Source organism: Lepus europaeus, chromosome 18, assembly GCF_033115175.1.
Source record: "Lepus europaeus isolate LE1 chromosome 18, mLepTim1.pri, whole genome shotgun sequence".
NCBI classification, from domain to species: domain Eukaryota; kingdom Metazoa; phylum Chordata; class Mammalia; order Lagomorpha; family Leporidae; genus Lepus; species Lepus europaeus.
This window is the reverse complement of record NC_084844.1, coordinates 1933672-2203957: the sequence shown is the minus strand read 5'-3', so window position 1 is coordinate 2203957 and position 270286 is coordinate 1933672. Positions and strand designations below refer to the sequence as shown.

The window sequence follows — 270286 nt, the reverse complement described above, 5'->3', positions numbered from 1 at the left end:
GACACCCTGAGTGTCACCTGTCCACACCCGAGACACCCTGAGTGTCACCTGCCCACAGCTGGAGCCCCTGCGTGTCACCTGTTGTCACCTGGACTCCGTGGCTTCCCTGGGCACAGGGCCTCCAGACCCTCAGGCTGGAGGACAGAGAGGTGGGGTGGGGGGTGTTTCACACTCTTCAGGTGGGGGCGGGGCTCCCGGGAGCAGGTGCTGCTCGAGCCGGCAGTGAACTCGCCACGTCCACCGTGGGAGGGGCCGGCAGCCTGGCCTTGCAGGCTCATTCCTTGCGGGCACAGGGAAAGGTGGCCACGGCCGCAGGTGGAGGGGAGACGCCCGGCCCCGGGATGCTGTTTTCTTTTTCATTTTTCCTTCGTCTCACTGGACGACCGTGTCAGATTTCCCAGGAAGATGAAGAGCAATCCCCGTGGGCGGCCGTGGGCACGCTTCGTCTGCGTGCGTGACTGCTCCGGAGCTGGAGCCGAGACGGCCGCTCCTCCCCGGCACACAGGACGCACGGCCCCGGCTGTCTGCCTTCCCCCAAAGCTGCTGCACACCGCCCGGGGCTGAGGGCTGCCTGGTGCCTCTAATGAGCAAAGCTGAATGAGGAGCAGCCGTGCAGCTCCAGCGCGGCCCCCACGCGTGGCTTCCGCTCCCTGCAGCCGTGACCCTGAACTTGCAGCGAGGCCGCCCTGAACTCTGGCCGCGGCTCCCAGGCTTTCACAGCGACACTGCGGGGCGAAGCCGAGAAGGCGGCTCCAGACCACAGGGTCCCAGCATGGGAACTGGGCAGCGGAGCCGCCCGTCCCGAGGCCCACCCGGCACGGGGACGGGCAGTGCAGGAAACCCAGGCTGCCGAGGACTGAGGGCCGGGCAGGGGACCGCGAGGGCGCTGCGGTTCCAGGCCCGGCTGCTCCTCTTCCAATCCAGCTCCCGGCTGATGTGCTTGGGCCCCTGCACCCGCGTGGGAGACCTGGATGGAGCTCCTGGCCTCGGTCTGGCTATTGTAGCCATTTGGGGAGGGACCCAGAAGATGGGCGATCACTCTGCCTTTCGAAGAAACAAAGTAATCTTTTCAATGTTTGTTATATTTGATGCATGAACAAGAATACCTGTAAGCCCTGTTTCCAACTGAGGTCACATCCTCTGGTTCTGGGTGGACCTGAGTCTTGGGTGGGGCGCCCTCTCCACCCCTCCTCTGCAGACCAGGCTCCCAGCACTAACAACACATTTAATGCATTTGCTTGTGTGGGAGCCAGGACAGCCAGGCAGGTGGCTCAGGGAGTGTCCAGTCTGGTCCCAGCAGGCAATGGCTGCTCTCTCCCAGGGGCTAGTCCCTGGGGACACAGGTCTGGCCGTCTGGTATACCCCCAGTGGGTGCCTTTCCACTACCCACCAGGAGCGCCCTCCCGGCCCTGAGACTTGGAGAGGGCTCAGGGAAGAGGGGGAGAAGCCTGGGAGGGGGGCGTGAGTAGGCCGGCTCCCTGGCTGCAGCAGCCATTTCTCCTCTGTCCCCACCTGCTTTTCAAAACATGCATTTCCCCTCGCAAACTGTGCTAAACGCTATTTAGTAGCTAATTAACTTCCCGTGCAAAGACCTCTCTAATTGCACGCTGGCCTCTCGGCAAGGTCCTGGGGGAGGCCGAGCTGTCCTGGGGCATTTGTTCTGCCAGCTCCCACCTCGAAGACAAGCTGCCAATCAACGTCGCAGAGGTCAAGGGGGACCGAATTAGGAGCCCTCCGCCGCTGCCAGGCTTGCCGGGAGAAGCTGAGCTGAATGGAGAAAGCATCTTGGGGCGCAGAGGGGCCCCGCCCCGCTCTCCGGAACGACCGACTTCCGCCCTGGAAGATTCCGACCGGGATCTGTTTATAGTGTGACGGCGCTGGTGTCTGCCATCCATCACACGCAGAGATAATCAGAAAATAAAAGCCTTCGATTAGCCCCCGCATAAATCACCACAATGCCAATCACGGCCGGGCGCAGGGCGCGGTGGGGCGCGGCGACGGTGTGTGCCTGGTCCCCGTCCACGACGCGGGGCCCCGAGCCGTCCTCGCTGGTCTCAGGCTTTGCCTGCACAGGACGCGTGCCTGGGGTCCACACCACAACCCACGTGCGTGGCAGAAGCGCTGACCCAGACACTGTGCCCGAGCCGGCACAAACGTAGCTTCAGAACAGAGCCTGGGCCCGGTCACCACTGCGGGCCCCGGGCAGCCTCGACCCAAGACTTCCCTTCAGAACGGACAGAAGGGGAGCCGTAAACGCCACGTGGTGCTGGGGCTGGAGAGGCCGGGCTGCAGCTCCTGACCTCGAAGGACAAAGGGCAGGGGTGCGGCCGGCTCGGCGAGCTGGGCCTGACCAGTGGTTCTGAGACAACTTCCTCCATGGCTGGGAAAGGCCCAGCATCCCCTGCTCCTGGACGGAGGCTGATCCTGCCTCGGACAGAGACACCGGGCACGGCCAACACCGCATCCAACCCAGGCCTGACCGGGCCAGCCCTGCCTCGCACTCCAAGTCCCAGGTGGAGCTGCTCCCAGGCCACTGAGGGAAGGCAGACCGCGGGGCAAAGGGGGCCCAGCTCCACTCGGCCCTGCCCCCGCCCAGCCACGGCCACCTGCCCTGGTCCAGCTCCAGGCTTCTCATTCAAGCAAGACTTCCTGTGACCTCACAGGGGGTCACGGCTCCCACCGGGCCTCAGCAGGGCCTCGGGGAGGGGGAGGGCACAAGCATCTCTCTAGAGGCGGTTATTGTTTATTAAAGCTCTTTGTTTATCCAAAAGACAGAGGAGGGCCGGCGCCGCGGCTCACTAGGCTAATCCTCCGCCTGCGGCGCCGGCACACCGGGTTCTAGTCCCGGTCAGGGCGCTGGATTCTGTCCCGGTCGCCCCTCTTCCAGGCCAGCTCTCTGCTGTGGCCCGGGAGTGCAGTGGAGGATGGCCCAAGTGCTTGGGCCCTGCACCCCATGGGAGACCAGGAGAAGCACCTGGCTCCTGCCTGCCGATCCGCGCGGTGCGCCGGCCGTAGTGCACCGGCCGCGGCAGCCATTTGGGGGTGAACCAATGGACAAGGAAGACCTTTCTCTCTGTCTCTCTCTCTCACTATCCACTCTGCCTGTCCAAAAAATAAATAAATAAAATAAAAACAAAAGGCAGAGGGGAGGGGGAGAGAGAGGGAGAGAGAGGGAGAGAGATCTATCCGCTCCCCAAGTGCCTACAACAGCCAGGTCCAGACCAAGCTGAAGTCAGCAGCCGGAAATTCCATCCGGTGTCCCCCGTGGGTGCAGGGGCCCAAGCTCTTGGGCCATCCTCCGCTGCTTTCCCAAGCACATTAGCAGGGAGTTGGATCGGAAGTGGAGCAGCCGGGGCTAGAACCGGTGCTCATACAGGATGTCAGCACTGCAGGTGGAGGATTAACCTACTGTGCCACAGCCCCGGACCAAAGATGGTTATTTTTTAAACAGAATGAATGAGCGCGGGGATTGGCCCGGGACCAGGAGCCACTTCCTGGGTGTGCCGAGCAGGCGGCCTTGGCTGGGCGTGGCTGGCTCCAGCCCCTCGACTGTGGCCTTGATCTGCGGGCAGAGCTCTGGGCTGCTGAGAGCTGGGTCTGGGGGCAGGAGAGTCGAGTCAGAGCAGGGAGATTTGTGTCCATGTGTGTGCCCGCTGGGGAGGGGCCTGAACCCACAAACACGCGTGTGCCCGGCCGGGGAGGGGCCTGAACCCACAAACACGTGTGTGCCCGGCCGGGGAGGGGCCTGAACCCACAAACACGTGTGTGCCCGGCCGGGGAGGGGCCTGAACCCACAAACACGTGTGTGCCCGGCCGGGGAGGGGCCTGAACCCACAAACACGCGTGTGCCCAGCCGGGGAGGGGCGCTCGTGGCCGTCCAGATCCTGAGGCTGATGAGGTCAGAGCGGGGAGATCTGAGACCTGGAAAAACCGGGCCTTGCAGCCGTTCTGAGCAAGGGGAAACACAGCGAGTTAAACGGCGGAGGAGGAGAGCCGCGCGTGCCGACGGCGCGAGCCGTGCGTGCTGACGGCGTCTTCAGACTCAGAACGCCCCCAACGTCTGCCAGTGGCTGGGAGCCCCTGCAGGCGGGGGGGGGGGGGCACTCCCCAGGCAGGGGGGGCACTCCCCAGGCGGGGGGGGGGGCACTCCCAGGAGCAGTCATCCTCTCCAAATGCTTCTCCTGCCACCTCCCTGGGGGGCGCTGCCTGGCCTCCAGCCCTGAGCCCATGGCGCGAACAGGCGTCTGCCGAGTCTGTAGCCCACTCCCCCAGGCCACCAAACCAAACACACACGGCACAAACCCTGTGCCCGGAAAGGTCACCTGGCCGGCTCCAGGCAGCAGGGGGTCAACTCCGACCCCCAGGGAAACAGCTGAGGCCCCAGATCAGCGCCGTGCCCCCACCCGACGTACGGGAGAGCCGTGGCCCCAGAACAGCCAGAGCGAGGACCTCAGAGCCGGAACCCCTCGGGTCCCTGTCTCGTGGTCCTCGTTCGGACGCCCTTGTCTGCAGGTTTAGTACAACGGCCGGCCTGATGCCCCCTGGCCACGCCTCTCATGGCCTGCACAGAGGAGGTTCCCCACCCTGGTCCTCATCTGAGTGACAGGCCCCCTCAAAACATGGGGCCCCCCTAAAAACACAGGGCCCCCCGAGGGAATACAGCACCCAGTCACTGCCAGGATGAGAAGGCGTGGCCTTGCTGCCCGGGCAGGGAAGAGCTGATACACCGGTCGTCTCTGGGTCCCCCAAGAGCCGGGCCAGTCGAGGGCCTTGGTGGCGTGCAGCCTGATTCTCAGCTCAGCCCCCAAGGCTGCCTGCTGGCTTCTAGGACCCCTCACAGGAAGCAGCACGGCACACACCGTCACCCCCCCGCCCCCCCCGCCCATGTGGTCGCTGGATGGCCACATTCACATAGCACGGATGCCACGGAAACAGCCACCAAGCAGCAGGCCGCCCACGGTCAGCACGGGCACAGCTGTTTCTGAATATTTCCCACATGAGGTTGGTGAACTCCAGGAATAAGAAGCAGGTTGGGCTGCCGTCTGCAGAGCCAGCATCCCATACGGGCACTGGTGCAAGCCCCGGCTGTTCCACTTCTGATCCCGCTCCCTGCTAATGTGCCTTGGAAAGCAGTGGAGGATGGCCCGAGTGCCTGGACCCCTGCACCTGTGCGGGAGACCGGATGAAGCTCCTGGCTCCTGGCTTCAGCCTGGCCCAGTCCCAACCATTGCAGTCCCTCGGAGAGTGAACCAGTGGATGCAAGACTTCTCTTTCTGTGTCTCTCCTCTCTCTGTAACTCTGCCATTCAAATAAACAAACAAACCTTGAAAAAATTCTATTAAAAAAAAAAAAAGAACCAGGGCAGAGGGCCAACTACACGCAGGCGGGCACGTCTCTCTGGGCACCGTGCCCAGGACGGCACCCCCACAGCCACAGAGCCCAGCTCAGCCAGCTCTGGGCAGTGACTGGAGCTGAGGGTCCTCGCTGGGGACCACTACACCGCCCACACGCCAGCTGCCGGGGCAGGCTCACAGGGGCCAGCCGCCGGGGGAGTGTGGGGTGGTCTCTGGCCCTGAGCACCCACCAAACCCAAGGGCCACACCACGGGTTACCTGTGCCAGGACCCCAGTCTCTGGGGACACCCGGCACGACCAAGCATGAGACGCCGACCACGGCGGCCAGGCGAGGCCCAGCGCCCTCCAAGCCAGCAGGCACCCTGCGCCCCACCAGCAGCCTCCCCACGCAGCCCCAGCCAGGCTGAGCTAGGAGGCCACTCACAGAAAGCAGGTCACGGTCACTGCCCAGGGATCTGGAGACCAAGACGCCGGAGCCTCCATCACAGATCAGGGGTCCAGCAGAGGCCCCACAGGGCTGGCGCTTGGCGTCGCGGGTAAAGCTGCTGCCTGCAACACCGGCATCCCGTAAGGGCACCGGTTCGAATCCTGACTGCTCTGCTTCCAACCCAGCTCCCTGCTAATGACTTGGGAAAGCAGCTGAAGACGGCCCTCGCGCTTGGGCTCCTGCACCCACGTGGGAGACCTGCTTCAGCCCGGCCCAGCCCTGGCCATTGTGGCCATCCGGGAAATGACGCAGAGGATGGACGCTCTCTCTCTCTCTCTCTCTCTCTCTTCTCTCTTAAAGAAATAAAGACACTTCTCGGAGCCTTGGGGTGGAGGGGGGGAAGGCACCGTGGCCTCAGTGCCACAGGCCAGGCCAGCCCCCCGGCCAGCCCCCACTCCCCAAGTGCTGGCCCAGGGGTCTCCACCCTCCGGGGGTGGCTGAGGCCTCGCGGTCACGCCCGGGGAGCCCCAGGCCCACACGGGGCCATGTCCAGCAGTAGCCTTCCTTCCGGCGCCCACACCCAGAAACGCGCCTCCTGGTTCCGCCTCCCTGGAGGGCAGCGGGGAGAGTGCGTTTTCTAGGTTCTGGAAAACACCATGGAGGGTGACCTCCTGAACTAACCCTGACAAAGACCCCAGGCTCCACCCCAGGCTCCCTGCTGCCCCGCACCAGCCCACGGCCGTCGGAGCTACCAGATTTTATGTCCAGCAACCCAGACGGAGGCTGGGCCGAAGGTGGCCACCCCTCTCACATGCTGACCGTCTCTGGCAGACTCTGGGTGGGCCCAGGGTCGGCGCTCCGGCCACAACCCACGGCCAGCAGCCCCAAAGGCTTGAAGTTCAAGACCAGTTCCCGGGGCAGGGACAACCGCCCAGACCAGTGCCCCGGCCCCAAAATGCGTCCTGGCGAGGCTGGGAAGGTGCGGCCCCGGCTGCTTCCCACGGCCCTGCGACCCTGGGGACTCGGGCTTCTCTCGCCTCCTCTCTCTGCACTGTGGTGTGGCGGCGTCACAGCTCACATTAGACCCAGGCTGCTGTGCAACCACCGTCCGCTCCGGAACCTTCTCCTCCAGGCAGAAGCTCCGGCCCCGCTCACTTCCTGTCTCTGTGCGGGCGGCTCCTGCAGGGACCCCCGTCAGGGCAGGTGGAGACACAGTTATCTTAAGGAATGGCTACTGTCAGCAGCCAAACTTTTTAACCCTTGCTAAAATTATTTTAATATTTACTTTTAGCAGGGGTCTTATACCTGTCTCTGTGCGGGCGGCTCCTGCAGGGACCCCCGTCAGGGTGGGGTCTCAGGGTCTGTGCTCCCCTGCTTGGCTCACTTCGTCTAGCTCAGAGCCCCCAGGGTCCCCCCTGTCGCCGCCTGTCTGCGGATTTCCTCCCCGGGTGAGAGGCTGGGCGAGTGCCCGCCGCCTGGCCGGGCCACACGTGTCTGTCCCCACGTCTGTCAGTGGACACGGCTCGGCATGGTGAATGACGCCACTACACGCACAGGTGTGCTGCCCCCAAGTCCCCATTTCCGATTCTCTCCATGCCATCTCTTTATCCCTAACTTCCAAATGGACACGGACCGTTCATAGAATAATGTTTGCTTTTAAAGATTTATTTTATTTGAAAGGCAGAGCTAGAGAGAGAGAGAGATTCCACCTGCTGGTTCACTCCCCAGATGGCCACAGTGGCCAGAGCTGGACCAGGCCAAGCCAGGAGTCTGGAACTCCATCCAGGTCTCCCACGTGGATGCCGGGGGCCCAAGCACTTGGGTCATCTTCTACTGCTTTCCCGGGCCATAGCAGGTATCGGAAGTGGAGCAGCCGGGACTCAAACCAGCGCCCATATGGGATGCCTTGTCCCAGGCCACAGCGCCGGCCCCCACAGTGAATTCCAGACAAAGGCGCCCTGGAGGCTCGGCTGGCCTGGCTTAGGGTCCATTTGTCCAGGCGGAGCAGCAAAGGCCAGGGGCAGGTGTCCGCTGCACCCCGCTGACCACCGTGCCCGCGGCCTGGCTGAGCTCCGGGGAGGCGGGGCTGGGCCAGGTCCCGAGCCCAGGCGAGGATGGCCCACAGCGAGGGCTCTGCCTGCGCCGGGCCCCAGAGAGCCGCGCAGAATCGGCGGGGGAGGCGCGGGGCGCGCCGGCGGGAGAAGCCCGCCACCTGCTGGGCCGCCGGCCGCCCGCCCGCTCGCTCGGCCGGAGCCGCCCCTCCCCGGGAGCGCGCGTGCAAGCCCCGCGTCCGCGCCCCCCGCAGCCGGGCCCGCCCCGCCCGCGAGCTCCCCTCCCAGAAAGCGCGCCTTCCCGAGCACCGCGCGGGGTCCCCGGCGGCTCGCCGAGCTGCCCCTTCCCGCTCCGTGTCCGGCCGGCGTGGCGCGGGAGCTGGACGCCCCGGACCCCGCGCGGCGCGGCGTGGGTGCCCCGGCGGGGCGGGAGCCGCACCCACGCCGCGCCGCGGTCACTCGACACCCGGGCCAGCAGCCTGCCAGGCTGCGCTCCCAAAATAAGCTTCCCAGTGTGTAAATATTTACAGAAGGCCGGTCCTGGTGCCCTCCCCGGGACAGGCCACGGTGGCCGCCCGCCCCTCCCTCTCCTCCCTGCTCCCGGGATCACGGGGCGGCCATGGGCGCCTGCCTTCCAGAACATTCTGGCACTGCTCACGCTGCAGCCCCACCCCCACCCCGGGGTTGTCCCCTCTCTCCGTAGGGTCTGCACCCCGTCCTGGAGACCAGGGGACAAGTTTGCACAGTGGTGTGTGCCCCCTCCCCAGCACCCATTCTTCAGCCCCTGGGACCCCAGCCCAGGGTGAACCGTGCAGGTAGGGTCCAGGCCACACAGTGGGAGTCCAGGGGACCTGGCCGAGCAGGGGCTCCGATGCCTTCCTGGGGTTGCTTCTATGGGAGCTCCTGGCACGCACCCAGACCAGGAGAGGAGACACAGAGGCCATGAAGGGGGTGGGGCCCCTGCACACCACCAGGGTCACTGCCTGCACTTGGATGGGTGCCGCCACACACCCGGCCGCTGTCGGGAAAGGAGACCCCAGAGCAGACGTGTGGAGGGCCCTTGGTGGAGGTGGCCCCCCTGCTCACCCTGCAGGAAGGGCGGGAAGGGACACAGACCCGGCTTCGGGGCAGGAGCCAGGCACCCCGGTCCCCCAACTTCCACGGAGATTTCATCAGTGTTGGGCTGCTGCAATGCAGCCCCGCGGGTCCCCTGAGGCACAGCCCCAGCTCCCAGCCCGGGAGGCGCTGCCACGTCGCTGCCCCCGGGGCGCCGGTGACCTCAGCTCACATCTCTCGGATGTGAGCTCACGTGGGAGCCCGGGGCCCCTGCCAAGGCTGCTGATGCAAGGCTCCCCACTCCCCAGGGCGGCTCCCTCCATTCAGCTCAGGCCCCGGATAGTGCCCGCCGTCCCCCTGGCAACGGCCGGGTTGCATCAGGGACCCCAGGGGGCTGTCGCGGTTTTGCCTTCCTGGCCTCTTCTGCCAAGGGAGCCCCAGTCCCCGGGGGGGGGGGGGGGGCTTGTCCCGAGGCTGAGCCTCCTCCTGCAGCCAGCAAGGAGGTGGATTCAGAACCCGCTCCCTTGGGTGCCAGCGACTTCCGGAACCCGGCTCAGAGCTGGGGGGGTCAGGGCTGCAGACCCCTTTGGGGGGGCAGTGGAGTCCTCACCCACTGCCTCCTAGCAGCCTCCCCACCACGAAGAACCAAGGACAGGGAGAGCCAGCGACCAGGCCTGGCCAGGGAACCTTTTAAAAACCTGGATGCGCCTCCCCCCCCTGCCCCCCCGTAGAAATGCCGGCCAGTGCAGCCGGCCAGAGCCCCACACACGTGGCCAGACCAGGCGAACTGCACTCCAGCGACAAAGCTCACATGGCTCCCAGCTCCGTGGACAGGCAGAACGTAAGACCTCTGTCATTGGTGAGCGACGGTGGGGTCACGTTTCGGATGCACCGGGCAATCTTTTAAGTTAATTCTACCTGCTGCTCCATGCTCCGGAAGCTGTAGCTCTTGGGCAACATTAGCTCCTGCTGATTTTGGATGAAAGTGCACGGCAGCTCCAGGAAGGGGGGGCAGCCGGTTCGAGGCCCGGCTGCTCCACTTCCCATCCAGCTCCCTGCTAACACACCGGAGAAAGCAGTGGAGGATGGGCCAGGTGCCTGGACCCCTGCACCTGTGTGGGAGACCTGGCGGAAGCGCCTGCCTCCTGGCTTCGGCCTGGCCCAGACCTGGCTGTTGCAGCCATTTGGGGAATGAACCAGCAGGTAGAAGATCTCTCTCTCTCTCTCTCTCTCTCTCTCCCTCTTGAATAAATAAATAAATCTTTAGGGAAAAAAATAAGCTGAACCTCAGCCCAAACTTCACACCTTGTGCCAAAATTCACCCCAAACAGTTCATGCCCCAATCGTCAGCCATAAAACTTTGCAGCGTTTAGGAAGACCCCGGGAGGGCGTCTCTGGGACCTCAGACTAGACCGGGAATTCTTGACTCAACACCAGAAGCATCACCCACAAAAGGAACAAAATTCGCGACAGTTCAGCTGTCACATTTTGTGAAACGACAGCCGCACGCCTGGGGAGACACTCGCAAACCCCAGGTTGGACAAAGACAGGGTCTCTGGGGTATTCTGGAACACATCTGGGTCCCTGGAATCTTCTAGAACACTCAACTGCAAACACCAGTGCTGATTAGATTTCTGCATAAAGAGACTGGGCTGGGGCTGGCGCTGTGGCGTAGTAGGTAAAGCCTACAGTGCCAGCACCCCATATGAGCGCTGGTTCGAGTCCCAGCTGCTCCACCACTTCCAATCCAGCTCCCTGCTATGGCCTGGGAAAGCAGTAGAAGATGGCCCAAGTCCTTGGGCCCTGCACCCACATGGGAGACCTGGAAGAAGCTCCTGGCTCCTGGCTTCAGCCTGGCCCAGTCCCAACCATTGCAGCCATTTGGGGAGTGAACCAGTGGATGGAAGACCTCTCTCTCTCTCTCTCTCTCTCTCTTTCTCTCTCTCTCTCTCTCTCGCTGCCTTGCCTCTCTGTAACTCTGCCTTTCAAATAAATAAATCTTAAAAAACAATAAGAATTGTGTGTGTGTGTGAGTGTGTGAGAGAGGGAGAGGGAGAGGGAGAGAGAGAGAGGACTAACAGATGCAGGAAGACACCCGTCATGGTGGCCACCAGCAAAATGCAAATAAAAACCACAATGAGGCGTCTGTCCCTGCACAGAGATTGCGCAGCACACGCCGCCGGTGCGGGTGTGGGGAAAGTGGGACACACGGGAGTCGCCAGCAGGAACATGAAACGGGGCAGCCCCTCCTGGAAACAGCTGGGCAATTTCTGTTCACACCAAACACGCAACCAAGCACCCTGGGATCAGGCCGCCAGGACGGAGGCTTTGCCCCAGGGAAGTGAGAACTTGGGTGTAGGCAAAAACCAGGACACGACAGCTCATCGCCTCATCCAAGCCGGAGCCGCCGAGGAGAGCCCTCGACAAGCAGGCGTCTGTCTCCCCGCCTCGCGGCACCGGGGACCCGCAAGCCGGCGTCAATGGCCATACCGTGCACGACTCCATGTGTGTGCAATTCTTCCCCAGGGCCACTGCTGCTGACCCACAGAGGCAGAGAAACAAACTGGGCACAGGGGGAGAATCCCATGGGCGGCCGGTCACCCCCCATGTGCGAGCAACGGTCCCCTGCCGGGCCAACGCCAGGAGCTGGGAACTCCGCCCAGGTCTGCTAACGGGTGGCAGAGACCCAGCCACTGAGCCATTGCCGCTGCCTCCCAGGGAGCCCGGGAGCAGAGCTGGGACCGAAACCCCGGCACTCAGACCTGAGATGCGGGCGTCTTAACGTTAGGCCAAAGGCCTGGCCCTGGAGTTCTTCCAGGCAGAAGTCAGGGGTCGAGGGTCGGGACGGGATTGACTAGTGGGGGTCGCACGAGGGAGTGGCGGGGTGTACAGGAAGTGGCCGGAGAGCTCCTGGCACCTGCTGAGGCCCTGGGCTGTGCCCACCTCGGACAGCAGCTGAGACGGAGCCACAGGTCTGGGCGAGCTGCTGCCACGGGACGGGGTGCTCTTCTTGTGGTTTCTGGGACTGCGTGGGTGGCACATGGTGCAGCTGGGGGCTGAGTCCGGTGCTGACCGCAACCAAAAGGAGGCGGGTACTTCACGACGGGTGAAAATACATGAGGTTCAAATTCCAACGTCAAAGCTGCTTTTTTTTTTTTTTTTTTTTTTTAGTATTCCAAAAGTTATTGAGGGGGCCGGCACCGTGCCGTATCAGGCAAAGCCGCCACCTGCAGTGCCGGTATCCCATACGGGCACTGGGTTAAGCCCCAGCTGCTCCACTTCCAATCCAGCTCCCTGCTAACGCGCCTGGGAAAAGCAGTAGAAAACCCAAGTGCTTGGGCCCTGCACCCACGTGGGAGACCCAGCTGAAGCTTTGGGGGGGACAGGAAGGGGCCGCCTGTGGACCCCTGCAGGGACCACGGCCCTGTAGACGTCATGATGGAGAATCGGCCTCTGGCTGTGAGCCGCCCAGCTTGCCTGGGGCCCTCTGAGCCCACAGCTTCCGTCACCATGGGAATGGCTGGGTGCACCCACTGCCCCCAAGCCCTCTGAGCAGCACCATCTCCAGGACAAGGCTGGGGCACAGAGGGAGGAGCACCCTGGCGAGGCGCACCCTCGACCCCGGGCAGGGGAGCCAACCGGAGCTGCACGTCCCGGGGCCGGGCACTGAATTCCCTGGCGGCCTCTCTGAACTCCAGGAGCAGCGGTGGCCGGGAGGGGTCTCCCCCCTCAGAGCAGGGTGCACCGGGCAGGCTTCCGGGGCTGGCAGCAGGGCTCCTGGGGGATAGCCGGTGACGGCCACCTGGCCACGGCCAGGCCGGGGGAGGTGGAGGCACTGCCAAGTGTGAGGGAAGCCGCCAGGCGACCAGAGCAGCTTGCAGGGCGTCGGCGACACAGCGCTGGGAAGGAAGAAACCTCAGCTCCGGGTTCCAGCACAGACCAACCCAAACAGCAGATCTCAGAGGCTGCCGGCTGCCAGGCCGCGCCGGGGGCCCTGAGCACGGCTTGGGGCGCCTGGGCTGGCCCCGGACGGAGCTCAGGAACAGTCCTGGACTCGGGGCGAGTGGGGTGGGGGCACACAGCCCCTCGCGGCTCCCGGCCAGTCCATCTCCGGCCACTTCCAAGGTCTCTGCTCCCCACACCTGCCTGCCCAGCCCCACCCCTCCCCGGTCCACGCTCCTGCTAGGTGGCCTCTTAGGACCCCTCACGGACCCACCCCGGCTCCGCCACCCCCTCCACCAGGAGCTCTGGCCCCTGGGCCGCCCACGTGCCTGACTCCCCTGGCCGGCCCCTCCCTCTTGGTGCCCCCACCCCTCATCGTCACAGGTCCTTCAAGTCCCCTCCCCAGCCACCTGCTGAGCAGGGACAGAGGGACACGCAGGGGCCATGAGCACCCCCTTGGTCTGTTCACACCACTGGACGGCCTCACCGTGGTCTGGGAGAAGCCCCCATCCCCACCCCCAGCCGCCTGTGGATGGCCCGGAGGGGCTGGCCAGGAAAAGCACCCACGGGTGCAGGACTCTGGCCCCTGTGCCCCTCAAGGCTGCAGCCTGGCCACGATGCTTCCAGGAAATGCAGGAATCCCGATGATTCTAGATTCTTCTAGATCCTTCTCAGAGGCCAGATTCCTCCAAGAGCCCCGGTCTCTTCTCTGTCCCCTGGACGTCTGGGCAAGGGCAGGGCAGTGGGGTTGAGCGATGCGCCATTGATAATTCAGCCACTGCCGCTGATGGGCCGTCGATCTGCATCTTTTCCTCCCACAGCCAAAAGCACAGATGACCCCGTCCATTTCGGCCTCACATCCCCGGGGTGGGCGGGACCTGAAGGAGGGCGGAGGCCAGGCCAGGCCTGGGGGCTCCACTGTCAGCTGGCACGGTGGCCACTGTGGTTCTGCCTGTGGCTTCACAGTGACCAAGACCCTCCTGCCCCAGTTGGAGTGGCCACCCGGGGGGGGGGGAGGGCAGCTCTGAGCACGGCCCCAGAGGAGGAGGCCTCCTCACCGCTGGCCGGCTGAAGTCCCCAGTGGGCAGGGCGCAGCAGGAGGCAGGCGGCCTCTGGTCAGACGCCGAGGGCCCCTGTGCTGTGCCAGCCTCACCTGGCCCTGGGAGCAGAGGGCACAGCAGCCCGGACACCGCGGCAAGAGCCACAGCCGGGGCGCAGCCGTCTGCCCACCATGCTGCCCCAGCGCCCTCTTCCACCGGAGCCAGCACCCTGGGCACGCACGCCCTGGTGAGACGAGGCTCCAGCCGGAGCGGACCAGGCCAGCTGTGGGGACTGACGGGGAGACCTTGGCCTTGGCCTCGCGGGAGGGCCTCGGCAGCCAGCTGGCCCCGGGCTCGGGACCTCTCTCAAGCGAGTATGCAGGTGGCCGGTGAGCGAGCAAGGCTCTGCTTCTGCCAATGGGTTCTCACCGCGAGGCGAGCAGAACCTCAGGATACGTGGTTGGAAGTTGGAGGACACTAAGGAACGTGCTGGGCTGTGGGGCTCACCTTCTCCTCCACCAGCGGCGCCGGCCCACCTCCCATCACTGGCTCCACCGGCGGCACCAGCCCACCCCCCATCACTGGCTCCACCAGCGGCGCCGGCCCACCTCCCATCACTGGCTCCACCGGCGGCGCTGGCCCACCTCCCATCACTGGCTCCACCGGCGGCACCAGCCCTCCCCCCATCACTGGCTCCACCAGCGGCACCGGCCCACCCCCCCATCACTGGCTCCACCGGCGGCACCGGCCCACCCCCATCACTGGCTCCATCGGCGGCACCGGCCCACCCCCCATCACTGGCTCCACCGGCGGCACCGGCCCACCCCCCATCACTGGCTCCACCGGCGGCACCGGCCCACCTCCCATCACTGGCTCCACCGGCGGCACCGGCCCACCCCTTATCACTGGCTCCACCGGCGGCACCGGCCCACCCCCATCACTGGCTGCCCACACAGGAACCTACGCTGGCTTTGCCTCCGGGTTTGCAGTTTGGCAGCACAAGGCTGTGTGGGCCCAGGGGCCTGGCGTCCAGGATGTGGCTGGCCAGGAAGCAGACAGGCGGTGCAACCTTCTTGTCCACAGCCTCTCCTGGTGACGCCGGCACGACTCGATCGAGGAGCGCAGCCCCAAAACCGAGGCGATGCAGTCACTCATCACTCCAGCCTCTGCCTGGAAGCCCCTGGCCCTCAGCCCAGGACCCTGCAAACCACGCCTTTGGCAGGGGGAGGGGCACCCAGTCAAAAATCCAAACCATTGAGATTCACAGGGGACTTTGAACGTTTGTAAAAAAATGTTGATATTGGTAGGAAAAAATTAGCTCACATGTTGTTTATCATGCACCCCCATATTTTGCACCCCTGTTTTGCAGGCCCCATGAGATCATCACAGACTTGGTTATTCAGATGCACCTGTTACACGGCCAGTAGCTGGGAGATGCACGTGGCCCCGGGCAGGTGGGTCTAGGATCAGTAGCGGGGAGATGCACGTGGCCCCAGGCAGGTGGGTCTAGGATCAGTAGCGGGGAGATGCACGTGGCCCCGGGCAGGTGGGTCTAGGATCAGTAGCGGGGAGATGCACGTGGCCCCGGGCAGGTGGGTCTAGGATCAGTAGCGGGGAGATGCACGTGGCCCCGGGCAGGTGGGTCTAGGATCAGTAGCGGGGAGATGCACGTGGCCCTGGGAAGCCTGGGTCTAGGATCAGTAGCGGGGAGATGCACGTGGCCCCGGGCAGGTGGGTCTAGGATCAGTAGCGGGGAGATGCACGTGGCCCCGGGCAGGTGGGTCTAGGATCAGTAGCGGGGAGATGCACGTGGCCCTGGGAAGCCTGGGTCTAGGATCAGTAGCGGGGAGATGCACGTGGCCCCGGGCAGGTGGGTCTAGGATCAGTAGCGGGGAGATGCACGTGGCCCCGGGCAGGTGGGTCTAGGATCAGTAGCAGGGAGATGCACGTGGCCCCGGGCAGGTGGGTCTAGGATCAGTAGCGGGGAGATGCACGTGGCCCCGGGCAGGTGGGTCTAGGATCAGTAGCGGGGAGATGCACGTGGCCCCGGGCAGGTGGGTCTAGGATCAGTAGCGGGGAGATGCACGTGGCCCTGGGAAGCCTGGGTCTAGGATCAGTAGCGGGGAGATGCACGTGGCCCCGGGCAGGTGGGTCTAGGATCAGTAGCGGGGAGATGCACGTGGCCCCGGGCAGGTGGGTCTAGGATCAGTAGCGGGGAGATGCACGTGGCCCCGGGCAGGTGGGTCTAGGATCAGTAGCGGGGAGATGCACGTGGCCCTGGGCAGCCTGGGTCTAGGATCAGTAGCGGGGAGATGCACGTGGCCCCAGGCAGGTGGGTCTAGGATCAGTAGCGGGGAGATGCACGTGGCCCCGGGCAGGTGGGTCTAGGATCAGTAGCGGGGAGATGCACGTGGCCCCGGGCAGGTGGGTCTAGGATCAGTAGCGGGGAGATGCACGTGGCCCCGGGCAGGTGGGTCTAGGATCAGTAGCGGGGAGATGCACGTGGCCCCGGGCAGGTGGGTCTAGGATCAGTAGCGGGAGATGCACGTGGCCCTGGGCAGGTGGGTCTAGGATCTAGCTGTGTGTCTCACGGTATACAATGTCGTAACTGTTTATGTTACTAAGACAAAGGGAGCGCCTGTCCACTGGTTCACGCCCCAAATGCCCCAACAGCTGGGGCGGGGCCGAAGCTGGGAACGCCACCTGGGTCCCCCACGGGGTGGCAGGGACCCCCCCCCCGGGGCGTGCATTAGCAGGAGGCAGGGGGCAGGCACAGGACGAAGCAGCTGCCTGTGGAGGGGAGCCAGGGGTCCCCGCAGCTGGGACCTGAGACCCTGAGTCTACAGCTCCGTGTCCCTCCGGCAGAGGCCAGGGCTCTGGACCTCTGAGGGGTCACAGGTCACTTCCCTTTGGGAAGTCTGGAAAGTGTGCACCCGGAGCCCACCCACACGCAGTGGGGGTAAGATTCCAGGGGCTCGCGGGTGGCAGAAGCCCCTGATCGGGCCGGGGGAGCCCCAGGCGCTGCCTCCCTCTCCGTTGTGGTTTATTGCTTTTGCCCCCTAGGCCGCTGTCTGTTTCTCTCTTCTCTCCGCTCAGGATGACGTCCAATGGCTGAGAGCAGGAGCCGAGTTCCAGCTCTGGGACCAGGCCACCCACACACGGGGGCCCTGACACCCCAGGACCAAGCCTGCTGGGAAAAGTCCAGGATCAGGGTGGGGGGTGCAGCGGGGGGTGGGGAAGGAGGTTTGGGTCCACGCATTGAGTGAGCAGTGACAGCTCCTTCCCGGAGCAGACCCTCAGTGCTGCCTTGGGCAGGGAGGTCCCGGCTGTGGCTGCTGGGGGGTGGGGGGAACGGCAGGGGGCCCCACCTTCTCGGAACTAGGTCTCGCCCTTGCATATACTGCACAGGAGCGACAAAGGGACAGGGCTACACTTTTCAGCATTCAGGTGACAAAATCTTTGGGGGACAGTCATTTCTGGGGGATGGGGGCTGCTCTTCCAGCCCACCCAGCCCCAGCCAGCCACCCAGCCTGCACATGTAGTTCTCCAGTTCTGCCACTAGAGGGGACCCGTGAGCCAGCCTCCCTGCCCTCCCCACGGGGGACAGGATTCTCACCTAGGCTAAGCATCTGTGCTCTCAGGGGCCTGGTGGGCCTCGCCCCTGACACCCTCCCTGGCCCAGTGCACGAGGACCTCCCTCCACACTTCTCACCCTGGGGAGCTCCTAATAGGCCGATGCCCGGGGCCCACCCACCATCTCCTGTTAACGGTTCTGGGCACCTGCTCTCTGGCTTCGTAGCCCAGGGCTTCCAGTTCCCAGTTGTGCCAAAGGTGAGGAAGGAGCAGGCAGCACTGACATTGCTTCTGGGGTCTGGGTGCAGCGGGATGGGTGGGACCTAGACCCCAGCCTGGGCACTAAGCGCAAAGGAAATGCCAGGGCCCACCTGGCCTCTCTGCAAACCCAGGTCTGCCTTCTCCCGAGAGCACCAGGGCAGCCTGTGGTGCACAACGGGGCTGCAGCTGGAGCCAGGGTGCCTCGTGCCACGCCTCTCACCGCCGTCTGCGAGACCAGCTCCACAGAGATGCCCACGCTGCCCCTCGGCTGACGGCGGCCACCAGGAGGGCAGTAGTATTACCCGCCTTTGCTCGTGAGCAGGAACGGGGGCAGGTGACACCACCCAGGGCCAGGGAAGGAGGCTCCCAGGCCAGGCTGGAGACCCCAGAGCTCCGGACCAGGGGTGGGGCCAGGATTTGAAGATCTGTGCATTCCACAGCTTGTCTCCGCTGCCGCTGCCCAGACGGGCGTGCACCTGCACCTCACAGGGGGCAGAGGGCCCGGGGAGAGGACACAGAGGCAGCACCCACACAAGCTGGCCGCGTAGGAGAGGAGGTGGCGGGGCAGCTCTGCCCGTCCCTGGGACACAGTGGCCCAGCAGAGAGTCGGCTCTGGAAGCACTGGGTGCGCCCGGGCACCGGGTGGTCTTTGAGCCCCCAGTGACTCCCACACCCACCGGGGCAGGGAAAGGGAGCCAAGTGTGCACTGTCACGGACACTGCCACGGGAGACCGGGGACCGCCCTGTGGTTCAGCCGTTAGGCCGGCATCCCATGGGGCTCTGGTTCAAGTCCAGGCTGCTCCACTTCTGATCCAGCTCCCTGCTAGTACACCTGGGAAAGCAGTAGAAGATGGCCCAAGTGCTTGGGGCCCTGCACCCACGTGGGAGACCTGGAAGAAGCTCCTGTCTCCTGGCTTCGGATCAGCTCAGCTCCAGCCATTGCAGCCATTTGGGGAGTGAACCTGTGGATGGAAGACCTCTCTCTCTCTCTCTCTCTCTCTCTCTCTCTCTCTCCTCTGTGTAACTCTGCCTTTCAGATAAATAAATAAACCTTTAAAAATTAATAATATATGAGGCTCCAAGAAGGAGAAGTTCCCCAGGCTCCCGCCGTTCTGTGGTGCCAGGAAAGCAGCAGCACCCAACTCGAGTTCCCAAAGCTGAGCCCCGGTGAGCCCTGCCCGCTGGGCAGAGGGCAGGACCGGAGGGGCCCTGGCTCTAACCCTGCCTTGGAAGTCCTGGCCCTGACCACAGACCACGCCGGCCCACCCCGGAGCAGAGTGGAATGGTGCGGGCCCCGCCCCCTCTCCCAGCACCACGGGGAGCTCCGACGGCACCCGGCCAGCGGCACACGGGCAGGGCCAGCATTTTAGCCCCAGCCTGGTTCCCGGTCTCAAACCCACACAGCTCAGCGAACCCCATGGGGACCTGGGGCCCCCGGTGCAGGCGACCGCCCCGCTCATCTGCACTCCCCAGCACCGGGGCCAGTGCCAGCAGCTCACCCTTGGCTTCCAGGGCCACAGCTCACGGAGGGGCAGACAGCAGGGCAGCGGCTGTCCCCAGGCCCCTTCTCCTGCAGCCTCCTCCTGCCATCCACAGCCCTCGGCCCTGGCCCGGCTCCCACGGGGCCCGGAGGCCGTCTGAGCTGCAGCCCTGCTCGATGTAGACCGCGGTGCTCATGGGTACTGGCAGGGGAGCAGCAGGCCACTTCCTCCCTCTGAGATTCCCTCTCCCCCTGGACCCAAAGGATCCTGGTGAGCCTGTCCCCGGGGCTGGTTGAAAGCCCAGAGATGCGCAAACTAAGCAGACCTCAGGGGTTGGCCCCCAGCTCAGGCCTGGCACCCCCACGGGGCTCAGGGGTCAGCCCTGTGCTGACCGACTGGACCCCGCCACCTGCCACCATCGCCCTGAGCACCAGTAGGTGGGGGCCGTGATGGGGCACCGGCGCCCCCACCAGGGCCCCCAGAGCTGTCAGCCCTGCCGGCAGCCAGGCCTCTGGTCGCCTGCGGTGTGTACAGAGGCCTGCGACTTTCGCTCTGGGGCTGCCTGCCCCCCTCCAGGCACAGAAAGGCTCACGCCCCGGGGGTTCCAGCAGCAGGGTCTGGGGCCTGGAGGGCGGCAGGCAGGGCAAGGCCAGCCCCAGGTCAGCCCTGCAGGTCTCAGGTGCCCCAGCCCCTCCAGTCTGTGGGCAATGAGCTGGAGGGATGGAGACGCCTGGGGGCTTGGCCGCTCAGACCAGGCAGGGGCTGTGCAGTCCCAGGCGAGGCCACTGGAGGGAGGGCAGGGACAACACGGAGACCCGGGGTGCTCGCTCCCCAGCCTCCTAGGCCGAGGGAAGCCACCGGGGAACAGGTGCTGCCAGCCCTGCGCGGACAGGCGCAGCCGCTCCCAAGCCAGTGCCTCCACCAGGCCCAGGGTCCTACCTGTTGCCACTCTCCAGGAACACGGAGCTGCTGCTCTCGGCCAGGGCCGCGCTGATGGGCGAGAGGCAGAAGGGCGAGGAGAAGGCGTCGGAGTCCGAGTCGAAGGAGCTGTCCCTGCTCACGCCGTCGGCCGACAGCTCCAGGGAGCCCTCCTCCTCCCCCGGCTCAGTACCTGCCGAGGAGGTGCCGGCATCGCCGAGGGCCGGCTGCCGGGCCGGGAGGGCTCCGTCCACCCCGGGGCCCGGGGCCCCGCTCGGCTCTTCCTCGGCAGAGGAGCCGACGTGTACGGCGTCGGCCGGCCCCTGGCCCTCCGCTAGGATGTCCTCGTCTTTGAGCACCGGGGTGGGGGAGGCCTGGTGGGGGGCCCCCGAGCCCGGGGCGCGCCGGCCCAGGGGATGCGGCGCCTTGCGCACTGGGGAGCTGTCGGGCGTGATGTACCGCAGGGCCTCCTCGTCCTGCCTCTGGATGCGGGAGTTGGGGACCCAGGCCAGGATGAGGGTGGCGCCCAGCATCTCGTCCTTCTCCAGGTACAAGCACAGGTAACCTGCGGGGAGCCAGCGGGACAGGTGGGTCAGGGAGGCTGTCGGAGGGCCCTTGGCTGTGCACCGTGCAAACCCCCTAGTCTTCAGACAAGAGCCGCCCCCCCACCCCCCGGGGGACACGGCTGAGCTTGGTGTGGACCTGAGCTCCAGGCGCGTTCCACACCCCTCCCGCCACGGCAGATCGGGAGCGCTGGTCCCCTGGTGGTGGCCTGCCCGGCATTTTCCTGAGCTGGGGCGCTATGGCTCCGCCCCTCCCCGCCCATTGTCCACCCCCGGTGCTTGCCCAGGGGTGCAGGGACCCCAGCCTCACAGGCCCAGGTGGGGGATGAAGGCCACAGCAGAGTGAACCTGCAGGGCGGGGCCCTGTGTTTCTTGCTGGACAAAGGGGCCGCCGCTGATGGGGACGGAGGAGAGCGGGGGTGAGGGCAGCGTCTCTCACTGGGCCGTCCCAGGCCTCCCGGACAGCAACTGCCCCCTAAGTACCCATGAGGGCTCAGGCCCCACCGGACTCTCCTCGCGCCCCTCCCGTTTCTCAGAGCAGTGTCACTCGGCCCCCAGGCTTACCTGGGTGGTGCTCCCCCAGCCCCGGCAGCCCCTCAGGTGGGTGCACACAGACATTGTTCTTGGAGTAGATGATCTCGCCGTCCAGGACGGCAGGGGAGCCGCCGGCGCCCGGCGCCAGGGTCAGGAGGTCGGAGGCCCGGCGCAGGAGGCGGCCCAGAGACATGGCCGGGCAGGTGTTTCCATCCTCTCGGGCTGCAGCCCGGGCGGGGCGTGTCCAGACCTGCCTGCGGGGAAAGAGCGGCCACTGAGCCACAGCCACGCCCAGGGCTGCGTCCTCCCGTGGCCATGGCTCGGCCCCTGCGTGGGGGCAGTCCTGCCTGTGGGAGACCTGCACTGGGTTCTGGGCTCCTGGCTTTGTCAATCTCTCTCTCTCTCTGCCTTTCAAAGAACATAAATCAGTAAGTTAAATAATAAATTACTGGGTCAGCTCTGTGGCATAGCAGGTAAAGCTGCTGTCTGCAGTGCCGGCATCCAACCCAGCTCTGCTGTGGTCTGGGAAGGCAGTGGAAGATGGACCAAGTGCTTGGGCCCCTACACCCACGTGGGAGACCTGGATGGAGTTCCAGGCTCCGGGCTTCAGCCTGGCCCAGCCCCAGCCATTGTGGCCATTTGGGGAGTGAACCAGCGGATGGAAAACTTCTCTCTCTCCCCCTCTCTCTTTCTCTCTGTAACCCTGCCCCTCAAATAAAATAAATACATCTTTAGAAAACGTGCACAGATTGCTCCAGGCCGAGTCCACGGGATCTAAGCAGCGCGGTGACTCAGGCCCCTGTGTTTCATTCTTGAAGGCGCCGCGTGCGTGTTAGGTTCTCATCACAACAGAGGCCACTCAGGCGCACGCGCTCGCTGGCTGGGCTCAGCCGCTGCACAGCGCATGCAGACGCCCCGACGCCGTGTTGCACACAATCGCACCCACAGCTCCACCTGTCAGTTGTTTCAAAATGCCGCATGCTAAAAATGGCTCCGTTTTCACAGCGGAGGGCTCAGGCCATGCGACACCGCTCCCCGGACTGTCTGCGTTTTCTATATTTCTCCAAAGCCCGCAGCGAGGGACAGCGCTCCCTACCAAGCGCCTTCAGCTCCACACCGGCAGTCCCAGCTGCGCGGGCCACGCCCAGGCAGGAAGCAGGGTCGGCCTCAGCGGGGACCTCGGTGGCCCCATCTTCAGCTGCACCTGTCCCTGCTCTGGCCCACGCACGGTCCCCAGGCCCCCATCCCCGCGGGCCTGTGCCCACAGCACAGAGCGGGGCTCCCTCCTGCATGGTGCCGTGAACCGCCCATCCCCCTGTGCCAGCGTCACCTCCGATCACCTGCCTGGGGCTGGGGCTGGGGCTCCGCTCACATCTCGCCTCCTCAGCTGAGCCCCCTCCTCCGACCTCGCCTCCCACATCGGGGCCCCCCCAGAGCCCCAGTCCACGTGGATCTCCCCAGCTGGCCGCTCTGAGGCCTCCTCCCGAGCCCACAGAACCCAGGCTACACTGATGCCGGGGTGCGCGGCGCACGCCTGCTGGGCAGCGGCCAGGGGCTGTGGCTGTGGGACGGTCGGCACGCCTGCTGGGCAGTGGCCGGGGGCGTGGCTGTGGGACGGTCGGCCCTATTTACCCGACTCCCAACTGCACAGACTCTGCACAAATTACCCAGAAACCCTGCTGCTGCTGTCTTCTCCCAGCCACTGAAAAACACAGACTCCACCCCGAGCCCCACGGGATGTGTGGAGCAGCTGGGGCCTTGGAGGGCGGACCCTGGCTCATCCAGGCCACCGTCAGGACCCCTGACTCCCGAGTGGTCCCCTCCACCTTCCCAATCACCTCCCCCAACCTCCCAGGACCGCCTCTGGCCAGTCCTGGTGGAGGGGCAGGGTCACTCGTGCTGCAGGACCAGGCACCGAGTCACACGGTCACTTCCGGGCTTCGAACAGGATCTGGCTCCCTAAGTCCCAAAGCCGCAGCCGGACGGTGCTGCCCGACAGCTGGAGGCTTGATCCAGTTAGGGGGTCTGGGAGGGGTCTCGGGGGAAGTCCCGAGGTCACTTGGGGAGTACCCTGGGAGAGGGCTGACCGTACATGCCAAGGGGGGCGTGGTTGACCTCTGCTTCCCGCCTCCACGGCCCTCTGCCCCTGCCCCAGACGCCCGCCAGTGAGGACCTGCAGATCCTGGACCAGGCCCTCCCGGCTCCCTTGGGAGCTTTTCTCCAGGGTATCCCAGAGAGACTCAACCAAGTTATCCCACGGCGCCCACACACCGAAAACCCCACCCTTGCCCGCTGTCACCTGGGACGCCACACCCTGAGCCCGCCATGCTTCTGCGCTCAGGGAGGTTTCTGGAATTCAAGCATTCCAAGGTCAAAGGTCAGTCAAACAGCAGTGGGAGGAGCCCCTTCTCAGCCCGGCCACGCTGTGAGCCACAGACAACCTGACGTTTCCTGGCAGCCACATCAAAGTGGCAGAGAGCGGGGCCGGCGCTGCGGCACAGCGGGTGAAGCCTCTGCCTATGGTGCCGGCATCCCACATGGGCGCCGGTTCAAGTCCCGGCTGCTCCACTTCCCGTCCAGCTCCCTGGGAATCAGCAGAGGACGGCCCGGCCCTTGGGCCTCTGCACTCGTGAGAGACCCCGAAGCAGCTCCCGGCTTTGGCCTGGCCCAGCCCTGGCCTTTGGGCCAGTCGGGGAGTGACCCAGAGGATGGAAGACCCCCCCGTCTCTCCTCCTTTCTCTGTAACTCCGTCTCTCCTCCTTTCTCTGTAACTCTGTCTTTCAAATAAAACTTAAAAAAAAAAAAAAAAATAAGGCAGCAAAAAGAAGCAAGTGAAATCGACTTTAATTGTGTTTTCTTGATCCAGTCTACCCAAAACACGATCGCGTCAACGCGTAACCATGACGGAAAGATGGCAACAGAGAAATTTTACTCCTCTGACGTCTGGTGCCTGTCGTATCTGACCTGCCACGCCCCAGGTGCTCTGTGGCGGCCGTGGCCGTGGCCTGGCCTCGCGCTGTCACTCACTGTCAGCCCCAGGCTTCACTGCTCCCCAAAATCAAAGCCTCCTGGGGGCGGGCGTCTGGAAGATTCCAGAATACAGGTGTTCTCCAGCCTCTCCCACGACCCCCTGGGCTCGGCGTGCACATCCCTGGTGTGGCTCCAGCACCCAGCGCCAGAGCACGGAAAGGCCCAAAACACGGGACTTTCGCGCTCCTCCCCCACCCCGCCACCTGCATGCATAAGGACACACACCCCCCCGGAATGTTCTGGAAAAACCAGGCTGCTTTTGGGTACACAGGGCCATGTCTGTTAAACATTACCCCGGACTGTTTGCTTTCTGGAAATGAATTCTTGTTTTAAACGTGGCCTCCCTCACCCCAGAGGAGCTGGTCCCAGGCGCTGGACGTGGAGTCGGGTCGGACAGGGAGGCACGAGCACCGTAAACTACAGGTCCGGAAACTGTGTCTCCTGCCACCCACTGCGCCCTGCGAGAACAGGAGGCTAAGACCCGCCCCCTGGAGTGACATCACACCCGTTCTCACTGCGATCCCACACGCGTGCTCGCAGCCGAGGCCCTAACCCCGCGGCCTCTCCACACGTGACCGTGGTTGGAGACAGCGAAGTGTCCGGAAAGGGCACACCATGGAAACAGCACACGCGTGTCAACTTTTTTTGAACCAAACCAGCTTGTGCGTGTGAGATTTATCTTCACCTTGTTTGAAAGGCAGGGAGACAGAGGGGGGCCATCTCTCACCCCTGCTTCACCCCGCAAATGTCAGCAGCAGCAGGGCTGCGCCGGGCCGGAGCCAGGAGCCAGGAGCTCCACCCCGGTCTCCCCCGTGGGTGCAGGGGCCCAAGCACCTGGGCCGTCGCCGGCTGCCTCCCGGGTGCAAGAGCCGAGAGCTGGCTCGGAGGTGGAGCAGCCGGGACACCGCGCCACCAGGAGGGCGCGCCCAGCCCCCAGCACTGCACCAAATGCGCACGCCCACACGCCTCTCTCGCTCCGGTTTTTCCTCAGACTTTCCCAAGTTGAAACCGGCCACGGCCAGGGCGCCAGGACAGGGCCTGGGAGAGACCCTGCCCTCCTCCAGCCCCGCAGGCACCAACCCTGCCCACACCTGGTCCTGGACTGGGGCCGCCCGGTCCGTGCCCCAGGGCCTCACACCTGCCGCCTCTGGGCCTCACGTGGGTCCTCTCAGCGGTTCCCTGCCTGTGTCCCCGGCCCCACGGGCAGCACCGTTATGCGCACAGCTGCCTCATCTTCCCAGCTGAGCACCTGCTGACCCAGAGGAGGCGGGGACAGATGAGCCCCGAGGAGCACCTCGGGACCCGGCCTCGCCATGGACAGCACGGACACAGCAAAGCCCAGGAGGCCACCAGTGCCAAGGACACAGCACCTCCCGGCCAGGGGCTCTGGGCGTCAGCCAGAGCTACATGCGCCGCGTGCACACACCTCACACATGCAACACGCATGTGCACATACCATATGCACACAGCACGCGTGCATGCAACATACAAACACAGGCATCCACACACCACACACATGACACGTGCTCAGACACCATACACCAGACACGTGCATACGCTACCTCACATGTGTAGACAACACAGAGCACAAACAACACACATGTACACATGTCACACGTATGCACGCACAACACAGGCATCCACATGCGTCTATACCTAACACATGTGCAGGAGCACACATCTCATACACCACAAAGCACGCATGCGCACAGGAACACGCCACACACATGCACAGGAACACGCGATACGCGTGCACAGGAACACGCCACACAGCACAGCCTCTGTTCTCCAACAGCACGAATAACACGTCAGCTGCTGCCGGGTCCCGCCTCTGGCTGCCACCCATGGGTGGCGACGGCATGAAGGGAGGGGTGGCCGGCTCGTCTGTGCCAGGGCCCGTGACCAAGTCAGCTGCAGAGGCCTCAGCGCTGAGTGTCCCAGACAGGGCGAGGGCCAGGCAGGGCCCCGGGAGCTGGGGCAGCCACGGCACAGCAACCTCAGCCCGGGCCGCGCCCGCCTGCCGCAGCCCCCAGCCCCCAGCAGCACGGCTGTCTCTGGCCTCTCCCAGGCCAAGGGGAGGTCATCCCCCACCCCGTCCATGGCGCCGACCCACAGGTAAGGAGACAGGTGCCGAAACAGCGCCCAGCTCCCTGGGACTCCAGTCTCAGCTGACCCCCATGGTGCTCGGGTGGCCGTGCCCCGCCTCGGCCAACACCAGCTCCGAGCCCCGCACGGGCACACGCACACACACGCACACACACGCATGGGCACACGCACACACACGCCCTGCCTGCAGCACCCCCTCCTTCCTGCAGCAAGGGGCCGCCTGTAGAGTCAGGCTCCCGCAGGGGTCCTGGAGCCAATCCCCCAGGGTAAGGGGCCGACTGGACCCTGCAGGTCAGTCTAGCAGTGGACACAGGTCACGAGAGACCAGGAGGGAGCCGGAGCCTGAACCAGGGACCTGGGGGATGAGGGTGTGTCAGCTCAGATCACCACCTGTAACAGACGAACAGTCTGGGGGGGCACCGACCTGGGGGGACTGTGTGCGTCTGGGGGGATGCTAACCTGGGGGGACCGTGGGGGGAACTGACCTAGGGGTACTATGGGGGGACGCTGACCTGGGGGCTGTGTGTCTGGGGAGATGCTGACAGGGGGGGCTGTGTGTCTTGGGGGGACACTGACTGGGGGGGTCTTCGTGTGTGGTGGGGACGCTGACCTGGGGGGACGGGGTGGCCGCTGTGTAACTCGGAAGAACAGCTTGGCCTCCCCCTCAGGATACGTGCAGACCCTCCTAAAATGAGAGACCCCTCAGCCTGCACCCCCTACAGGGGGGCTCCCGGAAGACGGCGGCTCCTCAGCCATCAGCAGCCCACGGGGCCAGGCAGTTGGCGACAAAGATGAATTCTGCGTCCCGGGGGACAGGGGGCTGCGGGGGCTGGGGCAGGGGGAGCTGCCCACTGGGGCCAGACTCGGAGAGGAAGGCGGCGGGAGCAGCTCGGACGGGCTGGGCTGGCAGCAGACAGAGCCGGCGGCTCCGTGCACAGCTCTGCCGAGCGGCTGCTGACCACGCGTGTCCCCCACCCCCCGCCACCGACAGCTGGCCTAGAGGCACCGGGCTTGGGTGACCAGGCGGGGAGGGGCAGGCCCCCCCAGCAATCACCGAGCGGTAAGGTTGAGACCCTCACGGCCGAGTCCTGCTGCCCAGGGACTGATGGGTTGTGCACTCCTGGAGCCAGAGACAGCCACAGCCACGCAAACACCAGAAATGAGCAAAACGAGGAAGGAACCGGCAGGCCCCCGCTTAGGAAGTGTTGTCCCTCCCCCTGCGCCAGCTTCCCGGGCCCCGGGGGCCCACGCCCGCAGCAGGTCTCTGGGCTGTGACCAAGGCGCCACGGGGCCAGGTTCCCACGGGGAGGCCCCAGGCAGGAGGCGCTCTGGCCCGCGGCAGTGTCCGGAGGCGCCCGCATCCCTCGGCTCTCAGCCCCGTCCGCCTCTTCAAGGCCAGCAGTGCCCCCCTCTGCCCCCACCCCTCGGTCTCCTCTCTGGCCTGCAAGGGTCCAGGCAGGTGACCCAGGAAAACCCCACATCTCAGGTCAGCTGATGAGCACCCTTAACTCCACCTGCGGCCTCCGTCCTCCTCGGCCACCTGGCCTAACACACCCACACGTGCCCTGTGTGGACACCTGGACCTCCTGTGCTGACCACACCAAGCCCGGGTGTGGAAAAGCCAATTCCTAACTCCCGGGAGCACTGGGCCCTACTCGCCCCCTGACCACCAAACCCCACAGAGCGACTTCTCTTCTGTAGCGGGAGGGGGACCTGGGCCCCGCATCTCCGAACGAGAGCAGCGAAGGTGGACAGTGGGCAGCTGCAGGCCACAAACCAGGGCTTGCCCAGCCCAAAGCCTCGTCTGTGTCCTGCAGGAAGGCTCAGTCAGGGCTCAGACAGGAAGAGGTACGGGCAAAGGTGCCAGTGCCTTCTAGAACCTTCTGAACCTTTGTAGGAAGACCTAAAGAATTAGAGCAGCCTGGAGCCACCAGGGGAGGCCTGGCCTGGCCTCGTACCCACTCAGTCTTCTGCTTGTGCACGTGCCCCTCCCGCGTGCACCTGTCTCTCCCTGTGCACCCACCTCTCCCACATGCACCTGCCTCTCCCATGTGCACCTGCCTCTCCCTGTGCACCTGCCTCTCCCATGTGCACCTGCCTCTCCTGTGTGCACCTGCCCCTCCCATGTGCATCTGCCCCTCCCATGTGCACCTGCCCCTCCCACATGCACCTGCCCCTCCCACATGCACCTGCCCCTCCCGTGTGCACCTGCCCCTCCCCTGTGCACCTGCCTCTCCCGTGTGCACCTGACCCTCCCCTGTGTACCTGCTCCTCCCGTGTGCACCTGCCTCTCCCTGTGTACCTGCCCCTCCCGTGTGCACCTGCCCCTCCCCTGTGTACCTGCCCCTCCCCTGTGCACCTGCCCCCGCTGCCCCACGTCAGTTGCCAGGAGGCAGTGGTCAGCACAACAGGTCAGCAGATCAACTCACCTGCGGGAACGCAGCCCATGGCCACGATGCAGCCCACAGCAGACTGTCGAGCCGCCCCTCTGCCTTGTCACAGTCACACCACACAGAGGCAGAGCACCCTGGGCCTGGGCCCCTGCCACGCAGCCGGGAGAAACCGGTTCACCCGCCTTGCCCTCAAAGGCCAAGGTCAAAGAGAACAGGGGTGGCAGGGCCTTATTAAACACGCGCCGGCACCTGCACAGAGGAGCGGTTTCCTCCCACGCATACCTGCTGCACGGCACCTCAGTGAGCCGCCGGCCCCACTTCCCATCATCCTTCCCAGAACCCCCACGTGCACCTCCACCTTTGAGGAGCCCCCGGCACCGTCAATCCCACACGCACCCAGATCAGGACGCCGGCCCCACGCTGCAGGGTTTGGAAAAGGAAGCCCAGCGCTGTCCCACCACTCACAGTGCCAGGTGGGGTGGGGGCGCGGCTCAGGCGGCTCCTCCTCTCACTTGCACTTAACTTCTGGCTGCAGGACTCACACACAGAAGAGACACGCCCTTGCCACGCATGTGTCACGTTCCAGGTTCATGTGGACAGGGCTGTGGCCCAAAGACAAGCAGGGGCGCGGGCACTGGCCCGCGGCACGGTGGCTCCTGCAGTGGCCAGCCCGGAGGGACCAGGGACACACACGGCTCCCTCTCTGCAGTCCACAGGGCTCGGGGTGAGGACGCCGGGCCGTCCCCGTGGACGACGGACTGCGGCTCTTTCTGTTCCTTTGTTTCTATCACGCACAGGGCAGGAGCCGCATCAGGCATAAATCAAACGGAGTCTCTTTAGATGACCCAGATTCTCTCAGCCTTTGAGGGCGGTTAAATACGTTCCAAAGGTGCAGTGAGACGTCCACGCCAGACGAGTCTCACCAGCAGCTTTAATGCGGACTTAGACACCCAAGCCGGGGGCCCAAAGGATGCGTAGGATTTAAACATCCAACAATGTCAGTAAGGTTTTAAAAACAAAAACACCACCACCGTGGCGGCGCTTGGCACCACGGCTAACACCGGCTTGGCCATGCAGCCCACGTCAGAGGGCCTGGGACTCTGTCCTGGCTCTGTTTCCGCTTGCAGCCTCCCGCTGATGGCCGGAAGGCAGCGGTGATGGCTCAAGGAGCTGCGTCCCTGACACCCACGGGCGAGACCCGGGTGGAGTGCCCGGCCTGGCCCGGCCCCAGCTGGGAGTGGACCAGGGGTGAGAAGTCGGACTCTGACACAGGCTCCGCCCCATTTTAGGGAGGAGAGGGGCAGGTCAGGTAAGTGGCTGGGTTACAAATGTAACACAAACAGCGGTTGATACAATGATCACCCATAAAACCCACCTGCCCCCCACAAATCCCTCACATCCCTGCGAAACAAGTAGCTAATCCCACAGGAGGACTGCAGCCAATTAAGATTTTCCTAAGAGATGTGAGTTGTTCGGAGCCCGGCAGGCCCTGGGCCCCAGCACAGCCTGTGAGGACGCCACCTCCCGCCAGGGCTGCGTGGGCATGGGATTCCCACGTCTGCACACGATGGACTTTCTGTCTGATGGGCCGTGCAGCCAGAACCACAAAACCCACGTGGGCCCACCAACCCCGCCCCGGGGCTCTGAGGACCCTGCCAGGCCTGTGAACAGCACGCACGACCCCATTTCCCAGATGGGGGAACCAAGGCGCCGGGGAATCCAGGAGGTCCGGGCGCCGGGGTCGGGATGTGAACCCAGCTCTAGCCTGTCTTTGGCGACCCCGGCAGCTCACTTCCCACAACCGGGGAGCAGACCCCACGGCTGGCTTCTCACAGTCACAGGCCACCGCAGTGCACGCAAACAGCAGCGGGGCCGGGAGACAGAGGGAGGCGCGGAGCAGGTCCTGCTTCCGGGCATTCTCACGCCTCCCCTGGCAGAGCGGGTCTGTGAGTGGCAGGGCCAGGTCCAAGGACGGGGGCGGGGTGTGCACACCCGGCTTTGGGGGCTACAGCACCCTGTGCCCGAGAGCCCGCTGGGTCACCCCTGGTTGTGCAAACTTGGGGAAGCTACGTCTCCAAGTGTACGTGTTGCCATAGAAAACATGGACCACGCAGTGCTGAGCTCACAAGCTTGCTCTGCGGGCTAAGCAAAGGCACACCTGATGACCCGACCACGGCCGCCACCAGGGGCCCGAGTGGGTCTGCCGGGAGGAATCCTCAGGGGCTGGAGCCGTGGTGCAGCAGGTGAACCCGCCACCTGCCACGCCAGCATCCCATATCGGAGCGCCAGTTCGAGTCCCGGCTGCTCTGCTTCCCATCCAGCTCCCTGCTAATGCACCTGGGAAAGCAGTGGAAGACGGTCCAAGTGCTTGGGCCCCTGCACCCACGTGGGAGACCTGGATAGAGTTCCAGGCTCCTGGCTTCAGGCTGGCCCGCCCAGCCCCAGGCATTCCAACCATTTGGGGAGTGAACCAGCGGATGAAAGAGCTCTTTCTCCCCTCGATTTCTCTCTCTCCTGTCTCCCTGCCTTTCAATTAAACCTTTAACAACCGAACTTTCTTACCCACAGTATGAGATCTCCCCAACCATAAACACTTCACCTAAAGACGCCCAAACCTGGGTACAGAAGCAGCAGCTGTGCTGGGCCCACGAGGACGCCCGGCCCAGCAGAGCTCGGGGCGCCCTGGGTCTGACAACCCAGGGTCAGGGGGCCCGAGGAAGGCTCTCCAGTCACACGGCCGGGCTGCACCTGCCCTCTGCCACTTCCCTTCCCAGGCAGGAGAGGAGGCAGAGCGTCAGGCGCTGGTGCCAGGGGGGGCCATAAGCTGACCTGGGCGGGGAGGGTTGTCCCCGAGGACAGAGGGGCTCACCCTTACCACGGCCTCTTCCACTCCTGTTTTATTCTGAACCCAACCCCAGCCAGAGAGGCCGCGGGAATGAGGGTTTCAAGCCTCCCCGCCTTGAGCCAGGGTTCCTGGTGTTATTTTTAGCGATCTTACATGAACTGTGTGTGCCCCCCCCCCTTAGCCTTTCTTTTCATTCTTTCCAGGCGGAGCCAGGCAGAAAGGCAATGAGCACCGCACGCCCAGCGCGTGCGTGGGGAGGGCGCACGGGGCGGGGGTGGGGCGCGTGGCCCGCACCGCACGAGGTCCCCTTCGCGGGCTCCGGCCGCCCGCCAGACAAAGGCCGCAAGTCCCGGGGCCACGGCGCCAGCCACGCGGGAGCCGAGCCTGCGCGCCCCAGGCCCACCTCCGCCCGGACCCGCGCCCGCCGCAGAGGGAATTCCCCCGGTTCCCAGCGCCATCTGGGGCCTCCCGCAGCGCCCCGCTCGCGCCGCAGCAACTGCAGCCGGTCCGGCCCCTCCCGGGCCCGCGGCCACAGGCCCGGCGCCCCGCGAACCGCCAGCCTCGCAGAGAGGGCGCCCCCGGCCCCCAGGAGCCAGTGGCCCCCGCCCCACAGCCCCCACCGACCACGGTACGCACCCGGGTCCCGCCGCGGGGGCCGGATTCGCGCTGGGCCCGGAAGCCGCCGCTGCCGCCGCCGCCGCCGCTGCCAGTGAGGCGGGGCGGGGCGGAGACGCGCGGCGAGGCCCGGCCCCCGGACCGCCCCCAACCCGGCCCGCCCCCGAACCCCGGGCCGCGCCTCCCGACCGCCAGACCGCACCCCCAGCCCCCGGGCGGCCCCCCGAGCCCCCAGTCAGCAGCCTCTGGCCCCCCGGCCAGTCCCCCGAGTCCCCGGGAGGTACCCCCAGCCCGGACCGGCCCCTGGACTCCCAGACCACGCCCCCCGGACCGCCCCCAAGCCGGACCGCCCCCGAACCCCGGGCCGCGCCTCCTGACAACGGGACCGCACCCCCAGTCTCCCAGACCGCGCCCCCTGGACCGTCATGGACCCAGACCGCACCCCCAGTCCAGTCCCCGGCGGCACCCCTAGTCCCTGGGAGGCACCCCCAACCCCAGACCTCCCCTCCCAGCCCCCAGACCGCGATCCCCGGACCGCCCCCAACCTGGAACGCCCCCGAACCCCCCGGTCGCTCCTCCCCACTGCCGAACCGCACCCCCAATCCTCGGACGGCGCCCCTGGACCCCCGGACCCCCGCTCCCGACTGGGTCCCGCACAAAGCAAAACTCCGCCTCCCGCCGCGCGCTCGCCCCCTCCGGCCGTCCCCGTGGACGGTCTCGGCTTTGGGGCTGGGGGAGCCAACTGGAGGGCCCTGGGCGTCCCCCTCCACGGGGGACTCCTGGCGGAACCCATGAGGAAGCGGGAGCCGAGCGGGGGCCCCTACCCTGGCACCCCCACACCGACCGCCACCCTCGAGCCCGGTCCTGCCCCCGGGGCGCGCGACAGGGGCGCGTCCTGGCGGCCGGACCAGGAAGTACAAATCCGCGCCGGACCCCTTCTGCCCGTGTAGACGCGAGTCTCCGCGGGCGCGCGGACGGTGCCATGCGCGTCCCCGAGCGCGCGTGTTGACGGCGTCGCCTAGCAACGGGCGATGGCGGAGCCGGGCGATTCAACTGGCGGGTCAGCCGGGTGGAGCGGAGCGGGGCCGGGGCTGGGGGCGCGGGGCGGAGGGGGCAGAGGGGTGAGGAGTGCGGATAGAGCAGAGAAGAGGGCGGTGGGGCGCGGAGGGGCAGCAGGAGGCCAAGGGCGGAAGGCAGAGGGTGAGAGGTGAGGGCCGGGGGCGAGGGCCGCGGGTCTTGAATGGCCAGACCACACCCCTCAGGCTGTCCTGCGGGGTGGCCCCGGTCACCCCCTCCCACAGCCCCTTCTCTCCTGCTTCTCCCAAACCCTCGGCGCCCACCGCACCCCTGCCCCCTCACTTCCGGTCCCTTTGTCTCTCTCCTGTCCACTCTGAGAGCCGCTGGGTAGCCATGGTGCCCCGGTCCCTGCTGCAGACCCCGTGCAGGTCCCACTGCTCCCAGGGATGCTGCCCTCTGTGCACTGGGCCCACTGCCCTCGCAGACCCGCCCCCTCCTGGGATCCCCCCCCCCGCAGGTCCCCTCAGGGATGGGGGGACCACTACCTGGGCCGCTGGGAGCACGCTGGGCACCCTGAGAGGGGGTCAGTGAGCCCAGCCAGCAGCCACCGCCCCCAAGGCTTGACGCGGCTGGAAACGGGGCACGTGTTTGCTATCACTCAGGTCTCAGCCGGAAGGAGGGTCCCCAGCCAAGGAGGTGGAGAGCCAGGACGGCGCCCCGGTACAGCTCCCGGCGGGGAGGGTCGGTCTGGGCTGGCCTGTTCTGGACCCAGGATGTCCTTGTGTGGCCCTGAGTGCCCGAGAAGCAGGCAGGGGTGCCGGTGGGTGAGGGTGGGCGGCATTCTTCCCGGTGCTGGCCTGGACCCTCCCACAGTGCCTGATGGCAGCTTCCTGTTTGCCCTCTGCCACGCGACCCCAGAGCCAGGAACGGACAGACGCGGGCGCCGAGGGTGCCGCTGAGCCTCCTGAAGGGGCCGACACAGCCCACAGGGAAGGCGAGGAGGATGGCGGCGGCCAGCAGGATGGCGGCGGCACGCCCCAAGGAGAAGCTCCCAAGGCCCCGGAAGCCAGCTTGGAGGAGGAGTGGGGTTCCGAAGAGGACTTGTCGTCCGACGTGGAGTCACAGTCCCCCGAAGGGCAGGTCAGTTCCATGGACACCGCCTACTCAGACGTCAGCGCCCAGGAGCTGCCCGCCGAGGTGGGCCCCGGAGAGCCGGATCAGAGGACGAGCAGGGACACCGCCCCCCTCGAGACCCCCACGGAGCCGCAGGGACCCCATGCGCCAGCTGCCAAGCCTGCCCAGCAGGCCGTGAGCCCAGGCGCCTTGGCACCCACCGTCAGCCAGCTGGTGAGTAGCCCTGGGTTCTGATCTGTGCCAGGCTCCTACTGCCCGTGGGGGGGCTTTGTCTTAGTCTGGGGATCTGCGTCTGTAGACCAGCTCTCCCAGTGTCCCCACGCCCCAGCCACACCAGGGCAGCCCCCGGCCCGGCCAACGTGGTGGCCCCTGGTCAAGTAAGGTCTCTGGAGGCTGGAAGCGGAGCAACCAGGACTTGAACCGGTGCCCATATGGGAATCCAGCGTTGCAGGCTGGGGCTTTACCCCGCTGCACCACAGCGCCGGCCCCAGTGAGTTTTCTTTCTATCCCTTTTAAAATGTTGTGTTTGAGTCCACAAACAACCCCAGCACTGGAGCGAGGAGGCCATGGAGGTGCCCCCCCTTCTCCCTCTCCCCATCCGTGTTGGCTTCCTGTCTGCTGGGGGGAGAAAGCCCCACTGGGGTTGGCTCAGAGACGAGTCCTGGGCCTGGCTCCTTCGCTGCGGCACGCGACGGAGCTGCCCGCTGTTGGCCGTCCCCTCCCCGCCGTCCATGGCAGCCGGCCCCCAGAACCCAGCCACTGCCTTGCTGCGTGCCAGGGCGTGCCCAAGCCGCCTCCACGGGGCCCAGGTGTCCGGGGCGGCTCTGAGCAGAGACAGGTTCACTTCCGAGCAGCCCGGGCCCTTGAGGCCTTGACTGGACCGGCCGATCGGTCGGAAGTCCCTGTGCTCAGATGCACCTGGCATTCCCTCAGGTCCCCCTGTGGGGACCCATGGCGGAGGGCCACGGGGCCGGGGGAGCTGTGCCCTCTGCATCCAGCAGGCGACACAGGCCCTCGGGCACCCCAGCCTGACCGTGCCCTGTGCTCACCGGAGTGGCCAGCTGCAGCCCTAGGCACGGAATACGGATTTTATGAGATGCTCTGTACGTGTGTGTTGAGGGGAGGGGTGTGTTGGGGGAGGGGGTTATTTCTTCAAAGCAGGAAAGTGAATGGTCATCCGTAGTGAGGGGAAGTCAGACCACCATGAATGGTCATCCGTAGTGAGGGGAAGTCAGACCACCACTCATTCATTCATTCATTTATTTTTTAAAGATTTATCTTATTTTTGAAAATCATCATTACAGGGAGAGGAGATAGAGAGGTCCTCCATCTGCTGGTTCACTCCCTAGATGGCCACAACAGCCAGCACTGGGCCAGGCCAAAGCCAGGAGCCCGGAGCTTCCTCCAGGTCTCCACGCGGGTGCAGGGGCCCAAGGACTTGGGCCATCTCCTGCTGCTTCCCAGGCCACAGCAGGGAGCTGGACAGGAAGTGGAGCAGCCGGGACTGGAACCGGTGCCCACATGGGATGCCAGTGTCACAGATGACAGCTTCACCCGCTGAGCCGCGACACCGGCCCCCACAGCCGTTAATTCAGAACTTCTTTACTTGACAACGTGCAAGTCTTTTGCACACCTCTTGTCAGATTTATCCCTAAGAATTCCACGCTTTTTATGTTCTTTTTTTTTTTAAGATGTATTTATTTTACTTGAAAGTCACAGTTACACAGAGAGAGGAGAGGCAGAGAGAAAGAGAGAGAGAGAGAGAGGTCTTCCATCCACTGGTTCACTCCCCAGACAGCAGCAATGGCCGGAGCCACACCAATCCGAAGCCAGGAGCCAGGTCTCCCACGCAGGTGCAGGGGCCCAAGCACTTGGGCCATCCTCCACTGCTTTCCCAGGCCATAGTAGAGAGCCAGATTAGAAGTGGAGCAACTGGGTCTCAAACTGGCGCCCCTATGGGGTGCCAGTACCGCAGATGGCAGCTTTACCCACTACGCCATGGCGCTGGCCCTGGTTTTTTATGTCCTTATGCACGATGCCCAATGGTTTGTGGCCGGAAGGTAAATATACTGCCGGTTTGTGTGTATTATCCTGATATTCTGCAATGTTGCCAAACCCTAAACTCCTAGGTCATTTGTCACGCAGCTGGCCCAGCCCTCAGAGGACACAGGGGGTCACTGGGTCCCCTCCCGGCCGGGGAACCGTCCTGGCTTTTCTTTGCCTGCCCGCCTGGCTAGAGCCTCCGTCCCTCCTTGCACTGTGGTGCCCACTATATGGGGAACCGGGTGGACGCCCCCCTCCTAGCAGGCTGAGAATGCGCACCTGGTGCGTGGAGGTGGTGAGGAGAAGGTGGTGCCCTGTGCTCGCCCCCAGCACCCACCCCCTCCCCAGTTCTCCTTGGGCGCTCTGGGACAGTGCTTGGTCTGGGTCAGTGCTTGGTCATGGGCAGTGCTTGGTCAGGGGCAGTGCTTGGTCTGGGCAGTGCTTGGTCTGGGCAGTGCTTGGTCTGGGCAGTGCTTGGTCAGGGTCAGTGCTTGGTCAGGGTCAGTGCTTGGTCATGGGCAGTGCTTGGTCAGGGACAGTGCTTGGTCAGGGGCAGTGCTTGGTCTGGGCAGTGCTTGGTCTGGGGCAGTGCTTGGTCTGGGTCAGTGCTAGGTCTGGGGCAGTGCTTGGTCTGGGCAGTGCTTGGTCTGGGCAGTGCTTGGTCATGGGCAGTGCTTGGTCAGGGTCAGTACTTGGTCTGGGTCAGTGCTTGGTCAGGGTCAGTGCTAGGTCTGGGGCAGTGCTTGGTCTGGGCAGTGCTTGGTCTGGGCAGTGCTTGGTCAGGGTCAGTGCTTGGTCAGGGACAGTGCTTGGTCAGGGTCAGTGCTTTGTCTGGGCAGTGCTTGGTCAGGGTCAGTACTTGGTCTGGGCAGTGCTTGGTCAGGGTCAGTGCTTGGTCTGGGGCAGTGCTTGGTCAGGGTCAGTGCTTGGTCAGGGTCAGTTCTTGGTCAGGGGCAGTGCTTGGTCAGGGTCAGTTCTTGGTCAGGGGCAGTGCTTGGTCAGGGTCAGTGCTCGGTCTGGGGCAGTGCTCGGTCTGGGGCAGTGCTTGGTCAGGGTCAGTGCTTGGTCTGGGCAGTGCTTGGTCAGGGTCAGTGCTTGGTCAGGGTCAGTGCTAGGTCTGGGGCAGTGCTTGGTCAGGTACAGTGCTTGGTCAGGGTCAGTGCTTGGTCAGGGCAGTGCTTGGTCAGGGACAGTGCTTGGTCTGGGCAGTGGTTGGTCAGGGTCAGTGCTTGGTCAGGGTCAGTGCTTGGTCTGGGCAGTGCTTGGTCAGGGTCAGTACTTGGTCTGGGCAGTGCTTGGTCTGGGTCAGTGCTTGGTCAGGGACAGTGCTTGGTCTGGGCAGTGCTTGGTCTGGGCAGTGCTTGGTCTGGGGCAGTGCTTGGTCTGGGCAGTGCTTGGTCAGGGTCAGTGCTTGGTCTGGGCAGTGCTTGGTCAGGGTCAGTGCTTGGTCTGGGCAGTGCTGGGTAAGGGTCAGTTCTTGGTCAGGGTCAGTGCTTGGTCTGGGCAGTGCTGGGTCAGGGTCAGTTCTTGGTCAGGGTCAGTGCTTGGTCAGGGTCAGTGCTTGGTCAGGAGCAGTGCTTGGTCTGGGCAGTGCTTGGTCTGGGGCAGTGCTTGGTCAGGGACAGTGCTTGGTCTGGGCAGTGCTTGGTCTGGGCAGTGCTTGGTCTGGGGCAGTGCTTGGTCTGGGCAGTGCTTGGTCAGGGTCAGTGCTTGGTCTGGGCAGTGCTTGGTCAGGGTCAGTGCTTGGTCTGGGCAGTGCTGGGTAAGGGTCAGTTCTTGGTCAGGGTCAGTGCTTGGTCTGGGCAGTGCTGGGTCAGGGTCAGTTCTTGGTCAGGGTCAGTGCTTGGTCAGGGTCAGTGCTTGGTCAGGAGCAGTGCTTGGTCTGGGCAGTGCTTGGTCTGGGGCAGTGCTTGGTCAGGGTCAGTTCTTGGTCAGGGTCAGTGCTTGGTCTGGGGCAGTGCTTGGTCAGGGGCAGTGCTTGGTCAGGGTCAGTGCTTGGTCAGGGGCAGTGCTTGGTCAGGGTCAGTGCTAGGTCTGGGGCAGTGCTTGGTCAGGGTCAGTACTTGGTCTGGGCAGTGGTTGGTCAGGGTCAGTGCTTGGTCAGGGTCAGTGCTTGGTCAGGAGCAGTGCTTGGTCAGGAGCAGTGCTGGGTCAGGGTCAGTGCTTGGTCAGGGTCAGTGCTTGGTCTGGGTCAGTGCTTGGTCTGGGTCAGTGCTTGGTCAGGGACAGTGCTTGGTCTGGGCAGTGCTTGGTCTGGGCAGTGCTTGGTCTGGGCAGTGCTTGGTCAGGGTCAGTGCTTGGTCAGGGACAGTGCTTGGTCTGGGTCAGTGCTGGGTCTGGGTCAGTGCTTGGTCTGGGGCAGTGCTTGGTCTGGGGCAGTGCTTGGTCTGGGTCAGTGCTTGGTCTGGACAGTGTTTGGTCTGGGCAGTGCTTGGTCTGGGCAGTGCTTGGTCAGGGTCAGTGCTTGGTCTGGGCAGTGCTTGGTCTGGGCAGTGCTTGGTCTGGGGCAGTGCTTGGTCTGGACAGTGCTTGGTCTGGGCAGTGCTTGGTCTGGGCAGTGCTTGGTCTGGGCAGTGCTTGGTCAGGGACAGTGCTTGGTCTGGGCAGTGCTTGGTCTGGGCAGTGCTTGGTCAGGGTCAGTGCTTGGTCTGGGCAGTGCTTGGTCAGGGTCAGTGCTTGGTCTGGGGCAGTGCTTGGTCTGGGGCAGTGCTTGGTCAGGGTCAGTGCTTGGTCTGGGCAGTGCTTGGTCTGGGCAGTGCTTGGTCAGGGTCAGTGCTTGGTCTGGGCAGTGCTTGGTCAGGGACAGTGCTTGGTCTGGGCAGTGCTCGGTCTGGGCAGTGCTCGGTCAGGGTCAGTGCTCGGTCTGGGGCAGTGCTTGGTCTGGGCAGTGCTTGGTCTGGGCAGTGCTTGGTCAGGGACAGTGCTTGGTCAGGGACAGTGCTTGGTCTGGGCAGTGCTTGGTCTGGGGCAGTGCTTGGTCTGGGCAGTGCTTGGTCTGGGGCAGTGCTTGGTCTGGGACAGTGCTTGGTCAGGGACCGTGCTTGGTCTGGGTCAGTGCTTGGTGTGGGGCAGTGCTTGGTCTGGGGCAGTGCTTGGTCAGGGACAGTGCTTGGTCTGGACAGTGCTTGGTCTGGGCAGTGCTTGGTCTGGGACAGTGCTTGGTCTGGGCAGTGCTTGGTCTGGGCAGTGCTTGGTCAGGGTCAGTGCTTGGTCTGGGTCAGTGCTTGGTCTGGACAGTGCTTGGTCTGGACAGTGCTTGGTCTGGGCAGTGCTTGGTCTGGGTCAGTGCTTGGTCTGGGTCAGTGCTTGGTGTGGGTCAGTGCTTGGTCTGGACAGTGCTAGGTCTGGGCAGTGCTTGGTCTGGGTCAGTGCTTGGTCTGGGTCAGTGCTTGGTGTGGGGCAGTGCTTGGCCAGGGTCAGTGCTCGGTCTGAGGCAGTGCTCGGTCTGGGCAGTGCTTGGTCTGGGTCAGTGCTCGGTCTGAGGCAGTGCTCGGTCTGGGTCAGTGCTTGGTCTGGGGCAGTGCTTGGTCTGGGGCAGTGCTTGGTCTGGGCAGTGCTTGGTCTGGGGCAGTGCTTGGTCAGGGTCAGTGCTCGGTCTGGGTCAGTGCTTGGTCTGGGGCAGTGCTTGGTCTGGGGCAGTGCTTGGTCTGGGGCAGTGCTTGGTCTGGGCAGTGCTTGGTCTGGGGCAGTGCTTGGTCAGGGTCAGTGCTTGGTCAGGGTCAGTGCTTGGTCTGGGACAGTGCTTGGTCTGGGCAGTGCTTGGTCTGGGCAGTGCTTGGTCTGGGCAGTGCTTGGCCAGGGTCAGTGCTCGGTCTGAGGCAGTGCTCGGTCTGGGCAGTGCTTGGTCTGGGACAGTGCTTGGTCTGGGCAGTGCTTGGTCTGGGTCAGTGCTCTGTCTGATGCAGTGCTCGGTCTGGGTCAGTGCTTGGTCTGGGACAGTGCTTGGTCTGGGCAGTGCTTGGTCAGGGTCAGTGCTTGGTTTCTCGGATGGTAGCACAGCCCTTCGTTGTGAGATAAGCACCCAGGGCCCTGGAGCTGAGCGAACGCCCCCTCCCTCCCTTGCGAACGTACCATGTCGCCGTGTACCCAGGGCTCCAGGGCTGCCTGCTGGGCCTCAGCCACCAGGGTCACTGCATCTTCTGAGGCTCCAGTGGCCCCTGGAGAGCACCGCTGGCCCCTTGGCGCTGGCTCCCCCCACCATGCTTCTCTGAGCACGTCCTCGCCTCCTGGAGCAGGCTGCCCAACCCTAGAGGCAGACATAGCTTTGGGCGCTGTTCTGGTTCGTGGAAAATAGAATTGAAGAGCTGAGGGTCCTCAGTGCCACGGGGGTGTCGCCGCCCCCAGGCCTCTCGGTGGAATGAGACGGAACATACGGACGCGTCACGGCTACACTCCCAGCCACCCTTTATGCACACAGCGTTCGCAGCCACAGCACACACACTTACGCAGTCACACTCGCTCAACCAGCCCCTCCTCCCTCCCCCAGCCCCACCCGTGGGCCCGCGGTTTGCATTGTCCTGGAAGGGGGGGAGGCCACACACCTCCTGCGGCAGACGTGGTCCCACCCTGGCGGCGGCTTAGACCATGAAGGCCCCGCCTGCTCCCCCAGCCTGGTGCACTGAGGGGGGAGACAAGGTGGAGGAAGGCCCCGCCCACTCCCCAAGGGTGGTGACAAGGTGGAGGAAGACCCCGCCCACTCCCCCAGGGCGGTGACAAGGTGGAGGAAGACCCCGCCCACTCCCTCAGGGCGGTGACAAGGTGGAGGAAGGCTCCGCCCACTCCCCCAGGGTGGTGACAAGGTGCAGGAAGGCCCCGCCCACTCCCCAAGGGCGGTGACAAGGTGGAGGAAGGCACATGGTCCCTGGTGCCCCTCATTAAGCTCCATGAGTGCAGGACCAAACTATGCCCGGAGAATCAGTGACACAAAATGTGGGGTCTGCACCTCTGGCCTGGCTTCTAGAAACTTCCCCTGGAAGCAGTTCTCTAATCACAGGAAAGCAGGGCACCCAGAGAGACCCCAGGAGCTGGGCAGTGAGTGGGGCCCTCGCCGGCTGCACACTGGACCTCGCAGGGCGGCCTCTGGCTCTGAGCCCTGACTGTCCTCGTGCCCCCAGCACCTGGGCACCCACAGCCGGGGCCAGCCTGCCCGATGCTGCCCCCTCGGGTGGGTGGCAGGACCAGTGTTCAATGTGAGGGCGTCTGGGCAGTGTCCTCCGTGGGCACCAGTGGTCACCAGCCGCCCGCAGAGGTGACCAGAAGCGTCTGTTCCAAACAAGCGGAAGCCAAGGCTGTAACGTGGGGCAGGTACTTTCCACAGAGACCACAGAGAAGGGTCTGAAGGAAGGGAAGAAGCCGTCCCCTGGGGACCCTGCCCAGAGCCGGGGCTCACAGAGGCCACTTCCCAGCCCTAGCGGGGGGCAGGACCCGCGTCGGCCACAAGCCCAGGGCCTCGGCGTTGGGGGCAGAGACCGCGCCTGGGGCCTGGGGGGAACCGGTAGAGGCCTCCTACTCTGGCCGGCTGCACAAGTCAGGAGCTCTCCCCACGCGAACAGTGTCCGAGTCCCTAACGGCTCCGCTGGCTTCTCAGGGACAGCCCCCCGTGGCACCAGCCACGCTCCGCTCAGCTCCGGCTATTTCCGCCACAGGCCCAGGTGCCGCAAGGCTACCGGTGGAGGGACCTCAGGCTGAGCCAAGGGAGCAGCGTCCTGTCCTCGGAGCTGGGCGAGCTCCCCCCAGGCACGGAAGAGCCCCTCTCGCAGGAGTCAGGTACCACCAGGCCCGCCCACCCGGACGACACACGTGCCAACAGCAGGGCGGGCAGGGCACGACGGAGCTGACTCTGTGTCTCCCCGTTGAACGCTCACACGAGCCCAGCAAAGGGGGGACCCCCTCCATCTTACAGACGGGGACCCCACAGTCGCTGAGCAGGGCCTTGACTGGGACCCAAAGCTGACAGAGTCCCAGCTGCCCCACCCCCACGGCCACGCCTCTCTGCCTCCCGGCCTCCCAAAGGGGTTTGGGGACCGCCCCCACCGAGTGCGCACCTGCCCGCTGGTTTCGAAGGTGCGGGCACTCCTGTCTGTTTCCTTGGTGCCTGTGTCCCAGGGCTGTGGACCCAGGAGAGTAGTCTCCATGTCACAAACGTCCCCAGGCCCAGCTCACAACACCTAAGTCACAGAAAACAGAGCAGAGGTCTCTCCAACCCAGACGGACAAAAAGGCAGACACCAGGGCCTTGTGGACAAGGTCCTTTCCTTTTCAATCTGATCAACTCTCTTCCATTTCTTAAAAAAAGTCAAGGGACCAGTGTGCGGTGCAGCAGGGTGAGCCACTGCTTGTGACACCGGCATCCAGCAGCGGAGCGCTGGTTCCAGCCCCGGCTGCTCTGCTTCTGATCCAGCTCCCTGCCAATGCGCCTGGGAAGGCGGCAGGTGGTGGCTCAAATGCTTGAGCCCCTGCCACCCACGTGGGAGACCCGGATATAGTTCCTGGATCCTGGCTTCAGTCTGACTCAACTCTGGCCATTGCAGCCATTTAGGGAGTGAACTAGCATGTGGAAAATCTCTCTTCCTCTCTCTCTCTCTCTCTCTTTCTCTCTCTCTCTCTTCCTCTCTCTCTCTCTCTTCCTCTCTCTCTCTTTCTCTCTCTCTTTCTCTTTCTCTCTCTCTTTCTCTCTTTCTCTCTCTCTCTTCCTCTCTCTCTCTCTTCCTCTCTCTCTCTTCCTCTCTCTCTCTCTCTCTTCCTCTCTCTCTCTCTTCCTCTCTCTCTCTTTCTCTCTCTCTTCCTCTCTCTCTCTCTCTCTCTCTCTCTCTCTCTCTCTCTCTCTCCTGTCATTCTCTTTCAAATAAATGAATCTTTTTCAAAAGATACATTAAAAGAAAAATCAAAGCCGGGGCACCAGTAGGCGGCCCCCTTGGCGTCCACTCTAACAGGCAGCTGCACAATGAGTTTCTTTCCTGTCCACCTGGAGAAGCTGACCCCTCTGTAGACCCTGCCGACAGCACCCAGAGCCCCCTGCCCGTCACTCTGAACCGTGAGCCACGCGGGTGATTTCTGCGCTGCGTGAGGGTGGAGTCAGCTCCGCCGGCTGACGCCCACTCTCTCCACCGACCCCCGCGGTGCCTGCCCATCCGGCCCCAGTGCTGTCTCCGGAGGGACCCCTGGCAAGCTTCCTGGACAGGATCCAACGGCTGCCCACCGAGGAAGAGACCCCGGGGGACAGAACGGAGTCCCCGGGCAGTGCCGAGGCTGCAGGCGACGGAACTCAGCTGCTGGTTCTGGACCCAAACCACGTGCGTAGTCCCGGGTCTCGCGTTGCCTGGGCCTCTTCGCCCCTGCATGTGCAGTGCCCTGCCCCCTCCTGTTCTCTCCCCACCCCCGCTCTGCACAGTCACCTGCTGCTGGCTGAGGCCGGGTCGCTCTCGTGGCGGGGGCTGTCCCGGGCACCGCGGGCTGTGTGGCACCACCAGTGTCGCCTCCTGGGACACTGCTCCAGGGCTACGGGCAGTCACCCCCACGGAGCCACTGGCTTGGGTGCAGCCAGCCTCCAGCTGCCCTCCCACCCCGGTGCAAACAGCAAAGGCCGTCTTGATGCGATTCGAAGCCCGAGAGCGGCGGGGCTCCAGCACTGTGAGGAGGAGGCTGGGCTGCGTGGGGAAGCTGTCCGGGCACTCGGCTGATGCTGGCGGCCAGGGACACTGCCCGGCCCCGGCCCCAGCTCACACCAGTCTGCACTCCGTTCTGCAGAGCCGGGGACGAGGCTTGAACTGCGGCTTCCAGAGCAGGGACCTCGGGCCGAGGCGGGGAGCGCCCAGCCTGGGGGCCCCGGGTGGGTGTGGACGGTAACGGTCGCCTCTGGGTTTCCACTTTAGCCCCTGATGATCAGGTTCCAGACGGCCCTGAAGAACTACCTCAGCCGACAGATCGAAAAGCTGAGGCTCGAACTCAAAGAGCTGGTGCGTATCCGTGAGCCCGCGCGCCCCCGCCCCGCGCCCGCTCCACGTCCGTGACCCCCGGTGCGCCCTCCGCTCCTGCAGGAGGTGGCCAGCAAGCAGAGCCGAGCGCAGCGGCAGGAGCTGGGCCTGAACCTCTACGGGGTCCAGCAGCACCTGGCGCGCCTGCAGATGCAGCTGGAGCGGAGCCACGACCGCTACTCGGCGGCCGCGTGCGCCCGGCGGCAGAAGGAGGAGGAGCTGCAGAGCGCGCGCGCGCTCCACGCCAAGACCAGCGCGGCCGCCGGCCGGGAGCGCAGACGGCGTAAGGGGTCCTGGGGGCGCCGGGGGCGCGCGCGCGGGCGAGTTGGGGGCGCAGGCAGGACCCGTGCGTGCACAGAGGCGCCGGGGTTTTGTGCGGCAGCTCCCAGCCGGAGGCGGCGTGGGGGTGCAGGCGGCGGGAGCGGCCCGGTGCTGTCCCCGCGCTCCCAGCCACCCTGGGAGGAAGCATTTTGGGGCCCTGAGGAGTGCAGGAATTCTGGGACTTTCAGAGTTGAGGGAGCAGACAGAACTCCCAAATTTATAGAAAGCACCAAACAGAGACAGCCTCTCGGGGACCGGGAGCCACCTTCTCTTCTGCACCTGTGACAGAGCGTGGACCAAGTGGGGGAGGGACACCGGCCCCCACCGCCCCTACGTGGTCCTGCCCAGCCCAGGGGCCCCACAGCAGACCCCTGGCCCTGGGCCTTGGGCCACAGCCCAGGCCTCCATGCAGGCTATGACCCTAACCGTGGGGGCTGCTGCCCCTGCACCAGCCTCTGGTGGACACATGGGGCCTGGCCCCTGGAGGACGCCCACAGTCCCCCGCCTCAGCTGGGAGGGGGCGGAAGCCCAGCAGACACTAAACCCTCACGATGTCGGCCACAGACCCCAGGTGAGGCGGAGCCGGGCAGAGACCCGGACCCAGGCCTGGCTCGGAGCAGACCCAGGCAGGCGGGAGCCGGGTGTTAGCGGCAGGGATTGATCATTGTGATCGTCACCCTCGTGAGAAGAGGGGCCCTGGGCCTGGGGGAGCCCAGCACCTGGCGTCCCAGGTCTCAGTGCACAGCCCCTCGCGAAGATGGGGACGGGGGACACTGTGTGAGCTCAGACACAAAGACGCGGCAGCCAGGGGCCGGAAGAAGAAATCGACGCCGGGCGGCACTGGAAGGAAGCACTGAGAGCTGGGACCCTGGGCCGCCTTTGCAGGAGTGCCCAGGCCTGCCCCAGCCCTGCCCAGGCCCCCGATGTGCGGGTTCCGGGGTGAGCCCGACGTCCTTTCTTCCCCTCTGTTTCCCCCAAGCCTCGCACAGGGGGCTGAGCAGCACAGATCCGGCTGTGAGCGGCCGGGCAGCGGGGTCCACCCAGGCCCTGTGCACGGCCCTCGGTGGCTCGCTGGACGCACGCGGTGAATGCCCCTGGTGCAGCCAGAGTGGCTCGGAGGCAGCCGGCGGGCGCACTTTTGTCCGGAAGGCTGGGAGCAGAGCTTCCGCTGCAGACGCGGGAGTCGGGAAGAGGAGACTGGGGGAGGTGGAAAGGCAGAAGCCGGTGCAGCAGAAGGCGGAAATCAGGGCTTTGCCGATGGAAACGCCTGTCTGTCCGAGCCGGCTGGCGGCCTCTGGCGTCATCCAGAGCGCGGCCAGGCCGGGCTTCGTCATTTCATTCCGGGGGAGCCGCGCGGTTCCCATGCCACCGCTGAAGACAGTCAAGACACCGCTGTGGAAGCATCTGACGTCCCCTGGGGGTACCCGTGCTGGGCGGGGCCCCGGTGGGCTTCCGGAGACCCTCCCCAGGCCGTGATGTGGCCGTGAAAGCCGGCGGCAGGTGTGGAAATGGGAGGAGAAGGCCCGCACAGCGGGTGTGGCGCCAGACGGGGCGAGCAGGATTCAATCGGAACTCGGGGACGGCTGCCACTAGGAAGTTCCCCGGTCTGATCCTCGTGCCGGCAGTCCAGGAGGGGGGGAGGCTTTCCGGTGAATGCCACTGGGGCGCTTGTCGTGCTCCCCAAGGCGCGGAGGAGGGGGAGGACGTGTGGTGTCGGCCGTGGTCACGAGCGCCTGTGACTCGGAGGAAGGCACCTGCGCCCAGCCTGCGCCCACGCTCCCTGGAGGTCCTGGCAGGGGAGAGACACGAGGCCCTGGTGGTGAGTGCCACCCAGGGGTGTCTGCCCGGAGGCTCCCAGGGCCTGATGGGAAGAGAGCGCCGAGTCCTGGGAAATCCATCCAGGAGCTGGACGCCGGGTGCGAGCTTTTCCTCCATGCGCGTGACGTCTGTGTGCGAACGCCGGCTGTAGAGGATGTCGCCCAGAGCAGCCGCCAGGCCTCGGGAGGGAGCAGGGGCTGAGCCCACCGAGGGCAGCAGAGACCCCGTGACTCAGCGTGGGTGGGCGGGGCCGCCACGTGGACCCCGAGAAAGTCAGTGCGGCTGCAGCTGAAGTCCCGCGGGGGCTGCTGGGCGAACTCGAATTCCTTTCAGGAATTCTTGATTTGCTCATTTTGGAAAAAAGCAGTAACTCAGGACTCAAGAGTCCCTGGCCCTGCCCCCGGGGCCTCCCTGATGGCCGTGCCTGCACACTCTTTGAAAGACAGTTCTCAAACATCTGGGCAAACCACACAGCTGACAGGCGTGTGTGCACGTGTGTGCACGTGTGTATGTGTGTGCTGCTTGTGTGTAAACATGTGTGCGTGTGTGCACATATGTGTGGGTGCATCTGCGTGTGTTTGTGTGTCTGTGTGTGCACGTGTGTATACGTGCTTGCATGTGTGCACATATGTGTGTTTACGCCTGCATGTGTATGTGTGTATGCGTGTGTGTGCACCCCACCTGTGTGCACGTGTGTGTGCATCTGCGTGTGTGTGTGTGTGCTCTCCCTCTTTGGGGGCTGTGTCTCCTGCTGTGGGCTTTGCTGCCTTCTCTGGACCACGTGGGCCGGACACGGTTCCAGGTCCAGACCCGGGAAGCCCGTCACTCCCGACATTGCTGCGGGAAGACTGCACAGGCGTCTCAGGACGTTTTGAAGAAGGCTGATGAGGGACACGTCCGGTGTCCGGTGTCCGGTGTCCGGGATCCGGGATCAAACACAGCAGGAACCTGGAAGGATAAGCGGACCGAGAGGAAGACAAGCAGATCCCGCAGGGAACATTCATCAGAATTTAGGAAACAAACACGCGCGTCGCTCCTGTTGTTATCTGAGAGAGAGAGAGAGAGAGAGACCTCCCATGTGCTGGTTCACTCTGCAAATGCCCACAGTGGCCAGCGCTGGGCCAGACCGAAGCCAGGAGCCCAGAATTCCATCTGGGTCTCCCTCATGGGCGACAGGAGCCGAAGCACTGAGCCATCATCCATTGCTGTCCCCGGACGCGTTGGCAGGAAGTTGGCCTGGAAATGGAGAAGCCGGGACCCAAAGCGACATTGAGGCTGCACCCCGAGACGCCCCAGGTTGCGTGTTGTAACCACAAACCTCCCGCCCGTCTCCTTGCTCACCCCAAGCGTTTCGCCCCGGTCGCAGGGCAGGAACCTTCTCCGCTCTTAGGAGGTCTTTCTGCGGTTGACGTGATGTCCGCCCAGAACACTCGACTCAGAGCCAGCATTCGCCTGGCGACCTCTTGACCTGTCACTGGAAAGGGACGCTGCGGGCAGTGAGCACACGCCGCTCCCCTGCCGCTCCCCTGCCGCTCCCCTGCGGCTGCGCTGCCTGCACGAATCAGCGGTCTCGGCCTGTCAGTCAACCTCATGCCCGTCTTGTCAAAGCAATCAGTCCCTGGAGGACCCGTCCCTCCTGAGAGCTCTGAGCGGGGTGGGGGTGGGGGGCGTGGCTGTCTCAGCAGCCCTGGGGCTCCTGGGGAGCCGAGCTGTCCGTCACACTCTGGTTTCCTCCTGAGAAACTTCGGATCCTTCCAAGATGGCTCAGGTCTGAGCGGTAAGGAGTGGAAGCTGAGCACAGGGCCTGGGGCGGACACTGCAGCCGCCCTTGTGCTGCGGGCGGGCTCCGTGGCCCCGGGCCCAACGGGCAGGCGTGAGAGATGCTGGAGCAGCCCCCGCCCTCCTCCCCGCAGTGGCGGCCCTGCAGACGGAGATGGAGAACCTGGCGCTGCACCTGTTCTACCTGCAAAGCATCGACCAGGACGTGCGGGACGACATCTGCGTGATGAAGCAGGTGGTGAAGAAGGCCGAGACGGAGCGGGCGCGGGCAGAGATGGAGAAGAAGAAGCAGGTGCCCTGCAGCCCCCACCCCCCGCACGGCCTCCCCGCACCCTCCCCGGGCGGCCCTGGGCGCGGCGGCCTCGGCCTCACGGCGCCCGCGTCTGCCCTGCCCGCTCCCAGGACCTGTACGTGGACCAGCTCACCACGCGGGCCAACCAGCTGGAGGAGAATGTGGCCCTGTTTGAGACTCAGTACGTGGCCCAAGCCGAGGACACCCGGGTCTTGAGGAACGCGGTGAGCAAGGTGAGTGCCGGGCCCCCTGGGTGCGCCTCCACGGCCACTCCCGTGCCTGGGACCAACCTCGTCCCCGCTGCCCGTCAGCCAGCTCCCAGAGGTCCAAAGCCAGGCCCCGAGCGTCTGCCCACTCCCTGACACACCGGGGACGGTCGCTGTTCATTTCTGAGGTAGTCGTGGGGCGGCTGCAGGGGCCCTGGGGAGCTCTGCCCTCCCAGCACCCCCCTGCACTGCCACGGCCAGCCTGCCCGAGGGGGCCCCCGTGGGCTTCCCCCAGGGAGCAGAGGTCACTCAACTGGGCTCAGCTCTGTGGCGGTGACACAGAAACCAAAGTGACCGTGACTTTTTTCTTTAAATCTGAGTCACCACGTAAAGGGGCAGTGGCCTCTCCATGACTGAGAGAGGCCGAACCCGCAGGTGGTGGAGATGGGGGGCGGGGCCCCCAGGGCTCCCCTCCCAGCAGCTGAATGCCCGTAGCCTGGGGGGGGGGGAGGGGAGAGCAAGGTTTTGGTTAACAGAGGATTCTGGAGTTTACCTGGGAAATAGTTTGGGAGTTGGCCACGAATTGCTTTGGGAGGATCCGTGGCGGGCCACGACCGAGGAGCACTCAGAGGGCTGGCACACTCCACGCGGGAGGCCTGGCAGGGCAGGTGGGGACGGGACCTGGCACGGACTCCCCTTCCCTGAGGTGAGAATGGGTCCCTGGGGCCCGGGGTAGGCAGGCGAACCTCAGAGGCCCACAGAGGCCCAGCAACACCTAGCGTGAACGCTTGGCCGGCCACGGCGCGGGCGTGAGCACAGGGCTGTGTCCGCCTGGAAACAGAGACTCCGGGTGAGATCAGACCTTGGGACAGGCGGGGACCTGAGGGGCCGGAGCAGGAGGGGGACCACAGCACCAACAAGGCTCTGAGGAGCTGGGTGCCGCCAGCCCCATGAACCGCCCGGACGCCAGGGGGCGGGGCAGGGGGGGTGGACGCGAGATGCTGGTCAGTCAGGGGCGGGAGGCACCTGCGCGCTCTGGACACCTGGTCAGGCCTCTGTCCGTCCCTGCCCCCATCCCCAGCACCCAGAAGCATGGCCGTCCTGAGTCAGGCACGTGGCAGACCTCACTCAAATGAGCAGAGAAGTGGAGCCAGCTGATGGGAGCCGGGCTCGGGGCAGTGAGCGGCGGCCACGCCCTGGCCCCCCACGGCCCCACAGCTGCTGGTGGGCTTTCTTCCGGCATGGCCAAGCGCCCAGGACGTGGCTAACGTTGCTGTCCATTACACACGCCAGCAGCACAGTGACAGTGGGTGCAGGCGCCCAAACACTTGGGCCGTCTTCCGCTGCTTTCCCTGGGTGCATTAGCAGGGGGCTGGATGAGAAGTGGAGCAGCCGGGACTCGAACCAGAGCCCATATGGGATGCCGGCGCTGCAGACGGCAGCTTTACCCACTGCGCCACGGCACCGGCTCCTTTTCTTCCTTTTAAAAGAAAAACAAAGAGAGTGCACTAAACCCACAGCTTCTTTGTACCTCGACCTGCTCGTGGGTCAGCGGAGCAGTGAGGAGGCTCTCGGCTTCCCAGGCTCCCAGGCTCCCGGGCTCCCAGGGCTCGCGCTGCCTCCCGGGCTCCCGGCCTCCCGGGCTCCCAGGGCTCGCGCTGCCTCCCGGGCTCCCGGGCTCTCTGGGCTCCCAGGGCTCGCGCTGCCTCCCGGGCTCCCAGGGCTCGCGCTGCCTCCCGGGCTCCCGGGCTCCCAGGGCTCGCACTGCCTCCCGGGCTCCTGGGCTCCTGGGCTCTCTGGGCTCGCGCTGCCTCCCGGGCTCCCGGGCTCCCGGGCTCTCTGGGCTCGCACTGCCTCCTGGGCTCCTGGCCTCCCGGGCTCCCAGGGCTCGTGCTGCCTCCCAGGCTCCTGGGCTCCCAGGGCTCGCGCTGCCTCCCGGGCTCCTGGGCTCCTGGGCTCTCTGGGCTCGCGCTGCCTCCTGGGCTCCCAGGGCTCGCGCTGCCTCCTGGGCTCCGGGGCTCTCTGGGCTCGCGCTGCCTCCCGCGGGCCTCAGCGCCCTGTGACAGGGGAGGACAGGTGGTTCTGAGTGTGGGGCCCTGGGGCGGGCGCGCCCTCCCACCTTCCACGGGAACTGCTCTGTGACCAGGGTCACCTCGGGGACACTGCTGGTGCCACTTGGGCCGATGCTGGACCACAGGTGTCAGCCCCCAGACGCCCGACAGCCCAGGAGGTGCCCATCTTGCTGCTGGGGCACTTGGGCGAGGTGACCTGTCCCGGGGAATGTCCCAGACAGGCCACCAAGATCTCAGCAGGGCTCCTGTGCCGCCTGGGACCTCTGTGCCCTGAGCACACGGGGACTCTCCTCCCCCTCGGGAGGAACCCCTGAGCCGCCCTCCACAGGCCCTAGGCCTCTCCCCAGCTGGGCACCTGCCCCCCGCGATGTCCCAGGAGAGCCTCAGCTCCAGCTGCCAGGCCCTCAGCACCCCCTGCCCCCAGCTCCCAGTCCAGGCGGGCCCTATGCTCCCACAGAGCCCCCTGCTCGTTCACAACTCACACCTGCTTCCCGTGGAGCTGTTGGGCCCCCACTCAGCCCATCCTGTGCGGCCTGGACCCTTGGTGGCCGGCCTGGCACCGTGTGAGCAGCCGCCCTCACGGGGAGAGAGCAGCCATCCTGTGCGGCCTGGGCCCTTGGTGGCTGGCCCAGCGCCGTGTGAGCGGCCGCCCTCACGGGGAGAGAGCTGCCATCCTGTGCGGCCTGGACCCTTGGTGGCCGGCCCGGCACTGTGTGAGCCGGCTGTCCGCCCTCACGGGGAGAGAGCAGCCATCCTGTGCAGCCTGGGCTCTTGGTGGCCGGCCCGGCGCCGTGTGAGCCGGCTGTCCGCCCTCACGGGGAGAGAGCAGCCATCCTGTGCTGCCTGGGCTCTTGGTGGCCGGCCTGGCGCCGTGTGAGCCGGCTGTCTGCCGCAGGCGTGCACAGAGATCGCGACCATCAGCATGGAGAAGCAGCGCGTCCTACGGCAGTGGGCCAGCAGCCTGGTGAGCATGAAGCACCGTGACGAGGAGCACCGGGCCATCCTGGAGGCACTCAGGTGCGGGCACCTGCGGGGACGCGCGGGAGGGCCCGGGCAGGACACCCCCAGCCTCCCCAGCTCCAGGGACTCCGCAGCCGGCCCCCCAGGCTCCACCCCGAGGCTCCCTCGTGCTCGCCAGGACCTCAGGTTCTCACATCCACCTTCCCACGTCCTGCGGAGGGAGGGAGAGGCCGTTTACCCTTGGGGGACGATGGGACCTGTGTTGGCACCCTTGTCGTTTACCCTTGGGGGACGATGGGGCCTGTGTTAGCACCGTTGTCCCCTGAGAGTGGAAGCCCGGCCCTGCCCCCCATCCTGCCTGGGGCTGGTCCCAGTGCCATCATCCACTTGCAGGGGGCTCCCCTGGGTCCCCCTGTCACTTCTGCAGGGGACGCGGGGACTCGGAGACGAGCGCTGCCTCGGTTCCCAAAGCTACGCAGGGTGATGGGGTCCCCGCTCCCCATGAGCCCTCACTTCACGTGCGACCTGTCTGCCACCCGCGTCCCCGGCGCCCAGCTCAGAGCCCAGTGTGCAGCAGGTGTTCGAGAAAGACCTGCGGCGGGCGGGGGGGGGGGGGGGCTGTTCCTGGAGCTTGGTGGTCGCAGGACTGGGGGGGTCGGTCCTTCTCAGTCCTCTGTGATTTAAAAAAATGCACAGGAGGGTGCACTTACAGGCGCGTGGGAAGATTAGAGGAGACGTTTGTTTTGGTGCAAAAATCAAATGTGAAAGCGCAGTCTTGTTCCTACTGTGCACGCCCCACGAAGGTTCTGGAGCCGCCGCCTGTGCACGGCGTCACAGCGTGTTTGGAGCCAAACGCGCTTCTCCTTCCATTTCCACAAACATTTCAGCGTGTCCTCTCGCGTGTTTTTTTTTTTTAAGGTTTATTTATGTATTTATTTGAAAGGCAAAGGCAGAGAGAGAGAGAGAGAGAGAGAGAGAGAATCCTCCATCTGCTGGTTCACTCCCCATATAGCCACAATGGCCAGAGCTGTGGTGATCTGAAACCAGGAGCCTGGAGCTTTTTCTGGGTCTCCCACATGGGTGCACAAGGACTTGGGCCCCTGCACCCACATGGAAGACCTAGAAGAAGCTCCTGGCTCCTGGCTCCTGGCTTTGGATCGGCACATTCTGGCCGTTGTGGCCATATGGGGAGCGAACCAGCAGGTGGAAGATTCTCTCTTTCTCTCTCTCTCTTCCACCCCTCTATCTGTAACTCTACCTTTCAAATAAATCTTACAAAAAAAGTGGAGCAGCTGGGACTGGAACCGGTGCCCATGTGGGATGCCAGCACTGCAGATGGTGGCTTTACCCGCTACGCCACGGCGCTGCCCCCACGTGGCTGTCCAAAACGGGACATTTCTGTGTGAGTAGGACTGGACTGAGAGCTTCGTCTCTTCCCCTTCCCCACGTTGAGTGGACGGCACTGGGCCACGGGCAGCCCAGCCGCCCGGTCCCCGAACCTGTGACCCCAGGCCTGTCCTCTTGGTCCGCATGTGGAGGACCCAAGGCCAGTGTGGGCCAGAATCCGGCCTGTCCCCACACGGCCTGTTTGCTGGCCAAGTCCACTGTGCCTTCGAACCCCAGAAACCAGCTGGCTTCGGTTACACGCTCGTTTTTTTACGTGGGTCAGCCACGTGTCAACCTTGTCGACCCTGAGCAAGGTCAAGGCTGAGGAACATATACATACACAAACGGGCACACACATACATGTACACATATATGTATGCATGTACAAGTGTATAAGTGTGCGTATATGCCTTCCCATCTGTACATATACACATGCACAGACCCCTAACCACACGTGTGCACGATATACACATGCATGCATGTGCACGTGTATCTGCATGTGTGGATACACACGTGTGCATATATTCACACAGAGACACATATCTACACATGCACACGTGCACGTGCATAAACACGTCTACACATATGCACAGTACACACCCTGGCATGAGACCTGCCCACAGAGACGTGGGAGGGATGGCACCGGGTCTCTTGGAGAAGGCACCCGATGGCCGTGGGAAAACATGGAGACGCGGCCTCCCAGGGGAAGGTGCGCTCCCAGGGCACAGGGCGGCTCGGAGCCAGAGGGGAAGCAGCAATGCCAGTCCCGCCCCGCGCGCGTGTGTGTGAAGGCTGTGCAGGCGTGGCGGCCGAGTGACAGGGGCGGGCAGCAGGAGGGGCCCCGTCCCTGCCACGCCCACACTGCAGACCTGGGGCCAGCAGGGGCTGTGCAGGACCACTGCCCTGACGGGGCCAGGCGGGTGAGACCCAGCACAGGGCCCGGCCCCTACAGGGAGGGGCTGTGGGTCTACTCCAGGACAGAAGGCGGGCGCGGGCTCCGGGGGCGGCCGGCTCCCCCCCCCCCGAGTCTCCGCAGGTGCGGGCTCCCCCCCCCCCAGAGTCCTGCGTGCAGCACCCCCCCTGGTGTGCCCCGGGTGTCACTGGCTGTGCTCCGGCCGTTCCGCAGGGAGTGCCAGCACCACGCCAAGTCCGTGGACGGCGAGATCGAGGCCTACAAGAAGTCCATCGTGAAGGAGGAGGAGCGCAATGAGAAGCTGGCGCGCATCCTGAACAGGGTGGAGACGGAGGCCGGCCTCATGCAGAAGCTGACCGCCCAGTGCCTGAGCAGGCAGGAGGCGCTGCAGAACGAGTTCAACACCTACAGGCTCACCCTGCAGGACGCCGAGGACGCCCTGGGCAAGAGCCAGCAGGTGCGCCGCGGGCTGGGGCTGTGGTCCTGGCCGTGGCCGGCCCACAGCGCCGCCCGTGCTGACACGGCCTCCCTCCCGGCTCCTCCCGCCAGGAGCACTCGGCGGTCACAGAGGCGCTGCAGGCCGTGCGCCAGGGCATCCGGCAGGAGCTGGAGCTGCGGCGGCAGATGGACGCCGCCATCGTGGAGAAGCTGCAGGATCACATGACCTCCAACAAGATGACCAAGTACTTCCACCAGCTGCTGCGGCGGCTGCAGAAGGAGAAGACCAACATGGTGGGCCTCCCCCGCGAGGGGCGGCGTCTCACACATGGACACGTGCACATGGACACACACCCAGAGACACAGACACATATATACACACGGACACACACCCAGAGACACGGACACATGCACACACACAGACACGTGGACCCGACACACACCCAGAGACATGGACACACATGGACACGTGGACACGGACACGTGGACACACACCCAGAGACACGGACACATGCACACACACGGACACATGGACACGGACACACACCCAGAGACACGGACACACACGGACACGTGGACACACACCCAGAGACACGGACACACATGGACACGTGGACACAGACAAGTGGACACACACCCAGAGACACAGACACATGTATACACACCCAGAGACACGGACACATGTATACACACGGACACACACCCAGACACGTGGACCCGACACACACCCAGAGACATGGACACACATGGACACGTGGACACAGACACGTGGACACACACCCAGAGACACAGACACATGCACACACACGGACACATGGACACGGACACACACCCAGAGACACGGACACACATGGACACGTGGACACGGACACGTGGACACACACCCAGAGACACAGACACATGCACACACACGGACACATGGACACAGACACACCCCAGAGACACAGACACACACGGACACACACCCAGAGACACGGACACATGCACACACACCCAGAGACACGGACACATGCACACACACACGGACACACAGAAACACACACAGACACACAGGCACACAAAGACACACACGGACACACATGACATATACAGAGACACACATGCACACACATGACACAGAGAAACACATAGACACACACAGAAACAGAAAGAGAGACACAGAAACACAAGGACACACACAGACACGTGGACACGTGCACACATGGACACACAGGACACATGCACACACACAGACACACACATACACAGAGACACGCGACACATGTACACACACCCAGAGACACACAGACACATGGGCACACACGCGTGCACAGGCACACACACAGGCACCCACACACACAGCCAAATCCGCGTGTGCCGTGGGTCTTCCAGCATCCGCGGGGTCCTTGTGCTTCCTGGCTGGGGGAGCAGCACCATGAGACAGGACCACGCCCCCGCCCGCCCCCGAGAGCTCCTGCAAGGCTCTCACAGAGCCCAGGACCCGTCACACACAGAACTCCACAGACGCCCACGTGTGTGCGTGTGTCAGGTGGTGGAGCGTGGGTTCTGGCCCTGTCCAGAGCAGCCATCACACCTGGGCGTGACACGGGGCAAACGTCTGCTCACGTGCACATACTCAGCACCACGCGGGTTCTCTCCCCATCGGCTGAGTTCGTGGGTGCAGAACCCGGGGTCGGGAGGACTCTCTCTCCTTCTAGAACTTTTTCTACACACACAGACACACACACGGGCAAACTCACAGAATCACACATGTTCACAGACACGCACACGTACACATTCAGCTGGGCCTGCAAGTGTCTCGGGTTAGGAGTGAATCCTGCTTCTCGGGGCTCCTGGGCCCAGCTTTCCCTGCCTGGCACACGACACCCCTGGGTGCTGTCTGTGGGTGCACAGCAGGTGCAGCTGGCGGGGCTCACCTGGCTTCCCAAGGAGGGGGCGTGGTCACCGCCCACCTGGCTGGCAGACGCCCTTGGAGGCAGCTCACTGCTGGCCTGACTGTGCCAAGGACACAGGGACATGGCACTGGAACCAGCAGGCCCGGCTGGGTGGTCTCGGGCGTCCTGGGAGGCCTGGGGGGTTCCTGCCGGTCCTCTGCTGGGAAGGGGGCAAGAGCGCCCGGCAGCCAAAGCAGGTGTCTGGGTGCTCTGGAGAAGCTGCGGGGGCAGGTAGGAGGCAGCAGCACAGCGGGGCTGCCCCCAGGTGCCCAGGCCTCCAGGTGCCCAGGTCCTGAGTCTCCAGCCCTGCCCCTGGCTGGGCAGCACACAGGTCACACCTGTACTACCACCAGTGTCCAGCAGGAGGCAGTGAAGAGTCATAGGCCAACAAACGCAGCCATTAGAATTTCCCCAGTGAGCTGGGGGCCAGGGTGCGTCTGGGAAGGGGGCAGACGGTGGACAGATGGCATCACTGGTCTGGAGACGGGACCCAGAGGGAGGGTGCACTGGGGTCAACCGTGGGGCCGAGGCAGTGAGTGGAGGGAGGTGCAGGTGTCCTGGGGGGAGGCCAGGCGTCCCCCACAGGACAGCAGACACCCAGGAGGGGGGCTGGGGGAGGCAGTGTGCCCTGGATGGCCTGGCTGGTGCCAGGGGAGGGGGCTGGAGTCTGAAGGGGGACGGAGGGTCCAGCGGTCTCCTGTGAACCCAGGTGTCAGGGGATCTAAGCAAAGCGGGCGGGCAGCAGAGGCCAGGCCAGCGGCGGCTCAGGGCACCGAAAGTCTGCCGCAGATGGGCAGGGTCTGAGTGGTACAGCTGACCTGGGGGGTCACTCACGGGGCCAGCAGGGGTCACAGGAGGACAGAGGTGTCAGGGGGCAGCCGGGCCACAAGCTGTGTGCTGCACGGCGGCCAGCAATGGTGCAGGACACAGGCCATGCTCGGGGGCTGGGGAGGAGGGGGCCTACACGACTCTGCAGAGAGGGGCTGCAGATGGCCACGGCGCTGTCCTTGGGCTGGAACGTCTTGTCCAGGGCTCTCATCTGCCTGGGCAGGCACCATCTCCCTGTTGTGTGCGCCCCCGGGGCAGGCAGGAGCCGGCCACTGCCCTGCCGCACCCCAGCTCACCGCGGGTCCTCTGGCGGGCGCAGGTGACGCACCTGTCCAAGATCGACGGCGAAATCGCCCAGACCACGCTGAACATCACCAACACCAGCTGCAGGCTGGACGCGCACCGGAAGGCGCTGGCCGAGCTGGACAAGGAGGTGAAGACAGTCAACGACCTCATCACCAACAGCGAGAGCGAGATCTGCAGGCGCACGATCCTGATCGAGAGGAAGCAAGGGCTCATCAACCTCCTGAACAAGCAGCTCGAGCAGACGGTGTCGGAGCTGGGGGTGAGGCGGGGGGCGGGGCGGGGCGGGGCGGAGCTGTGTGGGCGGGGCGGAGCTGTGTGGGCGGGGGCGGAGCTGGGGGTGAGGCGGGGGGCGGGGCGGGGCGGGGCGGAGCTGTGTGGGCGGGGCGGAGCTGTGTGGGCGGGGCGGAGCCGGGGCGGGGCGGAGCTGTGTGGGCGGGGCGGAGCTGGGGGTGAGGCGGGGGGCGGGGCGGGGCGGGGCGGGGCGGAGCTGTGTGGGCGGGGCGGAGCCGGGGCGGGGCGGAGCTGTGTGGGCGGGGCGGGGCGGAGCCGGGGCGGGGCAGAGCTGTGTGGGCGGGGCGGGGCGGAGGCGGGGCGGGGCGGAGCTGTGTGGGCGGGGGCGGAGCTGGGGGTGAGGCGGGGGCCGGGGCGGGGCGGGGCGGGGCTGTGTGGGCGGGGCGGAGCCGGGGCGGGGCAGAGCTGTGTGGGCGGGGCGGAGCTGTGTGGGCGGGGGCGGAGCTGGGGGTGAGGCGGGGGGGCGGAGCCGGGGCGGGGTGGAGCTGTGTGGGCGGGGGCGGAGCTGTGTGGATGGGGGTGGAGCTGTGTGAATGGGGGCGGAGCTGTGTGAATGGGGACGGAGCTGTGTGCATGGGGCGGAGCTTGTGGGTGGGGGCGGAGCTGTGTGCATGGGGGCGGAGCTGTGTGGGCATGGCGGCAGAGCTGAGTGGATGGGGGCAGAGCTGGGTGGATGGGGTGGAGCTGGGTGGGCGGGCCAGGACTGGGTGGATAGGGAGGAAGTGGGTGGATGGGGGCGGAGCTGTGTGCATAGGGGCGGAGCTGTGTGCATGGGGGCGGAGTGGTGTGGGCATGGCAGAGCTGAGTGGATGAGGGCAGAGCTGGGTGGATGGGGGCAGAGCTGTCTGTGTTCATGGGGGCAGAGCTGTGGGGGGGGCCAGGACTGGGTGGATGGGGAGGAACTGGGTGAATGGGGGCGGAGCTGTGTGGGCATGGCAGAGCTGAGTGGATGGGGGCAGAGCTGGGTGGATGGGGGCAGAGCTGGGTGGATGGGGGCAGAGCTGTGTGGGCGGGCCAGGACTGGGTGGATAGGGAGGAAGTGGGTGGATGGGGGCGGAGCTATGTGGATGGGGCGGAGCTGGGTGGGCAGGGAGGACCTGGGTGAACGGGGGTGGAGCTGTGTGGGCAGGGGGGGACCTAAGTGGGGGGGTGAAGCTGTGTGGGCAGGGGTGCAGCTGTGTGGGCAGGGGAGAACCTGGGTGGGCAGGGGAGGTCCTGGGTAGGCGGAGGTTGAGCTGGGTGGGCAGGATAGGACCTGGGTGGGCAGAGGCAGAGCTGGGTACATGGGGCGGAGCTTGTGGGCAGGGGCAGAGCTGGGTGGACAGTGGCGTAGCTGTTTGGATGGGGTGGAGCTGGGTGGGTGGGGCAGAGCTTTGTTGGGGGCGGAGCTATGTGGGTGGAGGCAGAGCTGTGTGGATGGGGCGGAGCTTGTGGGCAGGGGAGGAGCTGGGTGGGCAGGGGTGGAGCAGCGTGGGCAGGGGAGGACCTGGGTGAGCGGGGGTGGAGCTGGGTGGGCAGGGGCAAAGCTATGTGGGTGGCGGAGGACCTGGGAGGGCAGGAGAGGACCTGGGTGGATGGGGCAGAGCTGGGTGGGCAGGGGCAGAGCAGTGTGGGTGGGGGAGGACCTAGGTGAGCAGAAGTGGAGCTGTGTGGGTGGGGGTGAAGCTGGATGGGCCTGGGCGGAGCTGGGTGGGCAGGGTTGGAGCTGGGTGGGCTGGGGTGGAGCTGTCTGGATGGGGTGGAGCTTGTGTGCAAGAGCAGAGATGTGTGGGCAGGGGCAGACCTTGGTGGGCAGGGGAGGACCTGGGTGAGCAGAGGTGGAGCAGGGGTGGGCACAGTAGGACCTGGTGGGCTGGGGAGGACCTGGTGGGTGGATGGGGGCGGAGCTGGGTGGGCAGGAGCAGAGCAGTGTGGGCAGGTGAGGACCTGGGTGAGTGGGGGTGGAGCTGTGTGGGCGGGGGTGGAGCTGGGTGGGCTGGGGCGGAGCTGTGTGGATGGGGTGGACCTTGGTGGGCAGGGGCAGAGCTGTGTGGGCAGGGGAGGACCTAGGTGTGTTGGGGCAGAGCTGGGTGGGCGGGGGAGGACCTGGGTGGGCAGGGGTGGAGCTGGGTGAGCAGGGGTGGAGCTGGGTGGGCAGGGGCGGAGATGTGTGGGCTGGGACAGACCTTGGTGGGCAGGGGAGGACCTGGTTGGGCAGGGGAGGACCTGGGTGGGCGGGGGAGGTCCTGGGTGGGCAGGGGTGGAGCAGTGTGGGCAGGGGAGGAATTAGGTGGGCCAGGACGGAGCTGGGTGGGTGGGGGAGGACCTGGGTGGGCGGAGGCGGAGCTGGGTGGATGGGGTGCAGCTGTGTGGGTGGGGGCGGAGCTGGGGGGGGAGGACCTGGTGGATGGGGCCAAGCTAGGTGGATGGGGCAGAGTTGGGTGGGCAGGGGAGGAGCTGGGTGGGCAGGGGAGGACCTGGGTGGTTGGGGCAGAGCTGGGTAGATGGGGTGGAGCTGTGTGGGCAGGAGCGGAGCTGTGTGAGCAGGGGTGGAGCTGGGTGGGCAGGGGAGGACCTGGGTGAGCGGGGGCAGACCTGTGTTGATGGGGCAAAGCTGTGTGGGCAGGGGCGGAGCTGTGTGGGCAGGGGCGGATCTGAGTGGGCGGGGGCGGACCTGAGTGGGAAGAAGCAGATCTAGGTGGGCAGGGGCGCAGCTGGGTGGGCGGGGGAGGACCTGAGTGGGCAGGGAGGACCTGGAGGGGCGGGGGTGGACCTGGGGGGCGGGGCAGAGCTGGGTGGGCGAGGGGAGGACCTGAGTGGGTGGGGAGGACCTGAGTGGGCGGGGGCGGACCTAGGTGGAAGGGGTGGAGCTGTGTGGGCAGGGGCAGAGCTGGGTGGGTGGGGGAGGTCCTGGGTGGGCAGGGGTGGAGCAGTGTGGGCAGGGAAGGAATTAGGTGGGCCAGGAGGGAGCTGGGTGGGCGGGGAGGACCTGGGTGTGCTGGGGCGGAGCTGGGTGCGGGAAGGACCTGGGGGGGCTTAGGGACACCGCTGGGTGGTCCTTGTCCCTGCCAGGAGCAGAGGCCCCGTACGACTTCTCAGGCTGAGCAGTCATCCCTTCCCTGCCCCTGTGACAAGCAAGGGGACCGTGGGCAGTGCCCCGAGCAGGGCATCGCCATACTGCTCTGCGAGGGATTGCGAGACCCCACGGCCTCTGTTGCCACGGCCCCGCTGTGCTCAGGCGGCAGGTGATGGTGGACCTGGCTGTGTCCACGGAGACCTTCTCCACGGCTTCTGGAATTAGGGTTCCGTGGCAATTTCACCGGGCGTAGAGCATTCTTGTCCTGGTGCAGCCACGGCAAGTGCGGGCAGGGGGCTGGATGTGACTCGTGGGCCTAAGTGGAGCAGGCTGGAGGTGGGGACGCGGTGTCCCCCACCTTCCCCAGGCTCCTGTAAGCTGAGGAGCCCGTGACCCCTCTCCTGCCGTCCGAGCTGCAAAGCCAGATGGCCGTCGGGCAGCCAAGGCCCTCCCTCCACGAGGCAGCAGACCAGGGAGCCTCGGCCAGGGACCCCGGGCTCTGAGTGCCCAGCCCGGCCGGGGCTTAGGTGTGCGTTGCTGGCGATTCCTTCGAGGGGGAAGAGGTGGGGCCGCTGGAGCTGGAGATCAAGGGGCTGACGAAGCTGCTGGAGGAGCGCGGCGCGCAGGTGGTGCAGGCGCAGGGGACCTGGCTGCGGCTGCAGCAGGAGATGGTGCGGGCGGCGCAGCAGCGCGAGGAGCAGCTGGGCTCGCTGGACGCGCTCCAGAAGGAGATGCACATCCTGGAGCAGAAGAAGCTGCGCGTGGAGAGTGAGTCCCGCCGGGCGGGGGGCGGGGGCGGGGGTAGGTGCACGAAGGGCCCACGTGGAGCAGGTGCAGAGCCAGAGCCGGCTGACCGGCATTGCAGTGAGGTGGGCGGGGCCGCCGGGCAGAGACCCTGCCCAGGGCACAGGCGGGCGATGTCATCCAAGCGCTTAAGAGCACCTGTGCCCTTTCCCTAGCTCCACACCCACACCACCCACGTCACTTCCTGCTGTCTCTGAGCGAAGCCGGGAGACCCTCCCCACGTCCTGCCCACACCTGCCGCCTGTTCCCCACCGGGTCCTTTCAGGGCCCCTGAAGAACTGGCCGTGGGAACTTAGTCCCGGCCGCCCCGCCCACGTCCGCGTGTCTGTCCCCGCCCAGGCAAGATCGAGCAGGAGAAGAGAGAGCAGAAGGAGGTCGAGCGCCACATGAGAGACCTGGACAACGACCTCAAGAAGCTCAACGTGCTGACCGGCAGGAGCCGCAGCAGCGCGGAGCAGCTGCAGCACAGCAACCTGGTGGCCGAGAACGAGTTCGTGCGCGAGCTGAAGGTCAGGCGCCGCCCTGCCGCGCCCCGCCACGGCCACACGTGGCACTCGTCCCCGTGCCCACCCGCCCCCACCCACCCACAGCCCGCCCCACCACGGCCACACGTGCCTACCTGCCCCCACCCACCCACAGCCCACCCCACCATGGCCATGGCCGCACGTGGCACTCGTCCCCGTGCCCGCCCGCCCCCACCCACCCACAGCCCGCCCCACCACGGCCACACGTGCCTACCTGCCCCCACCCACCCACAGCCCGCCCCACCATGGCCACGGCCGCACGTGGCACTCGTCCCCATGCCTGCCCGCCCCCACCCACCCACAGCCCACCCCACCACAGACACAGCCACACGTGGCACTCATCCCTGTGCCTGCCCGCCCCCACCCACCCACAGCCCAGCCCACCACGGCCACAGCCACACGTGGCACTCGTCCCTGTGCCTGCCCGCACCCACCCACCCACAGCCCACCCCACCACGGCCACAGCCGCACGTGGCACTCGTCCCCGTGCCCGCCCGCCCCCCCCACCCACAGCCCAGCCCACCATGGCCACAGCCACACGTGGCACTCGTCCCCATGCCTGCCTGCCCCCACCCACCCACAGCCCAGCCCACCATGGCCACAGCCACATGTGGCACTTGTCCCCGTGCCTGCCCACCCCACCAACAGGCCTCCGAGCGCGAGACCATCCAGTTGCAGGAGAAGCTGAGCCAGCTGGCCGAGGAGAAGGCGGCCGTCCTGAGAGACCTGGTGGAGGCAGAGTGGGTCCTGGGCTGGGGGTGCATGTGTGGGGGTGGGGACTACCTGGGAGTGCCCGCCCCCCGCCCCTGCCACGCCCAGGGGCTTGCCGTGGTGTCATGCCTGCACTGAGCACGTGTGCAGAAGAGGCAGTGCGGGGGCCGCCTGTGCACTTGTCTCCTCCTCTTGTGTTCCTGCCAGGAGTGGGGCTGTGCTGAGCCCCTCGGAAGCAGCGGGTACTTTGGTGTCCGTGGCCCTGGCCGTGTGCCCGTGCTCGGGCGTCCCTGTCCCTGAGACGAGGGTGCTCGGTGTGCACGGCACGCACGCTCCGTGACGGCGAGGGGGCCGCTGAGGGACTCCGTGCCCAAAGCCGTCCGGGACCCTTGCTGGTGGGGGGTGGGTCTCAGTGGCCCGTATCTGGGTGGCCCGTATCTGGGTGGCCCGTGTCTCTGTGGCCCGTGTCTTAGTGGCCTGTGTCTGGGGGCCCATGTCTGGGGGCCCATGTCTGGGTGGCCCGTGTCTGGGTGGCCCGTGTCTCTGTGTCCCGTGTCTGGGTGGCCCATGTCTGGGTGGCCCGTGTCTCTGTGTCCCGTGTCTGGGTGGCCCGTGTCTGGGTGGCCCGTGTCTCGGTGGCCTGTGTCTGGGTGGCCCGTGTCTTGGTGGCCCGTGTCTCGGTGGCCCGTGTCTCTGTGGCCCGTGTCTGGGTGGCCTGTGTCTCGGTGGCCCGTGTCTCGGTGGCCCGTGTCTGGGTGACCCATGTCTCGGTGGCCCGTGTCTGGGTGGCCCGTGTCTGGGTGGCCCGTGTCTTGGTGGCCTGTGCCTGGGTGGCCTGTGTCTGGGTGGCCCGTGTCTCGGTGGCCCGTGTCTCGGTGGCATTCTAATAGCCTTTAGGCTGTGGGTCTGTTCCAGCTCATTCTTTCTCAACTCAACCCCCGGGGATGACACTCAGCATGCCGGCTCCCACAGTTCCACTCACACCTACCCCCAGCCCCTCCCCGCCGGGCCGCAGGCCAGAGGCTCGTCTGGGTCGAGGGCTGAGAGATTTTCCCGATGGGAGTCGGGGTCAACGCGCTCGGCTCTGTGAGCCACGGCCTGGCCGACCTGCAGAGGTCTTTTTTTATCTTTATTTATTGATTATTGATTTGAAAGGTAGAGTTAGAGGAGAGGGAGAGAGAGCGCTTCCCTCCACTGGCTCACGCCCCAGATGGCTGCAGCAGCGGGGCCGGGCCAGGCTGAAGCCAGGAGCCGGGAGCGTCCTCTGGGTCTCCCACACGGGTCAGACGCCCCAGCAGCCAGGGCTCACACGGGTGCGCACGTGGGGTGGGGACGTTGCTGGCGGTGGCCTCTCCTGCCCTGACGCTGCCTCTCCTGGCCCGGAAGACACCAGATCATGCTCTGGGAGAAGAAAATCCAGCTGGCCAGGGAGATGCGCGCCTCGGTGGACTCGGAGACCGGCCAGATGGAGATCTGCGCCATGAAGGCCGAGATCCACCGCATGAAGGTGAGGGCGCGGCCCAGGGCACGGCCCAGGGCTCGGGTCAGGGCCTGTGCAGCCGCGTCCTTGCCGCACAGCGAGGACGGCAGGACCGGGACAGGGCAGCTCCAACTGCTCCCCCAGTCGGAGGGCCGCTGGCCCCGCCCTGCCCCTTCATCCCGCCCCTCTGGCCCGCCCTGCCGCTAAACCCCGCCCCACCGCCAAACGACTGCTGGCCCCACCCTCCGATGGCTCCACCCTGCCACTGCCTGACCGCGCTGACCGCAACCCCTGACCTGGGTGTCCCTTCAGAGGGCGAGGGAAGCCCCGCACCCGAAAGGCCTGGCACATGCAGCCCTGCCCTCTCTGTGGCCACACGTGGCTGGCAGCCAAACCACGGTGCCATCCAACGGAAGGTGCAGCACCTGGGGATCAGCGTGGCAGCCGAGCGAGGCCGGGCAGGGGTCCTCCGGCCGGGCGGGGGTCCTCCGGCCGGGGGGGGGGTCCTCCGGCCGGGCGGGGGTCCTCCGGCCGGCGGGGGGGTCCTCCGGCCGGGCGGGGGTCCTCCGGCCGGGCGGGGGTCCTCCGGCTGGGGGGGGGTCCTCCGGCCGGGCGGGGGTCCTCCGGCTGGGTGGGGGTCCTCCGGCCGGGTGGGGGTCCTCCAGACCCAGCGGCTCCTAAGCAGAGCAGGGGCGCGTGCTGCCCGCAGCCTGGGAGGGGCAGAGGACGCTCGTGGCCTCCAGCCACGCCCCCTTCCCTGCCCTCTTGCTGTCTCCTGGGAGGTCAGAGAGAGCAGCGCCCAGCTGCAGCCGCCATCTCCCCGGGAACCCCGGCGCACATGCATGCACATGCACACACACACGTGTGCACACACACATGCACCCCGAGGTGACACCTGGGCCCAAGCTGACACCTGCACGGGGCGCCACACAGCGCCACCACAGCCACATGTCCTGCTTGCTCCTTGTCCACTCCTGAGAGCGACTCGGGTCAGTGAGTAAACTCTGGACCCTGGACCCTCTCAGAGCTGGCCGCTGGCTTTCCCCAGGACTCCACAGCAGTGACCGACACGCAAGATGTGCCACCCTGGCACAGTCAGCACTGCTCGGTTCCCGTGTGCCCCGGGGGGGGCCTCCGCCTGGCTGTCCCCAGCGTCACCCCGAGGCTGCAGCATAGTCGTCCTGGCTCTGTCCACACAGATACCACACACATGCACCATACACATGCACACAAACCACATGGGACACACATACACACCACACACGTGTACACACCACACACGTACCCATATACCATGCACACAAACCACATGGGACACACATACACGCCACACACGTGTACACACCACACACGTACCCATATACCATGCACACAAACCACACAGCACACACCACACACACATGCACACACCACACACAGGTACACATACATCATGCTCACAAACCACATGAAACACACACATACATACCACATATGCATACAAAACATACAACACATGTGCACACACACTTGCATACACCACACATGTACCCATACACATGCACACAACCCACAACACACCACACACATGCACACACCACACACATGCACACATACCGCACAGGTGCTCACACACATGCACACACACACAGGCCACACCCACACCAGCCAGATCCCCACTCTGAGCTCGCGTCTGCTCCAGGGCTGCCTCGGCCCCCACAGCCCCTGTGCTCTGCGCCCCGGGTCCTAGCCAGTGCGGTGGGCGTGCAGGCAGGAGGGAGGGAAGGCCCCGCCCCGCCCAGCCCTGTGTCCTGCCCCCAGGTCAGGCACGGGCAGCTGCTGAAGCAACAGGAGAAGATGATCCACGCCATGGAGCTTGCCGTGGCCCGCAGGGAGACCATCGACACGCAGGCGGAGGGGCAGGGCAGGAAGGGCGCGAAGGTGCTCACCCGCACCGACTTCCACCACCGGCAGGCCGAGCTGCGCCGGAAGATCAGGGACACGCACAAGGTAGGCGCGGCTCGTGTGCCCCCGGCCTGTGCGGGCCGGTGGAGTGGAGCCGCGGAGGGGACGGTCAGCCAGGAGTGGCCCGAGGGTGGCCTTCCCACGCCTTCCTCTGCTCCTGTCCCGACGCTGCCCCGGGTGCTTACCCCAGCCAGGCCCCCAGCCACCCAGGAGCCACGCCCGCCCTGGCCGGCCGCTCCTCCCAGGGTCTTCCCCTCGGCCAGCCCCTGGACGCCATCTGCCACAGGCCCAGGCACGGCCCCGACTCCTGGCTCTTGGCCCCATGGGGCCTGCGGGGCAGGCATGCGCCCCTCTGCGCATTGGCCGAGGGCCGGGCGTGGGCCCCAGCACCGTCCTGTGCCCCAGGCCTCCGAGGAGTGCGCCGGCACCATCCTGGAACTGGAAGCAGCTCAGAGGCTGGTGAGCGGCTCCCTCCTGGAGAAGCAGGAGAAGCTGTCTGGGATGCAGGCGGACCTGGACACCCTGGAGGCCGACCTGGAGGAGCTCACGGCCCTGAAGAAACAGGTGAGCCGGCCAGGGTCGCTCTGGGGGCGGGACGAGCCCCTCGCAGCCACGCCCCGTGCCCCCTCCCCCCGGCCGGCCACATCGGCCTCTCCAGATCTGGTGAAGCCCAGGCCGCTCCCACTCCCATGGCTCGCCGTGGGCTGGGCACTGCTCCGGGGGCTCCAGGATGGAGTGGAGGAGACAAGCCACCTCCCAGACGGGGCAGGGCTGGGGGATTTGAGATCACATGGACGGAGGCCTTGGGGAAAATGCAGGCGCTCGGGACGTCAGGGTGGGCTGGGAGGGGTCTGGGACGGCCACGCTGAGGGGACAGTGATGAGTCTGGACCTGGAGGTGGCCAGGAGGGAGCCAGCTCAGGCAGGGGCCGGGGGCCAGGGACGAGGGGGTGCGGGAGCAGGGGAAGGGGGACACGGGATTCCAGCTCCTCCTGCTGAGGCGGGGGGTGGGGGCAAGGTGGGGGTGCCGGGCGGGACGGGATGTGGGGTGAGTGGAAGGTGGGGACAGCTGAGGCCGAGACGCGCCCGGCCCTGGGCCTGGGGGACGGGGGGCCCAAGCGTCTCCTTGGAATTGGGGGTGCCACGCCCTCTGCCGTCCCCCTGGGTTCCCTGAGCTGGGTGTGAGGGGGGCGGCGGGCAGTGGCCTGGGCTGACGCGGGCCTCTCGCTCTGCCCAGAACCTGGGTGACATCGTGACCCTGCAGACGCGTCTGAAGCACCTGCAGGCGGTGAGGGATGGCAGGTACGCCTTCCTGTTCCGCTCCAAGCCGGCCCTGCAGGCGGAGCACAAGCGCCTGGACGACCGGCTGGCCCTGCTGGCCACCGTCCTGGCCCACGTGCAGTCCGAGTTCCCACAGTTCCAGGAGGCCCTGCACAGGGTCAGCGAGAAGGTGGCCGGCCAGCTCCAGTCCGTGGGGCGCTCCTAGGAGTGGCCCGGCCCCTCCAGCGGGAACCAGGGCCATGGATAACCCTGGACACCACGCGTGTCCTCCAACAGCAGCGGGGAGGCGCCCACCCCAGGAGACCCCAGCGTGCCCCCTGTGCCCGGGCCCCCTCCTCCCAGGGCGCAGAGCCCGGGCTGACCGGGGACCCCGGGGTGAAGGCCACGACCGCCTCCCGGGTGGGCCGAGCAGGGAGCCGAGGAGGAGGGGGACACCCGGGAGACCCCGCCCAGCGGCTTCTCCACACACGGGAACGGCCCCGAAACAGCCTCGCTTCCGGCTCCCCGCACAGGAATAAAAACACGTGTCTCCCTCTCTGCGGGGGTGGAGCGTCTTTACTGTAACGGGCAGAAACCGCAGGGGGAGCCCGGCTGTGTGTGTGGCGGAGCTTAATCGCCTGCTGCCCGCTGCCCCGTACCCAGAACCCGGTGCCCACTGCCCGGAACCCGGTGCCCACTGCCCAGAACCCGGTGCCCACTGCCCGGAGCCCGGTGCCCACTGCCCGGAGCCCAGTGTCCACTGTCCAGTCCCAGCAGCCCGGTCCCCACTGCCCGGAACCCGGTGCCCACTGCCCGGAGCCCGGTGCCCACTGCCCGGAGCCCGCTGCCCACAACCCGGTGCCCAGTGCCCAGAACCCGGTGCCCGCTGCCCGCTGCCCTCGGCCCCTGACCACTGCCCGGAAGCCAACGCCCGGTCCCCTCTGCCCGGTGCCCCCCGGACGCCGCTCCCTGGCCCTCGGACAGCAGCGCGGTCCCGCGGCCGCTCGTGTTTTACGACACTTCACGCCGCCGCCGCCGCCGCCGCCGCCGGCCGCACGGATAGGCGTCCTGTAGGAGGCCGCGCAGCCAGGCGGCGGGGCTCGGAAGCGCCGGGTCCCCGCCGGCGTCGCCGCTCCCTCCGCCTCTCGGACGCCGCCCCCGGCCCGGCGCCCCCCGCCCAGCTCGGTCGGATCCTGAGCCGCGGAGCCGCCACCGCGGAGCGCCGCCCGCCGCCGCCGCCGCCAGGGGGCGCAGAGCCCGCACCCGCTCCCAGCGCGCCTGCGCGGGCCGCCGTGCCACGTGACCGGCGCCGCCCGCCGTGGGAGCGCTGCTGCGCGTGCGCGGCGGTGAGGGGGCTCGCGCTGGCGAGGGTCGCCGGGGAGGTCGGCGACATCCTGGTCGTTAGAGTTAAGCGACCTGGAGCCGGAGCCGGGCGGGCGTGGCGGAGGGCGCCCGCGGGTGGCGGTGCGGGCGGTGACCCCTGCGACCTCTGCGGCCCCACCGCCCGGCGCCCCGGGTCGTGCAGGGGGCACGGAGGCCGCGGCCCAGAAGCGGTGGGTCCTCCTGTCCGGCCCGGACTAGGCTGCCATGCGGGCTAAAACGATCAGGGTTGCGAGCGGGGAGGCCCCGCCTTCGCCACGCCCCTGTGTGACGTCATCCCCTACCTGGCCGCACCTGGGCGCCCACCAGCCAATCAGGTTAATTAGCCACGCCCCCTTGGAAGTGGGTTTGAAGCCGCACAGGGTGTGGCCCGCCCTGCTCTTCAGCCTGGTCTTGCCAGGAGGGGCCTGCTGAGGCCTGCGGCTCCAGCGCCCTGGCCTCGGGCCACTCACCCTGGCCTCGGACCACCCACCCTAGGCGCCGGCCTGGACGGCCCCCCGCGCTGCCTGGACGCCGCTCGGCGCGGCCGGTGCCCGGTAGGAACCCAGACTCACCTCTCTCTCTGCCTCTGCCTGGCTGCCGGTGAGGAGCGGTGGGTGAGCTCCAGGCGCTGGCTGTGCATGGCTTTGGCCTGCTCTCTGGGTGGTGTGGACGCTCTCTGGGTGGTGTGGACGCTCCCCCTGTTCCCAGACTTCCCCTCTCTCCAACCTGAACTAAACCCTCACTTCCCCGCTACCTCTCGCACTAAATAAAAGCTTAAAACGTGCCGTGCTGCCTGGTTCATCTGTGCGGGTGTTAGAATTCTCTAAATAGTGGGCAGGAGCCCTCGCGGGCTGGTTAATAGCGGGGATTCAGTGATGAGCCCACGGCGAAATCCTGTGGCACCCGGACTGCACTTCTGGGGAACTTTAAAGGGCCACATTTTTGTGCAGATTTTCAGGGGTCGTGCCCCCGACCCTCTGCCCAGCCCCGACCCCGACCCTCTGCCCGGCCTCCGGCCCATGCTCCTCTGCCTGACCCCTCTGCCGGCCCCGGCCCCTGCCCGACCCTCTGTCGGGCCCTGACTCTACCCGGCCCCGGTCCCCGACCCTCTGCCTGACCCCTTTGCCTGACCCCGGCCCCCCACCCTCTGCCCGGCCTCCAGCCCATGCTCCTCTGCCCGACTCCTCTGCCTGACCCCTCTGCTGGCCCCGGCCCCTGACCCCTCTGCCCAGCCCCAGGCCCTGACCCCTCTGCCCGATCCCGGCCCCCGACCCTCTGCCTGACCCCTCTGCCTGACCCTGGCCCCCGACCCTCTGCCCAGCCTCCAGCCCATGCTCCTCTGCCTGACCCCTCTGCCAGCCCCGGACCCTGCCCGACCCTCGGTAAGGCCCTGACTCTGCCCGGCCCATGCTCCTCTGCCAGCCCCTGCCCCCTCTGCCTGACCCTCTGCCCGGCCCTGACCCTCTGCCTGACCCTCTGCCCGGCCCTGACCCTCTGCCCGACCCTCTGTCGGGCCCTGCCCCCTCTGCCGGCCCCGGCCCCGGCTCTGAGCTGCTGGGTTTCGGACGATGGCCGGCGTCTGCCGTCTCTGGAGTGGCCACGGGGCCGAGGCCCCTGCACTGCGGCGGGAAGTGGAGCCCACGGGCCCCAGCGCCCGGCTCTGAACCGGGTGTCTGCTGGTCACCTGCCCCGCTCCGTGGACACAGCCCGCGGTGTGCGGCCGAGTGACTGTGGCCATGGTCAGCATGCACATGTGTGCACATACGTACATACACGTATACACAGCCCCATGGTGTGTAGCCATGTCACTGTAGCCCTGGTCACACACATGTAACACATGTACACATGCATATACACAGCCCCCTGTGTGCCTGAGTCACTGTGGCCCTGGTCTCACACACATGTACACACACGTGTACACAGCCCCCATGTGTACCTGAGTCACGGCTGCCCTGGTCTCACACGTATACATGCAAACGTGTGCACAGCCCTGTGTGTGCCCGAGTCACTGTGGCCATGGTCACACACACACACATGTACACATACACATGTACACAGCCCCTGTGTGTGCCTGAGTCACTGTGGCCATGGTCACACACACGTGTACACATACACGTGTACACAGCCCTGTGTGTGCCTGAGTCACTGCTGCCCTGGTCTCACACACATGTACACAAATGTACACACACATGTACACAGCCCCGTGTGTGCCTGAGTCACTGTGGCCCTGGTCTCACACATGTACACACACACATGTACACAGCCCCGTGTGTGCCGGAGTCACTGTGGCCCTGGTCTCACACATGTACACACACCACACATGTACACAGCCCCGTGTGTGCCGGAGTCACTGTGGCCCTGGTCTCTCAGACACACACGTGTGTTCACAGCCCCTGTACACTGTGCCAGGGTCACTCACACGCACACACATGTACACACACGTGCACACATGTACACGGCCCCGAGTGTGCCTGCGTCACCGCGGGCAGCGTGGCCTGGGAGCAGGAGAGTGCAGAGCGCGGCAGGAGCAGCGTCTGTGTTTCTGCTCCGTGAAGATCCGTTCCCTTGTCTGAAGTTACCGAGGGAGAGGGGGCCTCACCGCTGGCCCCTCCCAGGTGGCCACACCGGCCGGGTCGGAGCCAGGAGCCAGGAGCCTCCTCCAGGTCTCCCACGCGGGCGCAGGGGCCCAGGGACGTGGGCCACCGTCCACTGCCTTCCCGGGCCACAGCAGGGAGCTGGATGGGAAGTGGAGCAGCCGGGACGGGAACCGGCGCCCCGTGGGATGCTGGCGTCACAGCCGGCGGCCCAGAGTCTTCGCTTTCCGGCCAAGCTGGCTGAGCTGGGGGGCGGCCACCGGGCTGCGGGCTCTGTGCTCTCGGTCCCTGGTTTGGGCACTCAGCTCCCAGAAGACTTGAACCCTGGAGAGGGGCGGAGCTGGCCACCAGGAAGTGACCAGGGAGGGTCCGAGAGCCTTGCACAGCATGATTGACACCGCGGGGGCGGAAGCACAGGTGGCGTGGGGTGGGGTGGGGTGGGGGCTTGTGATTGGCGTCTGGGCTGGGGGCTGAGCCTGGAGCCTGCACTGACTCCAGGTGTTGGGGTCAGAACAGGCATAGGACGCCCGGAAGGCTCCTGGGTGGTGTGCAGGAGGCTCTGCCCCGAGAGCTCCCCCTGACCCGTGGCCCTGATGCCTGCACAAGCCCACAGCCATCAGGGTGTAGCCGGCCACACTCCCTCACCTCTGCCTGGCCTGCAACCTGTCCCGGCGACCTGTCCCCAGCGCGCAAATGGGTGGCCCACCGGTGGGCTTCCTAGATGATCCATCTGTGAGACTCCTCGGTGTGGGGTGTCCCACAGCTCCCCATCAGGGCTGCTTCTCTCTCTCCGTCCCCTGGGCCTCCCTTCCCCCTAGGGCTGGTCTGCTGCCCGCCCTGCCCGTGCCAGCCGCGATTACTGTCCAGAAGCCGCCGTGAGCATGCTAGCTCTCCGCTGATTGTGGATCCTTCTCTCCGCAGGACCCCTGGAACCGCCTGCGCTGCCCGGCCATGGACGGGAGGTGGCCACCCTGCTCCCGCCCCCTGCTGGGGGTCTGTGTGCTCATCGCCTTGGCTACGGCGGCCTTCCTGGGCCACAGTCTGCTCCGTGACTTCCCGTTGGTCCCCCAGGAGCTGGGTGGCATCTTCCAAGGCCCAGGGGACACCAGCCGGCCGCTACCCTGGCCTGCGCAGGAGCGCCCTGGCCGTCCTGGGGCCACACCCACACAGTGCGATGTCCCCCCCAACAGCCGCTTCGACTGTGCCCCGGACAGGGCCATCACACAGGAGCAGTGCGAGGCCCGCGGCTGCTGCTATGCGCCCACGCGGCGGCGGCCACAGGGTCCACGTATCGGGCAGCCCTGGTGCTACTTCCCACCCAGCTACCCCAGTTACAGGATGCAGGACCTGAGCCCCTCCGAGACGGGCTACACGGCCACCCTGACGCGCGTCGCCCCCACCTTCTTCCCCAAGGACATCCTGACCCTGCGGCTGGACGTGCTGATGGAGACCGACAGCCGCCTGCACTTCACGGTGGGCAGAGACCCAGGCCCGTGTAGCACCAGCCGGGCCTGGGCGGCGGGGAGAGGTCGGGAGGACGGGGACACACGCACCCCAGCCAGCCGCTCGTTGCTACACCGTGCTGTTACCTCTCAGGGAGTGCCCTTGGAGCAGGGCCAGGGCTCTGGGAGGCAGGCCCCAGGGCGCCAGGCCTCCCCCAGGAGTGACCCTCAGGTCCTGGAGGAGCCCAGGGGGAGTGTTCTGGGCGGGGGCGGTGGGTTGCCAGCCAGTAACTGCCAAGGCGCCCAGTGTGGTTTGTGGCATGAAGCCAGTCTCTTGGAGACCTGTCCACTCTGGGTGAGCGTGGGGGGAGGGGCTCACGGCCTGTCCACTCTGGGTGAGCGTGGGGGGAGGGGCTCACGGCCTGTCCACTCTGGGTGAGCGTGGTGGGAGGGGCTCACGGCCTGTCCACTCTGGGTGAGCGTGGTGGGAGGGGCTCACGGCCTGTCCACTCTGGGTGAGCGTGGGGGGAGGGGCTCACGGCCTGTCCACTCTGGGTGAGCGTGGGGGGAGGGGCTCACGGCCTGTCCACTCTGGGTGAGCGTGGTGGGAGGGGCTCACGGCCTGTCCACTCTGGGTGAGCGTGGTGGGAGGGGCTCACGGCCTGTCCACTCTGGGTGAGCGTGGGGGGAGGGGCTCACGGCCTGTCCACTCTGGGTGAGCGTGGGGGGAGGGGCTCACGGCCTGTCCACTCTGGGTGAGCGTGGTGGGAGGGGCTCACGGCCTGTCCACTCTGGGTGAGCGTGGTGGGAGGGGCTCACGGCCTGTGCACTCTGGGTGAGTGATGTGGGAGGGGCTCACGGCCTGTCCACTCTGGGTGAGCGAGGTGGGAGGGGCTCACGGCCTGTCGGCCACGGATGGGTTCAAGACGCAAGGCCGGGCCCCGTGTGCTGGTGGCCCTGTGTGGACGTGCTTTGTAACAGCAGCCCCTCGCCGAGTTGCTGGTTGTGTCTGCTGCCCTGGCTGGCGGGGAAGGCTGTCCGGTGAGCAGAGGAAGTGGGTGACTCTGAGCTCCAGGATGCCCAGGCGACCGCAGGGACACAGCCGTGCTCACGCCGGCGCTGTTGGGGACAGCTCGGTATCAGATCTCAGCACAGCCGGGGGCCGGGCTCAGGGACGTTGAAGAGAGTGCTGAGCCCACACAGGACGCTCTGGGCCCCGCCTGGCCCCGCGCCCACACGGGGGCTCCTGTGCCACTGTCTGTCTTCCAGATCAAAGACCCCGCGGACAGGCGCTACGAGGTGCCGCTGGAGACGCCGCGCGTGCACAGCCGGGCGCCGTCCCCCCTCTACAGCGTGGCCTTCTCGGAGGAGCCCTTCGGGGTGATCGTGCGCCGGAAGCTGGACGGCCGGGTGCTGTGAGTGCCCGGTCCCCAAGTCCCCTCCTGGGCGGGCAGGCACAGGGCCAGCCCTCGGCACCAGAGCCTCCAGGAAGGTCCCGGGTCTGCTCTGCCCCTCCTGCCGTGGCGCTCCTCTGACCCGCGTGGGTGTCCGAGGTCCCTAGGGAGGCCTCCTGTGACCAGGAGGTGGGGGGAGGCCGGGGTGCCCAGCCCCACAGTGCCCAGGGTGGCCCACTGTCAAGCGTCACCTGTGGCCCTGTGCCCGTACCGGGCTCCCTGCCGTCCCTCATTGCTGGTGTGGCGGGGTGACTTTGCCTGTCCATCACATCACTGCTCCTTGGCCCTTGGCTGGAGTCTTGGACCAGCCACGCTCCTGACACCATGGCCCCTGAGCCGGCATGGACCCGGGCAGCCTGGGCAAGGCGTTATCCAGGGAGGGAGCCGCCAGAATCCTGCCGAAGCAGCCCGGGCGGGGACACTGTCCCCTCCTCCCCAGAGCGCAGGTCAGGCTGGGCCACACGGTGCTGCTGAGACCCCCACTACCACGGGCGCTGACGTGGGGGCTACAGGCGCATTTTCCGCTGGGCGCCCCCTGGGCCGTCCCCTGCTTGTCCCCTAGCGGTTAACCCCGACAGGACCCTGTCACGCACTTCTCTCCTCGGCCTGTTTGTTCGTTTGTTCTTTGTGCCAATTGTGGGGTCTTGGGATGGCGCTGTCCAGGCAGGTGGGAAACCAGGCCATACCAGACCCTGGGAAACCGGAGGAGCCGCTGTGCTGGGGTGGGGTGCCCGCGGCGGAGAGGCAGCACGGCCTCGCTGGGAAGCTGACCTCTGAGCAGAGGCTGGAGGGACGTGTGGGAAGGCGTGGATCCCGGTGGTGGCCGGCAGCGGCCTCGTGGGTCGCAGGACCCTGTCCCCTGGGCGGGGGTTGGCTCTCTGACAGTGCTGCCTGTCACACTGACATGGAGAGACCCGGGGACCCTGGCTGGGCGCGATGAGGCCGGGTCTGGGAGGACTGCGGCCCTCCTAGGAGGCGCCCAGGCCACAGGTTCTGGACCAGAAGGGTCTGGGGCAGCCCCTGCCCGCACTCCTGCTCTGACCCCGATGCCGGCTGGTCCCTGGAGGGCAGCCTCGGGGGCCCATCTGGGTGACATGCCCGCCCTGTACCCGCCGTTGGCCGCGGCTCTGGGAGCAGGGTTCTGGATGTGAGGCAGCTGGGCCTTGCGTGGCTGCCTGTCCCGGGGCCAGCCAGCTGGCCAGGCCATTGCCCGTCCTCTGTGGGAGGGTCCATGTGGGGCCCGTGGCCCTGCCCCGGCCTCCTCCCCCGCTCAGCGGCCCGGGCCTCCCTGCAGGCTGAACACGAGCGTGGCGCCGCTGTTCTTCGCCGACCAGTTTCTGCAGCTGTCCACGGCGCTGCCCTCGCGGCTGCTCTCCGGGCTGGGCGAGCACCTCAGCCCGCTCACGCTCACCGCCGACTGGGCCAGGGTCACCCTCTGGAACCGGGACGTGCCCCCCACGGTAACGGGGCTGGGACACCCAGTCTGGGCTCCGGGCGGCTCCGGTGCGCCCCATGAGTCCCGGGGTGGTGGGCGGGGCGAGGAGCCCGGACTGTGGTAGCTGAGGTCCCCCCATGTCCCAGCCCAACGTCAACCTGTACGGGTCGCACCCTTTCTACCTGGCGCTGGAGGAAGGCGGCACGGCCCACGGGGTGTTCCTGCTCAACAGCAACGCCATGGGTGAGCCGCCCCCCGGGACGTGGCCGGGGCCGGACCTGGGCCAGGAGCGAGGGTCGGCATAGACCTGGGCTCGTTGACAGGGGCCTGGGGGCTTGGGTTGCGGAAGGGCGTGGGCTGGGGGACATTGGCCTGGGACGAGGGCCTGGGGGCGTGGGCCAGGGACGGACATGGGCCGGGGACGTAGGCTGGGGTTGTGGGTCCGGGGAGGAGGGTTGGCGGCGTGGGACATGGACGTGGGCCTGATAGCATGGGCTGGGGAACATGGGCCAGGGGAGACATGGGCTCAGGGACATGAGCCTGGGGGCGTGGGCCAGGGACAGATGTGGGCTCAGGGACGTGGGTCTAGGGACAAGGGCCTGGGGACATGGGCTCCGGGTCAGCCCTCACTTCCCTGTCTGGGTCAGGTGCCTGACCCCTCCAAGCTCCACACTCTGTCCGTGGTGGGGGAGGGGTGCCCCTCTGTGGCGAGTGAGGCTCTGTCAGCCACCCCTCTGACCGTCTTGGGGCGCCGAGTCCCTGAGCCCAGGGCTGCTCCCCCCAGAAGTGGTCCTGCAGCCGAGCCCCGCTCTCACCTGGCGGTCGACAGGCGGGATCCTGGACGTGTATGTGTTCCTGGGCCCCGAGCCCAAGAGCGTGGTGCAGCAGTACCTGGACGTCGTGGGTAAAGCCTGCTCCCCGCCCGTGGCCCGCCCCCAGCCCCCCTCCCTCCCCCACGCCCTCACCAGCCGCTGTTGGCCCTCAGGGTACCCGTTCATGCCGCCCTACTGGGGCCTGGGCTTCCACCTGTGCCGCTGGGGCTACTCATCCACGGCCATCATGCGCCAGGTGGTGGAGAACATGACCCGGGCCCACTTCCCCATGGTGAGTGGGGTGGGCCTGGCGGGGAGGCGGGGCTGCGCGGCCACCGGCCCGGGCCCAGCAGGGGCTTCCGTCTGTGGCCGCAGGACGTGCAGTGGAATGACCTGGACTACATGGACTCCCGGAGAGACTTCACCTTCAACAGGGACGGCTTCGCCGACTTCCCGGCCATGGTGCACCAGCTCCACCAGGGCGGCCGGCGCTACGTGATGATCGTGGTGAGCCGGCCGGGGAGGGGGCGGCCGGCCACGCTCGCTCTGCAGAGGCACCTGTCTGTCAGCCCGGGGTCTGGGTTGGGGGTTCCTGCGCTGCCTTGGCGCAGGGGCTCCCGGCCCTGCCTCTCCCCCAGCCAGCTCTGCCCACTCTGGAGGCTGCGTGGCTGGGGCAGGACCCTGGGAGGCGCAGCACAGACCCTGTGGGCCCAGGCCCCACAGCCAGAGGGTTGGTCTCCTGGGCTCTGTGCCTGGCCGGCCTACTGGGAGCAGGTGGGGAGGGAGGGCTGGAAGACCTAACGGCCCCCCAAACGGCAGAGGCCGTGGGCTGCCTGGAGGCAGGTGCTGTGCAGGCCTCGCCAGTGTCCGTCACGGCGGCTGAGGGACCGCCCGAGCAGAGCGGGCTCCCACAGCCCTGGTCTTTCTCACGCTTCTAAAATGATCACTACCGCGGAGGAGGTGGTCCCCAGAGAACACAGAACACTCGACAACTTGAAGGCGAGGCCGGCCCTGGCCAGGCACGTACCCCTCCAAAGTCCCCGTCTCTCTCCCCAGGACCCTGCCATCAGCAGCTCGGGCCCCCCCGGGAGCTACCGACCCTACGACGAGGGCCTGCGGAGAGGGGTCTTCATCACCAATGAGACGGGGCAGCCGCTGATGGGGAAGGTAGTGTGCGGTCTGCGGGCGGGTGGTGCGGGTAGGGGCCCTGGCCTCGGGGAGCCGGCGGCTTGTTCAGGACCAGGGGGGATTCCCGCCGGGCACAGCCCCAGGGGACGGTGGCTCCGGACCAGGAAGGACGCCTGGGCCCGGCACAGCAATGTAGACCCTGGCTGGGCCTTGGGCCTGCCCTGTGCCCCCACCCCAGGGGCCCCTGGTTTCCACACTGCCGCGATCCAGCCAGTGCCCAGGACGGGGAAGAAGGGGTCGCCAGCTGAGGGAGGGGCTGGGGAAGACCCCAGGGTGCAGATACGGAGCCTAGGTTAGAGGCTGAGCGATGCCTGCAGCCCTTCCCCGTGCTGTCGGGCTAGGGCCCCCTTACCCCCGGCTCGGTGTGGGGGGGGCTCCCTAGTTCTCCCCGGGCTGAGGCCCCTCGGCCCTGGGCCCCCGTGAGGAGAGACCTGCTCACTGACCCCAGGCCCGAGTTTGCCAGCCAGGAGCTGAGGCTGTCCCCTGAGGGCGGCAGGGCTGCAGAGCGGGCTCTGTGCGGGGCTGGGGTCTCCTCCTGCGACTTCTGTCCCCTAGGCATGGCCGGGACCTTCTGCCTTCCCTGATTTCACCAACCCCGAGACCCTCGACTGGTGGCAGGACATGGTGGCCGAGTTCCACGCCCAGGTGCCCTTCGACGGCATGTGGATCGTAAGTTAGGCCCCACGGCGGGCGGCGCCCTGACCCTGGGACATGGCCGCTCCCCTGCACCTGGGCCTCTCTCGCAGGACATGAACGAGCCATCCAACTTCGTCAGGGGCTCCGAGTACGGCTGTCCCAACAACACCCTGGAGAAGCCGCCGTACCTGCCAGGTGGGCACAGGCCGCGGCCGCCGGGACTCCCCTCGTCTCTGAAAGAAGATGGCGCAGCTGCTGGGAGGGGGCGCAGGGCCCCCGGGGAGGCGGCAGCCAAGTCAGATGCCGCGAGGGCCGGCCCGTGTGGAGGAGGGGGTGTCGGGCCTGGGGCAGCTGGGGAGTACTAGAAGGGGTGGGCGTGAAGTCTGGGGCTCTCCCACGGCCAGTCTCGGCCCCCGCCTCCACCTGTCTTGGAGCAGTGGAGGCAGGGATGCCCTGGGGGGGAGCTCCATGGAAACCCACCCCTCTTCCAGGAGTGGTGGGCGGGGCCCTCCAGGCAGCCACCATCTGTGCCTCCAGCCACCAGTTCCTGTCCACGCACTACAACCTGCACAACCTGTACGGCCTGACCGAAGCCATCGCCTCCCACAGGTGTGGGCCCCCACTAGCCTGTCCCATGCTCAGGGCGCCGAGGAGGGGCCAGGGCCCATGTGGGGACCAAAGAGGCCAGCTGGCTGCTGCCCAGCCGCCCCCCAGACTGGAGCCGCTCACCCCCACCCCTGCCATTGCCTGGCACTCAGGGGAAGGAGCCTCAGCACTGGCCTGGGGGGGGGGGCTGTGCCGCTGGCCAGCGGACGCCGGCGGTGGGCTCGCCGTGCCCTCCTGCGGCAGGCCCCCCACCCTGGGGTGGCGGGGGCTCCCACAGCTCCCTCTCACGTCCCCTGCTCTGCCCAGGGCTCTGGTGAAGGCTCGGGGGAAACGCCCATTCGTCATTTCCCGTTCAACCTTCTCTGGCCATGGCCGATACGCTGGCCACTGGACAGGGGATGTGTGGAGCACCTGGGAGCATCTCTCCTCCTCCGTGCCAGGTGAGGGCCTGGGAGGCGAGGAGGGAGCGTGCGGGGGTGCAGCCCTCAGGGAGGGGTTTGCCCAGAGCTGAGTTCTCTGCCCAGCACCACTCTGAGATGCTGCTGGGGGGGCGATGCTGCCCCTGCACCTGTGTGCTGCTCTACTCACGAGTGTCAGCCCCATGCCGCTCCGCACACGCGTGTCAGCTCTCGGAGCCTTCCTGTCTCCAGTTTGGCCACTGCCTGGGAAGCCCTCAGACCCCGCCTTTCCCACCTGTGCCCTCCCAGATCCGGCATCCCGCCCTCTACATAGGGCGCCCCCACCTGCCCGCCCGGGGCCTGGCACTGTCTGCCCACCAGAACCTGATGTTTGTCTTCAGAGCTTTGAGGCCACAGGCCCAGGCCAGGCCAGAGAGGGCTCAGGAGCCCGGGCATGGGTCAGGGAGGGGCGTCCTGGGACCACCATGCCAGGCTCCCCCAGAGACCCTCCCTGCTGCCCTGTCGGCACCGGCCTGACGTTCCAGGCGGGCGCCACGTCCCTGAGATCTCTGGCTGTGTCCGTGCCTCCTCGGGAACGTTTCCTATTGGATGGGTGACCCCGTGTTGTGTGACGGCACCGCGGAGACCCCGCGTCCCAGCAAGGCCGCCCTCAGAGGTCGGGGCCCAGCACCCAGGAGCTGGGAGCGGTCAAGTGCAGGGGCCAGACTGTTCAAGGCCACTGTGCCTCCAATGGCAGGGAGGGGCCGCAGCCTGAGGCCTGGCCCGTGTTCCCCCCACCAGAAGTCCTGCAGTTCAACCTGCTGGGGGTGCCCCTGGTGGGGGCGGACGTCTGTGGCTTCCTGGGCAACAGCTCGGAGGAGCTCTGTGTGCGCTGGACCCAGCTGGGCGCCTTCTACCCCTTCATGCGCAACCACAATGACATGCGCAGCCAGGTAGGTGGGGGTGCCCGGGGCGGGGGGGCACCCGGACCCTCGGCACCAGAGCCCCGGCCCCACTGTGCCCCTCCCTCCCAGCCCCAGGAGCCGTACAGGTTCAGCGAGGCCGCACAGCGGGCCATGAGGAAGGCCCTGGGCCTGCGCTACGCGCTGCTGCCGCACCTCTACACACTCTTCCACAAGGCCCACGTCCGAGGGGACACCGTGGCCCGGCCCCTCTTCCTGGAGTGAGTGCCGGGGCCCCAGGGAGGTGCCGGCCACCGGGACTGCAGCATTGGCCATGCGGGGGGACTCGGCCCTCCCTGCGCACCCCAGATCACAGTGAGGGGCTGGCCTTGGAGGTGTGGGCCAGGCCCATCCCCCCGGGGCTTCCTATGTCATGTAATAGATAGGACCCCCGGTGTGCGGAGACCCGGGCCTCCCCGCACACCCCAGACCACAGCATGGGGCTGGACACTGGAGGTGTGGACCAGACCCCTGGGACCTGCTACACCATGTAATAGATAGGGCCCCAAGTGTGGGGAGGCCCGGCCCTCCCCGCACACCCCAGACCGCTGCGAGGTGCTGGCCTTGCAGGTGTGGACCAGGCCCCTGCCCCCAGGACTTGCTACACCATGTAGTAGTTAGCGACCCCAGTGTGGGGAGACCGGCCCTCCCCACACACCCCAGACCGCATCTTGGGGCTGACTTGCAGGTGTGGACCAGGCCCCTCCCCCTGGGACCTTCTATGTCGTATAATAGATAGGGCCCCAAGTGTGGGGAGGCCCGGCCCTCCCCGCACACCCCAGACCGCAGCGAGGTGCTGGCCTTGGAGGTGTGGACCAGGCCCCCACGCCCAAATGAGGAGGCTCCTGCAGGACAGCTCCCACCTGGACCACAAGCAGGGAGCTGGACCAGACATGGAGCAGCTGGGGCTTGAACTGGAGCCCGTAGGGGATGCCAGAGCTGCAGGCTTAGCCCACTGCGCCACAGCGCCAGCCCGGTTTCCTTGCTTGCCCTCGGCTCCGAGGCCTCAGTGGCCTGCCACGGAGCCCGGGTGCCCTCCACCTTGGGTGCTTCTCCACCCAGCACCTCTCACTCTGAAATTCCTGTGCCGTAGTGCACACCCCGCTGGGTCAGTCGTGGCCTCAGACTTCCAATATTTTTTTTTTTTTTAAGATTTTGTTGCTTATTCGAAAGTCAGAGTTACAGAACAAGAGGGAGAGACAGATCCATCCACAGGTTCATTCCTGGGAGGGCTGCAATGGCCAGGGCTGGGCCAATCTGAAGCCAGGAGCCAGGAGCTTCATCGGGCCTCCCACGTGGGTGCAGGGGCTCAAGGACTTGGGCCATCTTCCACTGCTTTCCCAGGCCACAGCAGAGAGCTGGATCGGAAGTGGAGCAGTCGGGACACGAACCAGTGCCCATATGGGATGCCGGCTCTGCAGGCGGCACCTTCACCCACCAGGCCACAGCGCCGGCCCCTGCGTTAACTTTAGAAGCAGGATTCTGGCCTGCAGGCACCTCTGAGGTGTAGCACGTCATACACGTGTCTGTGGAGACGTCTAGCCCAGAGCTGTGCCCGACACAGGAGCGGGAACCGGCTCAAAGTGCCCCACAGGCGGGAGTCTGCCCGCGGTGCCGGATCGCCCAGGAAGGCACAGGGACTCGCCCACGGTGAGGCTTTCCTGTGCTCGCCAGAGGCGCTGTGGCACCGCGGGCTAGGCCACCGCTCCCGAGCCTGGCGTCCCAGTCGGGGTGCCGCTTCCAGTCCCGGCTGCCTGCCTGGTCCAGCTCCGAGCTGACCTGGGACAGCAGCAGCCGATGGCCCAAGTACCTGGGCCCCTGCCGCGGGTGTGCGAGACCCGATGGAGTTGTGGGGCAGCCCGCCACTGCAGCCGTCTGGGGAGTGACCCAGCAGAGGGAAGACTTCTGTCTCCTCTCTGCCTTTCGAGTAAGTAAATACTTCTAACATAAAACTTTTTAAAAGCACAATCAGCCAAGGCCCCTCCCCAGCTGCGTCCTGGCCTGGGGGTCACTCCCGGCTCCGTGCCCTCCTCCTGCCCAGCCCTGGCCGCCAGGCCCCACCTGCCCCTCCCGTCTGCAGGTTCCCCGAGGACCCGCGCACCTGGACGGTGGACCGGCAGCTGCTGTGGGGGGCGGCCCTGCTCATCACCCCGGTGCTTGAGGCCGGGCAGGAGAACGTGACCGGCTACTTCCCTTCGGGCACGTGGTACCCCCTGCACACGGTGAGCCGCGGGGACCCTGAAACCCGGGAGGCGGGGGGACCACGTGCTGAGTCCTGGCCGCGTGCGGGTCCTGCCCAGGTGCCCTGGGCATTCTCAGCTCAGAGCCACCACCCCCCAGATGGAGAACCCGAGGTGCGCATGGTCACCTGCCGGGGTCCCAGAGCCATCGCGGGGCCAGGCTGAGCCAGGTGTTCTGATCCCCTGCCCCAGGCCTCTTGGGTCTGTCCCCACCCAGTGGCCAGGTCCCTACAGCGGCCAAGGTGGACAGCGTGGGGCCTGGTGCTGCCCGGGCCTCCCCTGACGCGGCCTCTCCCTCCAGGTGCCCATCGAGGCCCTCGGCAGCCTCCCTCCTCTGCCCGTGGCTGCCCCCAGCCCTCCCATCCACAGTGAGGGGCAGTGGGTGACGCTGTCGGCCCCCCTGGACACCATCAACCTCCACCTGCGGGCTGGGTACATCGTCCCCCTACAGGTACCCGGGCCCTCGTGCAGGGGGGCTTGAGAGGGGCTTCCAGCCCAGGAACCACCCGACGGCGCTGCTTGGAGAGTGAGGGGCTTGGGCCCATCCGGCCTTGGCCAGAGCGGTGACCGTGGGCGTATAGCCCACTTGGCCGCAGGCTGCCCCAGCCCAGTGTCCCCTGGCCCTGGAGGCCCGGGCCAGCACTGGGACGGTGACGTGTGTCCACCCCTCTTCCAGGGCCCCGGGCTCACCACCACGGAGTCCCGCAGGCAGCCCATGGCCCTGGCCGTGGCCCTGAACGCCAGCGGGGAGGCCCGCGGGGAGCTGTTCTGGGACGACGGGGAGAGCCTGGGGGTGCTGGAGTGCGGGAACTTCACCAGCATCACCTTCCTGGCCAGGAGCGTGAGTGCCGGGGGCGGGGCGGCCACCCAGACGGGCAAGGGGAGTGGGCTGGGCCCTCTGGCCGCTCACCCTGCCTCCTGCTCTGTCTGCTGGGCCAGAACACCGTGGGGAACCAGCTGGAGCACGTGGCCTGCGAGGGGGCCAGCCTGCAGCTGAGGAAGGTGATGGTGCTGGGCGTGGCCACGGCCCCCCAGCAGGTCCTCTCCAATGGCGTCCCCGTCTCCAACTTCACCTACAGCCCCGAGGCCAAGGCAAGAGCCTGGGGTGTGTGGGGTGGGGGCGGGGCTCGAGCCAGGGGAGGTGCTGGGCTTTGTCCTTGGCTGGGTGGAGGGCGCTCAGCCCCCACCAGGAGCGCGCTGGCCTCAGCGTGGGCTGCACCTGTGTCCCCAGGCCGCGGGGAGCTCTGCTCACTTCTCTGTCCTCCCAGATCCTGGACATCCCCGTCTCGCTGTTTGTGGGGAAGCAGTTTCTCATCAGCTGGTCCTAGAGGAGGGCCCCACCCCCGACGCCAGCCACGGGCGGGCCTTGATGTGGACCCGCAGACCCCTGCCACCTGCCCCAGCCCCCGTGCTGTCACTGGGGGCCTGCCCCATGCCAAGGGTGTCACCCCTCCAGGGCAGGGCCAGCTCTGGGGCCAGGGGACTTGAGCCAGCTCCAGTCTGTGGGTTCTCCTAGGAGTGGCCCGGCCCCTCCAGCGGGAACCAGGGGCATGGATAACCCTGGACACCACGCGTGTCCTCCAACAGCAGCGGGGAGGCGCCCACCCCAGGAGACCCCAGCGTGCCCCCTGTGCCCGGGCCCCCTCCTCCCAGGGCACAGAGCCCGGGCTGACCGGGGACCCCGGGGTGAAGGCCACGACCGCCTCCCGGGTGGGCTGAGCAGGGAGCCGAGGAGGAGGGGGACACCCGGGAGACCCCGCCCAGCGGCTTCTCCACACACGGGAACGGCCCCGAAACAGCCTCGCTTCCGGCTCCCCGCACAGGAATAAAAACACGTGTCTCCCTCTCTGCGGGGGTGGAGCGTCTTTACTGTAACGGGCAGAAACCGCAGGGGGGGCCGGCTGTGTGTGTGGCGGAGCTTAATCGCCTGCTGCCCGCTGCCCCGTACCCAGAACCCGGTGCCCACTGCCCGGAACCCAGTGTCCACTGTCCAGTCCCAGCAGCCCGGTCCCCACTGCCCGGAACCCAGTGTCCACTGTCCAGTCCCAGCAGCCCGGTCCCCACTGCCCGGAACCCGGTGCCCGCTGCCCGGAACCCGGTGCCCACTACCGGTGCCCGCTGCCCGGAACCCGGTGCCCACTGCCCGGAACCCGGTGCCCGCTGCCTGGAGCCCAGAGCCCGCTTACTGCTGCCCGGAACCCGGTGCCCACTGCCCGGAGCCAGCTGCCCACTGCCTGGAACCTGGTGCCCACTGCCTGGAGCCAGCTGCCCACTGCCCGGAACCCGGTGCCCACTGCCCGGAACCCGGTGCCCACTGCCCGGAACCCGGTGCCCGCTGCCTGGAGCCCAGAGCCCGCTTACTGCTGCCCGGAACCCGGTGCCCACTGCCCGGAGCCAGCTGCCCACTGCCTGGAACCTGGTGCCCACTGCCTGGAGCCAGCTGCCCACTGCCCGGAACCCGGTGCCCACTGCCCGGAACCCGGTGCCCACTGCCCGGAACCCGGTGCCCGCTGCCTGGAGCCCAGAGCCCGCTTACTGCTGCCCGGAACCCGGTGCCCACTGCCCGGAGCCAGCTGCCCACTGCCTGGAACCCGGTGCCCACTGCCCGGAGCCAGCTGCCCACTGCCTGGAACCTGGTGCCCACTGCCCGGAGCCAGCTGCCCACTGCCTGGAACCCGGTGCCCACTGCCCGGAGCCAGCTGCCCACTGCCTGGAACCCGGTGCCCACTGCCCGGAGCCAGCTGCCCACTGCCTGGAACCCGGTGCCCACTGCCCGGAACCCGGTGCCCGCTGCCTGGAGCCCAGAGCCCGCTTACTGCTGCCCGGAACCCGGTGCCCACTGCCCGGAGCCAGCTGCCCACTGCCTGGAACCTGGTGCCCACTGCCTGGAGCCAGCTGCCCACTGCCCGGAACCCGGTGCCCACTGCCCGGAACCCGGTGCCCACTGCCCGGAACCCGGTGCCCGCTGCCTGGAGCCCAGAGCCCGCTTACTGCTGCCCGGAACCCGGTGCCCACTGCCCGGAGCCAGCTGCCCACTGCCTGGAACCTGGTGCCCACTGCCTGGAGCCAGCTGCCCACTGCCCGGAACCCGGTGCCCACTGCCCGGAACCCGGTGCCCACTGCCCGGAACCCGGTGCCCGCTGCCTGGAGCCCAGAGCCCGCTTACTGCTGCCCGGAACCCGGTGCCCACTGCCCGGAGCCAGCTGCCCACTGCCTGGAACCCGGTGCCCACTGCCCGGAGCCAGCTGCCCACTGCCTGGAACCTGGTGCCCACTGCCCGGAGCCAGCTGCCCACTGCCTGGAACCCGGTGCCCACTGCCCGGAGCCAGCTGCCCACTGCCTGGAACCCGGTGCCCACTGCCCGGAGCCAGCTGCCCACTGCCTGGAACCCGGTGCCCACTGCCCGGAACCCGGTGCCCGCTGCCTGGAGCCCAGAGCCCGCTTACTGCTGCCCGGAACCCGGTGCCCACTGCCCGGAGCCAGCTGCCCACTGCCTGGAACCTGGTGCCCACTGCCTGGAGCCAGCTGCCCACTGCCCGGAACCCGGTGCCCACTGCCCGGAACCCGGTGCCCACTGCCCGGAACCCGGTGCCCGCTGCCTGGAGCCCAGAGCCCGCTTACTGCTGCCCGGAACCCGGTGCCCACTGCCCGGAGCCAGCTGCCCACTGCCTGGAACCTGGTGCCCACTGCCTGGAGCCAGCTGCCCACTGCCCGGAACCCGGTGCCCACTGCCCGGAACCCGGTGCCCGCTGCCCGGAACCCGGTGCCCGCTGCCCGGAACCCGGTGCCCACTGCCTGGAACCCGGTGCCCGCTGCCCGGAACCCGGTGCCCGCTGCCTGGAGCCCAGTGCCCGCTTACTGCTGCCCGGAACCCGATGCTTGGAACCCGATGCCCACTTTCCAGTCCCCGCAGCCCACTGCCCGGCCCCGCTGCCCACTGCCCGGAACCCGCTGCCCGCTGCCCTCGGCCCCTGACCACTGCCCAGAAGCCAACGCCCGGTCCCCTCTGCCCGGTGCCCCCCGGACGCCGCTCCCTGGCCCTCGGACAGCACGCCGCCGCCGCCGCCGGCCGCACGGATAGGCGTCCTGTAGGAGGCCGCGCAGCCAGGCGGCGGGGCTCGGAAGCGCCGGGTCCCCGCCGGCGTCGCCGCTCCCTCCGCCTCTCGGACGCCGCCCCCGGCCCGGCGCCCCCCGCCCAGCTCGGTCGGATCCTGAGCCGCGGAGCCGCCACCGCGGAGCGCCGCCCGCCGCCGCCGCCGCCAGGGGGCGCAGAGCGCGCACCCGCTCCCAGCGCGCCTGCGCGGGCCGCCGTGCCACGTGACCGGCGCCGCCCGCCGTGGGAGCGCTGCTGCGCGTGCGCGGAGGTGAGGGGGCTCGCGCTGGCGAGGGTCGCCGGGGAGGTCGGCGACGTCCTGGTCGTTAGAGTTAAGCGACCTGGAGCGGGAGCCGGGCGGGCGTGGCGGAGGGCGCCCGCGGGCGGCGGTGCGGGCGGTGACCCCTGCGACCTCTGCGGCCCCACCGCCCGGCGCCCCGGGTCGTGCAGGGGGCACGGAGGCCGCGGCCCAGAAGCGGTGGGTCCTCCCGTCCGGCCCGGACTCCGCACTGACCTCCTGGCCGCTCGCTCTGACGCGAAGCGCAGAGGTGGACCCGGAGCTGCCCGGCCCCGGCCCTGACCCCGACCCTCTGTCGGCCCCTGACCCCTCTGCCCGGCCCCGACCCCTGCTCCCTCTGCCCGACCCCGGCCCCCGGCCCCTGCCGGCCCCCTGCCGGCCCCGACCCTCTGCCAGGCCCAGCCCCTGCCTGGCCCGGCCCCCGACCCTCTGCCGGGCCCCGGCCCCGGCCCTTGACCCCTCTGCCCAGCCCCGTCGCTTGACCCCGGCCCCTGACCCTCTGCCCGACCCTCTGTCGGCCCCTGACCCCTCTGCCCGGCCCCGGCGTTTGACCCCGACCCCGACCCTCTGCCCATCCCCGACCCCTGCCGGCCCCGACCCTCTGCCGGCCCCTGCCCTTGACCCCTCTGCCCGGCCCAGCCCCTGCCCGGCCCGTCCCCCGACCCTCTGCCCGGCCCCGTCGCTTGACCCCGGCCCCTGACCCTCTGCCCGACCCTCTGTCGGGCCCTGCCCCCTCTGCCCGGCCCCGGCCCTGACCCCGACCCTCTGTCGGCCCCTGACCCCTCTGCCCGGCCCCGGCGCTTGACCCTGACCCCGACCCTCTGCCCGTCCCCGACCCCTGCCCCCTCTGCCCGGCCCCGACCCTCTGCCAGGCCCAGCCCCGGCCCGGCCCCCGACCCTCTGACCCCGGCCCCGACCCTCTGCCGGGCCCCGGCCCTGGCCCTTGACCCCTCTGCCCAGCCCCGTCGCTTGACCCCGGCCCCTGACCCTCTGCCCGACCCTCTGTCGGGCCCTGCCCCCTCTGCCAGCCCCAGCCCCGGCTCTGAGCTGCTGGGTTTCGGACGATGGCCGGCGTCTGCCGTCTCTGGAGCGGCCACGGGGCCGAGGCCCCTGCACTGCGGCGGGAAGTGGAGCCCGCGGGCCCCAGTGCCCGGCTCTGAACTGGGTGTCTGCTGGTCACCTGCCCCGCTCCGTGGACACAGCCCGCGGTGTGCGGCCGAGTGACTGTGGCCATGGTCACACACACGTACACAGCCCCCTGTGTGCCTGAGTCACTGTGGCCCTGGTCATACACACGCATGTACACAGCCCTGCGGTGTGTAGCCGAGGCACTGTAGCCATGGTCATACACAAATCTGTACACACATGTGTACACATACATGACACAGCCCCGTGGTATGCAGCTGAGTCACTGTGGCCCTGGTCTCACACACACATGTACACACACACATATACACGTACACACATGTACACAGACCCTGTGTGTGCCTGAGTCACTGTGGCCCTGGTCTCACATGTACACACACGTACACACACATGTACACAGCCCCGTGTGTGCCTGAGTCACTATGGCCCTGGTCTCACATGTACACACACGTACACACACATGTACACAGCCCCTGTGTGCCTGAGTCACTGTGGCCCTGGTCTCACACACACACGTACACACACACATGTACACGGCCCGTGTGTGCCTGAGTCACTGTGGCCCTGGTCTCACACACACACGTACACACACACATGTACACGGCCCGTGTGTGCCTGAGTCACTGTGGCCCTGGTCTCACACACACACACGTACACACATGTACACAGCCCGTGTGTGCCTGAGTCACTGTGGCCCTGGTCTCACACACACACACGTACACACATGTACACGGCCCCGTGTGTGCCTGAGTCACTGTGGCCCTGGTCTCACACACACACACGTACACACACACATGTACACAGCCCCGTGTGTGCCTGAGTCACTGCTGCCCTGGTCTCACATGTACACACACGTACACACACATGTACACAGCCCCGTGTGTGCCTGAGTCACTGTGGCCCTGGTCTCACGTGTACACACACGTACACACACACATGTACACAGCCCCGTGTGTGCCTGAGTCACTGTGGCCCTGGTCTCACACACACATGTACACACACACATGTACACAGCCCCGTGTGTGCCTGAGTCACTGTGGCCCTGGTCTCACACACATACACATGTACACAAATGTACACACACATGTACACAGCCCCGTGTGTGCCGGAGTCACTGTGGCCCTGGTCTCTCAGACACACACGTGTGTTCACAGCCCCTGTACACTGTGCCAGGGTCACACGTACACACATGTACACACACGTGCACACATGTACACGGCCCCGAGTGTGCCTGCGTCACCGCGGGCAGCGTGGCCTGGGAGCAGGAGAGTGCAGAGCGCGGCAGGAGCAGCGTCTGTGTTTCTGCTCCGTGAAGATCCGTTCCCTTGTCTGAAGTTACCGAGGGAGAGGGGGCCTCACTGCTGGCCCCTCCCAGGTGGCCACACCGGCCGGGTCGGAGCCAGGAGCCAGGAGCCTCCTCCAGGTCTCCCACGCGAGCGCAGGGGCCCAGGGACGTGGGCCACCGTCACTGCCTTCCCGGGCCACAGCAGGGAGCTGGATGGGAAGTGGAGCAGCCGGGACGGGAACCGGCGCCCCGTGGGATGCTGGCGTCACAGCCGGCGGCCCGGAGTCTTCGCTTTCCGGCCAAGCTGGCTGAGCTGGGGGGCGGCCACCGGGCTGCGGGCTCTGTGCTCTCGGTGCCTGGTTTGGGCACTCAGCTCCCAGAAGACTTGAACCCTGGAGAGGGGCGGAGCTGGCCACCAGGAAGTGACCAGGGAGGGTCCGAGAGCCTTGCACAGCATGATTGACACCGCGGGGGCGGAAGCACAGGTGGCGTGGGGTGGGGTGGGGTGGGGGCTTGTGATTGGCGTCTGGGCTGGGGGCTGAGCCTGGAGCCTGCACTGACTCCAGGTGTTGGGGTCAGAACAGGCATAGGACGCCCGGAAGGCTCCTGGGTGGTGTGCAGGAGGCTCTGCCCCGAGAGCTCCCCCTGACCCGTGGCCCTGATGCCTGCACAAGCCCACAGCCATCAGGGTGTAGCCAGCCGCACTCCCTCACCTCTGCCTGGCCTGCGACCTGTACCCAGCGCGCAAATGGGTGGCCCACCGGTGGGCTTCCTAGATGATCCATCTGTGAGACTCCTCGGTGTGGGGTGTCCCACAGCCCCCCATCAGGGCTGCTTCTCTCTCTCTCCGTCCCCTGGGCCTCCCTTCCCCCTAGGGCTGGTCTGCTGCCCGCCCTGCCCGTGCCAGCCGCGATTACTGTCCAGAAGCCGCCGTGAGCATGCTAGCTCTCCGCTGATTGTGGATCCTTCTCTCCGCAGGACCCCTGGAACCGCCTGCGCTGCCCGGCCATGGACGGGAGGTGGCCACCCTGCTCCCGCCCCCTGCTGGGGGTCTGTGTGCTCATCGCCTTGGCTACGGCGGCCTTCCTGGGCCACAGTCTGCTCCGTGACTTCCCGTTGGTCCCCCAGGAGCTGGGTGGCATCTTCCAAGGCCCGGGGGACACCAGCCGGCCGCTACCCTGGCCTGCGCAGGAGCGCCCTGGCCGTCCTGGGGCCACACCCACACAGTGCGATGTCCCCCCCAACAGCCGCTTCGACTGTGCCCCGGACAGGGCCATCACACAGGAGCAGTGCGAGGCCCGCGGCTGCTGCTATGCGCCCACGCGGCGGCGGCCACAGGGTCCACGTATCGGGCAGCCCTGGTGCTACTTCCCACCCAGCTACCCCAGTTACAGGATGCAGGACCTGAGCCCCTCCGAGACGGGCTACACGGCCACCCTGACGCGCGTCGCCCCCACCTTCTTCCCCAAGGACATCCTGACCCTGCGGCTGGACGTGCTGATGGAGACCGACAGCCGCCTGCACTTCACGGTGGGCAGAGACCCAGGCCCGTGTAGCACCAGCCGGGCCTGGGCAGCGGGGAGAGGTCGGGAGGACGGGGACTCACGCACCCCAGCCAGCCGCTCGTTGCTACACCGTGCTGTTACCTCTCAGGGAGTGCCCTTGGAGCAGGGCCAGGGCTCTGGGAGGCAGGCCCCAGGGCGCCAGGCCTCCCCCAGGAGTGACCCTCAGGTCCTGGAGGAGCCCAGGGGGAGTGTTCTGGGCGGGGGCGGTGGGTTGCCAGCCAGTAACTGCCAAGGCGCCCAGTGTGGTTTGTGGCATGAAGCCAGTCTCTTGGAGACCTGTCCACTCTGGGTGAGCGTGGGGGGAGGGGCTCACGGCCTGTCCACTCTGGGTGAGCGAGGTGGGAGGGGCTCACGGCCTGTCCACTCTGGGTGAGCGTGGGGGGAGGAGCTCACGGCCTGTCCACTCTGGGTGAGCGTGGGGGGAGGGGCTCACGGCCTGTCCACTCTGGGTGAGCGTGGTGGGAGGGGCTCACGGCCTGTCCACTCTGGGTGAGCGTGGTGGGAGGGGCTCACGGCCTGTCCACTCTGGGTGAGCGTGGTGGGAGGGGCTCACGGCCTGTCCACTCTGGGTGAGCGATGTGGGAGGGGCTCACGGCCTGTCCACTCTGGGTGAGCGTGGTGGGAGGGGCTCACGGCCTGTCCACTCTGGGTGAGCGATGTGGGAGGGGCTCACGGCCTGTCCACTCTGGGTGAGCGATGTGGGAGGGGCTCACGGCCTGTCCACTCTGGGTGAGCGAGGTGGGAGGGGCTCACGGCCTGTCCACTCTGGGTGAGCGAGGTGGGAGGGGCTCACGGCCTGTCCACTCTGGGAGAGCGAGGTGGGAGGGGCTCACGGCCTGTCCACTCTGGGTGAGCGTGGGGGGAGGGGCTCACGGCCTGTCCACTCTGGGTGAGCGAGGTGGGAGGGGCTCACGGCCTGTCCACTCTGGGTGAGCGTGGTGGGAGGGGCTCACGGCCTGTCCACTCTGGGTGAGCGTGGGGGGAGGGCCTCACGGCCTGTCCACTCTGGGTGAGCGTGGGGGGAGGGGCTCACGGCCTGTCCACTCTGGGTGAGTGTGGGGGGAGGGGCTCACGGCCTGTCCACTCTGGGTGAGCGTGGGGGGAGGGGCTCACGGCCTGTCCACTCTGGGTGAGCGTGGTGGGAGGGGCTCACGGCCTGTCCACTCTGGGTGAGCGTGGGGGGAGGGCCTCACGGCCTGTCCACTCTGGGTGAGCGTGGGGGGAGGGGCTCACGGCCTGTCCACTCTGGGTGAGTGTGGGGGGAGGGGCTCACGGATGTCCACTCTGGGTGAGCGAGGTGGGAGGGGCTCACGGCCTGTCGGCCACGGATGGGTTCAAGACGCAAGGCCGGGCCCCGTGTGCTGGTGGCCCTGTGTGGACGTGCTTTGTAACAGCAGCCCCTCGCCGAGTTGCTGGTTGTGTCTGCTGCCCTGGCTGGCGGGGGAAGGCCGTCCGGTGAGCAGAGGAAGTGGGTGACTCTGAGCTCCAGCATGCCCAGGCGACCGCGGGGACACAGCCGTGCTCACGCCGGCGCTGTTGGGGACAGCTCGGTATCAGATCTCAGCACAGCCGGGGGCCGGGCTCAGGGACGTTGAAGAGAGTGCCGAGCCCACACAGGACGCTCTGGGCCCCGCCTGGCCCCGCACCCACACGGGGGCTCCTGTGCCACTGTCTGTCTTCCAGATCAAAGACCCCGCGGACAGGCGCTACGAGGTGCCGCTGGAGACGCCGCGCGTGCACAGCCGGGCGCCGTCCCCCCTCTACAGCGTGGCCTTCTCGGAGGAGCCCTTCGGGGTGATCGTGCGCCGGAAGCTGGACGGCCGGGTGCTGTGAGTGCCCGGTCCCCAAGTCCCCTCCTGGGCGGGCAGGCACAGGGCCAGCCCTCGGCACCAGAGCCTCCAGGAAGGTCCCGGGTCTGCTCTGCCCCTCCTGCCGTGGCGCTCCTCTGACCCGCGTGGGTGTCCGAGGTCCCTAGGGAGGTCTCCTGTGACCAGGAGGTGGGGGGAGGCCGGGGTGCCCAGCCCCACAGTGCCCAGGGTGGCCCACTGTCAAGCGTCACCTGTGGCCCTGTGCCCGTACCGGGCTCCCTGCCGTCCCTCATTGCTGGTGTGGCGGGGTGACTTTGCCTGTCCATCACATCACTGCTCCTTGGCCCTTGGCTGGAGTCTTGGACCAGCCACGCTCCTGACACCATGGCCCCTGAGCCGGCATGGACCCGGGCAGCCTGGGCAAGGCGTTATCCAGGGAGGGAGCCGCCAGAATCCTGCCGAAGCAGCCCGGGCGGGGACACTGTCCCCTCCTCCCCAGAGCGCAGGTCAGGCTGGGCCACACGGTGCTGCTGAGACCCCCACTACCACGGGCGCTGACGTGGGGGCTACAGGCGCATTTTCCGCTGGGCGCCCCCTGGGCCGTCCCCTGCTTGTCCCCTAGCGGTTAACCCCGACGGGACTCTGTCACGCACTTCTCTCCTCGGCCTGTTTGTTCGTTTGTTCTTTGTGCCAATTGTGGGGTCTTGGGATGGCGCTGTCCAGGCAGGTGGGAAACCAGGCCATACCAGACCCTGGGAAACCGGAGGAGCCGCTGTGCTGGGGTGGGGTGCCCGCGGCGGAGAGGCAGCACGGCCTCGCTCCTCGCTGGGAAGCTGACCTCTGAGCAGAGGCTGGAGGGACGTGCGGGAAGGCGTGGATCCCGGTGGTGGCCGGCAGCGGCCTCGTGGGTCGCAGGACCCTGTCCCCTGGGCGGGGGTTGGCTCTCTGACAGTGCTGCCTGTCACACTGACATGGAGAGACCCGGGGATCCTGGCTGGGCGCGATGAGGCCGGGTCTGGGAGGACTGCGGCCCTCCTAGGAGGCGCCCAGGCCACAGGTTCTGGACCAGAAGGGTCTGGGGCAGCCCCTGCCCGCACTCCTGCTCTGACCCCGATGCCAGCTGGTCCCTGGAGGGCAGCCTCGGGGGCCCATCTGGGTGACATGCCCGCCCTGTACCCGCCGTTGGCCGCGGCTCTGGGAGCAGGGTTCTGGATGTGAGGCAGCTGGGTCTTGCGTGGCTGCCTGTCCCGGGGCCAGCCAGCTGGCCAGGCCATTGCCCGTCCTCTGTGGGAGGGTCCATGTGGGGCCCGTGGCCCTGCCCCGGCCTCCTCCCCCGCTCAGCGGCCCGGGCCTCCCTGCAGGCTGAACACGAGCGTGGCGCCGCTGTTCTTCGCCGACCAGTTTCTGCAGCTGTCCACGGCGCTGCCCTCGCGGCTGCTCTCCGGGCTGGGCGAGCACCTCAGCCCGCTCACGCTCACCGCCGACTGGGCCAGGGTCACCCTCTGGAACCGGGACGTGCCCCCCACGGTAATGGGGCTGGGACGCCCAGTCTGGGCTCCGGGCGGCTCCGGTGCGGCCCGTGAGTCCCGGGGTGGTGGGCGGGGCGAGGAGCCCGGACTGTGGTAGCTGAGGTCCCCCCATGTCCCAGCCCAACGTCAACCTGTACGGGTCGCACCCTTTCTACCTGGCGCTGGAGGAAGGCGGCACGGCCCACGGGGTGTTCCTGCTCAACAGCAACGCCATGGGTGAGCCGCCCCCCGGGACGTGGCCGGGGCCGGACCTGGGCCGGGAGCCAGGGTCGGCATAGACCTGGGCTCGTTGACAGGGGCCTGGGGGCTTGGGCTGGGGAAGGGCGTGGGCCGGGGAGCGAGGGTTTTGGTGCGTGGGTCGGGAAGGAGGTGGGCTCGGGTCGTGGCCATCGAGGCATGGGACTGGGAGCATGGGCTGGGAAGGACGTGGGCTCTGTTGTGGGCCTGGAGGCCTGGGTCTCAGACCGTGGGCCGGGGACGGTTGTGGGCTCGGGGACGTGGGCCTGGGAGCATGGGCCAGGGAACAGACATGGGCTCGGGGACGTGGGCTCGGGGACGAGGATCCAGGGAGAGCACTCGGGGGAATGGGCCAGGGACAGTTGTGGGCTCAGGGACGTGGGCTCGGGGACGAGGGCCTGGGAACATGGGCTCCGGGTCAGCCCTCACTTCCCTGTCTGGGTCAGGTGCCTGACCCCTCCAAGCTCCACACTCTGTCCATGGTGGGGGAGGGGTGCCCTTCTGTGGCGAGTGAGGCTGTCAGCCACCCCTCTGACTGTCTTGGGGCGCCGAGGTCCCTGAGCCCAGGGCTGCTCTCCCCAGATGTGGTCCTGCAGCCGAGCCCCGCTCTCACCTGGCGGTCGACAGGCGGGATCCTGGACGTGTATGTGTTCCTGGGCCCCGAGCCCAAGAGCGTGGTGCAGCAGTACCTGGACGTCGTGGGTAAAGCCTGCTCCCCGCCCGTGGCCCGCCCCCAGCCCCCCTCCCTCCCCACCCCCTCACCAGCCGCTGTTGGCCCTCAGGGTACCCGTTCATGCCGCCCTACTGGGGCCTGGGCTTCCACCTGTGCCGCTGGGGCTACTCGTCCACGGCCATCATGCGCCAGGTGGTGGAGAACATGACCCGGGCCCACTTCCCCATGGTGAGTGGGGTGGGCCTGGCGGGGAGGCGGGGCTGCGCGGCCACCGGCCCGGGCCCAGCAGGGGCTTCCGTCTGTGGCCGCAGGACGTGCAGTGGAATGACCTGGACTACATGGACTCCCGGAGAGACTTCACCTTCAACAGGGACGGCTTCGCCGACTTCCCGGCCATGGTGCACCAGCTCCACCAGGGCGGCCGGCGCTACGTGATGATCGTGGTGAGCCGGCCGGGGAGGGGGCGGCCGGCCACGCTCGCTCTGCAGAGGCACCTGTCTGTCAGCCTGGGGTCTGGGTTGGGGGTTCCTGCGCTGCCTTGGCGCAGGGGCTCCCGGCCCTGCCTCTCCCCCAGCCAGCTCTGCCCACTCTGGAGGCTGCGTGGCTGGGGCAGGACCCTGGGAGGCGCAGCACAGACCCTGTGGGCCCAGGCCCCACAGCCAGAGGGTTGGTCTCCCGGGCTCTGTGCCTGGCCGGCCTACTGGGAGCAGGTGGGGAGGGAGGGCTGGAAGACCTAACGGCCCCCCAAACGGCAGAGGCCGTGGGCTGCCTGGAGGCAGGTGCTGTGCAGGCCTCGCCAGTGTCCGTCACGGCGGCTGAGGGACCGCCCGAGCAGAGCGGGCTCCCACAGCCCTGGTCTTTCTCACGCTTCTAAAATGATCACTACCGCGGAGGAGGTGGTCCCCAGAGAACACAGGACACTCGACAACTTGAAGGCGAGGCCGGCCCTGGCCAGGCACGTACCCCTCCAAAGTCCCCGTCTCTCTCCCCAGGACCCTGCCATCAGCAGCTCGGGCCCCCCCGGGAGCTACCGACCCTACGACGAGGGCCTGCGGAGAGGGGTCTTCATCACCAACGAGACGGGGCAGCCGCTGATGGGGAAGGTAGTGTGCGGTCTGCGGGCGGGCGGTGCGGGTAGGGGCCCTGGCCTCGGGGAGCCGGCGGCTTGTTCAGGACCAGGGGGGATTCCCGCCGGGCACAGCCCCAGGGGACGGTGGCTCCGGACCAGGAAGGACGCCTGGGCCCGGCACAGCAATGTAGACCCTGGCTGGGCCTTGGGCCTGCCCTGTGCCCCCACCCCAGGGGCCCCTGGTTTCCACACTGCCGCGATCCAGCCAGTGCCCAGGACGGGGAAGAAGGGGTCGCCGGCTGAGGGAGGGGCTGGGGAAGACCCCAGGGTGCAGATACGGAGCCTGGATTAGAGGCTGAGCGATGCCTGCAGCCCTTCCCCGTGCTGTCGGGCCAGGGCCCCCTTACCCCCGGCTCGGTGGGGGGGCGCTCCCTAGTTCTCCCCGGGCTGAGGCCCCTCGGACCTGGGCCCCCGTGAGGAGAGACCTGCTCACTGACCCCAGGCCCGAGTTTGCCAGCCAGGAGCTGAGGCTGTCCCCTGAGGGCGGCTGGGCTACAGCGTGGGCTCCATGCAGGGCTGGGGTCTCCTCCTAAGACTTCTGCTCCCTAGGTGTGGCCGGGTACTACCGCCTTCCCTGACTTCACCAACCCCGAGACCCTCGACTGGTGGCAGGACATGGTGGCCGAGTTCCACGCCCAGGTGCCCTTCGACGGCATGTGGATCGTAAGTTGGACCCCACGGCGGGCGGCGCCCTGACCCTGGGACATGGCCGCTCCCCTGCACCTGGGCCTCTCTCGCAGGACATGAACGAGCCATCCAACTTCGTCAGGGGCTCCGAGTACGGCTGTCCCAACAACACCCTGGAGAAGCCGCCGTACCTGCCAGGTGGGCACAGGCCGCGGCCGCCGGGCCTCCCCTCATCTCTGAAAGAAGATGGCGCAGCTGCTGGGAGGGGGCGCAGGGCCCCCGGGGAGGCGGCAGCCAAGTCAGATGCCGCGAGGGCCGGCCCGTGTGGAGGAGGGGGTGTCGGGCCTGGGGCAGCTGGGGGAGTACTAGAAGGGGTGGGGGGGTGGGCGTGAAGTCCGGGGCTCTCCCACGGCCAGTCTCGGCCCCCGCCTCCGCCTGTCTTGGAGCAGTGGAGGCAGGGATGCCCTGGGGTGGGGAGCTCCATGGAAACCCACCCCTCTTCCAGGAGTGGTGGGCGGGGCCCTCCAGGCAGCCACCATCTGTGCCTCCAGCCACCAGTTCCTGTCCACGCACTACAACCTACACAACCTGTACGGCCTGACCGAAGCCATCGCCTCCCACAGGTGTGGGCCCCCACCAGCCTGTCCCACGCTCAGGGCGCCGAGGAGGGGCCAGGGCCCATGTGGGGACCAAAGAGGCCAGCTGGCTGCTGCCCAGCCGCCCCCCAGACTGGAGCCGCTCACCCCCACCCCCGCCGCTGCCTGGCACTCAGGGGAAGGAGCCTCAGCACTGGCCGGGGGGGGGGGGGCTGTGCCGCTGCCCAGCGGATTCCGGTGGTGGGCTCGCCGTGCCCTCCTGCGGCAGGCCCCCCACCCTGGGGTGGCGGGGGCTCCCACAGCTCCCTCTCACGTCCCCTGCTCTGCCCAGGGCCCTGGTGAAGGCTCGGGGGACACGCCCATTCGTCATTTCCCGTTCAACCTTCTCTGGCCACGGCCGATACGCTGGCCACTGGACAGGGGATGTGTGGAGCACCTGGGAGCATCTCTCCTCCTCCGTGCCAGGTGAGGGCCTGGGAGGCGAGGAGGGAGCGGGACGGGGGTGCGGCCCCTGGGGTGGGGCAAGGAGGGAGCTGGGCGGGGGTGCGGCCCCTCAGGGAGGGGCGAGGAGGGAGCAGGCAGGGGTGCAGCCCCTCAGGGAGGGGCAGGAGGGAGTGGGCAGGGGTGCGGCCCTCAAGGAGGGGTTTGCCCAGAGCTGACTTCTCTGCCCAGCACCACTCTGAGATGCTGCTGGGGGGGACGATGCTGCCCCTGCACCTGTGTGCTGCTCTACTCACGAGTGTCAGCCCCATGCCGCTCCGCACACGCGTGTCAGCTCTCGGAGCCTTCCTGTCTCCAGTTTGGCCACTGCCTGGGAAGCCCTCAGACCCTGCCTTTCCCACCTGCCCCCCCCCCCCCCCGATCGGCATCCCGCCCTCTACATAGGGCGCCCCCACCTGCCCGCCCGGGGCCTGGCACTGTCTGCCCACCAGAACCTGATGTTTGTCTTCAGAGCTTTGAGGCCACAGGCCCAGGCCAGGCCAGAGAGGGCTCAGGAGCCCGGGCATGGGTCAGGGAGGGGCGTCCTGGGACCACCATGCCAGGCTCCCCCAGAGACCCTCCCTGCTGCCCTGTTGGCACCGGCCTGACGTTCCAGGCGGGCGCCACGTCCCTGAGATCTCTGGCTGTGTCCGCGCCTCCTCGGGAACGTTTCCTATTGGATGGGTGACCCCGTGTTGTGTGTCGGCACCGCGGAGACCCCGCGTCCCAGCAAGGCCGCCCTCAGAGGTCGGGGCCCAGCACCCAGGAGCTGGGAGCGGTCAAGTGCAGGGGCCAGACTGTTCAAGGCCACTGTGCCTCCAATGGCAGGGAGGGGCCGCAGCCTGAGGCCCGGCCCGTGTTCCCCCCACAGAAGTCCTGCAGTTCAACCTGCTGGGGGTGCCCCTGGTGGGGGCGGACGTCTGTGGCTTCCTGGGCAACACCTTGGAGGAGCTGTGTGTGCGCTGGACCCAGCTGGGTGCCTTCTACCCCTTCATGCGCAACCACAATGACATGCGCAGCCAAGTAGGCGGGGGTGCCCGGGGCGGGGGGGGCACCCGGACCCTCGGCACCAGAGCCCCGGCCCCACTGTGCCCCTCCCTCCCAGCCCCAGGAGCCGTACAGGTTCAGCGAGGCCGCACAGCGGGCCATGAGGAAGGCCCTGGGCCTGCGCTACGCGCTGCTGCCGCACCTCTACACACTCTTCCACAAGGCCCACGTCCGAGGGGACACCGTGGCCCGGCCCCTCTTCCTGGAGTGAGTGCCGGGGCCCCAGGGAGGTGCCGGCCACCGGGACTGCAGCATTGGCCATGTGGGGGGACTCGGCCCTCCCTGCGCACCCCAGATCACAGTGAGGGGCTGGCCTTGGAGGTGTGGGCCAGGCCCATCCCCCCGGGGCTTCCTATGCCATGTAATAGATAGGACCCCCGGTGTGCGGAGACCCGGGCCTCCCCGCACACCCCAGACCACAGCATGGGGCTGACTTGGAGGTGTGGACCAGGCCCCTGGGACCTGCTACACCATGTAATAGATAGGGCCCCAAGTGTGGGGAGGCCCGGCCCTCCCCGCACACCCCAGACCGCAGCGAGGTGCTGGCCTTGCAGGTGTGGACCAGGCCCCTGCCCCCAGGACTTGCTACACCATGTAGTAGTTAGCGACCCCAGTGTGGGGAGACCGGCCCTCCCCACACACCCCAGACCGCATCTTGGGGCTGACTTGCAGGTGTGGACCAGGCCCCTCCCCCTGGGACCTTCTATGTCGTATAATAGTTAGGGCCCCAAGTGTGGGGAGGCCCGGCCCTCCCCGCACACCCCAGACCGCAGCGAGGTGCTGGCCTTGGAGGTGTGGACCAGGCCCCCACGCCCAAATGAGGAGGCTCCTGCAGGACAGCTCCCCCCTGGACCACAAGCAGGGAGCTGGACCAGACGTGGAGCAGCTGGGGCTTGAACCGGAGCCCGTAGGGGATGCCGGAGCTGCAGGCTTAGCCCACTGCACCACAGCCCCAGCCCGGTTTCCATGCTTGCCCTCGGCTCCGAGGCCTCAGTGACCTGCCACGGAGCCCGGGTGCCCTCCACCTTGGGTGCTTCTCCACCCAGCACCTCTCACTCTGAAATTCCTATGTCGTAGTGCACACCCTGCCAGGTCAGTCGTGGCCTCAGACCTCCTTTACCTTTTTTTTTTTTTAAGATTTCTTGCTTATTCTAAAGTCAGAGTTACAGAACAAGAGGGAGAGACAGATCCATCCACGGGTTCATTCCTGGGAGGGCTGCAATGGCCAGGGCTGGGCCAATCTGAAGCCAGGAGCCAGGAGCTTCATCGGGCCTCCCACGTGGGTGCAGGGGCTCAAGGACTTGGGCCATCTTCCACTGCTTTCCCAGGCCACAGCAGAGAGCTGGATCTGAAGTGGAGCAGTCGGGACACGAACCAGTGCCCATATGGGATGCCGGCTCTGCAGGCGGCACCTTCACCCACCAGGCCACAGCGCCGGCCCCTGCGTTAACTTAGGAGCAGGATTCTGGCCTGCAGGCACCTCTGAGGTATAACACGTCATAAACGTGTCTGTGGAGACGTCTAGCCCAGAGCTGTGCCCGACACAGGAGCGGGAACCGGCTCAAAGTGCCCCACAGGCGGGATCCGCGGTGCCGGATCGCCTGGGGAGGCACAGGGACTCGCCCACCGTGAGGCTTTCCTGTGCTCGCCAGAGGCGCTGTGGCACCGCGGGCTAGGCCACCGCTCCCGAGCCTGGCGTCCCAGTCGGGGTGCCGCTTCCAGTCCCGGCTGCCTGCCTGGTCCAGCTCCGAGCTGACCTGGGACAGCAGCAGCCGATGGTCCAAGTACCTGGGCCCCTGCCGCGGGTGTGCGAGACCCGATGGAGTTGTGGGCCAGCCCGCCACTGCAGCCGTCTGGGGAGTGACCCAGCAGAGGGAAGACTTCTGTCTCCTCTCTGCCTTTCGAATAGGTAAATACTTCTAACATAAAACTTTTAAAAAGCACAATCAGCCAAGGCCCCTCCCCAGCTGCGTCCTGGCCTGGGGGTCACTCCCGGCTCCGTGCCCTCCTCCTGCCCAGCCCTGGCCGCCAGGCCCCGCCTGCCCCTCCCGTCCGCAGGTTCCCCGAGGACCCGCGCACCTGGACGGTGGACCGGCAGCTGCTGTGGGGGGCGGCCCTGCTCATCACCCCGGTGCTTGAGGCCGGGCAGGGGAACGTGACCGGCTACTTCCCTTCGGGCACGTGGTACCCCCTGCACACGGTGAGCCGCGGGGACCCTGAAACCCGGGAGGCGGGGGAGACCACGTGCTGAGTCCTGGCCGCGTGCAGGTCCTGCCCAGGTGCCCTGGGCATTCTCAGCTCAGAGCCACCACCCCCCAGATGGAGAACCCGAGGTGCGCACGGTCACCTGCCGGGGTCCCAGAGCCGTCGCGGGGCCAGGCTGAGCCAGGTGTTCTGATCCCCTGCCCCAGGCCTCTTGGGTCTGTCCCCACCCAGTGGCCAGGTCCCTACAGCGGCCAAGGAGGACAGCGTGGGGTGCTGCCCGGGCCTCCCCTGACGCGGCCTCTCCCTCCAGGTGCCCATCGAGGCCCTCGGCAGCCTCCCTCCTCTGCCCGTGGCTGCCCCCAGCCCTCCCATCCACAGTGAGGGGCAGTGGGTGACGCTGTCGGCCCCCCTGGACACCATCAACCTCCACCTGCGGGCTGGGTACATCGTCCCCCTACAGGTACCCGGGCCCTCGTGCAGGGGGGCTTGAGAGGGGCTTCCAGCCCAGGAACCACCCGACGGCGCTGCTTGGAGAGTGAGGGGCTTGGGCCCATCCGGCCTTGGCCAGAGCGGTGACCGTGGGCATATAGCCCACTTGGCCGCAGGCTGCCCCAGCCCAGTGTCCCCTGGCCCTGGAGGCCCGGGCCAGCACTGGGACGGTGACGTGTGTCCACCCCTCTTCCAGGGCCCCGGGCTCACCACCACGGAGTCCCGCAGGCAGCCCATGGCCCTGGCCGTGGCCCTGAACGCCAGCGGGGAGGCCCGCGGGGAGCTGTTCTGGGACGACGGGGAGAGCCTGGGGGTGCTGGAGTGCGGGAACTTCACCAGCATCACCTTCCTGGCCAGGAGCGTGAGTGCCGGGGGCGGGGCGGCCACCCAGACGGGCAAGGGGAGTGGGCTGGGCCCTCTGGCCGCTCACCCTGCCCCCTGCTCTGTCTGCTGGGCCAGAACACCGTGGGGAACCAGCTGGAGCACGTGGCCGGCGAGGGGGCCAGCCTGCAGCTGAGGAAGGTGATGGTGCTGGGCGTGGCCACGGCCCCCCAGCAGGTCCTCTCCAATGGCGTCCCCGTCTCCAACTTCACCTACAGCCCCGAGGCCAAGGCAAGAGCCTGGGGTGTGTGGGGTGGGGGTGGGGCTCGAGCCAGGGGAGGTGCTGGGCTTTGTCCTTGGCTGGGTGGAGGGCGCTCAGCCCCCACCAGGAGCGCGCTGGCCTCGGCGTGGGCTGCACCTGTGTCCCCAGGCCGCGGGGAGCTCTGCTCACTTCTCTGTCCTCCCAGATCCTGGACGTCCCCGTCTCGCTGTTCGTGGGGAAGCAGTTTCTCATCAGCTGGTCCTAGAGGAGGGCCCCACCCCCGACGCCAGCCACGGGCGGGCCTTGATGTGGACCCGCAGACCCCTGCTACCTGCCCCAGCCCCCGTGCTGTCACGGGGGGCCTGCCCCATGCCAGGGGTGTCACCCCTCCAGGGCAGGGCCAGCTCTGGGGCCAGGGGACTTGAATCCCAACCACAGTCGAAGGTGTCGGGCTGCAGCAGGGCCCCAATGCTCGCTGTGGGTCCCCCGCCTCACCCTGCACCGGACCCATCGGCACCGCCACGGCCGTGGCCACCGTGGAAGCGTCAGCTGCCCCCCGCATCTCAGAGCGCACACCTGGGAGGAGCACCCACTGCGGTGAGAGTGACCCCGAAACACTGGAAGGACGGCATCAGGCCACCCACAGTGGTTTTCCCCAGGGAACAAACACAACTTTCAAATCCCATACTGCGCGGGGATTCCACGCACCGACTGTGGCTGGGTTCTGCCTGCCTTGGCCACCACAGTGGGCTGACCCGGCTGTGCCAGGGGAGCCGTGGCGCGTTCTCCCGCTCCTGTCCCCTCTGCACACTGTGGGTCTGCCTGTGTGACCGTCGGCTGCACATCCCGGGGACACCAACACAGGAACCAGCTGGAACCCAGGGCCACGTCTGAGCCGCTCGGTCAACCTCTGGCTGGAAGCACTTACGCGACCCAGAGCTCCGGCCGTCTGGAGTGTGGGTGGCCGTGGCCCATCCCCCGTGGCCCGTGGTCCAGCACCGTCTTCAGTCTCTTCGGTCTCGGCTGTCAGTGCACAGAGAACCGCCCGCCCCGCCGCTAACCCTGCTCCCAGCAGGGCGCGGAGCCCTGGCCCCTCAGCACCCAGCAGGCCACGAGGAGCTGCCTCGCCTACGTGGCCGTGTCGCCATGGCGCTGTGTGGGCACGCTCCCCGTGGCTGATCTTAGCCCCCTTTCTAGGGTTCCCTAGGTGTGCAGAGTTTACAGTAAAGGGAAAATGTTAGAGTGCAACCCAAACACGACCGGTCAAATCCACCCCTCACTTGTCTGCGGCACCTGGGAGACCCCTCGCCCGCCTGTCCGGTGCTGCTGGGGGTGGGGGTGGGGAACAGGCGGCCCTCTCAGGCCGGCCCCCAAGTAGCCGGGGCTCACCCCGTGTGTGGGCCAACCACTGCCCCATGCCCCGCACTTACAGCCGGAAGCCGACAGGTTTTTTCTTGGGGACCACCGGGCAGAGTGCACCTTGGCCAAGGCGGCAGCGGCCAGGACAGAGCCTGGGGGGAGGGGGCAGGGGGCTCACCCTCAGAGCCTCACCCCACGTGCCGGGAAGCCTCAGGGTTCCGAGGTGAGGTGAATGGCAAAGCTGTGTCAGCACTGGATCTGTGAGTGAGTGACCACGTGTGTGCAAGGGCTGCTGGCAGGGGTGGCTGGGGTCCCCGCAGAGCCTGGGAGGGCGGCGCGTCACGGTGCAACAGACACGGCTCGGGGGAGCCCCAGCGAGTTCCCAGTGGGAGGAGTAGCCAGCCTTGCTTCACGGCTAAGCTCAGGATACCAAGCTGGCCACAGCGGCAGCCTGAACGTGCCGGGCTTCCCAACCGAAGGTCGACCAGAAGCCCCCCTTCAGGACATCTGGGTCCAGTTACCACCCAGTGCCCGAGACCCCCTTGCCCTGCTGCTGCTTGCCTGCCCGGGGCCACAGCCGACTCCGTCTGTCCCGTGAAGCCCATGGCCCTGCCCATCCTCCCCCGGGGCAGTGGGCTCAGCCCCTACCACCCAGCACCGCCCAGTCTGCCCTGCTGCTGGGCACTCAGTGTCCATCCCAGATCACCACCGACAGCCCAGGAGCCACACTGCTCTCCACCGAGCCCGGGCACCAGATGCTGTCCGCCGGGACGAATGGCTGCCCATCCTAGTGGTCACTGGCACTCGGGAGGTTTCCTGATCTGCTCTGCACTCTGTCCTTCCCCAGTCACTGACGCGGCCCTCGCCACGTGTCCAATCAGGAATCCAGTCACCCCCCTCCAGTGGAGGCCACTCCTCCCACCCTCTGCACCTGGGGCCACGAGACCCCAGGGCAAGCTGCAGAGAACGGACATACAGAGCCCCTCCACCCGCCCCTGCCCTGCAGAGAACGGACATACAGAGCCCCTCCACCCGCCCCTGCCCTGCAGAGAATGGACGGATGAACCCCTCCACCCGCCCCTGCCCTGCAGAGAACGGACATACAGAGCCCCTCCACCCGCCCCTGCCCTGCAGAGAATGGACGGATGAACCCCTCCACCCGCCCCTGCCCTGCAGAGAACGGACATACAGAGCCCCTCCACCCGCCCCTGCCCTGCAGAGAACGGACATACAGAGCCCCTCCACCCGCCCCTGCCCTGCAGAGAATGGACATACAGAGCCCCTCCACCCGCCCCTGCCCTGCAGAGAATGGACGGATGAACCCCTCCACCAGCCCCTGCCCTGCAGAGAACGGACATATAGAGCCCCTCCACCCGCCCCTGCCCTGCAGAGAACGGACATACAGAGCCCCTCCACCCGCCCCTGCCCTGCAGAGAACGGACATACAGAGCCCCTCCACCCGCCCCTGCCCTGCAGAGAATGGACGGATGAACCCCTCCACCTGCCCCTGCCCTGCAGAGAATGGACGGATGAACCCCTCCACCTGTCCCTGCCCTGCAGAGAATGGATGGATGAACCCCTCCACCTGTCCCTGCCCACTTCCCGGCTTGCGACATGTGCGTCTCAGGTGCTGTACTCCCCTGACCGTCGCCACCATGTGCACAGCCCCACTGTTCCCCAAACCTCGAAGAACGCAGGAGATCCAGGAACTCGTGCCTCCCACGCCCTGCTACGGGCGCTCCTGGCCCGGGTTCCGCGGTGGAGACATGGCGGTTCTGAGACTCTGAGACAAGTGAGTACCTAGTGCACCCCTGCCCCGCCGTCCACACACCTGCGTCACTCCCACGGCTGTCAGTGGTGCTTCAAACACTGCCACCCGGCCCCCGAGCCTGCTGGGAGGCCACGTGACGGCTGTGCCTCCAGCTGAGCCACACAGCACCGCCCATGGCCACACCGAGCAGGACAGGCCGGGGCCTGCAAGCCTGCACTGCTCGCCCACCCCGACGCCCCGGCCCCCCAGCAGAAATCCATCCACGAACCAGGGGCGGAGCCACGGGCGAGAAGCACTGCTGAGCAGGTGCACAGGAAGCCGGGCAGCGTCACCGTGTCCACCACAGACCTCAGCGGCCTGAGCTAAATGACCTGGCCGGTTCCTAGAAAGGTTGGCGGCACCTTGACACAGACACAGAACCCAGCGGGCGAAGTTTCCAACGTTTAATGAAAAAGGCTGAGAACAATGCATTATTTACACGTGGCTAAGAAAAGACGGCGACTCCCCCAGAGGCCCCCGGGGCGGGGCCTCGCCAGGCGTTCGCGTCGACCCCTCGCTCTGCCCAGGCAGGTAGACGGTTCCAGCGCCCTCAGATCAGATCGGCAACTGCAGGGGGAGACACAGGCAGAGCTGAGCAGGGCGCAGGGCCCCGGGCTGCACGCAGGCATACACCCCCCCACACACACACACACACACAGATACCCCACATACAGGCACAGGCACAGGCACACGCATGGCGCACACACCGTTCATGGGCATCTCGTCAATCTGTGTGTAGTACCGCCCGACACACACATGTACACACGTGTACACACACACACACCGTTCATGGGCATCTTGTCGATCTGCATGTAGCACTGCCCGACACACACATGTACACACGTGTACACACACACACGCACCGTTCATGGGCATCTCGTCAATCTGCGTGGAGTAGTACTGCCCGACACACACACGTACACACGTGTACACACACGCACCATTCGTGGGCATCTCGTTGATCTGCATGTAGTACTGCCCGACACACACATGTACACACACATGTACACACACACGCACCGTTCATGGGCATCTCGTCGATCTGCGTGGAGTAGTACTGCTCGATGTCCCGCAGGATGCGGATGTCGTCGTTCTTCACGAAGTTGATGGCCACGCCCTTGCGGCCATAGCGCCCTGACCTCCCAATCCTTCAAGGACCAAAGTCACTTCAGTACAGCACAGGGCGGGGGGGGGGAGGCGGGGGGGGGGGAGGCAGGGGCGGGGCTCCCGGGCGGGGCCTACCTGTGGATGTACAGCTCTCTGTTGTTGGGGAGGTCGTAGTTAATGATGAGGGACACCTGAGGGACGTCCAGGCCCCGCGCCCACACGTCTGTGGAGATGAGCACTCGGCTGCAGGAGAAGGCGCACGGCAGTGAGGGGGGTGAAGGGGCTGGGGGGGGGGGACACACCAGGGGGATGAGGTGGACACAGGGGGGACATGGGGAACACGATGGGGGGATGTGAAGGAGGGGGGACGGGGGGTCACGAGCACCCCTAGAGAGTGCAGCCAGCAGATGGAAGGCCTCTCTCTCTGCACCTGGCCCTCTAACAAGATGGAGACAAGCAGGAGTGTTTAGTGGACACCGAGGTGGGGCAGGGGTGGCCTGGTGGTCGAGGCGCCCACTCCCACCTCTGAGCGCTCGGCTCCGGCTCCTGACTGCTTTCCTGAGAGGCGGAGGGGACGCTCGGGTAACGTTCCTGCCACCCGCCCTGGAGACCTGCACTGACCCAGCTCCCGGCTACGGCCTCAGTCCTGCCGCGTGGTGGGCGTGAGGGCTGGACCGGGGCGGGGGGGGAGCATTCTCCCAATCAGACCAAAGGGAAAGCAGAGCCCACACCCTGCTGATGCAGGAGACACCTGGAGCCGAGCACCGAGAGGACGTGGGGGAGGGGCAGAGCCGGCCGCAGGCAGAGCCGGCAGGCGCAGGGGGACGCCTTCTCCAGACGGAACGCATCGCTGCCCACGGGCTCGGGACAGGGACAGCAAGACCACAGACCGCCCAAGAGTCAGGGCTCCCCCACTCCAGACTGACCACACAGTCAGAAAAAGGATAAGGGGGCTGGAGCTGTGGCACAGTAGCTAAGCCAGCGCCACAGGAGGAGGCAGCCCACGTGGGCGCCAGTTCTAGTCCAGGCAGCTCCTCTTCTGATCCAGCTCTCTGCTGTGGCCTGGAAAAGCAGCAGAAGACGGCCCAAGTCCTTGGGCCCCTGCACTCTCATGGGAGACCCAGAAGCTCCTGGCTTCGGGTCGGCCCAGCTCTGGCTGTTGTGGCCATTTGGGGAGTGAACCAGCAGACGGAAGACCTCTCTCTGTCTCTCCCTGTCTGTAACTCTGGGGAAAAAAGGATGCAGAGGAGCCGCCCATGTCTGTTCAGCACGGGTGTGCATCCCCCACACCACGTGTCCACTCAGGGGTGAAGAGAGGTCACAGGGCTGACACAGCCTGGTCGTCCCCCAGCACGGAACGAGGTCACACAGAAGCAGTGACGAGGGACGGGGGCGCCCAGTACGGGGCCAGCAGCTCACCGACCTGGCGCCAGAGCGGAACTCCTTCATGATGGACTCCCGCTCTTTCTGCGGCATGTCTCCGTGCATGGAGGACACGGTGAAGTTGGCTTCCCGCATCTTCTCCGTCAGCCAGTCAACCTGCAAGCCACACCAGCACAGGCTGCCTGAAGCTCGGAGCCGAACCAGCAACGTGGACTCAGCACTTCGTTTCGAGGACTTGAACAGTCACACACCACCCGACGGCGCTGGGGCCGACCACGGACCACACATGCGACAGTGTGCCTAAGATGTGTCACCAAGTGACGGGAGCCACCGTAGCTGGTTCAGGTCACTGCCCAACGTCCACACGCCTCAGCTGGTGACACGGGGCCGTGCCCACAATGCCGCTGCTCTCAGCACCCTTCGTGTGCTGCCCAGTAAACGCCAGCTCACTTAGAACATCCTCTTAACGCACTACTCCATACACGACTCTCGGGGTGTGGAGGCCACGTCTGACTCCCATCTGAAACCTCAGCCCCTCCCTCCTGTCCGGAAAGCTGCGAAGCTGCCAGTCTGCCGGCCGGCCGCATCCCCCAGGGATGAGCAGTACCGGGCCAGGGTCCCACCTTAAACCACTGGAATCTGAATCCCTAGGGCTGGGACTGGCAGCAGCATTTCCTGTTAATGAACTTTCACCGCGATGTGTTCATTACAAATCCTCTCCAGCTGCTCCTGCATCGGAACCACATCCCACAAGGCCCAACAGTGCACGGGGCGCCCAGTGCAGGGCCTCGGCCAGGCTCTGCAGAGCAAGGCCTCCGTCCCCGGCGAGGCCACACAGAAGTGGAGGTGCTACCTTCCTCTTGGTGTTACAGAAGATGACCGCCTGGGTGATGGTCAGCGTGTCGTAGAGGTCACAGAGGGTGTCAAACTTCCACTCCTCCCTTTCCACCGCCACAAAGAACTGTTTGATGCCTTCCAGAGTCAATTCATCACTGGGGGACAAAGACACGGCCTGTTACTCGGCGCTCCTGCCGGCCACAGCGCCTCACCTGTGCCCCGCGCCCCCAGGCTCTGCATCTGTCCGAACAGCCAACAACTGCGGGACCGCACATGCAATCCTCAGCAAGACACACGGACAGCCGAACGGCGTCCAAGGGAGATGAGCTGTAAGAGCTGCCTTTTCACACAAGGTAACTCAAGAGACGCCAGCGGTCTAAGCCTTCGGGCATGAGCAGGCGGCGGGGGGGCTGCAGGAGCGCGCACCGTTTCACCAGGATGCGGATGGGGTCTGTCATGAACTTGTTGGTCATCTCCAGGATCTCGTGCGGCAGCGTGGCACTGATGAGAACCACCTGTGTGGCTGGAGGCAGGTACCTGTACACGTCGTAAATCTGCTCTTTGAAACCTGCGGACCAGACCCAGAATCAGCGTCAACCTCGGCAGCCAGCTCGAGGCAGAGCTGCACGACAGGCCGGAGCCACACGCTGCCCTCGCCCACCCTGCCCCAGGTTTCCCGCTGGGCTTCTGCAATCTGAAGTGCTCTGGGGGCAGGGACCCCACCCCACCAGAAAGGCTTCCAAGTCCCCCACCAGCTCAGCCCCCAGGGCGGCTGTGGCCCACCCCACCTGCTGCTGCACGGTGAGGCCTGCGTCCAGTGTTGCAAAGAGAATCCACAGATCGGGACTTCTACACAAAATCCCCCAATTAAGAACACGGCCAGGCCACGGGTCCCACACAGCAGCCTCGGCTAAGCCCGGGCAGGGCCAGGTAGGGAGGCAAGTGTGCGAGGTGCCCGTGGGCTGCACAGGACCGGGGCGGGGGGTGTGCGGCAACAGATTGAGGTTCTCACTGCACGGATCAGAACACAGAGCCCAGGAATGTGCACCCCAACAAGCTCCCAGGTGACCTCACTTTCAGAACCTCTGTCCCGAGGGACAGGAGGAGTACAAGGGGCCTCCCAGACACCAGGGAGCTGCAGAGCAGGCCCAGCAGACGGGGGCGGGGCTTCAGGGCCAGACAAGAGGCACCCAGACACCAGGGAGCTGCGGAGCAGGCCTGGACAGACGGGGGCGTGGCTTCAGGGCCAGAGAGCTCCAGCCCTGGGCGCGGACTGCCAAGCCAGAGCCAGGGGACCGAGAGGCTCCCAGGGAGCACGAGGGACGCCCAGGGGTCTGCTCAGTTCCGTGACCGCTGTCACCGCGTTCCAGTCCCCGTCCTAAGGGAAACCTGCCCTCACCAGTCCTTCATTATAGCAGACGGAAAGCCTGAAAGTACACGCAGGTTCTCCCAAAGTCCATGGAAACAAAACCCAAAGATGAGCGCGGTGTGATGAAGGCAGACAGCCGGCATGTGAGCACTCTCCAACAGCTCGCGGAGGCGTGTCCTATGGGAGCCAGCGCGTGGACCTCAAGACTCTGCTGCCCTAAAAGAAACAGCTCTGCCCTCCTACAACTTCCTGAGGTGTTCTCACACAGTTCTGCACACGGGGCACACCCGTGGCACAGCTGGCTGAGTCGCTGCTAGGACCCCCACGGCGCCTGCCCGAGGCCGGTTCTGGGTCCTGGCCCTCTGCGTCCATCGGCTTCCTGCTAATGGCCTGAGAGACAGCAAACGACGGCTCAAGCGCCCGAGTCCCTGCCACCCACACGGGAGACTCAGATGGAGCTCCGGGCTCCTGACTCCAGCCGGGCCCAGACCGGGCTGTTGCGGCCACTTGGGGAGCGAGCGAGTGGACAAAGTGCACACTCAACACTCTGTCGTTCTGTCTTTTAAATAAACAAATGTAACTTCAAACCAAGTCTCCTTTGAAAGCACCTAGCCTCAGAGACTCACTCCAGCAACAGAAAATGCACTGAGCCCTTCTCCCTGTCCGTCGTCCCTCGAGCCTGGCCTTCCTCTGGTCTGACCCTCGCATCCCCCAGGCCCCCACTGGCACACAGCGGAGGCCACTGAAGCGTCTCCTGCAACCTGCCTGCCAAGACCGCCCTGCACCAGGCCCTCTGCTCTGAAACCCAACAGACCACCACTGACCCTCACTGCCCCTACTCCCGGCCCATCTCCCACCCGCACTCGGCTCCAGCCACAGCCAGTGACTTCCCCTCCCCCCACAGAAACGCCACCCCTCCTCCATTCCTGGTACGCTTGTGCCCCCACCTGGCAACCACCCACCAACTTTAGAGTCCAGACTGTCGCCAGGTGCCATACCCGACATGGATTAAGCCCACCCCCGCAATGGGGCTTTTGCCTCGTGGTTAAGATGCCTGTGTCCCAGGGCAGGCCTGTGGCATGGCAAGTAAAACCACTGCCTTTGGCACCAACATCCCATATGGGCACCAGTTCAAGTCCCAGCTGCTCTACTTCTGGTCCAGCTCCCTGCTAATGTGCTTGGGAAAGCAGCAATAGACGGCCCCAACTGCTTGGGCTCTTGCACCCACGGGAGACCTGGGAGAAGTTCCTGACTCCAGTTGTTGCAGCCATTTAGGGAGTGAGCCCAACCACGGCGCCACACCGCCAGCCCCACGTCTGTGTGGAGCGAGGGCTCAGCAGGAACAGTCACCCTCAGTGCAGTGGCCAGGAGAGCAAGCTAAGGCTTTATAGACGGCCACACACCTCCGCACCCTCCCCACCCGCGTGAGCAGCAGCTCAATTCCACGCGGCCCACCACAGCCACGAGAGGGCCGGGCAACCTGACCTGAAACGCTCCTGTGCTGCTGGGGATCAGGCAGACAAACCGCAGCACGAAAACCCCCGCTCGTGCCCGACCCCACGCCAGCTGCTCCCCCACACTCGCGTCAGCTGCACGTTACTCTCTCACAGTCAGCAGCAAAGACACCCTTGTGCCCCTCGTACCCTTGTTCAGCATCTCGTCAGCCTCGTCCAACACCAGCATCTTGATGGCACGCGTCCTTAAGCTTCTGCGACGAATCATGTCTAAGAGACCAGATGTGGGGCGGTCAGACCTGGGACCACAGGGCAGTGCTGACCCGGCCAGCGTGGGGCGGTCAGACCTGGGACCACAGGGCAGTGCTGGCCCGGCCAGCGTGGGGCGGTCAGACCTGGGACCACAGGGCAGTGCTGGCCTGACCAGCGTGGGGCGGTCAGACCTGGGACCACAGGGCAGTGCTGGCCAGGCCAACCCCTCACGGCATCTCAGGCACCTTCCCCATACCCCAGGGGAGACCCAGGGCAAAGACCCCCCATGCAGCACGGCGACAAACCCCCACACCGCTCCAGCACTCACCGAAGACGCGCCCCGGCGTGCCGGCAACCACGTGCTGCCCATAATCCAGCTTGCGGATGTCCTCGCCCACGTTGGTGCCCCCGATGCAGGCGTGGCACTGCACGTTCATGTAGTCCCCGAGCGCCAGCAGGCCCTGGGGCGGCACGGGGCCACGTCAGCCATGGCAAGGAGGGGGCCACACATCAGCCACAGCAAGGAGGGCCCTTGTACCCCAGGCCACAATGACCACCAGCTACCACCTATGCCCTAGAGCCACAAAACCTTCTCTGCTCTTTCCACCAAAATGAAGTTAATCTTCCCTGTTTCTTATTAGGAAATCAACACATATTAACTAGAGTGGGAAACAGATAAAACGCATAATCCTACCTACCCCGAACGTTACTGTCCATCCTTCCAAAATATATATGATATGTAAGTATAAAACACTTTACTATTAAGGTAGTTTTTTAGTTAAAAAATATTTATGGGGCCAATGCTGTGGCATAGCGGGTAAAGCCACCACCTGCAGTGCTGCCATCCCATAATGGCGCCAGTTCAAGTCCTAGTTGCTCCACTTCCCATCCAGCTCTCTGCTGTGGCCTGGGAAAGCAATGGAAGATGGCCCAAGTGCTTGGGGCCCTGCACGCACGTAGCAGACCCGGAAGAAGCTTCTGGCTCATGGCTTTGGATCAGCCCAGCTCCAGCCATCGCGGCCATTTGCGGAGTGAACCAGCAGGTGGAAGACTTTCTCTCTGCCTCTCTGTAACTTTGACTTTCAAGTAAAATAAATAAATCTTAAAAACAAAATTAACATTTACAAGGCCACAAAAACCTCCGGAAAACACACAGCCTATCCTAGAAATTACCTGATTCTAAGCAGCCACCCATATAACAAATGATGATTTGATTCTGTCCAGTAACTCATAGAACAGATGATTTATGGCAAAATGATACGAATCAGGCAAATAATTTTTTGAGGAAATGAAAAAATGAGATCAGATCATGCCAATCAACGCAACTCCCGCCCGCCAGTCTGTCAGTCACCGTCTCACCTTCTGAATCTGCACAGCTAACTCCCTGGTTGGCGCCAAGATCAAAGCTTGCGTTTCCCGGACCTGGTGGAAGAACGCGTCAGCAGACAGCCGTCCTCAGCATCTCCACGGCAGACTGCGCAGCCCACACCCACGCCAGCTGTGCTGCACGCTACCTTGTATGAACCCACCTCTGACTCCGACCAGAGGGAAGCCAATCTCAACGCCATCTGAACTACAAATCCAGCAATACTGTGACCTACCTGTTCGGCCATGTTCAGGTAAGAACCAAAAAAACAAACAAACAAACAAACAGACGCCAAAGGAATGCATGACGGTATTTTGTGCATTAAGATTCTCTTTGGGGCTGGCACTGGGGCACAGGGGGCTAAGACTCCACCTGCAGTGCTGGCATCCCGTATGGGCACCAGTTCTAGTCCCGGTTGCTCCTCTTCCAGGCCAGCTCTCTGCTATGGCCCGGGAAGGCAGTGGAGGACGGCCCAAGTCCTTGGGCCCCTGCACCTGCGAGGGAGACCTGGAAGAAGCCTGGCTCCTGGGTGCAGATCGGCTCAGCTTCAGCTGCTGGAACCATTTGGGGGGTGAACCAGCGGATGGAAGACCTCTCTCTCTCTGCCTCACTCTTTCAAATAAATAAACCTTTAAAAAAGAAAAAGAAAGAAAGAAAAAAGAAGAAGCAGTGGTCTTAAGTTTCAAATTACCTGAATGTCCAAGCACTGGAGCACGGATATACTGAAGGTGGCCGTCTTGCCTGTGCCGGACTGAGACCTGGACACGGAGACACAGACGCGGCAAGCGTTGAGAGCGCAGTAGACCCCTGCGTCGGTCTGAGAGCCCGGTCAGCTCCCGGCCGCTCCCTCTGACCCTGCGTGGTCTGAGAGCCCGGTCAGCTCCCGGCCGCTCCCTCTGACCCTGCGTGGTCTGAGAGCCCGGTCAGCTCCCGGCCGCTCCCTCTGACCCTGCGTCGGTCTGAGAGGCCGGTCAGCTCCCGGCCGCTCCCTCTGACCCTGCGTCGGTCTGAGAGCCCGGTCAGCTCCCGGCCGCTCCCTCTGACCCTGCGTCGGTCTGAGAGCCCGGTCAGCTCCCGGCCGCTCCCTCTGACCCTGCGTCGGTCTGAGAGGCCGGTCAGCTCCCGGCCGCTCCCTCTGACCCTGCGTCGGTCTGAGAGGCCGGTCAGCTCCCGGCCGCTCCCTCTGACCCTGCGTCGGTCTGAGAGGCCGGTCAGCTCCCGGCCGCTCCCTCTGACCCTGCGTCGGTCTGAGAGGCCGGTCAGCTCCCGGCCGCTCCCTCTGACCCTGCGTCGGTCTGAGAGCCCGGTCAGCTCCCGGCCGCTCCCTCTGACCCTGCGTCGGTCTGAGAGCCCGGTCAGCTCCCGGCCGCTCCCTCTGACCCTGCGTCGGTCTGAGAGCCCGGTCAGCTCCCGGCCGCTCCCTCTGACCCTGCGTCGGTCTGAGAGGCCGGTCAGCTCCCGGCCGCTCCCTCTGACCCTGCGTCGGTCTGAGAGCCCGGTCAGCTCCCGGCCGCTCCCTCTGACCCTGCGTCGGTCTGAGAGGCCGGTCAGCTCCCGGCCGCTCCCTCTGACCCTGCGTCGGTCTGAGAGGCCGGTCAGCTCCCGGCCGCTCCCTCTGACCCTGCGTCGGTCTGAGAGGCCGGTCAGCTCCCGGCCGCTAATGCATCCTGGAGGCAGCAGGTGATGGACCAAGTGCTCCTGCCCCTGCCACCCACGAGGGAGACCTGGATGGAGTTCCCAGTTCCTGGCTCAGCCCTGGCTGCTGGAGGCATACAGTGCGTAAACCAGCAGAGAGGAGAGTGCACCACCCCCCCGTCACTCTGCCTTTCAAGTAGATGAGAAACTTTAAGAGAAAAAGGAAGCGCACCGAGGTGCGTGGGATCCACAGAGGGGCCGCAGGCACCTCTCTCGTCCCGGAGCCCCCAAGCGGGTGCCAAGGGCTCCAGGAGCACCCGGGCGACCTCTTTCCCACAGACGGCCCTGCACCCCGGCTGGACTGCAAAGCACGGTGCACACGGGCACAGCACCTGAGCCTTTACATCTCCACAGGTGTTGCGGACGGCACGGGCAGGCTCACCCAGGACAATGGACCACACAAGCGTCTACGTCAATAGGTGTCTTCCAGGTGGCACAGGGGGCTTCCTTTTGTATAATCGTGACTTCGGACTAGAACTGCTTTCCAAAGTGACGTGTCTTATGAGTCTTTTTAAAAACTGGAAAGGGGACCGGTGCTGTGGCGCAGGGGGTTGAGGCCCTGGCCTGCAGTGTTGGCATCCCATGTGGGCGCCGGTTCTAGTCCTGGCTGCTCCACTTCCGATCCAGCTCTCTGCTATGGCCTGGGAGAGCAGCAGAAGATGGCCCAAGTCCTTGGGTTCCTGCACCTGTGTGGGAGACCCAGAGGAAGCTCCTGGCTTCAGATCAGCGCAGCTCTGGCCATTGCGGCCAATTGGAGAGTGAACCAGCGGATCTTTGCCCGTCTCTCTATAACTCGCCTTTCATATAAACAAATAAATCTTAAAAAAAAAAAAAAAAAAAAGCCAGGCAACAGGGAGTACACAGCTATTAAAATAAAAGGGCACTAAACACATTCCCAGGTAACCGACAGGTCAGCGAAGCTTCTACAGTACGAAAAAAATAGAAAAAAGTTCCAGCTCTGAGGCTGAAGTGCAGAGCTGGCACCGAGTGAGACACTGAGCGCGGTGTCCCCCCAGCACTGACCACGCCCAGTCCCACTGACCGCGTGCAGCGGCCACGCCACACACGACCCACTCACTGGGCGATGACGTCTCTCCCTTTAATGATCTGCTTGATGGCGCGCTGCTGGATGGCCGAGGGCTTCTCAAAGCCTGCAGAGAACACAGAACAGACAGCTCAGCACTGCCGCCACGGTGCACGGGGTTCCAGCCGCGAGCCCTGCCCGCCCGCCCACCGAGGGGCAGCACAGGGCGGAACACAGAGGACCGAGGTAGGCTCTTCCACCAACACGGTGATCGCCGCAGTGAGCCAATCCGTCACCGGAGCAGCAAGCGGCAAGATACACCCTCGGCCTGCTTTACCGATGGACGGATGGACGGAGGGACGCAGCAGAGCCCCGGGGCCGTGGCCCTGGATCCCGCACGGACTGCGCCCGGAGCCACAGCACCCAGCACCCCCGGGGGCAGCCACTTTCTCAATTACAAAACGGGAAACCACTCCAGGGCTCTGTGGTCCGTGGGCGTCCACGTCACGCACAGGCCCCATCCACAGAGATGCCGTCCACGGAGACCCAGGCCTGGAGACTCCGACCACGGCTGGGCAACCGCTCTCGGGCAACGCGGCTGGGGTGAAGACGACCCGAGAGCACGTTCCAACACGCACGTAACGTCTTGTGGGCAAAAGTTGGGTTCTGATGACTCTGGGGTCGTCCAGAAATGCAGCACGATCCCCCCCCAGCGCGGGGGCAGCCGTGACAGCTCCGGTGACCGCGGGCACGCGGCGGGGAGACCACTGCCGGCAGCACCCAGCGGCAAGGCTTTGCCCCAAACCCTTCCCCTTCTAGGCTACGCTGACACCAAGAGCTGTCAGACCAGGGCCAGGCAGAGCCCCGGGGCCGCCTCCCCGGCCCCAGCCCCCTCCCCGGCCATCACGCCCACCCCAGCGCCGCCCCGGCCCCGGCCCCCTCCCCGGCCATCACGCCCACCCCAGCGCCTCCCCGGCCCGGCCCCGGCCCCCTCCTTGGTCATCACGCCCACCCTAGCGCCTCCGGGGCCCCGGCCCCCTCCTTGGCCCCGGCCCCCCACCCTTCCTCGGCCATCACGCCCACCCCAGCGCCTCCCCGGACATCACGCCCACCCCAGCGCCTCCCCGGCCCCGGCCCCCTCCCCGGCCATCACGCCCACCCCAGCGCCTCCGGGGCTCCCTCTCCCCACAAACCCACAGGCACCCAGGATCACCTCCCAAACGTAGCCCCGACGGGGCCGCCCCCTCTCCCAGCCTCTGCCTGCGCCCCGAACGCACCGGCTAAGCGGGCGGGAGAGGCGGCGAGGCCCCGGCGCCCGCCCCGCACCTGTCTGCTCCGCGCCCCGGCGCCCGCGCCTTCCGTGAAGCCCCATCGGGCTCGGCCCCCGGCCCCGGCCCCGGCCCCGGCCCCCAGCCCCCGGCCCCGTCCCCCGGCCCCGGCCCCAGCCCGGCCCCATCCCCAGCCCCGGCCCCCGGCCCCGTCCCCGGCCCCATCCCCAGCCCCCGGCCCCGTCCCCGGCCCCCGGCCCCGTCCCCAGCCGGCCCCGGCCCCGTCCCCCGGCCCCGGCCCCCAGCCCCCGGCCCCGGCCCCCAGCCCCCGGCCCCGGCCCCGTCCCCGGCCCCCGGCCCCATCCCCAGCCCCCGGCCCCGTCCCCGGCCCGGCCCCGGCCCCCGGCCCCGTCCCCGTCTCCAGCCGGCCCCGGCCCCGTCCCCGTCCCCGGCCCCGTCCCCAGCCCGGCCCCGGCGCCCACCGTAGGCGTAGATGCCGCGCAGCAAGTCCTCCCGCAGGCCCATGGTGTCGAACGTGGGGGTCACGTCCACCTCCTCGCTGGTCTCGAACTCCACTTTGGTCATGTCTTCCTCCTTGAGGAGCCGCTTCCGCGCCGAACCCGAGTTCGCCATCGTGGCCGCGGCCGCCATAATTCCAGCTGCCGGAGAGCAGAGAGCGCGCCTCAGCGCAAAGCGGAAGCAGGCCCCGGCCGCCGCCACCGACAGGAAGTGACGTCCCTGCGTGCGCAAGCGCGGGGCGAGCGTGCGCGTGCGCCGAGGGCGCGCCTCGAGAGGGGCGGGGCGGCTTTGGTCACATGAGAGGAAAGCTCTGGATCGGGGAAGCGCCACCGCTCTCGCGCGACAGGCAGTTCCCGCGGGATCTTGCGAGGGGCGGGGCCCTCCCAGCCTCTATAAAAGGAGCCGCGGCCGCCGGTCTGGGAGTTGCGCTTGTGTCGGCGGAGTGCGGCTCTTCCTCCGTCAGTCTGGCGACTTCTGTGCCCGGCTCCTCCACAGCCCTCTTCCTCCTCCTTGTTTGTTTTTTTTTTTGTTTTTTCGAGAGAGGTTTTTCCATCCGACGGCTCTCCCCGGCCAAGCCAGGAGCTCCCTCCGCGCCTCCCGCGTGGGTGCGGGGCCCCAGGCGCGTAGGCCACAGCGGGGCGCCCAGCAGCCCCGTTCTTTGCGGGGCGAGGAGTGAGACCTTGCAGCCCGGGGTCCCTGAAAATGACCAGAGCCAGGGGATCGGTGGGGGCGAGAGGGCCCCCCAACGTGGAGGCCGTGGGGAGGGGGCGCTGTCCCGGGGGTCTGAGAGCCCCCGGCCGCCTCCGCCGGGCCGTCCAGGAAGGCGGAGGTCACCGTCTGCTGGGAGCCGCGTCCAGGTCTCCAGGGGGCAGCGGGGCCCCGCGCTGAGCCAACGCCTGCTGCCCGGCTGCTGGGGCCGGGGCAGAGCCGGCGCCCACGCCCAGGTCACGCATCTGGAGCGGCCGTGTCTGCGCGTCCCCGACTCAGGCTTCGCTAAGTAGCCGCCGGCTTGCGCCCCACGCGGGTGTCCAGGGCAGGAGGAGGGGAGGACGCGCTCAGCCGTGACCCCCCGTGAGCTCGCGGCACAACGGCGGGCTCGCCCCTCCCCTGGGCCCCGCGCTCCTGGACGCGGGAGGTCAGGGTGCAGGGGGACAGCGCCGCTCGGCTGGACTGGGTTCGCAGGAGGCAGCACTGGATGCAACTAGCCTGGACCCAGGGACACCAGGGGCTGCCCGCGAGAGCAGCCGCAGCCACGCCCATCGCCACGCCCGCTCCCCCAGGCCCCGCCCACCACAAAGCCCCGCCCATTGACCGGCCTCTCCAGATCCCCGCCCATCGCCCCGCGCGGCCACCAACCACGCCCTGTCACACAGGCCCCGCCCATCGTCCCCTCCCGCTCCTCCAGGCCCCGCCCATTGACCGGCCTCTCCAGATCCCCGCCCATCGCCCCACGCGGCCACCAACCACGCCCTGCCACTGGCCCCGCCCATGGTCCCCTGCTCCTCCAGGCCCCGCCCATCGCCACGCCCTTCCGTGTCGCCGGCCCCGCCCATAACCAGGTATTAAAGGTGCAGACTGCTCCTCTCTTCAATTTTCTTCTTTTCATTTTTTTATTCGAAAGGGAGCGACAGAGGCAGACATCTCTCACCCCCTGGCTCACTCCCCGAATGCCAGCAGCAGCCAGGGCAGAGCCAGGCCAGGGCCCCGGATCTCCCTGATGGGGCCCCTCTGGTGGGGGCAGGGACCCTCCCAGGTGCCCATCAGTAGGAGTTGGCATGGAGGCGGAGAAGCCGGGTGGGGGAACTGGGATTTCCCAGCCGCGTCCACTCCGTACCCTCTAGCAGAACCCCCCCCCCCCCCCGCAAGCCACCTGCTGAGTCACCGCAGGTGCACCCGGTGGCTGGAGGAAGCTGAGCGGTGGCGCCCAGGGCGGGGGCGGGGATGGCGCAGTGTAGGGGGGGTGGCACAGTGAATGCGTGGGGGGGGGGACAGGGGAGGGGGGGCAGCGCCTGGGTCCTGAGGGTCTTCGGGAATGCGGGGGTGGAGTTTGCAGGGCCACTTCCGGGAGGCCTTTCGTGGGAGGCAGGTGAGCTGGGTGCAGCCAGGACGGGAGGCTGGACTCAAGGCCCTGAGCAGGGGACGGCGGCCCTGAGGGCGTGGAGGTGGCAGGAGTCGGCTTAGGACATTCCTGGAGTGAGACTGGCAGGGTTGGGGCCGCACTGTGGTGAAGTAGCCTGAGCCTCTGCCGGTGGCACCAGCGTCCCATGTGGGCGCTGGTTCAAAAGTCCTGGCTGCTACATTTCCAATCCAACTCCCTGCTAAGGTGCCTGGGAAAGCAGTGGAAGATGGCCCAAGTGCTTGGGTCCCTGCACCCACGTGGGAGACCCAGAAGAAGCCCCTGGCTCCTGGCTTCGGATCAGCCCAGCTCCGGCCATTGCAGCAGTTGGGAGGTGAACCAGCGGATGGAAGACCTCTCTCTCCGTCTCTCCCTCTCTCTCTGTAACTCTGCCTCTCAAATAAATGAATAAAACTTTGGGGAAAAAAGAAGCTGGCAGAGCTGATGGATGGGCGTGTTGGGGCCGTTAGGGCTGGAGGGAATGACACCCACTCTGGGGTCTCTGGGCTGAGCGCCGGGGGAGCTGGGGAGGGGCAGCAGGGTGTGCTTTGGCATCTCTGCCGTGACTTCAGGGCAAGGCCAGGCACCCCACCCAGCCCCCCAAATGCTGATGAACACAAAGCCGTCCCGAGGGGCCCAGGTCCCATCCTCACCCCTCCGTGGCGGCTGCTAGAGCCGGGGCGGGGCACTAGGTGGCGCTGTCCTCGTGCCGCTTGGGAGCAGGGCCGGCCTATCCCAGCCAGGTGGCCCCCAGGGCTTCTCGCCCTGGGGTTCCCAGGACAACTGCAGACACAGGGTCTCGCCTACGGGGACAGACGGCCTCGGGACCCCCTGGTGGGGACCTGGGGGGGTGAAGAAACTGAGCCAAGGGTGGGGCTGGGAGGCCACGGGAGGCCGGGGCTGCTGGGAGCTGTGTCTGCCCGAGGCTGGACGCGGGCTGGGTTTCCATTGGGGACTGAGCGACCTCCACCTGTGTGTGAGCGGCTTCGGGGGCGCACACCCCCTCCTTCCCTGATGGCTGTTGGCGTCGTGGGAACCGGGCCTCCTGTCAGATTTCACCGTCCTGGCTGTGGACTCCACGGACGCGGGAAGGGCAGGTCTCCCGGCCTCGGGCAGTCACAGGGGCAGCAGGAAGCCAACCACAACCGGAATCCTGATGCGCCCACAGGGGTCAGCGCCTCCCACAGAAAAAACCAAGGGATGGGCCGGGACGCGCGGAGTCTACGGTTCTAAACAGAACATTCTGGAAAGGCCGTTGAGTGGCGTCCTGAACACAAAATGGAAAAAGGTGGTCCGGGCGAGGGGGCAGCCCGAGCAAGGGCCCTGGGACAGGAGTGTGCCTGAGCTGCCACAGGCAGGCAGGTCAGCCGGGGTCACGCTGAGGACCGGGGCACCTGGGGCCGGCTCCCCCGGGGGGGCACGAGCAGTCTCTGAGGACAGCAAGGATGACGGCCTGGGCTCCACATAGGACAGAGGACCCGCCCTGCTCCTCTGGCCTCTGTCCTGCATGGACAGCTCTCAGCCGGTCCTGTGAACCAAGGCCAGGGCACTTGGGTGGTGCACAGAGGTGCTCGCGAGGCCCTGTTGCCACGGGCAGGCCCAGGCAGACTCGCCCGCCCGCTGCGGTCAGCCGGGACCGTGACACCGCCAGGAAGTGGGGGCTGAGGGCAGGGAGCCGGCCCCTCCAGGCGCGGGTCAGCGGGTCAGCGCACGGCCGGGAGGGGACTGCTGGGGCCTCTGTCTTTGCCCTCGGGGTTGGAGCCAGTGCCTGGTTGTGGACAAGACAGGAAAGCTTGGCTAGGGACTGGAGCCTTCTCTGGCTGTGACCAGCCCCTCTTCACTGTCAGCCCAGGACGGGGGAGGGGGCAGGGAGGGTCCTGGGCCCAGGGTCGGGGCGCAGGGCCTGGGCAGAGCCACAGCGCGAGCCGAGGGGCACGGGGGCGCCCTTCCTCGGCCGCCCACTCCCAGCCGCCGCTCCTTCACTTCTGACTGCCCTTCCTGGGGGGGCCGGGCTTCAGGTGGGAGTGCACATGTGTGCACACGTGTGCGTGTGTCTGGGGCGCTGTTAGCAGCCTGTGGGCGGTGCCCCAGCCGTGCAGGGACCCGGGGACGACTCCTCCTCACCGCTGCTCTCCAGGCCCTGGGGGGCGTAGGGGGAAGGGGGAGGGGGAGGGGGGAGGCCAGCTCCCCGCCCCGGCCCGGCCCCCGGCTCCGGCTGGCTGTGGGGTTGATGAGCTCACTTCCTGCCATCTGGGTGTTGCTTTCCACTCTTAATTGCAGGGCTGTTCTCTGCTTTTGCTTTTTGCATTTGAAGTCTTTATTTAGAAACAATTTCAAATTTATGTTTAAATCACATCACATCTGTACAAATAGTACACAAATACTTAGTGGATCGTTTGCACTCAGGGTCTCCCTGTCTCCACACTCACTCACACTCGCATACTCACTGTCACACACACACACTCATGCACTCACCCTCACTGTCACACACTGTCAGTCACACACACTCACACTAACCCTGTCTCACACACACACACACTCACTGTCACACACACACCATCAGTCACACACTCATGCTAACACCTTCTCATGTGCACACACGCACTCTCACAGGGGCTGAGCTACTTGAGTTCCGTGCTCGTGGCCCCGTGCCCCCTTGGACTACGGCCCCACAGACAGGATGTCCTCCCGTGTGACCGCATGGACCTCGGTCGGTGTCATTTATGATGATCTGCTGTCCGGGTTCCAGTCGGGCCAGCCGGCGCCAGCACAGGGCCCGGCGCGGCGTTCCGTCCCCCGGCTCTGTGGCCTCCTGTCTGGAACATTCCACCAGCCTCTATCACCACATGAATTCTTTCGAACACTCAACCTCCCCTTTTTTAATAGCAGACTGGTCCTTGTTTTTTAAAATTCATTTTCTTTCTATTTGAAAGGCAGAGAGACAGAGCTCTTCCGTCCTCTGGTTCACTCCCCAGATGCCTGCAACAGCCAGGACTGGCCTGGCTGAATCCAGGAGCCCAGACCTCAGCCAGGGTCTCCCCAACTGCCCTGGGGAGCAGGGTCGCGAGCACCACGCGTCCCCATGGGGGCCGTGAAAGGACACCTGTCCAGCCTGGCTGGACCCGATGGCCCTGACGCCCATGCAGGAGGGAGTCCTCTGGTCCAGCCCGATGGCCCCACCACCCACGCGGGAGGAAGTCTTCTGGTTCAGGGAGGGGCGGTTGAGTCTGTGTTTCTTTCTCTCTTTTTTTTTTTTTTTTTTTGGACATGCAGATTGGATAGTGAGAGAGAGAGACAGAGAGAAAGGTCTTCCTTTTGCCGTTGGTTCACCCTCCAATGGCTGCTGCAGCCAGCGCATCTCGCTGATCTGAAGCCAGGAACCAGGCGCTTCTCCTGGTCTCCCATGCGGGTGCAGGGCCCAAGCACTTGGGCCATCCTCCACTGCCTTCCCGGGCCATAGCAGAGAGCTGGCCTGGAAGAGGGGCAACCGGGACAGAATCCGTCGCCCCAACCGGGACTAGAACCCGGTGTGCTGGCGCCGGAAGGCGGAGGATTAGCCTGTTAAGCCACGGCGTCGGCCTGGCTGTGTTTCCAGAATGTGCTCTGGGCAGCGCCAGGCTGCAGAGTGGGGAGCGAGGGTGCAGGGGGCCCTCATTCCTGGCTGCATGTTCGCACCCCAATCCCTACCTCAGAACTCTTAGATCAGCATTCCTGGGGCAGGGGAGGGGCCAGGGTGGACCCCTGTGCCAGGAGCCTGGGGGAAGCGGCTCCATCCTGCCCAGTGCGCTGGCGCGGGGCAGCCCCGGCAGCCACTCAGGGCCGCCCCTCGTCCTGCAGGGCTCAGCAGTGGCTCCTTCCCTCTTGCAGGCAGGGTGAGGCTGGCAGGAGGGGCCCTGCCTCCCCCCATCCCCGGCTGGGGGTCCCGTGTGAGGAGCAAGGCTGGCTGGTTGCTGGGGTGACCCTCCAAACCTTCACGGGGTCTGCTCCCCCACTCAGTCTGCAGCCCCTCCTTGGCTGTCTCCGGGGAGCTCCTGCTCCTGCAGCCGCTCACCCATGTGCCACGAAGTTGCCTCGCCATAAGGAAGCACGGGCGATGTGGGCTCCGGGTTCTGGAGGGGACTCACCTGGCCGTGGCCTCCATCAGTGCTGGCAGTCTCCACGTGGCACAGACCGCACATGGTAGGAGGCAGCGTCCGTGTCCGTCCACACCTCTCTCCCTGTCCTTACAAAGCCACGGGGATCAGACTACAGGGTCTTGACCTGAGCCACCTGAGCCAATCCAACCCCTTCCCAAAGACCCCGCCTCTGCTTCCGTCTCCTCGGAACCAGGAACGTGGACCCTGGGGACCAAGCTGCAGAGGTCAGGGGACAGGTGTGCGAATCACCGCCCCACATTTCCTGGGAGGCTGGGCCTGGGCAGGCTGCTGAGCGCCACCTGCCCCAGAGCCGGGCGTGGAGGGAGCCTGGGGCTGCCCTCCCCCCATGCCCCTCTGCATAGGCCACTGCCTGGGACCTCTCTCCTGCCCCTGCCCCTGCGGGGCTCCTGGGCATCCTGGCTGATGGTGCAGGGGCCACAGGGGACCTGCCGACCCGGTGCTGGTGGCCTCAGGACCCCGTCCTCGGCCCTCTCCCTCCCCACGCCTCCTCCAGCTGTCTTGCTGGGGGCCGCAGAAGTCAGTCCACCTTGTCGGTGTGGACAAAGCCAGTGCCAGCCTTGTGTTCGTCCTTCAACAGGGCACAGCCAGACCCTAGCTGGGTGGAAGGGGTGGCCTGGTGCCTGGGACCAGGGGCCCCGGGAGCAGCCGTCAGGACGGTCTCCCAGGCCAGGATCCATCCTTGGGGGTCAAAGCTGGCGTTTGTGGGCCTTTAGACCGAAGCTCCTGCTTCGATAACCCACCCAAGAAAACAGTCCAGAAGCCATCAGTATGGCTAGATGGACAGCAGCTTTCTGGAACAGCAAAAACTTGAAAACTATCGTAACTGTCAATGTCATACAAGCCAGTGGGCCCTGAGATGGCCCCGAGCAGTCGTGGGCGCACGAGGCCCGGCACAGGGCAGAACAGCGGAGACCCCGTGCAGGCCAAACCCACAGCGGGGGGGGGGGGGGGGGCCAGAGTGACGGCTCTGACTTCGTACTCCTGCGTGGTGTTTCCGTGCCTAGTGAAGGCGGCCACAGCGTCGGGCAGCTGTCCAAGCAGAGGGGGCCCAGCCCCCACCCCCCCACTGAAGGGAGGGGCCGACCCTCACTGTTCCATCGCAGGAGAGCCCTGCTCCCTCCATCCTCCCCGTGGGCAGACAAGGAAGACTGGAGGCCAAGCCTGCAGAGCCCCAGCCCGAGTCAGTGGCGGTGCGGTGGCTGGGGCGTGGCCGTGGGATGCGTGGTTGTTGGTGACGGTGCAGGGTGGCGGCGGCGTGATTCCAGGTGCTGCAGACGAGTCTCCTGGAGGGCAGTGTGGAGGGGGGGCTGCCACAGCCTGGCCGGCCGCTCACGGCCCCCACTCCACAGCTTCCTCCAGGGCCTGCTTCCGGGCCGAAGGCTGTTTCCTACACCCTGGTGCACCCCACAGGCCCTGCCGGCCCCGCCCGTGCTCCTCGTGCCGAGCGTGGCCAGGAAGATCCCGAGCAAGAAGCTGTGCCTCTCCCAAGGCGTCGCCGAGTGCCCAGCAGGTGCGCTGTCCCCTGGGCGTCCCCCCGAGCTGGGGGCAGAACTGCTCTGGATGAGAATCACTGTGCAAGGATCTGCACGACTCCCAGGTGTCAGAGGCTGGACACGGACACTTACGGCTCAGGGCAGTGAGGGGGACAGGGCTACTTATCCACATCTACCTCTGTGTCCACCCACGCGCCGGCCTGTCCACCCACCCAGCCTCCTCTGCCTCCACCCACGCACTGGCCTGTCTACCTACCCAGCCACCTCTGTGTCCACCCATGCGCCGGCCTGACCACCCACCCAGCCACCTCTGCCTCCACCCACTGGCCTGACCACCCACCCAGCCACCTCTGTGTCCACCCATGCGCCGGCCTGACCACCCACCCAGCCTCCTCTGCCTCCACCCACGCACTGGCCTGTCTACCTACCCAGCCACCTCTGTGTCCACCCACGTGCCGGCCTGACCACCCACCCAGCCTCCTCTGTGAACGTCCATCTACCCACCAGCCCACCCAACCATGAACCTGCTCATCTTTCCGTCCGTCCACCGACCCATCCGCTCATGTCTGCCCACCCACATATCCACCTCTGTACCCACCCACCTACCCATCAGCCCGCCCAGCCGTGCAGCCACTCACCTGCCTGTCCATGCGCCTACTCCTCCATCCGTCTGTCCGTCCGCCCTTCTCTCCGTGCACCCACCCGTCTTTCTGTCCCTCTGTCCTCCCTGAGGGAGCACCTGCTGGGTCTGAGGCTCAGCACAGACTCCTCCGACGAGAAGAGCAGGGTCAGTTTGTAAAGTGGACGCTCCTCCAAGAGCCCCCCGGAGCTGACGGGGCCCCCCCAGGACCCCTGTGCAGCGGGGTGTGTGATGCCCCCACCTGATGTCCTGTCAGAGTACTTGGGCCAGGAGGGGTATGTCACCTGGAGCGAGGGACAGGCATCCGGGGGCGCCGCTGGGCAACCCGCCAGGCAGTGGAGTCCCTCATGGTGAGGTAAGAGCTGGGCCCCAAGGCAGGACGTGGCGAACACCAGAAGGAGGACAAAGCCGGGGAGGACCAAGCATGCGAGCCAAGGGCCCCCTGGCCACAGCAGACCCCGCAAGACCTGTGCCCACCGACGGGCCCCCTGCGATCTCAGGCTGGGGTCTGTCCCAGCTCCAGGGACCTCTGCCCCGGCAAATCAGGATTCAGAAAGTGAGTGGAGCTGGCTGGAGTCTCGGGTGGACACAGAAAGAACAGGACGTCCACTACAAGTTTCCAGTCTCCCAGCCGCCGCTCCTTCTCCTGCAAGCCGCTCTGGACCCCGCTCCTTTGCAAGGTTCCGCTGCAGCCGGGTCAGCTCTGGGCCGGAGCTCAGGCCGTGCCAGCCCAGGCGCACCTGCTCCTGCTTCCCCCTTGTGGGGAACCGCAGGCTGGCCACCCGTGGGAACCTCCTCATCTACATGGTTTGCAGCAATCGGTCGACCACAAGGCCTACGAACACAGCCAGGTGAAACAGATGAAACAGAATGGACTCTGCATAAACAACTAGGAGGAACCCGGTGAAACAGATGGACTTTCGACCTGAGGCTGTGCGCGCCCTTCCATCTGATTGGACGAATCAGCATAAAGGGACATTGGGATCTGGGCGGGGCGGCCCCTCCTCTTCTCCTCTCCCCACTTTCCTTCTGCCCCCACAAGTAAAAGTTCCTTGAGAACCGATGAACGGTGACCGTGTCGTGACTGCGTTGGACCCTCGCTGGCGAGGGGTCTGGACGCACTCCCCCTCCCGCTCCCTCGGAATGCCCACACCCTGCTGGACAGTGTCAAAGCAGGTGCCTGTCGGGAGGGGGCTGCACAGGGGCCGGTGCTCCACAGCTCCAGGACCAAGGCCAGGGGCGAAATCCCTCAGGCCGCAGCTGCACAGGGTGGGGCTCAGGCAGGAACAGGACCCAATCTGTGTGCTGAGAACCCCCACTGGGGTTAGGCTGGGGACAAACCACACCCATCCTGCCTGCTGCCCCCTTTATACTGGGAGAGCCTGGGGCTTCTCCCGACCCGGCCCCCTGAGGGGCAGGCTGTGGGCCAGGTCCTGGCTTCTCTGTGCTCCCTGGAGATGGGGCCTCCTGCGCCCGGGGTCTGGGTGGGCGTGTCGTCTTTAGTCAGCAGCCGGCCACTTTCCTGCCCGCCCACGCTCACTCGCTGGCTCTCCCCTGAGCCCACCCCCTCTGTAGCCCACACAGGAAGTGCCTGCAGCAGCCGGGGACCTCGGAGGACAGCTGCTGGAGGCCACTGGGCAGCGGAGGGAGCCCTGGACGCAGTGTCCTGTCTACACAGCAGCCTGGCCCCTGACCGCCGGAGCGACCCGGATGGCCCGCCCCACTGTATCCACCTGGCCCCTGACCACTGCAGCGACCCGGATGGCCCGCCCCACTGTGTCTGCCTGGCCATGGGGGCTGCACCTTCCCCTCCCGCCCCAGTGTGTTGAAGGGCTCTGTCCTGGAGTCCCTGGGGTCCCTGCCGCCCCAGCCCAGGGTGGAAGCTAAGTCCACGTACCCCAAAATCCCAGCAAAGTTCTCCCAGCTGCTGCTGGCCAAGGCACCCCGGGAACCCTGCCCATAGGGAATCGTCTGGTGGGGGCCCGTGCCTGGGGGCCCCAGATCCAAGAGGGGCCTGGAGAAGCCAGCACAGACCCCGCCAGACGAGGCCAGTGGGCGTCGCGGGGCCAGGCACCTTCCCTCCAGCTCGGGTGAGGAGCCTCAGGGGCCCCGCACCTCAGGGCCTCGCCTCCCACCTCCCCGGTCCGCCCCGGACTCTGACTCCGGGTACTACTCTAGGGCTCGGGCTGGAATGAGAACAAACGAGGTCAGAAAAGCAGCTCCCGTGTTTTACCGGAAGAAACGGCTCTCCCAGTGCCCAGGTCAGGGGCTTCCACCCCACCCCACTCACCCACACGGCACCAACGGGGGAGGGCAGGGGGCCAGGTGCCTGCCCACCGTGGGAAGAGCCCCCTCCTGCAGGCCAGCGTGGAGCAGGCCAGGCATCGCCCACCGGGAGCTGGCCTGAGCCGGTGCCTGTGGCATCACCCTGCCTTTGGTGACCCTCAAGCAGGAGGACCTCCGCCCGGACGCCCACAGGGCGGGGCTCGCCACTCAGCCTGCCGCCGGCCAGGGGAACCCGAGCTGGGGTGGCAAAGCAGCCCTCTGCCCGTTTGCCGGCTTCCACCCAGTGTGGTCTGCACCTGCCCACCTGGCACACGGGAGGCGGGGGAGGGAACTGGCTAGAAGCATCCAAAGACTGAGGGGTCTCAGCCCTCGGTCTCCAACCGGAGAACAAGACTCCACCGGGACCAGGGTCCCGCCCTGTCCCAGAGACCCCTTGGAATTCCTCGCCCGCGAGGACGGAGGTGCCCCTCAGCGGGCAGCAGCATCCTGGGGGAGGGAAGGGGTCTCCTCCCCAGGCCCAGGCGGGAGGGACGTCCAGCGTGAGGAGGGAGGGGCCGTGGCCTGCCGCCCCCACGGTCAGCTAAGGCGGGGCTGGGTCCCATCTGGGAGGGGCTGTCAGAGCTCGTTGTGTAGAGGCCGGCACTGGGGTGAGAGTTTTTCCTCCAGGACGCCGTCGGGGGCGCACACCCAGGGGTCATGGGTCTCCCACTGCCACTTGGCCAGCCGGGCCTTCAGCAGGTCCAGGACCTGGGCGAAGCGTGGGTCGCCGGCCCGGTTGCAGGTCTCGCGGGGGTCCTGGCTGTGGTCATACAGCTCCCAGCGGTCCCGGTAGTAGTAGTGGTGGAGGTCCGTGTACCAGCCGGTGGGCTGGCCGGCCACGCTGCGGTTCAGCAGGTCCTGGAAGGTGGGCGACACGTACAGGTCCTGGTCGATGGGGAAAGGCGTCCTGAAGCCCAGGTTGTGCACCAGGCGGAGGCCCCGCTGGAACACGGAGCGCATAGGGTAAGACATGGTGACCTCGTGGTAGCTCTGGCTGCCGAAGACGGTGTCCCATGGGGGCTCGGCCTCCAGTGCCGGCAGGAGGGACCGGCCTGTGAGCTGGACGGTCTTCGAGCCAAAGATGGCGTAGCTGGGGTAGGGGATGGAGAACCAGTCCAGGATGGTGGGCGTGAGGTCTGGAAAGGAAGCGGCGGCTCAGCTGCCGGCTCTGGGAGGGCTGAGCCCAACCACCCTGCACCGCCCCATCACCACCAGGGGGCGCTGCCTCGGACTGGCGCCTCTCACTCCAGCCCTGGTCCTATTTCCTGGCCCTGCAGGTATAGCCAAGGGCCCCCACCTGGTGACACTGAGGACCCGCCTACAGCTCCATGGACCAGAAAGGAAGCCCTCAGGCAGGCAGGGCTCCTGGCGAGGGGCCTGAGGGGAAGGCAGACCCTGAACCGGGGAGGAGGGTGCACGGTCCTGGGGGCGGGCTGGGCTGGAGGCTCGCACAGCCTCTCCCAGGGTCTCTCTCCCACACCCATGATTCTGTCTGCTCATCTCCACGTGGGCCTTCGCGCAGAGGAAGGCATGTTAGGGTGCAGTGGTTGTCAAAGTGGGGTCCCCGGGCCCACAGCATCAGCACCCCCAGGAACTCATCAGACAAGCAGAAGCTCAGGACTGCCCAGATCTGGGGCCTGCGGTGTGGAGCGCATGGGCATCCAGGCGGCCCTGCTGCCGCTCTGTGGGAGTGCACGGGCATCCAGGGGGCCCTGCTGCCGCTCTGGGAGCGCACGGGCATCCAGGGGGCCCTGCTGCCGCTCTGCGGGGGCGCACGGGCATCCAGGGGGCCCTGCTGCCCCTCTGTGGGGGCGCACGGGCATCCAGGCGGCCCTGCTGCCGCTCTGTGGGAGCGCACGGGCATCCAGGGGGCCCTGCTGCCGCTCTGTGGGAGCGCACGGGCATCCAGGCGGCCCTGCTGCCGCTCTGCGGGGGCGCGCGGGCATCCAGGCGGCCCTGCTGCCGCTCTGTGGGAGCTCACGGGCATCCAGGGGGCCCTGCTGCCGCTCTGGGAGCGCACGGGCATCCAGGGGGCCCTGCTGCCGCTCTGGGAGCGCACGGGCATCCAGGCGGCCCTGCTGCCGCTCTGCGGGGGCGCACGGGCATCCAGGGGGCCCTGCTGCCGCTCTGGGAGTGCACGGGCATCCAGGCGGCCCTGCTGCCGCTCTGTGGGAGTGCACGGGCATCCAGGGGGCCCTGCTGCCGCTCTGTGGGAGCGCACGGGCATCCAGGGGGCCCTGCTGCCCCTCTGTGGGAGCGCACGGGCATCCAGGGGGCCCTGCTGCCGTTCTGCGGGGGCGCACGGGCATCCAGGCGGCCCTGCTGCCGCTCTGTGGGGGCACAAGCAGCCGTCTGAAGGCGAGACCCCGGCCGGCACCCAGGGTGCTGCTGTCACTCTCGGGGTCCCGTTCTTCCGCGCCCGCCCCCTCCTCAGCCAGGGAGCCGAGGACCCCCTCCCCCGTCACGGCCTTACCTAGGAGGCTCACGTAGGCCTCGCTGACCTGGCCCCAGCGCCGCGGGTGCTCGGGGGACGACACCAGCAAGGGCTCGGCAGTCCCCGGCCAGTACAGGTTGGTCCTGCCGCTGGGGAAGGGGATGCCGTTGTCGGATGTGAAGATGACCAGGGTGTCGTTCAGGACACCAGCTTCTCGCAGCTCCTGGAGCACCAGGCCGACCCCTGTGGCGGGGGCGGGGGCGGGGGCGGGGTGAGGGCTCAGTCAGAGACCCAGGGGGAGACCTGCGCACGGGTTCCCTGCTCCGGCCGCTGGACGCCAACTTTTGGGGCCTTAGAAGTCCCTGAGGTCCTTCCAGGAAGCCCAGACCCCAGGCCCACTCCCTGTCCTGGGCCACACGGCCTCAAGACATGTCTCAGCACTCCATGATTTTTAACTTGGGAGAGAGAGAGAGACAGAGAGGGAGAGAGATCTTCCATCTGCTGGTTCACTCCCTAAATGCCTGCGACAGCCAGGGGTGGGCCAGTCCGAAGCCAGGAGCCCGGAGCTCCATCCTGGCCTCCCGCTGGGTGGCAGGGGCCCAGGGGCTTGGGTCAGCACCCGGACCCTGTGAGGGAACCTGGTTTGCAGATATACGCAGTCAAGGATCTCAGCACCAGAGCATCCTGAAGAACCCAGGCGGGCCCTAGACCCAGTGAGGGCTAAGCCACCAGGACAAGGGTCCCAACACGACAGAGGGGGGCAGGCGCTGTGGTGCAGTGGGTAAAGCCTCAGCCTGCAGTGCCGGCATCCCATATGGGTGCCGGTTCGAGTCCAGGCTGCTCTACTTCCCATCCAGCTCCCTGCGAATGTGTCTAGGAGGGCACAGCAAGGCAGCCCGATTGCTTGGGGCCCTGCACCCACGTGGGAGACCAGGATGGAGACAAGAGAGCAGCGCGCGGGGGAGGGGGCAGAGGTGGGAGTGGCTCGGCTGCAAGGAGCCCCAGAGCCCCCCGTGGCTGGGAGAGGAAGGGCAGGGGCCTCCCTGAGCCGGGGGAGCGACAGCCCACACCTTGATGCCAGGCCTCCGGCCTGCAGGACCGTGAGCTCCTCTCTGTTGTAAGCACCCCAGTCCGTGGCCCCTGTTATGGCCACAACAGGAACTGGCCTCCACCCCCCCCCAAGTTCTGCATATGCCTCACCTGGGGAACCCCACGCCCAACCTCACCCAGCTCCTGTGGCTGGGAGCATGTTCCGAGCCTGCACCCTGCCGCTGGGGCACACAGAGGCCCCAGCCCAGGAGCAGCGGGGTCCCGGCACAGCCCCAGGCCGAGGTCCCGACGCCAGCCCCGAGGCGGGGGCTGCCGTGCCCCCCACACCGAGCTTCTTCTCTGAACCCAGCCCCAGCACAGGGCCTTGCCCATGAGCCCCGCCTCACGCTGCCCTGGTGGGAGCTCCCTGGGCTGGGCCTGAGCCAGCCGGCACCCAGCGCCCAGATCCGTGGGCCCACCTTGGTCCATGCGGCCGATGGTGGTGTACTGGGCGGCCAGGTCAGCTCGGGCTGCCGGCGTGTCAGGGACGAAGTAAGGAACCTGGGGAGAGTTGGGGGCTCAGAGGAGGAGTCTGTGGGAGGGGAGGGGCGCCCAGCCCTGGAGCTGAGGGGGCAGACGGAGACCAGCGAGGGCCCACGACCACCTCCTCCTGTGAACAGAGGAGCCCAGAGCAGGGTCTCCCTGAATGCCTGCTCCCACCTGCTGCCGATTCTCAGGGTCTCTCCCACCAGCTGGGGTGAGGGCTGTCAGCTCAGGGGCGGGGCCAGGTGCCCAGGTCTGGGACTGGCCAGGGCCCCACCTACCAGGACATCCTGGGGGTCATAGGTCTGGGGGGTCCAGTCCGGGATGCGCCCCATGCCGCTCTCCCCGTTGCCGAACTTCTCGCAGAAGGCTCCGTACTGAGGCTGGGAGTGCCCGCAGCGGTGGGGGTCATGGAAGCCCACGTAGAGGAAGAAAGGCCTGTAGGGGGTGGGGGGGGGACTCGGTGCCCAGGTCCAGGTCCGGGTGGGCCAGCGTGCCCCCCACTGCTCCCCGCTGTCGGACCTCACCCGTGACCCATGCTGCCTGTGTCCCCAAGTCCCCCCTTCCTGACACGACCCCGAGACGGCGCCAGCCGCCCCCTCGCACCTGCCCTCGTCCTGGGTCTGCAGGAACTTCCGGACCAGCAGCTTCATGCGTGTGATGTTGCGGCCCACCTGCAGGACGGAGCCGTTCTCCTCCGTGTAGGCAAAGTCGAACGGGAACACCGCTTCCGGCCCCACGTGCTTCTTCCCGACGATGCCTGCGGGAGGGCGAGACGCCGGCCAGAGGCCCCTCGGCTCCCTGCCCCACCCCGGGCCTCCTCTCCCCTCGGCTCCCTGCCCCACCCCGGGGCCTCCTCTCCCCTCGGCTCCCTGCCCCACCCTGGGGCCTCCTCTCCCCTCGGCTCCCTGCCCCACCCCGGGGCCTCCTCTCCCCTCGGCTCCCTGCCCCACCCCGGGCCTCCTCTCCCCTCGGCTCCCTGCCCCACCCCGGGCCTCCTCTCCCGGCAGGGCCAGGCACGGGGCCCCCAGGCTTCGGCCTCCGTGGCGGAGCTCACCTGTGCGCACGCCGGCCTGGCGGAGCAGCAGCGGCAGGCTCCGCACCTTGTCGAAGGAGTTGAAGTGGTGCAGGTCCTGGTGCAGCCCGTACATGCCGTTCTGGTGCTGCGGGCGAGGACTCGTGAGCCCCGACCCCGGCCTCTCTCCCACGGCTGGGCCAGCCTTGGGGGGACCGGCACCCTGGGAGAGCCCCTGCGCCCCACGAGGCCCCGAGCTGCCCACGGCGAGAGCAGCAAGGGGCAGGGTCTGGAGCGACGGACGCGGGCGCTGCGGGCGCTTCTAGCTTCCTCTCGGCTGCCTCTCCTCTCCCACTTGCTGTTAGGACCACACAAGGTGCGGCGAGGACAGAGCCAGGTCCCTTTCGTGGCCTGTTTTACGTTGTCAAAGGCATCGCTGACCCTTGGGACGCCCACTATTCAGGGGCCCGCGTGGTGGCGGAGCTGAGCTGCTGCCTGCGGCACCGGCATCCGCTGTGAGCCTGGGCTCCAGGCCCAACTGCTCCCCTCCCGAGTCAGCTCCCTGCTAGTGCGCCTGGGAAAGCAGCGGAAGATGGGGGCCCCGGCACCCGCGTGGGAGACCTGGATTTAGCTCCTGGCTTCAGCCTGGCCCTGCCTCTGCCTTAGTGGCCATTTGGGGAGTGAACCAGTGGACGGAAGACTCTCTCTCTCTCTCCCTATCCCTCTCTCTGCCACTGTTTAGAGGTGAGGGAAGGGCTCCCCCTCGGGCCTCAGCCCACTGCCCAGACGCGGCTGCTCCCCTCCTCGTGGCTCGCCTGCGTCTCAGCCTCTCGGACTGGGACGCGCGGGCAGAGCACGCTTGCCCACGGTAACGTAACAGAATGCGCACCACAGCCAACAGGTGGAAGCGACCGAGGGTTCCAAACAGACGGACGGGGAGCAGCCACACAGGCCGGGAGTGCAACGCCTGCTGCAGCCTGGAGCAACCCCAGGGCCTCACGCGCAGGAAAGATGGGCACAAGGGCACGAACGGCGCGGCTCCACTCACACGAGGTCGCTAGAGGAGCCACACGCCCAGGCAGGAAGTAGAAGCGGGGTTGCGGGAACTGGAGCCCCCAGTCCCTGAGGCCGGCACCCAGAGCACCCCTACCTGGGGCAGGCCAGTGAGGAGGCTGGCGCGGCTCGGGGAGCAGCTGCTGACGGAGGTGAAGGCGTTGCGGAAGACGAGGCTGTGGCGGGCCAGGGCGTCCAGGTGAGGGGTGACGATGGCGCTGTTGTTGTAGGCGCCCATCTCAAAGCCCCCATCGTCCGCTGAGGGGGGACAGAAGGACCAGCGGGCTGGGGTCAGGGGGAAGAGCCTCTCAGAGGGAAGGGGACCTGCGGCCCTGCTGCAAAGGCCCGCACTGGCGACACCAGGAGAACAAGGTGTCCAGGTGGGCACTGTGCCCGGGGGCAGCATTCTAGGGCACCTGTCAGCAGGGACACGACACCCAGGAGAACAAGGTGTCCAGGTGGGCACTGTGCCCGGGGGCAGCATTCCCAGGGCACCTGTCAGCAGGGGGACACGACACCCAGGAGAACAGGGTGTCCAGGTGGGCACTGTGCCCGGGGGGGCAGCAGGTGGACACAACACCCAGGTGGGCACTGCCCCGAGGGGGTGGCACACCTGTTAGCTGACACGACACCCAGGTGGGCACTACACCGAGCAGGCCTGACACCTGGCCGGGTGTTGTCAGCAGGGATGGAACCCAGCAAACATGACTGCTGGGGGGGGCACAGTCACAGCAGGCGTGGGACGGGGGCAGGCACAATGCTCGAGCCATCCTGACGCCTCCACAGGCCTGGCATCCCTGCGAGCAGCGTCCCCAGCAGCAGACAGCCCGCTACTGGGCAGCAGCCAGCACAGCAGGCACAGGCCTCCCAGCTCCCACAACCACACCAGCTTCCTCCTTGTGCAACGTTAAGGCCAACGCCTCCTTCAGGGGCACTGGGGTCCCCTCAGGGGGACGGAGGCCTCCAGCTGGGACCCATGGGGCGTGAGCTGGGGCAGCCCAGCAGGTGGAGGGTGGCCGTGGAGGTAGTTGGTGTGCACCCTGCTGCGCCTCCAAACCTGCTCGGGGGCGTCAGCACCTGCTACGGGGAGACCTGTGTCCTCCCAAACTCCCATGCGGAGCCCAGACCCAGTGCGACTGTATCGGGAGACAGGGTCTTTAACTAGGGTGGCCGGGAGGCCACAGAGGGGGAGGGGCCCACGCTGTGGCTGGGGGTGGGGTGAAGCCTCTGCCTGCAGAGCCGGCATCCCATGTGGGCTCCACCTCCCGTCCATCTCCCTGCTGATGCACCTGGGAAGGCAGTGGAGGATGGGCCACGTGCTTGGGCCCCTGCACCCCCTGGGGGACCCAGAGGCCGCTCCTGGCTCCTGGCTGTTGCCGCCATTGGGGAAGTGAACCAGAGGATGGAAGCTCCTGTCCCTGTGTCTCCCTTCCTGTCTGTACCTCTGCCTTTCACATACATGAAATAAACTGAAAATAAACTGAACAAGAGGGAGCCCGGCGGCACGGGCAGCCGCGGCCCTGAGCGGGGACGGCAGCAGCGCTGTCCGGGTCACCCCGCGGGGAAATCAGGGCGGCGGGCCGCGCGCCAGACCTCAAGGGGGAAGAATCGCAGCGGCCGACGCCCACAGCGGAAGTCGCCCTGCAGCCCGGGGGGCTGGGGCGCGGGGGCCGCGGGAGGGGACCCCGCCGCTGGACTCGCGCCAAGAGCTGCGGGGGGCCGGGCCGGAGCGGCCGACGCGGGGCCAGCAGCTGTCCGCAGCGGGCTGACCGCGGGCTGCCCGCACTCACCGAGGAGGAGCAGCGCGCTCCGAGGACGCGCCCGGCACAGCCCCAGCGAGAGCAGCAGCGCGCAGCAGGCCGACCACAGGCAGCGCATGGCGACCGCGGCGGCGACTCCGGCCCGGGCCCGGCCACGCCCCCGGTCACGTGCGCCAAAGCCCCGCCTCTTCGAGCCCCGGGGTTCCTGCTCGGCCACGCCCCGGTCACGTGCTCCAAGGCCCCGCCCGCTCCCCTCGGGCAGTGATTCCTGCGGACCCGGCTGCCACCGTGGCGGGGGTCCCGGGCTGCGGCGCCGCCGGGGGTGAGTTCGTGGCCCGCGCCGAGAGGGGGGCAGAACCCGGGAGTGGGGGGTGGTCCGGGACGGTGCGGGGTCGCCGGGGTGTGGCACTTTCCGTGGGGGCCCCCACCGCCTGCGGGACCCGCACCGCGTCCGCAAGGTCCTGGGCCGGCGGCGCCGTCCGGAGTGGGTTTTGGCCGGAGCAGTAACGCGGGGGGCAGCGGCGGGCGGGGGCCGGGGGCGCCAGGACCCCGAGGGTGCTGAGCACCTGAACCAGAGGCGCGCGGGGGTGGGGGGCTGATGCTCTCCCGGGCGCCTGGGGACCTTGAGAGCCACAGGTGGGCGCCGGGTAAGACCCCTCCAGGGCCGCAGTCCGCCCTGGACTCGGGACTCTCCGGGTTCCTCGGGGCCCCCTGGTACCCGCACCCCGACACACGCACAAGCTCCCGGCAGCTGGGTGAGGCTGGGCTGCCCCGGGGCCCTGGTCCGCCCTGCAATGCTCACCTGTTACATCCGTCCGGGAGGGCTGAGGAGGGAGGGACCTGGGTGTGATTAGTTTGTGCAGATTCTTATCTGTGAACCCTGGCGTGTAGGGAGCGGCCTGCAGCTGTGGGCAGGTGGGATACGAGGGCTGCACATGGTGGGGGTCAGGGCTCCCTCTGCACAGGTGGCTGGCTTCCTCTCTAGCCTGGGGGCGTTAAGCCTCTGGTCCCCCAGGACAGGGTAGGGGAGACACCTGGTATTGCTGGGTTCTCTGAAACCCAGGCCGTGGTCCCCCACCCTACAGAAGCCCCCTGCGGTGCCGGCTCCAGCATGGCCCCCCACCCCTGCTGCTGCTCCCCCGGTGGGGTGCGGAGGAGGCTGCCCCTCCTGGCCTGGCTGCCCAGCTACTCTGTGCAGTGGCTGAAGATGGACTTCATCGCCGGGCTCTCGGTGGGACTCACGGTCATTCCCCAGGCACTGGCCTATGCTGAAGTGGCCGGACTCCCACCCCAGGTGAGACGCTGCCCCGTGTCCCCTCCCCACGGTCTGGCCCAGGGCCCCGGCCCCAGCGCCTGGCCCCCAGCAGAGTAGCACTCCACGGGTTCCAGGTACCTTCAGCCGCCCCAGGGTCCAGCCTGGGGCCCGAGGAACCTTGGTTTATGATCCGAAGCTTGTGACTGCTTTGGGCGGGTGTCACCTCCTTGTCACCGGCGCTGAGCTGGTTCTGGATGGCCCACGGGTCAGCAAGGCGACTCAGAGTGACCTTGAGCCTTTGACATAGGCATTGAGGCCTTTGCGCGCTGGCCCCCCACACATGCCCCAGGTGCGCTCCGGGAGGAAGAAGCAGGCCCACTGTGATGGCTAAGAGAAGGGGCCCGTGCCCGGCCGCAAGCCTGGGGGTGCTCACCTCCGCCTGTCCCCGCAGTATGGCCTCTACTCCGCCTTCATGGGATGCTTCGTGTACGTCGTCCTGGGCACCTCCCGGGACGTGACCCTGGGCCCCACGGCCATCATGTCCTTGCTGGTGTCCTTCTACACCTCCCACGAGCCCGCCTATGCCGTGCTGCTGGCCTTCCTGTCCGGGTGCATCCAGCTGGCCATGGGGTTCCTGTGTTTGGGTGAGACTCTGCCTTCCGGCCCAGGTGCCCACCTTGGGGATGCCCCCAACCTCCCGTTTCCTCTCTGCGTCCCGAGGGCTGTCCCTGTGTGCGTGTTGGGGTGGGGGAGGGCCCCCAGCCCTCTCTGTCCAGCTTAGAGCCCGGCACACATGGCAGAGTGACCAGGGCCTCGGACCCGGGTCTCCTTCCCTGCCCCCAGACGGCAGCCCAGATAGGCTGCGGCTCTCATCAGTCCGTGCCCCAGCCCTCCCCCCACCACACCACCCCTCCCAGAGCCACGTCCCCCCTGCCCTGGAGCTGGGTGGAGCTGGAAGTGGCTCAGGGGCCCCTCCTGGCCGGCCAGGCTTCCTGCTGGACTTCATCTCCTGCCCAGTGATCAGAGGCTTCACCTCCGCTGCCGCTGTCACCATCGGCTTCGGGCAGATCAAGGTAGGCCCGGTGCCCCCGCGCGGCGTCGCCGTCGGCCCAGACGTGGCCGGGAGCTGGGCCTCTGTGACCCTGATGTTTGTGGCCGGTGGAGCTTCATGGCCTCCGTGGGTCGAGGCTCACGCGGTCTCTCCTGGGTCCTCGGTCACTCACAAGCCCTTTCCAGGAGGTTGTCACAAGGGTCAGATTTTACAGCAGGAAGCTTGGGGGCGGCCACCACAGCCCTGCCCTTGCCCGCGTTGTCGCCGGTGCCCGGTGCCTTCCCCGGTGGTGCCGTCGTGCCAGCTTTGTGCACACACGACCCTGGCCTCACCCTGCCGGGATTCCCACAAGCAAACAGTGTCCGTGAGCGCTCGGCGGGGTGACGTTTTACGCTTCGTCCAGTTCCTGCTGGGTTTCTTGGTGAGACGGGCGGGGGGGAGTGGGTGACACACGTGCAAGCAGGGAGGGCAGCTCCACAGAGGGGGCCTCACCCCCGCCTTGGGGCTGGTGCCTTCCCAGCCCCCCACCCCCCGCAAGGCCGCCTGGGCTGCAGGTGGGTCTGGGCTGGGGTCCCTGGTGGAGGCAGCTGAGCGTGTCCGGGTCAGGTGAGCTGGCCAGGTCTGCATGCTCACTGCGCGCCACACCGGGCTGAACCTCCGTGGAATTCACTCTGCGGTTAGGGAGGAAGCCAGAGACCAGTGTGGGGGGGGGGCGTGGAGGAACCAGCGTGTGGGGGGGGCTGGAGGAAGCCAGAGACCAGCGTGGGGGGGGGCGGAGGAAGCCAGAGACCAGTGGGGGGGGGGGGGCTGGAGGAACCAGCATGGGGGGAGGGGCCGGAGGAAGCCAGAGACCAGCGTGTGAGAGAGGGGGGCCCTTGGAAGACAGAGAGCAGAGTGTTGGGGGGGCGAAGGAAGCAAGAGACCAGCGTGGGGGGGGGGCGGAGGAACCAGCGTGTGGGGGGGGCTGGAGGAAGATGGAGACCAGCTTGCGGGGGGCCCTTGGAAGCCAGAGAGCAATGTGGGGGGGGGGGCGGAGGAGGCCAGAGACCAGCGTGGGGGGGAGGCGGAGGAAGACAGAGACCAGTGTGTGAGAGAGGGGGGCCCTTGGAAGACAGACCAGAGTGTTGGGGGGCCCTTGGAAGACAGACCAGAGTGTTGGGGGGGCGCCCTTGGGAGCTGGATGGCCTGCAGAGAGGAGAGGAGCTGCCTCAGCCCATACCCAGCACCTTTCTAGGGGTCCCGGCCTTCCCCCAAGGAAGGCACCCCAAGAGAATCCTGTCTGCCCGAAGCCGAGGGGACTCCCCGGCCTGGTAACATGGGGCAGCCGACCCTCGGGAGGAATCACACCTGTGCCACACCCCGCGTGAACAGGAGGGGAGGAAGACCCGGGCCCCACTCCCTTCCAGACCCCAGGCTGAGCACAGGCGGCACCCCCAGCCTTTCCTGACTGCCCGCCTGGCCGCTCAGGGCGTCCTATTGAACTGGTCAGCTCGCACACCCGGTCTGAGTGGCTGGGCGCTGCCTCTCACGTCCGTCTGCTCCACGGATGCCGGCCGTCACGTGTGGCTGCCTTGCTCTGGGCTCGGCCAGGCGGGGTCTGAGAGCCCAGGAGGCCCTGGGTCAGGGTCGGGCTCCAGGGCAGAGGGCAGGAAGGAGGGCCTGGGGAAGCTGTCTGACCGGAACCTCTGTCCCGACAGAACCTCCTGGGACTGCAGGACATCCCCAGGCAGTTTTTCCTGCAGGTGTACCGCACCTTTCTCAGCATTGGGGAGACCAGGTACCTGCGGCCCCGCCCCCGTGGCATTTGTCCCTCCCTTCCGGGGCCAGAGCAGCACCGTCCGTCACCCGGGAGCGGGTTGGAAGTTCAGACTTGAGTCAGGGGCAGTGTTTTAACTAGGCCCAGGTGGCTCCTGTGTGCCCTGAGCTCGAGCAGCTCTGCCTGGGGGAGCCTGAGGGCCTGGACGCCCTCCACTCCTGGGAGGAGCGGGCCGAAGAGGGGAGCAGGAGCCCTGTCTCTCCCGAGGCCACAGGTGGGCAGCTGGAGCTGTGATGAGAGCCGGAGAGCCCGGAGTGCCTGCAGGAAGTGCCCCCTCTGAGGGTTTAAACCAGCAGCCACGGGGAGGGGGTTCCTCCCTCGGCAGGAAGCCCAGACCCTCTCCTACCTCCCTGCGCCCAGAGGGTCCTGGTGCTGATGCCTGAAAGAAAGGGGGGGCACTGGGCCATCTCGTCCTGCCCCCTGATCTGGAGCTGCGGCTGCCCGGATGGATGGCGCCAGGAACTGGCAGCTTCCCAGCCTGCTGGGGCTGGGGTCAGCCTCCTGGAGGGGGTGGAAGGACCCCACTCAATCCAAAGTCTTTTTTTCCTTTGGACAGGCAGAGTTAGACAGTGAGAGAGAGACAGAGAGAAAGGTCTTTCATTTTCCATTGGTTCACCCCCAAAATGGCTGCTACGGCACGCCGATCTGAATCCAGGAGCCAGGTGCTTCTCCTGGTCTCCCATGGGGTGCAGGGCCCAAGCACCTGGACCATCCTCCACTGCACTCCCAGGCCACAGAAGAGAGCTGGACTGGAAGAGGAGCGACCGGACAGAATCCGGCACCCCAACCGGGACTAGAACCCGGGGTGCCGGCGCCACAGGCGGAGGATTAGCCTAGGGAGCCGCGGCGCCAGCCAATCCAAAGTCTTTTAGAGCAGACAGGGGCATCTGTAGTCCCGAGACCCACGTGTGGAAAACACGGGCTGGTGGCAGCCCTGGCCTCTCGACTCCCAGTCCTGTCCGGCCTGCGGGATGGAGTAGGGATGCCGACAGCCTGGGGGAGGCAGGAAAAGCAGCAAGAGCGCCCTCTGCCTGCAGGGTGGGGGACGCCGTCCTGGGCCTGGCGTGCATGCTGCTGCTGCTGGCGCTGAAGCTGATGCGGGACCACATGCCCCCCGTGCACCCCGAGATGCCCCTGTGCGTGCGGCTCAGCCACGGGCTGGTGTGGACGGCCACGACAGGTGAGGGGTCTTCTCAGCATGCCCCCGGGCTCTGGGGTGCCCCCTGGGGCATGGCCTGGCCGCTGGGAAGTTTCCCAGGAGAATTGGGGTCTGTGTGCAGTAGGAGCCCTCAGCCAGAGGCGATCTCGCTCCTTGGGGACCGTTTGGGGAGGCCCCGCCCCCACGTGGCAGTGCTGAGGGTGGCGGGAGATCAGTCCCTGGGGCCAGAGGTTCTGTTCCTCTTTCTTTTCTTTCCTTGTTTTTTTGGAAGATTTATTTATACAGAGAGGTCTTCCATCCACTGCTTCACTCCCTGGGTTGGGCCAGACCAAAGCCAGGAGCCAGGAGCTTCTTCCAGGTCTCCCACGTGGATGCAGGGGCCCAAGCACTCGGGCCATCTTCTGCTGCTCTCCCAGGTGCATTAGCAGGGAGCTGGATGGGAAGTGGATCAGCTGGGACTTGAACCGGCACCCATATGGGATGCTGGCATGGTCGGTGACAGCTTTACCCACAGCGCCGGCCCCCCGAGGTTCTGTTCTGATTGTGCACTTCTGGGGGAAAGCTCGGCTCTGGGCAGGAGTCTGCAGCCAGGGTCACGGTGAGGAGAGGTTGCCCGGGGAAGGCCCTGGGCAGGCTGCAGGGGGCCACGGTGAGGCCATCGGCTCACTGTGTCCTATGCTGTGGTTGCTGGGTGTGCCCGGAGCTGCCCTGCCTAAGGAGGAGGGCATGACGGGAAGGCAGGGGAGGCGAGTGTGGCTCCCTGGGGGCCGTGCCCACCGGGCCGGGCTTCACCGGAGTCTCCCCCGTCCCAGCCCGCAATGCCCTGGTGGTCTCCTGTGCCGCCCTGGTCGCATACTCCTTCGAGCTGACCGGACACCAGCCTTTCGTTCTCACTGGAGAGACGGCCGAGGGGCTCCCTCCAGTGCGACTCCCTCCCTTCTGGGTGACCACTGCCAACAGGACAGTCTCCTTCACCGAGATGGTACAGGTGGGCAGAACCAGGAACCGGGACGGCGTGAGCCTCCCGCCTGATGGGCGTGGCGGGGCCGAGTCCAGGTGGGACTGCCCCGTGCGCTGCAGGGGGCGTCTGACTTCCCCCAGGCCCCGGGTGTTTGTCCTAGCTGCAATCTGGGAGAAGGGACCTGCGGGAGCCCATGGGGGCGGGGGTGGGTGATATGGTCGGCCGCGGGAAGTGGTGGTCGCTGCTGTGGCCGCACCTCTGCCTGGCCAGACCGTCCTCTGCTTCCCGCTCATCCCGTCCCTGTCTCCTCTCTCAGGACATGGGGGCTGGGCTGGCTGTGGTGCCCCTGATGGGCCTCCTGGAGAGCATCGCAGTGGCCAAAGCCTTTGGTGAGACGCCCACGCCCCGCCCTGCAGGGTCCCCAAGCCCCACACCCAGCAGGATGCCCACTGCCCAGTAGGACACCCACTGTCCACCCCCTGCCCTGCAGGGTCCCCAGACCCCAAACCCAGCACAACACCCACTGCCCCCGCCCTGCAGGGTCCGCATATCCCCACCCAGCACAACACCCACTGCCCCCGCCCTGCAGGGTCCGCATATCCCCACCCAGCACAACACCCACTGCCCCCGCCCTGCAGGGTCCCCATGCCTCCGCCCAGCAGGGCACCCGCTGCCCCCGCTCCTGCCCAATGTTCTCACCCCCGGCTTGCTACCTGGCATGCTGGTTCGCCTGCTTTCTTAGTTACTTTTATCTGCTCTAAGTTTTAAATTTTGAATCTTTTAAAAAAATATTTATTTGAAAGAGCTACAGAGAGAGGGAGAGACACAGAGAGATTCTCCATCTGCTGGTTCACTCCCCAAATGGCCACAATGGCTGGGTCTGCACCAATCTGAAGCCAGTAGCCAGGAGCTTTTTCTGGCTCTCCCACAGGGGTGCAGGGGCCCAAGCACTTGGGCCATCTTCTGCTGCTTTCCCAGGCCATAGCAGAGAGCTGCATGGGAAGTGGAGCAGCTGGGACTCGAACCGGCGCCCATATGGGATGCCGGTGCTGCAGACCGGGACTTTAACCTGTTGTCCCACAGCACCAGCCCCTAAAGTGTGAACTCCTATGTAAGCGATGTTTGCTCATGTTTTAAAACACACGTGCATGGGGCCGGCGCTGTGGCTAGTGGGTAAAGCCACCACCTGCGATGCTGGCAACCCATGTGGGCACGAGTTCAAGCCCCCGCCATGCTACTTCCAATCCAGCTCTCTGCTCTGGCCTGGGAAAGCAGCAGGAGACAGCCCGAGTCCTTGGGCCCCTGCACCCGCGTGGGAGACCTGCATGGAGCTCCTGGCTCCGGCGTTGGCCTGGCTGGAGCAGCCATTTGGGGAGTGAACCAGCAGATGGAAGACCTCTCTCTCTGTGACTCTGCCTTTCTAATGAACAAACACACGTGTGCGTGTGTATGCACGTGTGCGTGGAGGGTGAGCACCCCTCATCTGGAAACCCAAGACCCCCCAAACCCTGAAGCTCTCGGGTGCCTCCAAGAGGTTGTGGGTTTTTGGATTGGGGTGCTGAGCCAGCAGAGTCTCCCCAGCCTGGAAACCTGTGACCTCGAGCTACGGGATGAGGGCAGCCCCCACCCGGCATGTGCTCTACCTGTGCTCTACTCGTGTTCTACCTGCGCTCTACCTGTGTTCTACCCGTGCTCTACCTGTGTCCTACCCATGCTCTACCCGTGTTCTAACCGTGCTCTCCCCGTGTTCTAACTGTGCTCTACCTGTGTTCTACCTGTGCTCTACCCATGTTCTACCCGTGCTCTACCCGCGCTCTACCTGTGTTCCACCCGTGCTCTACCCATGTTCTAACCGTGCTCTACCCGTGTCCTACCCGTGCTCTCCCCGTGTTCTATCCGTGCTCTACCCATGCTCTACCCGTGTTCTAACCGTGCTCTCCCCGTGTTCTACCCGCGCTCTACCCGTGTTCTAACCGTGCTCTCCCCGTGCGCCTGCTCCCTGCCGTTACGAGCCGGCGCTGTGTGTGCAGGTGTGTCACCTGTTCTCGGTGACTCTGGCGGGGCCTCCGGTGACGGTGTCCCTACGCTTCCTCCTCCAGCCTCTCAGAACAGTTACCGCATCGACACCAACCAGGAGCTGCTGGCCATCGGTGAGGCGGGCGGGGGCTCGCTGGGCCTCTCTGCGTTGCTCCATGCAGGAGTGGGGGGGGCCCAGGGGGGGCTTTGAGACGCTGCTGCGGGCTCGTTCCCAGGTCTCCAGGTGATCCTCTGTGATCCCTAAGAATAGGGAGCTGGGACCCAGGCCCACCTGCCGAGCACCTGCTGTGTGCCAGACCCTGTGGTGTGGCCTCAGTCGATACCAGGGACACCTGAGTGGCCGCCTCCGGGAGGTGCTGCCGGGGTCAGAGGTCAGAGGTCTGAAGGCTGTGGCTGAGCCTCCGGGTCGTGCCGTGGCCTGTGCTGTGGCCTTCCTGCAGGTGAGGGGGCGGGCCAGGGGGCGGGGCTCTGCCAGGTTGGTCGCTGTGTCCTTGTTTGAGGGGCGGTGACGCAGACAGGCCGAGATCTGCCCTCCACTGGTTCACTCCCCGAATGCCCGCAGCAGCCGGGGCTGGGCCAGGCCGAAGCCAGGAGTCGGGGGTCTGGGCCTCCCTGTGGGCGGCGGTGCCCACCTTGAACCGTCACCAGCTGCCTCCCAGGGTGCACGTCGGGAAGCTGGAGTTAAAAGTGGAGCCGGGACTCGAACCCAAGCACTTGGACGTGGGACGCAGGCCCACAGGTGGCCTTAACCGCAGTGCCGGACGCCAGCCCTGTGTTCAGTTTGAGTAGTGCGCTGTTCGTGGGTGGAGTCTGGCTTTCCCAGGAACTGTGCACCACGGGCAGAGGGCCGTGATGTCTCGGAGCACGGACTGCCCTGGCTGCCAGGCTGGCGCTGCTCTCTGAGTGGTGCCGCGGGTTCCGGGGCCCAGCCCTGCCAAGCTGAGATCGGAGAGTGGATCCGGGGTCCTCTGGTCCAAAGTGGGCCATGCCCCGCTGGCCCGAGGGGTCTCCCTGCCCCCGGCCGTGCAGAGCCAGGCCCATCACTGAGCGAGGGTCATTGGATGCAGCTGAGGTCGCTGCTCGGCCGCCACACCCGAGGATCCCGGGCTCAGCCGTGCAACCGGACAGCGCCTGTGCTGGGAGGAGCCCGCCTCGGGCTCTGTGGAGAGCAGGCCTCGAGCCGGTGACTGCTGGTGCAGGGGTCACAGAGTGGCCCCATGGACACCGAGGATTCACCTCCGTTCTCCCAGCCAGGCCGCGCCATGGGCCTGGGTTCCCTGCAGTGTGGTCGCACTGTCAAGCTTGGGGGCCGGTTCCTGTCCCGCGCCCTGGCCGGCCTCTCACGGGCAGGAGGGTGCTGAGAGGGGCCTGGTGCGGTGCGGTCAGTGCACTGTCCGCTGAGCTCGCTGAGCGGGACCCTGGCACTTCCCGCTTCCGGCCCCGCCTCCCCCACCTCTGCCTCGTGCTTCCTCCTCTCTGCTCTCTCCCCAGGCCTCACCAACGTGCTGGGCTCCCTCGTCTCGTCCTACCCTGTCACGGGCAGCTTTGGACGGTGAGTGCCCGAGCCCCTCCTGCTGTACCCGCTGCAGCACCTCGGCCGGGGGTCTGCCCAGCCTCCCGTGACCCAGAGGCGGCAGGAGGGGCCCGCAGGCTTGCCTTCAGGGTGGCCTCTGGCTTCTGGCGCTGCACTTTGTTTCTAGAAAGTTCTGGTGCATCCAGGTGCGAGACAGGCAGCATGGTGACTCTACCCTGGCAGGCTGGGCCTGGGGTTAAGCCCAGACCCCTCGGGTCATGCAGAAGGTGGGGTGAGCTGTGGCTGGAAGGCGGGAACCCTGCCCCCCAGCGCCTGGTCCCAGGACCCCGCCCCCACTGGGAGCGGGCCCCACCTGGGAAGTGCAGAGCAGGTCCAGGTGGTCGGGCCTGTGTGTGCTGACTTGGGTTCTTAGAATTGGTAAAAAGCAACGTCTATGGTTTTCTCTTTTCTTCTTCTTTTTTTTTTTTAAGATTTATTTATTTGAAGATTTATTTATGTATTAGAAAGAGTTACACAGAGAGAGGAGAGGCAGAGAGAGAGACAGAGAGAGAGAGAGGTCTTCCATCTGCTGGTTCACTCCCCAAATGGCCACAACAGCTGGAGCTGCACCGATCCGAAGCCAGGAGCTTCTCCGGGTCTCCCACAGGTGCAGGGGCCAAGGACCTGGGCCATCTTCTACTGCTTTCCCAGGCCACAGCAGAGAACTGAGTTGGAAGAGGAGCAGCCGGGACTAGAACTGGCGCCCATATGGGATGCTGGCACTGCAGGCAGGGGCTTCACCCGCTATGCCATAGTGCCGGCCCTTACGATTTTCTTTTCTTTTCTTTTCTTTTTTTTTTTTAATTTTTGACAGGCAGAGTGGACAGTAGAGGGAGATAGAAAGGTCTTCCTTTTTGCCGTTGGTTCACTCTCCAATGGCCGCCGCGGTAGGCGCGCTGCGGCCGGCGCACCGCACTGTTCCGATGGCAGGAGCCAGGTGCTTCTCCTGGTCTCCCATGGGGTGCAGGGCCCAAGAACTTGGGCCATCCTCCACTGCACTCCCTGGCCACAGCAGAGAGCTGGCCTGGAAGAGGGGCAACCGGGACAGAATCCGGCGCCCCGACCGGGACTAGAACCTGGTGTGCCGGCGCCGCAAGGCGGAGGATTAGCTTAGTGAGCCGCGGCGCCGGCTTATGCTTTTCTTTTAAGATTTATTTACTTATTGAAAGGCAGAGAACTTCTATCCACTGGCTCACTCCACAAATGGCTGCAACAGCCGGGGCTGGGCCAGGCCGAAGCCAGGAGCCTAGAGCTTCATCTGGGTCTCCCACATGGGTGCAGGGGCCCAAGGACTTGGGCCATCTTCTACTGCCTTCCCAGGCCATAGCAGAGAGCTGGATCAGAAGTGGAGCAGCCGGGACTTGAACTGGTGCCCACATGATATGCTGAGCGGCTTTTCCCGCTGAGCCACAGCACCAGCCCCATTTGTAGCTTTTTTGAAGCAAGGTGGAACAGGGCGGGTTGGGCACAGCTCTGAGACCCCCAAAGTTGCTCCCGCCCCCACCTACAGCCCCGTCTGGTGCGGCGATCAGCCCGGCTGAGTGGACAGAGGGTCCCGCCGCCTCTCCTGGGGCTGCCAGCTATTGACGGGCACGTGTGTTACCTTCCAGGACGGCTGTGAATGCCCAGTCGGGGGTGTGCACCCCAGCAGGGGGGCTGGTGACCGGTGAGCCCCCAGGTGTCCCCCTGTGGGAGGGAGGGGAGCATAGTTAGGGAGACCCCTACGGGTCAGGCCTCCAAGCCTGCTTTGAGGCTCGGCTCCCCACTCCCCCCCACTCCCGGCGAGGCCCCTCGAGCTGCCGCCTCCCCCGCCCGCAGGTGTGCTGGTGCTGCTGGCGCTGAGCTGCCTGACCCCACTCTTCTACTACATCCCCAAGGCCGCGCTGGCCGCCGTCATCATCGTGGCCGTGGCCCCGCTGTTCGACACCAAGATCTTCGGGACGCTGTGGCGCGTGAAGAGTATGGGAGTCCTCGGTGGGGCCGGGGGGCGTGGGGTCCCCGGACACTGAGGGCACCCCGCTTCTCAGGCCACACTGTGTCCGCCCTCCCTGGGGCCCAGCCCCTGGTCTCACTGCTGCTCAGCTCAGACCAGGAGACCCCTCCCCTGCGGGCCGCTCGGGGTCCCTGACTGCCCGTGCCCCGCGTGTGGGGACAGGAGGGCGTCCGCGGGCTGCAGGTCGGGAGGGCTCGGGAGAGCTGAGCCAAGGGCGCCCCTCGTCTGCCCCCCCAGGGCTGGACCTGCTGCCCCTGTGCGTGACCTTCCTGCTGTGCTTCTGGGAGGTGCAGTACGGCATCCTGGCGGGGACCCTGGTGTCTGTGCTGCTCCTGCTGCACTCCGTGGCCCGGCCTGAGACCCAGGTACCGCCACCGCGGCAGGGCGAGGCTCGCGCCGCGTCTGCTCACAGAGCGATCCCGGTCGTGGGAGGTGCAGAAGCTGAGCGGTCACTTCTCACTTGGGGCTGGTGTGGGGAGGAACAGCTGGTGGTCCCGTCCCCTGCAGGGTGCGTCCCGCCGGGGTGAGGCGAGCCTGGCCGGGCCTGCAGGACTGCCCGCTCCCTTCATCCTCCACAGGTGTCAGAGGAGCCTGTTGTTATCCTGCAGCCGGCCAGCGGCCTGCACTTCCCGGCGGTCGAGGCCCTGCGGGAGGCGATACTGAACCGGGCCCTGAGAGGTACGTGGTCCTCCCGCCCCCCGCACCCCCGCCCCAGCTCCTTCAGGACCCCGAGCGAGGCACAGATCCACGAGGTTCAGGCTCCGGGCTGGGGTCCCTGTGCCCCCCTCCACCATGACAAAGGCTGTGGGGCATCTGGGGACCCGTATCTGGGGTGTCTCGTCTGGTGTCGCCGCCCTGCTGGTGACAGCCCTGAGGACGGGCCCTCGCTCTGCGTCCTGCCCTTGGCCGGAGCCGCCTCCGGCCGCCTCCCCAGGCCATCTCGGCTGTCTCCCCAGCATGCCCACCGCGCTGTGCCATCCTGGACTGCACCCACGTCTGCAGCGTTGACTACACGGTGGTGCTCGGGCTCAGCGAGCTGGCGGAGGACTTCCGCAGGCGGGGCGTCCGCCTGGTCTTCCTGGGCCTGCAGGTCAGCGGCCACCGCGCAGCCCCCGGGGGCGGGGGCCTGGCCCCATCTCTGCCTCCACCCAGCCTTCCCCCTCCTTCTCCGTGAGGTGGGGAGGGGCAGCCCTGCCCCCCGCCCCCAGGGCACATGCGCAGCCCCCTCCCCTCCGCCTGCTCTGCACTGTGTGTGCCCGCAGGTCCCCGTGCTGCGTGTCCTGTTGTCTGCTGACTTGAAAGGGTTCCAGCACTTCTCCACCCTGGAGGAAGCAGGTGGGTGCGGGGGCAGGGGGCGGGCAGCAAGTCCACACCCAAGGGACCCGGGTAGAGCAGAGCAGGTCGGGAGCCGGAGGACGGGACGCAGGTGGGCCGAGCTGGAGCCGCGCCTGCGTTCTGTGTGCAGCGAGGGTCAGAGCTTGCAGACCGAGCGCCCGCTCTGCCATGGCCGAGGCCATGCCCTGAGCAGCCGGCGTGGCCCTGGGGGAGGCCGGGGCCCCCGTCTCCCTAGGGGTGTGGGTGCCGAGGAAGGGAGCAGAGGCGGCGGTTCAGCTTGAGCTCTGCCACCATGCGTCCACCATCAGGGCCATGTAGAGCGTGTCCATCATTCTAGAATGTACCCTCACCCTCACGGCCCACCGCCTGCTGCCTGCTGCCATAAGTGGGTGTTGCTGCACGTCGAATCTGGCAGATGTGTCTGCCTCTGGTTCCTGGGCCCCCGGCCGAGTGCTGGCGTGAGCAGGGTGGGCGGCCCGTGGCGGGGGCCCCGAGTCCCAGGGAAACCTCCGATGTCCCAGGGACCTCGCTGGGGCCCTGTGTGGACCGGACGCTCCAGCCTTAGCCATTCTGTGGCCTCACCCATCCCCACTTCTGCCTGGCAAACTTGTATTTTCTGCAGAAAAATTCCTGGAACAAGAGGCGGGGACCCAGCCCTCCAACGGCAGTGAGGACCCCGTCCCTGAGCTGAGGGCTGCCCTCCTGAAGGCCTGATGGGGCGCTCGGGGTTTGCGGGGCATCCTGGGAGGTTCTGTCCCGTGAGTGGACGCTGGACACCATCTGATGGCCTCCGAGGCTGCACAGTGACTCCGTGGAGGGCAGGGGAACCCGGGGGCCCCAGTGAGGACCAGGGGTGTCTGTGGGCATGGCCTGGGCGTGGACCTTTCTGGGGAGAGCCCAGCAGGACTGACCACTGAGAACGCAGGGGTCGGGGCCTCCTGGTGTGGGCGGGGCCAGGGCCTGGAGCCCATGGGAGCTCTGGGATTCCTGCCCTCTCCCCAGGCCCGAGCTGGGCAGGTGTGGTGGGATTGTGGCGTCTTGGCCACATCTGATCTGGACACGGCATCCACGATGTCGGTGGAGAAACCAGGCTGTGCCGAGCGAGGGCGAGCCTCTGTGTGAACATAATTGTGGTTTTTAATGAAGTAACGGCTCTGGAGTTTTTGTACCAATCACAAATGCTCCTTGTAAAAACACGGAAACCATCCCCGCCAGTCCATGGTGGCCGCTGCTGGACCCCTGTCCCCAGGTGTCGCGTGTCCCTATCGGCAGGTGGGCCCTGCAGAGATGGGACCGTCTCAGCCCCGGTGCTAATTAGAATATCATTATAATAAAGTTAGAATATTCTAGAATTAGAATATCTTTTTTTAATTTATTTTTAATTTTTTTTTATTTTTGACAGGCAGAGTGGACAGTAGAGAGAGAGACAGAGAGAAAGGTCTTCCTTTTTGCCGTTGGTTCACCCTCCAATGGCCGCCGCGGTAGGTGCGCTGCGGCCAGCGCACCGCGCTCATCCCAAGGCAGGAGCCAGGTGCTTCTCCTGGTCTCCCATGGGGTGCAGGGCCCAAGGACTTGGGCCATCCTCCACTGCACTCCCTGGCCACAGCAGAGAGCTGGCCTGGAAGAGGGGCAACCGGGACAGGATCGGTGCCCCGACCGGGACTAGAACCCGGTGTGCCGGCCCCTCAAGGCGGAGGATTAGCCTATTGAGCCGCGGCGCCGGCTTAAAATATCATACTAAAGTTACCCTGGCTGACCTTCACTCCCATCATGCACCTGATGCCATGGTGCCGCCAAGACTCCCAAAGAGAGGGCAAGGAAATGGTGGTGCTCAAGCCCCGCCCCCTATGAATATTCAAGTAAGCCCCGCCTTGGGCACGCATTGTGGTGCGGTGGGTTAAGCTGCTGCTTGGGATGCTGGCAAACCACATACAGGGCTGGTCTGATGCCGGCTGCTCTGCTGATGCGCCTGGGAAGCAGCAGAGGACGGCTGTGTGCCTGAGCCCCCGCGGCGCAGGTGGGGACCAGGGTGGAGCTCCAGGCTCCCGGCTTCAGGCTGGCCCAGCTCTGGCCCTGGCAGCCAGCCGAGCAAAGAGGTAGCAGGTGGAGATGTCTGTCTCTCCCCCATCACTTTGCCTTTCAAAAGTAAATAAATAAATCTTTACAAAATGTACATACATCTCTTTTCCTATCATACTGCCTTTCAAATAAGTTAACTAATTTATTTATTTATTTTTAAAAATATTTATTTATTTGAGAGGCAGAGTTACAGAGAGAGAGAGAGAGAGAGAGAGAGAGAGATCTCCCATCCACTGGTTCACTCCCCAAATGGCCACAAAGGCCGGAGCTGTGCCGATCCAAAGCCAGGAGCCAGGAGCTTCTTCCAGGTCTCCCACGTGGGTGCAGGGGCCCAAGGACTTGGGCCATCTTCTACTGCCTTCCCAGGCCACAGCAGAGAGCTGGATCGGAAGTGGAGCAGCTGGGACTCAAACCAGTGCCCATATGGGATGCTGTAGCCACAGGTGGAGGCTTTACCCATTACGCCACAGTGCCGGCCCCAACTAATTTTTTTAAATGCACATTAAAAAACCTGCCCCTTTTTCCCATGAATGTTGGGGTACTCTGTGCCTGAGACACCACTCCCCATGACTGCTGGGGTGCTCCGTGCCCGAGACGCCACTCCCATCAATGCTGGGGTGCTCCGTGCCCGAGACGCCACTCCCATGACTGCTGGGGTGCTCCGTGCCCGAGACGCCACTCCCATCAATGCTGGGGTGCTCCGTGCCCCTGCAGCGGGGTGACCGCGTCTGCTGGCAGCCCTCTGGGCTGCACCCCTGTCCACTGTGCACTCCGGCTTTGCCACAATGAGCCCTGTGGCTGTGCTGCCTGCACCTGCGTCCCGACGGCAGCTCTGCACCTCGGAGACAGCGCTGGGCTCCGTTCGGCCGCTGGGGCACGGGTGGTGGATTTCAGACCTGACAGCTGGGCACAAGCAGGTGGCCCCAAACGCCCGGCGGAATTCTGCTGCCCGGGGACAGAGCAGACCGACGGAAGCATATGCTGCTGACCGCCGGCTCCGGCCGACACCCATCGGCGCGCCTTCTCACCATCCACGGGGGCTCTGCACCACACAGGCCCGCCCCCCGGCTCGGACCCCATCCGTGGGGGCTCTGCACCGCACAGGCCCGCCCCCCGGCTCCGACCCTATCCGTGGGGGCTCTGCACCGCACAGGCCCGCCCCCGGCTCGGACCCCATCCGTGGGGGCTCTGCACCGCACAGGCCCGTCCCCCGGCTCGGACCCCATCCGTGGGGGCTCTGCACCGCACAGGCCCGTCCCCCGGCTCCGACCCCATCCGTGGGGGCTCTGCACCGCACAGGCCCGCCCCCGGCTCGGACCCCATCCGTGGGGGCTCTGCACCGCACAGGCCCGTCCCCCGGCTCGGACCCCATCCGTGGGGGCTCTGCACCGCACAGGCCCGCCCCCCGGCTCGGACCCCATCCGTGGGGGCTCTGCACCGCACAGGCCCGCCCCCCGGCTCGGACCCCATCCGTGGGGGCTCTGCACCGCACAGGCCCGTCCCCCGGCTCGGACCCCATCCGTGGGGGCTCTGCACCGCACAGGCCCGCCCCCCGGCTCGGACCCCATCCGTGGGGGCTCTGCACCACACAGGCCCGTCCCCCGGCTCCGACCCCACTTCACCATTCCTCCAGAAGCTTGAGGCCCTGCCTTGACCGGTCATCTCCACACCTTCTTCAGGCTCAAAAATCCTACCCAGCGGCCAGAACCTGGGCCCCGCCAGCCCAGGACACCAGCCCCCCGCTCCTGGTTCTGGGCAGCCCTGGCTGTGGCAGCCATTTGGGGAGTGAACCAGCAGATGGGATCTTTCTCCCCATCTCTGCAACAAATAAACCATTTTTAAAAACTAGTCATTGTAGGGGCCGGCACTGTGGTGTAGTGGGTAAAGCTGCCACCTGCAGTGCCGCCACCGCATATGGGCACTGGTTCAAGACCCAGCTGCTCCACTTCTGACCCAGCTCTCTGCTGTGGCCTGGGAAAGCAGTGGAGGATGGCCCAAGTCCTTGGGCCCCTGCACCCGCATGGGAGACCCAGATTGAAGCTCCTGGCTTCTGGCTTCAGATTGGCACCGCTCCAGCTGTTGCAGCCATGTGGGGAGTGAACTACCTGATGGAAGACCTCATTCTCTCTCTGCCTCTTTGTAACTCTGCCTTTCAAATAAATAAATAAATCTAAAAGAAAAAACTTAGTCATTGTAGAATGTTGTTGGGGTGAAATCCACACAACAGGAAACGAACCATTTTGAAGTGAGTGTGTGAGTGGCATTCAGCGTGTTCAGAGCTGTGCAGCCCCGTGTTCGGCTCCAACAGATCTTTACACACACACACACACACACACACCCCGCCTGAAACCCCTGACTCACCGGGCAGCGGCCCCGCAGTCCCCCTCCCAGCCGCTGGCGCCCGGCAGCGCCTGCACCTCCTGCTTGCCCGGAGCCTCAGGGTCAGCGAGAGGTGAGCACTCGGGGCCTCTGTGCACCTCAGCCCCAGCTTCCCAGGCAAGCTCCTTGTATTTTATTGTGTGTGTGTGTGTGTGGTCAACTGTCCCTATGCCTCCAGGTGACCACGGAGTTAAATCCATGCTGTGGGGCCGGCGCTGTGGTGTCGTGGGCTAAGTCTCCACCTGCAGTGCTGGCATCCCACGTGGATGCCAGTTTGTGTTCTGGCTGCTCCACTTCCGATCCAGCTCTCTGCTGTGGCCTAGGAAAGCAGTGGAAGATGGGCCAAGTCCTTGGGTCCCTGCACTCATGTGGGAGACCCGGAAGAAGCTCCTGGCTTCTGGCTTTGGATCTGCCCAGTTCCAGCTGTTGCGGCCATTTGGGGAGTGAACCAGCAGATGGAAGACCTCTCTCTCTCTCTCTCTCTCTCTCTCTGCCTCTCCTTCTCTCTCTAACTCTGCCTTTCAAATAAGTAAATAATCTTAACAAAAAAAAAAAAAAAAAAAAGAAAGAAAGAAAAGAAAAGAAAATCCGTGCCGCACTTCTAGAACTGGGGGAGCTCCACGGTCAAGTGAAGGCAGCCTGGCAGGTGCTGGTGTGGCCTCCAGGGCTCACCAGGAAGGTGGCCGCCCGCCCACCCCACCCTGCCCGTGTGCGGGGGCTGCCGGTGGGTGGTCATCAGGGCCGGGGCAGTTTGGCGAGACGGCGCGAGAACAGGGCAAGCTAAAACGCCACAGAAAGTGCCGCCCTTACCGGTCGGCCATTTTTCTCACCTAAATGCCCCCAGGTCACTGCAGCCCTCTGGTTGACTCCTTAAGCAGTGGCCTAGGGCTGCGTGTGCTGTGCCCCGCAGGACAGAACCCTGGAGGTCCCTGCTGCTCGTCTGGCGCCATCTCTGGGGCCGGTATTTGTGGGGAGGATGACCGATCGTCCGCAAGTCCTGTGAGGTGGGGCAGGGACCCTTAGCCAGCTCCACACTCCAGTCGGGGGGTTGCAGCCAACCCTGGGGCAGGTTTTCAGAGCGCGCTCTCGTGGCCGGGTCTGTGTGCTCCTACGACGCGGTTTGGGGACGAGCAGGTGCCAACCTGTGAAGTGCCCACGTCAGTCTGGGAGAACCTGGGGTCTGTACCTCGCTCCACTCCTGCCCCCACCTTCGTGCTAATACAGACCCTGGGAGGCAGCGGCGATGGCTCAAGTGACTGGGTCGCTGCCACCCACATGTGAGACCTGGAATGAGCTCTGGGCCCCTAGGCTTGGCCTGGCCCAGCCCCAGCTGTTGTGGGCACTGGGGGAGTGAACCAGTGGATGGGAGAGCTCGCTCTCTCTCTCCTCTCCGTGTCCAGCTCCATCCCAAATAAATGCAATTTAAAAAGCATGTTTCAGTGTTTGTATATATATGTATATGCATGTATATATACATGAGAGTGTATATGTATGTGTGCACACACATACATGCATGTATACATATGTGCACATACGTGTATACGTGTGCATATGTACACACGTGTGTATGTACATGCGTGTGTGTGTGTGTGTGCGCGCCAGGTCACAGGCTATACTGCATGTCCGGATCTGGAGAGCAAGCACCTGACAGCCTTTGAGGCAGGAGGCCTGGGCCGCACGGTCAGGTGGACCTGTTCAATTCCCGGCTGCTCCACTTCCGATCCAGCCCCTCCTGACGCGCCTGGGAAGGCTGCAGACGATGGCCCACGTGCCTGGGCCCCTGCACCCTGGGGGAGCCCCAGATGGAGCTCCCGGCTCCAGCTTTGGCCAGGCCCGGCCCTGGTGATGCGGGCGTGGACAGCAGGAAGGTGCGGGCCAGTACTGGTTGCTCTGAGGCTCAGACAGCGACGGAATCAGCTCACACAGACAGGAAGCAAAGCAGCAGAGGTCTGTGCGCCTCCCGGCCGGCGGCCAGCTCAGGTTGAGGCCCTGAGGACGCAGGGCGGCTGGGATTTCTGGGAGGGTCTGGGGTGAAGTCCTGGCCTGTGAGTCATTGCCAGAGCTCCTAAGGGAGGGTTTCCTAAGCTTGCTTTTTCTCAGTTCCCGAGGAGCCTTTGTTGTCTCCCTGTCAAGGTCAGGATAAGGGAGGCAGACACAGAAACAGGGCTGGAGGGTTCTGGAACTCGCTTTTCTCAGCTTTCCCAGTTAACCCTCAGCTGTCTGCTGCCTCACTGGCGGCTGTGGCCATGCAGGGAGTGAACCAGCAGATGGACAATCTGTCTCTCTCCTTCTCTGCCTTTCAATAAATAAAATCTTTTAAAAATATTCGCTAAACCAGTGATAGAGATGCACAGCCCTATCTCCTCTGGTCTGTTTATAGAAGACCCTAGAACAGGCTAACTCTCCTGTAAGGAGCCAGTGTTGTGGCACGCTGGCTCCACACTCCACACACTCCACACAGTGTTGCGGCATGCTGGCTCCACACTCCACACACTCCACACAGTGTTGCGGCACGCTGGCTCCACACTCCACACAGTGTTGTGGCACGCTGGCTCCACACTCCACACACTCCACACAGTGTTGCGGCATGCTGGCTCCACACTCCACACACTGCACACAGTGTTGTGGCACGCTGGCTCCACACTCCACACAGTGTTGCGGCACGCTGGCTCCACACTCCACACAGTGTTGCGGCACACTGGCTCCACACTCCACACACTCCACACAGTGTTGCGGCCCGCTGGCTCCACACTCCACACAGTGTTGTGGCACGCTGGCTCCACACTCCACACACTCCACACAGTGTTGCGGCACGCTGGCTCCACACTCCACACACTCCACGCAGTGTTGCGGCACGCTGGCTCCACACTCCACACAGTGTTGTGGCACGCTGGCTCCACACTCCACACACTCCACACAGTGTTGCGGCACGCTGGCTCCACACTCCACACACTCCACACAGTGTTGCGGCACGCTGGCTCCACACTCCACACACTCCACACAGTGTTGCGGCACGCTGGCTCCACACTCCACACACTCCACACAGTGTTGCGGCACGCTGGCTCCACACTCCACACACTCCACACAGTGTTGCGGCCCGCTGGCTCCACACTCCACACAGTGTTGTGGCACGCTGGCTCCACACTCCACACACTCCACACAGTGTTGTGGCACGCTGGCTCCACACTCCACACACTCCACACAGTGTTGCGGCACGCTGGCTCCACACTCCACACACTCCACACAGTGTTGCGGCACGCTGGCTCCACACTCCACACACTCCACACAGTGTTGTGGCACGCTGGCTCCACACTCCACACACTCCACACAGTGTTGTGGCACGCTGGGCTAAGTGTGATGCTGACATCCACTTCCGACGCAGCTCCCTGCTAACGCGCCTGGGAAGGCAGCAGAGGATAGCCTGGGTGCTGGGGCCCCTGCACCCCCGTGGGAGACCCAGATGGAGTCCAGGCTCCTGGCTTCAGCCTGGCCCAGCCCTGGCCACTGTGGACATTTGTTTGCATTGTGAAGCAGCCAATGGGAGATCTTTCTCTCTCCCCCTCCCTTCCTCTCTCTCTCTCTCTCTCTACCTCTCTCTCTCTCTACCTCTTTCTCTCTCTCTCTCTGTATGTGTGTAACTCTGACATTCAAATCAATAAGTCAATCTTTTTAAAAAAATCTATAAAGGCAAATCAAGTCCGGGGTTGAGATTCACCAGAAAGGGCCCGCGGGCACGTGCAGGGGTGAGGCCGTGGCTCCGTGGCCGGGTGAACTCACTGCACTTGTCTCTGTAGATTCGAGGCGCCTGTCCCTCAGGGAGCAGCCAAGTAACCAGCCTCAAGCGGAAGCTGCTCAGAGGAGAGCTTCATCCTAATGGTTATTCATTTTCCTTTCCATGGAAGGCAGTGCCAGAGAGGGAGGGAGGGAGGGAGGGAGAGAGAGAGAGAGAGAGAGAGAGAGAGAGAGAGAGAGAGAGGGAAATCCTCCATCTGCCGGCTCACCCCTCAAATGCGCACAGTGGCAGGGCTGGGCCAGGCTGAAGCCAGCCGGGAGCGGGAGCCAGGAGCTCCGGCCAGGTCTCCCAGGTGGGCTCTGCCCAGGCCTGCTGACCAGCAGGAAGCTGGCTCAGAGGCAGAGCAGTCAGGACTGGAAGCAGCGCTCTGAAGTGGGGTGTGGGCGCCCCAGAGAGCAGCTTAACTCCCCGAGCCACCACGGCCTCCCCAAGGGGGCTTCACTCACCCGTGACAAATAAAGTGGGAAGGGACAGCCCCCTGAAGAAACTGCTGGCACCGGCGCTGTGGTGTAGCAGGTGAAGCCACTGCCTGCAGTGCCGGCATCCCATATGGGCTCTGGTTCAAGTCCCGGCTGTTCCACTTCCGATCCAGCTCCCTGCTGATGGCCTGGGAAAGCAGTGGAAGATGGCCCAAGTGCTTAGGCCCCTGCACCCCCGCGGGAGACCTGGAAGAAGCTCCTGGCTTTCGGCCTGGCCGTTGCGGCCATTTGCGGAGTGAACCAGTGGATGGAAGACTTCTCTCTCTTTCTCTGTAACTCTGACTTTCAAATAAATAAACAGATCTCAAACAAAACGCGGCAGTGTTGCTCAGCTCCACCTCGCCAGGAAGGTTGCCTGGGAAGGCCCCTAACTCCCAGCAGGGGGTCCTTTGCCCTGAGGCTCCGGAAGCCCCTTGCTCCCCATTGATTGGCTTGGAGCTGGTTCCTGACGTTTCTGTCCAGTCCCTGTGTGACCCTGCGACTTTCTCTCCTCCAAGAGAAGCCAGGGCCCAGGAAACAGCCGGCTCCGGTCAGCCAGACTCAGCCCGGCACTGCCCGGTCACACCACACAGGCTGGCGGGGGTGGGGGGCACGCCCCCTCCTGTCCCTTTCCTCTGGGGTGGGCACAGTGTCCCGCCCCTCCCCGCCTCCTCGCGCATCCCTGCTCTGCGGGAACCGGGTCTGGGAGGCAGCGGGCCAGGGCCTGACCCAGCGCCGGCCACCGAGGGCGCCGGCAGCCTCCAGTGGGATGGCCATGACCGCTCCCGCACCCACGCCTTCCCTGACAAGGCCTCTTTGTCCCCAGCGCCTCTGCCTCTGCTGCCAGGAGCGTGGCCATCCCCGTCCCCAGCGTTCGGCTGCTGGGAGCCTGGGGCGGCGTCGGGACCGGACTGGCAGGATGAGAGCGGGAGGAGCCGACTCAGCCATGTGAGGGGCGTCCTGGGCCGAACCCGGTCTACGCCACAAACGCGGCACCAGCACGGAGAAGGCAGCACCCTCCGTGCCGGGTTTCCATGGAGCTGGCCAAGCCAGGGAGGGACCGAGAGGCCGGGGGTCCTGACCGGGGCTTGTCTGCTGATCCTGGATGCTTCTCCCCGAGTGATTTCCTTGCCGGGACCCAGGCTGCACGCTGCCCCCCCAACGCCTTCAGCACACCCCAGCTTCCTGGCCCCCCAGCCCACGGCCGCCTGTCTGCAGGCTCAGCCCTGTCCATGTAATTCACTCTTTTCCGGATCCTCTGAGATCACACGGCGTTTGCTAACTTCACAGCCGGCCTGCAGGCCCCCAGCACTCCTCCGCTGTGTCCGGAGGAGTCCCGGTCCCAGCGTGGCTGACCTGTGTCACCGTCCAGCTGCCCTGCCCTTCAGGCTCGTGGCTGTCAGAGGTGGACACCCCCACCCCAGCAGCTTCTCCCGACCCTGGTGGCTCGCGTCTGCACCTGTCAGACCACACAGGTGGGTCCCGCTGGCTCCACCATGGCTTCCTCTCCTGCCACGCTCCGGGACTCACCTGGAAGCCCACGGGACAGCAGCAGCGCCCGGAGGGGACGCCTGAGGGCGGGATCACCTGTCCGCTCCGTCCGCAGCCTCATTGACCTCAGAACCTGGAGACCCACGGAAGGCAGGACCGGACCCCGTCTCTGGCTGGATGTACAGAACTCCGTTACTGACCTGGTTACCCCTCTAGGGGGCAGACAGGGACCTGGAGGGGGGTATTGAAGGGACGCCGCAGGGCACTAGGATGGGCTCGCAAACCCAAAGGATGCCTCCCTCTGTGGGGCCTGCTCTCCCTCTGGATCCCAGGCTGGGTTCTACCTTGGGCAGGCGAGCGGGTCCCCAGTGGCTCTGACCAGGCAGTGGACAAGATGACCGTGTCTCAGGTTCTGCTGGCTCCACACCAGGAGCTGCCCCTCCAAAGATCTCATGGACAGGCCGTTGGTGGCCGAGCTGGGCTAGCCACTGCCCCTCAGGACACACTCAGGAGGTGCCACCCAGCCGCTGGGGCTGGCTGCACTGCTGGCCGGCAGGTGTCCAGTCTTGGCAGCACTCCGCCGGCCAGCGCTGTCTCTGCTGGCATCCTCAGACCCATGAGGTGGGGCAGGGCTGCAGGCTCCCCTCTTTCTTAAAACATTTTTTTCAAAGATTTATTTGAAAGGTGGAGTTTACAGAGAGAGAGAGAGGGAGCCACAGACAGAAATCTTCCATCTACTGGTTCTCTCCCCAAATGGCCACCATGGCCAGGGCTGGGCAAGGATGAACCCAGGAGCCAGGAGTTTCATCCGGGTCTCCCACGTGGGTGCAGGGGCCCAGGCACTTGGACCATTATCTGCTGCTTTCCCAGGCCACAGCAGAGAGCTGGATCAGAAGTGGAGCAGTTGGGTCTTGAACCGGAGCCCATATGGGATACTTGTGTCACAGGCGCCGGCTTTACCCGCTGTGCCACAGCGCTGGCCCCGAGCTGCCCCCCCGACAAGTCCGTCAAAGGAGGCCACGTGCAGCTGCTGGGACCTGCAGCGCTGACCAGCCCGTGGAGCCGCCTTCCCCACTAGGACCCAGAAGGGCCAGGCCAGCCCAGTGCAGCCCGTGGCCTCCAACACCTAGGACTTTCTGACCAAGTCCAGGCAGCCCAGCTCTCAGAAGACGCTCTCCCCCCACCCCAGCCCTGCCCCGCTAGGTTAGCTCACGGTCAAAGACCAGAGCAGGAGGGGGGGCTAGGTGCTGCAGTGCAATAGTGCCTGGGGCGCCAGCATTCCAGACCCAGTGTCTGGGGCGCACACCTGGGAGGCAGCAGGTGATGGCTCAAGGACCCTGGTCCCTGGACAGCTTCTGAGGGCACTTGGGGAGTGACCCAGAGGATGGACAGGCTCTCTCCCACTGTCTCTCTCTTCCTCCCTCTCCCTGTCGCTCTGACTTTAAACAGGCCACAACAGTGGACGTGGCTGGATCCTGCCAAGACGCTGGATGAAGTGGCCGGTGTGGGAGTGGGACATCGTGAAACACAAGCCAGTCCTGGGGAGGTGCCCTGGCGCTGACACCAAACAACCGAGAAGCCTGCCCTGCATGAGGGGTGCACGGGGGACACCCCAAGAAGCGCAGAGGTGGGATTCCCAGCCCTGGAGGAGGGGTGCAGCCGCAGCTGCCGGTGGGCAAGGAGACCCCGAGGGAAGCTGGCAGGCGGCGCCCTGGCTTTGTAACTTGACAGGAACAGCCACGAAACGGCCCTCACAGCATTGGGGGGGGGGGTCCGCCCCTGCAGGCTCAGCCCAGGGCCCCCACCAGGTGGGACAGCTGAGCAGGTTCTGAGGTTCTAACTCCCACAGCCCTAGGCGCTGGACAAGGCGCCGAGCGAGGAGGAACGCAGGCACGGAGTCTCCATTAGCAGGGGCCACCGTGGTCACTCAGCGCCCCCCAAAACCGCCCCCGGGGGCTGGCGACCCCCACCTTGCGCCTGAGTGGCGGTGAAGCGCTCCTGAGCGACCCTCCCCTGTCCCGCTGGCTCTGTCCAGGGTGCTGAGCCCCCCTGGCTCCCCCAGGTCCCGCCCAGGCGGCTGGAGGCGGAGGGAGGGGCCCACGGACGCCGGGCGCAGACCCGGGTCCGGCCAGCGCGGGGCCCCTGAGCGCCTCGCACCAGCGCGCAGCGGCAGGAGGCGCCTCCCCGGGGCGAGCGCGGGGTCCACCGGGCAATGCCCGCTCAGCCCGCGAGCCCGGCCGCGAGGGGGGAGGCGGGCGGAGGGCGTCCGGGCTGGGTCCGCAGCGCGGGGGTGCGGCCGGGGTCCGCGGGCCGGGCGTGGGTCCCGCGGGGCGAGGCCCGGCAGCGGCGCCTGCGTCCTGGCGCGCCCCAGGGCCGCCTCTTCCTGCCGGCGCCGGGTTTCGGTTTCGCCGCGGGTGCCGAGTCCAGCCCCGCGCTCCGACGGCCGCGGCTCCCGGGCTGCAGACCGCAGGTGGCGTGGGGTCCCGAGGACCGGCCCGGGCCGCGGCCGCACAGACGCGCGTCTCCGGGGCTCGGTAGCTTTCACCGGAGCGGCGGGCGCGGGCCCGAGGCCAGGTGGGCGCCGCTGGGTGGGAGGCGTCGGAGGCGGGGCGTGGAGCAGGTGCAGAGGGGCGGGGAGCCACCCGGCCCGCAGCCCGCTTTCTTCGCGGCTGGGGGCGGGGAAGGGGGCAGGGGCAATTGGCCTTGAGTTCTCAGGTGCCCCCTGCCCACCGGGGACTGCGTGAGACCGGCGCCTACCAGCCCAGGCGTCCGTTAGATTTCAAGCAGGGTGTTCGGAGAAACTGCAGGCCTGGGGTAGCTCCGAGGTTGCGTTCGGTCAAGGAGGGTGGACTCCTGGTGCATAACAAGAGGGCGGCCTCAGGGACCCCCCACCAGCTCCAAGCCCCCTTCCGGTCTGGCCTCCTCCCGCCCCTGTCTGGGGGACTGCTGTGGGTGTGCTTGTAGCTAGTGTGTGTGGTTTTCCTGCTGTTCTCTGTGCCCAGCCAGAGAGCCCAGGCGGCAGGGGGGAGCCACTGTTCTGAGTGAGGGGAGGGGGTGCCCGGACCCCTGGGTGGTGGGGCGCAGTGGACGCTGGGCTTGGCCAGGCCAGCGAGCCTCACCACCTGGTGTCCATCCCGGGAGGACCGTCCGAGGGGCGGGGCAGAGGGAGGGGAGGGAGGTCGTGGGGAAGGAGCCGCTGCTTGGCCTGGCTCCAGGGTTCTTGGTCCAAAGCCAGCAGAGAAGGGAGTGTCTCTTGGAATTCTGCCACGGAGTCTGAGCCACCTGGCTCGCACAGCACACTGCGTCATTGGAGGCCGAGCGCGCCCGCCCGTGCTGACCTGGGGGTGGATCTCGGCAGAGCTCAGAGCGGGGCGGGCAGCGGCAGAGGGGCAGCGGGCGGCAGGCCAGGTGTCGGCGTCCGACGACCACAGGGCACACAGGTCGCCCTACCCCGGGGTGTGTGTGCCCCAGGCAGATTGCCACCGGCTGGGGGTCGTTTCCATGGGGGGGGGCATTTCCATCACGTGGGGCTTCTGTTTTGCTGGGGATTTTTGCTGGCCGCTTCCTTATTGCCAGGCCCTTGACCTGGGCTGATGCCACTCGCCACAGAGGGAGTCAGGGATGGGGGCCTGCACACATGGCAGCTCTGCTAGCCCCGCCCACCCTGACCCCACATGGTCACCAGCGATTCCGGGTGCTGTCGGGCTCTTCCCGCACGGCATACCCAGTGCTCACCTGGGGTTTCACCTGTGAGGTACCCAGGACAGGCAGCAGACCCTCAGGGGTTCTGCAGGCCAGACCCCAGTACCGGCTCCTGTCCTGTGACCAGCAGCCGTGCTGGGGAAGCCCAGGGCCCACCGTCTCCCCTCTCGCTCCGGAGGGAAGGTGCACAGCGGCAGAGGCCGGGTGAACTTGCTATGGGAGTGTTTTCTGTAGAATCCCAGGACTGGGTCCATGGGCCTGGCCTTCAGAAAGCCGATGCAGAGTTAGAGAGAGAGAGGGAGAGAGAGAGAGGGAGAGAGCGAGTCTTCCATCCACGGGTTCACTCCCCAAATGGCTGCAATGGCTGGGCCAGGCCAAAGCCAGGAGCCTGGAGCTCTGGCCAGGTCTCCCACGTGGGTGGCAGGGACTTGGAAACTGGATCAAACTGGTGCTCACACGGGACGCCCATGCGATGCTGGTGGTGTTGCAGGCGGCAGCTTAACCCACTGTGCCAAACGCCGGCCCCAGGGCAGCGGCCCCAGGGCAGTGGATCTGTTACCGGAGAATGGCAGGGTTCTTGTCTTCATGCAAGAAAGAATTCAGGCGTGAGACAGAGTAGTGGGAGGTAAAATAGCGAGGTTTATTGGGGAAGGGACATCCGTAAGGAGGATGGGCACCTCTCCAGACAGGACCTGGGAGAGAGTGCCGTGGCTCAGACTTAGGGGGAGGAGCGAGGTTATATGGTTGAGTGGAGAGAGTACACTTGGGCAGGCAGGCGGGTGGGCGGCTCAGCAGAGAGGCCGAGGGCAGAGCGCAGTCCGGTTGGGTGGGGGGAGGGTGTTAAGGAGATGGGTCTCTGTCTTCACACATCTCCTCCTGAAACAAAGGATTTTATGGCTGTAAACATTAAGAAGCTCCTATCTGAGTTTCCCCCTGAAGGTATCAGACAGGAGGAAGCCCAGCTGGCGCCATCCTGGGTTCAGAGGAAGGGTGAGCAGGACCCCCTGGAGGATCAGGATCCGGAGGAGCAGGGGGTTTGAAATGCAGATACTGGGCTGCACCTGGGAGACTGTGGAAGACTTGTCAGGCAGGAGGGGCGGGGCCCCCACCTGGCAGGTTATCGGGTAGGAGGGGCAGGGCAGGATGGGAACACGGGGCAGCCCCTGAGACGTCATCGGGAAGACTTTGGGATGCAGATGCCTGTGCTGGACATAGACGCCTTCTCTTTAGGCCTTTATGTCGCACACACATAAGCTCATATCTGACTTCCTCCCTAACAGATCTGCTGGTGCAGATGTTACCGGAGAGGCTGGGATAGGTCCTCGTGCCCCCGGAAGTAACCAGCTCCAGGGACCAGCCAAGTGGAGTGGGTGCAGAGGGAGAGGCGGGGCCCAGGTTCAGATGGCTGGGGCCGCTTCTCTCCTCTGTGTCTCCCTCCCCTCCCTCTTCTTCTGGGATGTCGCTGGGCCAAGGGCTTTCCAGCCTGAATGGCATCAGAATAGCTCCCATGGTGTCCGGCCTGGAGGATGGTCCTGGGACGCCCCCGGGGTGGGGGGAGCAGGCTGGGACCCGGGACTCTGCCGGGCAGTGCTGGGCTGCTGCCTTTCCTTGTCACTTCCCTTCGTCCCCATTCACAGGCAGAGCTGGGGCTGGGGGCTGGGGGCTTCTGGTTGGTCCATGGGGGTGTGGCCAGTGATGGGGGCCAGCGTGTGTCCAGTGGGATGGCGGGACTGAGTCCAGGGGCAGGGTGGGTATCTGTTTCTCCGATGGGGGGCTTGGCATTCCTGAGCAAGTTGGCTGCCAGGGTGGTCGGGGAGCTGCCGGTTCCCGGGAACGGAGGCCGGCATTGAGATGTTAACCAGGCAATTGTGCTCTGAAAAGCTAAACATTGCAAACTAAGGGAGAGATAAGGAGGCAGATTTGTCCGAATCCCTCGGTGCTGGGACTGGGACAAGGTTACAGGCTCCGGAGGGGGGGGGGGGAGGAGGAGGAGGAGGAGGAGGCTGTGAGGGCGTGAGGGAAGTGGTTTCCGGGTGGACGGGGTGGAGCTGGCATCGGGGCGGGTGGCAGGTGCAGGGGACGCCCTAGGCTGGGTTTCCATTGACTGGGGACCTCGGGGCTGCAGCATTTTCAGTTTCCCAGAAAATGAAACCTAAGCTGGCGGGCGGTCACGTGACGGGAGGCGTGGCTCCCAGCCGCCGGCTCTCGCTCTCACCTCCAGGTCGGCAGGGCTCGACCCTGGCTGCCAGAAGCCTCCGGGTGGGCGGACACATGGAGTGTCCGGCGTGCCAGCACGTCTCCAGCGAGGAGGCCCCCAAGTTCTGCAGCGAGTGTGGAGAGAGGCTGCCCCCCGCGGGCGCCCTGCCAGGTAAGGCCCATGGGTGCACCGGGGGGACACTCGTGCCCAGCAGGCACCCAGGTGGCCCCAGTGTCCTGCGGCTCCGACTCGGTCCCGGGCCGAGGAGGAGGCCGTGGGCTGCCCGGGAGGGCGGCTGCGTCGGGCCCTGCGCCCGAGGTGCCCCTTGCTTTGTAAAGTCCACTTCCCACCCAGAAGCCAGGGTCCCCCTTCCGCCTCGGGTCCGGGAGTGTCGGGCAGGCGGAGAGGTTCTCAGAGGACTTCAGGGGTGCTGCTGGGGGTGGGGCCCTGCCTGGCTCTGTTTGTAAAGTGAGGGGTCCCTGCCGGCCCCCTCCTGGCTCAGGGCAGCGGCGAGTGACTGACAGGAGCCGGGCCACGCACCTGCCGACGCCATCTCAGGCCGGTGCTGTCCTCTCCGTGGGCTGCAGGGCCCGGACTCGGGCCCCTCCGTCATCTCCCTCTGCTGGCCTCGTCCTGTTCCGTGGTTTTAGTTACTTATATTAAAAAGTATTTATTTATGGCCGGCGCCGTGGCTCAGTAGGCTAATCCTCCGTCTTGTGGCGCCGGCACACCGGGTTCTAGTCCCGGTCGGGGTGCCGGATTCTATCCCGGTTGCCCCTCTTCCAGGCCAGCTCTCTGCTGTGACCCGGGAAGGCAGTGGAGGATGGCCCAAGTGCTTGGGCCCTGCACCCCATGGGAGACCAGGAGAAGCACCTGGCTCCTGGCTTCTGGTGCGCCGGCCACAGCGGCCATTGGAGGGTGAACCAACGGCAAAGGAAGACCTTTCTCTCTCTCTCTCTCACTGTCCACTCTGCCTGTCAAAAAAAAAAAGTATTTATTTACTTGAAAGTCAGAGTTACAGAGGGGGTAGATAGAGAAAGATCTTCCGTCCGCTGGTTCAGTCCCCAGAGGGCTGCAATGGCCAGGGCTGGGCCAGGAGCCAGGAGCTTCCTCCCACGTGGGTGCAGGGGCCCAAGCACATCTTCTGCTGCTTTCCCAGGCCACAGCCGGGAGCTGGATCAGACGTGGAGCGGCTGGGATGCCCAGCAGCACCCATACGGGACACAGCGCTGCGGGCCATTGCTTTACCCACTCGGCCGCAGTGCCGGCCCGTTCTGTGGTTTCAGTGCTGCCCGTGTCCCGGCATCCCCCAGGTTCTTCCTTTCATCTCGGCTGACCGCAAGGCTCTGTGGCTTGGCTGCACGGAGGACACCCAGCACTGTCCCTGGCTCCTCCCCCTTCCTGCCCCACATCCGATTCCAAGGAGACCCCCCCACCCCCTCACCCCACCCCGTCTGCACCATCATCACCTCCCGGTACCCCGGGATGGCTGTGTGCCCAGGTGCATCCCCCACCTGCTAGGGCTCCCCAGGCCGGGCCTCTAGGAGGAGGGTCTGCATGGTGGGGGCCTCGAGGACTCCGGGCCCCACGGGGACTCTGCCATGTGGAGAGCAAGGTAGCTCACCTGTGCACCCAGCCCAGCCGGGGGAGTGGCTCAGCAACTCTCATTTCAGAGGTGCTGAGAGCGAGGCACAGAGAGGGCATGTAAGTGGCCTGTGGTCACACAGCTGAGCAGCTGGCAGAGACAGGACTGGGCCTCCGTGGGCTGCTGGTCTGGGGACTCCGTGGACGGCCCGGGCCCTGTACCTGCAGTCCTGGGGAAGCCTTCCTGGCTGTGAGCCTCGGGTTAGAATTCATCCCTGGGGCTGGGCAGAGCAGCGGCCCCACGCGTGGCTGGCGAGAGGTGGTGTGGACCACGGAGCGCCCTACGGTCCCTCCTGGGCAGCGGTGACTTCCGGAGGCCTCACATTCCTCCCCTGGGCATGTGACGTTCTCTCCAGATGCCCGTGTGCTGGGAACAGAAACCGAAAGCAGGATGTGGGCTGGGAGCCGGCTGCAGCTCCTCCTCCCGGCCACTGCAGGTCTGCCGGCTGCCCGGTCTCTGCCGGCTGCCCGGTCGTGGGGAGAGGAGCACCGGGATAAAGGCACGGAGTGGGGGGTCCCCGGTGGCCCAGCTCAGAGCGCCAATGCCCCCGCCCACCCCACGTCCCGGCCCCAGGCAGCACTGGAAGGTTACCGTGATGGGTGAGGGTCTGGGTGATGGATTTCTTTTTCCTTTTCATGCTCTGAGCTCTCTTGAAGGATCCGGGTTGCTGTAGCTGGAGGAATAAGTTGGGGAGCCCGAGAACGGAGTCCAGGCAGGGGCGCGTGTGCAGGTGGGCACTGGCTGAGAGGGGGCGCCTGCAGGTGCCCTGGGCAGCTCGCGCGGCTGAGGGAAGCCTGTGCCGGTCTCAGCGAGGGACCTCGGGGTGCCCAGGTGGGCGTGCAAGGGCAGTGGACATTTCGGTGTCTGGAGCCACAGACGTGGGCTGGGAGAGCAGTGTTTTCTGTCGCGAAGTGGACATAACACATGACTTGGCTTTTTTATTTTTAATCATTTATTTATTTATTTGAAAGGCAGAATTACAGAGAGAGAGAGGGAGAGGGAGGGAGGGAGGGATGTTCTGTCCCCTGGTTCACCCCCGAGTGGCCACAGTGACCAGGGCTGGGCCAGGCCCAAGGCAGGCGCTCCATTCGGGTCTCCCTTTGGGCGCCGCTTTCCCAGGTGCCTCAGCAGAGAGCTGGATCAGGAGCAGAGCGGCCGGGAATTGAACTGGCGCTCTGACGGGATGTCGGCATCGCAGGCGCCGGCGAAACCCGCTGAGCCACACTGCCAGCCCCACCGCGTGCGGGACTGCACTGGGTGGCACCAGGCACGGTCTGCTCAGTGCTGTGTGGCCGTCGTCCTGGTCCCCCTCCAGAACCTTCTCAGTCTCCCGAGGTGCAGCTGTCCGAGCGCCCACTCCTGAGCCGCAGCCCCCCACGTCTCCCGTGTCCGACTTCCCATGTTGCTCCCGACAGGGGCCTCGCTGGCTCTGAAGTGCACGTGTGGCTTCCTTCTGGGAGGGGCCGGGCTTGCTTGGGCTTCACGGCTGCCGGAGGCCGACCCAGGGGGTCACGGGGCTGCCTGCTGCCCGGGCAGCATCACGGTGGGAGGCTCGCGTGGACGTCGGCCCGGCTGACCCCTGAGCGACCACTCGGCTGCTGCCCGCGAGCTCCTGGCTTCCTCCGCCATGACCGATTTCGGGATCTGTCTGGAGGAGGGCGCGGGCCCGCTGCACTGTGTCTGGGTAGCTGTGCCTTTGTGTCCCTGCCCACAGAGCCCACAGCCAGCACGGGCCTGGTGAGCTGCGCGCTCCCGGGGCTGGGGCGGGGGTTGGCTCTGATTCCGCCACAGGTCAGGGGGGCGAGGACTGAGACCTGGAGCCTGTGCCCGTCTCGGTGGAGCCTGGGTTCCAGCCCTGCCGGCTGGGAGCGCGTGTGTTGGTGTTGTGGCACGGCGTGGCGTGGTGCGGCACGGTGCCGGGCAGGCTGCTCCCAGTGCTGCCTGGGGAGGACGCCCTGAGCTGACTCGCTGGGCGCTGGTGGGTGCTCGTTGTGCTTCTCAGCCCCGCTACTTTCCCTTCCACTGGATGGTTCTAGAAGTATACTTGCAGACAGAACCGGGAGACCTGAAGTCCCCGCTCCTCTCTGTGGCCAGCTCCATCCTCCGGCCGGACGCAGATGGGCCCAGAGGTCTCTGCGTCAGATCTGTTGGTCCCTCCAGCAGGATGTGGCCAAGACCCCAGCAAGGAAGCCCGGTCCTTTCCTGAGTCTGGCTCTGTGGCCAGGGTGGATGCCAGGTTCTGATTGGTGCAGCCAACCAAGGCCCGCCCCTCCCGCTGGAGGAGGGGGCGGAGCCAGCAGAGTCCCGGTGTGTCAGGAAGCCCAGCAGGCACCCGGGCCGTGTGTGTGGTTTCCGACCATCGGGTCTTGTGTGTGCTCCGTCCCGAGTCTCGCCCCAGAGCTGCCTTCAGCCCACGGCTCCTGAGGGCTCTGGGTGTCCAGGCGCCGCAGCCAGCGTGGTCCCTGCCCTCAGAGCTCAGCGTGGGGGCAGGGCAGTGAGAACATAGGGCGCATGTGGAGAGACAGAGGGAAGGGGCTGGGGCAGCGTCAGGCTGAGGGGAGCCCCAGCGGGGAACCTTGGGTGTGAGAGCCATGGGGTCACTGAGACCCTCGGAGCGGGCAGGGGGATCAGGTGCTCAGTGCTGGTGGGTGACGGCTCAGGACAGGCCTGGTCCTGGGGCTGACCGACGGGATGGACGGATGGGTCAGGGCCAGGATGGGAGGTGCGAGGCCCCTGGGGGCCGGGGACCCCCAGTGTGTCCTGGAGAGAGGGACATCGGCCCACATCCTGCTGCGTCCTGGCAGAAAACGCGGGTGTGGACCTGGGGGGGACGTCCTGGCTGCCCTGCCTCTGTCTGTCTGGTCGGTCCCCTTGTTGCATCTGCGGCCGGGTCCCTGGCTCCGTCCTGCCCGCCTGGCTGCAGGGGCGTGGCCTGCCCTTGCCCGTGGGCCCAGCCAGGGGCCTCAGAGGCAGACGGGCTCCTGTCTCAGCGCACGCCCCGGAGAGCGCTCATCCCGCTTCCTCCCTGCAGGCTCCAAGAATGACAGTGGCGCTGGCACCGTGGCCGTGGCCTCGGTGGCCCTGGAGGCAGACGTACAGTGTGTGGACACGGCTCGGGCAGGAGACGGGCCCCCTGCCTCGTCCCCGGGCTCAGGTGATTGGCAGGAAAGCGCAGACGAACCCGGCTCCGACGCCTCCTGGACCGTCCAGTTGGTGAGTCCCTGCCGCCGCAGCTCACCTGCACCCCTGCCCTGCCGGCGAGCTGTGCCCGCTCTCAGGGTGGCTGGGCCAGGCTGGCCCCGAGCCTGCTCACCGGCTGTGTCCTCATGACGGCTGCCCCAGAGCCGCCTGTCGGCACTGTTGCCCTCTGTGCCCGCCTCACCCACCACAGAGTCTCCACCTTCCGCCCTGTGTGCCGTGACCCCCGTGGTCTGCCTGCTTGGGCGCGGGGCAGGTGTGAGGCAGCGTGCTGGCTGCGGGACGCCCTTCCTCAAAGGTGGAGCCCTATCGTCTTGGACGAGCTGGACAGGATGGGGGGTGGTCTCCTCAACAAGGCCCTCGCCAATCCTGACCCGTTCAGGAGGGGGAGGAGGGGAGAGTGGGAGGGGTCGGCTCCCGGCTCGCCCGAGCCCCGTGGTGTGGATGGGGGGTCGGCTCCCGGCTCCCCGAGCCCCGTGGTGTGGATGGGGGGTCAGCTCCCGGCTCCCCGAGCCCCGTGGTGTGGATGGGGGGTCAGCTCCCGGCTCCCCGAGCCCCGTGGTGTGGATGGGGGATCAGCTCCCGTCTCCCCCGAGCCCCGTGGTGTGGATGGGGGGTCAGCTCCTGTCTCCCCGAGCCCCGTGGTGTGGATGGGGGATCAGCTCCCGTCTCCCCCGAGCCCCGTGGTGTGGATGGGGGGTCAGCTCCTGTCTCCCCGAGCCCCGTGGTGTGGATGGGGGATCAGCTCCCGGCTCCCCGAGCCCCGTGGTGTGGATGGGGGGTCAGCTCCCGGCTCCCCGAGCCCCGTGGTGTGGATGGGGGATCAGCTCCCGTCTCCCCCGAGCCCCGTGGTGTGGATGGGGGGTCAGCTCCTGTCTCCCCGAGCCCCGTGGTGTGGATGGGGGGTCAGCTCCCGTCTCCCCGAGCCCCGTGGTGTGGATGGGGGGTCAGCTCCCGGCTCCCCGAGCCCCGTGGTGTGGATGGGGGGTCAGCTCCCGGCTCCCCGAGCCCCGTGGTGTGGATGGGGGGTCAGCTCCCGGCTCCCCGAGCCCCGTGGTGTGGATGGGGGGGTCAGCTCCCAGCTCCCCGAGCCCCGTGGTGTGGATGGGGGGTCGGCTCCCGTCTCCCCTGAGCCCTGTGGTGTGGATGGGGGGTCAGCTCCTGGCTCCCCGAGCCCCGTAGTGTGGATGGGGGGTCAGCTCCCGGCTCCCCGAGCCCCGTGGTGTGGATGGGGGGGTCGGCTCCCGGCTCCCCTGAGCCCCGTGGTGTGGATGGGGGGTCAGCTCCTGTCTCCCCGAGCCCCGTGGTGTGGATGGGGGGTCAGCTCCCGGCTCCCCGAGCCCCGTGGTGTGGATGGGGGGGTCAGCTCCTGTCTCCCCTGAGCCCCGTGGTGTGGATGGGGGGGTCAGCTCCTGTCTCCCCTGAGCCCCGTGGTGTGGATGGGGGGGTCAGCTCCTGTCTCCCCTGAGCCCCGTGGTGTGGATGGGGGGTCAGCTCCTGGCTCCCCGAGCCCCGTAGTGTGGATGGGGGGTCAGCTCCCAGCTCCCCGAGCCCCGTGGTGTGGATGGGGGGTCGGCTCCCGGCTCCCCGAGCCCCGTGGTGTGGATGGGGGGTCGGCTCCCGTCTCCCCGAGCCCCGTGGTGTGGATGGGGGATCAGCTCCCGGCTCCCCGAGCCCCGTGGTGTGGATGGGGGATCAGCTCCTGTCTCCCCGAGCCCCGTGGTGTGGATGGGGGGGTCAGCTCCCGGCTCCCCGAGCCCCGTGGTGTGGATGGGGGGGTCGGCTCCTGGCTCCCCGAGCCCCGTGGTGTGGATGGGGGGGTCGGCTCCTGGCTCCCCGAGCCCCGTGGTGTGGATGGGGGGTCGGCTCCCGTCTCCCCGAGCCCCGTGGTGTGGATGGGGGGTCAGCTCCCGTCTCCCCTGAGCCCCGTGGTGTGGATGGGGGGTCAGCTCCCGTCTCCCCTGAGCCCCGTGGTGTGGATGGGGGGTCAGCTCCTGTCTCCCCGAGCCCCGTGGTGTGGATGGGGGGTCGGCTCCCGTCTCCCCGAGCCCCGTGGTGTGGATGGGGGGTCAGCTCCTGTCTCCCCGAGCCCCGTGGTGTGGATGGGGGGGTCAGCTCCCGGCTCCCCGAGCCCCGTGGTGTGGATGGGGGATCAGCTCCTGTCTCCCCGAGCCCCGTGGTGTGGATGGGGGGGTCGGCTCCCGGCTCCCCGAGCCCCGTGGTGTGGATGGGGGGTCAGCTCCCAGCTCCCCGAGCCCCGTGGTGTGGATGGGGGGTCGGCTCCCAGCTCCCCTGAGCCCCGTGGTGTGGATGGGGGGTCAGCTCCCGGCTCCCCGAGCCCCGTGGTGTGGATGGGGGGGTCAGCACCTGGCTCCCCGAGCCCCGTGGTGTGGATGGGGGATCAGCTCCTGTCTCCCCGAGCCCCGTGGTGTGGATGGGGGGTCAGCTCCTGTCTCCCCTGAGCCCCGTGGTGTGGATGGGGGGTCAGCTCCCGGCTCCCCGAGCCCCGTAGTGTGGATGGGGGGGTCAGCTCCTGTCTCCCCTGAGCCCCGTGGTGTGGATGGGGGGTCAGCTCCTGGCTCCCCGAGCCCCGTAGTGTGGATGGGGGATCAGCTCCCGGCTCCCCGAGCCCCGTGGTGTGGATGGGGGATCAGCTCCTGTCTCCCCGAGCCCCGTGGTGTGGATGGGGGGTCGGCTCCCGGCTCCCCGAGCCCCGTGGTGTGGATGGGGGGTCAGCTCCCGGCTCCCCGAGCCCCGTGGTGTGGATGGGGGGGTCGGCTCCTGGCTCCCCGAGCCCCGTGCTCACGCACACGGCTGTGTGCAGCTTGCCGGTCCCCACTGGCCTTTCTGCTGGGCCCTGCGCGGCTGCTCTGTCTGTGGTCTGGGGTGGGGTGGGGACAGCTCTGGTCTGTGACAGCGGCGCGTGTGCTGCTGCTTTGGGGTCCGGGGCCGATGGGTGCTCGGTAGCGGGGTGTGTCTGGCGTGTGGTCTGCTGTGTTGGAGTCTGTGTGGAGTGTGTATGTGCGTGTTGTGAGGGACTGCGTGAGCGTTGTGTGTAGGAACAGAATGTGGTTCCGAATCTCCCGTCCTGGGGCTGGGCAAGGGCAGTGAGCAGAGCGCTCTGGGCTGTGCTGACCTTGGGGTTCACTCTGGGTGAGAGGACGAAGCCCCACGCCCACGCCGTGGGGGCCTTGTGCTGCCCCCCGCCCCGGCAGACAGGTGTGGAAGGTGAAGCCCGTTGATTCGAGCACACCCATGTAGGGCTGCGGCTGCTGCTGCCCCGGCCTCACCCCACACCCGTCAGTCATCGTGCAGGTGGTCCTGGCGCTGAGGTGGGGGTGGGGATGGGGGTGGGGTGGGGGTGGGGTGAAGGGACCGGCCAGGGCCACGCCGCCCTCCCTGGGTTTGCTGCTCACAGCGTGGGTCCCTCTAGGGAACACAGAGTCCCAGGTCCCTCCCAGCCCTGCCGGGCGCTGTGTGTGTCGGCGAGGTCTTCCTGGGGTCACTTCCATGGGTCACTTCGTTGGAGAGTGTCGGCTGCAGGAGGGGGCTACTCAGAGTCCTTGCTTCTTTTCTTGTTTTTTTTTTTTTTTTTTTTTTAAGATTTATTTGAAAGGCAGAGTGACCGAGAAGGAGAGAGAGTTCGTTCTTCCATCGCTGATTCAGTCCCCAAAATGGCCACAATGGCCAGGGCTGGGCCAGGCTGAAGCCAGGAGCCAGGAGCTCCATCCGGGTCTCCCACTTGGGTGCAGAGGCCGAAGCACGTGGCCAGCTTCTGCTGCCTTCCCAGGGGCATTAGCAGGGAGCTGGATCAGAAGTGGAGCAGGGGCCGGCGCTGTGGCGTCGCGGGTAAAGCCCCGCCTTGCGGTGCCGACATCCCATATGGGCTCCGGTTATAGTCTTGGCTGCTCCTCTTCCAGGCCAGCTCTCTGCTGTGGCCTGGGAAAGCAGTGGAGGATGACCCAAGTGCTGGGGCCCCTGCACCCACGTGGGAGACCTGGAGGAAGCTCCTGGCTCCTGGCTTCAGATCAGCCCAGCCGTGGCGGCCTCTGGGGAGTGAACCAGCGGATGGAAAGCCTCTCTCTCTCTCTCTCTGTAACTCCACCTCTCAAGTAAATTAAAAAAAAAAAAAAAAAAAAAAAAACAAACGTGGAGCAGCGGGACTTGAGCCAGTGCCCATGTGGGATGCCGGCGTTGGAGGCCGCGGCTTTAACCCTCCGCCACGGCACCGGCCCCTTGTCCTCTGCTGTAGTTCGGCTTTTTGTTGCAGAACGAAGTGTGGGGCCGGCGCTGGCGGCCGCTGGTGCCTGAGCCCTGCCTGTCGCGGCCTTGGTGCAGGGATGGGGGTGCGGTCGCGCCAAGCTTGCCGCACGGGGAGAGCGTGGCGGCCGAGCCGCACGGTGACGGTGACGGAGCTCTCGTCCCATTCAGAGTAAGAAGAAAAGGAAGAAGATTCAGGGCAGAGCCGCTTCCTCAAAGCCGGGCCCCTCGCCCCTGCCTGCCCCCGGCCCCTCGAGTCTGGAGCCGCTCTGGAGCCCTGGGCCCCAGGACACAGCCCGGTCCCAGCCGCCGCCGCAGGGCACAGGCCCCAAGGAGCCGGCCCCGGGGGACAGCGGTCCCGGACCCCAGGACCTGCGCAAAGGGGAGGGCCTGGGCCCTGGCCATCCCCCCGGGGGCAGAGGCCTCTCCGGGGCGGGGCCCAGCCCGGCTGCTGCCACTGCCGCCCCGGAGCTCCTCCTGGCAGAGTCACCGCGGGACGACGCTGGGCCCGGGCAAGGACCCAGGAACGAGCTGCAGCCAGCCAGGCGGCCGGAGGGGGCCCCTGCCTCCGGGGTGAGTCACCGGGCGGAGGTGGCCGGGGATGGCAGGGTGCCTCGTCCCTCTGCTGTGTCATGCAGCTCCCACGTCCCTTCTTGTCCCAGAGGGGTCCTCAGGGGCCTGCTCCCCGGGAGGCGGCCAGGGAAGGGACGCCCACACCCAGGCCTGTGGCAGGTGCTGGCCTTGTGAGCTGAGACACAGGCTGCCCCCTTCCATCTTGGCTCCTGGGCTCGAGCTCCTGGGCTCTTTGCTTATTTTATTTTATTTTATTTTATTTTATTTTATTTACTTATTTTTTGACAGGCAGAGTGGACAGTGAGAGAGACAGAGAGAAAGGTCTTCCTTTTGCCGTTGGTTATTTGAAAGGCAGAGAGAGAGAGAGAGAGAGAGAGCGCTCATCCATTGCTGATCGACTCCCCAGATGTCCACAGCGGCAGGGGCTGGGCCAGGCTCAAGCCAGGAGTCAGGGACTCCGTCCGGGTCTCCCACATGGGTGCAGGGACCTGAGCACTGGGCTGTCTAACGCTGCTTCCCCAGGTGGATTGGAAGTGGAGCAGCCGGGACTTGAACCGGCACTCACATGGGATGCCGGCAGCTTACCCAGCTCCCCTTCTTAAAAACTTCTAATTTTTAATTAAAATTTTAATTTAATGTATTTGAAAGAGAGAAAGAGGTCTGCCGTCCACTGGTTCAGTCCTCAAAAGTGTGCAACAGCTGAGGCAGGGCTGGGCCAGGAGGAAGCCTGGACCGGGAGCTCTATCCCAGCCTCCCGAGCACTCGAGCCCTTAGGGTGAATGTTAGCAGGCAGCTGGGCCAGGCCCCCGCGGGGACAGAACCAGGCGTCTCAACTGCCGAGCCACGTGCCCACCCTGGCGCTGGGTTCGCTTTCTTTCTTTATAAAGATTCATTTATTTGAAAGGCAGAGTTAGGAGTTCTAGAAGGAGAGAGAGAGGTCTTCCATCTGCTGGCTCACTCCCCAAGTGGCTGTAACAGCCAGGACTGGGCCAGGCCAGGCCAAAGCCAGAAGTCAGGCGCTTCTCCCAGGTCTCTCACGGGGGTGCCGGGGCCCACGCCCTCGGGCCATCGTCCACAGCTTTTCCCAGGAGACTTAGCAGGGCGCTGATTTGGAAGTGGAGCAGCCAGGACTTGAACCGGCGCCCATAGAGGATGCTGGAGCTACAGGTCGCGGCTGTAACCCACTGAGCCACAGCGCCGGCCCCTGAGCGCGTTCTCTTGCAGGCTGTTGAGGCTACGGCTGAGCCAGCTGATGGCGCTGGGAAGGAAATGAAAGGCAAGGCCCAGAAAAGCAAGCAGCCGCCAGCAAGCACCCCTGCTTCCCAGAAACAGGGCCAGGTAGGGCAGCTGCTTCCGGCCAGGCCTGGCCTCCTGGGGGCCTCCTGGCTGCTGCTGTCTCCGCCCTTGCAGAGGGAGAAGGGAGCCGGCCAGGCAGGGAGAGTGCCAGGAGCCAAGCAGAGCCCCTGGGGAGGCGCTGTGGGGGCAGAGGTGGGGAGTGGGAGGGTGGGCGGCCCCGAGGATGACTGAGCGTGGTGGGCGGGAGAGGGGCTGGAGGCCGGGGAAGGTTCCAGCAGAGAAGGGAGTGGCCGCTGTGGCTGCAGGGGGAGCGGAGGGCAGGCCTTAGGCTCGGTGTTGGTTCCTGGCTCCAGGAAGCTGAACCCAAGGACGCCACGACTGTGACTGGAGACAAAACGGATAAAAACAAGAAGGCAAAGCTGGAGGCCCCGAAGAAGCCGGAAGGAAGCAGCAGACATCACGCGGCCTCTCTGAAGAGTGAGAAGAGCCAGGAGGGGGGCTCCCGGGAGGCCCCGGAGAGGTGGGTGTGGCCAGCCGGGGCGGGGTGGGGCGGGGGGGGGCTGGGGCCCTGTGGGGGGGCGGGAGGGGCATCTGTCAGTCCTTTCCTGATGGTGCCTGGGATCCACCTGCAGAGTGGGGCGCGCTGTGCCACAGCAGGTAAAGCTGCCGCATATGAAGCCGCCATCCCACATGGGCGCCGGTCCCGGCTGCTCCACTTCCCATCTCCAGCTCCCTGCTGTGGCCTGGGAAAGCAGTGGAAGATGGCCCAAGTGCTTGGGCCCCTGCACCCACGTGGGAGACCTGGATGGACTTCCAGGCTCCTGGCTTCAGCCTGGCCCAGCCCCGGCTGTAGTGGCCATTTGGGGAGTGAGCCAGTGGGTGGAAGACCTCTCTCTGCCTATTAAATAAATAAATAGACGAGTAAATCTTTTTAAAGAAAGACAAGCGGGCCATGTGTGTGCGCACGTGTGCGTGTGCACGTGTGGACGCGTGTGTGTGCGTGTGCGCAGGTGTGTGGGCGGGGCTGGACATGATCGGTCTCCGTCTTGGCCTCCCTGCAGCGGGCTGAGCCCCGGCGAGGGAGTCACGGTGTACTTCCACGCTATCCTCTCTAAAGACTTCAGCTTTGACCCCAGCCACCACAAAGTGTTTGTCAGGGGAGGAGAGGAGCTGGGAAAGACCAAGTGGACGGATGTGTGTGAGATGAACTACACCAGGTGAGCACGCGGAAGGCCCCGTGTACACAGCACGTGTGCACACGGAGGGCCCCGCGCACACGGCTCCCCAGGTCAGCACACAGAGGGCCCCGCGCACAGGGCTCCCCAGGTCAGTACACAGAGGGCCCCAAACACAGGGCTCCCCAGGTCAGCACACGGAGGGCCCCGTGCACACAGGGCTCCCCAGGTCAGTACACAGAGGGCCCCACGCACACAGGGCTCCCCAGGTCAGCACACGGAGGGCCCCGCGCACACGGCTCCCCAGGTCAGTACACAGAGGGCCCCACGCACACAGCACGTGTGCACACGAAGGGCCCCGCGCACAGGGATCCCCAGGTCAGCACATGGAGGGCCCCATGCACACAGCACGTGTGCACACGGAGGGCCCGCGCACAGGGCTCCCCAGGTCAGCACACGGAGGGCCCCGCGCACAGGGCTCCCCAGGTCAGCACACGGAGGGCCCCGTGCACACAGGGCTCCCCAGGTCAGTACACAGAGGGCCCCACGCACACAGGGATCCCCAGGTCAGCACACGGAGGGCCCCGTGCACACAGGGCTCCCCAGGTCAGCACACGGAGGGCCCCGCGCACAGGGATCCCCAGGTCAGCACACGGAGGGCCCCGTGCACACAGGGCTCCCCAGGTCAGCACACAGAGGGCCCCGCGCACAGGGATCCCCAGGTCAGCACACGGAGGGCCCCGTGCACACAGGGCTCCCCAGGTCAGCACACAGAGGGCCCCACGCACACGGCTCCCCAGGTCAGCACACGGAGGGCCCCACGCACACGGCTCCCCAGGTCAGCACACGGAGGGCCCCACGCACACGGCTCCCCAGGTCAGCACACGGAGGGCCCCGTGCACACGGCTCCCCAGGTCAGCACACGGAGGGCCCCGTGCACACGGCTCCCCAGGTCAGCACACGGAGGGCCCCGGCACACGGCTCCCCAGGTCAGTACACGGAGGGCCCCGTGCACACGGCTCCCCAGGTCAGCACACGGAGGGCCCCGCGCACAGGGCTCCCCAGGTCAGCACACGGAGGGCCCCGCGCACAGGGCTCCCCAGGTCAGCACACGGAGGGCCCCGTGCGCACAGCAGCCCATCCCGGAAACCCGTGGATGACCTCATGCTCACTCAGTAAGGTGCCCAGTTCGGGGCAGTGTCCCCTCGGGCCCGTCTGGGACCCGTGTCTTGTTTTGGAAGCATCGCTCCGGTTGGCTTTGGTTGCTAGCGCTGGGTGTGCGCCCGGTACTGTGGCAGTGTGAGGAACTCAGGCTTCCGGGCTGGGGTCGGGGGGTGACCGGCTGGCATCCCGTGTTTGCAGGGACTTGCACGAGAACGGGTCCCTCATCGAAGGCAGCCTGGTCATCTCCAGGCAGCACCTGGACAAGGCCATCCCCTACAAGTACGTCGTCTACCGTGACAAAGGCACCGCGGAATACGAGTTCATCTACAAGCAGCAGCAGAAGGAGGGCGAGCACGTGAACCGCTGCCTCTGTGTGAAGTCCACCCTCGTGGGCTCGGGAGGTGAGCCGGGGCTGTGGGGACCACCCAGCCCGAGGTTCCCCGCGGATGGGTGGACGGGCGGCCCGGGGAGAGCCGACACCTGCGCCCGCCCTGCTGGGGCTGTCGGGAGTGCGAGGGCCCTCTCCGGTTCTCCTGGCCTTTCCTGGGCCCTCTGTCCCAGCCCTGGTGTCTGCCTGGCCCCTTGTGCCGCCCTCAGCTCCCCTCTGTGCCTGGACACGCGCCGTTGGTCGGGGGAGCCGGGCATCGTGGGCTGCCCTTCCTCTTCCTCTGTGCATCTGTGTCCTCGGGAGTCCGTGTCTCCAGGGTCTTATTTGTCGTGGCTGCGTCCTGAGCGTTGGTTAGCAGGCACAGAAGGGCAGAGGCCTCGCCCCTGTGAGTCCCCGGGCCCAGAGCCGCCCCGGTGACTCTGCCCAGCTTCCGTGATTTGGCGCGTTTCTGAGCGCTGTTTCTGTCCCGGCTGGCGGACTGAGAAGCCAGCTCCCCGGCGAGAGCGGGAGGCTGCCCATGGTGGCCCAGAGAGCCGGGGTTTCTGTGGCAGTGGAGATGGCCCCATTGAAAGAGCAGGAGGCCGGGGGGCTGACCCGGGGCCTGGGCAGGTGTCCCCGAGGAGGCGGTCCCCCAGGCGGGGCCAGGGTGGAGCTGGGCAGCCGGCCACTGCGCCCTCCGCCTGTCCCCCCTCTGCTCTGTCTGCCTGTGTCTCCATGGCCTCCGACCGTGTCGTTGATCTCGTCCGTCTCCCGTCTTCTGGGGAGTGCCCCGTGCTCTCGGCCCTTCCCGCCCACACTGGTGTTATTTGCCGCTTGTGCCCGGAGCCAGGGATTCAGCCCTTGTCCCGAGCAGGGGGCTGTGCCCGGGGCTCCGTGTGCGGCTGCTGGGACTGGGCATCCTCTGTGGGGTGGAGGAAGGGGCGCGCGTGCCACCTGGCGAGCTCACGTTCTAAGGGACGTCTTTGCTGGGCCTGCCTGCCGGTCACACAGAGATTCCGTGGCCGTGGCTCTTCGCCTGCCTGTCTCCCTCCAGGGGCCAGACCCCCAGTAGCCGGGGGGAGCGAGTCCAGCGGCCCCGAGTCTCCCACCCCTCCCTTCCCGGCCGCTGTCTCTGTGTCTCTGCCTCGCGCCGGGCCCTGGGCGTCCCGCCTACAGCCTGGCTCTGGCGTCCCCCAGACTGGCACCAGTACGACGACATCATCTGCATGAAGCCGCCCGGGAAGTTTCGGAGGTTCCTGGATAAACTCACGGACGGCACGCAGAAGGACCTGGTGCGCGGGAAGCAGCTGGCGGCCGGCATCATGCTCGACAGCATCTTCAGCGTCCTGCGGCCCTGGAGCCCCGTCAACCTCGGCAGCTTCTTCACGCAGCTCCAGCAGTTGTACGCCGTCGTCCGCGTGCCCATGGTGTACGAGGGCCAAGCCCAGCCGTGGAAATCGCTGCAGTACGAGGAGGCGCAGGTACTGGCAGGGAAGAGCGTCCGTCTGCTGGGCCAGGCCAAAGCCAGGAGCCAGAAGTCCGTCCTGGTCTCCCACGGGGGTGCAGGGGTCCAGGCGCTTGGGCCGTCGTCTGCTGCCTCCCCAGGTGCATTTGCAGGGAGCTGGATCTGAAGTGGAGCAGCCGGGACTCGAGCCAGCGCCCGTATGGGATGTGGGCGTCATAAGCAGTGGCTAAACCCACCACGGTGCAGCGCCGGGCCCCAGGCTTCACTCCAGCCGCCAGCAGCCCCACTTGCCAAGCGGGCAGCCTCTCCCCCACCTGCTGGGTGGGCGGCCTCTCCCCCACCTGCTGGGTGGGCGGCCTCTCCCCCACCTGCTGGGTGGGCAGCCTCTCCCACCTGCTGGGTGGGCAGCCTCCCCCACCTGCTGGTGGTCACGTGACCCCTGACTTCCTGGCCAGTCCATCCCGCCCGGGAGCACTTGTCAGCCTGTGTCCTTCCTCCTTGTCCCCGAGAGCCCTGCCCAGTACTGGTTCCCCTGGGCTTTGGGCAGAGTGGACATGAGGGGTGGAGGCCCCCTTACTGCCCCTCAGCCCCAGCACAGTGCGCCCTGGCCCAGGCAGTTTTAGGCAGACCTGGAGCCACCTTGGAGGTGACGGTGCAACTGCCCTGCCGCCTGGCTCTCCGGGAGCTGAGGGGAGGAGCTGGGGGGGCTGAGCCCTGCTCTGCGTGGGGTCCGGCTGCGGTGGCCCCGTGACACCCGCGTCTTCCTCCTCCTGGGCCCAGGTGAAGGAGCACCTGTGGCAGTATCTGAAGAAGAAGATGGCGCCGTTTCTGGAGGGAAAAGGCGGCGAGCACGCGCCCGGCGACGGCCCGGTGAGCAGCAAGCTGAGGATGGGCCTGATCGTCCTTTTCTCGGTGGAAAAGTTTAACCTGTGCTTGCCACAAAGTGACCTGGGCCTGCTCTGCTGCCTGCTCGCGCCGAGTGCCCGCGGCGCCGATGCCCTCCATCGCGACCTCAGTCACTTCCCCGGAACCTCGCACAGGTACGGCGGTGCTGCCCTGCGCGGCTGCCTCGCTGACTTGTCTTTGCTTACAAGAGCAGGTGCCTGCCCTAGAGTGGCCGGGCACGCCAGGCCCCCCCGCGGGGTGGCCAGCGCCCTTCCTCTGCCGTGTTTGCCGCCTGAAGCCGTTCGCACCTGCTGTCGGCCGCCCCGCCTCTCACAAGCCCCGCGGTGCACAGGGTCTGGGGACTTCCTTTGGGGACGTCCTGGGAGCAACCCAGATGTTCACCCACGGCACTGCCCGTGCCCTGTGCTTGCACAGCATGATTGTCACTGGCCTGGAAGGGTCGGAGGTGACAAGGACAGGGCCTGTGCCAGGGAGGCCGCCTGGGGGCCTCCCTGAGCCCGCCTTTTTCCAGTCTGGCCTGCAGCTCTGATTGGTGGAACCTGAGAGTGACATTCGGGGCCTACCTGAGCGGCAGCTCTCGCTGACATCTGGCTTCAGGGGTTTTAACACCGGGGGTGGGGAGCGCCAGCGAGGAGGCGCGCGGGGTTAGCGTGTTCCCTCAGGCCATGTGCGGAGTGAACACGTGTGTTTGGAAGGACGAGGATGCCCGGGCTCTGGCCGCGTGCCTTTGCAGGCTGCCCAGCCTTGGCGCTGCCCACAGATCGGCAGTGGCCTGGCGGCCTGGGCCCAGCCTCGCCCTGCAGCACAGCCCTCGGCTCTCTGCTCTCCCTCGGGGTGGAGGGGGAAGTAGCTCTGTGGAGTGTGTGGTGGGGATTGCCCGGGTGTCCACGGGGTCCTGATGGAGCACCCCAGTCCCCGCAGCCGTGCGGTGCTCCCCTCCCCGCGGGGCGGGCCCCACACGGCCGACGTCGGCTCACCACGGCGTCCCCTGTGCCTGCAGCTGGCGAGCGTTCTTGGTGAACCTGTGTCAGAGGTGCATGGAGAGCAAGGTGGACTCCTGGCTGGCCGTCCTGCCCGTCCTGCACTACTTCATGGAGCTGTCGCCGCCCAGCAGGGACGCGGCGAGGCAGCCCGAGGACAGCTGGGCGGCCCTCCAGGGCATCTCCTTCTGGACGTTCCGGGAGAAGACGCCAGAGCCGTAAGTGGCCGCGTGGGGCCGGATCCTTCCCCTCAGGGTGCTTCCCGCACCAGGGGCCCCGCGGCTGACGACAGCGCCTCGCGCTCTGTGCGCCTGGGGACGGCTGGGCTACGTGGGCTTAGAGACCCACCTCAGCGAAGCCTTGTTTGTCCTGCACTGACCAGTGCCCCGGGAACAGCTCTGCCTGCCCGGCTGGAGCAGGACTGCCCGTGTCCGCCTAAGGCGTGAAGGATGGTGACTCCTCGGCTGGCTGCTTGTTCCTGGGCACCTGGGCACCGTCCCATTGGGGAGCTCCGACCCGTGCAGCCGTTGCCTTGAGATGAATTCCTGAGGGTGGAAGTGCCGTGACAGGCTGTGTGTGTGCACCTTGCCCGTTGTGGGTTCCGGGCAGCGCAGTGGGCGGGGGACAGAGCCCTGACCTCGGCCCACACAGCAGGGCCTCCCCTGGGTCACAGGAGAGTAATCACACACACAGAGCCACACCACGGGCTGGGGCGGGGGATGGTCCTACTAAATACTGAGTTCATTTCGTTGCTCACGAGTTGCAGAGGTCATCCCAGGGCCTGCGGCACCGGGTTGAGCCGCTGCCTGCGATGCCCGCATCCCCTGTGAGCTCCGGTTCCAGTTCTGGCTGCTCGCTTCCTGTCCGGCTGCCTGATAACAAACTGGCAAGGTGGTGGAAGATGGGCCGAGTGCTTGAGCCCCTGACACCCACGTGGGAGACTCGGATGGAGGTTCAGGCTCCTGGCTTCGGCCTGGCCCAGCCCTGGCCATTGTGGCCGTTTGGGGAGTGAACCAGTGGATGGAAGATTCCCTCTGTTTCTTCCTCTCCCTATTTGCCTCTCTACCTTCTAAATAAACAAATAGATAAAATTTTTAAATGTCAGAGTAAGAAAAAGTTAAATATATGACCTTATAATGTGATTTTATAGTTTAAACAAGGTTGTGCTTTATATTTTTAAAAGATTTATTTACTTATTTGAAAGGCAGAGAGAGGTCTTCCCTCCACTGGTTCACTCCCCAGTTGGCCGCAATGGCAGGAGCTGTGCTGATCTGAAGCCAGGAGCCAGAGGCTTCTTCCGGGTCTCCCACGCAGGTGCAGGGGCCCAAGGACTTGGGCCATCTTCTACTGCTTCCCCAGGCCACAGCAGAGAGCTGGATCAGAAGTGGAGCAGCTGGGACTCAAACCGGTGCCCATGTGGGATGCCGGCTCTGCAGGTCGAGGCTTTGTCCGCTACGCCACAGCGCCGGCCCCGTGCTTCATTTATTGGGAAGAGTTACAGAGAGAGAATTAAAAACAGAGAGGGAAGGAGAGGGAGGGAGACAGAGAGAGCGAATCTCCATCCCCTGGCTCACTCCCCAAATGGCCACAGCAGCCAGGGCTGGGCCGGGCTGGAGCCGGGGCGGGGGCTCCATCCGGGGCTCCCACGTGGAGGACTTGACCAGGGCGGGGACCAAGCACTGGGCCGTCCCCGGCTGCTTTCCCAGGTGCGTTAGCAGGAGCTGGGTCAGGAGCGTGTCACTCTGGACTCGACCTGGCCCTCGCGTAGGAGGTAGGGCTGTGGCAGGTGCACCTTGGCCCACCGCACCACAGTGCACGAGTGTTGCCGTGAGAGTGCAGGTCTTGAAGGTGGCAGGAAAGATGCGTGTTGTCCAGAAACAGGGGAAGAAGTTGCACGCGTGGTTCTCCAGCAGGGATACCTGGGCCGGATAAGCACACGGAACCCTGCTCCACCACACCACAGAGCCAGGCCAGGCCGAGGTGCCACTCCACACCAGAAACACACGCTGGGAGCAGCCAGTGTCGGTGCGGATGCCGAGCCACGGGAGGCCCTGTGCCCGGCTGGTGGGAGCGTGCGATGGCACAGCCGCTCTGAGAGGGAAGCTCCCAGCCCCGCCCCGCGGCAGCCCCGGTGTGGGTGTGCACAGGGGGGCCCTGGGCAGCGCTGTTGGCAGCGGCCGGAGCTGGAAGCAGCCCGTGCCCATGGATAGAGGAGAACACACATAGGGGAGTAGGACTCAGCCTTAAAAGGCACCGGCCGCAGCACGGGTTTACCGGGAGGACCTCATGCCAGGTGCCATAAGCCAGTCACAGGGGACCGAGCCTGTGTGGCCCCTGAGTCCCCTGGAGGAGTCACCTCACAGAGGCAGGGAGAGTGGGGGCTGCCGGGCGGCGGGCCGGGGGGCCGGGGGGTTGGGGAGTGACTGTTTAAGGGGACGGATTCAGCTTTGCCAGGTGCGAGGCCACTGGAGTTTGGTTGCACAGCAACGTGACTGTGGTTCACACCTGGAAATGGTTAAGTGGTGAATGTGTCCTGTCTCCTACGATTTTAAAAGATGATTTTGTTTATTTATTTGAGAGGCAGAGAGAGAGAGAGAGAGAGAGAGAGAGAGATCTTCCATCAAATGGCCACAACAGCCAGGGCTGGGCCAGGCCAAAGCCAGGAGCCAGCAGCTTCCTCCAGGTCTCCCACGTGGGCGCAGGGGCCCAAACACCTGGGCCACCTTCCACTGCCTCCCCAGGTGCATTAGCAGGGAGCTGGATGGGAAGTGGAGCAGCCGGGACTTGAACCGGCGCTCACGTGGGATGCGGTGCTGCAGGCGGCGGATTTACCCGTGGAGCCATGGTGCCGGCCCCGCCAGAGTTCTGTGTGCTCGCGTCCCCCTGGTTGTCAGTCCTGGCTCAGGTCCATTTCCTCTGCACAGGAACCAGCTGCTTCAGGTCATGGAACGGAACCAGCACTTGCTGGGCCTGGATCAGTATCTCTTCCGCTCCTGGTTTAGTTTGCTTCCTCTGGGGCAGCTGGTGCACTACATGGAGAGCTTCGCCGAGCACCTGACTGGCTGTCCTGCCCGGGTCCTGGACTGTCTCCTGGGGACCGCCTACCGGCTGCAGGAACTTTCTTGGGTCGGGTACCTGAACGCACAGGTGCGTGGTCTGCACTGGGCCCTCAGGCCGCGGCAGGGGGCGGCCTGGCCTGGGGTGGCCCTTGCTCCTTGGGGCTAGGGGTGGATTTGAGTTGGGTCATCTTCTACTGCTTTCCCAGGCCATAGCAGAGAGCTGGATTGGAAGTGGAGCAGCCGGGACTTGAAGTGGTGCCCATATGGGATGCTGGCGCCGCCGGCAGCCACTTAACCCGCTGTGCCACAGCGCCGGCCCCTACCTTGATTTTTTAAACACAGTTTATTTATTTATTTGGAGGGCAGAGTGACAGAGAGGAAGAGAGAATGACCTTCCACCCACTGGTTCACTCCCCAAATGGGCGCCACAGCCGGAGTGGGGCCAGGCTGAAGCCAGGAGCTTCCTCCAGGTCTCCCGCGTGGGTGCGGGGATCCAAGCACGTGGGCCATCTGCTGCTCTCCCAGGCCATTAGCGGGAGGTCCGTCGGGAGCAGAGGAGCCGGACTCCAGCCCGTTGCTGGAGTGGGGCCAGGCTGAAGCCAGGAGCTTCCTCCAGGTCTCCCGCGTGGGTGCGGGGATCCAAGCACGTGGGGCTGCTCTCCCAGGCCATTAGCGGGAGGTCCGTCGGGAGCAGAGGAGCCGGACTCCAGCCCGTAGCTGGTTTATTTTTTTACTTTTCTCAGCAGACGTGGACGTCTCACCTCAGCCCCTCCCTGTCTCTCTCCCCTCGCTGCCCTAGGCTATCCAGAGGACCTTCCAGATGCTGCTGCACCTGCTGGACATCTGTCAGACCGCGTGAGTAGAAGAGCAAAGGACACTGTCCCGAGTGTCACTGCTCCTCCCTGGTGATTGACAGCATCCGTTCTGCTGTTGTCAGGGGGAGCCATCGTCCATCACAACGTATTCTGTTTGTCCGTGTGGGTCAGTCTTGTAGCCATCAGTTTGTTGAAAGGTTTGTTGATTTCAAATGCAGAGTGACAGAAAGACAGAGAGAGATCTGTCCAGTCACTCCCCAGATGGCTGCCACGGCCAGAGCTGGGCCAGGCCGAAGCCAGGAGCTCCCACCGGCTCTCCCACGTGGGTGCAGGGCCCAAGTGCTTGGGCCATCTCCCCTGCCTCCTATTGGCAGGAAGCTGGGTCGGAAGCAGAGTAGCCGGGATTGAAACCAGGCCTCCCAAGGGGTGCTGCACGCCCTCTGTGCCCGCGCCAGCCTTGTCATCTTCAGTTTTTAAACCAGACATCCACTGCTGGGACCCGCCCAGCCTTCGTCCCACGCGTCCTCCCGTGTCTGTGTCTTGCACCCTTGAACGTTTAGTCCTTGGGTGCCCCGGACGTCGGGTCGGCTTCGAGTCACAGCGTAAAATGACTGCCCCAGCAGTCGTCTGCTCCCGGGCGTCTGTGGGATGTCGTCTCCCTGTGGGATGGGGCGCCGGGAGCGAGCGGAAGTGCAAGGGGCCGTGGGTGTCTGCTGAGATGCACTGGGTCACTCCCCAAATGCCTGCAACAGCCAGGGCCCAGCCCCGCTGACGCCGGAGTCCGGGACTCAGCCTGGGTCTGCGCGTGGGCAGCAGGGACCCAAATACTTGAGCCGTCAGCAGCTGCCTCCCGGGTGCTAAACACGAGCAGTGGGGACTCGAACCCAGGCACTCAGATACGAGAAGTGGGCGTCCCACGCGGAGACCGGACCCCCGTGCTGGACGCCTGCCCACTGACAGGGGCAGAGCCCGAGGACTTGTTTCCTTGTCACCCTGGACGTGGGTTTGACCACAGGGGCCGAGAGATCGCCGTAGTCGTTAGCATTTTCCAGGGAGGGGTCTGGTCCCGGGGGCTCTGGGCCGCTGCGCCGGGTCCTCGGCGGCGTGTGCACGCTCTCTTCGCTCTCGGGCAGGATCGTCCAGGAGGCCTTGCTGCAGGCCTGCCGGGCTGTGTGCTTGAGACTCCACGAGCTCGCCTGCGGCCTCACCAAGAGCGTGGCGTTCTATGAGATCCCTGCCTTGTCGGCGGAGACCGTGTGCAAACTGCTCGTCCTGCAGCCCGCCGCGGTGAGTGGGGGTGACTGATGGGCCCTGCCTGGGCGGGCTCGCTCCCCGAGGGCTGGAATGCCACGTGCACCCTACCTGGGCGGGCTCCCCACTTGCTCCCCGAGGGCTGGAATGCCACGTGCACCCTGCCCTGACACACATACCCTTCCCCGGGCGGGCTCCCCACTCGCTCCCCGTGGGCTGGAATGCCACGTGCACCCTGCCCGGGCGGGCTCCCCACTCGCTCCCCGTGGGCTGGAATGCCACGTGCACCCTGCCCGGGCGGGCTCCCCACTCGCTCCCCGTGGGCTGGAATGCCACGTGCACCCTGCCCGGGCGGGCTCCCCACTCGCTCCCCGTGGGCTGGAATGCCACGTGCACCCTGCCCGGGCGGGCTCCCCACTCGCTCCCCGTGGGCTGGAATGCCACGTGCACCCTGCCCGGGCGGGCTCCCCACTCGCTCCCCGAGGGCTGGAATGCCACGTGCACCCTGCCCAGGTGGGCTCCCCACGTGCACCCTGCCCAGGTGGGCTCGCTCCCCCAGGGCTGGAATGCCACGTGCACCCTGCCCGGGCGGGCTCCCCACTCGCTCCCCGAGGGCTGGAATGCCACGTGCACCCTGCCCAGGCGGGCTCCCCACTCGCTCCCCGAGGGCTGGAATGCCACATGCACCCTGCCCGGGTGGGCTCTGTCCCCCAGGGCTGGAATGCCACGTGCACCCTGCCTGGGCGGGCTCCCCACTCGCTCCCTGTGGGCTGGAATGCCATGTGCACCCTGCCCGGGCGGGCTCCCCACTCGCTCCCCGTGGGCTGGAATGCCACGTGCACCCTGCCCGGGCGGGCTCCCCACTCGCTCCCCGAGGGCTGGAATGCCACGTGCACCCTGCCCAGGTGGGCTCGCTCCCCGAGGGCTGGAATGCCACGTGCACCCTGCCCGGGCGGGCTCCCCACTCGCTCCCCGAGGGCTGGAATGCCACGTGCACCCTGCCCAGGTGGGCTTGCTCCCCGAGGGCTGGAATGCCACGTGCACCCTGCCCGGGTGGGCTCGCTCCCCCAGGGCTGGAATGCCACGTGCACCCTGCCCGGGTGGGCTCGCTCCCCCTGGGCTCGAATGCCACGTGCACCCTGCCCGGGCGGGCTCCCCACTCGCTCCCTGAGGGCTGGAATCCAACACGTGGCTGATTCAGATCTCAGATACTTAGTGGACACCTAAGAGCAGGGTCAGTGCCCTGGGTCTCCTGGGACTTAGCTGGGAGGCAGAGATTCACTCGGCTCTACAGCCACAGGGAAACCACGGGGCCTCGAGGCCAGGCAAGGACTCTCCCACGATAACCGTTCTCGTTCCCTGATTCCATATTTCACAGGGGACAGGGACCCTTTCTCTAAATAACCTGCATGTCCAAGCCTGGCCTTCCCCAGCGAGCGAGGGCCACAGGTGGCAGGTGCAGGGCTGTGGGCCTGTCTCGCTGTGTGCACTCTTGGGCCCTGGGCTGATCCCAGCTCCCCTGTGCCCCTCCGTCGTCCCGACTTCTGTGCCTGCAGTCAGCCCCGCCTGTCTCTGAGCACTTCCTGTCCTGGCTGTCACTCAGGCCCGCACGTCACTGGTGCTGCTTCGTTTCCCAGCGGCATCGATCCCCTTGCGTTTGTGCGCTTGAGCCTAGAGTGATGTAAGGCCTTGTAGTCCCACTGTCCACGTCTTCTTGCTAATGCTTGTTTATGTTGCTCGACTTGGAAGGCAGAGAGAGGGAGGGAGAGAAAGGGAGATGCAGGTTCTCGGTCACCCCTCTCTGTCCACCTCTGCTGGGTGCTGGGGGATTGTGTGCGGCTGGGGCCACAGTTCAAGACCAAAGGTGGCCCTGGATGATCACAAGGGACACTTCTGGATTGTTCAGAAGGTGCCGTGCAAGGGCCAGCATGTTCCATTCCCAGATGCGAGCCATCTGGGCCACCTGGGGAGGGTCAGGCCAGGCCGCCTGCTGAGGCCCTGCCTGGAGGAGGCACAGCTACTCCACTGGGCCGCTGGCCGCCCAGGCAGAGACTGCTCGGCTCTCTGGCCTTTCCCGAAAGCTGCTGTAGCTGATCCTTCTCCTTACTGTTTGCTGGGTCCAGAACTTTCTGGGGAAATCAAAGAGCTTGTCCGAGGTGGGCTTCACATGAGGGCTGTGTGTGGCATCTGCAGGGGTCCGGGGACAAGTGACGCATGGTGGTGTCCAAAAGCCCAAGTGAGCCCCACTGTTCTTGCAGGACTCCGTGGAGCGGCCTGGGGAGGCAGCCAGGAGGAGCTCGGGCACAGCCGCCTTCCAGGAGACGCTGGCCACCACGAGGGCCTGGCTCCAGGGGGTCTTCAAGGAGAACATGCTGAAGAACTCGCATTTCTCTGACGTCCGGTTCACCTACCCCCACGAGATCCAGGTGACTGCTGGGAGCGGAGACACTGCTCAGGGCTCCCGGGGAGGGGTGTGCCGCGGCTGAGCTTCCGTGTGACCGCATCCTGAGGGCTGTGGGCACTGTGCTGCCTCTGTGGAATAAGGACTGGCTGTTCACCCAGCAGGGCCGCTCCGGGGGCACGGGAGACAGCAGGTGGGAGGTGCCGTCGCACCTCTTGCCTGGCATGCCGGCCAGCAGGATCTCAGTAGTGGTGGTGGTAGTGATGGTGGTGTTGGTGTTGTGTTGGTGCTGGTGGTGACTGTGGTATTGGTGTTGGTGATGGTCGAGGTGATAGTGGTGGTGGTCGTGGTGGGGGTAGTGATGGTGGTGCTGGTGGTTGTGATGGTGGTAATGATAGAGATGATGGTGATGGTGATCATGGTGGTGTTTATCGGTGGGGTGGTGGTGGTGATGGTGTTTGGTAATGGCAGAGGTACAGGTGACTGTGATGATGGTGGTGGTGCTGGTGATGGTTGTGATGGTGTTGTGGTAGAGATGATGGTGATGGTGGTGTTGGTGGTGATGGTGGTAGTGATGGTGTTTGTGGTAATGGTGGTGGTACAGGTGATGGTGTGATGGTGGAGTGGTGGTGATGGTAGTGGTGGTTGTGATGGTGTTGGTGATAGAGGTGATGGTGGTGTTGATGGTGTTTGTGGTGGTGATGATGGTGTTGGTTGTGGTTTTGATGGTGATGGTGTTGGTGGTAGAGGTGATGGTGGTGTTGGTGGTGATGGTGATAGTGTGGTGGTAGTGACGCTGTTTGTGGTAATGGTGATGGTATAGGTGATGGTGTGATGGTGGTGATGATAGTGATGGTGGTGGTGGTTGTGATGGTGTTGGTGGTAGAGGTGATGGTGGTGTTGATGGTGTTGGTGTTGGTGGTGGTGGTGATGGTGGTGTTGATGATGTTGGTGTTGGTGTTGGTTGTGGTGTTGATGGTGTTGGTGTTGATGGTGTTGGTGGTGATGGTGGTGTTGGTGGTGTTGGTGCTGTGGTAGTGATGGCACAAACAGGTCTTGTGGGCTCCTGTAAAAGGCTCCATCTGAGGGCAGTTAAGTGGTTGGTGGGGCAGCCGGGGGAAGGTACGGAAACCGCCTCTTCCCGTGGCACCTGACGGGCTCTTGCCAAAGACATTTCAATGGGAATCAGATCCTGGGGCAAGTTTAGGACAAAGCTGCCGCAGACACAGTCCACAGCGGGGGCGGCCTGGGCTTTCACGAGTCCTCAACGTCATAAGAGAAAGTGAGAGACGACAGCAGAGTCCTGGGCTGGGCCCGGACGGGAGAGGTGGGGTCGTCGGGACAGCTCCATGGGGGCGTCCTGGCCAAGCAGAGAAGCCGCTCGTTTACAGAGGGGGAGAGCAGGGCTCCCGGGGATGCGTTGGCAATGTCCTTGCAATGTTTTTGTAAAAACAGAACACTGGAGCGAAACCCTTTCGATAGACGACAGTCACATGGTGCAGGTGGCCACAGTGGGGCCCGGCCCAGCGGGGCCTGGGGATTGGAGGCCGAGGTGGCTGCCGTGACTGCCACGGGTGGTGGGCCCGGCGTCCTGAGTGCAGCACTCGCCATGCCACCCCCAGGACCCGTCCTGGTGTCGGGGGCGGCTCTGGCCCGAGCTGTGTGGTGACTGTTGCCTTCCCGTGGGTTTTGTTTTGCAGGTCTGGAGGCGGCTGGTGGAAATAGGCTTCCCCGTGGAGCTGGGCTGGAAGGAGTCCCTGCTGGGAGACCTGGAGGGGAGGCTCACACAGGTACCGGCGGCCGGGACGCAGGCCTCAGAGCACCGGCAACAGCCAACAGATAGGAACGGTGCAGAGCCAGCCTCTGGTTGGCAGGGAGTGGAAGGAATCACAGCTTGGTATTTCTTTCTTTCTTTTTTTTAAAGATTTATTTATTTATTTAGAAGTCAGAGTTACAGAGAGAGAGGAGAAGAGATGGAGAGAAACTGTCCATCCATTGGTTCACCCTCAAATGGCCACAATGGCCAAAGCTGAGCAGGTCCGAAGTCAGGAGCCAAGAGCTTCTTCCAGGTCTCCCACGTGGGTGCAGGGACCCAAGGACTTGGGCCATCTTCTACTGCTTTCCCAGGCCACAGCAGAGAGCTGGATGGGAAGTGGAACAGCTGGGACTCGAACTGGTGCCTGTGTGGAGTGCTGGTGCCACAGTGGCTTTACCTGCTATGCCATGGCACTGGCCTCGTTTTAGATCCATCTTGGTTTTTTTTTGTTTTGTTTTATTTTGTTTTGTTTTGGGACAGGCAGAGTTAGTGAGAGAGAGACAGAGAGAAAGATCTTCCTTCTGTTGGTTCACCCCCCAAATGGCCGCTATGGCCGGCGCTGCGCTGATCCGAAGCCAGGAGCCAGGTGCTTCCTCCTGGTCTCCCATGGGGTGCAGGGCCCAAGGACCTGGGCCATCCTCCACTGCACTCCTGGGCCACAGCAGAGAGCTGGCCTGGAAGAGAAGCAACCGGGACAGAACCCGGCGCCCCGACCGGGACTAGAACCCGGAGTGCCTGGCCACAGGTGGAGGATTAGCCTAGTGAGCCGCGGCGCTGGCCTTTTTTTTTTTTTGTTGTTCAAAAGGTGGAAGGACACAGAGAGGAAGAGAGGTCTTCCATCTGCTGACTCACTCCCCAAACGGCCACAGCAGCCAGCGCTGGGCCGGACTGAAGCCAGGAGCCTAGAACTCCATCTGGGTCTCCCTCGCGGGTGCAGGGGCCCAAGCACTGGGCCGTCTTCTGCTGTCTCCCGGGGCATCAGCGGGGAACTGGGTCAGAAGTGGAGCTCTGACGTGGGATGCGGGTGCCCGGGCGGCAGCCTAGCCTGTGGCTGCTCAGCGCCTGCCCCTCTGGTCCTTCCTGCGGAGTTTGACCCCAGAAGAATGTCTCCGTTTTGTTGGGCTATCGCAGAGTCTGGCCGTCACAGAACCCCAGGAGTTCACGGGGTGAGCCCCTCCCCCATGCAGGAGCCCCGAGTGACCTGCTGGGGGCACAAGTCTCATCAGACGCAGTGACGATGGAGAATCAAAAGCGTTCTTCCTTTTGAATTCAGACTGTGGGGCAATTCGTGTTCACTGGTCTGTGTGACTGTTGCGTGGCTCTTTTTAGAAAATCAGAGGCTAGGAAAAAAGACGGACTTCTCCGAATTTTCCGGCGGCTCTGGTTGTTTTCATTCTAACCGTGCGGGTCTGGTTTGGGCGTGGGGCCGGGGGACAGGTGGGTGTGGGCTGGGGAGATGGCGGGCGAGCGGCGGAGACGCGGGCAGCCCCAGGAGCCCTCACTGCCCTCCGCGGTTGCAGGAGAGGCCGCTCGCCCAGATCTCCGCCTACTGCAGCACCCGCTGGGACACCGCGGGCCCCGAGGACAGCGTGGCCCAGAGCTTTGAGAAGTGCGTCATCGAAGCCGTGAGCTCAGCCTGCCAGGTAACCGACCGACCTCTCCTGGGAACGCACTGGGGCTCGCGTGGGTCAGCCCGGGGCTGTTAGTGAGGCCGCTGGGTCTGAGACCCTGCGTGGCGCTGGGCGTCGGGAGTGGGTGTCCGCTTCCTGCCCCGTGTAAGCTCTGCTCCTTCCCCACTCCTGAGCTGACCCCTCCTCCAGGTGGCCCCGTGGTCTCCTGTGCGTCACATGAGGTCATAGCCACACACGTGCTACCTTGGCCCAGTCTCGCTCTTTGCAATTTTACTTATTTATTTAAATCTTTACTTTTTAAAAAATATTTATTTACTTATATTTATTTGAAAGGCAGAGTTAGAGAGAGAGAGAGAGAGAGAGAGAGATCTTCCATCCACTGGTCACTCCTCAAATGGCTGCAATGGCCCGAGCTGGTCCAGACCGAGATCAGGAGCCTGGAACTCTGTCTTCCATCCACTGGGTCACTCCCTAAACGGCCACAAGGCCAGAGCTGGGCCAATCTGAAGCCGGGAGCTTCTTCCAGGTCTCCCATGCGGGTGCAGGGCTCCAAGCGCTGGCCCATTCTCTGCTGCTTTTCCCAGGCACATTAGCAGGGGGCTGGATCAGATGTGGAGCAGCTGAGACTTGAACCTGTGCCCACATGGGCTGCCGGCACCGTAGGCGGCACTTAACCCACGGTGCCGGCCCCAGACTGTCCCCCGCATGCCTGCAACCTGTGGGCCAGGGCTGGAGCCCGGGGCTGGGGACCACGTCTCCCTCTAGGGCAGCAGGGACCCGAGTCCTCGCACTACCGCCACTGCTTCCCAGGGTGCAGAGGGGCGGCTGGAGCCCGGGCGCTCGACGCAGGGGTGGGGGCGTCCCAGCTGCCTTCCCCTGACCCTCAGCTTGTGCGAGGCTTCTCTCTCTTTCTTGTTAAGCGCTTTATTGCGGTATCGTTGTGCACTGTACAATCCACCCCTGGATGTAGCGTTCCGTGGTTCTGGGCACCTCCACAGGCCCGTACAGCCGCCTCCGCGTCACCCCAGAGCACTGTCACAGCCTCCAAAGCGGCCCGGAGCCGCCAGCCTCTGCCGCCCCCGCCCCCGCCCCCTGCCGCTCACTCCCTGTGTCTGTGCGGCTCTGGGCGCTCTCACTGCAGGAGCTCCTGGGGGTGTGGCCTTTGTGTCTGACGATTCCTCTTAGCCTGCGAGAGTTGTGTGTGTGAGTGTGTAGTGTGTCAGTGTGTGTGAGTGTATGAGTGTGAGAGTATTGTGAATGTGTGTGAGAGTGTGTGATTGCGTGTGTGAGTGTGTGAATGTAAGAGTGTATGTGAGCGAGAGCGCGTGTGTGAATGTGTGTGTAAGTGTATGTGAGTGAGAGTGTGTATGTGTGAGACTGTGAGTGTGTGTGTGTGTACTCCCTCCTCATGGACAGGTGTCCGCTGTCTGCTTGTCCACAGCTGGGTGAGTGTGTGAGTGTGTGTGTGTGTGTGTGTACTTCCTCCTCATGGACGAGAGTCCTCTGTCTGCTTGTCCACAGCTGGGTGAGTGCGTGTGAGTGTGTGTGAGTGTGAGTGTGTGTGAGTGTGTGTGTACTCCCTCCTCATGGACGGGTGTCCTCTGTCCGCTTGTCCACAGCTGGGTGAGTGCGTGTGAGTGTGAGTGTGTGTGTGTGTACTTCCTCCTCATGGACGAGAGTCCTTTGTCCGCTTGTCCACAGCTGGGTGAGTGTGTGAGTGTGAGTGTGTGTGAGTGTGTGTGTACTCCTCCTCATGGGCGAGTGTCCGCTGTCCACTTGTCCACAGCTGGGTGAGTGTGTGAGTGTGAGTGTGTGTGAGTGTGAGTGTGTGTGAGTGTGAGTGTGTGTGTGTGTGTGTACTTCCTCCTCATGGACGGGTGTCCTCTGTCCGCTTGTCCACAGCTGGGTGAGTGTGTGTGAGTGCGTGTGAGTGTGTGTGAGTGTGAGTGTGTGTGTGTGTACTCCCTCCTCTGTCCGCTTGTCCACAGCTGGGTGAGTGTGTGAGTGTGAGTGTGTGTGTGTGTGTGTACTTCCTCCTCATGGACGGGTGTCCTCTGTCCGCTTGTCCACAGCTGGGTGAGTGTGTGTGAGTGTGAGTGTGTGTGTGTGTACTCCCTCCTCTGTCCGCTTGTCCACAGCCGGGCGAGTGTGTGTTCGGCTGCTGGAGGCATTGCTGGGCCAGTCTCTGTAGCTTCAGGTCCTCCCTCCTGGGCAGTAACGGGGGTCGAGTGGGAGCTGCGTCAGGGGCCTGCCCATGTGGGCTGGGCAGCGGCTGGACCGATCGCTCACGGTCCCCGCAGTGGGGGCTCCGCGTCTGTTTTCCAACTCTGATTCTGGCGGTCCCAGTGGGCGTGGCTTTGATTTGCATATCTCTGATGACCATGGCTTCCAGCGTCTTCTGTGTGTTGCTTGCAGGAGTTGCTCCTCCCCTGTGGGGGTCTCCGGGCAGCTACACCATCTGCGTCTTCTCCCATCCTGGGGGCTCGCTTTTCACTTCGGGGTGGGGGGGTCAGGCCATTCATGGAAGGCTTGGGAGGGGTCTCGAAGAAGCACTGAGCAGACGAGGCCCGTGTCCTCGCAGGCGGGGACCCCTGGCCATGGCGCTCGAAAGCTGTGCTGGTTTCCTCTTCTGAAGCACAGAGATTTTTGCTTTTGGTGACGTCCAGTCCCTGTCGTCTGTGGCTCGCACTTTGGGATCAGAGACTCCTTCGGCACACCCCAGGCGTGGGGTTCACCCTCTCGCTCCCCTCCGAGGCCGTGGCAGGCTCAGCTCCCACGTCCCGGCCTGGGATCTGTCTGAGGTCCTTGCTGTGTTTGGGGTGTATCTGCCCGCGGGGGCCCAGCTGTGCCGGCGCTGCTCCTGAGGGGAGCGTGCTGTCCCCTTGGACGACCTTGGACTTGACCGCAGCCGTGTGCGTTTTCTGCGCTGTCCGCCTCGTTTCTTGGCCCGCTCACCGCCCTTGCTGCCGTGCCACGCCGCCGTGACGACCGCTGCTTGCTGGAATGTTTGGAGACTGAGCAGTGTGGGTCCTCCTCCTCGGCTCTTCTCTCCTGGGACCATTTTGGGCTGCAGCTCCCCAGCTCAGCCTGCCGGGTTCCGCAGGGAGATCGGCTGGGGCTGGTGGGGCTGTGTTGGATCGGAGAAGTTTGGGAAGTGGCGCCAAATGTTGTCTCCGTGTCGGTGAGCTTGGGGTGTTGTCCACTTACTCGGATCTTCAATTTCCTTCAGTGCTTTGGTCCCGGGGTACGAGTGTTGCGCTGCTTCTGTTGGGTTTCTTTCCGGCACTTTACGCTCCTGCTGTGGCCGCTGAAGTTGTTCTTCACTTGCTTAGCTCGTTCACCGCGCGTGTGCAGAATCCCAGCTGCCCTGTGTCTGCCTGCGTCTGTGCTGGGCGCTTACGGCTCTGATGGTGAGAGAGTGAGTGTGCACGAGTGTGTGTACCTGAATGTGAGCATGTGTGCACAAGTGTGCATGTACATGAGTGTGTACATGTGTGTACATGCGTGTATGCATGAATGAGCACGTGAGTGTGTACCTGTGTGTGTACACGAGTGTATGTGTACATGAGCATGTGTGTGCATGAGTGTGTACATGAGTGTGCACGAGTGTGTATGTACACGAATGTATGTACACGAGTGTGTTCATGAGTGTGCACGAGTGTGCCTGTACATGAGTGTGTACATGTGTGTACATGTGTGTATGCATGAATGAGCATGTGAGTATGTGTGTACCTGTGTGTGTACACGAGTGTATGCACACATGAGCATGTGTGTGCATGAGTGTGTATGAGTGTATATGAGTGTGTACATGTATGTATGTGTGTACATCAGTGTGTGTGTACCTGTGTGTGGAGTGGGGGTGTGTGCATGAGGGTGTGTATATTTCCGCTTGTGTCTGTGCATCTGTGTGTGTATTTCCACGTGTGTCTGTGTCTCTATGTGCATGTGTGTGTGTGTGCACGCATGTCCGTGTGTTCGCGTCGCTGTGCTGGTCACGGAAGCGGCTGGGACGCAGGAGGAAGCGGCCGCTCCGAGAGCTGTTCGGTGCTGGCTCTGCCGTCTCAGGCCGAGGCCCAGTGCGGTCGGTTCTGAGGCTGCCGGGCCGGCGCGCATGCCTGGTGCCTCAGCCGCTGCTCTCTGTGGCTCTGCCCTCAGTCTCAGACCAGCGTCCTGGAGGGCGTCTCCTGTCAGGACCTGAGGAAATTCGGCACCCTCGTGTCTGCCGTGATCACCAAGTCGTGGCCCCGAAGCTGCGGGGAAGCCACGGACGACTTTGACGAGATTCTGGAACACCTGCTCACGGGGCCCGACGTCAAGCATCTCTTCAAGTTGTATGGTGCGTTCCCGGGGCAGGGACGCGGGCGCCCCGGCCCAGCTGGCGCTCACGCGGGATGGGCTCATGTTTCAAAGGAAGCAGATTGGGTGGAGGAGGGGCCCAGGAAGGCCCAGGATGCCTCGCATTATAACGACACCAGTGCTGGAAGCCGGCAGTGGTCGAGTGCCTGCTGGGTACCAGCTCCCATGCTGAAACAGTGTCTTTGATTTTTTTAAAAGATTTATTTATTTATTTGAAAGGCAGAGTTGCAGAGCAGGGGGGAGAGAGAGAGAGAGAGAGAGAGAGAGAGAGAGAGAGAGAGAGAGGGAGGATCTTCCATCTGCTGGTTCATGGCTGCAACAGCTGGGCCAGGCCAAAGGCAGGAGCCAGGAACTCTATCCGGGTCTCCCGCGGGGCTGGCAGGGGCCCAGGCACTCGGGCCATCTTCTACTGCCTTCCCAGGTGCACCAGCAGGGAGCTGGACTGGAAGTGGAGCAGCCGGGACTTGAACCGGCGCCCACGTGGGATGCTGGCGTCACAGCGGTGGCCCTCGATGCTGGCCCAGACTCAGCTCTGACGCCTGCTTGCGGAAAGTCTGCTTTAAGCCTTCAGTTTGCTGGTGAGGAATTGGAGACGCGGCCACCGGCGCTGTGGTGCAACAACAGCAAAGCCGCCGCCTGCAGCACCAGCGTCTCACGTGGGCACTGATTCGAGTCCCGGCTGCTCCACTGTCTTCCCGGTGCGGAGGCTCAGGCCACGAGTGGGCGTGGCAGGGCCCGTGGCTCACTCACTGGGGGCCTTGGTGCTACAGCTGGGACAGAGCTGCCGCAGTTCTTTTCAACGGTGCAGATGAGCGTGGTCCTCACAGACACCGGGAGAGAAAGCGGCAGGTTAGACTAAGCGTATCCAGACAATCCTACCCCTGTCCCAGCCCTGAGGCTCACAGAGTTTGGCAGAGTGGCGTTCACGGCCCTCGGCTGGCCTCCGGCTCTCTCCCCGCCGTGGGGCCTTCCTGGCTGGGGGCATGGGCACGGGGGCGCTGTGGTGCGAGGCGTGTGCTAGGTGCAGCCTTGGCAAACCCGAGAGACGCTGCCTCCCGGCCGGTTTGGGCCACTGTGGCGTCATCGGTGTGAACGAAGGCAGCCGGTCGGGTCTCCCAGCCACCGCGCCAGCCGTCTGGAAGCCCTCCCGGGCTGGGTCACGCAGGAGTCGGGCTGCTGGGTGAGAGCGGGAACCCCGGCTGAGCCCCCCGTGCCCTCCCCTGCTAGGAACCGACGAGAAGATACTGGCCAACATCACGGAGGAAGGCAAGAAGCTGATGGCTGCCGCCGACTCGGTGCTCACCACGGCCGCTGCCGAGCTCGTGTCGGGCAGCATTCTTGTCGGGCACCTGGAGCTGATCCTGAGGCACAGGGCCCAGTTTCTCGACGTCTGGCGACTGCGTAAGCACAGGCGGGGCCGCGTGCGGCGGAGTGCAGAGGAGTCACGGGCTGCAGCGCCTGTGTGTGCGTGTGTGTCTGTGTGTGTCTGTGTGCATGTGTCTGCGTGTGTATCTGTGTGTCTGTGTGTCTGTGTGCGTGTGTCTGCGTGTATGTGTGCGTGTGTCTGCATGTGTGTACATGTGTGTCTGTGTGTGCATGGGTGTCTGCGTGTGTGCGTGTGTCTGTGTGTGTACGTGTGTGCATGCGTGTCTGTGTGTGCATGTGTGTGTGTATCTGTGCACTGTATGTCTGTGTGTGTCTATGTAGCTATGTGACTCTGTGTGTCTATATGTATCTGTGTAAGTCTGTGTGTCTGTATATGTATGTGTGTGTCGGTGTAGATGTGTGCGTGGTTGTCTGCCTATGTTTGTATGTCTGCATATGTCTGTATATGTGTGTGTCTGTGTCTGCATATGTGTGTATGTGCTCTGTGTATGTGTGTTTATGTGTGTGTATGTCTGTGCCTCTGTGTGTGAGACTCTGTGAATGTGTCTGTGTATATCCATGTGTGTGTGTATTCTGTGCATCTGTGTATATGTTTATGTGTTTCTATATGTCTGTGTGTCTATCTGTGTGTGTATCTGTGTCTCTGTGTCTATGTATCTGTGTAAGTGTGTGTCTGTGTTTGTCTATATGTTTGTGTGTGTGTGGTTATCTGTGTCTGTGTGTGTTAATGTCTGTATGTGTGTTAAAGTGTTTATGTTGTGTGTATGTGTGTATGTGAATACGTCTTTATCTGTGTGTCTGTACGTCTGCATTTTGTGCGTGTCTGTTACTATCTGTGTATCAATGTTTTATGTGTCTCTGTGTGTCTGTGTCTACCTGTGTATGTGTCTGCATGTCTGTATGTGTGTGAATGTTTGTGTGTGTCTGTGTCTTTTTGTGTGTGTCTCTGTGTGTGTACATGTATATGTCTGTGTGTGTTAATGTCTGTGTATATGTGTGTATGTGTATATGTCTGTGTGTGTCTGTGTGTGTATGCGTGTACGTCTGTGTGTGTACGTCTCTGTGTGTCTGTGTCTATGTGTGTGTGTCTGTGTATACGTGTGTATGTCTGTGTGTGTGTCTGTGTGTGTATGCGTGTACATCTGTGTGTGTATGTCTCTGTGTGTCTGTGTCTGTGTGTGTCTGTGTGTGTATACGTGTGTATGTCTGTGTGTGTGTCTGTGTGTGTATGTGTGTACGTCTCTGTGTGTCTGTGTCTATGTGTGTGTGTCTGTGTGTACGTCTGTGTGTGTATGTCTCTGTGTGTCTGTGTCTGTGTGGTCTGTTTGTCTGTGTGTGTACGTGTGTCTGTCTGTGTGTGTGTATGAAGGGTGACCGCGTGGGCTCTGTAGAGTCCGTGTGTGTGTATGAAGGGTGACCGCGTGGGCTCTGTAGAGTCCGTGTGTGTGTATGAAGGGTGACCGCGTGGGCTCTGTAGAGTCCGTGTGTGTGTATGAAGGGTGACCGCGTGGGCTCTGTAGAGTCCGTGTGTGTGTATGAAGGGTGACCGCGTGGGCTCTGTAGAGTCTGTGTCTGTGTGTGTGTGTGTCTGTGTGTATATGTGTGTACGTCTGTGTGTGTGTATGAAGGGTGACCGCGTGGGCTCTGTAGAGTCTGTGTGTGTGTATGAAGGGTGACCGTGTGGGCTCTGTAGAGTCTGTGTCTGTGTGTGTGTGTGTGTATATGTGTGTACGTCTGTGTGTGTGTATGAAGGGTGACCGCGTGGGCTCTGTAGAGTCTGTGTGTGTGTATGAAGGGTGACCGTGTGGGCTCTGTAGAGTCTGTGTGTGTGTATGAAGGGTGACCGTGTGGGCTCTGTAGAGTCTGTGTCTGTGTATGAAGGGTGACCGCGTGGGCTCTGTAGAGTCTGTGTGTGTGTATGAAGGGTGACCGCGTGGGCTCTGTAGAGTCTGTGTCTGTGTATGAAGGGTGACCGCGTGGGCTCTGTAGAGTCTGTGTGTGTGTATGAAGGGTGACCGCGTGGGCTCTGTAGAGTCTGTGTCTGTGTATGAAGGGTGACCGTGTGGGCTCTGTAGAGTCTGTGTCTGTGTGTGTGTGTGTCTGTGTGTATATGTGTGTACGTCTGTGTGTGTGTATGAAGGGTGACCGTGTGGGCTCTGTAGAGTCTGTGTCTGTGTGTGTGTGTGTCTGTGTGTATATGTGTGTACGTCTGTGTGTGTGTATGAAGGGTGACCGTGTGGGCTCTGTAGAGTTGCTTTTCTTGCAGTGATTCTGGGGTGCCTGTGATTCCCGGAGGAGTCCTGGCCTAGTGAGCGTCCGTGCTGGGTCTCAGGGCCGTCGGGGGCGTGGGGTCAGCAGTCTCGGGAGGCTCGCGTGCGCCAGGCCCTCCCGGGCAGTGCAGTGGGGGCCTTCAGACGCGGCGCTCTGGGGAGTGCTTTGCCCTGTTGATCTGTTTGACCTGTTGCTTCGTGTGGTTTTCCAGAGAGAAAAGCGTCTTCCTCCCGAGAGGACCAGTGCGACGTGGAGGAGTTGCTGGGCTGGAGGAAGGCGGAGCTTGACTTTCTGAAGACGGAGCGGAGGCGCGTGGGCAGCCTCCTGAGCCAGTGTGGGAAGGTGCAGCACCTGGTGCAAGGTGGTGTCTTTTCTCCTTTCTGTATTTATTTGAAAGTCAAATGTACTCGAGGGGGAGAGGTCCTCCATCCACTGGTTCACTCCCCAAATGGCCACAACGGCCAGGGCTGAGCCAGACCAGAGCCAGGCGCCAGGAGCCTCCTCCGGGTCTCCCACGCAGGTGCAGGGACCCGAGGACTTGAGCCATCGTCCACTGCTTTCCCAGGCCATCAGGAGGGAGCTGGGTTGGAAGTGGAGCAGCCGGGACACAAACCTGCACCCATATGGGGTGCGGTGGCTCCACCTGCTGCCCGTGGCGCCGGCCCACCTGGTCCTTCCTTAAATCCTGTCCTGTTCCCGTCAGGGTCACAGTGTTTCATCTTCCCAAGAGCACTGAGACTTTTGACTTAGATGTTTTCTTTTAAAAATATTTACTTACTTGAAAATCAGAGTGACAGAGAGAGGGAGAGACACAGAGAGAGACCCTCTTCCCAAATGCCCACAGCAGCCCAGATGGGGCCAGGCCAAAGCCAGGTGCCAGGCGCCAGGAGCCAGGAGCCAGGAGCCAGGAGCCAGGCGCCAGGAGCCAGGCGCCAGGAGCCAGGAGCCAGGAGCCAGGAGCCCCGGCCGGCCTGTCGCGTGGGTGCTGGCTCAGGCACTCAGCCGTCATTCGCTCCCTCCCCGCGCATCAGCAGGGAGCTGGATCAGAAGCAGAGCGGCCGGGACCTGAACCGGCGCCCATAGGAGGTAGGGGCGTCCCAGGCAGCGGTTTGAACCCGCCCCACCACGTGTTTGGCCCCAGGTTTTCGTCTTCCATTTATTTATGTATTTCAGAGGCAGAGAGAGGGACAGACGGCTCCCATCTGCCGGTCACTCCCAGATTCCCACAGTGACAAGTGCTGGGCCAGCTTGAGGCTGGGAGCCAGGAGTCCAGGTCTCCCACCTGAGTGGCAGGAGCCCAATTACTTGAGCCATTGCTGCTGCATTCCAGGGTCCGCCCTTATACAAAACCGGAGTCGGGATCCTCAGCCGAGGATCGAACCCGGGCATTCTGTTGTGGCATGTGGGTGTTTTAGCCAGTGTCTTAACTGCTGAGCCAAACACCTGCTCCAAACTTCTTTTTAAATAAAGACTTATTTATTTATTTAAAAGTCAGAGTTAGAGAGAAAAGCAGAGGCAGAGAGAGAGAGAGAGAGAGAGAGAGAGAGGTCTTCCACATGCTGGTTCACTCCCCAAATGGCCACAAAGGCCGGAGCTGTGCCGATCCGAAGCCAGGAGCTTCTTCCAGGTCTCCCACGTGGGTGCAGGGGCCCAAGGACTTGGGCCATCTTCTACTGCTTTCCCAGGCCACAGCAGAGAGCTGGATCAGAGGTGGAGCAGCCAGGACTTGAACCAGAGCCCGTATGGATGCTGGCACTGCAGGTGGCAGCTTTACCTGCTACGCCACGGTGCCCCCAAACTTTTCTTTCTCTTTTCTTTGTCAGTTTCATGTTTCTTCCACCTTGATTTTACATTTTATAAAATATTTTTCCTTTGGACTTTAGAAAATATTTATTTGAGAGAGGGGAGAGAGAGAGACAGACAGATCATCCTTCCACTGTTCACTCCCCAAATGCCTTCCACAGTCGAGGCTGGGCCAGGCCAAAGCTGGGAACCGGGAACTCAGTCCAGGCCTCCCACGTGGGCGGCAGGGACCCGGGTAGGTGAGCCGTCGCCTGCTGCCTCCCAGGTGCACATTAGCAGGAAGCCGACTGCAGAGTGGAGGGGACAGGAGAAGACGTGGGTGCCAGGCAGAGGACAGGGGAGGGGACGTGGGTGCCAGGCAGAGGACTGGGGAGGGGGGCGTGGGTGCCAGGCAGAGGACTGGGGAGGGGGCGTGGGTGCCCAGGCAGAGGACTGGGGGAGGGGGCGTGGGTGCCCAGGCAGAGGACTGGGGAGGGGATGTGGGTGCCCAGGTTGAGGTGGGGTTGCTGCACCCAGCGCCTGCTCCCCCAGGTTGCTCCTCTCTCCTCTCCTCTCCTCTCCTCTCCTCTCCTCTCCTCTCCTCTCCTCTCCTCTCCTCCCCTCTCCTCTCCTCCCCTCCCCTCCCCTCCCCTCCCCTCCCCTCCCCTCTCCACCCCTCCCCTCCCCTCCCCTCTCCTCTCCTGCTTTCCATGTCGGGGACCCCTGTTTGTCTCTGCGAAGGGAGATCCCTACAAACGGGTTGAGAAAGGAAGAGTGAGTTGGGCCTCTGGGCTGCTGGACAGGGCTCTCTGGTCTCCTCAGGTTCCTGGCCTCCTGCCAGCGGGCCTGGGCCTGGCCGCCGCTCGCTGTGGGTTCTCGGGGTCGTGCTCGCCTGTGTGTCCCCAGGTCTCAGTGTCGGTCTCCTCCCTCCTGGCTGCCTGCTGTTCCCCTCTGGTGGGACGTTCCGTAGCCTGTGTTCCCCCACTGGGTATCACAGCATCTCTTCATGTCTGGATGACCCCAGCCCCACAGCCTCCACCCTCTGGTACACAGGCTGCTGGGTGCTCGCCAGGGGGCAGGAGGTTGTCTGCCTGCTGTGTTCACAGTGACTGAACCTGACCCACTTTTTTATTTTAAAATGTATTTAACCATTTGAAGGGTTGAGTAACAGACAGAGAGACTCTTCCATCCTGCAGCAGCCAGGGCTGGGCCAGGCCACAGCCAGGAGCCTGACGTCCATCCAGGTCTCCCGTGGCAGGGGCCCAACTTGAGCCACTGCGTTCCCAGGCCCATGAGCAGAGAGCTGGGAGCAGCGCCCCCTATGGGCAGCCGTCGGCATTGCAGGTGGCGCCAGCCCTGGGACCACTGCTGAAGTGACTGACACCCTTGCTCTGTTTCTCAGTGCCACCACCCCCCCACCCCCAGTTCTGGCCACTCTGCTTGTAGGGACCCGTGGCCTGGCCCCCTGGCGGCCCCAGTTCCCCTGCACGTCTGTGGCCCGGGGATCCCCGCCCTCGCCCCAGCTAGTGTTTGCACGGCAAACCTGGTTTTCAGCTTCTAGAATGTTGCCTCTGTTGCCTCCTCTCCGACTCCTTCCCTCCTGCTCCGGCCAAGGCTTTTATTTTTTTTAACAGGCAGAGTGGATAGTGAGAGAGAGACAGAGAGAAAGGTCTTCCTCCCGTTGGTTCACCCTCCAATGGCCGCCGCGGCTGGTGCGCTGCGGCCGGCACACCATGCTGATCCGAAGCCAGGAGCCAGGTGCTTCTCCTGGTCTCCCGTGGGGTGCAGGGCCCAAGCACTTGGGCCATCCTCCACTGCACTCCCTGGCCACAGCAGAAGCTGGCCTGGAAGAGGGGCAACCGGGACAGGATCGGTGCCCTGACCGGGACTAGAACCCAGTGTGCCAGCGCCGCGGGCGGAGGATTAGCCTGTTGAGCCACAGCGCCGGCCAAGGCTTTTTTTTTTTTTTTTTTTAAACAGGCAGAGTGGACAGTGAGAGAGAGAAACAGAGAGAAAGGTCTTCCTTTTTGCCGTTGGTTCACCCTCCAATGGCCGCTGCGGCCAGCGCATCGCGCTTATCCGAAGCCAGGAGCCAGGTGCTTCTCCAAGTCTCCCATGGGGTGCAGGGCCCAAGCACTTGGGCCATCCTCCACTGCCTTCCCGAGCCACAGCAGAGAGCTGGCCTGGAAGAGGGGCAACCGGGACAGAATCCGGCGCCCCAACCGGGACTAGAACCCGGTGTGCCGGCGCCGCAAGGCGGAGGATTAGCCTGTTAAGCCACGGCGCCGGCCTGACCAAGGCTTTTTAAAACCAGTTTCTGCTGTCTGGAGTGGGATCGGGGAGGGTGGGAACCCTTGCGTGTTCTCAGCCTGTCAGCGGAACCCGCGTGGTGCGGTGCTTTCCGTGTCCGAGGACGCGTGAACGCGTGAACGCGTTTGTGGAGGCACAGAGGGTTTTGTTGTTTCTGTTTTAGAGGCAGAGCCAGACGGGAGTCCCCCGACTCCCCAGTGCCCACGACAGCCCCCACCTTCCCAGGAGCCAAGGCCATTCCTGGTCTCGCGTGGGTGTCGGGGCCCCAAGGCCGTCAGCGCCGCCTGGCCTCCAGCCGGCAGCCCCCTGGGAGCCTTGGGGCCTTACCCTCGAGTTGGGCATGTGCTCACTTGAGTTGTACTGAGCGGGAGATGGAAGGTTCTGTGAGCGAGGGTTGACGTTGGACATCTCCCTTTTCACAGTGGACTTCGGCGAGATGGCCGTGAGGCACGCGGAAGACCTCAGCCGGACAAGACTGAATGCGGCCGTGACCGTGAGGCCGCCCGCCTCCTCGGACGAGGAGCTGGCCACACACTACCACCTCAGCCCCGAGGCCCGAGGCATGGCCGAGCAGATCGACCTGCTGAAAGACAGCCACGTCTTCCAGCTCTTCTGGGAGGAGGCCGCACAGTCGCTGGGCCTCCCGGAGCCGCTGGGCGAGGCCGAGGACGAACCGCAGCGGCCGGTCGTGACGCTGGACGCGGCCCACGATGCTCTGTTTTGTCCCTGCTACAAGAAGTTTCTCAGGTTTTACCGGAATCTGAAGTCAGGAGAGGTCACCTTGGCGGAGGTGCACGTGGTTTTCAAGGACTTTGTGAACAAGTACAGCGACCTGGCCTTGGAGCTCCACGCCATGAGTGCTGTGGACGGGCAGGGCGCGAGGAGCTGGATTTACGGCCGCGTCCAGCAGGTCGAGGAGTACCACAGCCTGCACCAGGCCGTGCACTCGGCCAAGGTCATCCTGCAGGTCAAAGAGGCCCTGGGGCTGACCGGCAGCTTCAGCGTTCTGTACACTTTGCTAAACTTCGTAAGTCGTCTGCCGGGTCCGAGCAGGGCTCCCGGGGAGCTGGCGGGGGCCGCAGAGCTGCCTTCGAGCTGAACGCGAGGCCAGGATGTCCCAGGCTTTGGTTTCGCCCTGGTTTGTGATCGAGGCTGCTACTCAGCCAGTTGGTGTTCTTTTCTCTTCTCTTTCTTAAGTTTTCCTTATTTGTAAGGCAGAATTAGAGAGGGAGGGAGAGAGACGTCTTCATTCACTGACTCACTCCCCAAACGGCCACGATGATCAGGGCTGGGCCAGGCTGAAGTCAGGATCCGAGAACTCCATCTGGGTCTCCCACGTGGGTGCAGGGGCCCCAGAGCCTAGGCCGTCCTCCGCTGCCTTCCCGGGCCGTGAGCAGGGAGCTGGGTGGACAGTGGAGCAGGAAGGACAGAGCTGGTGCCCGTGCGGGATGCCGGCCCGATCAGTCTTTGGTCGGCTCGAGGATCGTGTTTTTGAAGAGTAGCCTCTTCAGGAATAGAAGCTAAACAGGAAACTGCTGCCGATTATCCAGTTACGCCCCCTAGATCTAGCGAGAACCAACCAGTGAGGAGGCGGAAGGTGAGCATTTGTGAAGTGTATGACGTCGTGCGTGATGGCAAGGACAGATAATGCTCAAAATCTAGCAGAGTTTGCACCTGCACTTGACCCCCACAGCATCAGTTCTTAAGTTACTGGTCTGGGCCTGTTTCTTTGTTCAACGTCAGAAACCCACACACTTGTTGTGGAGAGGAGTAGATTTTACTATTTCTTTTTTCTTTTTTTTTTTTTTTTTTTTGACAGGCAGAGTTAGACAATGAGAGAGAGAGACAGAGAGAAAGGTCTTCCTCCCGTTGGTTCACCCTCCAATGGCCGCTGTGGCCGGCGCATCGCGCTGATCCGAAGCCAGGAGCCAGGTGCTTCTCCTGGTCTCCCATGGGGTGCAGGGCCCAAGGTCTTGGGCCATCCTCCACTGCATTCCCGGGCCACAGCAGAGAGCTGGCCTGGAAGAGGGGCAACCGGGATAGAATCCGGCACCCCGACTGGGACTAGAACCCGGTGTGCCGGCGCCGCAAGGTGGAGGATTAGCCTGTTGAGCCACGGCGCCGGCTGATTTTACTATTTCTTAAAAAGGTTCAATTACTTATTTGAAATGCAGAGTGACAGGGAGAGACAGAGTCGAGAGAGAGAGAGAGAGAGGGAGGGAGAGAGGGAGAGAAATCTTCCGTCCACTGGTTCACTTCTCCAATGCCCACAATAGCCAGGGCTGGGCCAAGTTGAAGCCAGGAGCCCAGAATTCCATCTGGGTCTCTCGTGTGGGTGCAGGGGCTCAAGCACTCAGGCCACCTTCTCCTGCTTCCCAGGTGCGTTAGCAGGGAGCTGGATCAGAAGTGGAGCAGCCGGGACTTGAACTGGCGCTCTGATAGGGGACGCTGGCGTTGCAAGCAGTGACAGCCCACTGCCCCCAGTGCCAGACCCCGGGAACAGATCTCAAAGTCTGTGCGACATTCTTAGCTGCATGCCAGTTCCCGTTGACTGGGTGGGGCCGGGGGAGGGTGGGGGTTCATCGAGGGGTGTTGGGCCGTCCATCCTGGTGGCAAGCGCCTGGCCCACTGAGTAGCAGCAGCTGCGTCCCAGGGCTTCAGGGAGGGCGGTGCCTTTGGGTCGGCCGCTGCTGCACAGACTCCCCCGTTCGCTGGTCCCGGTCCACAGCAGGGCTTTGTCTTGCAGACGGATGACTTTGACAAATTTCGCCACGAGAAACTGGACCGGATCAGCCCGCAGCTCATCCAGGCCAAGAAGCTGCTGCAGGACATCAGCGAGCCGCGCTGCCAGTGCCTGAGGGAGCTGTCCCTGTGCAGGGAGTTCATCGGCTGGCTCCGGGACGCCCTGGCGGGTGAGGCCCGCGCTCCACGCTCGCTGGGGGTGGGGAGGGAGGGCCCCGTGGCGCACAGCCTGGTGCTCCAGCTCGTAGGCGGCCGTCACCTGCGTCCCTGAGCCGTCTGGGCCAGGTCCCCTCCCGGACTGCTGGTGGAGCTCCTATCAGGTCGGGATTCCCCGTGCTCTGCCGTCAGACTCTTTTCTTGGCCCCTTTAGCCTTTGCTTCCAGTGGAGACTGACCGGGGGACCAAGGGAGGTGGGGACCCCGCGGCAACGTCTCCCGCGGGCGTGCGTCTGCCCCGGCCGGGGGCTTGGTGGCCCCGGTAGTTCTGAGGCACCACTGCCTTGGCAGAGAGCGGAGGGAGAAGGCGTGGGCAGGCGGCAGTGCCCAGGGCGGGGAGGGGGGTGGTGGAGCCGCACTGGCCCCGCTGTCTCTGGCTGGGGACGCTGGTCCACCTTCACCCCTGTCCTTTGGTTAGTAATGAGGGCTGACCGTGCCTGTTTTGAAAGGAAATGAGGTAAGCAGACGCCCGGCGCCGTGCTGGGCCCACGTGGTTGTTGAGAGGTGAGATACGGGTCAGTGATGTCCCCACACCCTGTGAGACTCTCACGGAATACACGGAGTGGGTGAAACCCTACAAACCCATTGAGTGCCCGTCCATAGCTTCACGTAGGACGACTGCCCAAGACCGGAGCCTGGGGCCCGCGGGGAGCCGCCCCACACTGGCCTTCTCTGCTTCCTCCCCAGACATCAATGAGCTGAAGGTGTTTGTGGACCTGGCCTCCATCTCCGCTGGGGAGAATGACATTGACGTGGACCGGGTGGCCTGCTTCCACGACGCCGTGCAGGGCTACGCGCCCCTGCTGTACAAGCTGAGCGCCACGGCGGACTTCACCGTGTTCATGGACCATCTCAGGGAGCTCTGGAAGGCTCTGGACAATGACAAGCACCTGCCCAAGAAGCTGGTCAGTCTCATGGTGGCCCGGAGGCAGGGTCAGCCACGCGGAGCAGTGGGCAGCCTCAGAGGGCGACGGTGGGAGTGCGCACCCCCGGCCCGTGTGTGCGGCACGGCCGCTGGGACGGATGGGTGGTCACTCAGAACAGTGTCTTGTTGTGGAGGGCACTGCCTTCGCTAGCTGGTCAGTAAATGAGACACAAAACTGCCTACAACAGTAGTGCTGCCATCACACCGGGGAGCGCGTGCTGAGTGCTGCCGGTCGGTGTCTTAGGACGTAGCGATGCTCACTTTGTGAAGCGCTACTTTTTGACCTTTTCCGCCACTGATACAGGCAGATTTTTTTTTTCATAGGGAGGAAAAGAGCTTTTAGGGGTAAGCAGGCTCTCTGCTCCAGGGTCTGAGTCCACCCCCATAAGTAACAGTGGCCCCAGGGTCTGAGTCCACCCCCATAAGTAACAGTGGCTCCAGGGTCTGAGTCCACCCCCATAAGTAACAGTGGCTCCAGGGTCTGAGTCCACCCCCATAAGTAACAGTGGCTCCAGGGTCTGAGTCCACCCCCATAAGTAACAGTGGCTCCAGGGTCTGAGTCCACCCCCATAAGTAACAGTGGCTCCAGGGTCTGAGTCCACCCCCATAAGTAACAGTGGCTCGGCCCCAGGGTCTGAGTCCACCCCCATAAGTAACAGTGGCTCCAGGGTCTGAGTCCACCCCCATAAGTAACAGTGGCTCGGCCCCAGGGTCTGAGTCCACCCCCATAAGTAACAGTGGCTCGGCCCCGGGGTCTGAGTCCACCCCCATAAGTAACAGTGGCTCCAGGGTCTGAGTCCACCCCCATAAGTAACAGTGGCTCCAGGGTCTGAGTCCACCCCCATAAGTAACAGTGGCTCCAGGGTCTGAGTCCACCCCCATAAGTAACAGTGGCTCGGCCCCAGGGTCTGAGTCCACCCCCATAAGTAACAGTGGCTCGGCCCCAGGGTCTGAGTCCACCCCCATAAGTAACAGTGGCTCCAGGGTCTGAGTCCACCCCCATAAGTAACAGTGGCTCGGCCCCAGGGTCTGAGTCCACCCCCATAAGTAACAGTGGCTCCAGGGTCTGAGTCCACCCCCATAAGTAACAGTGGCTCGGCCCCAGGGTCTGAGTCCACCCCCATAAGTAACAGTGGCTCGGCCCCAGGGTCTGAGTCCACCCCCATAAGTAACAGTGGCTCCAGGGTCTGAGTCCACCCCCATAAGTAACAGTGGCCCGGCCCCAGGGTCTGAGTCCACCCCCATAAGTAACAGTGGCTCCAGGGTCTGAGTCCACCCCCATAAGTAACAGTGGCTCGGCCCCAGGGTCTGAGTCCACCCCCATAAGTCACAGTGGCTCGGCCCCAGGGTCTGAGTCCACCCCCATAAGTAACAGTGGCTCCAGGGTCTGAGTCCACCCCCATAAGTAACAGTGGCTCGGCCCCAGGGTCTGAGTCCACCCCCATAAGTAACAGTGGCTCCAGGGTCTGAGTCCACCCCCATAAGTAACAGTGGCTCGGCCCCAGGGTCTGAGTCCACCCCCATAAGTAACAGTGGCTCGGCCCCAGGGTCTGAGTCCACCCCCATAAGTAACAGTGGCTCGGCCCCAGGGTCTGAGTCCACCCCCATAAGTAACAGTGGCTCGGCCCCAGGGTCTGAGTCCACCCCCATAAGTCACAGTGGCTCGGCCCCAGGGTCTGAGTCCACCCCCATAAGTCACAGTGGCTCGGCCCCAGGGTCTGAGTCCACCCCCATAAGTCACAGTGGCTCGGCCCCAGGGTCTGAGTCCACCCCCATAAGTCACAGTGGCTCGGCCCCAGGGTCTGAGTCCACCCCCATAAGTAACAGTGGCTCGGCCCCAGGGTCTGAGTCCACCCCCATAAGTCACAGTGGCTCGGCCCCAGGGTCTGAGTCCACCCCCATAAGTAACAGTGGCTCGGCCCCAGGGTCTGAGTCCACCCCCATAAGTAACAGTGGCTCGGCCCCAGGGTCTGAGTCCACCCCCATAAGTAACAGTGGCTCGGCCCCAGGCAGCTGGTGCTTACCCGCTGCAGAGGACAAGGGACGGCACGCGCAGGGAGCCTGCGGGCAGGCGTTTCACAGACTCACATGCAGAGGAGCGCCGCTCTCGCGGTATTCCCGGTGCTCCCGGTGGTGCCAAGGAGCCACGAAAGGGCCTTCAGACCCAGGGCACCTTAGCCCTGCTGCGTGGGGCTCCCTGCCCACAGAACAGTGGCCCTCCACCGGGGAGCCAGGCTGTGGCTGGCTGTTCTCACCCGTTTCTCCACGAGTGCCGGTCCCGGCTGTGTGCTGGCCGCTGGTGGGCGGGCGGGGGGGGCGCAGCTGGTGCAGGAGCAGCCCCCACCTGAGCGACAGGGTCCTGGCAGGCACACAGGAGAGGCGCCTGGGCCGGCCCTGTGCCCTGAAGAGGGCTGAGCTGAGCAGGGGGCGGGGCGGGGGTGCCGCAGGCAGGTGGGCAGCCAGCACAGCGCCGGCCTGAGTGCCCCCTGTCGTCCCCACAGCGCGATTCTGCCAGGAACCTAGAGTGGCTGAAGACGGTGAAGGAGAGCCACGGGTCTGTGGAGCTGTCCTCCTTGTCCCTGGCCACAGCCATCAACAGCAGAGGCATCTACGTGCTGGAGGCACCCCAAGCCGGTCACAGGGTGGGTGGTCCACAGGGTGGGCTGCTGGGGAGGGGGGCGGGGTGCTTGCTGCCCTGCCCGGCGGCGGCGTCTACACTGGTGATGTTCCGCAGATTTCCCCCGACATGGTGCTCCGCCTGAACCTGCCCCAGGGCCAGGGCTGGCAGGACGCGGTGCGCAGCTACACCCTGGAAGAGCTGAAGGAGCTGCTGAACAAGCTGATGCTGCTGTCCGGCCAGAGAGACCACAACAGCTCCGAGGTGGAGCGGTTTTCCGAGGTGGGCGTTGCCCGGGCTGCGCGGCAGGGGCTGGACCTGCGGGCTCGCGGAGAACGGCTCTGCCGCTGGGCCCCTGCAGCGCGGAGCCCCAAGGCAGCCCCCCCTTCGGAGAGGACACAGCCAGGGCAGGGGGGGGGGGGCCGGGAAGGAATTCACTCGCCATCCTCATTGAGGCGCAGGGTGGCCCCAGGCGGCCCCGTACCCCCAAGCCGCTGCCGTCCACTTCTCCAGTGCCCGAGAGAAGGCAGCTGTTTGGCTGTGTGTGCGGGGAAGGCAGGCCTTCCGTGCTAAGGGCTCAGAGCTGTCACCGCGCCCCGCTCACGCCCCGCCCCCGCCCTAGGTGTTCTGCCGCGTGCAGAGGCTGGTGCAGGCCTTCATCGACCTGCACTCCGCGGGAAACATGCTGTTCCGCACCTGGACCGCCGAGGTGCGCTGCTCCGCGACCAAGGTCGTGTCCATCCGTCTGGACTTCGGCCTGGAGCTGCTGGCGCCGCTGACGGGCCGCGGGGACGAGCTGGAGCTGCTGGAGGCCGTGTGCCGGCTGATGGAGCGCTTCCTGGCGCGCTGGGAGGCCTTCGTGACGCGGCAGCGCGAGGAGCACTTCTACCTCAACCTCTACACGGCCGAGCAGCTGGTCTACCTGAGCGCCGAGCTGCCCCGGGCGCCCCCCAGCGAGGCCGCCCTCACCATGCTGGGCTTCGTCAAGGGCGGCTGCACCCCCACCGACGTCTTGCGGGCCCTCTCGGGAAGCGGCGGGGAGGTGGCCCGGGCCCGCGCCAGCGCCACCCTGCAGGAGCTGTGGCCTGTACTCCTCGCCGAGTTCAACCTGGAGAAGCAGCTGAGCCTGTTCCTGGAGCAGGCCGTGGACTGCATGGGCGCCTTCGTGCCCCACTGTCTGGACCTGGACACCTTGGGCCGCTGCCTGGCGCGCCTGGCCAGCCTGGGGGGGCCCCTGGTGGAGCGGCGCCTTCCCCAGGGCCTGCAGGCGGGCCGGCCCAACCTGATCCTGTGTGCCCAGGCCGAGGTGCTGCCGGCCGCCCTGGCCGTGTACATGCAGGCGCCCGGGCAGCCGCTGCCCACCTACGACGAGGTGCTGCTATGCACGCCCGGCACCAGCTTTGAGGAGGTGGCGCTGCTGCTGCGCCGCTGCCTGACGCCCGGCTGCCAGGGCCGCAGGCTCTACAGCCTGCTGTTTGCCGACCGCCTGAGCTACGAGGTGGCCTGCCGGGTGGAGGCGTTGTTCCACAGCCTGTGCGCACGGCACCACCGCGACGACTACCAGCTCGTGCTGCTGTGTGACAGCGACCGTGAGCACTGCTGCCTGCCCTCGGCCTTCAGCCAGCAGAAGGTCCTGGTCACCCCGCAGGCCCCCCTGGACACCATCCAGGCCTACCTGGCGCAGCACTACCAGGTCCCCGAGCAGATCCCGTCGGCGGCGGCCGTGTTCAGGGACCGGATGTGTGTTGGCATCGTGGCCTCCGAGAGGGCTGGTGTTGGTAATGAGAGTGGCGGGCCTGCGGGAGGGGTGGGTGCCATTCCCCAGGGACCCCCCCCCGTGCCCCTGTCCATCCAGCAGAGGGCCGGTGTCGGTAATGAGAGTGGCGGGCCTGCGGGAGGGGTGGGTGCCATTCCCCAGGGACCACCCCCCCCCGTGCCCCTGTCCATCCAGCAGAGGGCCGGTGTCGGTAATGAGAGGGCGGGCCTGCGGGAGGGGTGGGTGCCATTCCCCAGGGACCCCCCAGCCGTGCCCCTGTCCATCCAGCAGAGGGGACACTGGGCCTGGGGGGTTGGCCTCAGCTGTAGGGCAGGTCCTCCCTGGGCTACAGGGCGCCCCCTTACCGTGTGACCTAACTGACGCGTCCTGCAGACTTCGCGGCCTCGTCCTCCAAGCCCACTTCTGCAGTTTACTTGGTTTTTTATAAACTCCTCAGGCCTTCTTGGAGCTCACGATGGGTGTGGGACCCGGGCAGGCAGAGCTGGGCGCTGTCTGACCCCTGAGGGACCCCTCAGGGACCAGGGAGGCAGAGCCGGGCCCTGTCTGACCCCTGAGGGGCCAGGGAGGCAGAGCCGACGCTGTCTGACCCCTGAGGACCAGGGAGGCAGAGCTGGGCCCTGTCTGACCCCTGAGGACCAGGGAGGCAGAGCCGGGCCCTGTCTGACCCCTGAGGACCAGGGAGGCAGAGCTGGGCCCTGTCTGACCCCTGAGGGACCCCTCAGGGACCAGAGAGGCAGAGCCGGGTGCTGTCTGACCCCTGAGGACCAGGGAGGCAGAACTGGGCGCTGTCTGACCCCTGAGGGACCCCTCAGGGACCAGGGAGGCAGAGCCGGGCACTGTCTGACCCCTCAGGGGCCAGGGAGGCAGAGCCGGCGCTGTCTGACCCCTGAGGGGCCAGGGAGGCAGAGCCGGCGCTGTCTGACCCCTGAGGGGCCAGGGAGGCAGAGCCGGCGCTGTCTGACCCCTGAGGGGCCAGGGAGGCAGAGCCGGCGCTGTTTGACCCCTCAGAGGCCAGGGAGGCAGAGCCGGGCGCTGTCTGACCCCTGAGGGGCCGGGGAGGCAGAGCCGGGGCCCTGTCTGACCCCTGAGGGGCCGGGGAGGCAGAGCCGGGCGCTGTCTGACCCCTCAGGGACCAGGGACGCAGAACTGGGCACTGTCTGACCCCTGAGGGGCCAGGGAGGCAGAGCCGGGCGCTGTCTGACCCCTGAGGGACCCCTCAGGGACCAGGGACGCAGAGCCAGGCCCTGTCTGACCCCTGAGGGGCCAGGGACGCAGAGCCGGGCGCTGTCTGACCCCTGAGAACCAGGGAGGCAGAGCTGGGCCCTGTCTGACCCCTGAGGACCAGGGACGCAGAACTGGGCACTGTCTGACCCCTGAGGGGCCGGGGAGGCGGAGCCGGGCGCTGTCTGACCCCTGAGGACCAGGGAGGCAGAGCCGGGCCCTGTCTGACCCCTGAGGACCAGGGACGCAGAACTGGGCACTGTCTGACCCCTGAGGACCAGGGAGACAGAGCTGGGCGCTGTCTGACCCCTGAGGGACCCCTCAGGGACCAGGGAGGCAGAGCCGGGCACTGTCTGACCCCTGAGGACCAGGGACGCAGAGCCGGGTGCTGTCTGACCCCTGAGGACCAGGGAGGCAGAGCTGGGCCCTGTCTGACCCCTGAGGACCAGGGACGCAGAACTGGGCACTGTCTGACCCCTGAGGGGCCAGGGAGGCAGAGCTGGGCCCTGTCTGACCCCTGAGGACCAGGGACGCAGAACTGGGCACTGTCTGAACCCTCAGGGGCCAGGGAGGCAGAGCCGGGCCCTGTCTGACCCCTGAGGACCAGGGAGGCAGAGCCGGGCCCTGTCTGACCCCTGAGGACCAGGGACGCAGAACTGGGCACTGTCTGACCCCTGAGGACCAGGGACGCAGAACTGGGCACTGTCTGACCTCTTAGGGGCCAGGGAGGCAGAGCCGGGCCCTGTCTGACCCCTGAGGACCAGGGACGCAGAACTGGGCACTGTCTGACCCCTGAGGGGCCGGGGAGGCGGAGCCGGGCACTGTCTGACCCCTGAGGGACCAGGGAGGCAGAGCCGGGCCCTGTCTGACCCCTGAGGACCAGGGACACAGAACTGGGCACTGTCTGACCCCTGAGGACCAGGGAGGCAGAGCTGGGCCCTGTCTGACCCCTGAGGACCAGGGACGCAGAACTGGGCGCTGTCTGACCCCTCAGGGGCCAGGGAGGCAGAGCCGGGCGCTGTCTGACCCCTGAGGGACCAGGGAGGCAGAGCCGGGCCCTGTCTGACCCCTGAGGACCAGGGACACAGAACTGGGCACTGTCTGACCCCTGAGGACCAGGGAGGCAGAGCTGGGCCCTGTCTGACCCCTGAGGACCAGGGACGCAGAACTGGGCGCTGTCTGACCCCTCAGGGGCCAGGGAGGCAGAGCCGGCGCTGTCTGACCCCTCAGGGGCCAGGGAGGCAGAGCTGGCGCTGTCTGACCCCTCAGGGACCAGGGAGGCAGAGCCGGCACTGTCTGACCCCTGAGGGGCCAGGGAGGCAGAGCCGGGCGCTGTCTGACCCCTGAGGGGCCCCTCAGGGACCAGGGACGCAGAGCCAGGCCCTGTCTGACCCCTCAGGGGCCAGGGAGGCAGAGCCGGGCGCTGTCTGACCCCTGAGGGGCCGGGGAGGCGGAGCCGGGCGCTGTCTGACCCCAGGGGCCCCCGGCCGGCCCTGGCCCTCGCCTGACTGCCCACTGCCTTGCTGCAGGGAAGTCGCTGTACGTGCAGAGGCTGCACAGCAGGCTGAGGCAGGTGCACAGGCAGCGGGTGCCCCTGAAGACCATTCGCCTGATGGAGCCCGAGGTGGACGAGAGCCACGTCCTGAGCAGCCTCGTGCCCTTCCTGAACGCGCAGTCCCAGAGCACGCCCATGATCTTCCACCTGGACGTGACCTCCTCCGTGAGTGCTGACCTGCCCCAGCCCTGCTCCCACCGCGCGAAGGATTCTCCGTCTTCTCCCGCACGGTGCTGAGCCGCATCGCTGGGTCGCAGCTCGGAGGATGCTGGGCGTCCTGCGCCACTGCGAACCACCTGCTTCTGTCCGTAGGTGCGGGCGGGCGTCGAGGCGTTCCTCTTCAAGCTCCTCGTGTTACAGTACCTGATGGACGTCCACGGGAAGATGTGGCTGCGGAACCCGCGCCATCTGTACCTCGTGGAGATCCTGGAGGACAAGTCAGCGCTGGCCAGGAGGCCTTCGAGACGGGTACGCGGGCCTCGGGTGGAGCGAGGCGGCTCGGGGGCTCCCACCTTCGCTCAGGGAAGCGCCTGAGTGCCCGGTTAGTACGGAAACACCAACTCTTCACTCTCTTTTTAAAGATTTATCTCACTTATTTGAAAGAGTGATAGGGAGGGACAATGAGAGAGAGCTTCCATCCGCTGGTTCTCTCCCCAAATGGTGCAGCACCCAGAGCTGGGTCAGACTGAAGCCAGGAGCCTGGAACTGTCTCGAGTCTCCGGTGCACGGCGGGGGCCGTCCTCTGCTGGCTTCCCAGGCGCATGAGCAGGGAGCTGGATCAGAGGCAGAGCCGCCCGACTCAAAGTGGAGCTCTGGTACAGGATCCGGCCCCTCCACTCTGTTTTTATTTACTTATTTTGTGTCTTTAAAGATGTATTTGTTTATTATAAGATTGGTTAATTTATTTTAAAGGCAGAGTTACAAAGAGGTGAGAAAGAGAGAGAGAGGTCTTCCATCTGCTGGGTCACTCCCCACATGGCCACAATGGCCGGAGGTGGTCTGTTCCAAAGCCATGAGCCAGGTCTCCCATGCGGGTGCAGAGGTCCAAGGACTTGGGCCATCCTCCACTGCTTTCCCAGGCCACAGCAGGGAGCTGGATCAACAGTGGAGCAGCCGGGACTCAAATCTGTGCCCGTACGGATGCCGGCACTGCAGGCAGTGAGTGACATTACCTGCTACGCCACAGTGCCGACCTCAGATTTATTTTATTCATTTGAAAGGCAGAGTTACAGAAAGAGGTAGAGGCAGAGAGAGAGAGAGAGAGAGAGGTCTTCCATCCGCTGGTTCACTCCCCAGATGTCCTTAATGACCAGGGCTGGGCCAGGCTGAAGCCAGGAGCCAGGAGCTTCTTCCAGGTCCCCCACTCGGGTACAGGGGCCCAAGCACTTGTATCATCCTCCACTGCTTTCCCAGGTGTGTTAGCAGGGAGCTGGATGGGAAGTGGAGCAGCCGGGACTTGAACCCGTGCCCATGTGGGATGCCGGTGCTGCAGGCTGGGGCTTTAACCCCTGCCCCACAGTGCCAGCCCCTCCGCTCTCTTTAATAACACCTCGCAGGTGTGTCTTACTCGGGGTTTGCTGCCGTGTGTCTGGGGCAGGGCTGCCCTTCCTGATGCAACAGACAGGGAATGGGCACTTTCGTCACAGAGCTTGCTTAGCCACGAGCTCCGTCTGCCCCACGTGCACACAGTAGGTGCTTAGTGAGAACTGAGTTAAGCGTGTGGCTCCCGCAGTTCAGCTTCTGCAAGACCCTGGTGCTAACCGGAGTGGGGGGTCCAATGGAGTGAGGGGTCCGACCTGAGTGAGGGGTCCGACGGAGTGAGGGGTCTAATGGAGTGAGGGGTCCGGCCTGAGTGGGGGGTCCGACCTGAGTGGGGGGTCCGGCCGGAGTGAGGGGTCTGACGGAGTGAGGGGTCTGACCGGAGTGAGGGGTCTGACCTGAGTGAGGGGTCCGACCGAGAGAGGGGTCCGACCGAGTGAGGGATCTGATGGAGTGAGGGGTCCGACGGAGTGAGGGGTTCGACCGAGTGAGGGGTCCGACGGAGTGGGGGGTCCGACCGAGTGAGGGGTCCGACGGAGTGAGGGGTCCGACGGAGTGAGGGGTCCAACGGAGTGCGGGGTCCGACGGAGTGGGGGGTCCGACGGAGTGGGGGGTCCGACGGAGTGAGGGGTCCGACGGAGTGGGGGGTCCGACGGAGTGAGGGGTCCGACGGAGTGGGGGGTCCGACGGAGTGAGGGGTCCGACGGAGTGAGGGGTCCGACGGAGTGGGGGGTCTGATGGAGTGAGGGGTCCGACGGAGTGAGGGGTCCGACGGAGTGAGGGATCTGACCAGAGTGGGGGGTCCGGCCTGAGTGAGGGGTCCGACGGAGTGAGGGGTCTGATGGAGTGAGGGGTCCGACGGAGTGAGGGGTCTGACGGAGTGAGGGGTCCGATGGAGTGAGGGGTCTCATGGAGTGAGGGGTCCGACCAGAGTGGGGGGTCCGGCCTGAGTGAGGGGTCCGACGGAGTGAGGGGTCTGATGGAGTGAGGGGTCCGACGGAGTGAGGGGTCCGATGGAGTGAGGGGTCCCACCGGAGTGGGGGGTCCGGCCTGAGTGAGGTCTGCGGGCAGCCGCGCTTCTCAGTGATTTCTCCCCCCATAGAGGGGCTCCCACGGCGGGCCGGAGGCCGAGCGGTAACCCTGCCCTCGTGTCTTCCTTCCCAGGGCGCGCAGGCCCCGCACTTCAGCTTCCTGGACGTCTTCCCGAAAGTCACCTGCCGGCCTCCCAAAGAGGTGCTGGGCGTGGAGCCGACTCCCGAGCCCGGCATGGACCAGCAGGAGTTCCGCAGCGAGACCTTCCAGAGGCCTTACCAGTACCTGAGACGCTTCCACCTGCAGCAGGACCTGGACGCGTTCCGGTACCGGCAGGGCTCGGTGGAAGGCAGCCCCGGGGAGTGCCTGCAGCTCCTGCTGCTCCACTGCGGCGTGGTGAACCCGTCCTGGGCCGAGCTGCAGAACTTCGCGCGCTTCCTGAACTACCAGCTGCGGGACTGCGAGGCCTCGCTCTTCTGCGACTCGGGCTTCACCGGAGACACCCTGCAGGGCTTCAAGAGCTTCGTGGTCACCTTCATGATCTTCATGGCCAGAGACTTCGCCACACCCACCCTGCAGACCTCGGACCAGAGCCCCGGGAAGCACCTGGTCAGCATGGACGGGGTCCGGGAGGAAGACCTGGCCCCCTTCTTGCTCCGCAGGAGGTGGGAGTCGGAGCCCCACCCGTACGTCTTCTTCAACGACGACCACGTGTCCATGACGTTCATCGGCTTCCACCTCCAGCCCAACCAGGCGGGCGGCGTGGACGCCGTCAATCACTTGAACGGGCAGGTCATCAAGAAAGACGTGATGACGCAGGAGCTGTACCAGGGGCTGCTGCTGCAGGGGGTGCCCTTCAACGTGGACTTCGACACGCTGCCCAGACACGAGAAGCTGGAGCGGCTCTGCCTGGCCCTGGGCGTCCAGTGGCCCGTCGACCCCGACGAGACGTACGAGCTCACCACGGACAACATGCTGAAGATCCTGGCCATCGAAATGCGGTTCCGGTGCGGGATCCCGGTCGTCATCATGGGCGAGACCGGCTGCGGGAAAACCAGGCTCATTAAGTTCCTCAGCGACCTGCGTCGTGGGGGCGCCATGGCCGAAACCATGAGGCTGGTCAAGGTCCACGGGGGCACGACGGCTGACACGATCCGTTCCAGGGTCCGGGAGGCCGAGAGGGTCGCCTTCCGCAACAGGGCCCAGCACGAGCTGGACACCATCCTGTTCTTCGACGAGGCCAACACGACCGAGGCCGTCAGCTGTATCAAGGAAGTCCTGTGTGACCGCACGGTGGGAGGCCAGCCCCTGGCCAAGAACTCCGGCTTGCACATCATCGCGGCCTGCAACCCGTACCGCAGGCACACCCAGGAGATGATCCGGCGGCTGGAGTCGGCCGGCCTGGGGTACAGGGTCAGCGTGCAGGAGACGGCCGACAGGCTGGGCTCCATCCCGCTGCGGCAGCTGGTGTACCGGGTCCACGCCCTGCCCCCGAGCCTGGTTCCCCTGGTCTGGGACTTTGGACAGCTGAGTCGCAGCGCCGAGCGGCTCTACATCCTGCAGATCGTCCAGCGGTCGGTGGACCGCGCCCGGATCGACGAGGGCCACACGCGGGTGATGGCGGCGGCGCTGTGCGCCTCGCAGGCCTTCATGAGGAGCAGGGAGAACGAGTGTGGCTTCGTCAGCCTCAGGGACGTGGAGCGCTGCGTGGCGGTGTTCCGCTGGTTCCATGAGCGCAGCGAGGCCCTCCTGGGGAGGCTGGACTCCTTCCTGGACGAGGCCGGCGTCAGGAAGGGCGGCCACGTCGAGAGAGACCCGGTGCTCTGGGCCCTGGTGCTGGCTCTCGGGGTGTGTTACCACGCCTCTCTGGAGAAGAAGGAGTCCTACTGGAGGGTCGTCTGCCAGCTCCTTCCCCGGCCGTACGACAGCAGCAAGGCCGTCCTGGAAGAGATAAGCCAGACACAGGCGCTCTTCCTGCACGGCGTGCCCCTGAGGCAGGCCATCGCCAGGAACGCGGCCCTCAAGGAGAACGTCTTCATGATGGTCGTCTGCATCGAGCTCAAGATCCCGCTCTTCCTGGTGGGGAAGCCCGGCAGCTCCAAGTCTCTGGCCAAGACCATCGTGGCGGACGCCATGCAGGGCCCGGCCGCCCACTCGGAGCTCTTCCGGGGCCTGAAGCAGGTCCACCTGGTGTCGTTCCAGTGCAGCCCCCACTCCACCCCGCAGGGCATCATCGGCACCTTCCGGCAGTGCGCCCGCTTCCAGCAGGGCAAGGACCTGCAGCAGTACGTGTCCGTGGTGGTGCTGGACGAGGTGGGCCTGGCCGAGGACTCCCCCCGCATGCCCCTGAAGGCCCTGCACCCGCTGCTGGAGGACGGGTGCATCGACGACCACCCGGCCCCCCACAAGAAAGTGGGCTTCATCGGCATCTCCAACTGGGCCCTCGACCCCGCCAAGATGAACCGCGGCATCTTCGTGGCGCGCGGCAGCCCCAGCAAGAAGGAGCTCATAGACAGCGCCAGGGGCATCTGCTCCTCGGACGGCCTCGTGCTGGCCCGCGTCCAGGGCTACTTCGCGCCCTTCGCCCGGGCCTACGAGACAGTGTGCCGGAGCCAGGACAAGGAGTTCTTTGGGCTCCGGGACTACTACAGCCTCATCAAGATGGTCTTCGCCACGGCCAAAGCCTCGCTCCGGATGCCCGCCCCGCGGGACATCGCACGGGCCGTCCTGCGCAACTTCAGCGGCAAGGACGACATCCCGGCGCTGGACATATTCTGCGCCAGCCTGCCCGAGGCCCGCTGCTCCGAGGAGGTCAGCACCCTGCAGCTCATCAGGCAGAACATCTTCGGGGACGCGCGGGCGCCGGGCGCGGGGCTGGAGGAGCCGGAGGTCCGCTACCTGCTCGTGCTCACCAGAAACTACGTGGCCCTGCAGATCCTACAGCAGCTGTTCCTTGGCGCGGGCCAGCAGCCCGAGATCATCTTCGGGTCCAGCTTCCCCAAGGACCAGGAGTACGCCCAGATCTGCCGAAACATCAACCGCGTGAAAGTCTGCATGGAGACCGGCAGGATGGTGGTGCTGCTCAACCTGCAGAGCCTCTACGAGAGCCTGTACGACGCGCTCAACCAGTACTACGTGCGCCTCGGCGGCCACAAGTACGTGGACCTGGGCCTGGGCACGCACCGCGTCAAGTGCCGCGTCCACCCCGGCTTCCGGCTGATCGTCATCGAGGAGAAGGACGTGGTCTACAGGCAGTTCCCCGTCCCGCTCGTCAACCGGCTGGAGAAGCACTACCTGGACATCCACACGGTGCTGCCGCCCTGGCAGCGGGGCATCGCCCAGGAGCTCGAGGCGTGGGTGGCCAAGTTCGTGGACCTGAGGCCGGACCAGCTGCTGGCCAGGCACAAGTACAGCCCCGCCGACGTCTTCATCGGGTTCCACTCCGACACCTGCGCCTCTGTGGTGCTGCAGGTGGCCGAGAGGCTGGGCGCCCGGGACCTGACCGACGAGCACTACCAGCAGGTGCTGGAGGAGGCCAAGCTGGCCCTGCTGGGCTGCGCCACGCCCGACGCCGTGGTCCGGCTGAGCGCGTCCTCGCTGGGCGGCTTCACCGCGCAGGGGCTGTCGCGGGAGTACTACCGCTCCCAGCAGCACGACTCCTTCGCCGACTTCCTGCAGGCCCAGCTCCGCACGGTGGACCAGGGGTGCCGTGCCGTCTTCACCGAGGTGATGCCCGCCTGCCCTCCCGAGGGTCCCGGGTTCCTGGTGTCGGGGCCGCGGGCTGGGATTCACGGCTCCTTCGATGTCCACGTGAGGGGTGGTGCTGGGTTCACTGGCACTGCTGGTCACTCCCCGTGTTAAGTGCCAGGACGCAAGTTCAGTTTCACCAAGTTTAGAGTACCTTTTTTTTTCTTTTTCTTTTTTAAAAAGATTTATTTACTGGGGCCAGCGCTGTGGCCTGGCGGGTAAAACCGCCGCCTGTGGTGCCGGCATCCCATACGGGCGCCAGTTTGAGACCTGGCTGTTCCACTTCCGATCCAGCTCTCTGCTGTGGCCTGGGAAAGCAGTGGAAGATGGCCCAAGTGCTTGGGCCCCTGCACCCACGTGGGAGACCTGGAAGAAGCTCCTGGCTCCTGGCTTTGGATCGGCACAGCTCCAGCCGTTGCAGCCAATTGGGGAGTGAACCAGCGATGGAAGACCTCTCTCTCTCTGCCTTTCACATAAAATCCTCCACCCACTGGTTTACTCTCCAAATGGCTACAGTGGCTGGGGCTGAGCCAGGCCGAAGTCAGGAGCCCAGAGCTCTGTGCAGGTCTCCCATGCGAGTGGCAGGGCCCCAAGCACTTGGGCCGTCTTCCGGTGCTTTCCCAGGTGCACTGGCAGGGAGCAGGATCGGAAGTGGAGCAGCCGGCACTCGGCCGGCGCTCTGAGATGGCCAGTGCTCTGAGATGTTGGCATTACCACACCACAATGCTGCCGCCTGTTTTTGTTTTCTGTCTTTGAGCTGCAGAGAGGCGTAACAGTGGTCAGGGAGGCAGGGAGGGAGGGAGCACTCCCAGCCAGTGGCTCTCCCCTTACATGCCTGCGGCAGCCAGGGCTGAGTGAAGCCGAGGCCAGGAGCTGGGAACTGAATCCGGGTCTCTCACGTGGGAGTCAGGAACCCGGTCACCTGAGCTGTCAGTGCTGCGTCCCGGGCTGTGTGTCCGCTGGAGTCTGGCGCCAGGGCTGGGCACAGGCCCAGGCACCCCGATGTGGTGTGAGGATGAGGTAGCCGCCAGGCTGACGCCCGCCCCTGCGGTGCCCGTTCTGCACCGTGTTCCCTGCCGAGTGCCAAGCTCAGGGCTCTGAGGACGTGGAAGGGAGTTGACGGAGCTGTCCTTGGTCAGCACACGACGGTCAGGAGACAGAGGCCGGGCAGCTCTCTGCGGTGTCCCCAGATCAGGACACTGACCCGTGCTGGGCCGCAGGTCAGGGTCCAAGGTCAAAGATTTCCTTTCCAGTCTCCTCGAGCTGACCCTAAGGAGGGACTGGGGAAAGCTCAGGGGGCCGAAGCCCTCCTAGGGCAAAAGTGACCAAGTGTGAAACAGAAGGGCAGGGACCGTGGACGGAGCTTCAGGTTCAAGGCCCTGAGGAGGGCCTGTGCACAGCCCCGAGGGGCCCGAGGTGTCCCACGGGAAGCAGTGCAGGAGCGTGTGAGCGGGCAGTGGTACCAGGTGGACAGGAAGCACTGGGCGGTCGGGAGGCCGGCTCCCGGCTAAGGAGAGGAGCAGGTGGACGTGCGAGGTGGCTGGGGTCACCCAGTGCACGGAGCGGTCTGGGGCTCCGTGGTCAGTTTCCTTAATCTGAGGGAGAACCCAGGAGCGAGCCGTGACGGCCTCTGGTGGGGGTGCACCTGCGGGAGGCTGGGTGGGCCCAGGCTGCAGCTCTGGTGTCTGCGCTGTGGACGTGGCCCGTGGTTCTGCTTGCTTTCTGTGTGCGCACTGCCGGGCCCACGCCTGCCCGGTCCGCCGGTGACCGGCCTCTCCCGCCCTGCAGGTCACCACGTTCTCCAGGCTGCTGACCAGCCAGGACTGCGAGTGTCTGGGGGCGGAGCTGAGCGGCCGGGCTCCGAGGCCCGCGGTCCTGTCGTTGCAGCAGTTCGACACCGAGTACTCGTTCCTCAAGGAAGTGCGGTGAGGCACCGGGCCGTGGGCTCGCCCCGCTCCCCGGCCCCTCTCCGCCGTCACAGGCTGCCTGCCCCACACACACTGCCCTTCTGCGGCCTGGCGGCCTGGCCGGGGTCTTCCCTCCGCCGTGGAGCCCTCGCGCTCCCTCCTCTCGGGGACGTCGGGAAGGGTTCGTAGACGAGAGCTGATCGGGTCCTTCCTTCCCTTCCAGAAACTGCTTAGCGACGGCGGCCAGGTGCAAAATCCTCATCGTCCAGACGGACTTCGAGGACGGGGCCCACAGCGCTCAGCTCATCGCCTCGGCTAAGTACGTTTTTCCTGTTTTTCTCAGAAACTACAGGAAATGCCGCCTTTCTCCCCAGAAAACAGCGTAGTCTCAGAATAGGTACGGGGACGAACACGAGAAACCTTCCCTCCTTTCTCTCCTCAACGTGGGCCAGAGAGACAGAGACAAAGAAGAGGCTGATGGCAGTACCGTAGCTCTAGGTGATGGAGCACTGACCGGGGGCTGGCGCGGGCTGGCCTGTGCCCGTCTGTCAAGCCGTCACCAGTCATGACGTCGGTGCCTGGCTCCAGCTTCTGGCTCTGGCTTCCTCCTGGTATAGAGCCTGGGGGCAGGGGTGATGGCTCGAGTGGAGGGGTCCCGCCTCCCACGTGGGAGACCTGGACGGGGCTCCCAGCCCCCGGCTTCGGCCCAGCCCAGTCCTGGCCACTGCGGGCAGTGCGTGTTGGCCTCTTGGATGTGTAAATAAAGATACGGGTGTGGAAGAGTGCCCGAGGCGCGCGTTTGCAGCCGTGGCTTAGAAGTTGTTAACTCTGCATTTCTTTCTATTTTTTACAAGTTCCAAGACACAGCAGTGTGCACAGGCTTTGTTAATCTTTTTGGACATTTTAAAGTGCTCATGGGAGAATGTTAGGATTTCCAGAATTAACTATGTTCCTTTATTACTTAAAGTAAAATTCACCTTTTTAAAAAAATTTATCTACTTCAAAGGCAGAATTAGGAGGAGAGAGAGAGAGAGAGAGAGAGAGAGAGATTGTCCATGTACTGGGTCACTCCCCCAGTGGCTGCAATGGCCTGGTCTGGGCCAGGCTGAAGCCAGGAGCCTGACGCTGCCTCTGGGTCTCCCACGTGGGTGCAGGGGCCCAGGCACGTGGGCCATCTTCCACTGCTCTCCCAGGAGCATGAGCAGGGAGCTGGATCAGAAGTGGAGCAGCCGGGACTCGAACTGGTGCCCATTTGGGAAGCTGGTGCTTCAGGCGGGGCTTAACCTTCTATGCCACAGCACTGGGCCCTAGGGAACTCGAGTGTGGGGCTGTGAGGCTGAATGAGGCTCCCGGGACACCGTGCAGCTGCGCGTGGCCACGTGTGCTCACTTGCTGGCTTTGAGTCGATCCCGTCTGTTGTTTGAGCAGGTATTCTGCCACAAATGAAATCAACAAACTGCAAGGAAGGGAGGACTGCGTGCTGGTCTACTTCATCACAAAGCTGTCGCGGATGGGGAGCGACGTGGCCTACGTGGGATTCCACGGAGGTGGGGCTGCGGGATCGGTGAACCTGTGCTGTCTGCACCGCGTCTCGCGGGGCCTGTGCTGTGCACGGCTGAAGTCGGATGTTGGTCTCATCAGGACTCTGTGGCCCTGAGGCCCGTCCCCGTGCTGAGTCAGCATGGGAGGCCCCGTGCTGAGTCGCCATGGGAGTCCCCGTGCTCAGTCGCCATGGGAGGCCCCGTGCTGTGTCACCATGGGAGGCCCCGTGCTGAGTCGCCATGGGAGGCCCCGTGCTGTGTCACCATGGGAGGCCCCGTGCTGAGTCGCCATGGGAGTCCCCGTGCTCAGTCGCCATGGGAGGCCCCGTGCTGAGTCACCATGGGAGGCCCCGTGCTGAGTCGCCATGGGAGGCCCCATGCTGTGTCACCATGGGAGGCCCCATGCTGTGTCACCATGGGAGGCCCCGTGCTGTGTCGCCATGGGAGGCCCCGTGCTGAGTCGCCATGGGAGTCCCCGTGCTCAGTCGCCATGGGAGGCCCCGTGCTGAGTCGCCATGGGAGGCCCCGTGCTCAGTCGCCATGGGAGGCCCCGTGCTGAGTCGCCATGGGAGTCCCCGTGCTCAGTCGCCATGGGAGGCCCCGTGCTGTGTCACCATGGGAGGCCCCGTGCTGTGTCACCATGGGAGGCCCCGTGCTGAGTCGCCATGGGAGGCCCCGTGCTGAGTCGCCATGGGAGGCCCCGTGCTGTGTCACCATGGGAGGCCCTGTGTGCGCTTCTCATCTACTGGTTCACTCCCCAAATGGCCACCGCAGCCGGGGCTGGCCAAAGCCAGGAGCCAGGAGCTTATTCCTGGTTTCCCATGTGGGTGCAGGGGCCCAGGGACCTGGGCCATCCTCTGCTGCTTTCCCAGGCCATAGCAGAGAGCTGGATTGGAAGTGGAGCAGCCAGGACTCAAATCGGCGCCCATTTGGGATGCCAACACTGCAGGCCACGGCTTTACCCGCTGTGCCACAGCGCCGGCCCCTCTGCGTCCTCACATTTGTGCTGTGGGGAGCTCAGAGGACATCTCCCACGGCAGCACGAGTGCCTGGCACCCGATGCCCGTCTCCCAGTCCCTCTGGGAATGGTCACCCTTACTGGTTAGAGGAGACACTGGTCTTCTAGAGGTGGGCACAGTTCGATGCCTTCTCAGCCAATGGCAGGCGCACCGTGCCGGTGCCTCCCGCGTGTCCTGTGGTGACGTGTGCAGGACGGTGACGCGTGTCAGCCACAGGCCACCTCCGACTGTCCTCCACAAGCTGCTTCCTCCGTTTTTATAACTGAGCTTTCGACGAAAGCTGTTGATATGCATAGGATGGGTGTGAGCAGCGGTGGGACTGACCCCTGGGACGTCCGGGGGGCCACGGCAAGGTTCCCACGGCACCTCTCTTCCAGGGCTGTGGCACTCGGTGCACATTGACGACCTCCACAGGTCCACGGTGATGGCCTCGGACGTGACCAGGCTGCAGAACATCCCCATCAGCCAGCTGTTCCCGCAAGGAGACGGCCCCGAGCGTGAGTCACGGCGGCAGGGTCGAGGGGGGCAGCCTGGCGGGCGGCGGACAGCGCCGTGCCTTCGCCACCTTTGAGCCACAGCACCTGCCCTCGGCAGGAGCCAGGGGTGTGTGTGCTGCCTGGCTGGCTCCTGGTCACAGGGCACAGGCCCGACGGGAGGTCACAGCTCCCCGTGGAGGAGGGGTCTGCAGGTGCAGACGGCCCCAGGCGTGAGCATGAGTAGAAGTGGCCGGAGGCAGTGCTGGTGGACCAGCGGGCTCCTCTGGGCAGCCAGAGCTGGCGTGAGGCCGCGGGAGGCTGCGCGGCGCTGCCCGAGCCGAGCCGCTCCTGAGGGCTGACTTGATGGCGCCCCCTTGGCTTGCAGCGAAAGGCGACCATGAGGGAGACGTGGAAATGGGTGTGGATGAGTCAGGGGCCGTGGAGGTGGTGGAAATGGAGACAGAGAGTCCGGAGGGGATGGAACGTGGCGCCCCGGCCCCAGCAGGCAGCGACGTGAGTGCCACTTGCTCCTCCCACATCCCCACAGGAGCTGGAGAAAACGGGGTGGGGGGGTGTGCAGGATGGGGTCTTCCCGTCCCTCTGCACTGGATGTCCGGGGGCCCTGGGGCGAGGTCTGGCGTCCCTGTCTGCACGAGGTCCCTGCGGGTTCAGCTTTGCTCCGTGGCTGCCGTTGGAGCCCCTGGTCGGTGGCCACTGTGTAGGGGTGGCAGGCATGGCCCGCCAACTGGCTGGGAGTGGGACCTTGGCCCACGGTGACCGTGTGTGCCCACGGTGACTATGTGTGCCTGCAGTGACCGTGTGCCCGCGGTGACCATGTGTGCCCATGGTGACCGTGTGTGTGTGTGCCCGCGGCGACCGTGTACTCGCAGTGACCATGTGTGCCCATGGCAGCTGTGTGTGCCCATGGTGACCGTGTACTTGCGGTGACCATGTGTGCCCGTGGCGACTGTGTGTGCCCGCGGCGACCGTGTACCTGCGGCGACCGTGTACCCGCGGTGACCATGTGTGCCCGTGGTGACCGTGTGTGGGGCAGCCGTGCTTGTGCTCGGCCTGTGCGGGGGCGCTGAGGACTTGACCGTGGCCGTTGGCAGGTGCCCCTCCTGGACACCACCCAGCTGCTGCAGAGCTGCGTGCAGAGTGCCGTGGGGATGCTCCGGGACCCGGCCGAGAGCGGCCAGCGCAACATGCGGAGGGTGGAGCTGCTGCTGGGCCTCCTGAGCGGGGACGGTGAGCGCCCGGGCCCGGCCTCGCCCCTCCCGCCTGCCCTGCCACCGCGCCCGGCCGGGAACCTCAGAGCCTCTCTGGAGTCGGGCCAGCCAGAGGCCGGGCGGCTTCCCGTGCGGGCGGGGGGCTGGGGCGGCGACGGCGCGGGGCGCGGGGCGCGGGCCGGTGTCAGCCTCCCCGCCTCTTCGCAGCTGCCTTCCTGCAGGTGCTGAAGGTGCGGCTCCACGGTCTCCTGAGGAAGCAGGAGGAGAGCCAGCTGCGCAGTCAGGACTGGGTGGTGAGGGCGGCGTCCAACCAGGACGCGCTGCAGGAGGCCGGCACCTTCAGGTACCAGGAGGCGTCTCCGGGCCCTGTGACACCCACGAGGGGCCGAGGCCTTTCTTTCTGAGCCCCCAGCAGTCCCAGCCGGGCTCCGTGTTCCGGCGAGCACAGCACGACCCTGGTGGTGGTGGTGGTGTGTGTGCCCCTGAGCTCTCTTCCCTGCCTTTGTATGTGTTTAGAAGTTTTCAACACGATGAGTTTTTTTTATTTTACTTATTTTTATTTTTTTGACATGCTGAGTTAGACAGTGAGAGAGAGACGGAGAGAAAGGTCTTCCTTCCGTTGGTTCACCCCCCAAATGGCTGCTGCGGCCAGCACGCTGCACCGATCCGAAGCCAGGAGCCAGGCGCTTCCTGGTCTCCCATGCGGGTGCAGGGCCCAAGCACTTGGGCCATCCTCCACTGCCTTCCTGGGCCACAGCAGAGAGCTGGGCTGGAAGAGGAGCAACCGGGACAGAATCCGGCACCCTGACTGGGACTAGAACCCGGGGTGCCGGCGCTGCAGGCGGAGGATTAGCCTAGTGAGCTGCGGCGCCGGCCATGACGAGGTTTTTAGCAGAGTGGCCGAGGGACGCCACGTTTGCTTCTTGGAGGAGGTGGGCCGTGCAGGAGGGGAGCCAGAGTGACTTTCCCAGGCCTCTGCTTGGTTGTGGGACCCACAGAAGTAGGACCCAGGGGAATCACTTAGTGTCCATGGTCCTTTTCTTTTTTATTTCCTAAAAAAATATTTATTTAGTTGAAAGATGAGAAACCTGTCTGGAGGCTCAGTCCTCGGATGCCTGCAGCAGCCAGAGCTGGGCCAGGCCAAAGGCGGGAGCCTGGAGCTCCATCCTGTGTCCCACACGGGTGACAGGGCACCAGGTGCCTGGGCTCCATCCTGTGTCCCACACGGGTGGCAGGGCACCAGGTGCCTGGGCTCCATCCTGTGTCCCCCACGGGTGGCAGGGCACCAGGTGCCTGGGCCCTGTCCTGCTGCCTCCCAGGCCCATTAATTGGGAGCTGAAATCAGAAACAGAATGGCTGGGACTCGAGCCGGTGGTCTGATCTAGGGTGGTCTGATCTAGGGTGGTCTGATCTAGGGAGGTCTGATCTAGGGAGGTCTGATCTCCGTGACAGGCGCTGGCCTAACCCACCGTCCACGATGCCAGCCCGGTTTTATTAGTTCCCTCAGAGCTTCCCACTCTCAGTCTCCCCTTCACCACCCCTTGGGGTCCTGCAGTCCCTGTCCCACGGCCCATCACAGGTGGCCATCACCAGCGACGTCCCGCTCAATTCGCCTGTCTCGGGGGACTGGCTTCAGGTGCCCGCCCGCAGAGTCTGGCGACCAACCCCCATCGCCGTGGGGTTTGTTTTTAAAGATTTATTTTATTTATTTGAAAGGCAGAGTTAGAGAGGTGAAGACAGAGAGAGAGAGAGAGAGAGGTCTTCCATCTGCTGGTTCACTCCCCAAATGGCCACAACCGCCAGAGCTGAGCCGATCTGAAGCCAGGAGCCAGGAGCTTCTTCCAGGTCTCCCATGTTGAGTGCAGGGCCCAAGCACTTGGGCCATCTTCCACTGCTTTCCCAGGCACATTAGTAGGGAGCTGGATCAGAAGAGGAGCAGCCTGGACTCAGCCGGTGCCCATACGTGATGCCAGCACTGCAGGCCGGGGCTTTAACCTGCTGTACCACAGCCCCGGCCCCTCGCCGTGGGTTGTCTCCCTGGGGAGGGTCCTTTCTCGCCCTTAACGTACCTGGGATTCCAGCGCCGCCCTGGTGCAGCGTGTCCTGCCTTGCCCAGGGAGCCAGGCGGCGTCCTGGACCGCGGCCCCATGGTGACTCAGCCCACAGCGGGGCCCTGTCTCCCGTTGCACTGCAGGAACTCCCTCTGGAAGCGGGTCCAAGGCGTGGTCACCCTGCTCCTGGCCAGCGTGGTGTCGTTCATCGACAGAGACGGCAACCTGGAGCTGCTGGCCAGGCCGCGCCCTCCGGCCTGGGCACGGTCTCTATGGATGTTCATCTTCACGGACGCCAAGCTGCTGGACATCCCCCTGGTGACGAGTGACACCAGGTAACGGGAGACCTCTCTCTGCCTCGGGCGCTCTCCTGAGCATCTGATGCAGTGTAGGCGTTGCTGGGAGAGTCGTGGCGTGGTAGTGACCGGCGGACGCCTGTCAAGTCCGACGAGCCCTTGTCCCCTCTTTCCTGTTCTTGGAGTTAAAATGGCCACGCTCCCTGTGCCCAGAGGAGCCACTGGGTCCGGGGTCCCCTCCTGGCCCCTCCTTCCCTGGGAAGAACCACTCGGCCTAGCTACAGGCTGACCAGTTTGGGAGGTGGGTCAGTGAAGAAGGTGGAAGACAGGTGCTGCTGGCACCTGAGAGAGGCCCCTGGCCACAGCCCCTGTGTCCAGGAAGGGCAGGTGCAGGCACCAGCAGACCCAGTTCTGCCAGAGATGTCGGGCACCCTGCTCGGCCCTGTCTGGCTTTGGTTTTGTCTGTAAACCAAGGGCTCGCGAGGTCTCCCTCTCCATAGTTCTCTCTGGACAGAGACCCTGGCCCCTGGGTAGCCTCGCACCTTGTCCTCGGGGCCTCGGGGAGGGGCCGGTCCTGTGCGTCGGGCAGGCCTCGCGACCGTGTCCTGTGTTCACTCGCCTTGCCACAGATCCAAAGGCGAGGTGACCTCCATCTTGGTGCAGAACCACATGAGCCTCGCCGAGGGCGCCAACGACACCCCGTTCAGCTGGAGGATCAAGGACTACCTGGAGGAGCTGTGGATGCAGGCTCAGTACATCACCGATGCCGAAGGTGAGGCCCCCACAGGCGAGCAGCCTGCGCACTCCTGTGAACACGCAGGCAGGCGGCGGCGGCCCCGACTTCCGGGGCTCTGGTTCCAGCTCGGCACGCGGACGGCCTCGGGTACACGTCATTTCTCACGTCAGTTTATTTTTCTGAAGACTTGTTTATTTATTTGACAGAGCAGCAGAGAGAGAGAGATGATCCATCCGCTGGTTCACTCCCCAAATGGCTGCAGTGGCCAGGGCCGGGCCAGGCCAAAGCCAGGAGCCTGGAACTCCATCCGGGTCTCCCGCATCGGTGCAGGGGCCCAGGGACTTGGGTCATCTTCAGCATCGATCTTCCATTTACAGATTCCTGCCGGGAGGGCATTGTGGTACGGCAGGTTAAGCCACCGCTTGGGATGCCAGGATCCGTCCCAGAGGGCCGGGTCCAACCAGCTTCCTCCTGGCGCGTCTGGGAGGCAGCAGAAGATGGCCCACGTGTTTGGGTCCCTGCCACCCAGGTCGGAAACTCAGATGGAGTTCTGGCCTTGGCCTGGCTCATACCTGGCTGTCGTGGCCGTCTGGGGCATGAACCGGGAGATGGAAGCTCGCTCGCTCTCTCTCTCTCTGCCTTTAAACACACACATCTTTTTTTTTTTTTTTTTTTTGACAGGCAGAGTGGACAGTGAGAGAGAGAGAGAGACAGAGAGAAAGGTCTTCCTTTTGCCATTGGTTCACCCTCCAATGGCCGCTGCGGTAGGTGCGCTGCGGCCGGCGCACCGCTCTGATCTGATGGCAGGAGCCAGGTGCTTATCCTGGTCTCCCATGGGGTGCAGGGCCCAAGCACTTGGGCCATCCTCCACTGCACTCCCTGGCCACAGCAGAGAGCTGGCCTGGAAGAGGGGCAACCGGGACAGGATCGGTGCCCCAACCGGGACTAGAACCCGGTGTGCCGGTGCCGCAAGGAGGAGGATTAGCCTAGTGAGCCACGGTGCCGGCCAATACACAAGTCTTTAACAATAAATAAGTAGAGTTTCTGTGGAAGGAGTGATGGGGGCACCAGGGCTCGGGGCCTGTGCCTTTCACAGCGAGGGGAGCCCTGTGTGCTGCCCAGGGCTGCCGTGCGGTGGACCGCGTGTGGCCGGGAGAGAACTTTTCCTGCCGCTCCTTGGCCATTCCCATTCCAAGGTTCCTGGGCACCTCGGGTACCAGGATCGGGAGGTGTCACCAGTGAGCTTCGCTGGTCCACGCTGGTCCCCAGAGCGGAGTGTCCCCCTCCACACAGAGCGGCCAGGCGGTGGCCACAGTCGTCCCAGGAAAGCCAGCGGTGACCAGTGCTGGTGGAGGGCCGTCCGGTCAGTCCTGAGCTTGCTTTACCAGGCGAGCATCTCACTTCCTCCTCCAGGGCCCCTGCCCCTGCCTCGGGGGGCGTGCGACCCGGCGGCCGGCACCCTTCATCTAGGAGGCAGACCTGCCTGGTCCGTGAGCCAGCCCCGCACAGCGGCCACTCCTTCCCCAGCATTCGGGTCCAGGGGCTCCCCAGGCGCACACGGGCAGCAGAAGACCCCGTCCGTCCCCGGTCTTTTCCCGCTGTTGTGACCCACGTTGGACATGGGTGCATCCTGTCTTTTTTCCACTGTCAAATGTCATCAGTGGCCGGACAGCAGCCCTCTCTCCATGGCTGCAGGAGCTCCGGCCACGCCCTGGGGTGCAGCCTCTCACAGGCTCCCTCTGCCCGCAGGACTGCCCGGGAAGGTGGCGGAGATCTTCCGGCAGACGCCTCTCGGCAGCTTTGTGGCGCGGCTCCCTGCGGAACAGCAGCAGGAGCTTCTCCAGTGCTTCCTGAGAGACTTCGTCCGCTTGAGCATGAGCGTGTCCACCGGGGAAGAATTCAAGGTAGAGGCTCCGGCCGCGGGCCTGGAGTGCACCTCGCGTGGTAGGGCCCGGCGGCGGGCTGGGAGCAAACCCAGCTGCCCCGAGCCGGTGCTGTCCTGTTCGGGGACCGGAATGTGGTCTGTGCAGGGTGCCGGGGGTGTAAGTGCCACTGAGCCTCCTGGGACCCTCAGGGCCAGGGCCTCCTGGACGCTGAAGAAGCCAGGAGCCCAGAACGCCATCCAGGTCCCCACGCGGGTGCAGGGGCCCAGGGACTGGGGCCTTCTGCTTCTGCCTTCCCAGGAGCATTAGCAAGGAGTTGGATTGGAAGTGGAGGCGCCAGGGCTTGAACCGGTGCCCTTAGGGGATGCTGGCAGTGGCTTAACCCAGTGCACCCACGCCAGCCCCTGGAACACCTTCTTACGTGTTTAGTTTCTCTCCAAGAAAGTTATATAAATATTTAACTGATCCCTCGGGGTAAATGGAAGACAGAGACTTTGACCACGTAACAGTTTCAGACTGCACAACACAGAGAGGGAAGTCCGCACTGTGGGGAGCACGTGCCTACAGCCGGCATGACTGAAGGGTGCCCAGGGCTGGGCACCAGCAGAGACAGGCCCTCACTTTTATTTAAGATTTATTTTATTTGTTGGAAAGAGTTACAGGGAGAGAAGGAGAGACACACACACACACACACACAGAGCTTCCATCCCCTGGCTCACTCTCCCAATGGTCAAAAGAGCCGGGGCTGGGCCAGGCTGGAGCCAGGAGCTTCTTCCAGGTTTCCCACGCGGGTACAGGGGCCCACGCACCTGGACCACCTTCTACTGCTTTCCCAGGCCATAGCAGAGAGCTGGATCAGAAGTGGAGCAGCCAGGTCTCAAACCGGCACCCGTATGGGATGTTGGTGTGTCAGGCGAGGGCGTTAACCCGCTGCGCCACGGCGCCAGCCCCCAGGTTACAATTCAAGGAGAACTCAGAACTTCTCGCCATTGCAGCTTCTGCAGATGGCTCTGTGGTCCTGCATGCGGGAGCTCAGCGCGGCCTCGGGCCAGCCGGAGGACGGGCTGTCCCTGCCGTGGGTGCTGCTGGCCCAGCAGCGCTTCGGGAGCCGGCTGCAGAACCTCTCCCGCATCCTGACGCTGCAGCCGCAGGTCCTCCCCAGCCTGGCACAGAAGCACGACCTGGCCGGAAGTGAGATGGTACGGCTCCCCTGGGGGCCTTGAGCCGGCGCTGGGCACTTCTACCTGCCCTCCCCCCCCCCCCCCATCCCGGGCACAGAGAGCTCAGGGGCTGTGTTCCAGACGGGAGGCTTCTCCATGCACCTCATCTGTGGGCCTACGGCTGGGTTGGGTTACAGGCCGGGGCCCCGGCAGGGTGTGGGCGGGCCTGCTCGATGCGCGCCTGACTGGCCCCCTCCTCGCAGACGCTGGATGTGTTTGCAGCCATGGCCTGTACAGAAATGCTCACCAGAGACACCCTGAAGCCCAGCGCCCGGGCCTGGCTGCAGCAGGTGAAGAGCCTGTCCACGCCGCTGGAGCTGGTCTGCTCCGAGGGCCACCTGCAGGGCAGCGGGCACGCGGCCAGGACCATCAGCCGGGAAGTCAGGTGAGGCCCAGAGCCGGCCCTGTTCACGCTGAGCCCTGTGGGGGAGGCAGCGGAGGTGGGGGCTGCTTTCCCACTCGGCCCCCAGGAATTCACAGAACCTTGCTAAGGCCCAGCCTTCGCCGACGCTGGAGGCACAGGAGAAAGCTGTGCATCTGGGGAGGGGGCATTCGCGGGGGCCGTAGAAGGGGAGGGGTCAGGAGGCTCGCACCCGAGCCGCCAGGACAGCACGGGGCAGGTCGAGGGGACAGCGGTGCCAGAGGGGGACGGGCCGCCAGGGTGTGCCCTGCCTCCTGAGAGAGTCCATTCCTGCCCGGGCTGTGCCACTCAGGTGGGGACCCTGCGGTGAGTGGACGCGGTGGCAGCCAGTGTCCCTGAGTGGCCGCTGAGCTGGCATCTACGGGCGGCAGTGGGTGGACACCAGGGCTGGCTCTTAGCCCACACTGGCCGTGCCCACCCCGCTCTGTCCTCACGCCCCCCTTGGACAGAGCCAGTGGCCGTGCCCTCCCCCGCTCTGTCCTCACCCCCCTCTTGGACAGAGCCCAGTGGCCGTGCCCACCCCGCTCTGTCTTGGAGGGAGCTGAGCGCCCCCTGTTGGACAGAGCCAGTGGCCGTGCCCTCCCCCTCTGTCCTCACGCCCCCTGTTGGACAGAGCCCAGTGGCCGTGCCCTCCCCCGCTCTGTCCTCACGCCCCCCTCTTGGACAGAGCCAGTGGCCGTGCCCTCCCCCTCTGTCCTCACGCCCCTTGGGTGTCTTGGTGGGAGCTGAGCGCCCCCTGTTGGACAGAGCCCAGTGGCCGTGCCCTCCCCCTCTGTCCTCACGCCCCTTGGGTGTCTTGGTGGGAGCTGAGCGCCCCCTGTTGGACAGAGCCCAGTGGCCGTGCCCTCCCACTCTGTCCTCACGCCCCTTGGGTGTCTTGGTGGGAGCTGAGCGCCCCCTGTTGGACAGAGCCCAGTGGCGCCGGATCTCCTCCGTGGCGCTGTTCGTGGAGCACGTGCTGCTGGGCGCCGAGAGCCAGATCCCCGAGCTGTGCCCGCAGGTGACCTCCTACGTCTTCTCGCTGAACAAGGTGAGTCGTGGGCCTGCAGCAGGGAGCTATTCCCCAGAGAAAAGGACCGACCGCGGCCCGACATGTAGAGGCGCCGGAGGCCATGGAAACACAGGCTGTGCAAAGACCACTGTGTGTGAAGAAACACTTGAGCAACCTTAGATTACCTTTTTTTTTTTTTTTTTTTTTGAGAGGCAAACTGGGAGAGAGACAGAAAGAGAGAGAGAGAGCGAGCGCTCCCATCTGCTGGTTTCCTCTCCAGATGTCTGTCTTGGCGCCAGGCCAGGAGCCCGGACTCAATCCGGGGCCTCGACCCCTTGAGTCGTCACCGCTGCCTCCCAGGGTCCGCCGTAGCAGGAAGCTGGGGTCAGGAAGAGAGCTGGGACTTGACCCCGGGCGCTCCAGTGTGGGACGCCGGCATCTTAAGCCACCCCGAAACACGCCCCAGCACGGCCTCGATGAACCCCAGTGTCTAGAAAGGCAAAGGACAGCGTGTCCTCACCAGGCTGCCCACCCTCAGGGTCACGGTCCACGCACCCTGTCCCGGCTGCCGAGTCGGCGTGGCGCCCGGGAGGGGGACAGCTTTGGGCGTCGCCTGCGTAGAGGGCTTCCTGAAACCCCCGGGAGCGTGCAGGAGTGGGTGCTGCCTGGGCTCTGGGGGCGCTGTCACGTCGCCGTGGGCGCGGGACAGGGCGGGGACACCCTGCTGCTGGGGCTGGGGGCAGCACTGTGCTGTTGGTGGGACATGGAGCAGGAAGCCCCGGCACCTCGCAGAGCAGCTGGTGGCCGCGCCAACAGAGCCTCGGTGCAGAAAGCTGCCGTCTCCGTGCGTGCCGTCGCCGCAGCCAGGGCCGCTCCCGGAAGCCCTTGCGGTGGGCCTGGAGCTCTTGCCGTCGGTGCGTGAGCTGTGCAGCCCTGGAAACACCGTGGGGCAACTGAGGGCAGCTACGGTGGTGCCCGGTGCAGCCGTCCCCGACCTGACTGGCACGCCCTCGCTCCCACACGCTCGCGCCCAGACGGGAGTCAGGCACCCAGGCTCCTGCCATCTCGCCCTTCGTCATCCTCAGGCGCCCAGGCTCCTGCCGTCTCGCCCTTCGTCATCCTCAGTGCACAGCTTCCATCCCACGGCCTTAGAAGGCCGCCCCGGTGTCCAGGCCCCGGGACAGAAAGGGGGAGTGGGTGCCCCCTGGCCTTGGGCAGCACCCTGCGCCTGGCTCCCGTCCTGTCCTGAACCCCCTCCCCGGGCCTGATACAGAGCAGAACTCACAGGCGCCTCTGACACAGGAGAAGGGGGCGGGAGCTGCCCGCACTCCACTGCCCACCTGGCCGCTCGGACCCCCGTGGCCGCCGCTCTTCCCACACGCACCGCCTGTGGCCTCTCCAGTCTGCCATCACTCCCCCCGCTGAGTCCAGTGCTGGGAACTCATGGGTGGCTCAGAGGTCATCAGGGGTGAAGTTTAAAGATAAACTCTCAGTGATGCTTTCTAAGGCTGGGAGAAAGGCGTCTGGTACAGCTGGTGATGGCGGGGGGGGGTGGGGAGGCCACCACAGCTTGAGGTTCCCCCGCCCCGCGAACCTCACGTGAGTCCCAGCTCCTCCTGTTCCAATCCAGCCTCCCGCTACCGGGCTCCCCAGCAGGCAGCAGGTGATGGCGCAGGACTTGGGTCCCTGCACCCACGCGGGAAGCCTGGGCGGAGCTCCGGCTGCTGCCTTCGGCCTGGCCTGGTATTAGGGAGTGAACCAGCAGATGGGAGGTCTCTCTCTGCGTTTCAAGTGAAATGAAAATAAGTTAATTCTTTCAAATTCACGATTTGGAGAACAAGGACTGTTGGTCAGTGAGGACCAGCGGGGCTCGGAGCCCACGGGGCTCGGTGACTTCCAGGCGTCCCCGCGTCGCCATGCCCAGCCTCGGGTGCCAGAGCAGAGCTGTCCACCCCTCCCTCTCCCGTCAAAGCTCTGTGTTTCCACGTGCAGAGCTGGAGAACCCCTCACTCGCTCCCAGGCGGCCAGCGTGCCGGAATGCTGGGGATGGGACCGTCTGCACAGAGGCTGGCCCAGCTCTGAAGACCCCTCAACCAGAGAGTGGGTGGCAGGGGAGAGGCCGGCCCAGCTCTGAAGACCCCTCAACCAGAGAGTGGGTGGCAGGGGTGCTGTGCAGAGCTTAGCGTGGGCGGGCGGGTGGCAGGGGTGCTGTGCAGAGCTTAGCGTGCATGGGTGGGTGGCAGGGGTGCTGTGCAGAGCCTAGCGTGGGTGGGCGGGTGGCAGGGGTGCTGTGCAGAGCTTAGCGTGGGTGGGCGGGTGGCAGGGGTGCTGTGCAGAGCCTAGCGTGGGCGGGTGGCAGGGGTGCTGTGCGGAGCTTAGCGTGCGTGAGTGGGTGGCAGGGGTGCTGTGCAGAGCCTAGCGTGGGTGGATGGCAGGGGTGCTGTGCAGAGCCTAGCGTGGGCGGGTGGCAGGGGTGCTGTGCGGAGCCTAGCGTGGGTGGGTGGGTGGCAGGGGTGCTGTGCAGAGCTTAGCGTGGGTGGGCGGGTGGCAGGGGTGCTGTGCAGAGCCTAGCGTGGGCGGGTGGCAGGGGTGCTGTGCGGAGCCTAGCGTGGGCGGGTGGCAGGGGTGCTGTGCGGAGCCTAGCGTGGGCGGGTGGCAGGGGTGCTGTGCAGAGCCTAGCGTGGGTGGGTGGCAGGGGTGCTGTGCAGAGCTTAGCGTGCGTGAGTGGGTGGCAGGGGTGCTGTGCGGAGCCTAGCGTGGGCGGGCGGGTGGCAGGGGTGCTGTGCGGAGCCTAGCGTGGGCGGGTGGCAGGGGTGCTGTGCGGAGCCTAGCGTGGGCGGGTGGCAGGGGTGCTGTGCGGAGCCTAGCGTGGGCGGGTGGCAGGGGTGCTGTGCGGAGCCTAGCGTGGGCGGGTGGCAGGGGTGCTGTGCGGAGCTTAGCGTGGGCGGGTGGCAGGGGTGCTGTGCGGAGTCTAGCGTGGGTGGGTGGCAGGGGTGCTGTGCAGAGCTTAGCGTGGGTGGGTGGGCGGGTGGCAGGGGTGCTGTGCAGAGCTTAGCGTGGGTGGGCGGGTGGCAGGGGTGCTGTGCAGAGCTTAGTGTGCGTGGGTGGGTGGCAGGGGTGCTGTGCAGAGCCTAGCCGGACCTGCGTCAGGTCAGGACAGCCAGCCGCAGGAGGCCCTGTGCGGCCGCCGCCTTGCTCCTGTTGCAAAGCATCCCACACGGGAGCCGTGTCTGTGCGCACACACGCGTGTCCTCCTCCCTGGGCCAGTGGGGAGGGAAGTGTGGAGTTGCTTGGAAAAGTGGTCTCAAAAAACATTCCTGGGCCAGTGCCACGGCTCACTAGGCTAATCTTCCACCTGTGGCGCCAGCACCCCAGGTTCTAGTCCTGGTTGGGGCGCCGGATTCTGTCCCGGTTGCTCCTCTTCTAGTCCAACTCTCTGCTGTGGCCCAGGAGGGCAGTGGAGGATGTCCCAAGTGCTTGGGCCCTGCACCCGCATGGGAGACCAGGAGGAAGCACCTGGCTCCTGGCTTTGGATCCGCGCAGCGCCGGCCGTAGCGGCCATTTGGGGGGTGAGCCAGCAGAGAGGGGACCTTTCTCTCTGTCTCTCTCTTTCTCTAACTCTGCCTATCAAAAATATATATATATATTCCCTGAGTGCTGAGTCTTTGTGAAGCGTGGTGGACCCAGCCGTGGCCACTGCACGCCTGCTGTTGGTAAAGTTTCTGTTTCTCCCAGCGTGGCAGGGGCGGGGCTTACAAAGAAAGCGCTGGGAGAGGGTAGGGGTCAGATGTGGAGGACTGGGTCCTGCTGGCCACAAAGGTCACGGGAGGGGCGTTGAAGCTGCTAGCCGGCGGGTCCCACGGGCCTGGCCCGCCGCAGGGCGCCGCCTCGTCCCTGTGTGGCCCTGGGGGGCCGCCCTCCCCGTGGCCGCCACCTGCGGCCCGCCGACAGCTCAGCGCCACCTTCTCTTGCAGTGTCTCCAGGAGAACTCCGACTTGAAGGCGCACAGGCCCTTCCAGGCCGTCATGGCCACCCTCTGTGAGTGCAAGGACACGGCCAGCAAGGCCCTCGCCAGGTGAGGCCAGGCCGTGGCCGCCGCGGGGGGCGGGGAGGGGACGTCTCCCGGCTGCGCCAGTGCTGCGGCACTGACGGTCCCTCCCGGCTCCAGGTTCGGGGTGGAGCCATGCCCCATCTGCCTGGGGGACGCCCAGGATCCGGTGTGTCTGCCGTGCGACCACGTGTTCTGCCTGCACTGCCTGAGGGCCTGGCTCGCGCCGGGCCAGATGCTGTGCCCCTTGTGCCTGACGGACCTACCCGACAGGTTCCAGCTCACCGTCTCCCAGGAGCACAGGTGGGATCCGAATGGGATTTCTGGGGAGCCCCGTGTGGCAGACAGCTGGCCTGGGAGGGGGGTGATGGGAAGAGGAGCCTCCCCTCAGCTGCCCGTGCGGGCATCTGGGGTCGTAAACTCTCTCTCCCCGAGTCCCTGCCCCGAGCCACACGTGTGCGGACTTGGGAGAGGGTGGAACTAGCCAGAATGCTGTGTGTTACAAGAAGACACAGCTGGTGGGCTGTTCTGATGGTCCCTGCCCGGGGACGGGGACAGAGCAGCCGGTAGAGCCTCTCACAGCTCCCTGTGCTCAGCCGGCCTCGGCCCTGCCCGTCACAGCCTCGGCTCTCCCCTCTCTCATTGCTGAACCCCCTTAAAGGCAGGCACGCAGCAGCCTGGGCAGGGGGCCGCTGAAGGGCCGTGCCAGCCCGTCCACACGACCGAGGGGCTCCCCAAGGTCCGGGATGCTGAGCTCTGTGGGTCCCAGTCTTGAAGGCCAGCCCCAGGCTATGTACTTGGGGTGCGGCGGGGCCCCGGTCTGCAGCCGCTGGGTTTGGAGGGAGCCTGAGCCCGCGCATCCTGTCCTCAGCATGGCCATTGCCAAGCACGCACAGTTCCGGCAGCTGTGCAACAGCTTCTTCGTGGACCTGGTCTCCAGCATGTGCTTCCGAGACGACTGCCCGCCGCACGGGGACGTGGTCCAGAGCCTGCTGTCTCTGCTGTTCGTGCAGAAGGAGCTGCTGCGACGTGAGCCGCAGGGTGAGCTGCCCTCCTCTCCAGCCTGCACTCCCTTCTTTGTAGGATGGATTGATTTGACCGTCAGAGTTACAGAGAGAGAGGGAGAGGGAGAGACAGAGAGAGATCCTCCGTATGCTGGCTGACTGTCCAGTTGGCCGCCATGGCTGGGACTGGGCCAGGCCGAAGCCAGGAGCCAGGAGCTCCCTCAGGGACTCCCACGTGGGTGCAGGGGCCCAAGCACTTGGGGCATCTTCCACTGCTTTTCCAGGCTCATGAGCAAGAGCTGGATGGGAAGTGGAGCAGCCGGGACTCGAGCCGGCGCCCCTGCGGGACGCCAGCCTCGCACACGGCAGCTCCCCCGCTGCGCCACAGCGCCGGCTCTGTGCCCCCTTCCTCGTCTCACCGTTGCGCCCGTGATGTGAGCAGTGAGCTCCGTTCTCTGTCCGGTTTCAGGGCCCCGTGAACACACGAAGTCCCTCTCTCCATTCAATGACGTTGTGGATAAAACTCCGGTCATCCGCTCCGTGGTCCTGAAGCTGCTGCTAAAATACAGGTGAGAGCGGCGGGCGTGGCGTGAGCCCCCCGATGTACAGAGAGAGTGGCTGGCGTGGCCTGAGCCCCCCGATGTACAGAGAGAGTGGCTGGCGTGGCCTGAGCCCCCCGATGTACAGGAGAGAGCGGCTGGTGTGGCGCCGAGCCCCCCGATGTACAGAGAGAGCGGCTGGCGTGGCGCCGAGCTCCCCGATGTACAGAGAGAGTGGCTGGCGTGGCCTGAGCCCCCCGATGTACAGAGAGAGTGGCTGGCGTGGCCTGAGCCCCCCGATGTACAGAGAGAGTGGCTGGCGTGGCCTGAGCCCCCCGATGTACAGAGAGAGTGGCTGGCGTGGCCTGAGCCCCCCGATGTACAGAGAGAGTGGCTGGCGTGGCCTGAGCCCCCCGATGTACAGAGAGAGCGGCTGGTGTGGCCTGAGCCCCCCGATGTACAGGAGAGAGCGGCTGGCATGGCGCCGAGCCCCCCGATGTACAGGAGAGAGCGGCTGGTGTGGCCTGAGCCCCCCGATGTACAGAGAGAGCGGCTGGCGTGGCCTGAGCCCCCCGATGTACAGGAGAGAGCGGCTGGTGTGGCGCCGAGCCCCCCGATGTACAGAGAGAGCGGCTGGCGTGGCGCCGAGCCCCCTGATGTACAGAGAGAGGGGCTGGTGTGGCGCCGAGCCCCCTGATGTACAGAGAGAGCGGCTGGTGTGGCGCTGAGCCCCCCGATGTACAGAGAGAGCGGCTGGCGTGGCGCTGAGCCCCCCGATGTACAGAGAGAGCGGCTGGCGTGGCCTGAGCCCCCCGATGTACAGAGAGAGCGGCTGGTGTGGCGCTGAGCCCCCCGATGTACAGAGAGAGCGGCTGGCGTGGCGCTGAGCCCCCCGATGTACAGGAGAGAGCGGCTGGTGTGGCCTGAGCCCCCCGATGTACAGAGAGAGCGGCTGGCGTGGCCTGAGCCCCCCGATGTACAGGAGAGAGCGGCTGGTGTGGCGCCGAGCCCCCCGATGTACAGAGAGAGCGGCTGGCGTGGCGCCGAGCCCCCTGATGTACAGAGAGAGCGGCTGGTGTGGCGCCGAGCCCCCTGATGTACAGAGAGAGCGGCTGGTGTGGCGCTGAGCCCCCCGATGTACAGAGAGAGCGGCTGGCGTGGCCTGAGCCCCCCGATGTACAGAGAGAGCGGCTGGCATGGCGCTGAGCCCCCCGATGTACAGGAGAGAGCGGCTGGTGTGGCCTGAGCCCCCCGATGTACAGAGAGAGCGGCTGGCGTGGCCTGAGCCCCCCGATGTACAGGAGAGAGCGGCTGGTGTGGCGCCGAGCCCCCCGATGTACAGGAGAGAGCGGCTGGTGTGGCGCCGAGCCCCCCGATGTACAGAGAGAGCGGCTGGTGTGGCGCTGAGCCCCCCGATGTACAGAGAGAGCGGCTGGTGTGGCGCTGAGCCCCCCGATGTACAGAGAGAGCGGCTGGTGTGGCGCCGAGCCCCCTGATGTACAGAGAGAGCGGCTGGTGTGGCGCTGAGCCCCCCGATGTACAGAGAGAGCGGCTGGCGTGGCGCTGAGCCCCCCGATGTACAGAGAGAGCGGCTGGCGTGGCCTGAGCCCCCCGATGTACAGAGAGAGCGGCTGGCATGGCGCTGAGCCCCCCGATGTACAGGAGAGAGCGGCTGGTGTGGCCTGAGCCCCCCGATGTACAGAGAGAGCGGCTGGTGTGGCGCCGAGCCCCCCGATGTACAGAGAGAGCGGCTGGCGTGGCCTGAGCCCCCCGATGTACAGAGAGAGCGGCTGGTGTGGCCTGAGCCCCCTGATGTACAGGAGAGAGCGGCTGGCGTGGCCTGAGCCCCCCGATGTACAGAGAGAGCGGCTGGTGTGGCGCCGAGCCCCCCGATGTACAGAGAGAGCGGCTGGCGTGGCCTGAGCCCCCCGATGTACAGAGAGAGCGGCTGGCGTGGCGCCGAGCCCCCCGATGTACAGAGAGAGCGGCTGGTGTGGTGCCGAGCCCCCCGATGTACAGAGAGAGCGGCTGGTGTGGCACTGAGCCTGCGCAGGGCCCGGCTGCCTGCCTTCTCCGCCGGGGCACCCCCGGCTGCCCTCTCCTGCCCAGCAGCTGGGTCCTGAGGCACGGGCTTGGCAGAAGGAGCCAGGAATCCCGGTTCTCACCCTGGCCCCACGGCTCTTGTTTTTTTTAAAGATTTGTTTATTTGAAATCAGAGTCAGAGAGAGAGAGAGAGATCTTCCATCCATCCGCTGGTCCACTCCACAGATGGCTGCAACAGCCAGGGCTGGGCCAAGCTGAAGCCAGGAGCCCGGAACTCCGTCCAGGTCTCCCATGTGGGGACAGGAAGACCGTCTTCCTCAGCTTTCCCAGCCACATAAGCAGGGGTCTGGATTAGATGTGGAGCATCCAGGACTCCAACCTGTGCTCACGTGGGATGCCGGCAGCACAGGCAGCTGCCTGGCCAGCCGCTCCACAGTGCCGGCTCCGGCTACCTACCCTTGTGGTTTTCAGGATGAAAATGGTCAGCACGGGGCCAGGCTGGAGCCAGGAGCCTCATCCGGGTCTCCCACACGGGTAGGAGGGGCCCAAGCACTTGGGTCGTCTCCTGCTGCTTTTTAGCAGGGAGCTGGATCAGAAGCAGAACAGCCGGCACGCGGACCGGCCCCTGTGTGGGTCCCAGCATCACAGGCAGCAGCTCTACCCACTGAGCCACAGCGCCGGCCCCTCGGGAGTGCCTTTAGGACCTCGCGAGACCTCTGCGGCGTTGTTCATAGGGCAGGTGGCCGATTTTCAGATGTTGTAGAAGACACGAGGTCCACATCTGTGGCCGTCAGTGAACCGTGTTTTCTAGATAGCAGAGATCAAGGCGTTGAAAGCGCCCGGTGGACCAGACCGCGCCGACCCTGGTGTGGGCTCCGGTCCCACACTGCCGGTGGCCTTCGGCCTTGGTGCAGTACCAAGGAGGCAGCGCTGCGATTTTCCGCAGATTGGGAAAGCGTTCCTCCGGGGGAGGCCAGGTTCTCCTCCTGCTCTGCCGGGGCAGCCAGCTTGTTAAGCCCGGTGGCAAAATTTTAAGCTGGGTTTATTATTGTTATTGTAAATGATTTAACGAGTGTTTTTAATTTTTTCTGTTGTCATTCTAGTAGTGTAAATCGCTCTAGGTATGGCCCACAGAGACAGAATCTCTAAGATCTTCCATAATTTCTAGGATCACAAACAGGTCCTAACACTAGAAGCTTTGCCAACAGCTCATCTGAAATTTGCAGTTGTAGGGGTGGGCGATTGGCCCTGTGGCTGAGATGCTGTGACGCCCCCTGAGCCCCGGGTTGAATCCCGGCTCCTCTGTTGATTCCAGCCCCTTGCTGTCCTGCGCTCAGGTGCCTGGGTCCCTGCCACCCCGGTGGGCGACCTGGGTGGAGCCCCAGGTCCTGGCTTCAGCCTGGCCCAGCCCCGGCTGTTGCAGCATGTGGGGAGTGAGCCAGGGGATGGGAGCTCTCTGTCTCTCTCAAATAAGTAAATAAAAAGGCGAAGTGTGGAGTTTTTTATTTTTTTATTATTTTTGACAGGCAGAGTGGACAGTGAGAGAGAGACAGAGAGAAAGGTCTTCCTTTTGCCGTTGGTTCACCCTCCAATGGCCGCCGCGGTAGCGCGCTGCGGCCGGCGCACCGCGCTGATCTGAAACCAGGAGCCAGGTGCTTCTCCTGGTCTCCCATGCGGATGCAGGGCCAAGGACTTGGGCCATCCTCCACTGCACTCCCTGGCCACAGCAGAGAGCTGGCCTGGAAGGGGGGCAACCAGGACATGGATCGGTGCCCCGACCGGGACTAGAACCCAGTGTGCCGGTGCCACAAGGCGGAGGATTAGCCTAGTGAGCCGCGGCGCCGGCGAAGTGTGGAGTTTAAGGCTCTCCTGTGCTGTGCAAAGTGTGCTCTGCGAAGCCGTGTTGCGCTGTAGCGACACGTGCTCGCGCGTGCGCGGATCCGAGTCCGGGCGAGGAGCCGGCCGTTGACGTCTGTGTCCCCGCAGCTTCCGAGAAGTGCAGGACTACCTCCAGGACTACCTGTCCCTGCTGGAGAAGAAGTCCTTCTTGGTGGAGGACAAGACCGAGCTGTACCGCCTCTTCCTCAACTGCCTGGAGGTGGGCGAGGCGCTGGGGCACGGTTCTGCCGGGCGGGGCGGGAGAGGGCGGCCTCGGGACACGGCCTCCGCCTCGGGACACGGCCTCCGCCTCGCCCTCCCACCCGCGTTCCTTGGCCTTTGTGTGCACGTCCCTGTCAAAGACACACAGCAGCCCGGGAGGGCGCGAGACCACGTCCAGCGGTCGGTGGGGGACGGAACTCCCAGGCGAGCCAATTGTGGCTCAGCGGTGTTGAAGTCCGTGCGTGGTTTTCGCCCACGAGGAGTGGTCTCCACAGACCCCTGCCCCACACCAGGCCCTGGCCCTGGCTGTCGGGGAGTCCAGCGACCGTCCACGCTCTTGACTTGCAGTCTCTTCATATTTTTATTTCCAAAAAGATTCTCCCTGCCTTCCCTTCTCCTCCCCTCCCTTGTCCCCAAATCAGAGGAGGTGTGGCCTTCCCGCCCTCGGAGAAGGCGCCCGGGCCCTGCGGCCCTCACAGGCGCCCGCCTTCCCTGCTTGCTTGGCCCCCAGGACTCCATGCAGGAGAAGGCCAGCGCCTGCCCCAGGAACGAGGCCCTGAGCCTCCTGAGGGAGGACAGCCGCTTCCTGCAGGCCCAGCGCCCGGGCGGCCCGGGCCAGGAGCGCCCCCGCGAGGCCTCCGTGAGGTACCTGCAGGAGGTGGCCAGGATCCGCCGCTGCCTCGACAGGGCCTGCGGGCTCCTCTCGGAGCTCCAAGAGGACGCAGGTGAGGCTCCCCGGGCTGGCAGGCTCGGTCGGGCGTAGGGCAGGCTCGCCCGGGGACTGTGCACGGGGGCTCCCGCAGGGTGGCCCCTCCCCGTTGGCTGCCTCTGTCCCCAAGTCGCCTCCTCGCTGAACCCGCAGAGATGGCTGAGGAGCAGCAGAGCTACCTGTCGGAGGTGGAGCGCTTCTGTGCCCGAGCCCAGAACGACTGGTACCGCGTGTACCTGGTGCGCAAGCTCGCCAGCCAGCGCGGCATGGAGTTTGTGCAGCGCCTGTCCGCGCAGGGCCACCCGTGCCAGTGGGTGTTTCCCAGGGAAGTCGTCGCGCAGCAGGTGAGATGTGGGGACCCCTGTGTGCCAGGCCCGCCTCCCCGCACACCCAGGGAGGGGGCACATGCGGTCGCCTGGTCCTGTGCACCTCAGCATGTGCTTAGCCCAGCTTCTGAGACGAGTGTGTGCCCACGTGTGTGCACGTGCCTGCCCTGTGTACATGCGTGTGCACGTGCCTGCCCGTGTGCCCATGTGTGTGCACGTGCCTGCCCTGTGTACATGTGTGTGCACGTGCCTGCCCAAGTGCCCATGTGTGTGCACGTGCCTGCCCTGTGTACATGTGTGTGCATGTGTCTGCCCATGTGCCCATGTGTGTGCACGTGCCTGCCCTGTGTACATGTGTGTGCACCTGTGTACATGTGTGTGCACGTGCCTGCCCGTGTGCCCATGTGTGTGCACGTGCCTGCCCTGTGTACATGTGTGTGCACGCGTGTGCACCTATGTACATGTGTGTGCGCGTGTGCCTGCCTCGGCATCCAGCGGCAAAGCCTGTTTCGGTGTCGCCTTTAAGCAGACCTGGCGCGGGGACGGCAGCAGAATGTCTGCGGTTTGCTTCCCGCAGACGCAGTGAGCGGCCCGGCCCCGAGGCTGCGGTCCTCCTCCGCTGCAGCCGGCGGCCGGGCGGGCAGAGCCGAGGGCAGGGTCCGGGCTGGGGCGGCACTCGGAGTGCGTTCCGGGGTCCTGGGTACAGAGCACTCGGAATCCCGGGGCTGTTCCTCCTCACCCCCACCTGGGGCTCAGGTGACACAGCTGAAGTCGCCCGAGGCCTGGGGCGGGGTCGTAGGTCACTCAGCGTGAGGCAGCTCCGGGCCTCTGTGGCCTCCTCGCCGGGGCGGTGTCTGCTCGCCCTGGGGACTCCCGGCTCGGCCGCTTGTCAGCCCGCAGCGACCACTGCCCTGCGCGCCCCCCTCGCGCCGGCTCCCCATACGTGACGCCGTGTTCCTGGCCTTGCAGAAGGACCACGTGGGCCATCTGGATCGGTTCCTGGTGCACGGCGAGGAGTACAAGGCTGTGCGCGACGCCGTGGGCAAGGCCGTGCTGGAGGGCAATGCTCTGGGCATCGCGGCCGCTCTGAAGGTAAAAGCTGGGCTCCGGTTCTGTGTGGCACCGCGTGGCACCCCTCTCCCCTCCTGCACGGGAAGGCGAGCTCGGGCCTCCACGCACACCTGGCCCGCTGGGCTCGGCCGCAGGGCCACTGTGTCCTGCTGACCCTGCAGCTCCGTTTGGTTGTTTATGTCCGTGACTTCCCCGAGACCCCACCGAAATGTTTGAGCGGTTGCTCAGACCCGAAAGGTGCCGGCAAAGCTGCAGAATCCGTGTGTCAGCGTGTCCACGATTCACGCGTGGGCTCGCCTGCCTGCCTGCCTGTAATCCGTGTCTGCGTGTCCACCATTCACGCGTGGGCTCGCCTGCCTGCCTGTAATCTGTGTGTCTGCGTGTCCATGATTCACGCGTGGGCTCGCCTGCCTGTAATCCGTGTGTCTGCGTGTCCACGATTCACACATGGGCTCGCCTGCCTGCCTGTAATCGTGTGTCTGCGTGTCCACGATTCACGCGTGGGCTCGCCTGCCTGCCTGTAATCGTGTGTCTGCGTGTCCACGATTCACGCGTGGGCTCGCCTGCCTGCCTGTAATCCGTGTCTGCGTGTCCACCATTCACGCGTGGGCTCGCCTGCCTGCCTGTAATCTGTGTGTCTGCATGTCCACGATTCACGCGTGGGCTCACCTGCCTGCCTGTAATCCGTGTCTGCGTGTCCACCATTCACACATGGGCTCGCCTGCCTGCCTGTAATCCGTGTCTGCGTGTCCACCATTCACGCGTGGGCTCGCCTGCCTGCCTGTAATCGTGTGTCTGCGTGTCCATGATTCACGCGTGGGCTCGCCTGCCTGTAATCCGTGTGTCTGCGTGTCCACGATTCACGTGTGGGCTCGCCTGCCTGCCTGTAATCGTGTGTCTGCGTGTCCACGATTCACGCGTGGGCTCGCCTGCCTGCCTGTAATCGTGTGTCTGCGTGTCCACGATTCACGCGTGGGCTCGCCTGCCTGCCTGTAATCTGTGTGTCTGCGTGTCCATGATTCACGTGTGGGCTCGCCTGCCTGCCTGCCTGCCTGTTTGGACGCGACAGCAGGTGCTGAGACTCTGAGCCTAGCGGGCCGTGGCCTGACCTCCTCTGTGCGTCCCCGGTTCCCCTGGCATGGTGCCAGGAAGACTTGGCATCCGAGGGGCAGCAGATGGCGAGCCCGTGTGTTTGACAAGCCGGCCGGTCACCCTGGGTCTAGGCTGACGCTGTCCGGAACCTCGTTGCCCCAGCGTCCTCTGCAGGAAGAGGGTCCCGGGTGTCTGGGGCTGGGAGGGCCCCTTCCCTGGTGGCCTAAGGCTGATGTGCACCACACGCACGCCCACCCCGCCTCCCTCCGCAGGCCTGCAGGAAGCCCAGCACCCAGCAGGCGGCCCACCTGCTGCTGGCGCTCTTCCAGGAAGTGGCCGTCTTGTACAGGTCCCAGCATGTCAGCCTCCACCCCAAGCCAGAGGTGAGTGGCAACATCCGGGGCTGTGTTCAGTCCCTCTTTTTTTTTTTTTAAGATTTATTTTATTCAAAAGGCAGAATTACAGAGAGAGAGAGATCCAGGTCTTCCATCTGCTGGTTCACTCCCCAGAGGGCCACATCAGCTGGGGCTGGGCCAGGCCAAAGCCAGGAACCAGGAGCTTCATCCGGGTCTCCCATGTAGGTGCAGGGGGCTAACGACTTGGAGCAGCTTCTACTGCTTTCCCAGGCGCATTAGCAGGAGCTGGAAGGAAAGTGGAGAAGCCGGGACTTGAACTGGTGCCCACACGGGATGCTGGCACTGCAGACAGTGGTTTAACCCACTGCACCACAGTGCTGGCCCAGTCCCATTACTTTTTGACTATTTGAAAGGGAGAGAAAGAAATCGACCTTCCATCCGTGGGTCCACTCCCCAGACACCAGGTTGCAGCCAGGGTCCCAGTGCCCACCGCAGGTCCCTGTGTTGGAGCCGTCACGGCTGCCTCCCAGGGTGTGATCAGCAAGAAGCTGGGGTCAGCAGCAGAGCTGGGACGTGCGTGCAGCCATCAGGGTGGGACGCAGGGGTCCCAGGAGGCGTCTGTACCACTGCGCCCCACTCCCACCCTCCGGTCTCAGCTCAAGAAACTTCTGAGAGACACAGTTCCTGTCCACTGGTCCAGTCTCCAAATGCCTAACCTGCCAGGTCTGGGCCAGGGCAGAAGCCAGGAGCCAGAAACTCAATTCAGCCGTCCCATACAGGCAGAAGGACTCAGTACTGAGCCATCCCCGCTGTCCCCGTGGGTCCGGATCGGCAGCCCCGGGCCGGGAGTCGGAGCCGGGCAGGCAGCCCCGGGCCCTCCCGTGTTTGACGTCGGCATCGGCTGCTGGGCTGAAGGCCGTGCTGGAGGAGCTTTTTTGAGTAAAAGTCTCGAACACAAATGACGCCTCTGACTTTTACCCAGGATGGACGTTTTCTCCCTTATTAAGTGGAAGGAAGATTTCTGCTTCATTCAAAGCTTGTAGCATTACAATTAAGTCAGAAGTGAGGGGCTGGCGTGGTGGTGCAGCGGTGTGGTGGGCTAAGCCGCCGCTTGGGACTCAGTGCCGGTTCGAGTCCCGGCTGCTCCACTTCCAGTGCAGCTCCCTGCTATGACCCGGGAAGGCAGTGGAGGTGCACGCGGGAGACCCAGATGGAGCTCCAGGCTCTGGGCTTTGGCCTGGCTCAGCCGTGGCCATTGCCATTTGGGGAGTGAACCAACAGATGGAAGCGCTCGCGCTCTCTCGCTCTCTCTCTCTCGCTCGCTCTCTCTCGCTCTCTCTCTCGCTCTCTCGCTCTCTCTCGCTCTCTCGCTCTCTCTCTCTCTCGCTCGCTCTCTCTCGCTCTCTCGCTCTCTCGCTCTCGCTCTCTCGCTCTCTCTCTCGCTCTCTCTCTCGCTCTCTCTCGCTCTCTCTCTCGCTCTCTCTCGCTCTCGCTCTCTCTCGCTCTCTCTCTCTCGCTCTCTCTCTCTCCTCTCTGTCATGCTGCCAAATGAACAAATCCATCTCTCTCTTTAAAAAAAAAAAAAAGTGAATAACCTACGCTAAGGTTTCCCAAAACAGTGTGGAAACGAGTGCTGTCCATGAACACTCTCTCCTGGGGAGGCGTGTCATTGGTGGCCCTCTGACCGCCTGTGCCCTGGTGGCGTGTGTCCGTGTGCCATCGAAGCGCACAGCTCAGAGGCCCTCCGAGTCCGCAGTGCCTGTGTGATCTGTCTCGTGTTCACGTGTTGTCCCACAGCAACGCGAGGCCCTGAACGCCTTCATCGAAGAGAACCAGGCCCTTCTTTCTCCGGACATGCGAGCTTTTGCCGTGTCCCTCGTGGCCAATTCCCTGCCACTGCTGAGCACGGGCCCCGGGGACAGCAGCCTCGAAGGAGCAGTGGTGGAGCTGGCCGTCCACTCTGCAGCTGTCCTCCTGAGCGGACGCGGCGCCATCTTGGCACCCCTGCGGAACCTGGCCTTCTCCCCGGCCAGCATGGCGGTAAGGCTGGGTGGTGGCCGCGGGCGCTGTCACCGCCAGTGCCGAGCCGTGGATGTGGGGTGCGGTGGGGCCTCTCTGCCTCTGTGTCTCACTGGGCCCCGCAGCCCCCCCGCGGCGGTGGGCGCCCGCCTTGCTCTCGGTTCCTTCACAGAGAGCCGGTGTGGTTTCTTCCTGGGGTCAGGTTCAAGTTCACTTGGTTTCTCTGGGCGTCTGCCGGAGCGCGTGGGCTGTCAGTCGGCTCCCCCCAACCACAGTCTCTGCTTCTTTGCCTCTCAGGGAGCTTATCTTCCCACGATGCCTGAAGACCTGCTGGCTCAGGCCAGGAGCTGGAGAGGCCTGGAGGGCCTGCAGTGGTACAGTAAGTGCTGGCGGCCTCGGCCTCGCGGGCCGCGTGGCTCGCCAGGCCCTGGGTTAGACGCGGGACCCCGAGCTTACTCCCGAAGGTCCAGATCTGCCCGGCCCCCTGCCGGCTGCGTGGCCCAGCCACTCCCCTTCTCTCTTAAGGGAGAGCCCCCTCCGGATGCACCTGTGCCCTCTGGCATTTGCCATTCGGGGTGGGGCCAGGGTCTGTGTCGGAGCTCGCTCGTGGCCCCACACGGTGCGGCCAGGTTGTCGACCTGAGTGAACCCTGCAGCCCAGGCCGTGCTGTTCTCTCGAGAAGACTGGAGGCTGCAAAGTTGTAAAACTCGCTCCCTACAGACAAGAAACGGGAGAGAAAGGCACACGCTCGCGACCCCTCGGCCTCCGGCGTGGTCCCCGGGGTGTGGGCCAGAGTGCAGCTTTGCTGTGTCCCCTCGCAGCCGGGCGTCCTGCCCTGACAGCTCCAGGGTGTCATGGAGCCAGGCTGGGAAAAGCAGCTGGGCTCAGCGCAGGGCACCCACTGTGTGTCCGCCCCACGGGGAGAGGGTCAGCAGCAGCGGCGACACCCCAGGAGCCAACGTGTGTCCTGTTGTCCTCTTCACAGCTTGTCCCAACGGCCACCCGTGCTCCGTGGGGGAGGTGAGTCCTGTGTCCTGGGGCTCCGCCAGGCCTCAGCGGGGTGGCCTGGGGAACGCGGGCGCCTTCTGTGGGTGGCACAGGGCATGGCGACCACCTGCCCAGAGCACCAGGGACGCAGCCCCTGTCGTGTGACCCGGCCCGTACGTCCCCTGACGAAGCCACAGGCCTCACCCCAGCCCAGCGGCTTCCGGGAGCGCCCCTCTCTGACTGTCCGCCCACCTTCTTCAAGACCTCCGGCAGCACGGGGTCTGTGACTGGGTTACAGAGAGCAGGTGCTGTGCCATGGGCGCCTGCAGAGGGCGCTGTGGCATCCACCTCCACACTGCTAAGGAGCTGCCTGGGCCCTTGGCGGGTCTGTACCCCGAGCCCTTGGCGGTGCCACGTCACAGCGTAAATAAGAGACCAGGAGGGGCTCCTGATGGACGGGGCCACGAGAGACAAAGCCCGAATGCTGCATAGTCGTCTACAAAAGTCTGTTTAGAGGGCGGCGTTGTGGTGCAGCGGGTTAAGCCACTGCTGCCAGCGCCAGCATCCCGCACCGGAGTGCCGGTTCCAGTCCACCTGGGAAGGCCGCAGACAATGGCCTGAGCGCTTGTGCCCTGGGCTTTGGGCTGGCCCAGCCATGGCTGCTGGTGGCCTTTTGAGGAGAAAACCAGCAGACAGAAGTGCTGCCTCTCTCTCTCTCTCTCTCTCTCTCTCTCCCCCTCTTTCTCTCTGGCACTCTGCTTTTCAAATAAATAGCTTCATTTAAAAGAAGTCCAGCTGACGCCGCGGCTCACTAGGCTAATCTTCTGCCTTGCAGCGCCGGCACACCAGGTTCTAGTCCCGGTCAGGGCACCGATCCTGTCCCGGTTGCTCCTCTTCCAGGCCAGCTCTCTGCTATGGCCCAGGAGTGCAGTGGAGGATGGCCCAAGTGCTTGGGCCCTGCACCCGCATGGGAGACCAGGAGAAGCACCTGGCTCCTGGCTTCGGATCAGCGCGGTGCGCCAGCCGCGGCGGCCATTGGAGGGTGAACCAACAGCAAAAAAGGAAGACCTTTCTCTCTCTCTCTCTCTCTCACTGTCCATTCTGCCTGTCCAAAAAAAAAAAGTCCAAATTCACCTAAGTCTGCCCGGCTGGTGCCAAGCGTGGGCCCCGCCCCCACGCCGGGCTCCCGGCTGGTGGCGCCCGTGTGAGTCACCTCTGTCTTGTCCTAGTGTGGCAAGCCGATGGAGCAGAGCCAGTGTGTGGACTGCGGCGCCCAGGTGGGAGGGATCAACCACATACCCAACGCCGGCTTCCACGTCATCACGTACGTAAGGCTGCGTCTACTTTCCCTGCGGTCACACGTGGGCATGGCCGTGGCCGTTGCAAATGCAGCATCACACAGAGCTGCCGGGCATCTGGCCCCGACACAGGGCAGAGCGGCACCTCACCTGTCGCTGGCTCTCACCTTCCCCGGCCCTCACCTTCCCTGGCCCCGACACAGGGCAGAGCGGCGCCTCACCTGTCGCCGGCTCTCACCTTCCCCGGCCCTCACCTTCCCTGGCCCCGACACAGGGCAGAGCGGCGCCTCACCTGTCGCTGGCTCTCACCTGTCGCTGGCTCTCACCTTCCCCGGCCCTCACCTTCCCCGGCCCTCACCTTCCCCGGCCTTCACCTTCCCCGGCTCTCACCTGTCGCTGGCCCTCACCTTCCCCGGCTCTCACCTGTCGCTGGCTCTCACCTTCCCTGGCCCTCACCTTCCCCGGCCCTCACCTTCCCCGGCTCTCACCTGTCGCTGGCTCTCACCTTTCCTGGCCCTCACCTTCCCCGGCCCTCACCTTCCCCGGCCCTCACCTTCCCTGGCCACGACACAGGGCAGAGCAGCGCCTCACCTGTCGCTGGCCCTCACCTGTCGCCGGCTCTCACCTTCCCCGGCCCTCACCTTCCCTGGCCCCGACACAGGGCAGAGCGGCGCCTCACCTGTCGCCGGCTCTCACCTTCCCCGGCCCTCACCTTCCCTGGCCCCGACACAGGGCAGAGCGGCGCCTCACCTGTCGCTGGCTCTCACCTGTCGCTGGCTCTCACCTTCGCCGGCCCTCACCTTCGCTGGCTCTCAGACACTGGGCAGAGTGCAGGCGCTGCTCACGCCCTTGGATGCCGCCGACTCTCACCTGGGCCGTGGGCTCGCCCTTGTACGCACACACCTGGTGAAGCAGGTGACTCACTCAGGGGCGTTCAGGGCCGAGATCAAAGCTGGGCCTTCGTCTGCCTCAGCGGACGCGCTCCAGCCGTCAGCCGGCCGGGCTCTCCCCGCTCCTCAGCCGTCAGCCGGCCGGGCTCTCTCCTGGGAAGGGGGAGTGGTGAAGCCGCCACAGACACATCCCTTAGCGTCTGCAGGCACAGATTCCAGCCCCCAGTCCCACCCCACCCCCACACCGAAATGCAGAGTCGCACGAGGCGCTTCTAGAGTGGCGTGGGTTTCCCTGTGACTGCGGCTCCCCGCAGGTGCACCAGCCAGGCGTGGGTGACGCTGACACAGCGGCCGTGAGCTGCGCTGTCTGGGGAGGAATGACAGCGGGGGAGAGCCCCACATGTTCAGTCCAGTGTGGGGGTTTTTCCCCGAATATTTCTGGTCCGAGGTTGGTTGAATCCACAGAGGAAGGACCCAGGTACAGAGGGCTACGGTGCCCGACTTCAGATCCATAGAGCTGAGTCCTGACCCCACACTGGCTGGGAGACGGGGTGTGCTGCTCCTCGGGCCCGCGGGACCTCTGGGTCTCGGGCTGCAGCCGAAGCTCCGGACGCTGTAGCCGGTTGTCCGGGAAGCCCTCGGCTACTCATGTCTTTGCAGCGCGGTGGGTCCGTCCTGTCGCACCTCCCGCCCGCACGTGACATGAAAGCCGTGGCCGGACCTTGCATCCCATTTTTTGGCTTGAGAAAATGAGGACGGTTCCCACGTGGCTGCCAGCTGTCCCCAAACCCAGCTGTCCGTAGCCTGCCCGCTCTCTCCCACCGAGACTTCGGTGCCAGAGGCCTGCGTCCCGACCCCGGCCTGGGATCAGCACCCATGGCCGCTTTGCACCGAATGCCGTGGGGTCGGTGGGCCAACAGAGAGAAAGGCTCGTGGGAACACGGTGTGCTGTGATCACCGTGAGCCTCACGTCCAGGCGCGGGGGATCTGAGGCCCCCACGAGGCCTGGGAAGAGCCACCCTCTCCAGGCTTCCCCGTTCTCCTCTCATCCACTCCAGGAGCGATGCAGATAGAACTCAGACTGGACATGTGCTGGGGGACCCGCAAAACAGAGGCACGGCGGTGGCGCCTGACCGGGAGCTGTCCCCGGTGGCCTTCGTCCTCATCCGGTTACTCACTCATTTGGCCTTGCTCTGGGGAGCTGCCCAAGACCCCCAGGTAGAAAACCGCGCTGCCGAGCTGTCTGCCCCACTGTGGGAAGACCCTGCCGTCATTCGGTCGCTTGGGGCCTCGGTCTTGCAATGCAGAGTCCAGTGGGTGGCGTCTCCCGCGTGGCACGCGACGGCGCAGGGGGACGGCGCACCAGATTGTATCAGAGCCACAGCTGCGTAGCCCGAGCGCAGCTGGGAGTAGCGAGGCCACGTCCTCTGCGCTTTACCCTTAGTGCCAACCGTGGTGGCAGACGGGGCTGTGTGGGGCTGTCCTCTGTCACTCGGTGACACGGGCCTGGCCCACCCACCCACCTCTGCCTCTGCTGTGTCAGCCATGCCGCCCAGCTCCCGCTGGGTCCCCTCCGCCCCCCGCAGCCGCCCTGAGCCCACTCCCAGCTCCCAGCTCCCTCTGGGGCCCCTCCGCCCCCCGCAGCCACCCTGAGCCCACCGCCCACCGCCCGGCTCCCTCTGGGGCCGCAGCCGCACTGAGCCCCCGCCTCTGCCGCAGGCTCTGATGAAGATCGTCAAGCCTCGGGTGTGGGACCTGCGGGGCTTCCTGCAGCAGCACGTCCAGCGGGACCTGGGGCAGCTCACCGCCATGCTGGGCAGGAGCGCCGACGAGACCGCCAGCGTGGCCCACCTCGTCCTGGGCAGCCTGCTCCACGAGCAGCACCCCGTCTCCAGCCAGAGTACGGAAGGGGGCAGGGGGGGGGCATGGACGATGGCAGCCAGAGCAGGCAGAGGCCCTGAGGGGCTGGCGCGGGACGAGAGCTCTGCCTGCCTGGTGAGGCACGGGTGCTCGCTGGCCGCGACCTGGAGACCTAGGTGCCGTGGGGCGGCCCAGCCAAGGCGGCGCTGTGTGTCCAAGACCCCGACCACAAAGGCCCCTGCTGCCTCCACATGCCGCAGCCTGTGCTGACCGGGTCCACTTTGTCCCGGTACATAAGCAGCCTACAAAGATGTTTGCTCAGCCCACTTGTCTATTTTAAAAATTCAGGTCTGGGGCCGGCACTGTGGTGTAGACGGTTAAACCTCCGCCCGCAGTGTCGGCATCCTGTGTGGGCACTGGTTCGAGTCCCGGCTGCCCCACTTCCCATCCAGCTCCCTGCTATGGCCTGGGAAAGCAGCGGAAGATGGCCCGAGTGCTTGGGTCCCTGCACCCACATGGGAGACCCAGAAGAAGCTCCTGGCTCCTGGCTTCAGCCTGGCCCAGCCCCAGTCATTGCACGATCTCTCTGTCTCTGTCTCTGTCTCTGTCTCTGTCTCTGTCTCTGTCTCTGTCTTTCAGATAAATAAACCAATGTAAAATTCAAATCCATAGCAACCGCGAGGCCTGTAAGGCAGCTGAGTGACGTGGTTCTCTCCGAGGGTGGAAGCGAGTGATTTTATTTTCTTCGTATTTATCTGCAATGATCTTCAAGCTGCCGTGGTGGGGACAGAGTTAGTTAGAGTAATCCCAGCACCATGCTGCCCCGGAGCAGCGGACGCCTCCCCCGTCAGCACGGGCGCGTGTGTGATCCCGCAGCAGGCGAGGGCCCCACTGTCGCAGCGAGAGAAGCCCAGGACCCCAGAACGCTGCCCGCGGCGCCCCTTGTGGGCCCCGCCTGTGGCTTCCGGCGGTGGTAGCTGGGCTGGCTGAGGGTGGTGCCGGGCCCCGGGCCCCGCGGCTGCGCTCTGTCCTCGGGCAGGGCTGTGCTCTGTGCTCCTCTGTGTGGGTGAGCGGGGCTCCTGGAGCCCGACGTCTCCCCACAGAGCACCCAGTGCGTGTGGCCCCGCGTTGAGGTGAACCGGGACAGCCCCCCTCCCCCCCCCCCCGGTTCTGTTCCTGCTTCCGTTGGCTCTGTGCTGTCTTGGGAAACCCACGCAGTTTGGTTTCTTTAGGGCCTGTACATTACGACGCACAGCTGTCAACTAAGGAAAAGAGAAACGACTGGGAGAAGCACGTGGAGGCCCTCATCCTACCCGTGCTGGAGGTCAGTGACCGGCAGCTGCGGGTCGTGGGGTGCACGGGGCACAGCTGGCCGCGGTCGCCCTGGGAGTGCCACCAGAGGCCCTCGCGCAGCCCCAGCCTTCGCGCTCCCCACCCAGAGCCCCGTCCTCCCGCTGCCCTAGTGTCCTCCCTGCGGCTTCTGTAGCAGACGGTGAGAGGGCTAGGGAGACGCTCACCCAGGCTGTCCTGACGGTTGTGGATTGAGTGTGTCTCTGCTGGCTGGGCACGCGCCCTCGAGGCCCCCTGGTGGAGGCACTGGGGGTAGCAGTTGCTCCCCTCCAGAATTCTCCGGTTTTCTCCATCCAGCACCTGGATAAAACCCTGCTCAGGGTGAACGCTCTGATCAGCCAAGACGAACGCATCAGCTCCAACCCCGTGGCCAAAATCGTGTACGGCGACCCGGCGGCCTTCTTGTCCCACCTGCCCCGGGAGAGCGTGGTTCACTGCTCGAAGGTCTGGAGCTGCAGGAGGAGGATCACGGTGGAGTACCTCCAGCACGTGGTGGAGCAGAAGAACGGCAAAGAGACGGTGCCCGTCCTCTGGCAGTTCCTGCAGAAGGTACGTGGGGCCCACGCCGCCGCCTCCGTCGGGCCACGCGGCTTCCCCGGAGGTCCTGCGCGCTCCCGTACAAGTCACGCCTAGAGACCAGATTCTTTCCTGTTTTTAAAGTTTTCCAGTCTTACTGAAAGGCATAGGAACAGAGCGATCGTCTCTCCACTGGTTCGCTCCAGAGGCCCAGGACAGCTGGGGCTGGGCCAGGCTGGAGCCAGGAGCTCCATCAGGGTCTCCCAGTGGGTGGCACCAGCCCCTGCTGCCTCCCAGGTGCACGTGAGCAGGACCTGGATCGGTGGCAGAGATGGGGCGTATTCCCAGCACTCCAGCAGGGGTCCTGTCCCGAGTGGCGGCTTAGGCTGCTGCGCCACAGCGCCCGCCCCGGAGATCCAACGCTCACAGGCTCCTGCGGTGCCTGGGTTGCAGGTGGACGTGGGGCGGGGACTCAGGTAGAGAGCTGCGCACACAGCAGGCGAACGCGGGGTGGAGCCCCACACACGGCTGAGAAAGGTGGGGAAGAACCGGAGGGCCGGGAGCGGATCGCTGGTAACGCAGCAGGAGGGGAAAGGTGTCTCTGAGGACCAGGAAGCACTTCCTGTTAGCACTGATCTCTCCCTGACGGGACCAGGAAGCACTTCCTGTTAGCACTGATCTCTCCCTGACGGGACCAGGAGGCACTTCCTGTTAGCACTGATCTCTCCCTGAGGGGACCAGGAGGCACTTCCTGTTAGCACTGATCTCTCCCTGAGGGGACGAGGAGGCACTTCCTGTTAGCACTGATCTCTCCCTGAGGGGACCAGGAGGCACTTCCTGTTAGCACTGATCTCTCCCTGAGGGGACCAGGAGGCACTTCCTGTTAGCACTGATCTCTCCCTGAGGGGACCAGGAGGCACTTCCTGTTAGCACTGATCTCTCCCTGAGGGGACCAGGAGGCACTTCCTGTTAGCACTCTGATCTCTCCCTGAGGGGACCAGGAAGCACTTCCTGTTAGCACTCTGATCTCTCCCTGAGGGGACCAGGAAACACTTCCTGTTAGCACTGATCTCTCCCTGAGGGGACCAGGAAGCACTTCCTGTTAGCACTCTGATCTCTCCCTGAGGGGACCAGGAAGCACTTCCTGTTAGCACTGATCTCTCCCTGAGGGGACCAGGAGGCACTTCCTGTTAGCACTCTGATCTCTCCCTGAGGGGACCAGGAAGCACTTCCTGTTAGCACTGATCTCTCCCTGAGGGGACCAGGAAGCACTTCCTGTTAGCACTCTATCTCCCTGAGGGGACCAGGAGGCACTTCCTGTTAGCACTCTGATCTCTCCCTGAGGGGACCAGGAAGCACTTCCTGTTAGCACTGATCTCTCCCTGAGGGGACCAGGAGGCACTTCCTGTTAGCACTGATCTCTCCCTGAGGGGACCAGGAGGCACTTCCTGTTAGCACTCTATCTCCCTGAGGGGGCCAGGAGGCACTTCCTGTTAGCACTGATCTCTCCCTGAGGGGACCAGGAGGCACTTCCTGTTAGCACTCTGATCTCTCCCTGAGGGGACCAGGAAGCACTTCCTGTTAGCACTCTATCTCCCTGAGGGGACCAGGAGGCACTTCCTGTTAGCACTCTATCTCCCTGAGGGGACCAGGAAGCACTTCCTGTTAGCACTGATCTCCCCCTGAGGGGACCAGGAAACACTTCCTGTTAGCACTGATCTCTCCCTGAGGGGACCAGGAGGCACTTCCTGTTAGCACTCTGATCTCTCCCTGAGGGGACCAGGAAGCACTTCCTGTTAGCACTCTATCTCCCTGAGGGGACCAGGAGGCACTTCCTGTTAGCACTCTATCTCCCTGAGGGGACCAGGAAGCACTTCCTGTTAGCACTGATCTCCCCCTGAGGGGACCAGGAAGCACTCTCGGAGGGTGTTACCGCGTAGACATTTTCAGGTGGACATGGGTATCACCGCGTGGACAGAGGGTGTCACCGCATGGACAGAGGGTGTCACTGCGTGGACAGAGGGTGTCACCGCATGGACAGAGGGTGTCACCCCATGGACAGAGGGTGTCACCGCATGGACAGAGGGTGTCACTGCGTGGACAGAGGGTGTCACCGCATGGACAGAGGGTGTCACCCCGTGGACAGAGGGTGTCACCCCGTGGACAGAGGGTGTCACTGCGTGGACAGAGGGTGTTACCCCGTGGACAGAGGGTGTCACCGCGTGGACAGAGGTGTCACCCCGTGGACTGAGGGTGTCACCCCGTGGACAGAGGGTGTCACCGCGTGGACAGAGGTGTCACCCCGTGGACAGAGGGTGTCACCGTGTGGACAGAGGTGTCACCGCATGGACAGAGGGTGTTACCCCCTGGACAGAGGTGTCACCCCGTGGACAGAGGGTGTCACCGCGTGGTTTCCCTTCCCCAGGAAGCAGAGCTGAGGCTGGTGAGATTCTTGCCTGAGATCCTGGCCCTGCAGAGGAGTCTGGTGAGACAGTTCCAGAACGCGCCGGACGCCGAGTACCGATCCATCCGAGGTTTCATCAGCAGTCAGGGTTCAGGTACGAATGACCCCACCAGGACTGCCTGTGCCGGCGTCCCCGCAGGGTCCTTGCCGTGGCGGCACTGGGCAGGGCTGCAGGGCTACGGGGTCCCAGCCCCTGACGTCTGAGCAGGAGGTAGGCAGTGCCCAATCCCAAATCCCACCAGAAGCTCTGGCCGCAGCTGGGGAGCCCTGTGCGCGCAGGCACAGAGCTCAGCCACATAAGGCAGCCTTGGGGACACGCTGGTGAGTGCGTGGCAGAGGGCAGGGTCCCGCCAGAGCCCACGCCGTGTCCCTGGGCCCTGGCTGGGCCGGGGTGACCGCGGGGCTCTTAGTGAGCACCTCGTCCCACAGACGGGCGGCGGCACCGGCTCCACCAGCAGATCACCGTCTTTCTGTCCACGTGGAACCAGCTGAGGCGATCCCTGGGGACCAACGGTGAGTGCCCCGGCTCCCTCACGATGCACGCGGCAGGCGGAGCATCCGCCCATCTTGGACACAGACGTAGGGCACCCCGAGGGGTTGAGAGCGCATCGAGCAGAGCCCTGGGGCCCAGCCCCCGCCCTGTTCTCCCTCCTCTTCCTCTCCGCTTCCTCCCGGGGGCCTCGGCGCGCTGACAGCCCTGTCGTTCCCAGGTGAAATCAAGCTCCCCGAAGACTACTGCCGTTCGGACCTGGATCTGGACTCGGACTTTGGGGTCCTTCTGCCGCGGCGCCGGGGGCTGGGCCTCTGTGCCACCGCCCTGGTCAGCTACCTGATCAGCCTCCACAACGGGATGGTCTGCACGGTGGAGAAGTTCTCCACGGAGAACAGGAGGTGGGCGCACAGGCCAGCGGGAAGCGTGGCCGCTCAGCCGGTCCCTGAGCCAGGGGCCTCACCCCGCCCCGCCCCCAGGGTCCCTGTTTGGCTTTCAGCCGCTCAGGCTGACGGGACCCAGCCCCGAGTGCCGTGTCTCCGTGTCCCTCAGCTACTCCGTGGACGCCTCGGACGTGGCTGAGCTGCACGTCATCAGTTACGACGTGGAGCGGGATCTGACCCCACTGATCCTGTCCAACTGTCAGTACCGGGTGGAGCGAGGCGGGGAGGCCCTGCAGGAGCTGGACCTGGACAAGATTCAGCGGCAGGTCGTTGGCCGCTTCCTGCAGGGCAAGCCCAAAGTGACCCTCAAGGTGAGCAGAGCCGTGCGGCCTGGGGCTGGCCGGTGTGTGTGTGGGGACCGCGACAGACCAGGGCGAGGCGGGCCCCCCAGGCCGTGTCTGCCTCATCCCCTTGCTCCCACGTGGCTCTCGGGCTGGTGTCGCCCCACGTGGCTCTCACATCGGTATCGGCAGTACTCCGCCAGGCTTGGCTCTGAGTGTCCGTGGACTTGTTGGGCTTTTCTCGTGGGGTCAGTGGCGTCACCCTCCAGCCCGGAACACCCCACAGTCCTCACCGTCAGCTGTGCCCTCCGTGTGTGTCTGTGTTCTGGCCGCCACAGCCTGCTGCAGCAGCCGCCCTGGATCCGGCGGCCTCCAGAGGAGCCCAGTGCCGCCCCCTAGAGGGCCTTGCGGGCCTCCACCGCTTAGGGGCGGGGCCTCCACCGCTTAGGGGCGGGACCTCCACCGCTTAGGGGCGGGGCCTCTGCCACTTAGGGGCGGGGCCTCCACCGCTTAGGGGCGGGGCCTCCACCGCTTAGGGGCAGGGCCTCCACTCCTCTGTCTGCAGCCACTCACCCCTCGCCTGCCCTGCAGCCTGGTGACCGCACCCTGGCTGCCCCTTCTCCCACACCCTGCAGGCACCTGCCTCCCCTGTGCCTTTACGGGGGCCACACCCGTTCTCACTAGGACAGTTTGCTCCGCCCACTGCCCACGGGGCCAGGAATTGTCTGAACCCAGGCTCTCGGCCTCCCGATACTGCTGCTGCCTGGCCGAGGGCCTGCCATGCTCGTGGTCCGTGCCCAGGGGCTGGGGAAGGGCACGAGGCCGCAGGGACCCCCACGCAGCCAGCCTGGCCGTCGTGGCTGGGCTGATCCCTCCGCTGCCGCTCCCGCGGGCCGAGCGCAAGCCCTGCCTTCGTCCAGCCCGTGGATTTGTCACTGTCTGGGACCTGCACGCCGGCTCCACCCTGAAAGCTCTCGCGTCTCCCCGTAGGGCATCCCGACGCTGGTGTACAGACGGGACTGGAACTACGAGCATCTCTTCATGGACATCAGGAACAAAATGGCACAGGTGGGCACGGGCACCTGTGTCAGGGCGGGGCTTTGTCCCCGCTGGGACAGCCCCTGCCTCGGCCCAGCCTAGCGCTGTCTGTGGAGGGGGCGGGACGCACAGCAGACCCTCCGGTTCCCGTGTGGACACGGGTGGTCGGTCCTGGCGGGGCGGCTCCGAGGTGCCGGTCACCCGGGTGCTCAGGCGCCCAGAGATCCCGCTGGTCCTGCTCTTGACTTCGACGTCGGTGGGCAGCTTCTCCCCTCCCTCCCTGGTGGTTCCGAGGGTTCTGCGAGCTCACAGTGGTGCAGTTGTGGGATGCTGCTTGGCACTTGGCGGGCGCCGCGTCGGCTGTCCCTGTGGTCATCGGGGAGTCGGCCCTGCCTGTGGCCTTGGGCAGGGAGCCGCTCAGCTCTTAGCCGGTGGCAAGAAACAAGGAGCCCACCCACGGCTGTGTCTCCCTTCTGGCTCCCAGAACCCTCTGCCCAGCTCGGTCGCCGGCGCCATCACTGGACAGCTGCAGGCCTACAGTGACGCCTGCGAGGCCCTGTCTGTCACCGAAGTCGCCCTGGGCTTTCTCAGCACCGCCGGCGGGGATCCCAGCATGCACCTGAACGTGTACACGCAGGACGTCCTGCGCATGGCCGGGCAGTCGGCTCTCGTGGTGAAGGTGGGTCCTGCGGGGGGCAGCCCCCCCCAGGGATGTCAGCCCTGCTCCCGGCCAGGGACACCGCCGCCCACGGGACACCCCCGCCCACGGGACGCCCCCGCCCACGGGACACCCCCCCCACGGGACGCCCCCGCCCACGGGACACCCCCCCCACGGGACACCCGCCCACGGGACGCCCCCCCGCCACGGGACGCCCGCCCACGGGACACCCCCGCCCACGGGACGCCCCCTCCCCCATGGGACACCGCCACCCACGGGACACCCCCGCCCACGGGACGCCCCCTCCCCCACGGGACACCGCCGCCCACGGGACACCCGCCCACGGGACACCCCCTCCCCCACGGGACACCCCCGCCCACGGGACACCCGCCCACGGGACACGCCCGCCCACGGGACACCCGCCCACGGGACACGCCCGCCCACGGGACATGCGCACCAAACGCTGACCGTCCAGAGGGAGCCTCTGAGGACCCGCGCCGGGCGGGGCGAGGCGGGCGAATGAGAGGCTGGGGCGGAGGCGGCATCAGAGCAAGAACGTGGAGGCAGCCCTGGTCCCTGGGCTGTGGCAAGCGGGGTGGGGCCTCCTCCCCCTCCCCCCCTCCCCTCCTCCCCCCTCCTCTCCTCCTCCTCCCCCCTCCTCCTCCCCTCCCCCCTCCTCCTCCCCCCCTCCTCCCCCCCTCCTCCCCCCCTCCTCCCCCTCCTCCCCTCCCCCCTCCTCATCCCCCCTCCCCCTCCCCTCCCCCCTCCTCCTCCCCCCCTCCTCCCCCTCCTTCTCCCCCTCCTCCCCCTCCCCTCCTCCCCCCCCCTCAGGGAGCCCCTTCCTCCTGCAGGCCCTGAGCAGGTGCCAGCTGAAACACGCCATCGCCCTGTGGCAGCTCCTGTCCGCTCACAAGTCGGAGCAGCTGCTGCGACTGAAGAGGGTAAGCCCGCCCCCGCCCCCGCCCCCCCACGCAGGGCGCCCCCCCCCCCCCAGGCTGCAGCGCCCGTCCGTCTTCGCTCACGGCAGGAGCCGTTCGGGGACATCAGCCCGCAGTACAAAGAGGACCTCAGCCCGGAGGACGCCAGGCTGCTGCGCGCGTTCCTGAAGCAGCACGGCCTGGACGCCTTCCTCCTGGAGCTGCACGAGATGATGGTGCTGAAGCTCGCGGGCCTGCAGCCCGAGGACGGCTTCAACCCCGCCTGGAGGTGAGCGCCGCCCAGCCGCTCCCCGCGCCGCCCCCGCGCCGCCCCCGCGCCGCCCCCGCACCGCCCCTGCCCTGCCCCTGCCCCGCCCCTGCCGGCTCTGTGGTCGCTGTCTATTGAGCTTCCTAACGGTTAGAAAAGTCGCATATTCTCACACTAACAAGTGCACCTGTGCTGTCAAAGGGACCACCTGATAGCTCACTCTCCAAGTGCCCACAACAGCCCAGGGCTGGGCCAGGCCGAAACTGGGGGCCAGGAACGCAATCCACGTGGGTCTCCCACGTGCGTGGCAGGGACCCAGATACGGGAGCCATGACCTGCTGCCCCCCTGGGGCGCACGCGGGCAGGAAGCCAGAAGGGAGGGCAGAGTCAGGACTTGAACCCAGGACACAGGGGTCCCAGATGGCAGCTAAGCCACTCCAACACAGGCTACCCTGAGGCGTGCGGTTGTTTTAAGGATTTATTTATTTGACAGAGTTACAGAGAATCAGAGAGAGAGAGAGAGAGAGAGAGAGAGAGAGAGGTCTTCCATCTGCTGGTTCACTCCCCAGATGGCCGCAGTGGTTGGAGCTGGGCTGATCCGAAGCCAGGAGCCAGGAGCTTCCTCCAGGTCTCCCACGTGGGTGCAGGGGCCCAAGCACTTGGGCCATCTTCCACTGTTTTTCCAGGCCATAGCAGGGAGCTGGATCAGAAGTGGAGCAGCCGGGACCCGAACTGGTGCCCACGTGGGATGCCGGTGCTGCAGGTGGCGGCTTTACCCGCTGTGCCACAGCGCCGGCCCCAGGAGATGTGCATTCCGATAGAAATTTTACATTTTGATGGAAGCTGCAGCGGCGTATACATGAGAACACCTAGCGCTGGACGCTGTCCGTCTTGTTCATTTTTGCCACTCTGATGGCCAGAAGTGGCGTGTTGCTTACCCCTGTTTGTGGCTGAGCAGGTGTCTGCTGGTCAGCGTTGGTGCAGTGCCCCCCAGTCAGGCCCGTCTTTAGTGGCTGCTCTGCTGCAGCCAGATGGGCCGGGCCCTCCCCCGCCCGTGGGCCGGGGCTCCTGGGTTCAGCTCAGGTTGCAGAGCCCCTGCCCTGTTTGTGCTTGGAACACTTGTTTCATTGACCAACTGATCTTCCTGTGTGGGATGAGGCAGGGACTGAATGTTACTGATTTTTTAAAAGATGTATCTATTTATTGATTTGAAAGTCAGACTCACAGAGAGGGAGACAGAAAGAGAGAGGGGAGAGAGAGAGAGAATCTTCCATCAGAGAGAGGGGAGAGAGAGAGAGAATCTTCCATCCGCTGGGTCACTCCCCAAGTGGCCGCCGTGGCCACAGCTGAGCCAGGCTGAAGATGGAGCCAGAACCTCCATCTGGGTCTCCCACGTGGGTGCAGGGGCTCAAGCCCTCAGGCCATTTTCTGCTGCTTTTCCCAGGCTATCAGCAGGGAGCTGGATCGGAAGTGGGGCAGGCAGCAGCCATGGCCCCTGTGGGATGCCAGCATCGCAGGCAGCAGCCTGACCCTTCACGCCACAACATTGGCCCCTACTTTCACTATTTTTAATAAAAAGCATGGACTGGTGCTGTGGCATGATGGGCTAAGCCTCCGCCTGCAGTGCCGGCATCCCATATGGGCGCTGGTTTGAGTCTCGGCTGTTCCACTTCCGATCCCTGCTGTGGCCTGGGAAAGCAGTAGAAGATGGCCCAAGTCCTTGGGCCCCTGCACCCGCGTGGGAGACCCGGAAGAAGCTCCTGGCTCCTGGCTTCGGACTGGCCCAGCTCTGGCCGTTGCAGCCTTCTGGGGAGTGAACCAGCAGATGGAAGACCTCTTTCTCTCTCTCTGTCTCTCCCTCTCTCTGGCTGTAGCTCTACCTCTCAAAAAAATAAATAAATCCTTGAGGCAGATTCCCGAGTTGCCCCCCACACTGCGCACTTGCTGTTTCTGTACACACTTATCCCACTCACCGTCCTCTGGGCTGTGGACCAGGTCCTTGCACCCTGGACTTGCGAGTTTGCAATCCCGGTTCACGCAGGGCGCTTCAGGAAGGCTGTGGAGAGGGGGGATTAGGAGAGAAGTTTGTTTTAGTTTTGTTTGAACTTTTTGAAATCGCCCCGTGTACAACACGAAATGGGATTCGTGGTCCTGAGTCACGTGACTGGTGAGCCTGGCCGCTGGGCCCCGCGCTCCCCCGGGTGCCAGTGTCAGGGGCGCGGGGCTCTGCTGATGGCCAGTCCCCCGCGTCAGGGAAGACGGCTGAGCGCTGCCCTGGTCCCTTGGTGTTGCAGCCTGAGGGACACCCTGCTGTGCTACCTGGACACCAAGGAGTGCGAGCTCCCGGGGCTGGAGGCGCAGTTCCCGGAGCAGATCCTGATGTCGAGCTGCGTCGCCGTGTGGAAGGCAGCTGCCGCACTCAAGCAGGAGCGCCAGGTAGCGCAGTAGAGCTGCGCCCCGGTGCCGCCCCGGGCCGTGGTGATGGAGCCCCTCCGTGAGTGACGCCGTGAGTGACATCCTGAGTGACATTGTGACATTGTGAGCGACACCGTGAGTGGGGGTGACGGGGCCCCTCCGTGGGCCGGGCCTCAGGGAGCGCTCAGGAGGCCGTGGCCACAGCGTGCCACGTGCGCCACGTGTCCCGGCACGTTCTCTCCGCGTTGTGCGTGCTGTTCACCAGGGGCTGAGACGACGGGGAGCAGGGAAAAGGCGCCCCCTTTATCGCAGGGGACGAACGCGGTCGCCTCTCGGCCTCACACCCAGGACGGGGCCGTCCCCAGCCTGGGGACGCGGCCACCGAGCCCTCCGTCTGGGGGGGAGGGGACGACCCCTGCTTCCCTGCACTCACGGAGAGAATCTGGGCTCCTGCCTCGGCCCCGCCCCTCACCTGGGCGCTGGGCGCGAAAAACCGCCAGGCTCTTTGTCTTCTACAGATTCAGGGCGAGCCGGGAGCCTCTGGGCCCCGCGCTCCGGAGGAGCCCAGCCCCGAGCTGTCGGGGACGCTGCCGAGGTCTCCGTCTCCCCACGTGGGCAGGGGCTTTGAAAAGTGCCTGGAGAACGTGGCTTATGTACGTGGACTGCAGCATTTTTCGTGCCAAAGTGTATTTTTAACTCCGCTTTCCACAGACGTTTTGAAGTCTCCCCACCTAAGGGCACGGATCGATGGCCAGAGGGCCCCCCCGGTGTCGGGTCTGAAAGTGCCGAGTGGGGGCCGCTCCCGGGCGCCATGTGAGGAGCTGAGGCGCAGCCCCTCCGGGGTCGTGGCCAGGGCATCCGAGCTGAGGCCCAGTGGGTGCACAGACCAGGGCGGCCTCTGTCCGAGCGTCGCCTGAGCTGGTGTTGTCCTAAGGGTCACCTTCCTCCCACACCTGCTCTGGGCCCCCCCCCCCCGGCCCGCGTGGAGCTCGGCACCTGCTAGCGGTGAGACCAGCACAGCGGTGTAGCGCAGGTCAGGGGCCACGGCTTCCACCCTCATTCCAGGGAGCTCGTGACTCGGCCCGAGTCGGGCCCCTGGAGTGGGACCCCAGGAGAAGACGCCCGCTGAGCACCGGCCACGGACTCCCGCGGATCCGACCCCGGGAGAAGCCCCCTCAGTGCCCCCTCGTGGTGGGGGTGACCGAGCCGGCCTGAGCAGCCCAGCCACGCCCCACAGACCCTGCCTCCGCCCGTCCAGGGGGAGGGGAGGGGTCCTGGAACTCCTTGGCTACCTCAGCGCTGGGGTGCAGCTGGGCCTGGGCGCCCACCCCACCTCCTCACCGCCCACGCCTTAGCTGGGGGGTCAGGCGCCAGTCTCGCTCCTTCCCTCTGCCCCCCGCTACGGGTTTCCAGTCGAAATGCTTTCAAAGCCTTACCTCCGAGCTAGCGTCGCCTTGTTAGTGGGAGCACGCAGCCTAGCGCCGGCTGTGGACGCCACTGTCCCTGTCACCCTGTTTTAATAAACCCGCATTGTTCTGCTCAAAGACTCCTCCTCCCTGCGGCAGCGCCTCCACGGCCCACAGGCACCCGCGAGGCTTCTGGGTGCGGTGTGGTTCCTGCTGAAGTGTTCTGGTGCCATGGCTCAGCGGGTGGGGGGAGCCGGTGCCTGTGGACCAGATGGCAGTGCTGCGGCCCACGTGGGGCTGGCGCGGATGCAGCCCGCCGGGCCCCGCGTAAGCGGTGTCACCGCAGACAGCGCGACCCTGCTGCCCATGGCAAGGCCCGAGCGTCTCGGCTGCGGCGTGCGGAGAGCTCCCGCCACAGGCAGCAGAGGCAGCGGGAGGGAAACCGGGGCCCTTCGGCGGCCCATCCAGTGTGTCAGAAACACCACGGGTAGCCAGGAGACACTGCACCGTCTGCCTGGCCAGCCCTGCCCCGGCCCTCATCCTCACTCCCACGGAGGTCCGTTCTCCAC

At 65.3% G+C, this 270286-nt stretch overlaps 9 protein-coding genes across 14 annotated transcripts in view; 6 read left to right on the top strand and 3 right to left on the bottom strand.

Moving 5' to 3' along the window:
* TBC1D16 (TBC1 domain family member 16) overlaps positions 1-32265 on the bottom strand; it is a 56736-nt gene extending 24471 nt beyond the window's left edge. For 3 of the 4 annotated variants that reach the window (XM_062215898.1, XM_062215900.1, XM_062215901.1), the window contains exons 1-3: positions 32211-32265; positions 21231-21454; positions 20125-20668 (exon numbers count right to left, since the gene is read on the bottom strand). In XM_062215898.1, the coding sequence (XP_062071882.1) occupies positions 20125-20668; positions 21231-21393 (707 nt within the window). In that variant the 5' untranslated portion in view covers positions 21394-21454; positions 32211-32265. The remainder of the gene's footprint in view (positions 1-20124; positions 20669-21230; positions 21455-32210) is intronic. The other variant, XM_062215899.1, reaches the window with a different exon arrangement.
* A 955-nt stretch (positions 32266-33220) lies between these two features.
* On the top strand, positions 33221-69257 carry CCDC40 (coiled-coil domain 40 molecular ruler complex subunit). Its single transcript, XM_062216113.1, has 25 exons — positions 33221-33249; positions 33724-33789; positions 33869-33926; positions 34125-34553; positions 41498-41572; positions 42029-42149; positions 43523-43674; positions 44254-44337; positions 44419-44638; positions 48408-48565; positions 48676-48798; positions 51739-51860; positions 54316-54559; positions 54652-54834; positions 57622-57867; positions 61509-61722; positions 62098-62267; positions 62931-63022; positions 64380-64500; positions 66274-66462; positions 66823-66981; positions 67654-67887; positions 68040-68096; positions 68543-69140; positions 69202-69257. Exons 1-25 carry the CDS (start codon positions 33221-33223, stop codon positions 69255-69257), a joined length of 4200 nt encoding a protein of 1399 aa, XP_062072097.1.
* A 3296-nt stretch (positions 69258-72553) lies between these two features.
* LOC133777097 (lysosomal alpha-glucosidase-like) lies at positions 72554-84643 on the top strand. Its single transcript, XM_062216528.1, has 19 exons — positions 72554-73105; positions 74344-74489; positions 75823-75988; positions 76110-76206; positions 76748-76867; positions 76949-77067; positions 77151-77282; positions 77832-77942; positions 78519-78632; positions 78710-78794; positions 79091-79208; positions 79512-79645; positions 80405-80556; positions 80638-80786; positions 82646-82787; positions 83107-83256; positions 83482-83646; positions 83745-83897; positions 84074-84643. The coding sequence occupies exons 1-19, from the start codon at positions 72584-72586 to the stop codon at positions 84131-84133; spliced, it is 2835 nt and encodes a 944-aa protein (XP_062072512.1). The 5' UTR covers positions 72554-72583; the 3' UTR covers positions 84134-84643.
* On the top strand, positions 84175-87896 carry LOC133776844 (nascent polypeptide-associated complex subunit alpha, muscle-specific form-like). The gene is made up of 8 exons (XM_062216112.1): positions 84175-84246; positions 84459-84515; positions 84786-85266; positions 85606-85854; positions 86236-86372; positions 86416-86799; positions 86855-87287; positions 87349-87896. Exons 1-8 carry the CDS (start codon positions 84175-84177, stop codon positions 87894-87896), a joined length of 2361 nt encoding a protein of 786 aa, XP_062072096.1.
* Positions 87118-103875, top strand: LOC133776965 (lysosomal alpha-glucosidase-like). The gene is made up of 20 exons (XM_062216323.1): positions 87118-87169; positions 90606-91157; positions 92876-93021; positions 94362-94527; positions 94649-94745; positions 95349-95468; positions 95549-95667; positions 95751-95882; positions 96432-96542; positions 97118-97231; positions 97309-97393; positions 97701-97818; positions 98123-98256; positions 99143-99294; positions 99377-99525; positions 101377-101518; positions 101834-101983; positions 102209-102373; positions 102472-102624; positions 102801-103875. Exons 2-20 carry the CDS (start codon positions 90636-90638, stop codon positions 102858-102860), a joined length of 2835 nt encoding a protein of 944 aa, XP_062072307.1. The 5' UTR covers positions 87118-87169; positions 90606-90635; the 3' UTR covers positions 102861-103875.
* Positions 103876-106154: 2279 nt separating this feature from the next.
* Positions 106155-118235, bottom strand: EIF4A3 (eukaryotic translation initiation factor 4A3). The gene is made up of 12 exons (XM_062216063.1): positions 118002-118235; positions 116306-116378; positions 114224-114290; positions 113526-113588; positions 112495-112627; positions 112104-112184; positions 109518-109659; positions 109108-109246; positions 108295-108410; positions 107007-107114; positions 106785-106912; positions 106155-106331 (listed from the first exon to the last, which is right to left on the bottom strand). Exons 1-12 carry the CDS (start codon positions 118168-118170, stop codon positions 106315-106317), a joined length of 1236 nt encoding a protein of 411 aa, XP_062072047.1. The 5' UTR covers positions 118171-118235; the 3' UTR covers positions 106155-106314.
* Positions 118236-128651: 10416 nt separating this feature from the next.
* Positions 128652-136744, bottom strand: SGSH (N-sulfoglucosamine sulfohydrolase). Its single transcript, XM_062174970.1, has 8 exons — positions 136634-136744; positions 134941-135101; positions 133833-133938; positions 133382-133535; positions 133057-133213; positions 132712-132793; positions 131243-131446; positions 128652-129905 (listed from the first exon to the last, which is right to left on the bottom strand). Exons 1-8 carry the CDS (start codon positions 136719-136721, stop codon positions 129346-129348), a joined length of 1512 nt encoding a protein of 503 aa, XP_062030954.1. The 5' UTR covers positions 136722-136744; the 3' UTR covers positions 128652-129345.
* Positions 136745-136853: 109 nt separating this feature from the next.
* Positions 136854-152131, top strand: SLC26A11 (solute carrier family 26 member 11). The gene is made up of 17 exons (XM_062216295.1): positions 136854-136925; positions 137689-137897; positions 138310-138502; positions 138846-138931; positions 140607-140686; positions 141763-141905; positions 142697-142872; positions 143162-143234; positions 144945-144995; positions 146374-146434; positions 148066-148121; positions 148274-148414; positions 148686-148813; positions 149027-149126; positions 149405-149538; positions 149711-149783; positions 150406-152131. Exons 2-17 carry the CDS (start codon positions 137715-137717, stop codon positions 150495-150497), a joined length of 1770 nt encoding a protein of 589 aa, XP_062072279.1. The 5' UTR covers positions 136854-136925; positions 137689-137714; the 3' UTR covers positions 150498-152131.
* Positions 152132-165893: 13762 nt separating this feature from the next.
* Positions 165894-269887, top strand: RNF213 (ring finger protein 213). 3 transcript variants are annotated; one of them, XM_062215756.1, is made up of 67 exons: positions 165894-166053; positions 170559-170740; positions 175157-175558; positions 176783-176896; positions 177208-177374; positions 177916-178071; positions 179392-179594; positions 180758-181041; positions 181806-182065; positions 182932-183129; positions 185836-186058; positions 186770-186825; positions 187919-188072; positions 190295-190462; positions 192138-192227; positions 193774-193896; positions 198040-198220; positions 199468-199641; positions 202109-202258; positions 206412-207016; positions 208736-208901; positions 209634-209851; positions 212373-212513; positions 212606-212770; positions 213111-214266; positions 217016-217206; positions 217354-217509; positions 219745-223338; positions 225148-225284; positions 225490-225585; positions 226695-226813; positions 228204-228323; positions 228688-228815; positions 229415-229550; positions 229739-229874; positions 231726-231917; positions 232508-232650; positions 234364-234518; positions 235493-235696; positions 235921-236102; positions 237048-237168; positions 241104-241204; positions 241298-241480; positions 242049-242218; positions 242651-242750; positions 246750-246861; positions 247375-247588; positions 247726-247916; positions 248868-248990; positions 250334-250444; positions 252215-252457; positions 252734-252815; positions 253422-253456; positions 254653-254747; positions 256670-256829; positions 257331-257511; positions 258704-258795; positions 259119-259370; positions 261763-261895; positions 262231-262314; positions 262512-262692; positions 262844-263045; positions 264006-264083; positions 264538-264732; positions 265563-265652; positions 265739-265917; positions 268191-269887. In XM_062215756.1, exons 1-67 carry the CDS (start codon positions 165957-165959, stop codon positions 268342-268344), a joined length of 15384 nt encoding a protein of 5127 aa, XP_062071740.1. In that variant the 5' UTR covers positions 165894-165956; the 3' UTR covers positions 268345-269887. The 3 variants fall into 3 exon arrangements, with proteins under 3 accessions (XP_062071740.1, XP_062071741.1, XP_062071742.1); XM_062215758.1 differs by lacking the exon at positions 165894-166053 and adding an exon at positions 168088-168126; XM_062215757.1 differs by lacking the exon at positions 176783-176896.
* Positions 269888-270286: the final 399 nt, after the last annotated feature.

What these genes read in the sequence shown, in the direction of transcription:
- EIF4A3 (XM_062216063.1), bottom strand. Translation starts at nt 118,170, where the DNA reads ATGGCGGCCGCGGCCACGATGGCGAACTCGGGTTCGGCGCGGAAGCGG. An exon ending in TCCAGTGCTTGGACATTCAG is followed by an intron (nt 113,589 to 114,223) that starts GTAATTTGAAAC and finishes TTCTTCCACCAG; the next exon opens with GTCCGGGAAACGCAAGCTTT. An exon ending in ATCCGCATCCTGGTGAAACG is followed by an intron (nt 109,247 to 109,517) that starts GTGCGCGCTCCT and finishes TTTGTCCCCCAG; the next exon opens with TGATGAATTGACTCTGGAAG.
- LOC133777097 (XM_062216528.1), top strand. Translation starts at nt 72,584, where the DNA reads ATGGACGGGAGGTGGCCACCCTGCTCCCGCCCCCTGCTGGGGGTCTGT. An exon ending in ACCGGGACGTGCCCCCCACG is followed by an intron (nt 75,989 to 76,109) that starts GTAACGGGGCTG and finishes CCCATGTCCCAG; the next exon opens with CCCAACGTCAACCTGTACGG. An exon ending in GGCAGCCGCTGATGGGGAAG is followed by an intron (nt 77,943 to 78,518) that starts GTAGTGTGCGGT and finishes TCTGTCCCCTAG; the next exon opens with GCATGGCCGGGACCTTCTGC.
- RNF213 (XM_062215756.1), top strand. Translation starts at nt 165,957, where the DNA reads ATGGAGTGTCCGGCGTGCCAGCACGTCTCCAGCGAGGAGGCCCCCAAG. An exon ending in TCGTCCTGCAGCCCGCCGCG is followed by an intron (nt 188,073 to 190,294) that starts GTGAGTGGGGGT and finishes CTGTTCTTGCAG; the next exon opens with GACTCCGTGGAGCGGCCTGG. An exon ending in CCAGGAGGCCTTCGAGACGG is followed by an intron (nt 217,510 to 219,744) that starts GTACGCGGGCCT and finishes CTTCCTTCCCAG; the next exon opens with GGCGCGCAGGCCCCGCACTT.
- CCDC40 (XM_062216113.1), top strand. Translation starts at nt 33,221, where the DNA reads ATGGCGGAGCCGGGCGATTCAACTGGCGG. An exon ending in TGAGGAACGCGGTGAGCAAG is followed by an intron (nt 48,799 to 51,738) that starts GTGAGTGCCGGG and finishes TGTCTGCCGCAG; the next exon opens with GCGTGCACAGAGATCGCGAC. An exon ending in AGTTCGTGCGCGAGCTGAAG is followed by an intron (nt 62,268 to 62,930) that starts GTCAGGCGCCGC and finishes CCCCACCAACAG; the next exon opens with GCCTCCGAGCGCGAGACCAT.
- SLC26A11 (XM_062216295.1), top strand. Translation starts at nt 137,715, where the DNA reads ATGGCCCCCCACCCCTGCTGCTGCTCCCCCGGTGGGGTGCGGAGGAGG. An exon ending in CTCAGCATTGGGGAGACCAG is followed by an intron (nt 140,687 to 141,762) that starts GTACCTGCGGCC and finishes CTCTGCCTGCAG; the next exon opens with GGTGGGGGACGCCGTCCTGG. An exon ending in AGCAGGGGGGCTGGTGACCG is followed by an intron (nt 148,122 to 148,273) that starts GTGAGCCCCCAG and finishes CCCCGCCCGCAG; the next exon opens with GTGTGCTGGTGCTGCTGGCG.
- SGSH (XM_062174970.1), bottom strand. Translation starts at nt 136,721, where the DNA reads ATGCGCTGCCTGTGGTCGGCCTGCTGCGCGCTGCTGCTCTCGCTGGGG. An exon ending in ATGACCCCCAGGATGTCCTG is followed by an intron (nt 132,794 to 133,056) that starts GTAGGTGGGGCC and finishes AACTCTCCCCAG; the next exon opens with GTTCCTTACTTCGTCCCTGA. An exon ending in CATCGGCCGCATGGACCAAG is followed by an intron (nt 131,447 to 132,711) that starts GTGGGCCCACGG and finishes CCCCCGCCACAG; the next exon opens with GGGTCGGCCTGGTGCTCCAG.
- LOC133776965 (XM_062216323.1), top strand. Translation starts at nt 90,636, where the DNA reads ATGGACGGGAGGTGGCCACCCTGCTCCCGCCCCCTGCTGGGGGTCTGT. An exon ending in GAAGCCATCGCCTCCCACAG is followed by an intron (nt 97,819 to 98,122) that starts GTGTGGGCCCCC and finishes TGCTCTGCCCAG; the next exon opens with GGCCCTGGTGAAGGCTCGGG. An exon ending in GCCCGGCCCCTCTTCCTGGA is followed by an intron (nt 99,526 to 101,376) that starts GTGAGTGCCGGG and finishes TCCCGTCCGCAG; the next exon opens with GTTCCCCGAGGACCCGCGCA.
- LOC133776844 (XM_062216112.1), top strand. Translation starts at nt 84,175, where the DNA reads ATGTGGACCCGCAGACCCCTGCCACCTGCCCCAGCCCCCGTGCTGTCA. An exon ending in TGCCCACTGCCCGGAACCCG is followed by an intron (nt 85,267 to 85,605) that starts GTGCCCACTGCC and finishes CGCTGCCTGGAG; the next exon opens with CCCAGAGCCCGCTTACTGCT. An exon ending in ACCACTGCCCAGAAGCCAAC is followed by an intron (nt 86,800 to 86,854) that starts GCCCGGTCCCCT and finishes GCCCTCGGACAG; the next exon opens with CACGCCGCCGCCGCCGCCGG.